Source organism: Hyperoodon ampullatus (assembly GCF_949752795.1).
Source record: "Hyperoodon ampullatus genome assembly, chromosome: 1".
Taxonomy (NCBI): Eukaryota; Metazoa; Chordata; class Mammalia; order Artiodactyla; family Ziphiidae; genus Hyperoodon; species Hyperoodon ampullatus.
The window spans coordinates 112,338,119-112,626,476 of NC_136914.1; the positions used below are offsets into that span (position 1 = coordinate 112,338,119).

Below are 288,358 nucleotides of genomic sequence, written 5' to 3' on the forward strand. Positions count from 1 at the left end.
AAATTTCTCTTGGAAAGTGTAGGAGGAATTACGGGGAGAAAAATACACTTTCCCCTTCCTAGAACAAAGGAGGTTTCACTGAGTGGGCCCCAGGTAGCTGAGATGTGTTCTGCTTATGGGTACCCATGGAAGTGTGCGGCTGTCCTTCTTCAACGGGATGACTCATGAAATTGCTATCTGTGTCTGACTAGAGCTTCAGCTATACCACTTTTTACAAAAATTTTCTTTAATTTTATTTACTTTTTAAAATTTCTAAATTTTTTTAAACATCTTTATTGGAGTATAATTGCTTTACAGCTAACAGCTATACCACTCTGCTGGGAGGAAGAGGGTGCTGAAGAGGGTGGAACTGCCCCTCCTACCTTGAATCAGTTTACCACTTCAGGCTGCTACCTGGTAACCGTGGGGCCCCTACTCTGCTGTCTCTTACCCTAGTAGCACCCCAAATATTGGGCTCAAGCCCTTATTCTCATTTCTTCTCTACCCACCTACCCTACTCTGTCCATAAAGTAACATAACTTCAAATATTCTAAGTTTTACTATGTTAAATAATTATTTAATACATTTCTCCTGATTTATATAAATGAAAAAATTGCAAATTAACTAAAAGTATATTTATTGTATGCTTCAGTTTTTGGGAGGGGTGTATCTACAACATACTGATTCCATGACACTGGAAAAGAGAGCCAACGTAACTTTTGCTAAAAATATATATTCTAAAAAGATGTGAAAGGTTGGATTTGATTGTATGCAATGTCAGACAAAACAACATAGAACTTCATAGGAACGTATGCAAAGCTGGGACTTGGGTTCCACACACCAGTTGCTCTCTTTTGGAAGGCACAGATGTGGATCTGGAGTAGCAGCTGACTCCAACAATCTGGGTCCATGGGGTGATGTAACCACCAGAACCACGCACAGTTATCTTGGGCCACATGTAAAGAGTATAATGTTAAGAGGAGGAAGTGCGAATCCCATTTCAGTCTTCACTGAACAAACCATGCCTGGAGTAATAACATGTTCAGGGTAGTAGGTGCACTTTAAGAGGACATTTTCACAGTTTATCCAGTGCTACACAACCCAGAAAGATGCTGAAGGGATTCTAAATCACACCATGTGAAAATGTACTGAAGGAATGGGGAAGATTTGGCCAGGAGACCAGAAGATGGAGTAGATTCATTTTTAGGGGTGTTCATTCAGGGTTGAAAGTAACAAGAGGCAGGGGAGGGCTCAAGTGGAAAGAAAGTTTTTTCAAGAATTAGAGGAGTCCAATAAAGGAGCTTGTGGAGTGTAAATTTCTTGTTCCTGAAGGTTTCAAGCAGCAGTTGGGGGATTGTCCTGGTACAAGTTTAGATATTAAAAAAGAATTAGACCAGTTAACTCCTGAGGTTATTAAGAATCCCATCAATAGGAAGGATGTATTTGATCATCTGAAAATTAATTCAAGCTAAGGTGTTAATAATGAAATGTGTTTCTTCCCAAGAAAATTTTTGTTTTAATAAGGCGTTCTAAATCAATAATTCTACTACCATGCCCCCATCTTGTCCCATAGCAAACACTGGTGATTGATCGATCCCCTATTGTCTTTCTGGCTAGACTGGGACCACACCTTAGGAACAAACAATGTTCTGGGCAACTGGTACCATCAACTGTGTTGGCATAACAGCATGAAATCTGTTTGTTATCCCTGCAAAGCCAAGGAAGAAAGGTCTGAAACAGGAAAGCCTCATTACCTGAAGTTAACTTGTCTTGGAAAAAGCCCACTTAAGGTGAGTCACTTAAAACAGGAGCTAACATTTCAAAGTAAATAGAAAAAATAAGGGGTGAATAGAGCTTTATCTTGAAAACAAAAAAGTGGAAGTGAATATTCACTCATTTCATTTCACAAGCATTTACCGGGTAGCTACCAGGGTAGACACCATTTTCAGCCCTGGGGGTACAGTAGTGAATAAGACCCACAAATCTTTGTCTTCAAAGAGCTCCCATTCTAGTGGGGGAGGCAATTATAACACAAATAGACGAACAGTTATTAAACGTCAGGTCCTATGAAGAAAATAAGACAGAATAAAGTGATGGGAGCTGCTAATTTAGGGAGTGTGGTCAGGGACATATTCCTCAAGGAACACATTTGAGCAGATCTGGGGGTGGTGTTCTCAGCAAAGGGAATAGCAAGTGCAAAGGGCCTAGGGAAGGATCAAGTTCACCTATTGTAATAAGAGCAGGGAGGCCAATATGATTGGAGGGAAGTTCAGAGTTGTCTCAGGGCCAGGGTGCATAGGGCCTGGTAGGTCATGGTAAACAGCAAATATGTTATAAAAATGTTCTTACTTTCCATTATGGATATAATTGTCATAGTGAGCTAATTCTTAGAAACAATGAAGAATAAATTATGCCCATTGGAGGGGATTTATATACAATTTTTCTGCAAAAATTTTAATAGCTCAGAGTGATCACCTTCACTTGACATTTGACATGTACTCCATAATTATAAAAAGGTAACATTTACAAAATTAATTAAGGGCTTTATACATTTTTCCAAGAACCACTCTTAATCCTTTGATATTTAACTCATTCCCTTCGGTATTGACATGTCACCATCCTTGTCAATTTTTTATTCTTGTTAATGCCAAAACCTTGTTTATCACTGGTTTTGAATGTGATTCAAACCAGTCTCCACCATCACTCCCACTGACTTCATGGAATCCAGAATCTTTTACACAAATTAAAACTTTGATTAGCAATCCATTTATATATCTGCATTTTGTTGTCAGATGAATCAGAGAGAGATTGTCACACAGAGGTGGACTTGCTGTACACTAGCATTAATTGGAGGGTGGGGGGATGTTTGAATGGAAACCAGTATCATAACCAGTCCTCCATTGGTTTATATTTTTGGTATCTCAACTTTGCCTCACTGGACATCTTTGAATCTTCGGGAGCTCAGAGAGGTCGACCACTCAGATAATGAGGCCTCTTTGGTTGCCACATCAGGTATTGGCGCTGGAGAGGGAAAGGACAAGAGGACAGAGAATTAGGGAGAGTTTCCTTTACGGAACATTATCTTTTCAGGCAAGAGTTCTCTCTTTGCACAGGGAAGCCTGCTCACTCCCAAGGGTGCGGGCAGGAAGCTACGAGTCGCTGTGTGCCTACCAGTGGAGCAGGCCTCTGCTGACTTCCTGGCATTGTTAGGATGCTGGCTGCTTGCCGCAGGAGCTTGCAGAAGGTGATTTCTCAGAATAGAATGTTCTTCCAGGGATGTGTGGGTATTTTACATCAAAGAACTGTAAAGTGAGCACAGAGCCAGTCTGGATGGAGCTCATTTCATTTTTAAGAGCAGCCCATCTACATTTAGTAAAGTTTTCATTTTTATTGTTCTTAAAAAAACCCAAAACCCTATATAAATACTGTGCCATTATGAGAAATAGAAAATATCATCTTTTAAACCTACTACCCAAGCACAGCAGTTTGTTCATCCTGTTCCAAACTTTGTTTATATGTTCTTATTTATTGTAATAATAATAAAAATTATAGTGATGAGAACATTTATTGACTTTTTTCTGTCATTTTCAGTTACATCATTTAGTCTCCATTAAAATCCATGAGATAAGTCATTATTACCTCCAATTTTACAGTTGAGAAAACTGAGGCATGGAGTGGTTGTCCAAGTTCAAACTACTAGTAACTAGTGGGTCTTGAACCCTGGCAACTCTAGACATTTCTTTCTTGACCACTATATTATTGCTTTATATTTTGCATATAGCCAAGTCCATACATTAGAATTAATTTATCTTCAATTATAATAAAGACTATTAAGTCTGAAATTCAGATGTTGATTTTAAGAGTACTGATAGAAAAAGTAAAACATTGAAACTTTTAACATTTAAGTGAATTAACCATATTCAAATCTAGCATCTTTATTTCCCCCTTATTCTACTTATATTGTATAAAATAGGGTTGTACATAAAATATATACTATATATTATATGTGTATACATACATTCATAATTACTCTAAAAACATCATGATGACAGGGACAGTGTCTGGCTTGTTCATAGCTATGGAATAGTGACAACCATGTGGCATCATTTGTTCAATTAATAATTATACCAGTTAATCTGTCTTGCATTTTTTTTCCCCTGATACACTCTGGAACTTTTTCCTCAAAATTCCCAGTTCAACATGATGTTAATAGATAACATTGAACAAAAAACTGTTTGTTCTTCATTGAGTTTGAGAAATGTTGGTTGAAAAACAAAATACTGCCTAATATGCATTGTGAAGTTATACATCCTTTCAAAAACTTATTTCTGATCATGTAACTCTCTTTTTTTCTTTTCTTTTCTTAGACCATCTGGGAGACTAGAATTCCACTGAGGACACTTTGGGAAACACTGATCTACAACTTACTTCTAGAACTCGAGGACTGTAGGTTTTCTGCTTCTCTTTTTAAACTCATCTTGAACTACTATTTAGTCAATTAGTGTCTCCAAAATAACTGGATGTTGTATGATTATTCACCAGTATTTTCCTATTCCAAGTTGAATAATACAAAATATCAGAACAAAACAAAGCTATCAGAACAAAACAAAGCCCCAGACGCTTTAAACTTTAAACCTGATTTAAAATGAAAACAAATAATGTTAGAAGAATTGGTTAAAAATAAGAATTAAAATGGTTGAGTTTTTTACATCCTGTGAAAATCAAGTATTTTTATTTTCTGGGACATTTTTGTGTTTTTTTTAACCATAATCAACTATGTCAAAAAATTGTTTCATTGAATGAGAATACTACCTAAAAGCTAATTATAGTTCATACTATTCATGGAGCCACTGAAAATCCTTATTTCTTATCCGTAGACATTATTGAATACCTGCACTTATTTTATACAGTTGTTATTTCATGTTATTTTTGAAGGGCCCACATTACTTCATATACTTGTCCAAGTCCTGTTTCAAAGTTGAGAGTGTTATATTTTTCCATTCCAAATAGATCACTAGGAATGCTTAAATGAGAAAAGTATGATCTTTCTTTGCATTAGAACATTTGGAATCAGCACCATAGACAATGAGTAAAAGAGGTTTCTGAAAACTGGCAACCTTTGAATTTTTAGAGCCAAGAATGCTGAATATAAACTTACCTTTTTTAGTCTCAATAAAACAGAATGAATAAACCTCGTTTTGTGATTTTTAAGTAATGTGTACATATACATAGTGAAGAGGCCATGTCTGACACTCCTGAACATAACTCGTATGAGGCAGTAGGTGGCTTAGGAATGTATTCACACTATATATTAAATCATTCAAGGGCTGAATACTTCTAAAGTTATTTCAGTCCATAGAGTTCAAATCTGAGACCATATAGACATACCTCATTTTATTGTGCTTCCCTTTATTGCTCTTTGCAGACACTGCGTTTTTTTGTTTTGTTTATTTGCGGTACATGGGCCTCTCACTGTTGTGGCCTCTCCCGTTGCGGTCCGGACGCGCAGGCTCAGCGGCCATGGCTCACGGGCCCGGCCGCTCCGTGGCATGTGGGATCTTCCCGGACCGGGGCACGAACCCACGCCCCCTGCCTCGGCAGGCGGACTCTCAAACACTGTGCCACCAGGGAAGCCCAGACACTGCATTTTTTTTTAACAAATTGAAGGTTTGTGGCAACCCTGTGTCAAGTAGGTTTTTTGGCACCATTTTTCCAACAGCGTTTGTTCATCTTGTGACTCTGTGTCACATTTTGATAGTTCTCACAATATAGCAAACTTTTTCATTATTATTATATTTGTTAAGGTGATCCGTGATTAGTGCTCTTTGATGTTACTGTTGTATTTGTTTTGGGGCACCACGAATTGCGCCCATAGAAGATGATGAACTTAATTGATAAATGTTCTGTGTGTTCTGACTGCTCCACCAATTGGCCATTCCCTGTCTCTCTCCCTTTCCTTGGGTCTCCCTATTCCCTGAGACACGACATTATTGAAAGTAGTCCAGCTAATAACTCTACAATTGCCTCCAAGTGTTCAAGTGAAAGGAAGAATTGCACATCTCTCACTAGCATCAAAAGCTAGAAATGATTAAGCTTAGTGAGGAGGACATGTGAAAGCTATAGGCCTCTTGTGCCAAACAGCCAAGCTGTGAATGCAAAGGAGGTGTTCCTGTAGGAAATTAAAACACAGCATCCATTCTGCAGCCCATGAATCGAGGAGTACTTTAGACTTTCAAGCCTTGTTGTCTAAGAAATAGATCTTGTAAGGCTGTAGCTGCCCTAGGTTGTGATTCCTCTGATGGATCTGGGCGAAGTAAGTTGAAAACCTTCTGGAAAGGATTCACCATTCTAGATGCCATTAAGAACATTGGTGATTCATGGGAAGAGGTCAAAATATCAACATTAACAGCAGGTTGGATGAAGTTGATTCCAACCTTCACGGATGACTTTGAGGGGTTCAAGACTTCAGGTGAGGCAGTAACTGAAAATATGCTGGAAATAGCAAGAGAACTAGAATTAGAAGTGAGCCTGAAGATGTGACTGAACTGCTGCAATCTCATGATAAACCTTTAACGAAAGAGTTGCTTCTTATGGTTAATAAAGACAGTGGTTTCTTGAGATGTAATCTACTCCTGGTGAAGATGCTGTGAAGATTATTGAAGTGGCAGCAAAAGATTTAGAATACTACACACACTTGGTTGAGAAAACAGTGGCAGGGTTTGAGAGGACTGACTCCAATTTGAAGTTTTGTTGTGGGGAAAATGCTATCAAACAGCATTGCATGCTCCAGAGAAATCATTCGTGAATGGAAGCTTAAATTGACGTGGCAGACTTCCTTGTCTTATTTTAAGAAATGACCACAGCCTCCCACCCTTCAGCAACCTGACCAGTCAGCAGCCATCAACATTGGGGCAAGACCCTCCCCCCGCCAGCAAAAAGATTACAACCTGCTAAAAGCTCAGGTGATGGTTGGCATTTTTTAGGAATGAAGTATTTTTAAATTAAGGTATGTACATTGTTTTTTCAGACATAATGCTATTGCACACTTAGTAGACTACAGTATAGTGTAAACATAACTTTTATACATACAGGGAAACCGAAAAATTCGTGTGATGAGCTTTATTGCAACATTTGCTTTATTGTGGTGGTCTGGAAGCAAACCTGCAATATTTCCAGGGAATGCCTGTATTAGGCTTTTTTTCAGCTACTTTTAAAAATATTTAGAGAGAGGAAAGGAAAATTGCAAAGGACCTTAAGGAAATCTGTTGTTCTTTGAAAACTCTATTTTGATTTTTCAAAGTATAACTTTGAAAGTTAAAGATATGACTCTGATACAAATATAGGGACATATCAGAGATCTGTTAACTTTAATAAGGGGATCCATAAGAGGGCATCTATAAGATGATGATTAATGAGGGGATCTATAAGATGATGATGCTCTTGGTTCCAAGAGCGTTTTGAGGATCTGAACATTTGCAGGCATTTAGAAAGAATGTTAGTATAAGATTGTTAGGTTAGATGCAAAATTGGTGAAAGCTGCACAATGCAATAAAACCATCAATGCTGAGGTTATCTTTTCCTCTGGACAGATTGGACAAAATGTGCCATGTTAACACGTAACTCCACAGGGTCAGGAATCTAACTAAGAGTGAATAGCATGTCAAACACAAGTCCATTTTTTTTAGAGAATTAAGCAGTCCTTGGGTGGACCTGTGAAAAATGTCTCGTGACACTGAAAGGTCTCACTCTTTCCCCTTAGTACCAAGTTTTGAGTAATTTTTCTGATAATCTGAAAATGAAATTTTTTGCTATCGTTTAACTCACCGTCGGATATAATTTTGACTAAAAACCATCTCAGCTGCTTCTGGGAGTGGAGAGATTAAAGGAAGGGAATGGGGAATCTTCTTAATTCGAAATTCAAAATAAGCATCTTTCCCAGGTGACTGTTCACTCCATATCAAGGTCAACGGGCAGCAGAAATTAACAATGGAAAGAGTGCAGGACAAACATCTCCAGGGGAACGAAGCAAGTAGGGGCTAACAGCCTTCCCCTCCCCCAGCAAGGCTGCCTTTATTTAAAGGCAGTAGCGTGGGTGCATTTGCTCTCTCATCTTTTGTAAAGGTGGTTGGGAGTGGAGCTCGGGCGGGCTGCTCCTGCAGAGGAAAACCCATCTCGCGCATGGTCCCCCCCAGTCACCAGCTAATGCCTGGAACAAATTCTTCACCCGCCCTGCGTGGGCTCATTCACAGTTCTGCAGTCCGGGGCTGGGCGCTTCCTCTTCGGGACTGAAATAACAGAGTGCAGACAGATCTGGTGTGATGCAGCTGCCCTCTTTCAGAGGTTTTTCTTTTTCCTGGGCAATAAACACACACCCACACATCCACACCCCCAAAACAGCAGCTATGTTTCCCTCCCCCTTCTCGTTCCCTTCCAGCTTTTTCTGAACGGTCTCTGAATCTCTGCGAGCCTCCATCCCTAGAGGGAGGTAGCTCTGTAAAACTGGTAGGAGACGTCTGGAAGGAAGCAAGTCGCCCGCGGATTTCAGCACCTAGGCAGAAACAATCAGGCTTTCCCGGGGGTGGCGGGCACCGGGAGGCCCGGATTAAACGCGGCGCCCGGCTGGCGAGATTGGGGTCGCGCGGTCACGCTCCAGGTGCTCCTCGAGGGGGTCCCGGGGTCCCGGCCCCGCCGCCGTGCCCCGCCCATCTCTGTCCCCGCAGCCTCGCGGGCTGCCGGGCTTTGTGGTTCGCCCGTGCGGCCGGGCCCCTGCTGGGGGTGTCGTTACGAGCATGTGCAGACAGCAGCCCAAGGTAGAGCGAGTGTGCCGGGGAGCCCTGAGACTTGCCTTGCAATGCCATGTTTGTGTATGTGCTCTAACTCCCGGAGAGCAGTCAGGGAGACGGCTCCCCGGCCGGACTTGGCTGATGTTTTCTTGTTTCTGTTTCAGCCTTCAGGATAATTCCTTCAGCAGCACCGCTGTAACAGAGTAAGTGATTCTTGTCACTAAAATAAGATTTGCATGCCTTTCTCAGGAAGCAACTATCGGGAAGGTATCCTCTACCGTTTCCAGCCGCTCTGGGTACTAGATGCATTGTCTCCTGTAATCTGGGGTTGTGAAGACCGCGAGACGTGGGGACTGATGGGGCCCAGAAATCTTTACAGGTTGAAATCAGTCTTTTAGCAACTACGGGAGAGTGATTAAAACAAACTGATGGCCTGCGGGAGCTCCGTGCTCCAAAATATGTGTTCTTGGAGTTCAGATTTTTAAAAAATAAATCTCTTTGACATGTCAGTAGGGAAGCTTTGTTGTATTTTGCCAACGTTGGTGTCTGTTTTCATGGAGCATGCTGTGTACATTTACGGCAAATAGGAGATGGATGTGAAATGAGTTGGATTCCAGTATGTGATAAATAGGCTAAACTTAGTCTCACCCTCTGCTGTGTACAGACTTTTAAGACACAGTAGAGTAAACTTTTCTTGCATGCCCTTTGTCAATTTTGTCTTCTGCCCTCAGAGATCTGGCTATAGGAGGAATGCGTTATCTAGTCTCATGGTTAAAGCTTTCGATTGGGACGACTAACACCGTTCAAACATGGAATGAAGGAGTGAATATTTTACTCAAGGCCAGCATGCATGGTATTTTTTTATTAGATATTTATAGTTTGTGGTTTTAATTCTTGTCATCCCTTCCTTAATATGTTTTTCTAATACTATGTTATATGTATATGTTAAAAATTAACAGGTAGTATATTATGCTAATACTATATGTAACTGATATATAATTTACATATATCCATATATGTATGAAATATCTATACTTTATTTAGTAGTCTTTCTCTAGGCTAACTCATTATGTTTACTTCCGGGACCTTATGATAGAAGTCACTCTAAACATTTTTTCAGGAAAAAGGGGGTATAAGGTTGTATATTCAACTACATTTAAAAACGCTGCAAGTTTGATACAGAAGTCCCGGTAACTTGGGAGTTATTTGCTAAAGTTCCCTAAAAGGCAAAGAAATTATGTGAGTTTCAAGTCACTGTCACAATGACTTGGTGATGGAGGGCTACAGGGCTTCCCAGGCCCTCTTGTTTTTCACATTCCTTTGTTTCTCTGTTTGGATATGCTGCTCTCTGTGTTGAGCTTTGGGCTCACTTAAGTTTAGTTAATTTTTTTTAAAAAAGGCCCAGGGTTGATTTTAGAAGATCCAATGTAAAATACTCATTGGGACCTGCTGTGTCCCGTTAATGAGATTGCTTGGTAATGGTGCTACAACTTTGCTTTTCTAAAAGCCTAAGAGTGGGGAGAGATGCAGGCCAAAGTATGCAGGCCAAAGATGAGGCTGTGACTCCCTGGTTCAGGTGCACAGGTATTGCTTTCTTCCTTTTGCTGTGCTTACAGCACCAGATGCATCCTGGGCCTGATTCTCAGGACCCCTGTGTGGCTGAATCCCCAAAGTCAGCCATAGGCATAGCAGCTTCAAAATGGAGTTACTTAATTCTAGATTTCACATGGACAATTTTTAAAAAAATGGTTTTATAGTTAAATGCTGGGGAAAGTCTGGTACCTTGTCTTTGGACACTCCCCAAGGAGTTCTGATTGCATAAGATCCTGTTGTTGTTTTCACAGAAGTGACAATGATTTATTTTAAAAGGCACTGAGTGACAATGGGAATGCCATCTGGCTAATCTAAAAATCTGAGGAGAACATTTGAAGCATACCAAATCTTCATAGGTGTAACAGTACAGACGAGGGTCATTTAAAACTAGTCATCATCTAATATAGTATCTTCTCCTCCCCTCAGTAATATGAACCGTTTTCCGTGGTTCTCTGGGCATGACCCTAAAGTCAGCAGGACCAGGATGCACTACACTGAGACAAAGAAGTAGCATGTAATCAGTAAATGTTCACGTCTGGTCTCAGCATGCACAGAGGAGGCACTTGCCTCTCTTATATGTTTTAGATACGAGAAAACGTCCCCTTTCTCCTATCCCCACCCCACTCCTACTTCCTCCTACCCACATGTACTTATCTTTTTTAGTGCCTGAAATTCTACCTAGAGATGATTTTGTTTTTGGATGAAGAACTCTGGTGGTGACCCTTATTAAAATGGAAATTAAAAAGTCTGTGCCCCTCGGAGGTGGATTCAAATTGTCATCAATACTTTAATATAAATTATGTTATCAGCTAGTCTAACCTAAGAGGGTTCTGCGTGGCCAGCTGGGGGGTCTTATAAGAGTCAAAGCGAAGGGGAATTGGGAGGAACTCAAGGACATATTTTATGCTTTTCTCAGTTTCTCGCGTGCCTGGCCCTGTCTGTGCAGCTCTGGACCAATTCAATTTCTTTTGCTACCCAAATTCTTCTGAGATCAGAATGGCCTTGGCCTTCCCTTCTGTATCTGCAGCGCCCTTTCATCTGTTATTTTTCCATGGTCATTTCCTCTGTTGCCCTGGCTAACCCGTTATTTGAAATGAAGCCTGCCCAGCAATGAATTCTGCAACAAATTAGTTATCATGCAAAGCAGTAATTCTCAAAACCAACTGATTATCAATATCAACTGGGGAAGGGAATGGGGGCTTGTGAAAAATCCAGCTTCCCAGGCTTTATTCCCAAGTGGGAACCTAGAAATGGGTGATTATGTTGGAGCCAGCCCACTTGCCAGTCTGGGTTTTTAAACCTTTAGGTCAGTGTTGAACTGTTTAGAAGCACACTAGTTATGTGGGGAGAAGGGCAGTCTAATTTAAAAACTCGCATTCCTGGGCTCCACCCCCAGAGAGTTGATCTAGTGGGGGTGGGGATGAGGCTGGAACTTGCTCTTTTTTTTCCATTTTTTAAATTAATTTATTTTTAAAAATTGAAGTATAGTTGATTTACAATGTTGTGTTAATTTCTGTACAGCAAAGTGATTCAGTTATATATATATACACACACACACACACACACACACATTCTTTTTCATATTCTTTTCCATTATGGTTTATCCCAGGATATTGCATATAGTGGAACCTGTATTTTAATCAGACACACTTCGAGAAATCCCACAGGATTGCAGGCTATACCCCTGCAACTTTGCCTTCAAGGGACATGGTACTGCAGGGAATAGAAGTCCCCTTCGGGGTACAACTACATTTTATCTAATCGCCAGTCTGAGATCTCTCTTCTTATTTACCCCAAGACAAAAAAGAGAACCTCTCATGGGTACTTCTTTCTGCACCATTATTCTAAGAAACAAGTCTTTCTCTCTCTTGTGAACCCCTGGGAACATAGACTGAAGAGACTGTTCAGTGGGCTTAGTGTGGTGGAGCAGAAGTGACACAGGCATCATTGCTTTACGCCTCGGAATCCTGGGAAATTCCTTAGCCCCTATGTGAAGGTAGTTCCTGCCTCACACCACTGTCAGGCTTAATTGAGATCATATGAAAGAGAAGGTGAGCTATAAAGTACCATCTAACTTTTTCTTGTTTGTGGTTGATAGAGGAAGCAAAAGTCCAAATAGAGAGAAAGGTTACAACCCTGAGCATTTCACAGAGAAATGATGGCAAGGACAAATTATCCATGTATTGTCTGGGCAACCACAAATTAAGAACTCTAGGAACTTAGACTCTAGTTCATGAGAACCTCAAAGGAAGTCATTTAATAGATGTGTCTTCACATTTTTTTACTGTGAACAACAATAAACACATTTTATGTTGCAATCCAGCACAAATGTATAGACATGGTTTATTTAAACAAGTTTCGTGAAATAACACTTAACCCTCACTGACATTTTCTATTCTGTTTCTCTACCAATAGTAACAACAAAATGCTGGTAGCTGCTGTCTAATTTCAGGACCGCCTAATAGGTCACAATTTATAGTTTGAAAAAGTTTGTACTAGAAGATGCCTGGTTTTGATAATTTACAGAGAACATCATTAAAGGGTTGGTCTTTAAATTCTTTTATTGGAATAACATGTAGGAAGAGAATCTCATGCCCAAGACCAGTTGGACACTTGATCTGAGTTGATTTTTTTTCCAGGAGTAGGAATATTTGGATATGGGTTCCCAGTGTGGAATCCAGTTTTATAATTGGGCCAGTATTGTGCATTTGCGGGGGGCTCCTGGGCGAGGAATCAGTAGAACAATCAGAAAGATGTTAATTGAGTAGAGCTTGATGGTCTTCATCAAAGCAAATGAAAATTGAACTAAAAGAGCTTGTATATGTGTGCCACGGAAGCCATAAGGAGATCTATTTCATCGCCATGTCTGCAAGCTAGGAATTGCGTTTTCTTGAGTGATGACTGGAGTTGTTCAGTAGTCCTTAAAATCGGATCAGCTAATTAGGTCTGGCTTCATATTTCAGAAAGCATCTGCAACTTTGTATGTTCTGGTGCCAATTTCTTATTTTTAACTAATTGTACTTTGGGAAGAAAAAATAATAAATCAAATGAGGGGGAGAAAAGAAAGTTCTTGCCAAATTCCCAAACAATAGGTATTGTTGAGCTCTAAGGTTGAAACTCTGTTTGAACCCTAGTTCTTTGGAAGCAACAATTCTAGATTTCTGTTCTTCATTGGCTTTTCTACTTAGCTAGGTTGTTTTTATTGGGAAACATTTTTATTCGTTACACAGCTCAGATGATCTATTACAGTAAATGCCTCTAATGGAGGAGAACAAGACAACATTTAGGAATTTAATTGTTGTTTTCTATGAGATGGACAAAGTGGGTTATTGAGAGTCAAAAAAAAAAAAAAAAGGGAAAGCAAGGAAATTGAGTTCATTTTGTTAAGGAGAGCATTTTGTTAAGTCGATGCATTTTTTTTCCCCCAGCTGCCAGCAGGTAAAGAGGGTTAGAGTCTGTAGGTGGACTTTGTTTAGTTCATTACAAAATCATAATTTAAAAGGGATAGTAAGGGAAGAGGACTGAAGCTTCCATCAATTTGTTTTGTGGGTAAGTTATACACCATTGCTGGTAAGGAATATTTTAAAGTTTTAAATGATTTCATGTAGTATAAATACTGTATTATGGTTATATCTACGTATGTAGATATTTATTTATTTATGTCTACTCATTACATTGGGACTCTGTCAGAGCAGGGTCTAGGTCTTTCTCAACTTTCTGTCCTTTAGCAGTAGTGCTACTCAAAGTGTTCACAAATTGTCTGTAACTTGTCTGAGACAAGAACAGTACAGAAATAGGGAGTATGCCTTTAATAACTTTTATAGAAATTTGATATTCCTGCGACCTTTTTACCAAATTATCTCTCTACAGTGGATTGGAAATAGAAAACCAACTGGTCAGTTGTGAATCCCAAAAAGTTTGAGAAGCACAGCTCCAATGCCTAAGGCAGTACTTGGAAGGCAGCGAGTGCTCAATAAATGCTTGTTCAATTATGCCAGGGAACAGACTTGCTGAGGGGCCCGAGTTAATGATTTGATTCAAGCATTTATTGAGTATCTACTCTGGGGTAGCATTGTAGGCACTGTGGCAGTGTATCTAGAAAAAGAAATGATGGTTGTTTCTTTTCATGGAATTAACAACTAATTTAAAAGATCTCAGAGGTACAAAGGAATTACATAAGAGTGCTAGGCAAGATCTAGTTGGTTACTAAAACCTCAGAATGAAGAGTAAACCATTCTGTACTAAGGTTAAAATGGGAACATGGCACGTGGGTGAACTTGGCAAGAAAAGTTCACAGAGCTTGTGAGGCTGGAGCAGTGAAGGCTGAGTAGGAGTTGAAGATGGAAAAAAGCATTCCAGGCTGGAGTGGGGTGGGGTGAGGTGGGGTGGGAAGGGCTGAGAATAGGAACGAAGGCTCACTCATACACTAGAGTGAGAGAATGGTCCTCCTCCAGAGGCACTTAGGCAGTGTGGAACACTGGAGAGTTTCCAATATGGAAGAGCCAAGAATTTTTCACAAGGTTATTTCAGAAGTTTTGTGAAAAGGAAGGATGTCAAGAAAGTCTGGAGGCCAACGGAGTGAGCCAAAGGGCAGCTGGTGTGGTTTGGGACTGCCTTGAGGCAGAAGACATGCCAAGAGGCATGTAGCGGAGTCTCTTTTGAGCCAACAGCAATCCACCAGTGTTGGTGTCAGATGTTCCCTCAAGTGCTGTGAACACTTAGATCCTTGCTAAGATCTTGTTTGCTTAGGTGATGCAGAGTAGTGGATGAAAAAGGAGTGTTACCTCTGGTTCTAAGCATTTAAGCTCACATGATATGACAATATTGGTATCATTCATTACCTGGTAGACACTGGGGAATTGACGCTGGTTTGAGTGAGAGTGGTAAAGATTGTTCCATTTTTTAGTTTCCTGTGCTAATCTTCAGATAATTTTAGACTGTTGCTGCTTCTGCTGCAGCAGACAGTTGGATCTGATGTGGTTTTATCTCCTCTCTCCAGGTGTGAAGAAGACACAGTCTCTCTGCATGAAGATCAGACTGACTGCTCTAGTCTCAGGTAGGACTCACCATTGCTTGGTTCTTAATTATGAAGGATAGAAACCATCTGGGTCTGGTATCTTAAGTCTCTTCTTTGAATTCTAATACTTTGTTCTCACGTTCTGTTTCTTCTAATAGATTATCAGCTGTTGAAGGAAGTTTTGTCTTGTCCACTTTTGTATACCCCCCTTAGCACTCAGGACGGTACCTTTTCTATGGAGAATGCTCAGTAAATGCCTATTGAATTCAACATTGATTAGCACATCTGTTCCCATCATAGACCTTAAGGAAGAGCTTCTAGATTTATTCACCAAATGTGGCATTGAGTGTCTGGAGTGTGATCTTGGTCATCACCGGGTTCATGATATGATGGCAGAACCTTCACGTTAACCATTTCTTCTACATTTGCTTCACTCAAGCACTTTCACATGCATTTTATTATTTAATCGAAACAACTGAAAGGAAGCTGAGGTTTCCCTCCTCATCCTAGATGGAGAAACTGAGGCTCAGAGGGATTATAGCTCATCCAAGATAACACAGCCGCTATGAGGCAGAATTTGGACACTGGTCTGTGTGACACCTGTTGGATAACAGACGTTTGTTGAAGGCCTTTGTTTCATACATTTTTGTGTGCCAGAAACCAGTGGAGATATGGGATGGAGAAAGACAAACCAATCCCTGCTCCCAGGAATTCAGTTCACTGGAGGAGATAGGCAAGAATATAGATGATGATGCTACAGCGCATTAAGTGCTATTTTACTAGCGGGAAACAGAGGACTCACTTAGAATGACCAAATAGCCCAGGGAAGTTTCTGGGATGGATTCCTGAAGAAAATTACACATGGCACATGACTCTTTTTTTTGGTGGAATATAATAAGGCCAAAAAACCAAGTAGAGGAAAAAAAAAAAAAAAAAAAAAACCAAGCAGAGGGAGCAACTTACTGGCAAGCCAACAGAGGGCAGAGAAAATAATTTACCTTGAAGGTATAGCAGGCAGTTCAGGATGGCAGGAACCCTGAGAGCTGAGGATGCCAGGAGTGGTAAGAAATAAAGTTCCAGGGGCTTCCCTGGTGGCGCAGTGGTTGAGAGTCCACCTTCCAATGCAGGGGACACGGGTTCATGCCCCAGTCCAGGAAGATCCCACATGCCGCGGAGCAACTAAGCCCATGCGCCATGGCCGCTGGGCCTGCGCATCCGGAGCCTGTGCTCCGCAGCGGGAGAGGCCACAACAGTGAGAGGCCCACGTACCGCAAAAAAAAAAAAAAAAAATGAAATAAAGTTCCAGAGATAAACAAAGACCTGATTACAAAGGGTTCATATACCCTGCTGAGGAGTTTGGAATTTATCCTGGAGGTATTGGGAAGACTAAAAATAACCTTCAGTTTTTTCTTTGCAAATAACCACTCGCCCAAGGCCCCAAGTGAGGGTAGCCCCCATTTATTGGATTGTGGTCTTGAGCCAACTTTCTTTGGTAGGCATTTCACAGAGACTGTACTGCCTCTGTCACGTAGAGATGCCGGCATCTTATGGATGAGGGTCACAGAGGTGAGGTGTTGTGGCTCCGGCTGCATTTCTAACAAGTAGGAAGATATTTTGGACTCCTGTTCTTTTCAGAACACCGTGCTCATTCTCAGTTATGACTGATTCCAGTAAGCGGTGACATAAATTACATTACCTATATTCTGTTTTGGGGATCCTGAGGAACCAGTAATAGGTTGGAAATGTATTTCTACAGATGACTTTTCTATTTAGGTTTTATATTTGTGTAATGAGAGAAAGATGCTTTTTGCCCCATTTTTCAAGTCCAGGATGACATTTATACCTTTTGGGCACCTTGAAAATATGATATATAAAACAAAATTCAGATATTATTTTAGGAAGGAGTCTATCAAAAGCGTCATTTTAGATTTGAAAAATCATTTTTATGCTTGAGTGTTCTAGAATCCTCCTCAAATGAAGAACATTTAGGTTATGGTAGAGATCGCTGTTGTTTCTTTCATTGCTCACCCAGGAGCATAGGGTGTGTGGATGAGCAGTATTGTCACTAGTGAGAGACATGCATTTCACATGAACTAGTGTAGTTCCAACTCATGGTTTGATATTGGTTTCCAAACCCATTAGTGACATACAATTTTTTTTAATTATAGATGATCTTAATGGAAAATATTAACCAGTGTCACTGACATTGTTTTTTTTGTTTGTTTTGTTTTGTTTTTGCGGTACGCGGGCCTCTCACTGTTGTGGCCTCTCCCGTAGTGGAGCACAGGCTCCGGATGTGCAGGCTCAGCGGCCATGGCTCACGGGCCCAGCCGCTCCGCTTCATGTGGGATCTTCCCGGACCAGGGCACAAACCCGTGTCCCCTGCATCGGCAGGCAGACTCTCAACCACTGCGCCACCAGGGAAGCCCGCTGACATTGTTTTATTGTTTGTTTTGTTTTTGTTTTCAATTACTATCATGAAGAATTATTTCACCTGTTAGGTTTTCCTTTACCAGATACTAAGTTTGTCCTGAGGCTTAAGTTTAACTCTTTCACATAATTTTATTTCCACATCTTGTCCAACTGCATGCACCCCGGCCATGCTCCAGACATCCTGGCCCAATGTTTTCTTTGTTCTTATCCCAGAGACTAACTGGAACTCATCTTCCTGATATCAGCTTAGTGAGTTTAATCTTTTATTTGTAAAAAGGCATGCTGAGCAGTCGACATAGAAATCCTTCTTTTGCTGATCTTGTCTATTGGCTTTGTGTATCCTTGAGCCATGAGGAATTGCTTGCTAGCTGACCTTGCCAAAATCTCTTTTATGGGTACTGCTGGTCAGGGCACAGGAGGGAAAAACACCACCTGGGGGAAGTGGCCAGTCCTACAGAATTGCATGATCTAGTACTGAATGATTGCCAGTGGGTTAAGGACAATCATATTGATCGTATAAAGGGAATGCTCCATCTGGCTATGGTAGTTGCTGAATTCTTAGCAAAATAAAATAAAATGCATCTAGATTTAAGAGGGGCAAATGACTTCAAATAAGAGTGTTATTATGTCACTATTTTTGAGGCAATGGAAGGGGCAGGGCGATGCTGTGTTAAATTTGATTGATGCGTGAAAATGAACACTGCCCTCCCAGTGCTGAGTGTGTGGAGGTAACTCCAGCCAGGTCAGTCTTCTCCAGCTGTTCCACACCCTCAGGACCCAGATACTGGGATCTTTGGCTTTTCATTGAGAGGGTTGTTCAGATAGATGGCTTGGCTGGGTAAAACTTGGCTCTTGTCTTAATTCTATTGAGGTAGTATGTATTCTATTAAGATAGACCCCAGTTAGACTTTTAAATGCATCTGAAAGTTGTAAGGAGATGGTTAGAGACTTGCCAGTGAGGAGGAAGCATCATGCCTTGAACCAAGGACACATGCATGAGAGACTGGGGACCCACCTGACCACTCCAGGTCTGGGTGAATTAGCCCTTTATTTTAATCTCTGGGGTTTAGAGTGTTAATCTATAATGTAGGAATGACAGTAGCTAACTGGAATATCTCACATTATTATTGGTGAGAGAAAAACCTGACATATGTGAAACTATCTTGAAGTGAAAAATGAAAAACAAATATGATAGTATGTGCAAAGCTACAACTACAGAAAGTATGTATCCACTAGCAAAGATGGGAAGGGAATGTGGCGTGTTCTAAAAAGTGACATTCAGTTCTTCTGAAGCAGTCTACACTAAAAAGTTTGCTAGGTACCGTGTAAATGAGCAGCAGTGAGTATCGCCAGCCTCTCTTTCCCAGGGCGGATTATTAGACTCTTTTTGTTTTTGTTTTCAATTTGAAAGCAGTCACTGTTTATTAACTGACCAGATTACAGAAATAATCATGGTAGATACCTTAGTTCATCCTTCCAATAAGCCTGTTGATCTGGTCTTCTCTGTTGCCAGCATGTCCACCTTCTACAAAATGGGTGCTTTCTAAATTGGGTCTTTCCTGTTCTAGAGATGAAGACAATAAAGAAAATTATCCCGATGCCGGGGCTCCGCTAGAGGAGCCCGCACCGTCCCGCGAGCCGCCGCAGCATGTAGAGCCGCCCGCGAGGCTGGACGTGCTGCGACCCAGCATGGGCAACTTCAAGTCCCGGAAGCCCAAGTCCATCTTCAAGGCCGAGAACGGGAGGAGCCACGGGGAAAGTCAGGTAGCGAGCTCCACCTCCTCAGACCTTGGCCAAGAAGGGTGCTCCTCTGGCGAGAGCACCATTCCGGTGACGGTGATGGTCTGAGCACGTTATTTTGCAGGCGGAGATTAGCGTGACTTGTCATCGCGCACCTGCGACTTGGGACGTGTGCGTGCGCCCCTCCCGTGGGTTAATAGAGGAGTGCGCTGGGCAGGCTGCTCATTTAGTGCTCTTTCAAACTGGTATTCTTAAATGCCGGACTTTGACATTGATTTAGGGGAGCTGCTGCGTCCTTTGTGGGGGAGGGTGGAGGAGGATTTCCAATGAGCTTCACTTATCCAGGGTGTGTAACTCTGGCCCCAAACTTGGAGCCTCTTCTCAGCAAATCAGAAGTCCCAGGTTTATACAGAGCCATTCTTCTTAGGCTGCAGTTTAGTGGCTTTGGAAGAACACTCAAGCGTGTATGTGCATGATTGTACGTGTGTGTAGAATCTGGTTCTTTGAGGTAGATAAGTATTTAAATGTATGAATGAAGCATCTTTCCAACTTCATTCAAGTAATACATTTTATACACACTTATTTATTTTACTTTTCTAGTCGTAGAGGGATGTATCAAAGAATGTGATGTTTAAAACTCTTAAATACCCCACAAATAATTTATGGTGCTTTTAAAAGAGATGAAACGAATATAATCCATTTTAATCTTACTGGGAGGTTAATGGTCCCAGCATTAAGATTATACTTGTAATGCACCTAACACAGTTTTGGGGACATAAGTGCTTCATTAATGTGACCTTTGCTTTTTTGTTAACAGCTAACTGTTAACTTTAAGAATAATGTGGGAGGCTCTCAGTGTAATATGTTAATTATCTAATAATTTGAAGTCCAGTCCAACTTTGCAAATGCGCACCAAGTGATCTTCCTGCTAGAACAACTTTGGCTGGGCAGTTTATTTGACCTTGTAATTTTCTTATTTGCCTTGTGTTTTTTATCTCATTTCTTTTTTGGCATTGTGACCTCTTATTTAGTCAGTTAATTTTGCAGTGAGATGATATGCTGTGAGCATTTATGAAGTTCTGTTGTAATTTTCTGAAACTGAGTTGAATTGTAGAGAGAGGTTAAGTGTGAAATATCATTTGAGTTATGATTAACTTGAGACCCTGCCTATTACTAAGTGTACCCAACACTTGTTTGATTAGGAGTCTGGTGCTGGGGAGGACACAGGTACCCAAAGGGCTGCCTGCAGAGTCTGACTGGGTCCGGAGAGACTCTGACCTTGAATCTCCTACTAAAGGTCACCTGTGACATTGTGGGCTTTGGGTGACCAGCCGTCTCTCCTAGAATGCCCTCTTTCTTGTCATCCTGTAGTCTGGTCTCAGAGGAATTACACAGTCATCACTTGTAATAAGGTGCTAATGGGGCATGTAATTTCCAGCATGTTGCTCATGCACAGGAAGATTCCAGGAGAGTGAGATTCTTGTACAGTCTTTGCGGATAATACAGCATTGGAATCTGGGACTGCACTTAAAATTTCCAGTTCATTCCAAACATCCCTGTGTACACAATGAGATTGTTTTCCCCGTAATGACTAAGAGAACTTCGATAATATCATTTTAGGTCTTCCATATTTTGGAGAAATTTGAAACAGATTTCATTCTTCCCATTGTCTTTGGAGAGATATAATTAACACTGGTTGAGTACTGATCAAGAACTGAGCATCTATAAATAATATTATTAATAAAATCAGCTGACACTTATTTAAGCATTTACTGTGCTCCAGGCATGTACCATGTTTACAACAATCCCATGGAATGGCTATTATTATCTTTTTGTACAAATGGGAAAATGAAGGCTCAGAGGGATTACATAACCTCTTTAGTCAGATTTGGAAGAACTTGAGTGGAATGTCTTTTCCATAAAAGCACAATATTTCTAACAAGAGGTACCCAGAACTTCCAAGTATGATTCTGGTGTTTTACTTAACCCCTTTTTATACAAAACCTTTTATTTCACTCTGGAATTCTTTTCCTTTGGTCATATATTGTGTTGCTAAGCAGTAATTAGTTATTGAGAAAGGATTACTTTGGAGAGAATTTTATAAGTGTTTTTCTTCTCTGCCTTAAAGCTTTGTGATGTTGGTCACATAAGCTAGACAAACCTTGTTTGAGTGAATGTTAGCTCCACTAGGACTTAGGTTCGTTGAAGTCAGTGAGTCAGTCTTTCTTGTCCACCTTTGGATCTCTGGCACTCAGTCACTCAGTATTATTCAATGAATGACTCAAAACTGTTAATATATATATATACACACACACACACATGCGTGTTATATATACAATTACATATATAAATTTTTTGTAAAATGGTGTATATATATATTTTTTTCCGTAAAATGGAAGCATTATATCTTTATTCAGTTATAAAAAGTCACATTTCAAAAGAGCATACAGAGAGATTGGTTCAAGATGGCAGAGTAGAAGGACGTGCTCTCCCTCTTTTGAGAACACTGGAATCACAACTGCTGAACAGTCATCGACAGGAAGACACTGGAACTCACCAAAAAGATACCCCACGTCCAAAGACAAAGGAGAAGCTACAATGACATGGTATGAGGGGCACAATCACAATAAGATCAAATCCCATAACTGCTGGATGGGTGACTCACAAACTGGAGAACACATACCACAGAAGTCCACCCACTGGAGTGAAGGTTCTGAGCCCCACGTCAGGCTTTGAAACCTGGGGGTCCGGCAACGGGAGGAGGAATTCCTAGAGAATCAGACTTTGAAGGCTAGTGGGATTTTATTGCAGAACTTCGACAGGACTGGAGGAAACAGAGACTCCACTCTTGGAGAGCACACACAAAGTAGTGTGAGCATTGGGACTCACGGAAAGGAGCAGTGACCCCATAGGAGACTGAACCAGACTTACCTGCTAGTGTTGGAGGGTCTTCTGCAGAGGTGGGGTGGGTGGGTGGGGGGGGTGGCTGTGCCTCACCATGAGGACAGGGGCACTGGCAGCAGAAGTTCTGGGAAGTACTCCTTGGCGTGAACCCTCCCAGAGTCTGTCATTAGCCCCACCAAAGAGCCCTGATAGGCTCCAGTGTTGGGTTACCTCAGGCCAAACAACCAACAGGGAGGGAACCCAGCCCAACCCATCAGCAGACAAACAGATTAAAGTTTTACTGAACTCTGCCCACCAGAGCAACAGCTCTACCCACCACGAGTCCCCCCCATCAGGAAACTTGCACAAGCCTTTTAGATAGCTTCATCCACCAGAGGGTAGACAGCAGAAGCAAGAAGAACTATAATCCTGCAGCCTGTGGAACAAAATCCACATTGACAGATAGATAGACAAGATGAAAAGGCAGAGGGCTATGTACCAGATGAAGGAACAAGGTAAAACCCCAGAAAAACAACTAAATGAAATGGAGATGGACAATCTTCCAGAAAAAGAATTCAGAACAATGATAGTGAAGATGATCCAGGACCTCGGAAAAATAATGGCGGCAAAGATCAACAAATGCAAGAAATGCTTAACAAAGATCTAGAAGAATTAAAGAACAAACAAACAGAGATGAACAACACAATAATTGAAATGAAAACTACACTAGAAGGAATCAGTAGAAGAATAACTGAGGCAGAAGAATGGATAAGTGACCTGGAAGACAGAATGGTGGAATTCACTGCTGTGGAACAGAATAAAGAAAAAAGAAAGAAAAGAAATGAAGACAGCCTAAGAGACCTCTGGGACAACATTAAACGCAACAACATTCGCATTATAGGGGTCCCAGAAGGAGAAGACAGAGAGAAAGGACCCAGGAAAATATTTGAAGAGATTATAGTTGAAAACTTCCCTAACATGGGAAAGGAAATAGCCACCCAAGTCGAGGAAGTGCAGAGAGTCCCATACAGGATAAACCCAAGGAGAAACACGCTGAGACACATAGTAATCAAATTTGCAAAAATTAAAGACAAAGAAAAATTATTGAAAGTAGCAAGGGAAAAATGACAAAATACAAGGGAACTCCTATAAGGCTAACAGCCAATTTCTCAGCAGAAACTCTACAAGCCAGAAGCGAGTTGCATGATATACTTAAAGTGATGAAAGGGAAGAACCTACAACCAAGATTACTCTAGCCGGCAAGGATCTCATTCAGATTCGATGGAGAAGTCAAAAGCTTTACAGACAAACAAAAGCTAAGAGAATTCAGCACCACCAAACCAGCTCTACAACAAATGCTAAAGGAACTTCTCTAAGTGGGAAACACAAGAGAAGAAAAGGACGTACAAAAACAAACACAAAACAATTAAGAAAATGGTCATAGGAGCATACATATCGATAATTACCTTAAATGTGAATGGATTAAATGCTCCAACCAAAAGACACAGGCTTACTGAATGGATACAAAAACAAGACGCATATATATGCTGTCTACAAGAGACCCACTTCAGACCTAGGGACACATACAGACTGAAAGTGAGGGGATGGAAAAAGATATTCCATGCAAATGGAAATCAAAAGAAAGCTGGAGTAGCAATACTCATATCAGATAAAATAAACTTTAAAATAAAGAATGTTACAAGAGAAAAGGAAAGACACTACATAATGATCAAGGGATCAATCCAAGAAGAAGATATAACAACTATAAATATATATGGACCCAACATAGGAGCACCTCAATACATAAGGCAACTGCTAACAGCTCTAAAAGAGCAAATCGACAGTAATACAATAATAGTGGGGAATTTAACACCTCATTTACACCAATGGACAGTTCATCCAAACAGAAAATTAATGAGGAAACACAAGCTTTAAATGACACAAGACCAGATAGATTTAATTGATATTTATAGGAAATTCTGTCCAAAAACAGCAGATAACACTTTCTTTTCAAGTGTACACAGAACATTCTCCAGGATAAATCACATCTTGGGTCACAAATCAAGCCTCAGTAACTTTCAGAAAATTGAAATCATATCAAGCATCTTTTCTGACCACAGCGCTATGAGATTAGAAATCAATTACAGGGATAAAAAATGTAAAAAACACAAACACATGAAGGCTAAACAATACGTTACTAAATAACCAAGAGATCACTGAAAAAATCAAAGAGGAAATCAAAAAATACCTAGAGACAAATAACAATGAAAACACGAGGATCCAAAATCCTATGGGATGCAGCAAAAGCAGTTCTAAGAGGGAACTTTATGGCTATACAAGCCTACCTCAAGAAACAAGAAAAATCTCAAAAAAACAATCTAACATTACATGTAAAGGAACTAGAGAAAGAAGAACAAGCAAAACCCAAAGTTACAGAAGGAAAGAAATCATAAAGATCAGAGCAGAAATAAATGAAATAGAAACAAAACAATAGCAAAGATCAATAAAACTAAAAGCTGGTTCTTTGAGAAGATAAACAAAATTGATAAACCATTAGCCAGATTCATCAAGAAAAAAGAGGGAGAGGACTCAAATCAATAAAATTAGAAATGAAAAAGGAGAAGTTACAACAGACACTGCAGAAATATAAAGCATCCTAAGAGACTGTTACAAGCAACTCTATGCCAATAAGATGGACAACCTGGAAGAAATGGACAAATTCTTAGAAAGGTGTAACCTTCCGAGACCGAACCAGGAAGAAATAGAAAATATGAACAGACCAATCACAAGTAATGAAATTGAAACTGTGATTAAAAATCTTCCAACAAACAAAAGTCCAGGACCAGATGGCTTCACAGGTGAATTCTATCAAGCATTTAGAGAAGATCTAACACCCATCCTTCTCAAACTCTTCCAAAAAATTGCAGAGGAAGGAATACTCCCAAACTCATTGTATGAGGCCACCATCACCCTGATACCAAAACCAGACAAAGATACTACAGAAAAAGAAAATTACAGACCAATATCACTGATGAATATAGATGCAGAAATCCACAGCAAAATATTAGCAAGCAGAATCCAACAACACATTAAAAGGATCATACACCATGATCAAGTGGGATTTATCCCAGGAATGCAAGTATTCTTCAATATATGCAAATCAATAAATGTGATACACCATGTTAACAAATTGAAGTGTAAAAACCATATGATCATCTCAGTAGATACAGAAAAAGCTTTTGACAAAATTCAACACCCATTTATGATAAAAACTCTCCAGAAAGTGGGCATAGAGGGAACCTACCTCAACATCATAAAGGCCATATACAACAAACCCACAACAAACATCATTCTCCATGGTGAAAAACTGAAAGCATTTCCTCTAAGATCAGGAAGAAGACAAGGATGTCCACTCTCACCACTATTATTCAACATAGTTTTGGAAGTCCTAGGCATGGCACTCAGAGAAGAAAAAGAAATAAAACGAATCCAAATTGAAAAGAAGAAGTAAAACTGTCACTATTTGCAGATGACATGATACTATATATTGAGAATCCTAAAGATGCCACCAGAAAACTACTAGAGCTAATCAATGAATTTGGTAAAGTTGCAGGATACATAATTAATGCACAGAAATCTCCTGCATCCCTATACACTAATGATGAAAAATCTGAAAGAGAAATTGAGGAAACACTCCCATTTACCATTGCATCAAAAAGAATAAAATACCTAGTAATAAACCTACCTAGGGAGACAAAAGACCTGTATGCAGAAAGCCATAAGACACTGATGAAAGAAATTAAAGTTGTTACCAGCAGATGGAGAGATATACCATGTTCTTGGATTGGAAGAATCAATATTGTGAAAATGACTATACTACCCAAAGCAATCTACAGATTCATTGCAATCCCTATCAAGTTACCAGTAGCATTTTTTACAGGACTAGAACAAAAAATCTTAAAATTTGTATGGAGACACAAAAGACCCCAAATAGCCAGAGCAGTCTTGAGGGAAAAAAATGGAGCTGGAGGAATCAGATTCCCTGACTTCAGACTATACTACAAAGCTACAGTAATCAAGACAATATGGTACTGGCACAAAACCAGAAATACAGATCAATGGAACAAGGTAGAAAGCCCAGAGATAAACCCACGCTCTGATGGTCAACTAGTCTATGACAAAGGAGGGAAGGATATACAATGGAGAAAAGACAGTCTCTTCAGTAAGTGGTGCTGGGAAAACTGGACAGCTACATGGAAAAGAAAGAAATTAGAACACTCCTTAACACCATACACAAAAATAAACTCAATATGGATTCAAGACCTAAATGTAAGACCGGGCACTATAAAACTCTTAGAGGAAAACGTAGGAAGAACACTCTCTGACATAAATCACAGCAAGATCTTTTTTGATTCACCTCCTAGAGTAATGGAAGTAAAACCAAAAATAAACAAATGGGACCTAATGAAACTTCAAAGCTTTTGCACAGCAAAGGAAACCATAAACAAGATGAAACGACAACCCTCAGGATGGGAGAAAATATTTGCAAATGAATCATCAGACAGAGGATTAATCTCCAAAATATATAAACAGCTCATGCAGCTCAATATTAGAAAAACAAACAACCCAATCAAAAAATGTGCAGAAGACCTAAATAGACATTTCTCCAAAGAAGACATACAGATGGCCAGAAGCACATGAAAAGCTACTCAGCATCAGTAATTATTAGAGAAATGTAAATCAAAATATTATAATTTTGTGAGGTATCACCTCACACCAGTTAGAATGGGCATCATCAGAAAATCTACAAACAACAAATTCTGGAGAGGGTGTGGAGAAAACGGAACCCTCTTGCACTGTTGGTGGGAATGTAAATTGATACAGCCACTATGGAGAACAGTATGGAGGTTCCTTAAAAAAAACTAAAAGTAGAATTAGCATATGACCCAGCAATCCCACTACTGGGCATATACCCAGCGAAAACCATAATTCAAAAAGACACATGCACCCCAATGTTTATTGCAGGACTATTTACAATAGCTGGTCATGGAAGCAACCTAAATGCCTATCGACAGACAAATGGATAAAGAACATGTGGTATATATATACAATGGAATATTAGCCATAAAAAGGAACAGAATTGGGTGATTTGTAGAGACGTGGATGCATCTAGAGACTGTCATATAGAGTGAAGTAAGTCAGAAAGAGAAAAACAAATATTGTATATTAATGCATATATCTGGAACCTAGAAAATGGTACAGATGAACCGGTTTGCAGGGCAGAAATTGAGACACAGATGTAGAGAACAAATGTATGGACACCAAGGGGGAAAGCGGCAGGGGGTGATGGTGGTGGTGTGATGAATTGGGCGATTGGGATTGACATGTATACACTGATGTCTATAAAATTGATGAGTAATAAGGACGTGCTGTATAAAATAATAAATAAAATATAAAAAAAGAAAAAAGAGCATATAATCATGACTCATACAGATATGAAGTGAGACACATCAAAAATTTCATTTAAATCATGAATTAATGAGGGAACAAATAAGATATTACAACCGGTTCAAAAAAGAATGCAAAGTATTGCACATTTATAGTCTGACAAGGAATGGTGAGATAAATTTTTAGATGCACACAAAATTGGCAAAACTTGGAATATCTATAGGGTGATAACTACTTTCCTGGGGACACAGTTTGCATTTCTGTGGAGGGAAATTATTTGCACTGCCATTGGTTTCTGCAAGCTAACTGCTATCTGCATAACCTTGTAAATTAGCCTAGTGATAGACAAACAAAAGCTGAGATTATCCACATGGGTGAGCTAGCCAGAACATCCACTAAATTTCAAAGTCTTTTATAATTTTTTCTTATATTCTCTTCCTCCCTCTCTCCCTTCCTCCTTCTTCCTTGTTGTCATAATAATCTCAAAGAGATATTAACCTTGATCACAAGGTAAGACTAGTCTCATGAGGTTTGGCCTTATTATTTACCTAAGTGTAGCAAGAGTGTTCATTTATCATGTATGTATTCTTACATATGCTTTGCAAAATCTAGAGCCATATGGTTTTGAATAATGACAAAATTAACTTCTCTTTGGAGGTTTTCATAAGGAATCTCAGCTTGGACCTTAAATGCCTCTATTATTTGCACTCCTAAGGCAAATCAAGTTCAAGAAATTCTCTCCACCTTATTTCACCTGCAGTACTTATGCATTTGGGTAAATTCCTCTTTTCTTAAAGTCCCCAAAATAACTTCATGTTTCTGGACTGCCAGGGAGTGATGGTCCTTACCGCCTGTAAGGTTGGACCCTGTGAACTACATAGCAGGGCAGTTATCCTGAGAGTCCTTTGTAGGCGTTGATGCCATAATAAAGCCAACATTAGTTCCTCACAATCGGCCTGTTCTACCTGATCCAAGGAGCATCATTCTCAATATGACATCCTAGGTGAGATGGTAGTTATGCAACAGATTCCTCCAATTATATCCTGGTAAAAAGGAAGACATTATTATTGAATAGATTAAATAACCCGATCACCGTTGAAAGTAAGGACATTTGGTATGAGTTTCTGAACTCGGGGGGTCAGTGAGACTCAGATATCATTTTTAAATATTTCATTTCAGTTTATATAAACAGAATGGTTTTTAAATGTAGGTTCTGTTATCATTCAGGTATGATGAGGCCAACAGAACAGAAGATGACTACCATTTGGAAAGGTTTCTACTTGCAGTTCTTAAGAGGGATGGGGCATGCCATGTCATGCAGGGCCACATGGGGAAGCACCAGGGTTGATCCAGGAGGAAGATGGGGCAAGGAGACAGCGTGGGTGGAGACTTTATTGTGGTTTTTATTGGAAAGGTGAGGCAAGGCCGAGTAAGCAGGTTTAAAATTGGCTGGTTTGAATGATTTCAGTGGACTCTGAGGTATGGGGTTCTCACTCGTGGTCTGGTACCTGGCCCTGGGTGATAAGGTAGAGGAGAATTACCTCTTGGAACATATGAACCAGATAAAGGAGGTGGTTGAGAGTATGGATTCTGGACTGGTTAGTTTGCATATGAAAGGCACACTCTGGGGCAAGTCACTTGTCATATTTGCTATCCCTAAGAATTGGTTAGTCCTGGGAGAGACAGTCTCTCCCCAGTCACTGAGACTGGAAGTGCCAGAGCATCAAGAATAAGGAAAATCATCAAAAACCGTTAATACAAGAATCTACTAAATTGTATGGGTAGCAAATCATTGAAGTAGAGAGAAAGGACTTTCTTATAGATCCAGAAGAGAGAACATTAAAACAACTATATTCCAGTCAGATAACCACTGTAAAATTTCCCTTATCAGTCCATTCACTATGGACTGTGTAATTCTTGTTCCACTTGATCTTGGGTTAGCAGTAGCATGAAGTTGTCTGCTTCTTGAATGAAATTCTGCAAGTCCTGACTCAGCCCATTGGTGTCATCAGATGCCTATACCCAAGAGTCTGTTCCTTGACATGTCAATTATTTAAAATATCTGGGCCTTTACCATGGGACTCCTGAGAGTATTCTTCTTTGTTGAAGACACAAACTCTGGCGTGAAGCTGATAGTAGAACCTTCAGGCAAGTATCTGAGGAAAACAAAGATCTGTAGATGACAGAAACTGAAAGTGATTTTGGTTAATTTACTACTAGTAATTTTCAAATGTGAAAAGTCTAATGACATTTCATAATAAAAATGATACATTAATGTGACATGCAAACACGATAATGAAACCATTCCCCCCAAGTTAGAATGTTTCAAAGGATAATAGGATAATAAATAAGCCTGTTTTTAAAGAACTCAGGAAATTTAGTTCTGGTTTTACAAAAATGGAGGAATATAATTCTTACAGATGAGAAAAACCTTGAAATATAGAATAATAATCCTAAAAGAAGATGCCAAGAATATGAAGTAAAAAATTCATTAAGTCTGGTGTGGGTCTTAGACATCTGCATTGTTATTAAACTCCACAGACAAGTCTGCAGTGCATCCCTAATTGAAAACCACTGGCCTGGATGGTGCTGGATTCAAATGAAAGAAGTAAGGCCATGGACAAGTCAATGTTTTAAATAATAACCACAGTTATCACTGATAATATTAGAGTGTTGCTGTCTAATATCATCATGCAAAGCTCCACAGGACCAGAACGGATATACAAGAGTTTGATAGAACTATGTATTTCATAAGAGTTTTGATCAAAGGGTAAGTGACCCATTAACTACATTTACCATCCACTGTGGTAGAGAGAGTAGTTCTATTCATAAAGCTGGATTTATTTGGGGAACTTGAGCTTATGCTACAAATCCTGCCTGAGACTTGTTGCCATCATCAAAACACAGTTCTAACTGGTCTGTTTTGAAAGCATAATTCCCCAAAAGTACCTGTGAAGAACCGATGGTCACAACTTTTATAACTTAGAAGCAACCCTCTTTGAAGCTGAAGGTTTAGCTAGTGCCATTTCTGGGTTCTGTTGTCACAAAGTTTGTATTCAGGACCCCAGAGTGGATCTTCAGTCTGATCCTAACCAGGTTGGGAATGACAGTATGGGCAAGGGAGAAATGGCCAGATAGGAACCATTGAAAGTTTTGATCAGTCTTACCTTCCTGATCAACCCCAAAGTCAGAATCAGAAATTCTACTTATAGAGGGTCAGATTAAATCTAATTTAGAGCAACTTTCCTTTAATCCATAGAGTAGCAGAATCTGAGGTTTTTTGTGTGTGTCTGAATGTGATTCCAGTTTTGTACCTACTATGAATGATGTAAAAGGGGGGCTTTAGGTGTATTTGCTGATCCAATAAAAGTTCAGGAACCAGGAAGGCAAGGCAAGAGTCTCCTCAAAGAAATTAAGATATTTAATATCTCAACATAATAAAAGCCATTTATGGCAAACCAACACCAACGTAGTACTAAATGGTGAATATCTGAAAGCCTTCCCACTGAATTCTGGAATAAGACAAGGATGCCCACTCTAACCACTTCTGCTCAACCTAGTTTTAGAAGTTCTAGCCACAGCAATCAGACAAGAAAAATAAAATTGTCCAAATTGGAAGGGAAGAGGTAAAATTATCTTTATATACAGTTGACATGATACTCTGTGTAGGAAACCCTAAAAATGCCACATAAAAACTATTAGCACTGATAAATGAACTCAGCAAGGCAGCAGGATACAAGATTAATATACACAAATCTGTTGCATTTCGTTACACTAGCAGTGAAGTATCAGAAAGAGAAAGTAAAAAACAATTCCATTTAAAATCACATTAAAAAATTATCTAGGAATAAACCTAACCAAGGAAGTAAAAGACTTATACGCTGAGAACTATAAAACATTCATAAAGAAAATCAAAGATGATTCAAGGAAATGGGAAGATGGAACAATATCCCATGCTCTTGGATTAGAAGAATTAATATTGTTAAAATGGCCATATTACCCATAGCAATCTACAAATTTAATGTGATCCCTATCAAATCTCCTATGACATTTTTCACGGCATGAGAACAAATAATCCTAAAATTTATATGGAACCATAAAAGACCCAGAATTACCAAAGCAATCCTGAGGAAAAAGAACAAAGCTGGAGGCATAACCCTCCCAGACTTCAGACACAGTACCACAAAGGTACAGCAATCAAAATGGGGCAGTATTGGCACAAAAACAGCCATATGGATCAATCGAACAGAATAGACAGCCCATAAATAAACACACACACCTGTGGTCAATTAATCTTCAACAAAGGAGGCAAGAATATACAATGGAGAAAAGGCAGTCTTTTCAGCAAATGGTGTTGGGAAAGCTGGACAGCCGCATGTAAATTAATGAAATTAGAATACTCCCTCACACCATAGATCAATACAAAAATAAACTCAAACTGGCTTAAAGACTTAAATATAAGGCACGACACCATATAACTCCTAGAAGAGAATGTAGGCAAAACATTCTCTGACATAAATCTTAGCAATATTTTCTTAGATCAGTCTCCCAAGACAGTAGAAATAAAAGCAAAAATAAACAAATGGGACCTAATCAAACTTAAAAGCTTTTGCACAACAAAGGAGACCATAAACAAAATGAAAAGACAACCTGTGGACTGGGAGAATATATTTGCAAATGATGCAACCGATGAGGGATTAATTTCCAAAATATGTAAACAGCTCATGAAACTCAATATCAGAAAAACAAACAACCCAATCAAAAAATGGGCAGAAGACTTAAATCGACATTTCTGCAAAGAGGCCATACAGTTGGCCAACAGGCACATGGAAATATGCTCAACGTGGCTAATTATTAGAGAAATGCAAATCAAAACTACTATGAGGTATCACCTCACACCGGTCAGAATGGCCATCATCAAAAAGTCTACAAATAATAAATGCTGGAGGGGGTGTGGAGAAAAGGGAATCCTCCTACACTGTTGGTGGGAATGTATATTGGTGCAGCCACTATGGAAAACAGTATGGAGGTTCCTTAAAAAACTAAAAATATAGTTACCATATGATCCAGCTATCCCATTCCTGGGCATATATCCAAAAAAGACAAAAACTCTAATTAAAAAAGATACATGCACCCCAATGTTCATAGCAGCACTATTCACAGTAGCCAAGACATGGAAGCAACCTATGTGTCCATCAACAAATGAATGGATAAAGAAGATGTAGTGTGTGTGTGTGTGTGTGTGTATACATACATATATATACACAGACATATGTATGTAATGAAATATTACTCAGCCATAAAAAGGAATGAAATAGTGCCATTTGCAGCAACATGGATGGACCTAGAGATTATCATACTAAGTGAAGTAAGTCACAGAGACCAATATTATATGATATGTGGAATCTAAAATGTAATACAAATGAACTTATTTCCAAAGCACAAAGACTCACAGACAGAAAACAAACTTATAGGACTTCACTGGTAGTGCAGTGGTTAAGAATCCGCCTGCCGGGCTTCCCTGGTGGCGCAGTGGTTGAGAGTCCTCCTGCCGATGCAGGGGGCACGGGTTCGTGCCCCGGTCCGGGAGGATCCCACGTGCCGCAGAGTGGCTGGGCCTGTGAGCCGTGGCCGCTGAGCCTGCGCGTCCGGAGCCAGTGCTCCATGACAGGGGAGGCCGCAGCAGTGAGAAGCCCACGTATAGCAAAAAAAAAAAAAAGAATCCGCCTGCCAATGCAGGGGACACGGGTTCGAGCCCTGGTCCGGGAAGATCCCACATGCCGTGGAGCAACTAAGCCCATGCGCCACAGCTACTAAGCCTGCACTGTAGAGGCTGCAAGCCACAACTACTGAGCCCTCGTGCCACAACTACTGAAGCCCACACACCCAGAGCCTGTGCTCTGCAGCAAGAGAAGCCACCTCAATGAGAAGCCCACGCACCACAACAAAGAGTAGCCCCTGCTCACCGCAACTAGAGAAAGCCCATGTGCAGCACTGAAGACCCAATGCAGCCATAAATAAATAAAATAAATGTATTAAAAAAAAAACAAAAAAAACCCTTATGGTTACCAAAGGGGAAAGGAGGAAGGGTAAATTAGGAATATGGGATTAACAGATACATACTACCATATATAAAATAGATAAACAATAAGGATTTACTATATAGCACAGGGAACTATATTCAAGATCTTGTAATAACTGATAATGGACAAGAATTGAAAAAAAGAATATATTGATGTATATATATATTTGAATCACTGTGCTGTACATCTGAAACTAACACAGTATTGTGAATCAACTATACTTCAAGAAAAGAAAAAAAGTTGAGATATTTAGAATAAGGAGAATGTTCATTTGACCAGGATCAGTTGCAGATTGCCTTTCTGCTTTTGTATTCCTGTCTTCCTTAGAGGGCTTTGTGAAAGAATGGCTTGGATAAGGACCATTTAATGACCTGTCTCCTGAAAGGCCAAGTTTTATTGATGCTGATATTAGAGTTTACTGATATGATGAAGTTAAAACAAGACTTGTGAATTTGTGCTGACCAGGAACGGTTCATCAAAGTAGAATCCAGTGAACAGTTGCTATCCTGTGGAATGTCATATTAAATAGCAAACACTTTTTCTAGGGAGGAGAACTAACTGAAGGCAGTAGAGTATATATGTTGTAATATTTTGTGAAAAATTACACAAAATGTGGCGAGTGGGTGAAATGGGTGAAGGTAGTCAAAAGATACAAACTTCTAGATATAAGATAAATAAGTCCTGGGAATGTAATGTACAGCATGGTGACTGTAGTGAATAATACTGTGTTGTATATTTGAAAGTTGCTAAGAGATTAGCTCTTAAAGGTTCTCATCACAAGAGAAAAAATATTTGTGACTGTGTGGTGATGAATGTTAACTTGACTTATTTTGATCATTTCACACTATATACATATACCAATTCATTATGTTATCATGTTATGTCAATTATATCTCTGTAAAAAATATGTGTGCCTTATCTCATGATGAACAATGAGCTCTGGAAGTTTCATCTCTCCCCTTTAGAATATCTAGGTAATTCTTCATCTTGGAAAACTTTGGAATTGATTGACTGTGAGACCCTCACCCCTGCCCCCAAAAGCCCCAACACATATACTTTTTATTTATTGTGTGTCACCACCAGTCTTGATCAGTCTTTCCTGTTTTGGGTACAGTTTCTACCATTTTCTAGAACTATTTGTCTCACATTAATCTTTTTTATTTACAGTTTCCCGATTACCTAGTAAAAAAAATGTAGAAACCTACTATTTAATTTAAAAAATCCCTATTTATTGACATTCCTCTGCTGATTAAATTAACATATCCTAAACAGGAGTTTGGGGTTAACATATACACGCTACTATACACAAAATAGAAAATCAACAAGGACCTACTGTATAGCACAGGGTACTCTACTCAATATTCTGTAATAACGTAAATGGGAAAAGAATCTGAAAAAGAATAGATATATGTATATATATATAACTGGTTCATTTTGCTGTACACCTGAAACTAACAATTGTGAATCAACTATACTCCAAAATAAAGTAAAAATTAAAAAAAAATAGGGAATTCCCTGGCCTTCCAGTGGTTAGGACTCGGAGCTTTCATACCGGGGCCTGGGTTCAACCCCTGGTCGGGGAACTAAGATCCCGCAAGGCGCGTGGCATGGCCAAAAAAAAAAAGGCAAACAAAACTAAATAAGTACAATTTATCATTATTCCAACAACAGTAAAATAAAATGAACATATACTGGTTTTTAAAAAGGCAATAGATTTTATATGTTGTAATACTTTGTGAAAAATTAAAATCACTTCTGTATTGCTATAGTATTAATCCCTAATAACCTGATTTGGGGATGATTAGATTTGACTAACAGAGCCAACTTCTTGTATTGGACCTCGTAAGTGTCCAGAGGGCATTTAGAGTTAGCCCTGGTAGATTGAGTCTAACCATCTTCACTTCCTTCCAGCTGGCATCAGGCTATGCACCATCCTTCTGTCCTCCCCCTCTGGTGACTATTTTAGCAGAAGACAAAAAGTAGGAGGCTATATAGAGAGTTTTCTGCAGTGAGCTGTGTACTGTGATCATGCTGCTAATGCACTTCCTTGGGGGAGACCAGCTGTTCGGTCTGGTGTACATCAGCATTAGGTTTCTTCCACTTGGCTCTAGTAGATGTGTTAAGAAGCTGGAAAGGGATCTAGGTCTGATTGTGAAAACTGCATTTTTATCTTTTTTGCAGAAATGAAAACCCCCTAAACACTTTTCAGGCAAAATAACCTAACTGAAGTACTTACTACATTTCTGTTTTTGGAGAGTATAGCCCTTATTCTTACTGTGTTCGACTCTTAATTAAAAGAAAGACAATAGTTAATTCTGCATCATTTTTTTTTTACCCAAAAAGGAACTAGAGTCCTGTTTCCAATTGTAAATCTACTTTATGTACTTTGTTCTTAATATATTACTGAACCGCTGAACTAGTGCAAATGGTAAAAGCAAGAAAACTGGTACAGCTGATTGACTTTGAAATTGAGAACCCTGGAAAGCTAAAATGACCTTCAAACAGAATTTCACCTGCTTTTCAGTAAAAGGAAGACGTCTGAGTTCTGAATATGCCTTTGAAGGCTTTTTGCAGTGTGTCAAAAGCATGAATTCACTGTGATTCTAACAATTGGTCTTAGTTAGATAATTGTTTTGACACATTAGTTAGTGTTGCATTATTTCTCTTGTGTGGTTTTGCAGCTCTGGTGTAGAGGTTTTACTTCAATTCTTGTTGAGGCATGGTTTTTGGGAAGACTTGTTACTGGTCAGGATGAAAGGTGGTCCTCTGGATTTTTTTTCCAGGTTCCCCATCACTCCTCCAAGAGTCAAATGGTTGAGATTCAGGGGGATAGAGTGTTGAGAAATTCAGGGTCCTTGAAAGTGAGCCCATCAGAGTCAATGTTTGGATTTACTTGTTTCTCATGGTGTATCAGATTCTGATTCTCCTCCTTGAAATAACAACCAGCGTATTCTTAGTGATTAAGCTGATGAAGAAAGATATTTTTAGGAAGGAATCTGCAAAGTCTGTAATATAACTTGATTACTTTTTTCAAGTAAACGACTATATTCAGTTTAATACTGAGAAGAAGGAATCTTAAAATTAAGCGATGTGCCTTTTTTGCCTGGGCACTGAATCTCAAAAGTTAAAAAAACTTGTCAGTCAGAGGGAATCTGTGTTTACGTAGCTGGTTTGAGACAAGCTTATGAGCAATGGGACATTTTAAATGTTGGCATTGTAGTGCTCAAGGCCACATTATCTAATTGATATTCCACTTATGATGGAAGTAACAGAATAATTCCCCTTAAAAACATGAACAAGATGGTATTGATGGTGTTGGTTCTTCTGAGTATAGCAATGGAAGATGGCAAGGAATGATCTCCACTGGCATGCTGACTATACTATTTAGCAGAGATGCAGACGGCTCCCATATAGGATGGCTCTTAAACTCGTTTATCTTCTTCTTCTGCATCCTTTGCATAGGTAAATAAATTCTGGTTTAAAGAATCTCTGATTCCCTTCCATAGTTCCAAAGGTGGTTTCTAACATTATACATGTAGCCCTATAAACTCAGCCCATAGTCAAGACCTATCAATATATAGAAAGGGGAGTAAAGCATCCATGGGATACCATTGTCCCTGTTGGCACCTGCTGCCCTTCCATGGCGTTCCAAGACTTGCTCCCTCTACTATGGAGGATTTTCCTTTAATAACTCCCAGAGATAAACAGTTGAATGGCAGTATAGTGTGGTAGTAGAAAGCATGGTCTATAGTTCCTGATGGATATGGGTTCAGATTCCTTCTCAGTCACTTACTTTCTGTGTGGATTTAAGCATCTATGTACTAGCTTGTTGTGTTAGTTTTCCGTCTATAAAGCAGAGATGATAATTTGTATTTACCTTAAGAGTTTGTTGAGAAAAGTGATAACCATACAACCTTAACTGTTCAGCAAGTTTCAGGGGGCTAAAAAGAGTATATAGAATGTTTTCTCATAGACTTATTTGGCTGGATATACACTAAAACTTCAATAATTTCATGTCTCCTGAGTTAGGCTAGGCTGGGCTCTGCTGCAATAACAGATAATCCCAAACCTTTGTAGTTTAAACCAACAAAAGTACATTTCTTATACATGTTATATATCCATCATTGGTTACCAGGAAGTGTGTTCATGGCAGTCAGTTAAGGACTCAAACTAACCAAACAGTGACAAACTTCAGTGTGCTGGTTTTGAGTCAGAGAAAAAAGAGCTCTGGAGGATTCTGGACCAATAATTAGATTTAGCCCTGAAACCACACGCAGTATTTCCATTCTCTACTAATTGGCCAGAGCTGGTCATGTATTTCCCCTATGACCACAGCTTTGTAACATAGGGACAAGGCAGTCTAATCCTACAATGTGTCCCCAGGGGGAGACTGAAATCCTGGCCAGCAGCACTAATGACTTCCACATCTCCTCTCCAACTAGCATATAACCTAAGGCAAGAAGAAGTTAATTGGTCTTTTTCTCTTCCAGCTCTTCAAAATACTGAGGTATTAATGTTCTTAATGTCAAAGACTGGAAGAAGAAAGAGAGCACTAATTAGGCTAATTCACCAAAAGAGATACATGGCATTATATTATTGTTTTGAACAGGAATTGGAGTTTTAGATAAGCATCCCATCTGCTAAACACCTGCTTCATTATTATCAGGAAAAAAAAGTAGGTTTAGTTACTGATTTTTCCTCTGTTGCCAAATGAAACTTCAGAGTTCATCAACTGTCTTTTATTTAGGAATAATTTTGGTTTTAGTCTTGCCAGAAATGGTAGTGACTTTGGGTTATGCTAGCTAAACGTGTGGTACTATGATTAAGAGGCATTTTAAAATTTGATCCCCAAATAATCCTTTGTATAGAAAGTGGATTTGACAATTGGGATCTTGTCAGCTGGGTTTCTCCATACACACAGATATGCAAATTCACATCCTCATGTATTCAGTGGTATTTATCCAAGAGCAGAGTGTTCTATAGGCAAAGAAAACAGCTTAGTGAGGACTTAGCCAGCCTGTTTTGGAGCTTGGAAGTGAAGCTGTTTGAGAAGTCTGGAGAGCAGAAACATAATGAACTGACATTTTGGGGAACTAAGAATTGCCAATCTAAACTTTATCAAACATGGTTAAATATCACTTTGGGACTGAGACATAACATATCAACCTCAAGCCTGCAATTTTAGCCTCCATATTTTGCAAGAGATGCAGTTGCCGGATAGAATATGGGCTGCGCAGTTAAATTTGAATTTCAGATACACAGTGAATAATTTTGCAGTGTAAGTATGTCCCACGTAGATTTTGCTTTGAACAGGGTTGGGAGTTTTGTGCAAGCAAATATCTATATGGGATATACTTATACTACAGTGTTATTCATTGTTTATCTGAAATTCAAATTTAACTGGACATTATGAGTTTTTATTTACTAATATGGTGACTGTATCAAGAATGAATGGCATGAACATTTAACCTCCTTCACCTCCTCTTCCAAGGTAGAAGTAACAGTTGCTCCCATGTGGCCTGAGAGTATGAGGATTAAATTTTGTTTTTTAGTTCAATCCTTCTAAGATAGTTAAAACAGGCATAGGAAGGGAAGTCAGCATCCTGTCCAGATCTCGAGGCTTATTGCTGTATATATTTTACATCTATAGCTATTTTTCAAATAGCTTGAAACATTCTGGAAAAAGCAGATGATAAAGCCTTAAAAACTGGATAGAAGTGCAAAAAAGTTTGAAAATCTGCCCTCGAAGTCTGTAGACTATCTCACTGGACCCTCCTTGCCATGAGTAGTAGCTGTCATCAAGTCAAAAGAAAGGCTGACTTTGATGAGCCCCTTTCTATGTTAAAATGATCAAAAACAACATAATTGATGTCAGACGCAGACAGAACAATAGTGCTGTGTTTTGAGGATTAATCCTCCTGGAGATAAGCGGAGACAGAGGATTGCTGCCTTGAACATTGTTGCTCTAGCCTGAGGCTACTGCCACATATAAGAATGGCTTTTCTATCTCAAGCATTCTTTTATCATGTAGTTGGTTGACTCTGGCACAGGTAACTGGTGGTTTTTGAGTCATGATGGCACTTTGCCTTCCCACACAATTATAAACCCTGCTTAGTTTTGTTATGAATCTTTTTTATTTTTTAAATAGCTGAGTCCTCTGCATTGTTAACTATTGCTTAATAAGTTGTAGCCACAATTAGGGGATTTCTTGCAGGAACAGAGATGTTCAACTCTGCATCTTTTGTTCCTTAACACGCAGAACTACAATATGATGATTTGCTTGGCTTGGTAATGTTGCTGTGTGCCAGGGAAATTTCCAATAGAAAAGGTCATTCCAGTGTTAGATTTTCAGACTTTTCAGCTGTAACTAACATTAACTGACCAAAGGGATACTGTCAAGCTTTAAAAAGCTCTCTTAATCAGTCTGCCAGTGCCGTGGGCGTAAGGGGTTGGCTTTTAGTGTGGTTTAATCCAGAAAACGCCAACTGTACTGAAGTTATGACCTACCAGATTTAAAATCCACCAGGGGAAAATTGTTGAATGTTGTGCATGTGGATCCATAGAAGGGCACTTCCCCACCCCCCTGACCTCTTCTCTGTTCTCTCTTCTGTCTTCTCAGTTGTACTGAAATGGACATTTGATTTAGACACCGGGGCAGCCTGGTCCAGATACCGCTCCCTCTGAAAGACAAGAGGACTAAAAAAAAGACTGAATTAGTTTACCTCTAAATACAAAACAGGCAGATACTCATGATTTAAGGCTCCTTTTTAAATTCTATTTATTTGTTTTTTTGCTGGTTACTTATAAAGACTTCAACAACTGTAATCTTTTCTACCTGATGTGAAACATCAAGATGGAAATAGAGAACAAATCAAAACATAACAGCCTATTAAATCTCTGACTGTCTCACTTCCACCTAATGCTAAAAAAGAGGATGGGAAGTCAGTGATTGGTTCCCAATGTGATAGAGTTTGGAGGAACTAGGGTCTGGATGTTAGAGCCTTCCCTGGGCCATCTACAGGGCAGGAATCTGGTGAGCTCTGCTATAGCTGATGCAGTCTTGGGTCTCTAGGGTTTAGAGGCAAGTGAGGGACCCAGCAGACAGTTCCCCCAGAGGAAAGCAGATACTGGGGTGGGCTTGAAGTAAGCATCAGGATGAGAGGGCAGCAGGGAGCTCACCCTAGAAGAGAGACAGGGATCTAACCTCTGGGAGTGGAGGTAAAATTCTAATTCACAAAACAATGGAAGTCTTTGCAAATACTATTTTAAAAGACTTTTAAATCAGAAAATGCAGTAGCTGCAACTGTACTTGAGCATTATTTTCCTGTCATTTGAAAATTCCATTATTTGATTAAAATTTCTGAAATGACACTTCTAGAATTTATTACAGTGTCTGATTGCAATGCTCTAACTCTGAACACATTTTGTCATAGACTAGGGTACTTTTGAAGTTTGTTTATTTTGGCTTCCTCTTACTTGTGACCTAACTGCTAAAAGCGATTTATCTCAGAGCCTTTTAGAGTTGTATTCTTTAGAAGGAGGTTTTTCCATTGCAAACAGTACTAAAGAGTCTTTAACACACTTACAAATGATCCTCTGTCTCTTTCTTTCCTTCTTTTTTTTTTTTTGGCCGCATGGCGCCACATGGGGGATCTTAGTTTCCTGACCAGGGATTGAACCCATGCCCCCTGCAGTGGAAACACAGAGTCCTAACCACTGGACTACCAGGGAAGTCCGTCTTTATTTCTAAGTGGATGATTTTAATGTCATCTTCTTTAGCCTTAGCGATTTCAGGACCTACATTCTATTTCAAAGATGGCCTTATCTATGCAGACTGACCTGGCCTTTTCTTTCACTTCCCAGGCTGTCGGTTTCAATAATAGTCCCTTCCTGGGTAACATCATCTATCAGTTTTGCTTGATTTGCCAAAACAGGCTCAGTAACATGGTGTTTCATCAGTGATGCTGGGCTGAGCGTGCCAGAGGGGGGCCTCTGTTTCCCCTCTTGTAACTCGAGGAGTGTAATGTGTTGGATACTGTCTCCCCAAAATTCATGTCCACGTGGAACCTTAGGATGTGACCTTATTTGGAAATATGGCAATTGCAGATGTAATTAAGGTAAGAATTCAGATGAGATCATCATGGATATAGGATGGGACCCTAAAGCCAATGACTGGTGTCCTTCTAAGAAGGCGGGGGTGGGGGTGGGGAAGAGAGAGACACACAGGGAAGAGGCCATGGCAAGGTAGAGGCAGAGATTGGAGTGATGCTGCCACAAACCAAAGAACACCAGGAGCCCTCCAGGCCTAGAAAAGGCAAGGAAGGATTCTCCCCTAGAGCCTTTGGAGAGAGCGTGACCCTGCTGACACCATGACTTTGGACTTCTGGCCCCTACAACTGTGAGAGAATAAGTGCTATGTAAAGCCACCAAGTTATGTTCATTTTTACAGCAGCCCTAGGAAACAAACACAAGAGGCTTCCTGAAGTTAGACTTTGTTAGGCTGGCTTCTCTGTGCTCCAGGGGACCTGGCCAGAGCTGGATGGGATGCCAGTCCAGGTGGTTTCGGGGCACCGAGCAGACTGGCAGAGCAGAGACGCAGATATAGAGTGTTACGACTGGGATCCACTTACTACAGTGGGGTACAGAGTGGCATTTGGAGACAGGAGCAAGGCAGGCAGAGGGAGTAAAACTTCAGAGCGGTAGCTGCAGCAGGACACATCTGTTGCTGTGTTACCCACACTGACTTTCCTTTCCTTTGACAGAGGACAGATTTGCCCTGGGTCCTATTAGAACTGAACCTGACAGAGGCCAAGGGGCAGATGGGCCCTTCTAGGGGTAGAGCAAGGGAGCCAAGCAGCTCATCACAAGAAACAGTGGGATAACTGGAAGTTTCTGGATGTACAATCAAGTGTTCACTACTTGCACAGTTGCTTAGCGCTGTGTGTATACCGTGCGTTTTTAGAAGTGGATAGTGGATGAGTTGAAGGCTTTTGTCCTCAACCCCAGAGTGTTGCTCCCAGGTGTCCTTTTCTTTACAATATTACTGCAGCAGCCCTGGTTCAGACCTTCTAGGTCATACTGGAGATCTGTACTAATTATGAAAATATTACTTCTGTGGTAATGACCATGCACAGCCTTGTCTTTTAAAAAAATTTATTGAGGAATAATTGACAAATATAACTGTATACATTTAAAGGGTACAGTGTGATGGTTTAAAATACATGTACATTGTGGAATGATTGCCAAGGTCAAGAGAACTAATATATCCATCATCTCACATAGTTAAAACTGTGTGTGTGTGTGTGTGTGTGTGTGTATGTGTGATGCGAACGCTTACGATCTACTCTCAGCAGCTTTCAAGTTTACAACACTGCATTATTTTAAAAAATTTTATCGAATTGATTTACAATGTTGTGTTAATTTCTGCTGTACAGCAAAGTGATTCAGTTATACATATATATATTCTTTTTCATATTCTTTTCCATTATAGTTTAGCACAGGATATTGAATATATCAATAGTTCCCTGTGCTATACAGTAGGACTTTGTTGTTTATCCATCTTATATATAATAGTGTACATCTGCTAATCCCAAACTCCCAATCCTCCCCCACCCCCCGCCCCACCAGGGCAACCACAAGTCTGTTCTTTATGTCTGTGAGTCTGTTTTGTAGACATGTTCATTTGTGTCATATTTTAGATTCTATGTATAAGTGATATCATATGGTATTTGTCTTTCTCTTTCTGACCTACTTCGCTTAGTATAATAATTTCTGTGTCCATCCATGTTGCTGCACATGGCATTATTTCATTCTTTTTAATGGCTGAGTAATATTTCATTGTATATATATATATGTACTACATCTTCTTTATCCATTCATCTGTCAATGGGCACTTACATTGTTTCCATGTCTTGGCTATTGTAAATAGTGCTGCTGTGAACATAAGTGTTCATATATCTTTTCAAATTATAGTTTTGTCTGGGTATATGCCCAGGAGTGGGATTGCTGGATCATATGGTAACTCTATCTTTAGTTTTTTGAGGAACCTCCATACTGTTTTCTATAGTGGCTGCACCAACTTACATTCCCTCCAACTGTTTGAGGGTTCCCTTTTCTCCACACCCTCTTCAGCATGTACTATTTGTAGACTTTTTAATGATGGCCACTCTGACCAGTACAACACTATACTATTAGCTATAGTCACCATGAGAACAGCCTGGTCATGAGTGCTTTATCATAGTAATAACTTTATATTTAATATTTATATGATATTTATTATATAATAAACAAAATATAAGATTTCATTTAATTCTCATAACAACCCTATGAGGTGCCGGTACTCATTCCTTTTTACAGAAGAGGAAACTGAGGCACAGAGAAGTTAAGTAACTTGCTCAAGACTACAAAAATGGAATGACTAACTGAATGGTATTGCTAGGTATTAATTATGGTTGTATTAAAATTGATTTATGTTTTTTATTGATTGAGGAGTGGATTAACCACATTTGGGTCCTCAATATACACAGCAAATAGGTTACTGCAGATTTTGAATGTGTCCGGGGCCTTGGAGGATAAGACCTGGCTGGGCTCAAGGAAAGGAGGGATCCAACATTCCTCTAACTTGTTGGGATAAGAAGAATATATAATTTTTAATAAAGGAATCAATTGCAGAGGGATTTCCTCTTACTTACTGAGGAGTGATGGGAGGGAAATAGAGATATTTTAATGGCATCTCTTTGTCGTTAATGACAGGACCTTTGTCAGGTGAATGCTGTGGTTTGGATGCCGGTTGGTATGTTTCATACGACTTAATTTTTTCAGGGTGTGTGGGAGTGCTTTTCTTTAGGCATGTGATTGGGGCAGGCCTGCTTGGGTGTAGGCATGTGAGCAGAGAGTGGCAAGGCAGTCAGCGGCCACTTTGCTGCAACTGGTGTTTCTGACTGTGTTTGGGTTCCTGGAACCTTGCCACCTTGGGGAATCTGAGGCATGTTGGTGACCCATCTTTTAGGCTTAGCAGTTGCATCAGAGATGGAGAATTGGCTCCAAAGTAATTAGAAACCAGGTAGAATATGTTATCTTCAAGCCTGGCTTTCTTTTAATTAATTAATTTGGCTGCACCATTTGTGGAATCTTAGTTCCCCTACCAGGGATCGAACCTGGGCCCACAACAGTGAAAGCCCATGTCTTTTTTTTTTTTTTTTTTTAAATTTATGGCTGTGTTGGCTCTTTGTTTCTGTGCGAGGGCTTTCTCCAGTTGCGGCAAGCGGGGGCCACTCCTCATCGCGGTGCGCAGGCCTGTCACTTCGCGGCCTCTCTTGTTGCGGAGCACAGGCTCCAGACGCGCAGGCTCAGTAATTGTGGCTCACGGGCCTAGTTGCTCCACGGCATGTGGGATCTTCCCAGACCAGGGCTCGAACCCGTGTCCCCTGCATTGGCAGGCAGATTCTCAACCACTGCGCCACCAGGGAAGCCCTGAAAGCCCATGTCTTAACCACTGGAGCGCCAGGGAATTCCCAAGCCTGGGTTTCTTAATACCACAGATGTTGCTGACAGTTTGTACCAGGTGTTGGTTTATTGTCCACCTTGGCTGTGGTTGGATGGCAAGATGCAGAGCTTTTGACCTTCAGATCAGGCTGTTAACACATGGAGTGATGCAGGACCCTCTCTTTCTTCCTGTAACAGCAGGCATTGAGGGTTCCTCTGCAGGAGAGGCCCCGAACCAGGGTAATTGTGGGACTACTTTGCTTGAGGTGAATGTATTATAACTGGGGAGAGGGCGACAGGAGCCACAGTGGGGTCTCTATAGTGCCCTGGGTGAGAGTGCAGCCTCTGTTGTCATTCTGTGTGTACTTGGATCCCAGTGAGGCCCCTAAGGTTACCCATAGGTGAAATGGTGGATAATAGTTTCCTCCCCCGCCGATAAGGTTGTTCAAGGATTGAGATAATCCTTGTGAAGTACTTACTGGAATGCCTGGTACATAGTAAAAGCTCAATACATATTAGCATGTCAGCTGTCAGTATGGTTCTTATACCTAATACATTGCTGTAATAGAATGAAAAGTTCCTATCCTTTAGGAAAAGACTGATTGTTCTGTGGCCATGGTTACTGGTAACCATCAGAACCTGTTTTTTTAAAAAAATTAATCAATTTATTTATTTATTTATTTTGGCTGCGTTGGGTCTTCGTTGCTGCGTGCGGGCTTTCTCTAGTTGAGGCAAGAGGGGGCTACTCTTCGTTGTGGTGTGTGGGCTTCTCGTTGTGGATCACGGGCTCTAGGCGGGCAGGCTTCAGTAGTTGTGGCTCGCAGGCCTTAGAGCGCAGGCTCAGTAGTTGTGGTGCACGGGCTTAGTTGCTCCGCGGCATGTGGGATCTTCCCAGACCAGGACTCGAACCCATGTCCCCTGCGTTGGCAGGTGGATTCTTAACCACTGCACCACCAGGGAAGCCCCAGAACCTGTTTTTATATTTGTTTAAACTGATCAGTGACAGCAGCTCACCAGCCTGCTAACACACCCAGTTGTAAAGCCAGTCAGCAACGACTTAACTCAAGTGAGCCGGTCAGCTCCGTTCTCACCCCAGCTTTGCTTCTGCACCTAAAGGTCAGCTGATGCCTTCATATGCCAGCCTCTGGAAGTCTCCCAACCCTCGAACTCAGAGTCTCCAAACCCTATATAAGACCAGCTCTCCGTGCATTGCTTAGGGAGAGGGTCTGTTAAAGTGCAGCTCTCCCATGCTCGGCAAGCTATCAATTTGGCTTTTTGTTCAGATATTGAGTTTAGATCTCTGCCTTCAGCAGTCGAGATGTGTGTTATGTGCTAAGGGATCATAAAGATGGGGATATAAGGAAGAGTTCACATGAAGGGTGATTTCTGGTCCAAGTTGTCTGATAGGGGTTAAATAGAGAAAAATCATGGGAGGAGGGAGGTCTTCTGACTTGAGGGAACACACCATGAGTGATACTGGCAATTTAAGGGCTGCTACCTCATTTGTCATCCCTGGACTGTAGGGTGTGCAAAGGGTAGAGTCATGGAAACTAGGACTGGAACAGTTTGTAGGGGCTGGATTGTAAGGGCCTTGGATCCTGGCCTAAGCAGTTTTCCTGTTCCTCTCAAACATATTTCTGACTTTCTAAGTCCTAACCACAGAAGAGACTGAACTTTTTCCATAAGAGGGTGTTTCTTTGAAATCTCCCTATATGGGATATTTGTCATTCTATTTTGACTTTCCAGCATCTGAACTCTGTTCTTGAGCTTGGAGAATTTCCCACATGAGGGAAAACAGCAGAATCTTTTTTTCCACTATAGAAGTTAAAAATGCCAGTATTTGCTTTTCCATCCTCCCTTTTGGCTAGGAGACGGGCAGAACCTGGGGTGGGAGCTGACACAACAGGACAGGAGACCCGGGCTGTGTGCTGTGGTCATGGCGGTGGTGCCCACTGCTACTTTGTGGGTGAGCCTTGAATGCTGAGAATCCAGTGCTCTTCATCAATCCAGAAATTCACATATTCCCAAAATTTTAGTATTGTTGAAATCAGGGTGATCCTGAAAATCAGTGTTGTGATAGTTTGATAAGCTGTATTATCTACTTTTTTCCTTAAGAAAATAAAATAATAACATAATGGTCTTAGGGTCAGCAGCATTGGAGATGCTCAGTGGTGGCAGAAGTGTCCATGTTGGACCAGTTCTGAGCACAGTTTTGGCCTCATAGCCCCACAACTCGTTCTCCAGGCCTTTGGGTTATTTTCTAAGCTTCCCAAGAAATTTATTCTTTGATTAAATTAGAGTTTCTTTTTATTGTTTGAAGCAAAGAATCCTGACTGGTACATGCAAGTCATCTTAAAAAGTCTTAAGAATGCTGCAGTTTATTAATATAATGGTTTTCATGGAAGCAGGGTTTTTTCTCCCCAAATCTTCACTTAAATTTGATGTCCCAAGAAACTATGCCATGTTAATAGCTCATCATTCAACCAATATTTATGGACAAACTCTGTGTGATATTATGGAGAATGAGCTCATAATGGAGCTTTTATTCCAACATGTGTCTTGTGGGTTTGCATCCCTCTGGCACAGCACCTAATACCTGTCATTCCTATCCTGGGGGATTTGACCCAGGTTAAGAAGCACAGTGCAGGCAATGGAGAGCTGGTAGATGCTTTAACTTGAAGAACTGATGTGACATGATTTGTAGAATTGCTTCTTAGGGGCTTTCTTCGGTTATTCTCATCATCATTCATTTGGTGGAATCCTGTCTTCCTTCAGGGTTTCCTGTATCTTGAAGCTCTGTGGAAACAAATTCGGAACAGGGATCTATGACTTTTGGGTCTGAGACACCAGATATCTGTGGAGCTCCAAAGGCTTTTGAGTTCAAATGTTCTGGATGTTAAGCTTTTTTTTTCTTTCCAGGTAATTGCTGGGTTTCCAAATTAAAAACTTCCTCAAGCATGAGTGGTGCTACAATAAGTATTTGGGTCTAACAGATCCTTAGACTTCTCCCAGGTCCACATAAAAGCTTTTTCATGAGTTACTTTTACTTGGAATATTCAGTTCAGTCCATGTGTGTCATCTGATCTTATTGTGTGGAAGGAAACATTCTTCCTAAATAGAGCCCCCCTTTGAAGCAAAAACTTTACATATTCTACAGTGGCTAAAAAGTCTGATAAAGGACTTAGAAATAAACAGTCATAGTTTATCAGTCTAAGTTCACTGAGAAATTAGACATAGAGATTGCTTGTGTGGCCTTTGATAAGACAAGTCTTGGCTTCTAGAGAGTTGGTCTTGGTTTGTCTAACATTGTAGATGGAGATCTTTTAAGAGGGAGCTAATATTTTACACCTTTGTGGGATCCCCTAAAGTCTGGTATGTGGGGTATTACCAAGGAAAGCTAGCATCAAAGACTTGGCATTTTCGACCACTGTTAAAATGGACCAGAAGCCACAATGCAAGTGGATGTTAGGTATTCACAAGATAGCACTATTTTCGATGTGTCTGTTCTCTTTAGCTATCTTAGAATAATTTTGTTGGGATTTATTGTCTTACTGCTGTTATTTTAAATTTGAGTTAGTATAGTACATCATAGTATTTCATTTTCACTTCAGCTTATTTTAATTCCAGTTGTAAAATGCTTTTTAAAATAAGTTTCTGTGAAATTAAAATCCATCCAGGCATTTCTGGTTTCTGAGATAACATTATTTCTCTTCCTCTTTCCACTGCCTTCTACAGCCTCCCTCAAAAGAAAAAAAAAAAAAAAAGCCTAAAACAGAACCATATGTTTCAAAGATGGGAGAGATCTGGTGCTTTCATAAAGTCTTTAAAAGGAGAATGTTGGAGTGACATGATTCTCCTTTCTGTTAACTGTCCCACATTTTGTGAAAACAGTTAGACTTCCCTAAAAGTCCTCAATGACTGGTTCAACAGGATGAAAGACACATGTTCCTTGTTAATACAGGAAGGTGCTTAGAGCCCGGTGTTGAAAGCTGTGAAACACCCTTGTCGAATGCTGTGTTTTGTTCAGCAGTTGGATAGCAGTTCAGTGTTCCATAGGAAGACCTGAAGTTTTCATTTGTTCAGAATTTGTAAGAAAAATTCTGGGTTGAATTCGACATGACCATCAGCTATGAAAAGCTATTCAGGGGTTTCCCAGGTGGCGCAGTGGTTGAGAGTCCACCTGCTGATGCAGGGGACACAGGTTCGTGCCCTGGTCCGGGAGGATCCCACATGCCGCGGAGCGGCTGGGCCCGTGAGCCATGGCCGCTGAGCCTGCGCGTCTGGAGCCTGTGCTCCACAACGGGAGAGGCCACAACAGTGAGAGGCCCGTGTACTGCAAAAAAAAAAAACCAACCAAACAAAAAAAACTATTCAACATAATAATGATGTAGACAGGATTATAGTAATTACAATATTATAACATTATTATAAACATTATAATAGTAATGTGTAAAACAGATTCTTTTCAAGTACTTAGATGCCCTTATTTTAAGAAACATACTTGATAAATTGTGCTAATGGATGGGAAAACAATCTGAGAAGTTTACATACTGCAAATGCAAGCTGCTGTTAGTGTTTGGCAGTCTCTGATTTATTCAGTGAGACAGCTGTTCAAGGCCCTTCCCTAGGCCAAACTCTCTTAGCCTCATTCCAGTTACAGAAATGAGCACGCAAGCTGTAAGACACTGGCATTTCAGTAAGAATATTTAGTTCTTTATGTTGTGGAGGGTGGTGTGTGTGTGTTTAGATTTCCCAAATCCACAAACGACTGATCCTCAGCATCAGGCTCTGGTGCTTCATAGACATGTTATGACTGAATGAATGAATCAACAAAATTTTGTACAGTGCTGAAACACTTTGAGAGACTGAAAGAAATGCGAGACACAGACATCCTCTCTTGGGGTGCTTGCTTACATTTTAACTCGAGGGATGTAAGCTAAGCACACGTTCTGCATAGACTGTGAAACAAGGCTGTACTGGATTAAGCATACGGAGAACGAGAAGAGAGTCCAGAAGGAGAGAGATAGGGCTACTGATGCAGCCTAAAGTCATCAGAGGACATGGGATTGGAGGAGGACCACCCAGGATCCATGGGATATGGTATGGATTGTATATTTGTGTGCCCCCCAAATATGTATGTTGAAACCCTAATCTTTAATGTGATGGTATTTGGAGATGGAACCTTTGGGAGATGGATTAGTGCCCTTGTAAGAAGAGAAAAGAGAGGGCTTGCGTCCTCTCCCTCTGCCATGTAAGCACAGAGCAAGAAGACATCCATCTGTAAACCAGGAAGAGGGCTCTCACTAGGAACCCAATTGGCTGACCCCTTGATCTTGGACTTCCCAGCCTCCAGAACGGTGAGAAATAAATCCCTGTTGTTTAGGCCACCTAGTCTATGGTATTCGTGTTACATCTACCTGAACTAAGACAGGATATAGATAATACTGGAATGAGGCAGACATCCCAGGAATGAGGAAACTGCATTGAGAGGGCAAAGGATATGAGTTGAAAGGTGATCAGGGCACAGAGGGATCTTCTCAGAAGATATTATGTACCTTGTGGTGCTCTTAGGCTTATTGATTTGATCATCTGTTATTACAATAGAAGGTTGGAAATGGGGAGGAATATGCATTGACTTGGCAAAAACTAGAACTGTCGTCTTCTCCTTTTTTTCTTTCTCTTCTTCTTCTTCTTCTTCTTTTTTTTTTTTTGTTGTTATTTTCCTGAGTGATGATCTGTTTTATTTTCCACTATGGTCCCATGGCTAGAACCATCCCTGGCACTGTAGAAAGTATTCATTATGTATTTGAATAAGTAGCTATCAAGAAACCACAGAGTTTAGGCCCCCTTTGCCATCTGCACATTGAGTATGGAACTTTTTCTGAATTTGAGTAGCCCTAGTTCTCCTGTGCTTGACATCAGTGGGGAAGCTTGAGGAGCTGGGGTCATTTTTGTGATGGTAATTTTGGATTTTTCTCATGGCTGCTGTGGGAACTGAAGAATAATTTGATTCTTGCTAAACTACATAAAATAAACAAGGGAGCTTGTGAAATGGAACACTGAGGGATATTTGAAAGCAAAGAATAACAGACATAGTTTCATCATTTCAGAAAATAACATGGTAGAGTTTCCATATCAACAGGCTACTCACTTTCTCTGTGAAAAGGGGAATAAAAGGTGATTTTTTTTCCTGGGAAGGAAGTATTCTATAGTAAAAAAGAGGCATTTAGAGGAGTTTAAATCTCAACTCAGAGGGAGGTGATTTAAAATATGCATAAATATTTAATTTATATTAAAATCACAGAAATTATAGTAATCTTTTAATGTCAAAATGAGGCACTAGCTTAAGTCATAGGCTTAAGAGGCAATGGGGCAGAGAAGGGAGTGTAGACTTTATAAAGGTGCCATCATGTCTTTCTTTCATGCCTCTGCCCTGTGGATATGACCGGGTTCTAGTAGGAGGGCTTATGCTTGTGTCACCATATTTATAGGTGCTGACTCACTGCACCCCTTGTCCCATTTGCTCATAATTTTTGATTCCTTGCTGGTGGAAATTGTGTATCTTTATTAAAATATAACATACCTAGAATGTAATAAACAGTGGCATCTATTTTAGAGAACATTATTTATAACATTTTCAAACAGAAGTCATATGGTTGGGTGAACTCTTACTAATATTTATAGAGCCCTGATAGAGCCTTACCCTCATTTCCCACATAGAGTTAAAATCCTTTAGCATTACAGTGAGATAAGACGTAAGTAGGGTCAGGCAATAAGCCTCCTTCTCTGCATTTTCTTCCCATTTCTCTTTCTTGGTCTTCTTTGCAGTTTCCTTCCCATCTGCCTGTTTCTTAAAGGTTTGTAAAATGAAATACTGTTATGTTAAATTATAAAAACAATATATACTCATTAAACAATTCAAACAATAGAGTATATATTAACACATCCCACAAAAAAATAAGTACACAACAGTACACACACTGTCAGATACACACACATATTTGATCATCCCCTCCACCTTTCCCATGGACGCTTACTGTTTTTTTTTGTTTGTTTTTTTTGGCTGACCTGCATGGCTTGTGGGATCTTAGTTCCCTGACCAGGGATTGAACCCATGCCCTTGGCAGTGAAAGAGTGGAGTCCTAGCCACTGGACCACCAGGGAATTCCCTTCCATGGGGTCTTATTGTATATACTACTTTGCAGCTTAATTTTTTAATTAATTAATTAATTTTTAAACATCTTTATTGGAGTATAATTGCTTTACAATGGTGTATTACTTTTTGCTGTATAACAAAGTGAATCAGCTATACATATACATATATCCCCATATCCCCTCCCTCTTGCGTCTCCCTCCCACCCTCCCTATCCCACCCCTCTAGGTGGTCACAAAGCACCGAGCTGATCTCCCTGTGCTATGCAGCTGCTTCCCAGTAGCTAGCTATTTTACATTTGGTAGAGTATATATGTCCATGCCACTCTCTCACTTCGTCCCAGCTTACCCTTCCCCCTTCCCCCTCCCTGTGTCCTCAAGTCCATTCTCTACATCTGTGCCTTTATTCCTGTCCTGGCCCTAGGTTCTTCAGAACCATTTTTTTCTTTTTTATTTTTTTAGATTCCATATATATGTGTTAGCATACAGTATTTGTTTTTCTCTTTCTGACTTACTTCACTCTGTATGACAGACTCTAGGTCCATCCACCTCACTACAAATAGCTCAATTTCGTTTCTTTTTATGGCTGAGTAATATTCCATTGTATATATGTGCCACATCTTTATCCATTCATCTGTCGATGGACACTTAGACTCTTAGTTTAGTTTGTAATTTAACAATATATCATCAGTCCCGTAAATACTGGTGTTTCTCAGGGTTCTCTTCTAGGTTTTCTCTTCTCTCTCTGCACATACTGAATGGAATTTTTCCACTTGTAGTTTTAGTCACCTTCATGCTTATTTCCAAACATATACTCCCAGCCCCTATCTGCCTCTGGGACCCCAGCCCATCTATTTATCATTGCCTGCTTGGATGCTGCACAGGCACGACACCCGACTTTTCCTGAACACCGTTTCTCTTCCTGTTTCCATCTCAGGGAGCAGCGATGTTATTCACCCCATTTTCCAAGCTCAAGATTTGGCCTCATCTTCAGTCCATCCTCTTTTTCATTCAACCACATCCTGTCAATCACCAGGCCTATTGTTTCCACCAATTCAATGTCTTTTAAACCAATCAGTCTTTCTCCATTCTGACTGCCATCTCTGTAATGCCAAGTGACAGTCATCTCTTGCTTGGGGTGCTCTATTGTCTAACTGTCCTCCTTTCTGTCCCTTTCCCTCCTCACCTTCTAATTCACTTGCCTCACAGGTCCCACATGATCTTTCTCCAGTGTGAATCTAAACATGTCTTACTTATAATATTCAGAGACTTGCCAGTGCCTTCAGAATAAAGCCCGAACTCTCATAGGGCTCATACGATCTGGCCTCTGCCTGTGCCTTGCCTGCCTCATTGGTCTCACCTCCCCACCCGTGTGACTCTCACCGCAAACACCGCCAACCGCTCTGAGTTCCTGGAACATGCCAATTTCTAGCTGACACCTGTTTGCTTTGGTACATTCTGCCTCCCTGTTTCTGCTTCATCCTTTAGACCACTTCAGGGATGCTTCTCCCATGAACTGGGTTTGGTATCATTCCCACATGTTCCCAGAGCATCTCACACAAACCTGTATCCTATTGTAGCACTGCTCATACTGCACTGTAGTAGCTTGTATGTGGCTGCCACCACCATGGCCACCACTAGACTGCGAGCTCCCTGAGGGCAAGAATGAGAAAGAGCACAGAATGTAGCCCCTGATAGAAGCCGCATATGTGAACGATAAATGAATGTACATATGACCTTGAACAGCATGGGTTGGGCCACTTATATGCGGATCTTTTTCAAAAAATATAGTACCTCCATTTTCATTTTACAGATCTTTAAATGAGCTAAGTGTGGGGAAAAGTTTGTGTTGATTAGAGAGCACAATATGTGGAATCAAAAGAACTAGGGTTCAAGTCCTCATTCTATCCAAATGGTTTCAACTTCCCGCCCTTGGGTGAGTCACTTATCAGTGCCTTGGTTTTTGAGGCAGAGATGATAGTACACAGATTTTCGACTGGGGGTGGGAGTAGTGGGTCAGGTGCCCCTAAGCCCTGTGTTGTTCAAGGGTCCACTGGAGTCAGAAACCCAGGAAGCCCCTAATGCTGAAGACGTGGCCTGTCCCTGAATCCTAGGAGGTAGAACGGTCAAGTCAGAAGCTTCACACGCCTTGAGGGATCAGGCGGGTTCAAAGGTCAGCATAAGCACTTTTCAGGGCCTGGGCGTGGCAGTTTGAGATACCAGTGCTACTAGGGAGAAGAACGAAGTAATGGTGAGCAGAATCTGCCTTCTGCTTTCCTTCGAGCTTCATCCTGTTTGCAGCCTTCTGTAGACTCAGCGACATGTTACAGTTGGAGTGAGTGGGAGAGATGGAGGCTTGTACAAGGTCTAACTCCTCAGTGCGGCAGGAGCAGACGTGAGGCTTCCTGGAACGGGGTACTTGGATTTGGGGCAGTCACAACAGCCAAGGCGGCTAATCTTGCCTCTCGTGCAGCTGGTTAAACCTGCCACTCCCCGCTGGCTACAACCTGTGTAAACTCATGATCGGAAGACCTTCATTTCCTATGAACCTCTCTCACTTTGGAGTCCCGTGTCCTTTATCCACATGCTGCAGAGGAACAAAAATCAGTACCACTGAGAACCCAAATGCCTGGAGACCCTCTTTGATACTCTATTGTATGCTCTCTTGATTTTACACTTGAATACCACCCACCCCAGCTGTTACATGTTGCTAAATGTGACTGCTTTCACGCTGATTTGCATGGGATACTTCTCAGGTCTGCAGTGATAACGTTATTTTTTTTTATCAGGACCCATAAAATAGAGGCAGCCCAGGGGCCCAGATCACCTCACAAACCTAAACCTGCCCTTATGGGAAACACCTGTCAAGGAAATTGAGCACAAACCAATCACAATCTTCTAACTCAGCTTTAGCTAGTTTATCTTACCCTAGAAAATAGGACCCACCAGCCTTATAAGGAATACCCGTCCGCCTAGCCGATCATGCACCCCTTCCACGTTGCTGTTTCGAGCGCTCTTTGAAACTCACGCTTGCCCAGTATCCTTTGGGAAGAGCGGTCCACTGATTGTGAGGCCCTGTACTTTCCCAATCCACGGATTGTAGTCCCTTGGATGAAAGATATCACACTTGTTACCAAGTTGTTTTAGTTTGGTCATTGGACAGTGGTGATGAGATGGGACCGGAAGACAGGTGCTGAAGATTCCGGGGACAGCTCCTAGATGCAGATGACGGTACCAACAGAGCCCTCTTGATTTGCTGCCTTTTGGGCCTCTCTGCGGGATCTCCAGGAAGCTTCTCTCAGGTGGAGCTCTGCTTCTCTTGCATTCTGAGCTCTTTGAGTTTGTTTGTCCTACTTTTTCCAGGTGGAAAATTGGGGTGTGAGAGACTCTAGGTTTTCATGGTGAGGCTTAAGGTCTCAGGAACTGTGCACAGGCAGCCAGAAACAGTAAATCTGGTTGAATTAGGGAGGATTATTTCAAGGGAAAATAATAGTTACCCCTCAATCTAAAGAAGGCAAGATGGAAGCTGTTAGGGAACTCACAAAGCTGCCAGGTAAGCCTCCACAGCATAAACTGCTGGGGGATTTGGGGAAATAAATAAAGAGAAGAAATTCAGACTTTTTTGACCAAGGGAACATCAAAATCTAAGTAGGCACAAGTCAGCTATTAAAAACCATCAGGGAATCCTCCACTATAAAGAAATCTTTTTTTTTTCAGTTGAGGTAAATTTGGTATATAACATATTAGTTTCAGAGTATAACATAATAATTCGACCTTGGCATACACTACAGAGTGATCACTACAGTAAGTCTAGTTTCCATCCATCACCATAAAACTGACCTCCTTCACCATTTTTGCTCACCTCCAACCCCTTTCCCCTCTGATAATCATTGATCTGTTCTTTGTATTTCAGTTTTGTATGTTTGTTGGTTTGGTTTTTAGCTTCCACACATACGTAAAATCATGCAGTATTAGTCTTTCTCTGCCTGACTCATCTCACTTAGCAAAATACCCTCAAGGTCCATCCATGTTGTTGTAAATGTCAAGATTTCATTCTTTTTTATGGCTGAGTAGTATTCCATTGTATATATGTACCACATCTTCTTTATCCGTTCATCTGTCAGTGGATACTTAGGTTGCTTCCATATCTTGGCTATTGTGAATAACGCTACTATGTACATTGGGGTGCATGCATCTTTTCAAGTTAGTGTTTTCCTTTTCTTCAGGTAAATTCCCAGGAGTGAAATGGTTGAACCATTAGATAGTTCTATTTTTAGTTTTTGGAGTAACCTCCATACTGTTTTCTAGAGTGGCTGCACCAATTTATGTTCCCACCTATAGTACACAAAGGTTCCCTTTTTTCCACTTCCTCCTCAACACTTGTTCCCTGTCTTTCTAATAATAGCCATTCTGACAGGTGTGAGATATTATCTTGTTGTTTTTACTTGCATTTCCCTGAGATTTAGTGAAGTTGAGCATCTTTTCATGTGCTTTTTGGCCATTTTTATGTCTTCCTTGGAAAAATATCTTCTCAGATCCTCTGCCCACTTTTTAATTGGGTTGTTTTTTTTGTTATTGAGTTGTATGAGTTCTTTATATTTTGGATATTAGCCCCTTATAGATTCATGATTGGCAAATATCTTGTCCCATTCAGTAGGTTGACTTTTTATTTTGTTGGTGGTTTCCTTCACTGTAAAGATGCTTTTTAGTGTGATGTAGTCTCATTTGATTACTTTTGCTTTTGTTACCACTGTCTTTGGAGTAGATCCAAAAAAATATGGCTAAGAGTGATGTCATGAAACTTACATGTATGTTTTCTTCTAGTTGTTTGATGGTTTCTGGTCTTACATTCAAGTCTTTAATCAATTTTGAGTTAATTTTTGTGTATGGTGTAAGATAGTGGTCTAGTTTCATTCTTCTGCACATGGCTGTCCAGTTTTCCCAACACCATTTATTCTTTTGCACATGGCTGTCCAGTTTTCCCAAAGGAGACATTCTTGTCTCCTTTGTCATAAAATAACTGACTACGTATGCATAGGTTTATTTCTTGGCTCTGTTCTGTTCCATTTATCTATGTGTCCGTTTTTATGCCAATACCATACTGTTTCGATTAGTAAAGATTTGCAATATAGTTTGAAATCAGGGAGCATGATACCTCCAGCCTTGTTCTTCTTTCTCCAGATTTCTTTGGCTATTTGGTGTCTTTTGTGGTTCCATACAAATTTTAGAATTACTTATTTTAGTTCTGTGAAAAATGCCATTGAAGTTTTGACAGGATTGCATTGAATTTGTAGATTGCTTCGGGTGATGTGGAAATTTTAGCACTATTAATTCTTCCAGTCTATGAGCATTGAATATGTTTCCATTTATTTGTGTCTTTTTCAATTTCTTTCATCAGTATCTTATTAAGGTACAGGTCTTTCACTGCCTTGGTTAAATTTATTCCTAGGTATTTTATACCTTTTGATGCAATTGTAAATGGGATTGTTTTCTTAATTTATCTAATAGTTTCTTACTAGTGTATAGAAACACAACAGATTTTTGTGTATTGATTTTTCATCCTGCATCTTTACTGAATTTGTTTATTAGTTCTATTTGCAGAGTCTTTTAAAAATATTTTTTAACATATTTATTGGAGTATAATTGCTTTAAAATGGTGTGTTAGTTTCTGCTTTATAACAAAGTGAATCAGCTATACATATACATATATCCCCATATCCCCTTCCTCTTACATTTCCCTCCCACCCTCCATATCCCACCCATCAAGGTGGTCACAAAGCACTGAGCTGATCTCCCTGTGCTATGCAGCTGCTTCCCACTAGCTATCTATTTTACATTTAGCAGAATATAGAAGTCCATGCCACTCTCACTTTGTCCCAGCTTACCCTTCCCCCTACCCATGTCCTCAAGTCCATTCTCTACGTCTGTGTCTTTATTCCTGTCCTGGCCCTAGGTTCTTCAGAACCATTTTTTTCTTTTCTTTTTTTTTTTTTAAACTCCATATGTATGTGTTAGAATATGGTATTTGTTTTTCTCTTTCTGACTTACTTCACTCTGTATGACAGACTCTAGGTCCATCCACCTCACTACAAATAACTCAGTTTCGTTTCTTTTTTATAGCTGAGTAGTATTCCATTGTATATATGTGCCACATCTTCTTTATCCATTCATCTGTTGATGGACACTTAGGTTGCTTCCACGTCCTGGCTATTGTAAATAGAGCTGCAATGAACATTGTGGTACATGACTCTTTTTGAATTATGGTTTTTCAAGGAATATGCCCAGTAGTGGGAGTGCTGGGTTGTATGATAGTTCTATTTTTAGCTTTTTAAGGAACCTCCATACTGTTCTCCATAGTGCCTGTATCAATTTACATTCCTACCAACAGTGCAGGAGGGTTTCCTTTTCTCCACACCCTCTCCAGCATTTATCGTTTGTAGATTTTTTTTTTTTTTTTTTTTTTTTTTTGCGGTGCACGGGCCTCTCACGGTTGTGGCCTCTCCCATTGCGGAGCACAGGCTCCGGACGCACAGGCTCAGTGGCCATGGCTCACAGGCCCAGCCGCTCCGTGGCATGTGGGATCTTCCTAGACTGGGGCACGAACCCACGTCCCCTGCATCGGCAGGTGGACTCTCAACCACTGCGCCACCAGGGAAGCCCCCTGTTTGTAGATTTTTTGATGAGGGCCATTCTGACTGGTGTGAGGTGATACCTCATTGTACTTTTGATCTGCATTTCTTTAATGATTAATAATGTTCAGCATCCTTTCATGTGTTTGTTGGCAATATGTATATCTTCTTTGGAGAAATGTCTATTTAGGTCTTCTGCCCATTTTTGGATTGGGTTGTTTGTTTCTTTGATATTGAGCTGCATGAGCTGTTTGTAAATTTTGGAGATTAATCCTTTGTCAGTTGCTTCATTTGTAAATATTTTCTCCCATTCTGAGGGTTGTCTTTTGGCCTTGTTTATGGTTTCCTTTGCTGTGCAAAAGCTTTTAAGTTTCATTAGGTCCCATTTGTTTATTTTTGTTTTTATTTCCATTTCTCTAGGAGGTGGGGCAAAAAGGATCTTGCTGTGATTTATATCATAGAGTGTTCTGCCTGTATTTTCCTCTAAGAGTTTTATAGTGCCTGGCCTTACATATAGGTCTTTAATCCATTTTGAGTTTATTTTTGTGTATGGTGTTAGGGAGTGTTCTAATTTCATTCTTTTACATGTAGCTGTCCAGTTTTCCCAGTACCACTTATTGAAGAGGCTGTCTTTTCTCCATTGTATATTCTCACCACCTTTATCAAAAATAAAGTGACCATATGTGTGTGGGTTTATCTCTGGGCTTTTTATCCTGTTCTATTGATCTATATTTTCTGTTTTTGTGCCAGTACCATACTGTCTTCATTACTGTAGCTTTGTAGTATAGTCTGAAGTCTGGGAGCGTGATTCCTCCAGCTCCGTTTTTCTTTCTCAAGATTGCTTTGGCTATTCGGAGTCTTTTGTACATGCCACTCCCTTCTGGCTTGCAGAGTTTCTGCTGAAAGATCAGCTGTTAACCTTATGGGGATTCCCTTGTATGTTATTTGTTTCCATACAAATTGTGAAATTTTTTGTTCTACTTCTGTGAAAAATGCCTTTGGTAGTTTGATAGGGATTGCATTGAAACTGTAGATTGCTTTGGGTAGTATAGTCATTTTCACAATGTTGATTCTTCCAATCCAAAAACATGGTATCCAATCAAAAAACATGGTATCTCTCTCCATCTGTTTGTATCATCTTTTTTTTGTGTGTGTGTGGTACGCGGGCCTCTCACTGTTGTGGCCTCTTCCGTTGTGGAGCACAGGCTCCAGACGCACAGGCTCGGCGGCCGTGGCTCACGGGCCCAGCCGCTCCATGGCATGTGGGATCTTCCCAGACCGGGGCACGAACCCATGTGCCCTGCATCGGCAGGTGGACTCTCAAGCACTGCGCCACCAGGGAAGCCCTGTTTGTATCATCTTTAATTTCTTTCATCAGTGTCTTATAGTTTTCTGCATTCAGGTCTTTTGTCTCCTTAGGTAGGTTTATTCCTAAGTATTTTATTCTTTTTGTTGCAGTGGTAAATGGGAGTGTTTTCTTAATTTCACTTTCAGGTTTTTCATCATTAATGTATAGGAATGCAAGAGCTTTCTGTGCATTAATTTTGTATCCTGCTACTTTACCAAATTCATTGATTAGCTCTAGTAGTTTTCTCGTAGCATCCTCAGGATTCTCTATGTATAGTATCATGTCATCTGCAAACAGTGACACATTTACTTCTTCTTTTCTGATTTGAATTCCTTTTATTTCTTTTTCTTCTCTGATTGCTGTGGCTAAAACTTCCATAAATATGTTGAATAATAGTGGTGAGAGTGGACAACCTTGTCTGACTACTGATCTTAGAGGAAATGCTTTCAGTTTTTCACCATTGAGAATGATGTTTGCTGTGGGTTTGTCGTACATGACCTTTATTATATTGAGGTAGGTTCCCTCTATGCCCACCTTCTGGAGAGTTTTTATCATAAATGGGTGTTGAATTTTGTCAAAAGCTTTCTCTGCATCTATTGAGATGATCATATGGTTTTTCTCCTTCCGTTTGTTAATATGGTGTATCACATTGATTGATTTGCATATATTGAAGAATCCTTGCATTCCTGGGATAAACACCACTTGATCTTGGTGTATGATCCTTTTAATGTGCTGTTGGATTCTGTTTGCTACTGTTTTGTTGAGGATTTTTGCATCTATGTCCATCAGTGATATTGGCCTGCAGTTTTCTTTCTTTGTGACATCTTTGTCTGGTTTTGGTATCGGGGTGATGGTGGCCGTGTAGAATGAGTTTGGGAGTTTTCCTCCCTCTCATATATTTTGGAAGAGGTTGAGAAGGATAGGTGTTAGCTCTTCTCTAAATGTTTGATAGAATTCGCCTGTGAAGACATCTGGTCCTGGGCGTTTGTTTGTTGGAAGATTTTTAATCACAGTCTCAATTTCAGTGCTTGTGATTGGTTTGTTTATATATTCTGTTTCTTCCTGGTTCAGTCTCAGAAGGTTGTGCTTTTCTAAGAATGTGTCCATTTCTTCAGGGTTGTCCATTTTATTGGTATATAGATGCTTGTAGTAATCTCTCATGATCCTTTGTACTTCTACAGTGTCAGTTGTTACTTCTCCTTTTTCATTTCTAATTCTATTGATTTGAGCCTTCTCCCTTTTTTTTATTGATGCGTCTCGCTAATGGTTATCAATTTTGTTTATCTTCTCAAAGAACCAGCTTTTAGTTTTATTGATCTTTGCTATCGTTTCCTTCATGTCTTTTTCATTTATTTCTGATCTGATCTTTATGATTTCTTTCCTTCTGCTAACTTTGTGGGTTTTTTGTTCTTCTTTCTTTAACTCCTTTTGATTTAAGGTTAGGTTGTTTATTTGAGATGTTTTCTTGTTTCTTGAGTTAGGATTGTATTGCTATAAACTTCCCTCTTAGAACTGCTTTTGCTGCATCCCATAGGTTTTGGGTCATTGTGTTTTCATTGTCATTTGTTTCTAGGTATTTTTTGATTTCCTCCTTGATTTCTTCAGTGATCAGTTGGTTATCAAGTAGTGTATTGTTTAGCCTCCATGTGTTTGTATTCTTTACAGATTTTTTCCTGTAATTGATATCTAGTCTCATAGCATTGTTGTTGGAAAAGATCCTTGATAGGATTTCAATTTTCTTAAATTTACCAAGGCTTGATTTGTGACCCAAGGTATGATCTATCCTGGCGAATGTTCCATGAGCATTTGAGAAGAAAGTGTATTGTGTTGTTTTGGGATGGAATGTCCTATAAATATCAATTAAGTCCATCTTGTTTAATGTATCATTTAAAGCTTGTGTTTCCTTATTTATTTTTATTTTGGATGATCTATCCATTGGTGAAAGTGCGGTGTTAAAGTCCTCTACTATGATTGTGTTATTGTCGATTTCCCCTTTTATGGCTGTTAGCATTTGCCTTGTGTACTGAGGTGCTCCTATGTTGGATGCGTAAAGATTTACAATTGTTATATCTTCTTCTTGGATTGATCCCTTGATCATTATGTAGTGTCCTTCTTTGTCTCTTGTAATAGTCTGTTTTGTCTCATTTGAGAATTGCTACTCCAGCTTTCTTTTGATTTCCATTTGCATGGAATATCTTTTTCCATCCCCTCACTTTCAGTCTGTATGTGTCCCTAGGTCTGAAATGGGTCTCTTTTAGACAGCATATATATGCGTCTTGTTTTTGTATCCATTCAGCCAGTCTGTGTCTTTTGGTTGGAGCATTTAATCCACTTACATTCAAGGTAATTATCGATATGTATGTTCCTATTACCATTTTCTTAATTGTTTTGGGTTTGTTATTGTAGATCTTTTCCTTCTCTTGTGTTTCCTGCCTAGAGAAGTTCCTTTAGCATTTGTTGTAAAGCTGGTTTGGTGCTACTGAATTCTCTAAGTTTTTGCTTGTCTGTAAAGGTTTTAATTTCTCCATCAAATCTGAATGAGATCCTTGCTGTGTAGAGTAATCTTGGTTGTAGGTTTTTCCCTTTCATCACTTTAAATATGTCCTGCCACTCCGTCTGGCTTGCAGAGTTTCTGCTGAAAGATCAGCTGTTAACCTTATGGGGATTCCCTTGTATGTTATTTGTTGTTTTTCCCTTGCTGCTTTTAATACTTTTCTTTGTATTGAATTTTTGATAGTTTGCTTAGTGTGTGTCTTGGCATGTTTCTCCTTGGATTTATCCTGTATGGGACGCTTTGTGTTTCCTGGACTTGATTAACTATTTCCTTTCCCATATTAGGGAAATTTTCAACTATAATCTCTTCAAATATTTTTTCAGTCCCTTTCTTTTTCTCTTCTTTTTCTGGGAGCCCTATAATTCTAATGTTGGTGCATTTAATGTTGTCCCAGAGGTCTCTGAGACTGTTGTCAATTCTTTTCATTCTTTTTTCTTTATTCTACCCTGTGGTAGTCATTTCCACTCTTTTATCTTCCAGGTCACTTATCCGTTTTTCTTCCTCAGTTATTCTGCTCTTGATTCCTTCTAGAGAATTTTTAATTTCATTTATCGTGTTGTTCATCATTGTTTGTTTGCTTTTTAGTTCTTGTAGGTCCGTCTTAAACGTTTCTTGTATTTTCTACATTCTGTTTCCATGATTTTGGATCATCTTTACTATCATTCCTCTGAATTCTTTTTCAAGTAGACTCCCTATTTCCTCTTCATTTGTTTGGTCTAGTGGGTGTTTACCTTGCTCTTTCATCTGCTATGTCTGTCTCTGTCTTCTCATTTTGCTTAACTTACTGTGTTTGGGGTCTCCTTTCTCAGGCTGCAGGTTTGTAGTTCCGATTGTTTTTGGTGTCTGCCCCCAGTGGCTAGGGTTGGTTCAGTAGGTTGCATAGGATTCCTGGTGGAGGGGAGTAGTGCCTGTGTTCTGGTGGATGAGGCTGGATCTTGTCTTTCTGGTGGGCAGGACTGCATCCGGTGGTGTGTTTTGGGGTGTCTGTGAGCTTATTATGATTTTAGGCAGCCTCTCTGCTAATGGGTGGGGTTGTGTTCCTGTCTTGCTAGTTGTTTGTCATAGGGTGTCCAGCACTGTGGCTTGCTGGTCGTTGAGTGGAGCTGGGTCTTAACATGGAGATGGTGATCTCTTGGTGGGCTCTTGCTGTTTGATATTACATGGAGCTGGGAGATCTCTGGTGGACTAATGTCCACCAGAGGCACAGGCCTAACACCCCACCAGAGCACCAAGACCCTGTCAGCCGCACGGCTCAGAAGAAAAGGGAGAAATAAAGAATGAAATAAAACAAAGTTATTAAAATAAAAAATGAAAAAATTGTTAAAAATAAAAAAATTTAAAGTAAGAAATAAAAAAACCAAAGAAAGAAGAGAGTAACCAAACCAAAAAACAAATCTACCAATGATAACAAGTGCTAACAACTATGCTAAAAAAAATAAATAAATGAAAAAAAAAAAGGACAGACAGAATCCTAGGACAAATGGTAAAAGCAAAGCTATACAGACAGAATCACACAAAGAAGCATACATTTACACACTTAGAAAGAGAGATAAAAATGAAAAAAAATATATATATAAAAATAAAGGAACAGAGCAACCAAATCAGTAAACAAATCTACCAATGATAATAAATTGTAAATACTAAACTAAGATAAACATAAAACCAGAAAAAAATTAGATGCTGAAAGCAAACCCCAAGTCTACAATTGCTCCCAAAGTCCACCGCCTCAATTTTGGGATGATTCATTGTCTATTCAGGTATTCCCCAGATGAAGGGTACATCAAATTGATTGTGGAGATTTAATCCGCTGCTCCTGAGGCTGCTGGAAGAGATTTCCCTTTCTCTTCTTTGTTCGCACAGCTCCCGGGGTTCAGCTTTGGATATGGCCCCTCCTTTGTGTGTAGGTCGCCTGAGGGTGTCTATTCTTCGCTCAGACAGGACGGGGTTAAAGGAGCGGCTGATGAGAGGGCTCTGGCTCACTCAGGCCATGGGGAATGGGGACGGGGTATGGAATGTGGGGCGAGCCTGAGGCTGCAGAGGCCGGCCTGACGTTGCACCAGCCTGAGGTGTGCCGTGCGTTCTCCCGGGGAAGTTGTCCCTGGATCCCGGGACCCTGGCAGTGGTGGGCTGCAAAGGCTCCCCGGAGGGGAGGTGTGGAGAGTGACCTGTGCTCGCACACAGGCTTCTTGGTGGCAGCAGCAGCAGCCTTGGCGTCCCATGCCCATCTCTGGGGTCTGCGCTGATAGCCGTGGCTCGCGCCTGTCTCTGGGGCTCATTTAGGCGGTGCCCTGCCTTCTGTGAGCAGACAGGGAAGGAATCCCCTCTCCTCATGAACCCCAAAACAATGGTCTCTTTCCTCTTCGGCAGCTCCAGACCTTTTCCCGGACTCCCTCCCGGCTAGCTACGGTGCAGTAGCCCCCTTCAGTCTGTGATCATGCAGCCAACCCCAGTCCTCTCCCTGCGATCCGACCGAAGCCTGAGCCTCAGCTCCCAGACCCTGCCCGCCCCGGCTGGTGAGCAGACAAGGCTCTCGGGCTGGTGAGTGCCAGTCGGCACAGATCCTCTGTGCGGGAATTTCTCCGCTTTGCCCTCCGCACCATTGTAGCAGCGCTCTCCTTGGCTCTGAAGCTTCCCCCCTCCCACCCCCACCCCCCTGTCTTCGCCAGCGAAGGGGCTTCCTAGTGTGTGGAAACCTTTCCTCCTTCACAGCTCCCTCCCTGACATGCAGGTCCCGTCCGTATTCTTTTGTCTCTGTTTTTTCTTTTTTGTGTCCTACCCAGGTACGTGGGGAGTTTCTTGCCTTTTGGGAGGTCTGAGGTCTTCTGCCAGCATTCAGTAGGTGTCCTGTAGGAGTTGTTCCACATGTAGCTGTATTTCTGATGTATTTGTGAGGAGGAAGATGATCTCCACGTCTTACTCCTATGCCATCTTGAAGGTCTCCCCTTTTTGTAGAGTCTTTAGTGTTTTCTCTGTATAATGTCATCTGCAAATAGTGACAGTTTTACTTCTTCCTTCCCAATTTAGATGACTTTCATTTCTTTTTTTGCCTAATGGCTCTGGCCAGGACTTCCAATGCCTAAGTCAGCCTGCACTTACTGGGAGCACCTGTCCAGGAAACCTAACACACATCAATTACAATCCTCCAACTCATCTTTAGTTAGTTTACCTTACACAAGAAGGTAGGCCCTGCTAGCCTTATAAGCAAATCCCCATCCTGTTAGCCAATCATGTCCTGCTTCTGTGTTGCCTCTTCTAATGCTCTATAATACTTACTCTTGCCTAAAATCCCTCAGGAACAGTGTTCTGTTGCTTAATAGGTACTGTATTCCCCAAGCCATGGTTTGTTTCCTCTTGAGTAAAGGATATCAAACTAATTACAAATTGTTTTAGTTTTGCCATTTGACAATAATAAATTTGGGATGTTGAAACATAGTGGACAGAACTCCAAATTCGGATTTAGGAGATTGGGATTAGCTCAAGTGGAACAGTATGGTCCTATTTCATGCAATTTTGAATTAAATATTGAATGTAAAGTATTAAGTCTCTCAATGCAAACAATTTGAAATAGTGTAATTCTCCCCCCAGATTTATCAAGATTTGCATAATTTCAAAGTTGTTTGGGTCTATTGAATTATAAGCTGTGTTTATTTTATTGAAATATTTCCACTTTAGCTAGTGAACAGAAATACCCAATATCTTCTGTTATGGGAATGGTCTTAAAATATATAAATCTCAGTTAGATTTTGCAGGGTCTTCAGGAAGGCATCTCTTGTGTAAAAGACAATCTTTCTGTCCTAGGTAAGTCATCTGTCTAGTCTTCTCTTGATTATTCTTATTCTCACTGCAGAAAACTGGGAGAGTAAAATCCACCTCCTAGTTTTAAATGAGGAAATATAGGTTAGACATGCCTAGTTTAGTGTTGGTACAGATCAGGCACTCAGTGAATGTTATTTGGAAAGTGGACAAGATAGACAATATAATTTGAGTGTGATTTGGAAAGTGGACAAGATAGACAATATAATTTGAATGTCTGTTTTCTACTAGAAATTCTTACAACTCTAAGCAGTAAATTAGGTGATATCTCTGTATTACAAGTAAGGAAATAGGATCAGAGGAGATTCTACTTCAGGGATATGTGTGGACTTTGAACTGATGCCTTCCTTCCTACATGACTTACTTTACTCTGTGTTGAAATAGTGACTAAGGTAGGCAGAAATTATTTTAAAAATGGGACTGATAGGTCTGAAGAAATAGTGATCTACGTTCCCTGTTTCTTAAGGGGTCAGAACATTAATAATCAGATGCACATTTTTTTAAAGAAATTTAAATAATCTCTTCCAGGGCTTCCTTTCCCCCAATTATGAAATGAATGTGATAATAACAAATAGTTCTTTTTTTTTTTTTTTTTTTTTGGTGTACGCGGGCCTCTCACTGCCGTGGCCTCTCCCGTTGCGGAGCACAGCCTCCGGACGCGCAGGCTCCGCGGCCATGGCTCACGGGCCCAGCCACTCCGCGGCATGTGGGATCCTCCCGGACCGGGGCACAAACCCGTGTCCCCTGCACCGGCAGGTGGACTCTCAACCACCGCACCACCAGGAAAGCCCACAAATAGTTCTTTTAATCAGGGGTGAAAGTCTTTAAAACTCCCAATTATTCGGAAGGACTTTAAGTCACTTTCACAGACATATGCAGTTTTAAGATAATAGAAACTTTAGGGTGATATAGGATAGGGTGTATTTATAAACTTTCCTGTTTGTTCTAAGAGCTGAAAATATGTGTTCTTCTGAACTATGGAGATATCAGATGCATTAATCATGTAGTAATTAGAGCTCTTGGGAAGAACACGCTCTCATAAATGCAAGCCATTTTTATTAACAATGGAGTGATTAGCTGTAAAGCCATTTAATTTAAAATTTAAGCCAGCAATCGGAGGAAATAACATTTTAAATCAATTTCAGAATAGAATGGTCATAGATAAACCTCAAGTGTGAGAAGATTGAAAGAAGTGACTGTTTTGACTCGCCACATCTTGGAAGGAAGATTTAGAGGATGCATATGTCTTTGAGGCCCAAGGGTAATACTCGGTGTACTAGAGCAGATGGGCAAAAACTGGAATGAGGATGGAAAATTCGTTCTTCTGGGTCATGGATTTGTACAAATTGGAGAACTTGGAAGGGCCTGAAGCAGTGGACATGCCATTGGATTAAAACTAGATTCTCTCAAGTTCTTTATGAGCCAGCTGAACTCACTAAAATCCCAACAAGGACAAAATATCATATTTTACCACTTCTACTTAGGGACACCTGTTTTTTTCCTTAACTCAGCTGGGGTTTTGAGCCTCTGAACCTGATTAGTAGACAGCTTTGCTCTTGTCATTGTGTATACTATCCTAGCCTCTGCTCATGGCTCAGAATATAACCAAAGTAACATTTGTTTTAGTATGAAATATCTTTTTTCTGAGAAATATCTTTCTTCTGAAATATCTCAGATCTTAATCAATTTGTTTATTCCTGCATATAAGCAGAAAACCCACAAATCACTTTACTGAGGCTGGGCTTGGGTCATGCAGGAGGTGAGGTGGAAGAGTAGAAGAGCATGGTTGGGAGCAGGAAAAGATGTAGGATGACTCCTCTTACAGGTGCCCCATCCAGACTATGCCTGACCAGGTGGCAGGAAGACAGACCTGGAGGAGAAGTTCTTGGCTTCTACTTCCCTTGTTCCCTTGGTCACTTTGGACCTGCCCATTTGACAAGCACGTTAACACAGAAGTAGGCAAGTTAGTGTCTGCCCTCTCACAGTTTAGTTTTTGTTAGAAACAGATTTTAAAGTTCTTTGGGGCAGGGATGTCTTATTTACTTTTATATAACCCTCTTAACTATCAACATCCTCAGTATGTAGTAGGTGATTGCTTTTTTTATTGAAGTATAGTTGACATTTTATGTTGTATTAGTTTCAGGTGTACAACATAGTGGTTCAACATCTGTATGTGTAACACATTGATCACCATGATATGTCTACTAACCATCTGTCACCGTACAAAGTTGCTACAGTATTGTTGAATATATTCCCTATGTTGTACATAACTTACCTGTGACTTATAACTGGAAGTTTATACCTCTTGAATCCCCTTCACCTATATTGCATGACCTCCCACCCACCTTTCTTCTGGTGATCGTCAGTGCTGTTCTCTGTATCCATGTGTCTGTTTCTGTTTTGTTTTGCTTGTTCACTTGTTTTGTTGTTTAGATTCCATATGTAAGTGAAATCATACAGTATTTGTCCTTCTCTGTCTGACTTATTTCACTTAGTGTAATGCCCTCTAGGTCCCTCCATGCTGCTGCAAATGACAAGATTTCATTCTTTTCTTATGACTGGGTAATATTCAGTGTGTGTGTGTGTGTGTGTGTGTGTGTGTGTGTGTGTGTGTGTGTGTGTGTTATACCATCCTTTTTATCCCTTCTTCTATTGATGGACACTTAGATTGCTTTCATATCTTGGCTATTATAAATAATGCTGCAGTGAACATAGGGGTGCATATATCTTTTCAAATTACTATTTTCATTTTCTCTGGATAAATACCCAGAGGTGGAATCACTGAGTCATAAGGTGGTTCTAGTTTTAATCTTTTGAGAAAACTCCATACTGTTTTCCATAGTGGCTGAACCAATTTACATTCCCACCAAAAGTGCATGAGGGTCCCCTTTTCTCTACATCCTCACCAACATTTATTTGTTGGCTATTATCAAAGAGACATTCTGACAGGTGTGAGATGATATCTCATTGTGGTTTTGATTTGCGTTTCCCTGATGATTAGTGATGTTGAGCATCTTTTCCTGTGTCTGTTGGCCATCTGTATGTCTTCCTTGGAAAAATGTCTATTCAGGTCCCCTGCCCATTTCTTAATCAGATTTCTTTTTGTTACTGAGTTGTGTGAGCTCTTTGTATATTTTGGATATTAGCCCCTTATTGGATACATGATTTGCAAATATCTATTCCCATTCAGTAGGCTGCCTTTTCATTTTGTTGATCATTTTCTTTGCTGTACAAAAGCTTTTTAGTTTGACCTATTGCCATTTATTTATTTTTGCTTTTGTTTGTAAAATCCATGGGAATCCAGCAGTGTGTGGCCTGTAACCCTTCTCAACCTCCGTGGGTTCAAAGGATTAGATAAAACACTGTCTTTGGAGGAAAAAAAACTACTCTTTCTTAAAAGGGTTAAGTTTTAAAGGAATGGAAATTTCTGGTTTAAATTGTTTAGAAATGAGAAGGGCCATTTCTTTACATCTACAAGTAAGGTGGCTTCTAAATATGATGTTTAAAATAATATTATTAGTATAGAAACCTGAAACAAGCATCCCACCACAAAAATAAGTTTGATTTTGCTGAACTCACTTGGGTTAAGTCTCCAAGGATTTCCTTAACACCAGTTTCAGAATACTGAGCTTCGAGGGAATTTTTGTAAAAGGACTATTATCATCATCAATAGCTCCCATCCACTGTGTGCCTCCAGCTGGTAAGTAGTGAAAGAGCATCTTGTTCAACAACCTTGTGAGCTTGGAGTATTATCTCCATTTTACAGACAAGGAAACTGAGGTCCAGATAATGGATGTGATTTGCCTAAGGTCACATACCTAGTATACTTGCAAGCAGTGCTGTCTCACTTGAAAACCATTGTTTGGGGAAACTTGGCCAGTATTTGAATAGCTGTAGAATTTTTCACAAGCAACTACTATGTCTAGGGAAGTACTGCATACTAATGGAACCCTTTCATGTGGTGTGTCTTCTTGCCTGAAGCTGGAGGCTTAGAAAAATTAAAGAAAGGATCTTGTTGGTTCTAATTCATTCCTTCTCCTCAGCTCTGCTTCCACTTTCCATTTTACCCCTCTAATAGGAAGGCATTCCTATGATTTTGCTCTAGAAGCTTGTGATGGCTACTTGACAAATAGCCCCACCAAATTATGCTAGTACAATATTTTAGAAAAATGATTTCTGACATATTGAGACACCTGACATATTGGCACTTGTACTGACTTCAACCTATACCCCTAAGAGAGGAGCTTGGTCTGTATTGTCACCACAGTACAGTACACTGTACACTGCACCGTCAGACCCAAGTTCACTGTATCACATGAATATTTTGACTGCATGACAGTAGCCATCTGGATTTTCTGAGTTTCTCACTGAATTTGGTTTTAGTATTTCATTTATCAGGTAAAGAGGGGCTGTTTTATCCTACGGAAAATTTGTCAGAGTTTTGGCATTGTTCAAATACTGTAGTGGTTCAACTGCTGAACGTATAAAAATCTTTCATTTTGGGTTTGTGTGTCCTTGTATTGAAGACAGATTCATTTTAGCTTTGGTGTGTTTATGATACTCTCTAGAATTAGCTTCTGGAGTTTTTGTAAATTAATGAGTGGAGTTTATCATGGGATAATGGGACCAACATAGTGATTTCTTTGGATTCAGTGTAACCAATGACAGGTGTGTGTGGGGGTGTGCGCATGTGTTGGTGGCGGGGGAGGGGAGGGGAGATTTCCAAGCATACTTGGGATTTGGATTTTATAAAAATGACTGACTTGTTCCTTGGTTTTCAGATTAACTTAAAGTTCTTTCTTATTATAGGAATAATGTATGATTATAGTATAAAAAAATATAGATGAGTACCCAAAAGAAAAAAAAAGTGACATCTTAAGTGTTAGTCACTGTTAAGATTTTGGTTTACTTGACTGATGCCAATTTGTGTATGTGTGTGTCTGTACATTCATACACGTTTGTGCAAAAATGAGCTTATGCTATAAATATTCTAGAAATTGTATTGCACATCTATTCATTAAATACTCTTCTCTCATATTTTTAATATAAAAATAAATTATAAATTTTAGGTTATTATTATTTTTTCTTTATTCTGAAATCTTGCAGCAACTGACTGTTAGAAAGAGGCTTTTTAAGTTTCGGATCACTCATGGGCCCCCTTCCCCACAGCCCTTGGTAGCGTGTGTTTTGCATGGCTGCTGCCCTCCCCTGTGACCCACACCCCGCCGGAGGACACTGTGGAACTGATGGCTGCTGACAGTTCATCTGCTTTTCCTATTTTTCTTGCAGGAGACAGAGCATGTGGTACCCAGCCAGTCAGAGTGTCGGGGGAGAACAGGAACGCCAGCTCAGGAGAGTCCGCAAAACCACACCTTCAGGTGCCAAGAAACCGTGCGAGCTCAACGAAGGTGGGCCCTTTGTTGTCAGAAGTTGCACTTGGCCTTGGGTTCCTTTCCCAGAAATGCTAACACCTGTGCTTGCTACCCCTGCACAAGACGAAAGGCTTTCTGACTTTCGTTGGCATCTCTTGAAGTCAGAGAAGCTCCTTAAAGGGGCCTAGAGGGAGAATCATTGAGTCTAAGAGAAATGTAAATAACCTACTTTCTCTGCCTTCAGTTTGAAGATAATCAGCCTTAAGGCTCAGAGAGGAGCGGAGACTCTCCTACCCTGAGAGAGAGAAACGCTGATTTCATTTTGTCCTCTTTCATTCCACACTAGAGAGGACTGGGTTTTCTTCTGTGATAATGGTAATTGGTCATGACAGTGTAGAAGTCAGGCCAGTTGCTTTTCGCATATTCTGTCATTTAGCCCTCACCCCTTCCCCAAAAAGTGGGTACTCCTAGCCCCATTTTATGGAGAAGGAGCCCGAGGCTGAGAGGTCAGGGCACTTGACTGATATTGTACAAGTAAAACAGGCTGAGCCAGAATTTGAACCTACAAATGTCTGATTACAGCATAGCAGCCATGGCTCCTGTGCTGATCCAGGTGGTGTCTCTAAGCCCTGAAGTGGCCCTGGGGCTGACCCCTCTGGTCTCCGGGACCTGCTAGAGACGGCCCTGGGTCAGGGCAAGAATGTGGGTGGGAGGCTGTCCGAAGCAGGGTTGGCATGGCATTCGGATGGGAGCCTGGCCTTGCAGCTGTCTATGGAAAGTCTCTTCTGGAAATAAACAGAAGAAAGAATTCAACTGCTAGTTGTGTCAGCTGTCTTTGTAGGATCTTGTGTACAGTGTAATCATAGCTCTCACTCAGTGGAAAGGGAGGGCTATGCTTCTGGGCATGACTTTTCAAAATTTTTTCTAAGGCAGCAGAGTCTAAATGAATCAACAACGACAGACAAGATTGGCTGTGCTATGAAATTGTGCTTTTTAAAAAATTTTTGTCAGAGTAGAGTTGAGTTAAAATGTTGTGTTAGTTTCTGCTGTACAGCGAAGTGAGCCAGTTATACATATACATATATCCACTCCTTTTTAGCTTCTTTTCCCATATACATTACAGAGTATTGAGAAGAGTGTCCTGTGCCATACAGTAGGTCCTTATTAGTTATCTATTTTATATATAGTGAAATTGTGCTTTAAAATATTCAACGTACTAAATTTAGAATCAAAGAGCCCCAAAGGGTTAATGGAGACCCCAAAAGTAAGGTGATCCATTATCCAGTTGGACTCTTCAACACCTTTTCTCACCTCCTCGCTGGTTGCCATCTATTGTCTGTTTATTCTTACTTGACCTCAGATTGGGTAAGACTCAGCCCTGTCATTTCTCTGCTAATCAGGACACTCACCTTCCTATTAGAGGCCTTACTATAACAAAGCTGTTTTAGGTTGACTAGAATCAATTTAGGCAGTGACCCTGTCTTCCCCACCAGACTGGTGCCTGCATCTCTCAGCAAGAATAAGGCCAACTATATTCCCATGCATATTTCAAAATCATAAAAAAGACAGAAAAAAACACACACAAAAAACAAGATGAAATCCTTCATGCTTGCATATGCAAGGCATGGTGCCTTTTGGTCTGGATACTCCACAGAGACTGATAGGGGAAAATGACATTAGCAATCTACCTTCTGAAAGACGCTCGATGTTTGGTAAACTTAAAACCGATCTGTTTCCCATCTGCAGTGGTAATATTACTGTTATCAGAGGGCAAGTCGGAAATTTAATAGGATTCTGCTCTGGGGATCATTCACATATGACTAGGGAGAGCTAAGTGTATTGAATTAGAAAAGTCCTCATGAGGAAACATACAGAGCAGCAACTCCTACACTTGGGGGTGTGGAGTTATAGTTCATTCAGATTCTCAGACCTATGGCACTTTTCCTCAGAAAAAAAGAGATGCACATACACACAAAAGTTTGTGTAACATTTTAGGCTGTTCCTAGACTTCTTCTGCATGTCAGGAGAAGGAACCGAATACATGGTCACTGGGCAGCCTTCCTCCTTGAGTCAGGCTTGTCTCCTCCAAAACAGATCTGGCCTGTCTTCCTCTATGCTTTAGCAAACCTCCATAGGACCCCAAATACCTTGTTCTCTTCTTCTTTTTCCTTTCTAGCCTCCATGTTCTACTTTGACAGGATCTAGCTTTCTGAGCTAGCAGCATTCCAGAATTGCCTGTGCACCAGAGTTGACAGTCACAGTGTCTGGTGTTAAGTTGCAGATCAGGAGTTGTGAGGCCAGTTATGTCTGGTATATTAGGTTGAGTACTTAAATCAGGATGGTAACCTTTAAACTACAGAGGTTTTTTTTTTGTCACAGCCATGGTGGCATCACCTAGGATCACTCTAATGGAACTTAAAAAGAAAACTCTAAATATTACAGGGATTGTGAAATTTGATGAACTGGTGAAATGAGAGCTGAGGCTAAAAACAACTTTGAGTCAGGTAGCTCACATTCCTGATAACATTGCTCTTCCATTTTAAAACCAGCAAACGGCCAGGTGCAGGCATATTGTGTCCAATAAGATCTCGATAGAGACATGAGGACTGTAATAGAACACTCCAGACCTAAGTCTGGCTCAAAGTGAGGGAAGAAGCCAGGCTAAATCTTAGCAGGTGTAAAATGCCACCTTCTTGGGGAGGGGGGCTGGGGAGGAGCATGTTCTTATCATAATGAGCACTTTGAGAAAGGAAGAAAAGATCTTTCTACAGCAAGGAGCTGTCAAGGGGTCACATGTGGTTTGGGTGGGACTCAAAAGGGTAGTTAGTGTTCAGAGAATGAATCCATCCTTGTAGAAGGGAGATTTTGGAGCTGCTTGTGTTGTGGGGTGGTATTGATCTTCTCACGCGTGCCAAAGAGAAATAGTTTCATACCTTCAGCTCAGAGAGCATGTTGTTGAGCTTTTCCTAGTGCAAGGGACGTTTATCTGTGTGTCTAAATGCGCTTTAGGGAGGTCTATGAATGTTTTTGCCAAAGTTTGAGTGTCTGTATACTATATTGGTTTTCTGTTGCTACTGTAACAAATGACCACAAACCTGTGACTTAAAACAACACAAATTTATAATCTTATACTTCTGTAGGATAGATGACCAACATGGGTCTCATGGGGTAAAATAAAGGTGTCAGCAGGCCTACATTCCTTTCTGGAGGTTCGAGGGGAGAATGGATATATTTCCTTGCCTTTTCCAGTTTCTGGGTGCTGCGTACATTGCTTGGCTTATGGTCTTTTCCTCCATTTTCAAAGCTAGCAACGTTGCATCTCTCTTAGCATTCTTCCATATGTTTCCTTCTGACCGTATTACCGAGTCCAAGCTCCTACTGCTTGTCTCATGAGAGGCCGCTAAATTGAGAATGAGGTGTTGGGGCAAGGAAGAGTGACTTTATTTGGAAAGCCAGCAGACTGAGAAGAAGGTGGACTCTTGTCCCAAAGAACCGTCTTCCCTGAGTTAAAATTCAGGCTTCTTTTGTACTAAAAGGGGAGAGGATGTGGCTGGTTGCTGCACACTTCTTGGTGCCAGAATCCTTTGCTCTTGCAGCTGTCCAGGTAGGTCTGATCACAGTGTTCCCATAAACCTCCAACAAGACAAAGGTTATTCTCTGTTCTGCAGCTTTTAATCTCTGTATGAATGGAAAAGTGTTAAACCTTTAAAGGTCAGAGCCTTGAGAATGGGCTACCATAAATATTTCAGGCTATGGGCAACATTTTTTTTTTTTTTTACAAAAGTGCAGAGCCAACATGACTAAGCACAGGCAACAGAGCACAAGGGTTAGAGCTAAAGGAACAGATTCAATATGGGGTCAGGTTTGTTCTTTTCTTACAACCAAGGGCAGGAAAATTGTTCTGATTTTAAGGATTCAAGTGATTAGATTGGGTCCACTCAGATAGCCCACTATAATCTCTCCATCTCAAGGTCCTTAGCTTAATCACATCAGCAGAATCCCTTTTGTCATGTAAGGTAACAAGGGAAGGGGGACAAGGAATAAGCACATAGACATCTGCGTGGGCCACATTATTCTGCCTATTACATATGTTTTTCCAGGGAAAAATCTCTAAAGCATTTATCAGAATTTCCTATGCTACCCATTATCCCCCAAAAGGTTTATTTAGACTCACTGTATTAATTTCTTCCTACCTCCAAGTTTGCTTGCTCTTCTGAATTCCCTCAACAGAGCCAACCTCAGATATTGATGTAGCCCACTCTGCCCTGTTTCTTTGCACCCTTCCTTCTATTTACCAGCTCCCCTCATGTTTCTATTATATTCCTTGGCAGTATAGTGCCCCACATCAGAGATCTCAAACTCAGTGTCCTGCACGTGTATCTAGTGTGGAGGTATATTTGACTTGTAGACTGTTGTAAAAATATTTTGATTCAGTGTTTAAATATTAGAGTCTTTATGGCTTTTTTAATTGTTTTGAAAAATCTGAAAATGGGATAACCCAGGATGTATATTCCTACAAGGCAGCAGGTAGCTGGAGTTGAGAAGCAGCTCTCCGTTTTTTCACAGCTCCTACCCAGATCTCTTTATTAATTTATGGTTTTGCCTGGCTCCTATAGGCATTTGATTTAAAATGCCTGCTTCCATCCTTTTCTTCCCAGCAACTGCTCATCCTTAGGACTCTAGCTGCCTGGAGCTAAGCCCTAATAAGGTGACGGCTGATAATACCTTAATGCCTCCTTCTGCAAGATGATGTGTTTACATTTTTTTTTAACAGCTTTATTGGAGTATAATTGCTTTACAATGGTGTGTTAGTTTCTTTTTTATAACAAAGTGAATCAGTTATACATATACATATATCCGGATGTGTTTACATTTTAACTTGGATTTTCAGTGCATCTGAGTGGTGAGGCTGCATATTACCCTTCTCTGGCATGCTCCTACGTACCTGGAGCTTTTCAAAACACGGAAAAGTATAGAACTGCATTTAGTTAGAGCCAGAATGAAGCCTTAGTAATCATTAAATACAACCCTCTCATTTTCTAGTTTGACCCCCAGTGAGGCTGTGACTTGATTAAGCCCCCACTTCCCTTGTAATAGAACCAAGATAAGCACCATCAATCTGTTCAGAGCAGTCAGTTGATGAATATGCATCAGTTTGATTGATTTTTATGGCTAACGCCAAACGCCAGTGCCAATTCTGTAAACGCTCAGATATGACAAAGGAGACTTTATGAATGTAAGAGAATACAGTGAAGTTGGGGATTTCTTACCCAGCTAAGTAAATTTACTTTTGAGAGTGATTAACTCCCTTGTGTTTAAAATATTGTATTAAAATTTATGACAGGGGCTTCCCTGGTGGCGCAGTGGTTGAGAGTCCGCCTGCCGATGCAGCGGACGCGGGTTCGTGCCCCGGTCCGGGAAGATCCCACATGCCGTGGAGCGGCTGGGCCCGTGAGCCGTGGCCACTGAGCCTGCGCGTCCAGAGCCTGTGCTCTGCAACGGGAGAGGCCACAACAGTGAGAGGCCCCCGTGCCGCAAAAAAAAAAAAAAAAAAAATTTATGACAGCTTTAAGCCTTTTAGTGTCATTAAAACCTCGCCTGTATAAACAGGAGCTATTCTATAGCAATGTGTTGCTGCTAATTAAGTTGGTGGTTACATTTGTGAATTGGAGTTCATTAGCTTCTTCATCCGGAAGTCCCCAGTTAGAGGGGGTTGAAGATTGGGGTATTAGCAAGGATAATGGCCTTTGATGGCTTTGACTATTTTTGTAACATTCCAGATAAAAGAAAAAGCTTTGTTGCTTTATGGAAAGAGGAAGTTTTGTTGCCAGCAACTTTTCCATGGGGGATAAATCCTTTCATCTTTTGTTTTTGAGATAGACAACTTGTGTGTGTTTTAATAGCTACTTGTTTCTTGTTCAAATGTTTTTTGAGAAGTAGGCAGAGTCTAAATGGGCTCTGCTAAAAAAAGAAAGAATGACTAAGGGAATGAGCATCCAGAGAGTTTCAATAATAAAGAGCTTAAGATCTGCCTTCTTGGACTGTACCAGAGCAGGAGCTCTGCGTGCTGTCAGCGTGTTCTTCTTGTTAGTGTGCTTTTAGGATTTTTTAAATGGGGGGTAGGGGTATAGCAGAGATAAAAACATTAGTTTGTCTTGACAATATTTTGAGAGTCCCTGGTATGCAGTTGGGCAATGAGTGGGTTCTAAAAATAGCTTTCTTTGCTTATACTGCATAGGAAGGCAGCCGTATAGTGAGGGCTCTTCTCATCGCCCCATCCTGCCTTCACCCCCATGGGTGCAGAAGCAAGCTGGTGGAATGGAAAAAACATTCAAATTAAGAAATGCAGGGTCTTATATTTAAGACCATGTGATATCACGTATATGTGGAATCTAAAATATGACACTGATGAACCTATCTGTGAAGCAGAAACAGACGCACAGACATAGAGAACAGACTTGTGGTTGCCAAAGGGGAGGTTGGTGGCGGGGAGGAATGGATTGGGAGTTTGGGATTAGCAGATGCAAACAATTACATATAGGATGGCTAAACAACAAGGTCCTACTGTATAGCACAGGGAACTATATTCAATATCCTGTGATAAACCATAACGGAAAATAATATGAAAAAGGATGCATATATATAACTGAATCACTTTGCTGTACAGCAGAAACTAACACAACATTGTAAATCAACTGTACTTCAATAAAATGAATTAAAAAAAAAGAAATGCAGGGTCTTATCCCATGTCTCTCAGGTGACCTTGGTCACGTCACTGAAATCCCTAAGTCCCCTCCCCAAACACAAGTTTGGGTAAGGTGATTTCTAAAGCCCCCGCTGGCTCTAACACTGAAAACGCTCAACACTCTGGATGTTTGAAGGATTAGACACAGGAAGACTTTAGCTTAATAATACAAGCTCTTGCAGTCACAGATAAAAATAATTCATCCTCCCTGCTGTAGAGCACAAAAAAATCCCACACCAAATCCTTAAACTGTTGATTGAAAAAGAGCCCACACTTGATTATTCTGGGAATGAAGCCTTCTTCTCCTTCTTCTTTTCTTTTTCTTTTTTTCTGAAGGAGTCTGCCCTTGATCACTTGATAAAATGCTAGCTCGTTCGCTGGACAATGTTTAGCATAAAGATAAAAGGGAAACTCATTCTTTCATTAAAAATAATAATAATAAAATAAGTGAAACATGTTTTTTTTGGAAAATACAGTAAATTCCAAGGAAATAAAAATTTCTTGTAATTGTACCACTCATATATAACCTCTGTTACCATTGTAGTATATGTTTTTATGTCGTTGCTGTTGTTTTAATGTGGGCATAAAAAAGAATGGTGTGTGAAAGGGACTTCCTGATTCCTTAGGGTTTGAATCTGTTAGAAGTACTGTTTATTTAAAGCAGGCCCCAGAGTATAAAGCTAGATGAGAATGCATTCTGACAATAGTCTTTATAGAGAAGCTAATAGAGTAATGGTTTAATTATCACAAGACCGCTGAGTTCATTTATAACTAAGGTGAACAAATTTGATTTTCTATAACAAATACTTTAACATACAATTTCCTGTAAGAGACTTGTTTTACAAACTTTGCTGTCATTATAGCCCTGTGTTAGAAATGATATTTCTAGGAGATTGAACAAAAAACTTTGTCCTTAACATCTCAATATCTTGGAAAGCTTCTTGGCCTAATCTGGAATAGATTTAAGAGAGAAATTTCAATAATGATTATAGGAGACAGTATGTGTTTAAACTTAAATCTAATTTAGAACTTTGACTAGCTGTTTAAGTGTGCCGTGTTCCTGAGGCCATAGGCTATTCTTCAGCTTACTCTTCATCTTCCCAATGAGGCAATGGTTCTGTGATGTATTATCACACACACACACACACACACACACACCTATATAATGACACACACAGCTCCCACCACCCCCCTCTATTTTTTTCCTTTATCAATGCTAGATAAAACATTTTTGATGTAATTTATACATATGTATATATATGAAATATATATATATATCAATTTTCTTCATATGTGAAATCTTAGAGACATATTTCTGTGTAACTTGTTTGTCCTACTTAATACTGTATTTTTCAACGTCATAAAATTTTAAAAAATATTCATGGCTGGAAATATTCTATTCTATGGATATACCATCATTGATTTAACTAATTCCAAATTACTTGATATTTTGGTTAGTTCTAGGATTTATATCTGTAGATATTTCTGTAGTAACAATTGTTGAAAAATATTTTTAAGTACATCCATTGTAGTTTCCTTGGTTTGTACTTAAGGGAAGTAGCTGTCTAGGTGTAGGATTTGAAATGGGTAACCCAGCTGAGACTTAGAATGTAAATTTTTCAACTATCTGATCATGGAAGGAGATAGGAATATAATGGATAATTGATACCTCTGAGAGAACTAGATAGAAAGTCACGTGGCTGGATTCCTATATATGGTGGAATCATAGGATAGTGGCTCTGGGTGAAACACTTGAGACAGTCCAGTCCAACCCCCTTCTCCATACTCGAGTACTCTAGATACTTCTATTTCATCCACTAGCCGTCATCGTTTTCTAGTTCAGATTGTGCTGAGCACAAGTGCCCGTGACTCTCACATTCCCAGAGGACATTTGGAAGTTCTGTGGGGGTGGAACAATTCTTTGTTGTGTGGGGCTTCCCCACACATGTCAGGGGCACCCCAGCATCGGTGCCCATCACAAATAACCCTCAATTGCCTAAATGCTCCCTAGAGGGCATACTACCACCCGCTTAAGAAATGCCAATCTGCATGATAGATATTTAAAACCACATTTTGTGGGAGTCTTTACTTACATGGGCACATGTTCATGATCTAGTGGGGAAAAAAGCAATTACATAACAGTATTACATTGTGATCCTCAGAAAGTCCTCAGACGTATCCCTCTGAAAGCTGGGGATCACAGTGTTTATCCACACGCTCTCCTCCGTGTTCCGCTGGCTAAGGATTGCCCCCAGCAGAGGTTAACTCTCCCACACTTTCAAGCTAAGGGATTGAGCTCTGCCTTGAAAAAACCTTGAGGCAGAAAAATGAAGAGACTTGGCAGGTGCTTGAGGCGGATAATGCGAGTGAGCAGAGCTGTCCGTGGAACGGAAGCGTCTGCTGAGATCACTGTGCCCCCTGGGCTGAGCATTGCTCGCCCCAGGAGCAGGTGTCTGATCATTCTGTACTAAGTGAGTGGAATAGTGCGATGATGGAAGCAGAGAGCTTTGTGTCCTGCTCAGCAAACCAGGTGGTGCTATCATCATTATTAATGAAAATGCATTATTAGGACGTCTGCTCCTGCTGGGTCTCCTGTCCTAAATATCCTGTCCCAACTTTACCTTCTTACCTCTCCCAGTACCGATATTGTGGGCCTGACTCACTGCTCAGTTATTCTCCAGGCATTAGTATGGTTCTGGCTGTTTCTGGGCTCTGTTCCAGCCCACCAAGAAGGGGTGCCTATTCCAGTGTGGCTGGGCTGCCTTGTGTTTTGAGTTTCTCAGAGCATCTCCAGGGACTTAGCCTTTCCCTCTTCTGGAATATGTCCCCTGGGAGGCCAGGCCAGAAACACCCAGGCCACTACCATACTCTCAGGATTCCCTCACCTGCACCCTTCAGCCGTTGGTCTTCTCCCATGTGGTTGCACCTGAACCTTTAGGGTGATGTTTTCCGGTTGGGGATGCCCTGAAGTACTTGTTAATTTCACATTACCAGTCCACGCCTCGGGAAATCCTGACCTAGTGAGTGTGGGTCCAGGAATCTCTGTTTGTTTGTTTTTTTAAATTAATTTTTATTGGAGTATAGTTGCTTTACAATGTGTTAGTTTCTTCTGTACAGCAAAGTGAATCAGCTATCCGTATACACACATCCCCTCTTCTTTGGAGTTCCTTCCCATTTAGGTCACCACAGAGCACTGAGTAGAGTTCCCTGAGCTATACAGTAGGTTCTCATTAGTTATCTATTTCATACATAGTATCAATAGTGTATATATGTCACTCCCAGCCTCCCAGTTCATCCCACACCCCCCTTTTCTCCCTTGGTGTCCCTATGTTTGTTCTCTACGTCTGTGTCTCTATTTCCGCTTTGCAAATAAGATCATCTGTACCATTTTTCTAGATTCCACATATATGGGTTAATATACAATATTTGGTATTCTCTTTTTTTAAAATTAATTAATTAATTTATGGCTGCGTTGGGTCTTCATTGCTGCACACGGGCTTTCTCTAGTTGTAGCGAGCGGGGGCTACTCTTCGTTGCAGTGCGCAGGCTTCTCATTGCAGTGGCTTCTCTTGTCGCGGAGCATGGGCTCTACGCGCCAGTGCTTCAGTAGTTGTAGCGCACAGGCTTAGTTGCTCCACGGCATGTGGGATCTTCCCAGACCAGGGCTCGAACCTGTGTCCCTTGCATTGGCAGGCGGATTCTTAACCACTGTGCTACCAGCAAAGTCCCTGTTTCTCTCTTTCTGACTTCCTTCACTCTGTATCACAGTCTCTAGGTCCATCCACGTCTCTACAGATGACCCAGTTTCATTTCTTTTTATGGCTGAATAATAAGGAATCTTTTGTTAATAACACTGGTTGATTCTAGTCTTCAGAGAAGTGCAGTGGAAGGAGGGAGCCAAGCTTGGGTCCCCGCTACTGGGGGGCCTATACCTGGGGGTCAGCATTCCACCTCCAGCCCCAACACCCTTGTCCGCCTCTGAGAGTTCACTGGCCTGGACAAGGAGCTACATGGATGGAAAAGTGAGCTCTTGACATCTAGTTTTGTTTTCTGTCAGCCATCTCTTTGAAAGCCATTTTGAACTCTGTGCCTTGGTTTCTTTCTCTTTGGAGTTGGCTGCCCAGTATTTGATCTCAGTCGTTTAGTGTAGAAATTTGGTAAAAACCAGTAAGGGAATGTCTTTAATAGAGTCTACAGGGAAAGGAGCTTTATATTTGCTGGTATCGAGGGCTGTTACTATTTGTAATAATATTACTGGAATTCCTTGGCATCCTGCCTGTGTCTGCATATAGAGCGATTGTTTGTATATAATGAATATTGTGCTCAGAGGGTTGTCCTCTTGGGATATACCTTTTGTTTTCAAAAGAGTTTCAGGAAACAACAGTCGTCCAGCCAGCAGACGGTCATCCGGGTATACATTAGTGTATCCTGTGTTGTTTTCTATTACAGAGGCTCATCCGAGGCAGTGGAATATCTTGAACTCTTAAGATGTGACCCGTGGTAGACACTGTTTAGCTTTCAGGTTCTGGTTCTTTATGAAGGACTCTGAGAAGTGTGTTGGATCCTCTGCTTTTACTTTCTGCCCAGATTTTCTAAACATGGGTTGGAAGGCCACTTGCTCAACTTTAGCAGGTCTCCTCAGGCAGGAAATGCATCTGCTTGTGGGAATGAGAGTCATGCCATCCTGGCAGTCCTGCTACGTGCCACAGGTGGAGGAGGGAGTATGAGTCTTATCCTAATCATTAAACACATTCAGGAATATACTGGAATTGATAGCAGCCCATGACCCTGGGATTAATCCTTTATTAGCAAACATGTGAGTGCCTACTATCTGCCAATTGCCAGGCTTAGCTCTAGAGAGAAGACATTGAGCAAGACTCATATGATCCCTGCCCCATAGAGCTTGCCATCATGAGAAAGAGACGATCAAATAATTAGACAAATACACAATTAGGGACTGAGACGTGCTACACGGCAGATGTGAAAGATCAGAATACAGTAATAAGTCCTATGAAAGGGAGGCCTGATTGGTTTGGTACCTGGTGTCTAGAGGATGCATGAGTTAATTAGGAGGGAAAGTGGAGACGGAAGAGCGTTACGGGCACAGGGACAACACGTAGAAGGCCTGCGGCGGAAGGGAGCGTGGAGGAGGAGAATGACGTGAGTTGAGGTTGAAGAAGTGGACAGATGTAACTCCTTCAGGATGTCACAGGATGCTGGAAGAATTTTGATCTTTATTTTAAGTGTGCAGAAGGGTAGCGACAAGGTTGCTGTGTGGGCAGTGGTTTGGAGAAGGTAGAGGAGAAGTAGAGAGACCAGGAAGGTAGCCCAGAAGACAGATGATGGCGACTTGGCCTAAGGTGGCAGTGGGAGGAGAGAGGACAGATCTAAACATGATTTGGGATAAGAAATTGAAGGACTTGGTAATGGCTTGGCTGTTGGACTTGAGAGAGAGGAGAGTGTCAGATAACTCTCACATATCTTCCATGAGCAATTGGATAGGTGGGGAAGCTTTTTACTGAGACAGGGAACATTTTAATCTGCTAAATTAATTACAGTAAGTTGATATAAATCAAATATCCTATGCTAAAATACTGCTTCACAAATTATGACATCTGGGGTTTGACATTATCTGTAGGCCAAGAAAAGTATCTTAATGCTTTGTTCACTTTGCTGTTTTGAATTCCAGTCCACCTCCCAAGGGAAGGTCACTGCAGGATGAGCCTACAGGCTGGCTCGGCACAGGCTTTGGGGTTCCAGCAACGTGGGAACACCAACAAGTTTTAGAAAAGTTGCACTTCCATGGGCTAGCCACAGTTTTGCAGCCACAGAGTCCAGGAAAAAGCTCGTTTAATATCAGCACACAATTATGTTTTATGTTCCTCTGTTAAGAAGTGTTTTGTTTTGAATTATGTCATGGTGGTGGTCGTCACGGTGGCAACGGTGGTGTTGATGGTGGTGATGGTCATGGTGATGGTGGTGGCAGTGATGGGGTTCTAGTGACAGTGATGGCGTGGTGGTGATGGGGGTGTTGGGAGGGGTGGCGATTGGAGGCATCGGTGCTGAGAGCTCTGAGTCCAGGCTGCAATTTCCCGCTTCCTGGGCCTGGGCTAGAGAGCAGGGTTGTATTGGAGTTGGCAGGATTGTAAATGGTTCAAACACTACCCTTAAAGATCTTAAGAAGAAGGGAATTTGAGACACCTAGCTCCTGTTCCAGTTCTTCTCTTTTCATTGCTAAACTTCTCTAGTGAGAAGCTTCCGTTTCTGTTTCCTCTTCTGCCATGACCTTTATCTTTTCTGATCCAGTGGCCTTTTTATTTCTCTGCTTTCATTCTCATTATCTCCGGATGACTGCGATTTTCTAGCAGCATGAGCTTGCGCAGTCCTCCTGCACGTCCTGTTCTCCTTACTTTGCTTTCTTTTTCTCCATAATATTTAGCATCTGGTGCACCAGGTTTATTCCTTTATGGTCTCTCTGCTTCTGTGACAGTGAGGCAGAGACTTGTTTTATTCCCTGCTTCATTCCCAGCACCTGCAGTCATACTTGACATAAGTTGCTGTTTAATAAATATTTGTTTATTCATGGATAAAATTATTTAATTGCCTTAACTGTTTCCTATTAGGTCACATGGACCTAATAATGCTAATCTCATGTGGTTACCATGAGGATTAGATGAAATAATGTAAGTAAAGTGCCTGGCATTTACCTGAAATTGTTAGGCTCTTCTTTTTTTTTTTTAATCTTATTGAAGTATACTGTTTTTTTTTTTTTAACATCTTTATTGGAGTATAACTGCTTCACCATGGTGTGTTAGTTTCTACTGTATAACAAAGTGAATCAGCTATACATATACATACATCCCCATATCCCCTCACTCTTGCTTCTCCCTCCCACCCTCCGTATCCCACCCCTCTAGGTGGTCACAAAGCACCGAGCTGATCTCCCTGTGCTATGCGGCTGCTTCCCACTAGCTATCTATTTTACATTTGGTAGTGTATATATGTCTATGCCACTCTCTCACTTTGTCCCAGCTTACCCTTCCCCCTCCCCATGTCCTCAAGTCAATTCTCTATGTCTGTGTCTTTATTCCTGTCCTGCTGAAGTATAGTTGATTTACAATGTTGTGTTTAATTTCTGCTGTACAGCAAAGTGACTCAGTTAAACGTATATTCTTTTTCATATTTTTTTCCATTATGGTTTATCATAGGATACTGAATATAGTTCCCTGTGCTATACAGTAGGACCTTGTTGTTTATCCATCCTATATATAATAGTTTGCATCTGCTAATCCCAAACTCCCAACCCTTCCCTCCCCCAGCACCTCTCCCTTTGGCAACCACAAGTCTGTTCTCTATGTCTGTGAGTCTGTTTCTGTTTCGTAGATAAGTTCATTTGTGTCATATTTTAGATTCCACATATAAGTGATATCGTATGATATTTGTGTTTATCTGGCTTACTTCACTTAGTATGATGATCTCTAGGTCCATCCATGATGCTGCAAATGGCATTATTTCATTCTTTTTAATGGCTGAATATATTTCTGTTAGGCTCTTCTTGACACTCTTTTTTCTTATAACATCTTTCTCTTCACTATTCAAAGTGCTGTTCTGGTTGCCTTCTTATCTCCTTAGTGATGCGTCTGTATTTTCTTCATGGCCCTTCTTTCTTCTGTCCCCTAAATGGCCAATTTCAGAAACCTGCCCAGTGGTCCTGAGTAAGGATGACTCAGCTTTTTATCTCTTACAGCTTATTCACAAGGCTTCAATTATTATAATTAAGTATACCTTTAATTATCATCATTTATAATTCTATTATGGTATTTTTTACATTTGATTATAGAATCCATGTGTTATTTTTTATTTTTTTGTGGTACATGGGCCTCTCACTGTTGTGGCCTCTCCCATTGCAGAGCACAGGCTCCGGACGTGCAGGCTCAGCGGCCATGGCTCACGGGCCCAGCCGCTCCGTGGCATGTGGGATCTTCCCAGACCGGGGCACGAACCCGTGTCCCCTGCATCGGCAGGCGGACTCTCAACCACTGTGCCACCAGGGAAGCCCCCATGTGTTATTTTTAATACAGCCAACAGTAGTCATAAACATTTTTCATGAACTGTCCTTCACATCATGAATTATCCTGTGCAGTAGCTGATATTATCTTCACTTGACAGATGAGGAAACTGAGGCTGAGAGAGGTTAATATCTTGCCAGTGGGTACACACACCTAGTAAGTGGTAGATCAACAAGTCATTCTTGGGTCTGGGTTCTTCTATTTCTTCATCTTTTCATCCATCTGAAAGGCATGTAGAGAGCATGTGACATGTGCCAAGCAGTGTGCTAGGCTCTGGCCACACAGCAAGTGAAAAACTGATGGAGGGCTTCCCTGGTGGCGCAGTGGTTGAGAGTCTGCCTGCCGAGGTAGGGGATACGGGTTCATGCCCCGGTCCGGGAAGATCCCACATGCCGCAGAGCGGCTGGGCCCGTGAGCCATGGCCGCTGAGCCTGCGCATCCAGAGCCTGTGCTCCGCAACGGGAGAGGCCACAACAGTGAGAGGCCCACGTAGTGCAAAAAACAAAAAAAAACAAAAAAAAAAACTGATGGAGAACCAGTGACCACTGTGAGTCACTGTTGTTATCCCTGCCCTCACTCTCTGGAACACACCGTCGAGTGCCCCATGCCACAGTGAGCCCGGCTCAGGTATTTTCACTTCCCTATTTTATCCTCGGTTCAAGTTTCAAATGTCTAAATCAAAACTCATGCCAGCTGCCTGCTCTCCCCTCCCAAATGACCTATTTTTCTTTCTCCACTGGAAAAACCATCATCTATCATCTTTCTTGTCACACAGGCTCAAAACTTTGGATTAATTTTCATTACACCATCTCTTTCATTCCATACTTTCAATACACACCCAACACCTCTTGTTGTTTTTCTCCTTGAAAATGTCTCTTTCATCTGTCTCTATTTCCCCAGTCCCTCTCCACCATTCTAATATCAGCTCCTGTGCGCTCATTCCTTGATTTATGGAAAGAACCTCAAGACTGGGTTTTAATTAGTTTTATTCTCTGCTTCAGGATCCACTAGACTGTAAATTTCCTAAAGGCCTAGAGTCTGCTCATTGATTCTTATTTCCCCAACACTGTGCCAGTCACATAGGAGACATTCAGATGGCTATTAAATTAAAGCATCTTTGATGCTTAGACCACAGTTCTTAAACTTGGTCTGGAGGTTTATCTGGAGATGACAAGTAGTTTTCATTGAAGGTCATGTGAGTGTATTACATGTAGCTATTCTCTGCATCTCAATAATACATACTATATATTTTAAACAAAGTCTTATTTCTGCTTTCTTCCATTAATGTTTGCTACCATCTATTTGTTTTACCATTTGCTGGCATCAGAGCCCTGGAGAAATTTACGGTTGAAAACTGTAAACTGGTAAATATTCTTTCCATTAGAGAACATGATTCTTTCATTTTTCTGGTGCTACTATAACTCTATAAAAACACAATTTGAGAACCACTTTAGGTTACAGGGAAATTATGAGCCATTCAGAACTTTAGATGTTACTGAATAGGTCAGGTTAACCCCTCTCTGCGAGAGGGTTTCTCCCATTTTGCAGGAAAGAGCTACTTGGTATTTTCTGAATCCCTGGAGTCACTATCTGTGGCCCAGCGAACTCATGGGCAGAGGATGGGTGTGCCAGCGCTTTCTTCCCCTAACTAACTTTCTCACTTGGGCCATCTCTCCCTGGGCTCGTGGTTGGGACCCTTAGTCTTCTCTCACACCTAGGAGGGACGTTTGTGCAGACGTGGTCGACATCAGTGTGACCGTCCATTCTGTTTTAACATCTCCTCAATTTCTCATTAGAAGTGAGTTGTTTGCACAGTTAGCAGTACTCATGGACTGAAAGGACTTTTCATTCTTAAGAATACTTTGAAGAAGTTAGGCTCATGGCATTTCTAAATGTGCATCATTACTTTCAGAAATCATTCATCTTGATGACCATTCAGAGGACATATATACTTTTTTCAGGACTCAAACCAAAGCAGAATAATAACTGTAAATAATTATATCCCAAAATAAATCTTTTTATAAATGACTTAATACTGACTAAAGCTTTTATTCCTTACGATAGCAGGCCTTTTAAAAAGAATAATTATAACTTAATATATTTATTATATAATAGTCTACAAACTGCTGCAGAAAAACTTGAATGTTATGTGGGAGATGCCATTGGACCGTAGCATTTGATGAATTATGATTTGGAGCTGAGCATCTGCCAGTAGTGGAGTTTTGTTTTTTTGTTTTTAACCTAAAAAAATTTATTCAGAGTAGATTTGCCTTAAGTCCTTTTTCTTCTGTTGGAAGCTATGAAATGGCAAAACCTAGCTTTATCGTGTTACCCAGAAATTGCTGTAACTTTTTTTTGTTAGGTAAGCGATAGAATGAAATTTCCAAAAGCTATCTTCAGTGCACAAATGGTATCTTTCTGTAACAACTGTATCAGATCACATTTGGTCCTAAAAATACCAACTTTGCATTGGGTACTGAGGATTCAGCAGTGTAGAAGATGGACAGAATCACTGATTTCTTGGAGCTTACATTTTAGCATGGAAGTGCAAATAAACACCATAACTTTAGGTAGTGACAGCGCTAAGAAGAAAATCTAAAGACAGTGCAATAGAGAGTGAAGGGGAGGGATAGTTTGATTAGAGAGACCCGGAAGGACTCATTGGGAGGTGACGTAGGAGCTGAGCTGATGCTTCGTGCTGGGCAGAGTCACCTTTATGAAAACTGGGGGGAAAAGCAAGTGTGAAGATTTGAACAGGGAGCCAGCACTGTGTGTTCAAGAAGCTGAAGGCCAGAGAGGCTGGAGGGTAGAGGACAAGGGTGAGAGTGATAGGAGGTGGGACAGGAGGACTGGCAGAGTTCAGACACTGTAATGTGTTGCAGACCATTTAAGGAGTCTGGATTTTGTTCTTCGGGCAGTGGGACACCACTGAGGGTTTTTAACAGGGGTGTGGTCAGATCTATAGCTGCCAACTTCACATGTACATTGTTGAAAGGTTTCTTTTAAATGGAAATACTTTTTCTTTGTGTTTTATAGAATAGACCAGAGGGCGGCCGTGTGGCCAAAGGATGAAACTCAGCAGGACCTCAATGAGGTAGGTGCAGTCATTGCTGGTTGTATGAACATGAATTAGCCAATCGTGAAATTTATTATTCTTTCTCGTAGTACTAGGAATTTATTCTGATTAAAACTTTAAATGTTTTTGCTCTTAAGTGAATGTGTTTTCCTTGCACTTCTTTGGGTGCTGTTTCTCCTTGCTCTGGAGCAAATACATTTAAAATATAATTTGCAAGACTGCACAGTATGTCTTGGAACTAAACCAAGTCCAGCAGTCATTTCATTACGCTTCTTTCAACTTTGCTTCAGGATTATATAACCATGGCTGTGACAGTTACATTCGTAAAATTTTCTCTTAATTTTATTTTATCTTCCCAACCCCTGTTTTTTCTAATGCCCTTTGCGGTCTCAAATATGATCATGCTTACCATTTTTCCATGGAGTGTGATGTACTTTGGTATTTGCAAAATGGTCCTCTAGTATGCTTTGAGACGTTGAAGCCACATTTTCCAATGCAAATGGTTTCCCACTGAACTGGACATCACAATGTTAATAAGCTTGTTCTAGATTTTCTTTGAAATATATAATTTAATTCTCCCACTGGAAATCAGTATAATATAATTAGGATCCCTCTTGTTGTGAATGCCTTAGCTTAAGACATTGGTTTGGAATACTCTAATTTCTCTTGCCCTCATTGTATAATTAAGGAGCAGTGGGTGGTATGTCTGACTAAGATCATGGCAAAAAGAATGAAAAGACTTGACGTTCAGACTCCAGGAAGAGAAATGATGGGCTTCAGGCACATTGTTCATCATTTGATGCCATCTCTCCTTCGCCTCCAAAAGTATGACAGTTAATTGAACTTAGGTGATTTTCCTTTTTCTTTTTTACTGTAGAACTTGGCATAAATGAGTAGCCAAAGGTAAACCAGGTGCCTAATTAAACCCAGTTAAATAAGTTACTGAAGTTGTGGAAAATGTCCTAAAGATAACACAGAACCCTGCTTGTTATTCCTTTGTGCATTGGAGACAGTCTTCAGATTCCATAATCTTGCCTGTGGTAAAAAGAGTGAAAAAAGGTTTGAGAGAAAAAAGGCAAGAGCCTGAATCAGTGAGCACAGCTGTTGCCCCGCTGGGAATAAGCAAAATGCTGGTTGTAAAGAAGCACTGACTTGTTTTGACATAAGTGACTAGAAAAATGAGGTGATTGTAAGAGTCAAGTTGTGATAGGTTTCAAGTATTTGGGAGAAACTCTGATTTGTGAGCTGCAACCCCATGAGAATGTGAAGATGACTTGAGCATTCTTAAATTACAGTTGCATAATGCTCTCTTTGAAGATCTGCTTTTCTGTATTCCTTCATGCTATTGTACTTGCAAATAACATGAAATGTGCTAGTTCACTGCTCTGGGATTACATGGGTGCAAGAGTGCTGATTGGAGACAGGCCTCTGAAAGAGCAGTCAGCACCATATTGTAAATATGCGCTCTTCCATGAAAAAGTGGTGATGCTGATCCAGACTGGTTGATAACAGTGTGTGCTCAAGTGGAATTGTTCCAGTCGGGATAAATCAGATGTGTAGATCATGTTGTGGCTAAGATTTGGGGGCTGGAGGAAACCTTAGGAAAGCTTGAACAGGGGCAGCTCATGGTCCACGGCCATGGAGGGCGGGTTGACTCATTCAGACTCATTGATGGAGACACCCTATAGAGTGGGAACATATTAAACTCGGTCTTGCCTAGCATTTCGCAAACTTAAGAGAACACCAAACTCTTTCATGGAGTAACCCCATAATAAGATTGCTTTAGGCAACAGACTCTTATGGAATAAAGGTGGGAAATACTACCTTAATATTTTTAAGGCAAATAGAAAATACATATAGAAAAGTGCACGTATCATAAGTGTATGGCTGGATGAATTCACACAAAGTGTGTAACCAGCATCAAGAAATAGAACATTCTTAGCGTCCAGGCACCCTTATTTAATTCCTTCCGGTCACTCTTCCCCTATAAGGATAACTATTCTTTGGACTTAAGTAGATTTGTTTTTGTCTCTTTTTGAATTTTTTATAAATGGGCTGTATGTACTCTTTTGTGTCTGGTTTCATTTACTCAGTATTATTTTTATGAGATTCATACATGTTTGGCATGTAGTTTTAGCTTTCATTCTCCTTGCTGTAACCCAGTGTATGGTTGTTTCTGGTTTTTGACTCATGATCAGTTGCTACTGATTGTACTTTTTAAAAATGAACTCTCTTTCAGTCTCTTTGTACAGCTGATTTTTTATAGGAGTATTCCTTCCATCTCCAAGTGGATATGTAAGGTAGAATTTTTTGTTATGTTACCTATCTTCATTGCTCTTTGCCCCTTTTATTTATTTATTTAAAATTTATTTATTTATTTATTTTGGGCTGCGTTAGGTCTTTGTTGCTGCGCGCGGGCTTTCTCTAGTTACGACGGGAGGGGGGCTACTCTGTTGCGGTGTGCGGGCTTCTCTTGCTGCAGAGCACGAGCTCCAGGCACGTGGGCTCAGCAGTTGCAGCGCATGGGCTCAGTAGTTGTGGCCCACAGGCTTAATTGCTCCGCAGCATGTGGGATCCTCCCAGACCAGGGCTCGAACCCGTGTCCTCTGCATTGGCAGGCGGATTCTTAACCCCTGCGCCACCAAGGAAGCCCCTGTCCCTTTTATTTATATACCACAGCTTCCAACACACAGCCTTCTAGTTCTTTAAAAGGAACCCACTAGTTCCATATCTGCTCTCTTCCTTCCACTCCAACTTGCAAGTCTAAAGTAAAAAAACAGTTTCTTGAGCATTGTAAGAAGCGTGGTCCACAAATACTTTCCAGATGTTTCTATGGACCCTAATGTTGTAATTGTCGATTATAGCAATTTTAAGATGTTACATATGTGCTTTATATTTTCTCCAAATTTCACATCTCGTATTTCACATCTACTTTTTAAACTTCTTAATTCCACTTGCTCTGTCACAGATAGATGGGGCTCAGCTATATTTGATTGCAGAGCTGGTGCTTGACCCGAGCTCTCCTCCGTGTAGTAAGGTGATACATGATGTGACATAGCTACCTATGAGCATCTGTCTCTGGGTGTGTTCCCAGTACTTTCCCAGTGAACTGAAAAACTCATTTCTTATTTCTACTGGGTGTGAGTATAGATCTGATTCCTGCCAGCCTCACTTTTCTTCTGCCAGTCTCAAGCTCCTAGTTTTTGACCTTGGGTCTCCTGATAGGACTTGCCTCTCCATTCCATGAGTTTTGGTGTCTCTGGGAGTATATTATAGGAGTTGGTTTCTGAAAACCTGATTAAGTGTCCATTCTGGCATTGAGCTGAACTTTCACACTGCCTCTACAAGACATCAGGAGATTTTATTTGTTGGGGTCCCCTGGATCCTGGTTGGAAAATATCTGCCTCTGTAAAACATCAGAAGATATTATTTGTTGGGGTGTCATAGATCCTGATTAGAAAATATTCTAGACTTGAGATTGTCAATGTCTAATCTACCTTGATCCTTGGTTTTAGTCATTTCCCCGTGTCCATATAAGCAGTCAATAGTTCAAAAAGTTGCTTGAAGGATAAAATGAGAAAAAATATTGTTTTCCCTCTCCACATCCTAGTAGATCCCATTCCTAGCTTCAGTTTCATTGAAGTAAAATAACAGATGTATGAAGAAAATGAATGGATCTCCCCTTCCCTGAGAAAACATGCCCTATTGGGTCCTCCTCCTACTTTTTCCAACTCCCAGACTGCATATCATAAAGCATCCCATCAACTTCTTGTAGTCTTTCATTTGTGAAATTGAGGCAGGTTTTGAATTGGGTTAACTCTAGGACTGCTTTCAGTTTTAACACTCACTGATTCCACCTTTTTTTGTTTTTCTTCATTTTCCCAGCCCTTGTAGAATTTAGTCATAGGTTCCCATGACGGATGGAATGAGGCAAATTGTGCCCCTTTTTGAGTGTATGTGCACATGTCTACGTGTGGGTCTCCATGTGAAGGATTTGATTGTCTTTTTATTACCATCCATAGTTTAGCATATAGATACGTTTTGGCACCAAGCCATATCAGACCTCCAGATGGTACTTACTGTTTTGTTTGAGATGTGTTTCTCCCTCAAAATTGTTTTAATTTTGAGAAAATGGTCTAGCAAGAGGCTTTTTCAGGCCCTTGATACTCCTGAGTTGGCTGAATGGTATTTCTTTCTGTAGGAATAGGCAGCTGTCTTTTTCTATTGAAATGCAAACCTAATCTATAGGGTTGGGTCTTAGATCCAAATTGACTGAGAATTTTTTTTCCAGTATCTGGGTTTTTTTCCTTGTGACTGAAAGTCAATTCAAGCTGGCTTTCATAAATAACAGGATTTTATTGATTCAAACGCCTGAAACTTTAGGATCAGGATAGGCTTCACAAATGGCTAGATCCAGGGATTAAAGACTCGTCATGTAGATGCCGTCTCTTTCCATTTTGACTCTGCTTTCCTATATTGACCTTATCTTTGGGTTGACCCCTCTCTAGGGACACACTGTTCTTACAGCTAGTAATTCCAGTGTATATTAGTTTTCTATTACTGTGAAACAAACTTCCAAAAGCTTAACAGCTTCAAACACCCATTTATTAGCTCACAGTTGTGTAGGTCATAAATTTGAGTAGACTCCATTGGATTCTCTGCTCAAGGTCTCACAAAAATGAAAACAAGGTATTTGCTGTGATAGAGTCTTATCTGGAGGTTCCAGAGAAGAGTCCATGTCCAAGCTCATTCAGGTCATTGCCTGAATTTACTTCCTTGAGGTTGTAGGACTGTAGACCCCAGTTCCTTGTTGGTCAGCATCTGGGGGGTAGCTCTCAGCTTCTAGATGCTGCCTGCATTCCCTCTCACATGGGCCCCTTCATATTTGAGCCAGCAGCACCAAATCCTTCTGTGCTCCAAATCTGTGTGATGTTGTATTCTGCCAGCTGGAAGAAGCACTCTGCTTTTAAAAGGTTCACCTGATTGGGTCAGGCCCATCCAAGCAATCTCTGTATCCTTGGTCACCTGAGTTAGGACTTTAATTATATCTGCAAAATCTCTTCATAGCAGCATCTAAATTCGTGTTTGATTGAGTAACCAGGGTACAGGAATCCTGGGGGCCATCTTTAAGATTCTGCCTATCACACAGTAGAAATGGAGTCCTTTCTAGATCCATAAAGTTCCATACTTGAGTCTCATTAATCTGGCTTGTGACTTGTAGCCCATTCTTGAACCAATCACTATGACCTTGGGAAACTATTGAAGTCCATTCCATGAGCTGAAAATGAGACATGTTCTATTTTTCGAAAATCCACGTCTTATCATGTAGAAAAGCTCAGAGTCCTGTATTAAAATGTGAGTTTATAGAACTGTATTATTCTCTCCCAAACATCTTGTTTTTATTGTTTATTTAATAAAGTAAACATATTGAGGATATCACAAACAGGTAAAACTAAGTACACGACTCCCTCTTCCTAGGTTGAAATCAAATCATCTGGCTGGAAGGAAATTTGGTTTGGGTTATCATGTGTGGTGGCAAGATTGCCCTTGTTTAAGAAAGAAGTGCCGCTATTATCAGAATAAGACCTGGATCCTCTTGTCAACAGAGGACTACTTGAAGTGAATAGCTTGTTCTCTTATATTGAATCTCTCCATTGGGTAGTTCAGGACAGTGAGGGCTGACCATCCTGAGGAAGCTGGGATGGGCTGAGCCGAGGTGTGCTGGTCTTCAGTTAGACTTGGCTGTAAAGCACACTGGGACATAAGCAACACAGACCCCACAGGGATTAGCCAAATGCCCAGGGTCCCTAGGGATGGGGTGAATTTGGTGTTTTTTTGTAGCCATCACCATTGGAGGAAGTCCCACTTCTTTTGGCAAGAACATCCAGAGGACGGCAGCAGCAGCTCAGGAGGTAACACTGCCTTGCTTCTGAGCACCCCATACTTTATACTTCCTGATGTGGAGGTCCCGTTCCAAGGAGCGGGGTACCAGGGCTGGAGGCCAGTGAGGCTATCAGAAGGCTGGAGGTCAGGGAAAAGCTATTGTTCCTGGGACAGGTAGCGCTAAACAGGCAACCAACGCCACATTTAGGGTGGGTCAAGTCTCTAGGGTATAGGGCAGTATTTCTCAAAGTGTGGACCTTGGACCTCCTGCATCTAAGTGACCCTGCCCCAGGCCACAGAATCCGAGTCTGTCCCTGCCTGGGAGCGTACATCTTTAACAAACTCCTCAGTGATTCGTAAGCATTTTAAAATTTCTGAACCAGGGCAGCAAGGAGGCTTGAAATTGGATGCTCCAAAGGGCCTCCCAAGTACTGCCTAAAGGGTCCAGGCAAACAAAACTAATATTCAAAGGCAGGCCTTTTATGGTTAGCTCCTGTTCTCCTCATTGTGCTAGGTACAGCCGTTGGTACATTGTGCCATTAGGTACAGCCTAATGGCAGCATGCTTCCAGCCCTTCTGGAGCTGGAAAGAGCCAATAAACAAGTAGAGAAATAAATAAAATTCTATATAATAGTGAGTGTTGGGAAGGAAAAAAACAAGATGCTAAAAGAGAAGTTGGGGGGCCCTCTTTGGAGGAGGTAATCAGAACTGGCTCAAGATTTGATGGAAATTTGACTGTGAAGCAACTGCAGCTGAATTCAAGGCCTGGGGAGGTAGGGGCAGGGAGCAGATGGAAAGGAGGGGTGGGGTGTGTGCGTGTGTGTGTGCGTGCGTGCGTGTGTGTGTGTGTGTTGGGGTGGAGCCTACACAGGAAGCAGGAAAGCTCAGGGAAGAGAGTGGTAAGTAGAAATGGGGTTGTTTGGGGCCCCTGTTGTATCCTCTGTTTTGAGCAGATTTCCGGTTTGATTTTGCCAAAGAGAATCTATGCACAGTTCTTGGATAGATAGAGGCATGGGAGAGGGTCACGAAACCGCTTCACAGAAATTAAAAGTAAGCTGTCTCTGCTCTGCAACTGGTGAACTGCAGACAAAGGCATCCTAAAAGAGTATTCCACCATCCAGCCTGTGTGGGTGTTCTCCATTCCAGCCAACTAAAGTGGGACCTGGTAATTGTAGAGGAGAGAAAATGAGTAGAGTATTTTCTAAAACAAGTCGCATATTTTCCATTATGTAAAAGAGAAAAATGAGCTTGTAGAAAACCACACCTAGGTTTCACGGACGTCTCTCTGGTTTCTTTGATGACCAGATGGGAGAACTGGGGAAGCAGAGGTAGGCATTGTTCTTTAGAGGATTCGTCAGCCTTTGTTCAGTTTTCCTGCAGATCGTAGAGACCCATTCAGGGAGACTTTGGATGTAAACCTGGAAGAGCCGGCTGGCAGGCTGGCCTCAAGGGAGGGGCTGGGGGCAGCCTGACAGGGACCAGGACCCCCTCTCACACCCCGGCCCCCGAGCAGGAGAAGGGCCGGAGGTAGCACTAGGCCCACAGGGGTTGGCTGCCCTTCATTTTTCTCTAGGGGTGAAGCTTATTCCTGCATAAAAGGTCACCAAGTCAGGCAAGGTTGGAGAGTGAAACAGCTGCTTATTCACTCTGTCCGCAGGCTTGTGGTGTCTTTCCTCCATCACCCTATGACAGTAATAGCTGGCAGTATTGTTTTGATTTGTTTGCTTGTGTAGTAGCCATCTCCCCACTAGACTGGAGCCCCACGAGGAAGGGGCTGACATCAGTCTCATGCTCCAGAGCCCAGTGTATCTCTTTGTGCATTGAGAGCTGCCGGAGCCTGGGAGCTGCACGTGTGCTGGTACAGCTGCTGGGTGCGTGACCCTCACGTGTGTGGTGCAAGCTGTGCTCCAGCCTTCTCAGGGGAGGCTCTGTGGGGCTCAGCCCTGATGGGACAGGCTGGATTCCTCCTGTTGCCCACTGGAGGAACATGTATGTGACAGTGGCATAGATTGCCCATAGGTGAAGCCTCCAGCTTCCCCTGTCGTGCGTCCTTTGGTCACCAGGCTCCATCCCACACAGGGCGTCCAAGCCTCCACTCTCTGTCCCTGTGCTGAAGAACAGCAGGTGGTCCTCAGGTAAGGGGTCAGTGAGGGTTGGGGAGGGACATAGTTGATGACAGTTGGTGTGCAGAGTTTCTTCCATTCTGCCTCCTGGTCCTCAATTCCCGCAGTTTGTGTTTTCCCTTCTCCTTGGATGTCTTCTTGTCCCTTCATCTCCTCTCTCCTGTTCCATTTGCCACTGTGTTCTCCCCCATTCCTTTAAGCTTCCTCCTACCTGGTGTCTGAGAGAGGAACAAACCAGCCGTGCAAATGGATCTCCTTCGACGCTCGGAGCGTCGGTTCGGCTTCAGTTTGAGTACAAGTGCGGGAGGAGGAGGAGGGCGGGGAAGACGGGTGAGAACCACCTGTGACTACTCCCAGTGGTAACTGGGTCTCAGCATTACACCCCACTCTCTGGGGGGAGCAGAGAGTCCTCTGAACGTGACCTGACGAGCTCCTCTGCAGTGAGATTCTTTGCTGTTGATTTGTGTTGTGTGAACACTTGGTTCAGTTCCACAAACACCTTCCAAGCATCCATTCTGTCAGGTTCTGTGCACCAGCCTCAGTACACGGACATGTTTGCTTTTCTTTCCTGGAAAGTTGGAAGGGAACTTTCAAGTCACGTAGTCTCAGGTCCTTCCTGGGCAGATGCAGAGTGAGGCCCTGGGAGTAGAGTGATGAGTCAAGGTCAAGAGATGCGATGGGGTCTGGCCTCCCACACCACCAGCCCTCTGCCCAGCAGCCCCGGGGGTTTGGAGATGAATGTAATAACCACGGAGTCCAGTGCTTGAGTGTTTCCCATGTGCTGATGCTGTGCAGAGTGCTCTCTGTGCCTTCCCTTGTTTAACTCTTCGAGCAGGTGCCACTGTCACTGTCATTATTGCCTCTTTTTATGCATGAGGAAATTAAGGCTTAGAATAGCCAAGACTCTTGCCCCAAGTTAACTGCATAGTATGTAGCAGAGATGGCCTCTGGTTCGGTGTGAAGGCCGTGTCCTCCTCTGCTTTGTAGAATCTACAAGAGCACATAGAGTTTACAGGAGGTGGCTGGTTCCATGTCCTCCCTCTAAATGTAGAGAAGGACTGGTTTTCTTTCTTTTTTACTTTTTGTTTTTTAAAATTGTGGTAAAATAGATACAACATAAAATTTAACGTTTTAACTGTTTTAAAGTATACAGTTCAGTGGCATTAAGCACATTCACATTGTTGTGCAACCATCACCACCATCCGGCTCCAGAACTTTATTTATCTTCCCAACCTCAAACTCTGTACCCATTAAACACTAACTCCCTTTCCTTCCCCACCAGCCTCTGGCAACCACCATACTACTTGCCATCTCTATGAATTTTACTGCTCTAGATACTTGTCCTTTTGTGACTGTCTTATTTCACTTAGCATAATATCCTCAAGGTTCATTCATGTCGTAGCATGTATTAAAATTTTCTTCCTCTTTAAGGCTAAATAATATTCCACTGTATGTATATATCACATTTCATTTATCAGTACATCTGCCGATGGACACTTGGGTTGCTTCCAACTTGTATTAATCTGCTAATACCCTATTAGGACTGCCATTAAAAAAAAGATACCAGAGGCTCGGTGGCCAAAACAGCATTTATTATCTCACAGTTCTGGAGGTAAGAAGTCCAAGATTAAGGTGCCGGCAAAATTGGTTTCTCCTGAAGCCTCCTCCTTGGCTTGCAGATGGCTGCCTTTTCACTGTGTCCTCACATGGCCTTTCCTCTGTATATGTGCATCCCTGGTGTCTCTCTTTCTCTATAAGGGCACTGGTCATATTGGATTAGGGCCTCACCCTTATGACCTTATTTTACCTCGATTGCATCTTAAAAGCCCTGTCTCCAAATATAGTTACATTGTGGGTTAGGGCTTCAGTATATGAATTTGGGGGAGACAATACAGTCCATAATACATTTCTTGGTTATTGTGAATAATGTTCCCATGAACATGGGTATACAGATATCTGTTGGAGTCACTGCTTTCAGTTCTTTCAGTGGGTTTGCTGGATCATACAGTAGTTCTGTTTTCAGAATTACCATATTTGAGGAACTACCTCTTTTTAGAAACACCTATTTGTGGAACCACCATACTGTTTGTTGTTGCAGCTGTACCGTCTTACATTCTCACAGCATTATTTCTTAATTTTCAGAATAGTTTTGCTCTTTTTGAGAGGTCACTCCAATGTCCAAAGTCCTTCAGTAGGAAGCTTGCCTGGAACCATTCTTTTTGCTTCCCAGATGCTTGGGTACTAAATCTTTCCAGAAACTTGGTGCCCTTGCTCCTTCTGTACCTCCTGCCAGTAGCCTTGGGCTCTTGCTTCCACACTTAGCTTCTGGGAAGACATCCCAGAGAGGAAGAAGAAGCTATAAAAAAATGGCCTGGTGTCAGGCAGATGCTTCATCCAAGCTGTGGGCCCCCAGGCAGCAGCCCCTGAGCACAGGGAGGTTTGTACTAGGTCTTGCTCCAACTTTGAGCTGAGCAGAGGAGGGGTTCTGAGCCTGCGAGGGACCTGCCACTTTCAAACTGGCCAGGAGACAACAGATTTAAGACACTCCTCAGTGAGCAGCTGTTTTTAAAATTTTTTACTTTTTTTTTAATATCTTTATTGGAGTATAATTGCTTTACATTGGTGTGTTAGTTTCTGCTGTATAACAAAGTGAATCAGCTATACATACACATATATCCCCATTATCTCCTCCCTCTTGCGTCTCCCTCCCACCCTCCCTATCCCACCCCTCTAAGGTAGTCACAAAGCACCGAGCTGATCTCCCTGTGCTATGCGGCTGCTTCCCACTAGCTATGTATTTTATGTTTGGTAGTGTATATATGTCCATGCCACTCTCTCACTTTGTCCCACTTTACCCTTCCCCCTCCCCACATCTTCAAGTCCATGCTCTAGTAGGTCTGTGTCTTTATTCCCGTCTTGCTCCTAGGTTCTTCTGACCATTTTTTTTCTTTTTCTTTTTTTTTTTTTTAGATTCCATATATATGTGTTAGCATACGGTGTTTGTTTTTCTCTTCTTAGTGAGCAGCTTTTAAAACACCGCTGTGGGTTCATATGTACTCACATCAACAGCATGATGAGGGTATGTGTGCGGGGAGGGGTTGGGACGGGAGGAGGTGTGGGGCGTGGGTGTGTATGTGAGGTAAGGTGTGAGGGTGTCAGGGCACGAGGGGTGGGGTAGGGTGTGAGAGTGGGAGATGGGAATGAGGGTGCATCTGGGGCAGAGTGTGTGTGTGATAGGGCGTGAGGGTATGTGTGGGCCACAGGCTGGGGGTGTGTGTCTGGAGTGGGATGTGGTGGTGGTTATGAGGGTGTGTGGGGAATAGGTAATATGAAGGTGGGCTGTCAGCACGTGCTTGGGTGCCTTGTGCACATGTGTGTGTTGCAGGGTCAGAGCAGGGAAAAGGACACACGGCTCCACTCCGGGTAGCCCCCCACCCCCCACCAGGAGCTCTGGGGCCTGCAGAGCTGCCCTGTTGCAGGGGACTGGGGCCCAGCCAGGGACTCGGCATGACTCACTTTCACCTGGTTGGGGGAATGCATTTGCCGGGGCGTCTGCATCACGGCAGCATACGCATACGTGCGTCAGTCTGTCTGACTTTGCTCTTATTAAGAACCGCTGGAGGAATTTAAAATGAGAAAGGAGGAGGGGGAGTGGGGAGTTTGTGCTGGCAGTGATGAACCGTAAACTGCTTCTCCCGCAGTGTCTGGGTCAGACTAAGGGACCAAGGTCATCTCCCTCCATCCCTCCACTCTGTTCTTGGTAAAAGGCAGCTGTATCCATTCCATGTGAGAAAAGTAACTTCAGAAGACACACGTACACACACACACACACACACACACACACACACACACCCCTACACACCTACAGGCACGCACACACCCCACACGCAGATGCAGATAAGGGAGCCCCGAAGCACCTCCCAGCTGCCAGGCGGCCTCTGCAGCAGTCACTCTGTGCACTGCGGGCTTTTATGAATGGTAGCCTGGGAGGGGCCTAATGTCATTCGCTCCTGATGTCAGCACAATGAATGAAACACTTGCAAAGCGTAAAGGCTCAACCACTGGGGAAGCAGATACCTTCTCAGACTGGTTCTCCGGGTGCAGTGTCTCTTGCTGACGAAATCACCAGTCCCATGTGTCACAGATAATCAATATACGTTAGGATTGATATGAAGCAGAAACAGAGACTGCCTGTGGAAGAACACGCCTCTGATGCTGGCACAACCAGCCCTGCCTGGAGCAGCTGAGGCCGAGACCCCTTTCCTGCCAGGCGCCGGAGAAAGGAGCTGCAGACCCAGCGTTGCTTCAGGATCTAACTGAGCCAGCCCGATGTTCTGCTTTTGCTGGCAGAATCCCTTGCTGAAGCTCCAAGCCCTGGAAACTGATCTGTGCTCTGCCTTTTTGACACACCAGGAAGAAGCCGCTCAGGTGCACGGAGTCAAGGATCCAGCCCCAGCGTCCAGCCAGAGTGCACCTGCTGAGGGGGCAGATGCCACAGGTAAGAGCCTGGGCTCGAGGGGGCGGGGTCCCCGTCTGTACTGTCAGGGTAGTTCTACGTCTTGCTGCTTCCTCCTAAACCTGGCCCCGTGGGAAACGGTGCCTGGTGCACTGGGGAGCTGAGGGGTGGGCAGGAGGAATGAAGATGTGCTGGAATCTACATCTGCCTCTCTAGCTGGTGGCCAAGGGTCAGACTTCCAGAGATGGTGCCAGGTGAAAAGCACCCGTAATACCTGATCTTCATTTTCCTATTTGGTCTCCTGTGACACACAAGTGGCATGTTTATATATCACTGGATTTAGATCATCTGTGCTGTCTTGAGACTCAGCTCATGATATTTTTGAGGGATTAGGGGAGTTTCAACATAGCCACTTCGTTTCTTCTGTTAACTGCTTGTAAGATGATCCATCACCCCAGGGAAGGTGGAGGTGAGTGACACAGCTCCTTCCAATGCTATATTGTCTTTTTCTGTCTCATTTTTTTTAGCATTAATTTCTGTGTTGAAAAGTCTCAAACTTGGGTCTCATTTGACTGTTAGTTTCTCTAGTTTTAATCTCGGGGATAGTAGGTTGGCTAGCAAGCAGAAGGCAACTCAGTGCTCCCAGGAAGACTTTGATGGGAAAGAAGTACTAAATTTATATGGGCAGAAATGAGAGCACAGCTTATCTTTTCTAACATCAGTGGGTCAGAGGTTTGCACACTGGTTTCTGAGTGGATGGTAGAAATAGGCTTAGGTGAGCTTGCTTCATGAGATGTCCTTTATCTCCAGCAATTGAAGGAAGAGATTTACAAAGGTAATCTATATCCATACCATTAGCAATAGTGCATTGAAGATATTACTGTTTAAAACAGACCCACATGGTCTAAGTAGGCAAAACAGCCATCTCCAGTGTTTGAATATGTATTAATAATAGTGGCTAGTAATAGCTAGTAATAGTAGCTACTATTATTATGGAAGACTTTCTGTGATCCAGACACTGTTCTAAGCACTTCATAGCTATTAATTTAAATCCTTTAACCTGTGAAGTAATACTGTTCATAGTAAGGATGCTGAGGCCTAGTGTGGCCCTGCTGGTAAGTGGTAAATTACTTCCCTGTGGATGCAGGTGGCCAGTTGGCTGTCCTTGTCGCCTGGTGAGTGCCTCTGCTCTGTTGGCCGTTGTGTTTGGATGAGATGCAAGTACAATCAGGTAGGAGCCAGTGTCAAGCCAGTTAGGGATTGGAGTCAGGTTATTAGACCATGCCCGTCTTCTTCTACCAACCCCCTATTCCACACCCTGTAAACAGCATACAAAACACATAGAGAAGTCCCAAGCCAAATACAAATTAACTTTTGAATTATCTGATGCTTTGTATAGCTTCACAAGTATCTGGCAAAGACTGTTTAATAAAATATTTGCTGCATGTTGGATATGGAGATACATATATAGATATATATACACACACATATACATATATGTGTATATATACATATTTTATCATGACTTTTATGTGTCTTATTTTTTCCAAAGGTCAATAATAGTTTTACGTTTTCTCATTCTCGATGGACGGGATTTTGAATAAACTTATTAACACATTCTTTATAAAATAGAAATATGTACTAAGTTTATGTAGGGATCACCCACACAAAGGAACCATCAATATATTCCATGTTAGGTGTCAAATGGCAGAAATGGGCAAAAGGCTCTTTATAGAGGAGGCCTGTATGCTGGATGCTGGATTTTCCAAAATGTAGGTGAATCTGAGATACGCCAGAGTCCTTCCAAGAAAGTTATGAAAAAGAGAGGTTTCCACTCTGTGTGTGTGTGTGTGCACGCACACACACACACCTGCACACGTGCGCTAAGAAAGAACAGCTCCTGCAAGTTTTCAAAGATAAAACCTATCCTGATGTTTTTGGCCTTTGCAGAGCTTATGAATAAGGAGTCTCGTTTAGCTAAACTGACTGCATGGGAATTGATGCAGGGAAATTGAAGAAGTCCCAGCCCCGATTTTGGACCTTGGAATGCTTTATTTCACCCATGTTTCACTGTAATTTTATTTAAAAAAAAATACCTTTGACACAATCTGTAAACCACCTACTAGATGTTTTCAGGGACCTAAGGAGTTTCTTCATTTGGCAGGAATTTTGCCAAAGTGATAAGCATTTGAAAGAGGCTTTCACAGTTCAATTTATGGGATAGTGTGGTCTCATTGGCTTCCAAGACATACTCTTCTAGGAAGGCCCTGCATTTTCTAGTCCACGTGTCGCTCAGAAGGGAGAAATTTATGCTCATGTTAGATCAGCTGTTCTTAACTCAGGGCCTGTGAATGGATTTCTTGAGTGATCTTTGAACACCTGGAAACTATAGTTTTGTGTGTGTGTGCATAAAGCCCTGATGATAGTGTGACTGCATAGATTAGCACAGATGTCGTAAGTCTGTAAAAGATTACAGTAACTTAAAAAAATTTTTTTTCTCTTAAAGTCTAGAATCTAGCCCTGGGCCTTAGATGTCTATAAATATTGGATTAGTAATTGTTGATGTGAATATTTGGTATAAGAAGGACAAAATCCAACAAGGAATTTTTACAGGAATATCTGGATATAATATGCTACTAATTAACCATTCAAAGCAAACATTCAGAAATATAACTTGTGATTTAAGTAGGTTTCAACCTCACTTTCGACTTGTTTAAGGCATGACTTAAGTAAAGTTGTTTAACTTTTCTTTAAACATCAAGGTTAGATTTTTAATTTTTAAATTTATTTTAATTTTTATTTTTTTGGGCCGTGTCACATGGCTTATGGCATCTTAGGTCCCCAACCAGGGATTGAATCCAGGCCCTCGGCAGTGGAAGTGCCAGGTCCCTAACCACTGGACCACCAGGGAAGTCCCTGAAGTTGTTTAACTTTTGCAGGGGGCATCTGAAATGCTGGTCTGAGCAAGTACCGTATTCTCTATGTCTTGAGATCAAATATTGTGTTTTAACTTGAGTTTACAGGATACAAAGATTAGTCTCACCTAGCAAAATACCTGAGATGCTCCCTTGTTCTAGAAATCCAATTACAAACTGCACTTGCAGCAAGAGCAGATTTTATGGCACCCCAAAAGGACACTGTGTTCTAGAGAGTGTACCTGAACCTTCCCGCACATCACAGTTATCAGCAAGCTTTTATACCTGGGGGTTTTCAGTCCTCATCTCTAGACCGTCTAGGGTTGGAAGTCCTGGAATCTTTATATTTTGTAAACATTCTTGAGTATTGAGAGCCACTATTTAAGTGGACAGTGTCTTGAATTAAGAGAGAAAGAAGGTCAGGTTCTCTTAGGTTTTCTTTGACTCAGTTTCATCAATGGGAAGAAGCTCACAGACCACATGGACTTATACCTTAGGGTCTGTGACCAGTTGGCTCAGTCCATTCACTTCAGGAGAAAGGTGCTCAAGCTAGAGCTCGAGATGGGCAGGATGGGCACAGGGACAGATCTGAGGGCTGTAGAGGGCTTTAGAGAAAAGCAATACAGAAGGTACCAGCTGCAAGGCAGCTTCGGGACTGTACAGAGGGTAACCAACTGCCCCAGTTTTAGCACTAAAAATTCCACATGCTGGGAAGTCCTCAATTCCAGGCAATCCAAGACAGCTGGTCACGCTACCTCTAGGTTGCAAACTGCATAATGCGAGATGGAAACCCACATGATAGTGAGGCTCAAATTCCTCTAACTGAATCAGCAGCCCTCTCTTACTGCTGAAGCAAATGTTTCCACCGGACATTAGTAAGCATCTATTCTGGTGTTGTTGATGGGAAAGTGGAATGAGGATTGTCTTTTCACCTGCTTGTCATTTTCAGTGTATGTACAAGGACCATTTGACGTTGCCCCCCACCATGGCTAAGCATAGTAACCCCTGTTCTGTCTGAGCACAGGTGATGGAATTTTTAGCAAAAGCTGTCACTGGAGATAACTGAAGACTTATTACTGTAAGTAATAATTCTAAAGCAATACCTAATTAATTATTTTATTATAAAATCTTGACTTTCACATTGAACTTTCCATTTGGGTAAAAGCCTTGTTGCTCTTGTCAACGTTGATTGACAGCACTAAGGTAGTATCTCTAGGTACAGTCTATACTTATTCCCATAAAGAATACTGTATGGTCTGCAGGTCTCCCTAAAGTTGAAGTTGAAATGGGGCAGACTCAAAGAGAGCCTGACCTTCTCTGTCATATTTTAAGACACTGTCTACCTGACCAGATGTTCCCAATTACTTGGCAGTGCTTATTAAATGTACAGATGTCTGGGCTCCCCACCCTAAGATGCAAAAGTAAAATATAGAGATGAGGCCTGAAACTTTCCATGTTTGAAAAGCTCCCCTTGATGATTCTGATGTGCAGGGAGATTCAGGAACACTTTGTAGAACTCAGTACCCTCCAAGGGCTCCACGCAAGGTGTTTTTGCTGCAGGTGCAGTTTATAATTGGGTTTCAGGAACAGGGAGCATCTCGGGTCTCCTACTAGGTGGGTCTGATCATCCACATAACGTCTCATCCTATCTGGCAGCAGCCCCAGACAGTCTTTTAGAGTCAGTAAGAGGGAGTCTACATTACCTGAGCGTCAGAAGTACCCAGACTCCAAATGTCTTTTAGAAACTTTATACATTGAGTTTGTGTGTGTGTGTGTTATTTTTAAATCCTTCTTGAATCTTTTTGTTTTTAGTATATAGCACTGATTGCTTTAACTAGAAAATGGCTATCGCTGTAGAAAGTAGTACTTCATCTTCTTGTTCTAAATTGGTTCCTTTACAACAGTGGTCAGTGGTTTTCAACCTGGGTGTTTTTGTTTGTCTGTTTGTTTGTTTGTTGTTTTTTTGCCCCCTTTGGAACATTTGGCAACATCTGGAGACATTATTTTCTTGTCACAGCTGGAGTGTGAGTGCTACTGGCATCTAGTGGGTAGAGTCCAGGGGTGCTGGTAAACACCCTGCAATGTACAAGACACCCCTTGCCCCAACACTGCCACAACAAACTGTTATCTGGTCCAAAATGTCAGGAGTGCCAAAGTTTAGAAACCGTGCTTTAAATAATATCAACCTTAGCTAACAATAACCTCTTCCTTTGCACCAGGCATTGTTGCATGAATTTTCTTACTTTATGGCCATAACCACCCTAGGAGGAAGGTGCCATTATTATCCCCAGATTAAAGATGAGGAAATGAACTTAGGGAGTTAATGTAACTTGTGGGCGGTCCCACAGTACTGAGTGGTGGGGGGTTGGGAGGAAAGGGGAGGAGTTGGGGGAGTTTCCTCAATCAGACTTCGTGGTCTGAGTGTTTCACACGATATCATTTGCCATCCTGTCTAAATGTTAAGTCCACATGATTCTAATATTCTAGAATCTGAAATTAAGCCCAAAGACAGCCTATGTGCCCTCTGTATAACTAATAGGTTTTAAAGTCATTTTAAAAATCCATCCCTGACTTTGTTTTGTTAGACTGGAGGCATCTAGATTTGTAGTTGATTAACCTATTGCAGCCCCTCTGTTCCTATAGTCATTTCAGACTGATCTTAATAGTCTCTAGGCCCCTGTGCCTTTCTTGATGTGTATTTCCCTGACCTGCATAGTGTTTTCCAGATGGAGTCGAATAGTAGAATTTTGTTTGTAAATATGGGCATAGGTCCTATACTTTTGCAAAATGATACTATTGGGGGAAACTGGGCAAAGCGTACAAGGGATCTGTCTATTGTTTCTCACAACTACATGTGAAACTACAGTGATCTCAATAAAAGATGAATTAATACCTAAAAAACATGGGCAGCGGGAGTGTTTCATAAACTAGTTACAAAGTAATTATGCTTGTTGGATTGCTTTCCATACTCTTCCTAGAAATGTACACTATCTTCTAGACCTTTTTGTCATATCAATATAGTCTATAAGAGCTCCAAAAATCCCATTTCCCATAAAACTAATAGTCCAGTGCTTCTTGTGTGTTAAGTGTAGATGGCTTAGTGTTGTCCAGCCGAAGAGCCTGCTGGCCCACAATGAAGGTCATCTGCCACTGTGGAGCCGCCTCATGGTTTGTGAGCTTCTTCCGTGGTTGCTTTGCCTTTTACTCTTTGAAAAATACTAACGTCATCCACAAACTTAGACTCGGGACTCTATTTCCACTTCAGTGTTATTTCTGAAATGTGAAATAAGGTTAATCCAGGATCCATCTGCAAGGATTAGTACTGACACATCTGTCATCAAGATACTAATTCAGCTCTTTCTTTGGGGCATATTATTAAGTGAATTTTTTATCCATTACAAAACATTTAGCCCAATCATCATTTGGTTTTGTTTTTAAATAACTCTTGGTATGAACACCATGCCATAGACTTCTTGAAAGCCCAAATAAATTATATTCATTGGCTCTACTTTGTTCAGAAACATAGCTCTTTGTAGAACTTGATGTGCTCATTGGGTGATCTTGTACAGGTTATTTGACCTCTCTGCCACAGTTTCCTTTTCTTTAAAAAGGGAAAAAGGATAGTATCTACTTTTTAGAGTTGTTGTGAGGATGACATAGCATAATACCTATCAGGGTCTTAACACATCACCTTTGGTAAATGCTCAATAAATGTCAGCCATCATTATTTTAAAAGCTGGGCATTCAGAGCTTATATGCCTTTCCTCCAGTTGATAATGCTTGCATTTGTCTTTAAATGTCTATTCTATCATAATTTCTAATGACTTGCAAGGTGTGGAAATGACCTTTAGTACTGTTTATTCCCTAGGTCCTCTCTAGAGTCCTGCATTTGATTGACATTATGCTATTTCTCTTAAGCAAAAGGTATTTATAACAGTGATAATCTACGATGCTGATGGTTGAGTGACTACCTCTTATTAAAGGTGAAACTACATTTGTTACCATAAAACCTATCCTGTGCTAAACCTATGACATAACTTGGCTGGAAAAGATCTTTACTGTTAATAATTTTTCTCTGACGCTTTTATCGCCATCTTCATAGTTTCTGAAAGAGGGAGCTTCACATTAACCCCTTGTTTTCCAAAGAAAGCATTTAAAAAAATGATTTCAAAATTCATAGATGACAGTATAATCCTCTGATGCCATTTCTATAACTGCCTTATAAGGAAGGAAAATATCAGTCCTGTGGCCTAAACCACCAGGTGATTATTAAAAAAATTTTTTTTTAATTCAGTTGTTAAGACAGGCCAAGGACTGTGGTGTATGTATTGTCCTATTTGTCTTCGCCACACTTTTTACAAAGGATTCTGAGTGTGAAGAGGCTCATCTGGCCAAGGACCTAATAGCTGTTAGTAAGTGGCATCTTGGACCAAGCCCAGGGCTCTGACTCCATAACCCAGGCTTTTAACCAGTGGACTTATAGACATGTTAGTTTTTTAATTAATAGATTTTATTTTTAAGAGGTTTTAGGTGTATAGAAAATCAAGCATACAGTACAGAGAGTTCTCATATGCCCCCTTTCCCCTGCACATAATTTCTCGTATATTACAGTCATTTAAAAACCTTTCTTTCTGGTTATTCTTTCATGCTTATGAAGGAGAGTCTAGAAGTGATCAGACAGTTTGCCTGGATGCTCAGTGTCTGACAGTGCTCTGAACAGCCCCCAGGCCCAAAGTGGACAACCTCTTCTGACTCTTCCAGGAACCTAGAATTATACTTTTCCATGTCTCTTTGTGGAACTGTGGGTCCAACTTTTTCTGATTAATTTTTCTTTACTGACATTGAATGAGCCTGTGAAGATACGGCCTGCAGCAAAGGTTGGAATTTCTTTCTGTAGTCTTCCTGTTTGCTTTGTATATAAGTTCCCTTTTGCTTTTCAAAGCACGTCTGCTCGTAAATGAAAACCCTCTTTTGAAAATGGCTCTTGTTACCTTCCTAGCAGATTTTTCTCAGCTTTCCCACTGAGGTGATCAGTTGCACAGGAATCAACTAGAAGACATGGAAAGTTGTTTGGGCTGAAAAATGATCAGCATCCCGACACCCGGCTTTCTCTCTGTACCGGCAGGGTGCTTCTGAATCTTGGACACTATCACGGGTGATATTTGCTCTTTCTTCCCCTTCCCCACCCTCACAGCTTAGCTGAGCACTCGGCTCCACTTTTGTGACACAGGGAGGGGAAAAGATGTTTTCAGAGATGAGACACCATCGGCCATTTATTTCCCTTGGTTATTTCTCAGTGGTTCTTCGACAGTGTGCATATAGGCAAAGAAGTTAAGTCTTGAATAATCAGAGGAAAGTGCAGACATTCATGTAGTCGCTCAGTAGCTTTGTCTAGAAGATCATTTCTTCTTTTCCTCCCAAGTGGTGCATTTGGCTTGGTGCTGTGTAGAAACTGCTTCCAAAAATATGAATGATCCCTGCCTCATATGTGCTTCTCCAGAACAATGCAAAGAATAGACTTCTTCCCTTTCCCCATACAACAGAGACCTGGCGACCTGACCCTGTCCTCAGTGTGGCTCACACTACTGTAGCCCACAGCACGCTTCTGAGTTCTGGTAGAAGTCACTAACGTCCAAAGACCTCAGTCTGCCTCGGGCTAGAAGTTTGCTTCCACCGCATGTTTCCTGAGAACGAACTCAGCCTTTGTCACCCTGCGGCGCCTGCCTTCTCACCCCGCCTCACCGTGGTGGTGTCTGTGTTTTTCTTCTTCTTCCCCCATAGCTTTCCAGGTCCTCCTCTTTCTCACCCACTGCCTTGCCACTTTGTCTTCCTCGTCTCCATTCAATCTAGTGGTCTCTACGCCCTCCTTTTCCCTTGGCACTTTACTTTGCTAAGCCAGTTTCCATGTGAAATGAAAGCATATTTAAGATAGTTATTGAATTTCATCTAGACACTTAAATTTATTGAATATCACTATAATACTGAAAATTTGAGTGAGTTCAAATCGTTTACACCTCCCAAAATGATACTGTGATCTTCCTTTGCTTGGGCCTTTGTTGATACTACCTTTTTTAAACTGGAGGTCATTTATTCCTTATTTCTACCATTGAGACAGTGAAAATACTTAAAAAGAACTGCAAAAGTCTCTTTATCAGACTGCATAGAAGTTATTATTGGACTTCTAAAATAATCAGTGACAGTATACCCTGAAGAGTTATGTATTTATGTATGTCTGTGATTTAAATGTTAACGTTTACTTGGCAAAAAGTGTTGCATATGTTAGAAATAATAGCAATGACTCAAGAAAACAATATTCCAAAATTGTCTTTCCATAATTCTCTAGGGAACAGGAATGATAGTATTAAGTTTGTCTTAAGAACTACTCAAAAACCTAAAACCTGGATCTGTATTTACTGATGGAAATTTAAATAGAAGATTGTAATAAAAAATGCAGAAGTAAGGAATAAGTTTAGATCTGAGCTGAGGCTTCTTGATCCATGTAGCTTTCTGGTTTTCAGGAAGGATTTTGGAATTTCTCATTGCCCAGCTAACCCAGTGCCCTAATCTACCGGTTGCTCATTTTAATTGAAATCAGTACAGTGGCTCCTTGAAAATAAAAATGATGCTCACCGTTCCACCCCCTACTCCGGAATGGGCGTTTAAACGGGGAAGTTAATGATGAGGTCAGACCCACTTAGATTATGTCTCTTGAGCTCCATACCTACACGTATATAGGGGCTATTGGGCACCTCCACCTGGATGTCCAAAAGTGCCTCTTAACTCAGTGCATCCAGAACTGAACTCACTTTCCCCTTCGGCTCCCCTCTTTAATTCCCTAACTAGGTCAAAGGTACCACCATAAATATAAACAACAACAGCTATCATTTATTGATGAGTTATTATGCCCTCTCCCCCAGGCACTATATGAAGCACTTGAGATTCCTTATCTTTTTAAAGTCCTTCCAGCAATTTATTTATACTGATGTCATTGTCACTGAGACAGATGGGAGAACTGAGATTGAAAAAGATTGAATAATGGGTCCCAGGTCACACATCTGACAAATTGGGACTTGAATCCAGGTGTTTCTGAAACTATAGCCCAGGCTTTTATTCATGATGTCAAACTGCCTCTTGGGATCTGCAGGATGCTTGCCATGGAGCCAACCCCTGTTTTCACGGTGACAGATTCCTCACCCCTCCAGCTCACTGATGTTTCTCGTGGTCCTCCACGGAAGCTGGCACGCAGAAGCCTGCTTGGAGTGCCACCCTTGTCCCCCTCGGTGGCTCGGTCGGCCTCATCTACCAGAAATCCGTCTTCATCTGCCCTCATTCCTACCCACCCATCCTAACCTCAGAGATACTGCTTTCCTCTCAGTGGTCTCTGAGCAGGCAAGCCCATCTGTTTCCCCAGGCTTAGTTACTGGGATGACTTCAGGCTACCTATATTCTCTCTCTTGTGAACCATTAGTACCTTAGGTTAAATTCAACACACCTACAACTAAATCCATTGTGTATCCATCAGATGTTTCTGAGTTGTTTTTTGGTTTTATTTTGGTGGCCCTTTTTGTGTGAGGCTGGCCGAGAACTCTGATGCTGAGCCTCATGAAAATCATGTACATGTTTCTGACTCATTTAGTTTTTAATACCATCAAAGGCATGGTGTTGTAATACCATCAAAGGCATGATGTTTGGCATTTTGGAATGTATCTGAATGCTACCTATGGGCCCACCATGAGGGGTAAACCCAAAAGTGCAAATTAACAAACCCACAAGCCTGTGGCTAATTTGTGACTCATCTCAGCAGTCCATCTCAAATGGTTGCAGATAGAGATTTATTTAAACTTTAAATCACTTAATTTATTTACTTTTTCATTAAAATTTTTTTATTGAAGTATAGTTGATTTACATTTGAATCACTTAAAAATTCCCATTAGAAAAATGTTTCTTAAAATCTGACTGATTGGGCTTCCCTGGTGGAGCAGTGGTTGAGAGTCCGCCTGCCGATGCAGGGGACACAGGTTTGTGCCCCGGTCAGGGAAGGTCCCACATGCTGCGGAGCGGCTGGGCCCGTGAGCCATGGCCACTGAGCCTGCGCGTCTGGAGCCTGTGCTCCGCAACGGGAGAGGCCACAGCAGTGAGAGGCCTGCGTACCGAAAAAAAAAAAAAAAAAAATCTGACTGATTCATTTAACAGCTGTAATACAGCATCTGTTCCTGCCTGGGGTTGCAGCCAGATCAGAAGTGGGCTCTGGCCTTCACACCTGATGACAATGACTTCTCTAAGCTGTGGTCCCTGTTGCTCAGTGAGTGGCCTGCTAGAAAGACTCTCTGGCCTCCAAGGTCGGAGGTGTGGAGTCTTCTACCACGGGCATTGGTCAAACCCTCCCTGACTGGAGTTCACATAGTCATACCACCTTCCCTCCTGAAATTAAAACGAAGATCACATTACTCCCAGCCTCCTGTGGTTATTATGAAGATTAAATACTCGGCAAAAACTCTTATTATAAGCTTGAGGACATAGTGACTCACTGCGTAAGGATTAGATATGATTATTATTCTTACTTATAAATAACTGGTAGGAGGTACAAGATGTTGAGGGTATATTGGTTCTCATTTCCCATATTAACCCCATAAGGACTCCTGGTGGAGTTGGTGGTCAGTAAGAGAAGATAATCTTCAACTTCCTTATGTTGATATTAATAATTGTTAAAATGATGGTTCTCATGGTTACCGATTTAGCAGTTTCTGCGCCTTATCTCAATGTTTCGCCAAATATTACTATACAAAGGATGCATGGGTGAACGTTGTTTTAATAGGAATTTATTTTAATGTGTATTGGTTGAAGAAATGGAACTAGCACATCAAATTTATGATTTCTTGGCCATTATTGCCTAAGATGAAGCTGACATTTTGGAAAACTGTAGATTGAAATTAAGATTGTATTTAATATATAATCTTATATATATTATAAGGGAGGAGGGATAAATTAGGAATTTGGGAGTAACATATACACGCTACTATATATAAAATAGATAAACAACAAGGACCTACTATATAGCACAGGGGACTATACTCAATATTTTGTAATAACCTGTATGGGAAAATAATCTGAAAAAGAATAACTGAATCACTGCTGTACACCTAAAACGAACACAACATTGTAAATCAACTATACTTCAATAAAAAAGAAATTAAAACAAAGAAATTAAGATTATAGATATACACATAAACACATATATACACACATAACATACATATATACATATATATTAAAAATAGGTTTATGTGGATATGGCAAAAATTTGTAGGGGATAGAGTTTTCCTATTTCATCCTTCCTTAGTCTTGAGAGGCAGGGAGAGGCCTCCCTTAGTCTTATTCTCCCCATTTTACAGATGAAGAAACTGGGGTTTAAAAGGGCCCATTTTTTCTCAAGTGCCTCTTAACAGGTGGTAGACCTGGGATTCAAATTCACAATCTTTGTTCTCTCTTGTTCTGCCTGTGGGGTTGTTTCTCACTTCTCTTCCGAGGAATGCATTTTTTTTTCCAAATTTTTATATTAACTTTTATTGGTTTTTTCTTCCTATACAATTAAGACATTCATTACAGAAACTGTAGAAAATACAAAGAAGGATAAAAGAAAATTTTTTTTTATTGTGGTAAGAACACTTAACATGAGATGTACATTCCTAACAACTTTTTACGTGTATAATACAATACTGTTAACTAAAGGCACGAGGTTGTACAGCAGATCTCCTTTGACTTTCCTGTCACAGCCTTGTCAGGTGGTCCAAACAAGGACACAGAGAGAGGTCAGTGAACTTGCTGGAGCCCCACAAGAAAGTATGAGCACCCCGAGCCCTGGCTCCCAGGCCCTCCCTCTAAAGCATAGCGCATCACAGCATGGGCTCTGGCAAGTTGCGCCTTTCTTTGGAAGAAAAAGCAGTGTGCTCCCAGGGTCCCATCAGAAGCCACCCGAGTTTAATATTGCCATAAGCTTCTCCCTGTTGGGGAGCATGGTCTGTAAGTGGTGGCCTGGGCTCTGTTCCCAGGATGGCAGCAATGCTGGTTGGCTCTGAATCTACCCTGGTCTCTTCTGAGCAAAGAGCTCAATAATCCTGTCTACACAAATGCGCACACATAGGCATGCGCCCACTGATTTAATTAAGCCACTTCTCGACTCAAATGGTTAGTTTAGACAAAGAGCTCAGGCATTACCAGATTACCAGGGTTTTTTTTAACTTTTTTTTTTTTTTTTTGTGGTACGCGGGCCTCTCACTGCTGTGGCCTCTCCCGTTGCGGAGCACAGGCTCTGGATGTGCAGGCTCAGCGGCCATGGCTCACGGGCCCAGCCGCTCCGCGGCATGTGGGATCTTCCCGGACCGGGCACGAACCCGTGTCCCCTGCATCAGCAGGCAGACTGTCAACCACTGCGCCACCAGGGAAGCCCTAACATTTTTATTGGAGTATAATTGCTTTAAAATGGTGTGTTAGTTTCTGCTTTATAACAAAGTGAATCAGTTATACATATACATATGTTCCCATATCTCCTCCCTCTTGCGTCTCCCTCCCACCCTCCCTATCCCACCCCTCTAGGTGGTCACAGAGCACCGAGCTGATCTCCCTGTGCTATATGACTGCTTTCCACTAGCTATCTATTTTACGTTTGGTAGTATATATAGGTCCATGCCACTCTCACTTCGTCCCAGCTTACCCTTCCCCCTCCCCGTGTCGTCGAGTCCATTCTCTACGTCTGCATCTTTATTCCTGTCCTGGCCCTATGTTCTTCAGAACCCTTTTTTTTTTAGATTCCATATATATGTGTTAGCATATGGTATTTGTTTTTCTCTTTCTGACTTACTTCACTCTGTATGACAGTCTCTAGGTCCATCCACCTCACTACAAATAATTCAATTTCATTTCTTTTTATGAGTGAGTAATATTCCATTTTATATATGTGCCACATCTTCTTTATCCATTCATCTGTCAATGGACACTTAGGTTGACTGTCACTTTTCAACTGGTCACTTTGGGATCTTTCGGGCTCACTGCTTCCTTTAGTGGTGAATTGGGGGGAAGAAAGGTCAGGATGTTAGTTAGGCAGCACTGGTTTTTTGAGTGCCCACAAAAAACAGATGCCATGTAAATGGAGGTTTACAGTTACTATTGCAATGGCGTTCATAGTGGCCTGTGATTCTGTGAAGTCATATCTTAGGTCTCTGTGGGTTTCTGAAGCTAAGCTCTTAGATCCACGTTAGTCATATGGCTAGGAACCCAAGTGCCCCCATTTTGTCATTATAAGACAGCACCAAGAGACTCCTTTTAGTTTTGACCCTGGCACCACAGATGAGCTAAAGAGAAGGCCTCCAGTCTTTACAATTTCAACAAAAATATGCTGGTCCCAGGTGCTTGCTAAAGATCTTTTTCTTCCCCATCATTATTACCAAAAGATGCTGCCCAGAAAAGGGTAGCATGAATAAAATGCATTCCTTCTTAGAGTCTAATGGTTTAAGCAAAGGGTTTGGTGAGGGACTCAGACACTTCCTGGTGGGTGTTGAAGGTCATTGTTAGTATATGCTGTCGTTTACTGGTTAGGAACTATCATTCGTGTTTCTTCTTAGGATTCCCTCCAAATGGCAGTGTTTTCTGGCTAAATTATTCTTAGCCAGAGTGTTGCCTGTGGCGAGCTGTGTCGGGCGCACCAGCACACTTGCCTGTGTGCCTGGGCTTTGGCATTCATCTGGCTCCAGCTTTCCCCAGTCCTCACCCCATCCGCTTTTGACCAGCCTCAGCCGCTGACAGAGGTGCTGTCGATCGGCTTCAAAGGCCCGATGGGAGGCACTGTCCACCCTCCCAGTCTACAGTGCAAAAGGGGAGAAGCCAACTGAAAGCACACAAGGACCTAATCAGAACTTTGATGTTACGCAAAGGAAATTGCATTTCAAGCTCTAGAGAGCTCGAGCCATTCTAAACCTGATTAAGATTTATCCAGTGCTAAATTGTGATAAATGTTATTTTGGAAAAGTGGATTGTCGGTATTTTCAGATTCACTCCTTCACCCAGAAAATCTGTGTTTTTTCCTTTCTTTAGGGTAGTCAGGATAAGAGAAAGCCTTGGGTTGTCCTCACTTGTTTGCTGGGCAAAATTGAGAAGGTTTTGGCTGCTCCATGAGTAGCTCTGTACAGCACACCGGGATGAAGAGACTCTCACTCCGGTCACCGTGACTCAGCGTCCTGATGTTTCTCATTTCCCTGCCCTTACCTCTGTAGCACAAGGGTGTCCACTTTCTGGACTGACCTGGTTGGGGAGCCAGTGAGCTCATTTAAAAGGGGAATGATCAGGCTTCCCTGGTGGCGCAGTGGTTGAGAGTCCACCTGCCGATGCGGGGGACGCAGGTTCGTGCCCCGGTCCGGGAAGATCCCACATGCCGCGGAGCGGCTGGGCCCATGAGCCATGGCCGCTGAGCCTGCGCGTCCGGAGCCTGTGCTCCGCAACGGGAGAGGCCTCAACAGTGAGAGGCCCGTGTACCACCAAAAAAAAAGGGGGAATGATCACAGTGAGAATTCAGGCAGACAGCTGCCAAGCTGGGGAGAGGGTTTAGAGCAGGTTTTGTTGTTGGTTTTTGTTTTTGTCCCAAATAAAATGCTACATAAAATTTTGGAGAAGAAATAGAATCTTTCCTAATTCCACCATGCTTTGTAGTTGCTATGTAGCTTCTTTGATCTTATAGTGCATTTATTTGTAGACATAAATGTATGCTGCTTATAGCAAATGGAATCATTACTGTTCTGTGTTGAAATGTGGGGTTTTCATTTAGTATATTCAGAACATCATTCCATATTGATGTTGAGTCCTCCATCATTTTTAATGAGTGCTGAGTAATTTTCTATGTGGGGACCCCTCGCCTCTCTCTTCCTCCTTTGTTTTCTCTTCTCTCTTTTCCTCCCTACCCCCTCCTCTCCCTTCCTTCACTGGCAGTTCTGTTATAACTATTCTCCCTCATAATCTATCATCTTTTTCTCCAGTTCCATGTAATTGTTTTCTTTTTTTCACTCTAACATGTTGTTATATACTCTCTGACATATGCAAATAATATGAAATAAAGAGAGGATTTTTGTAGTTTTGGACCATGATGACTTCTGTAACTCAGACCGAAACAATCTGTGTTTCCATCTTTTGGTGTGTGTTGGCTTTGTAATATTTTCTGTCCAGATTCTGTGAGAATGAACATGACAGAATTTTGAAAGGCTTTCATATCCCCAGAAGAAGAAATGACAAAGAGGCAAGACATTATAATGAATGTTTATAATCTTTGTTTAAGAACATGACAGTCTCAAGCCCTCTGTCACTTCTAAGTCTCGATGATTTATCTTGTTTCCTCAGACCCTGTGCCAGTGCACAAAGATGTGCAGAATGAAGCAGACAGTGCACCTGAAGACCTCCAGTCTGTTGAGACTAGCAGGCTGCTCTGTCACATCACTGATGGTGACAACCCGCTTCTGTCACCACGATGCTCCATCTTTAGCCAAAGCCAGAGATTCAACTTAGACCCTGAATCAGCCCCTTCTCCGCCCAGCACTCAGCAGTTTATGATGTAAGAAAACCTTGTTTTGTTCTTGTCTTCATTTCATGCAGTTTTTTAAAATATTATTTACAATACAACCCAATACTTTTATAAATTCAGTGAAGTGTGTGTCCAAAATAGAGCAGACATGCCTACCAAAAGCAACTGTAAGCCCTGAACAATAAATGGCAAAAAATCAGAGTACTTTCTAGTTAAAAATGCTGTTTCAGGGCTTCCCTGGTGGCGCAGTGGTTGGGGGTCTGCCTGCCGATGCAGGGGACGCGGGTTCGTGCCCCAGTCCAGGAAGATCCCACATGCCGTGGAGCGGCTGGGTCCGTGAGCCATGGCCGCTGAGCTTGCACGTCCGGAGCCTGTGCTCTGCAATGGGAGAGGCCACAGTAGTGAGAGGCCCGCGTAACGCAAAAAAAAAAAAAAAAAAAAAGAATGCTGTTTCAGGCCTTCCTGAAACAGGAGGAGATGGTCTCGAGACACAGGCTGCCCTACGGCTCACATGTCTGAACATTTTTGGTGAAATGACTAGAATCCTAAGAAAGTCTATGTACATGCAAGTACCAGGAACTCTGGATGAGCTCATAAGTATTCTTTCCGTGTCCAGCAGTGGCCTCGATGGATGGATTGTAGCAATGCTTGTGAGTTGTACATCTCAATTTCTTCTTAGATTCTAGAAAAGTGGTAGCTTATGGTAGCTCCCCCAGACAAAAAAAAATGTGAAACTATGTGTTTTTCTTTTTTTTTTAAGCTGCATAAGTAGTTTTGATGTGTAGCTAAAATGAGTCTCAGAGGGAAGGGATGGGGGAACAGATGTATATGTATGACTGATTCACTTTGTTATAAAGCAGAAACTAATAAAAAAAAAAACAATAAAATGAGTCTCCCTTGACCAAAATACATGCAGGGAATTCCTAGTTTCTCCTTAATAACTCCTGCTGTTACTCATGAGTTTATCTAGACCAGGGTCCATGGACATCTGTCTACTGGTGGACTTGAGGGATTTAGTGCATTATTACTATTGTAAAGTGTGTCAGGTGAGAAGGTGAATGTGTTTTCTGGAGAGGGGGTCCATTCCTTTCATTAGATTCACAAAGGCTCTGTTACATAAAGAAGAGTTAACTACTCTTCTAAATCTTCCTTGAAATTGTTTTTAGGTGGAGCTCATGCAACTTATTGAGGATAACGGTACAATACGGCTCTCTCATTAGTCTGAAATTGGTATCCTCCAAGCTTTAGGAAATACATTTCCTAGACTAATATTCTGACATATGTAGACTAAAGTCCCTGATGACATTTACCCATAATAGAGTTCTGTGATCAGGGATCTCCAGTAATGAGCAGATGCTACCATAGTAGACTCATCAAATAATGAACTGGCCTCTGGACTTCTCTGATAATCTAGGAAGTTTGGTTTGTAGACCAGCAGCAGTGTTTACTGGAAGAACATTTTTAAAAAATTTATATCTTTAAAAAAATTTTTATTGGAATATAGTTGATTTATAATGTTGTATTAGTATGTGCTGTACAGCAAAGTGAATCAGTTTTACATATATCCACTCTTTTTCTCATATAGGCCATTACAGAGTATTGAGTAGAGTTCCCTGTGCTATACAGTAGGTCTTTATTAGTTACCTCTTTTATATATAGTACTGTTTTTGATGATTCTTTCCCTCTCTGGAATCATTGCAGGCCCCGAAGTTCTTCACGGTGCAGCTGTGGTGATGGCAAAGAGCCACAGACCATTACCCAACTCACCAAGCACATCCAGAGCCTCAAGCGGAAAATTCGGAAATTTGAAGAAAAATTTGAACAAGAAAAGAAATACCGGGTAAGGACGCTGTGGTTTGAAATGAGTGGATTGTGTCAGAAATGCATGGGCTTTTCTGTCCTTCCTTTTTGAGTACATCTCTGTGCTAGGGGACAGCTCAGTTTCCATTGGCCACCCCAGGACCTATCATAAATTAAGTTTCCATCCTGGGTCTGTCTTGTTCTCACATGCTGTTAGCTGCTCTCTGCTAAGATAATTCCTAGTAGCAAATTAAAACTCTTATTTCTAAACTGATTTGATTATTGATCTCTTCTTTTTTTTTTTTTTTTTTTTCTGAGGAACCTTACTATCATTCGTGTTCCTAGGACTAAAATTTGGAAAGCTTTTGAATTATGGTCTTATTTTTTCTTTAGCCTTTTCTCATTTGCATTTGATAAGAACCTAGTTAGGACTCAAAGGACAGACTCTCTCATTGTGGAACAGAATGAGGGAGAGTTGTCTTTGACAATAAAGTACTTTCTGGTTGATGGGTGAGGACCTATCAAGTGACATCTATTCAGGCCACTCTTAAGAACAAGCCCTGATCCCATCCTTTCCTGTCAGAGAGACACCAGCCTTCTTGCTGGTGCTGCAGTGTTACAATCATGAACCTTTCCTTTTCTTACTTGAGAAACAATAGAGTCAGAGGTAAGTGTCCTGATGGCCAGTGCTAGTTTTATTTATTGTCTCTACTGGTGACCATGGCATAGAGAAGAATCATATCCATGTAGAATTGCACAAAGGTACTGGGTCTTTGGCAGAGGGTCCAGAGCAGCTTGTTATTAAAATAAATGAGACCAGGAAATGTCTCAAACATCTTAAAATATTTAAAGGCTCACTAAGCTCTTGGTCCAGAGGCAATCTGCAGGTCCCTGTAGTGTGGGTAAGTTCTGGGGAGGGAGGTGAGGGTAGGTAGTATTCCACTCTCCTGTTCTTCCTGTCCTGTGTTGCCCACAGTGACTTCAAATTCACTAAAAGAGGGGTTTTAAGGAGGGAGTTTTAGCTTTGCTAAAAATGGGAAAAAAAATCAGATTGGCTTTCAAGACAACCTTAAGGTGTTGAAGATTCTTCTCTTCCTTGAGGTCAGGCAGTCACAGCTACTTATTGTCTTTTATAGAGCAGGACGGTGCTCTACACAGTGTGAGTACAGGCCTTTATTTTATAGATAAGGAGATGGGGGCCCAGCAAAGACTTATAACCTTCTTAAGGTGGTTGTGTTCTATCAGCTCAGGCTTGGGGTGGTTAAAGATGAGTAGTTTTTGCAATGGAGAAGTACAAGTAAAATTCATTAAGTGTCCACTGAAAGTTGAAAGCTCCAGATAGCCTGAGAGAAGTTGATTTTCCTTACTTGCTGCTGGAGTTTTATTGGATTTGTGATGCCCTCATATTGGAATCTGTAGAGAAACAGTTAGGGGCTCCATCCCCAGGGCCGATTAATATTTCTTACCTGGAGGTTCTTGAATCAGACTGATCTGGATTTGAATCCGCCCAGCCACTTAGGAACTCTGTGACTTTGGACTTGTTACTTTATCTTTCTTCTCAGTTTGTCCATCTGTAAAGTGGAGTTAATATTAGTAGTGACTTCTTAAGTTTGAATATTAAGTGAGGGAGTGCATATATAATGCTTTTTACAGTTTTGGCACAAAAGAAGTAAGTGGTCTTAGGTATTATTAACCTTTTAGTCTGTTTGAGTGATATTTGAATAGGCTAGCCCATGGCAACCTCTGCCTTGTCAAAAAATAAAGGAAAATTATAGACATTAATTTTCCATTGGATTTTTCTACCTGCAGCTGCAGACCCTGGATTACTTTCCTCAACTGTAACAGCCACCCAGCAGCGGAGTAGTTTAGAAAAGAATTTCTCCTGGCACCTCCTGCCTTTGTCTGCAGAAGCTTTAGGGCCAGAGTAGACACATGCCCGCACACTTAAACATGCAGATGGATGACTTTGGGAGCAGTAAAGGAAGAGGGCTTCATGGTCACTGCTTCTGTGTGTATTAAAGCCTTTGAAGTAATCAGAACCTTCTACGTCTCGGGAAACAGGGCTTCCCCTCGCCCTTCCCGTCTGGGTGCCAGGCTGTGGTTAGAGGTTTGACATGTTAATGGGCTTTAATCGGTTGCTTTAAGGAGCAACAATAGAGTGTATGGCTTTCCTTCCTGGCAGCCTGACGGTGGGGTTAATAGCACCCGCTGCTAATTTTTGAATCCGAGCTGCTGGGCCTCCATGCTAGTCTGATGCCCTGGTATAATATACATCTTTCCTTCTCTATGGAATGTAACCATTTCACTTCATATCCAGAACTGTATTTATTCCCTACAATTGATTTTACATTTAACTATTGTTAGACTCATGGACTTAGAAAGGCTGTTTCAGTAGAATTAGAGAATGTTAGAATTAGAAGGGATCAGTTAATCTTCCTTATTTAACCATTGAAGAAACTGAGGCCCAGAGAAGGGAAGTAACTTCTCCAGGTTCATACAGCAAAGAATTGATGTAGCCAAGACAGCAACATAGGTCCTTTCATTCCTGACCCATAAATCTTTCTAAAGTGTCTTTTGAATCATCTTTGGCAGACCACAAATCTGGTCCAGTAGTACCCTCAGTTATGTGACTCATGAGCTCCATTTTAATTACACTGAACGAAATCTACACTGTGTAATTTTGGGGAGTATGGCCCTTGGGGCCTATTAAACTGAAATAGTTCAGATGTTAGAAGGCTTGAAGATCCACAGCTTGTATATAAAAACTTTCCAAATGATCTGAGAGCTGCCATCCTTGTGAGCTTGATTGAATCTCTTTTGAAAGCTCTCCCAAGAGCAGGGAAATACAAAATTCATTTCAGAAAATGATTTCAGGCTTTAAAATATTTTGTCAGAAAATTCAGCCTTAAATTTCTATTAAGCCCTGTTTGCAGTAGTGAAAGCTCCTTTGATGGTCATTGGCTTAGGGTCTTAGGTTTTCATTTTTGTTTTTAACAGTGTTTCAGAAGATTGCATTAACTGTGTGGAACATATCCAGTGAAAGAGATGTGTTCCAGAGAACAAGATGTGTTTTCAGATCAGAGTGAAGAATTCTGTGAGGATTTCGAGAAATCGCGTGTAAAACATTGACTGTTCATATAACCAGACTGTTACCCAAAGCCAAAGTACTAAACGTTTTATCAGGGAAGTAGTACAGTGCATCATTCTAGCAGACCATGGGTCGGACCAGGCACAGCAGTTTGGAGGTGTGCCCTCTGTGTCACTGTCCATGGTCCTGAAACCAGGGCTTCCCTACTGGAAACCAGAGTCTCCCTTCTGGGCTACCCTAGGGGAAAAAATCACTGTCATTTCCCCTCAGTGTTATTTTCCATCTTGATTTTAAACTGTATGGTTTTTACATCACTATAGAAGTGACAGAACCATGTATTGTGTTTCACAATTAAAACATCTAATCCCATGTACATTTGATGATCCTTTTACACAAGCACTGTTTTTTCCTTCGAACTTGAGGAGCACACTCCTCTCCCTATGTCTCTCTCTCACCAACATCTTGCTGATGTTATATGGATTTAATGGATTCTTAAACATGGCAGAGCCACTAGACTTGTCACTAATATTGTACACATTTCTGGCTACTATTACAGTGTTTGTGATGTCTTCTTGAGCATGCTTATATAGCTCTTTGTATGTCCCCAATTCAAAGTAACCACTAATCTTCTTGAGCCTCCATTTAAGTTACCAGGGTGGCCTCAACTTGTTTAAGAAAGTTTCCTACTGACCTGTGGGGCTGGAGGCTAGGTATGTCTGGCTATTCTTCTCTCCCAGTTTCTCTTTCTGTAGAAAATTTACTTTTAGGCTCTGAAAAGAAATCCAGAAATTAAGGTGAATGATTCGTATGAACAGAGTCATATCCTTCTAAAAGTAAAACTATATTCTTATTGCCACATCCAAGTGCGATTAGCTGCTAGGTAGGACATACATACCCCTACGCTATGTTTGTTAGTGAAGACTTACTCACCATTCCTTTGAAGGTCTGCTAGTTAACACTACTACTACTACTGCTATCACCTATGCCAGTAATAATAACTACCATAATAATATTTTTAATTCTAGCTAACACCTCTATAGTGTTTAGCATGTGTCTGGAACTCTTTTCAGTGTTTTACGTATATTCACTAATTCATTCCTCACAGCAACCCTATGGGGGAGATGGTATTATAATCCTCATTTGGTAGATGAAACTGAGGCATGGAGAGGCTAAATAATTTGCCCAAGTCCATACTCATATAGTTAATTTTTACTTTAATGCTAGCCCAGTAGAATACTGAGTCTGTAAACAGTGAGAGCAGTTGAAATCTGGGTATCCCCCTTACATACTGACTTCTCAGACTGTTGTCAGGTTTTAGAAATCCTGGGGTCTCCTTTCTTCAGCTTGGAGGATATGACTGATAGGAGCTAAAGCTTCCAGTTTATCAGTGTTTCCCAGGCAGGTTTTGGTCATAAGTCATGAGCAGAGGCAAGGGAGGAAGTGCTGCTTTGTATCAGTAGAGCCATCTACATTGATACAAAGAATGACCTGGCAATGGGGTGTCGGGTATGGGTAGCCCACAAGGTGACTGAGGGTTAGACTGTAGGGGACACTGACATAGTTAGGACTATGTAAAAAATGCTGGGTGACCAGGTGTGTTTAGAAACAATGTCCATGGCAAGGATGAAAGAGTGGAGGAGGTCAGGAATGTTCACTGTTTTTCAGAGGCAACTCCATCACCTGGAGGTATCACGCCTGAATCTCTCTCCCAGCTTTATATGTTCCTGAACTACCTTCGTGTGCCTTAGCTGTTTAAAATTTTGTTTTTCCTTTTCTCTCTTTCTTCTCTCCCTCCCTCCCTTTACCTCCTTCCATCCCCATTTTTCCCTCCCTTGCAGCCTTCACATGGTGACAAGACATCTAATCCTGAAGTCCTGAAATGGATGAATGATTTGGCTAAAGGTCGTAAACAGCTCAAAGGTAAATGCCAGCCAAGGGTCTCCTTTCTCAGGAAGGAAGCAGATAAAATCGTGATAATGTACTCCAAAGAGTTCTTGATTCTCTTCCACCTGTGCCCTCTTTAACCTTGTCTCCTGCCTAGATCAGAGGCCCCATCTTGAAATAAAGGGTCCTGGATCCCCTTCATTGTTTGATCCCATTTAATACATCTCCTTATAAAGAGACTGAGGAACTCCAGACTCCCAGGTGGAATGATTCACTTCAGTGCCAGGAACATTTCAACATGTGGAGTATTCATTTCCCTGGTTTATTGGTTTCTTGGATGTTAGAAACAGAAGAGGCCTGAGCAATCATTTACTCCACACACCCCATTGCACAGATGAGGACATTTATGTCCAGAGAGAGGGGAAGGTGACGTAGCTGGGAGGTGGTGACCTAGGAGTAAAACTTGCTTCTCCTTCCTCCTAATCCAGTGTTCTTCTTTCTCTGTCTCTCTGGAGATGGTGATGTGAGTATTAATTAACTCTAAAATCTATCTTAAGGGATGATGGTTATTTACCAATAAAAATTTATTTTCTTCCTCTCTCTACACTTTTTATTTCAACACTTAGAGACATGGGAGTTTTTCCAGATTTCTAGAAGGATGGTGATAAAGAACTGAAAGGAGTATTAATTCAGTGTAGTGATGTAGCAGGTTTATAATATATGCGGTGTTTAAACACCACGCCAGAGCCTAACTAAAAAACAAACATCAAACAGAGAAGATAAGCTATGTATGTAATTGAGAAATTGATATAAATGGCCTCATTCAAACGAGCAGTCCCCTAGCATATTCTGAAATCTAATTTCTTGATAAGTCCCAGGTGGCCTTTTTATTTTTAATTACATAGGTTTATATAAAGTCACATTGCAATAATGGTGATTTCTGGATTTTAAATACTGGCATTAGACAAAATTGTGAAATCTTGTCAAGTTGGGGCTGGCATTCCCAGGTCCCCTTCCCCACCCCTCCTATGTATCCTCAGACGTCTGCACTGTGTAATGCCTTCCAGAAGTACTTGCATTTCTGCAGGGGCTCTTAATGGCTGCACAACTTTCAAAACCCAAGTAAATGAATCTTTGAGTATAGAATTTCAGGTGTCATGATAGATATCAGGTGAAAACTTTGGGGCCGGGTACCACTGGTCTTCCTCCAGGAATCCCCCTCGGAAATCTAGACCACTGAGTTACTCCCACAGATGATCCTCCACCTCCATGAGATCCCAGCCTCAGGAGCCGTCTGTTTTCACATCTGGGGAACCATCATCAGCACTGTTCATTTCCACTCACTTGGCATCAGGGAAGGAATTCCTGAAAGGGTCTCTGCTCTTATTAGGGCCAATGAGTCCTCCTTGCTCCTGGTAACTCATGGCATTTCTCTTAGAACTAAAGCTGAAGCTGTCAGAAGAACAAGGGAGTGCTCCCAAAGGCCCAGCTAGAAATCCATCCTGTGAGCAACCCGCAGTCCCCCGAGAGAATGGGAAGCCGGAAGCTGTGGGCCCTGAGCCAGGCTCCTCTGGAGATGAGACTCCAGATGCTGTGTTGACATGCGTGAAGGAGAAGAGAGAGCAGCTTCCTTCTCAGGAGGTTTCTAAGGTACCTCGCCAACCTTCACAGGGTCCCACCACTCCACATGGTGCCACTGAGATCATGATTTTGACCAATTTGTAAGAGCACTTTGGTACTACATAAATATCTTTAGGAAACTGGCTCTGAACTTTCAGTCAGATGAGGTCCTAGTGGGTTATTAGCTATGACCTAGGGCATTGCCATTCTGGAGGTTACAGTGTTGCATGCTGATGGGAGACGCATGGTAAAGACACTAGGGCATTTCATATTCCTTTCTCCCCAACTTCCCCCGATAAGTTAGCAAATGAACCCAAGACTAGGATTACAATCTCATTTTACTGTATGTTTTATTAAGAAATAGTAAAGCAGGGATGAGGTATAAATAGTAAGGAAAGTGGTTTAGTATTTTATATGATAAGAATAGAGACGTAGGGTTTCTTGAGGAATGTTAGGTGAGATGTCTAAAGACTTCAGCTTAGACATCTTGGTTTTGAAATCTTTGTGAGATACCCAGATAGAGTTGTCAATTATGCATTTGGATATGGGCGCCTGGAGCTCAAAGAAAAGATTATATGTTACCAGGGCTTCCCTGGTGGCGCAGTGGTTGAGAGTCCGCCTGCCGATGCAGGGGACACGGGATCGTGCCCCGGTCTGGGAAGATCCCACATGCCACGGAGCGGCTGGGCCTGTGAGCCATGGCCACTGAGCCTGCACATACGGAGCCTGTGCTCCGCAACGGGAGAGACCACAACAGTGAGAGGCCCGTGTACTGAAAAAAAGATTATATTTTACAAAAATGATGATGAAAGCAATTAGTATTTACCTGGTTAATCCCTCCTCCTGCATATCTATGCTTACATTTTACTTACGCCAAGGAACCTTCCTTGTAGTCCTTCCTGTCTGAACTCTGAGTGATGTGGTTGCCTTTCATTTCTTGAATAATCTGTAGCTACCTTAACATAGCTCTAACTATGCTCTGTGCCATTTTCTGTCTCTCATTGTAGTACTTGAAACTTCTTGAGTAGAGTTTAGGTTGTTTATTGTTCATGATCCTCAGTGTCTGTACAAAGTAAGTATTGAATAAATGTTGGCAGAGTGAATGGATATATGAAAGAACAAACTAGCATGTTTGACTTTGAAATGAAGTCTTCCTGAGGAGAATGCTGGCTTCACCTGTTCTATTGTACCTTATCTAGTCTTGATCATAAGGTGGCAACATTTACCAAATCCCAAAAGGCTTACCATATGCCCCCGGACTAGTCCCTTACATTGGTACACATGATCTACAAGTAGAAATGGGCCCTTGGCTACCTCTGTCTTTATGAAATACCTTTAAACTTAAAAATAACCAATATATGTTGACTAGTGGTTTTCATCCACTCAGCCAACCTGTCCCCTCCTCCCACCCCCCAATATTCTAGACTTTGTGATAGTCAGTGGATAAGTGGATAACTTCTCTCTCTCTCTCTCTCTCTCTGTGGTGTGTGTGTGTATAAACACACACACACACACACATAGTCAGGCACATCTGTGGTTTTCTGTCCTTCAGTGCTTCTGATGGTCTTTCCTGTATTTTATAGTTACTTTGACCACATCTATAAAAGCAGCTTGGTTATGGGATTCCCTGGTGGTGCAGTGGTTGAGAGTCCGCCTGCTGATACAGGGGACACGGGTTCGTGCCCCGATCCGGGAAGATCCCACATGCTGCGGAGCGGCTGGGCCTGTGAGCCATGGCCGCTGAGCCTGCGCATCCGGAGCCTGTGCTCCGCAACGGGAGAGGCCACAACAGTGAGAGGCAGGCGTACTGCAAAAAAAAAAAAAAAAAGCAGCTTGGTCAACACCCAAGTCCTAATTCTGTGTTCTACTCAGTTGACTAAGGAGTGAGGGATGAGTTGGGACTGGTATAATAAACTTAGAGCAGGACTCAGTCCTTGAACAAGACACTTTCTAATCATACACACTTGGCAAGTGAACTATTTCTCTGATATTCAACTTCCTCATCTATCAAATACAGATAATACCTATTTATATAATTATTGTGACAATAAAAGGAGATGCCTGGTGAACAGTGGGTAATCATTCATTTGCAAAAAGATTTGAGTGCCTACTATGTGTTGTGAACTATGATCCATGCTGGATATAAAAAATAAACAAGATAGAGAAGTGATGTGGGTTACCGCCTTCACGTAGCTCGTGTTTTTCTGGGAGCTGGGATACAACAAGAAATAACTCAATAGACACAATCATTAAAATTTTTTATAAGTACTGTGCAAAGAAACAAATGATATGATAGAAAATAATGAGTATGGATGGTTTCTATTTTATATAGGGTGATTAGGAAAGCCAATAAGATGACATTTAATGCAGAAGAATCAGCAGGCCAAGAGAGCAGCAAAGAGCATTCTAGACGGAACTGGAAGTATGAAGGCCTTTGAAGGAAGAGCTTGTTTGTAGCTGGAGTTCTCAGATCTGAGGGCTGGAGCACAGGATGGCATGTGATGAAGTCAGAAAAGATAGATCAGGGCACATAACACAGGACCTTTTAGGCCACTGAAAGTATTGGGAAGCTGTTGAATGGTTGTAAGTGCAAAAGTGACATGGTGTGATTTACACTTCAAAGATCTTTTTGATTGCTGTATGGAGAATTAATCATAGGGGAAAAGAGTGGAAAAGGGAAGATGAAATGGGTGGCTTGGACTAGTATGGTAGCCTTGGAGATGGAAAGAAGTAGACACATTCAAAGTATATTTTGGATATAGAATCAAAAGGATGTGCTGAATCATTGGATGGTAGGGAGTGAAGGAAAGGAAGATGGATCCATTTACTGAGATGGGGAAAAACTAAAGGAGGAGCAGATTGAGGGTGAGAGTGAAAACTCAGGAGGTCTGTTTTGGACACGTTTGTTTTAAGATCTTTCAGGAATAGGGTGACCGACCATGCCAGGTTTCCCTAGACTTTCTAACTTTAGCACTGAAAATTCCATGGCCCACCAAAAGCCTCAGTCCTGGGAAAACTGGGATGGTCGATCACCCTACTGAGGTATTCAAGTCAAATAAAAACATGTAAATGAAAATCTGAAGGTCAGAGAAAAACTCTGAGCTCTTTAGAAGTCATCTTTATTTAAACGGCAATTTATTTCTGTTATTTTAAAAGAAATAGCCGTTAAACTGTTTAGCATCAGAAGCCCCTTCAAATAAACCTATCTTTGCAGTAGGCTAAAGTGAGGCCCTTTAAGTAGAGAGCATCTGCAGTAGAACATGTACGTCTCAGTATCTAAAGCTGCAGTATTGTTCCTGGGAGAGCTTAACACAGCAGACCGTGAAGTGGCTAGGCAGCTATTAGGTGGTTCCTAAGGGGGAGTCCAGAAGCCACAGAAGAAGCAAAGGGAGGATTGAAAATTTCCACAATAGTATTATTCCTGGCTCCTCAGTGAGCTTATTCACGTTTGAGATTATCTCATTAGGTCCCAATTCTTTAAACTCAAATTGATGGATGATTTTCATCTGGAGTCTTTGCTCTACTGCTTAAAATGCATTAAATATTAAGCTTCCAAGATGAGGTTATTTCTTTTATAAAGAGACCTTCGTTATGACTCCTCTTGAAATTTTTGCATTTGGTGTTTAGTCAGAGCTCATACTAAAGCTGATAAACCCTACAGCATTGCCTTGTCAGTTCAGATACTGCTACCGAGTAATCTTCTTCCTCCATCATCTATGGATGATTTTTGGAGATAATCACTTTTCGGTCACAGGGCATCCGTTGAGCACTGGAAATGAATGAATCAACCCTAGGTCTGATTGTGGTGCTTATTTATGTTCTTTTCTTTTGAAAATCGTGAATTGGTACTGGCATATATCCCCTTTTTATTGTCCTTTCCAAGAACTGTAGGTGGAGTCAGGTGCACAGCACAAATTACCAACTGGATGAGTAATGGCAGTTACTTCTTCTGGCCCTTCATTAACTGCAGCATCTTTGAGGAGAAAAGGTTGGTTTTTTTTAAACATCTTTATCGGAATATAATTGCTTTACAATGGTGTGTTTCTGCTGTATAACAAAGTGAATCAACTATACGTATACATATATCCTCATATCCCCTCCCTCTTACATCCCCCTCCCACCCTCCCTATCCCACCCTTCTAGGTGGTCACAAACCACCTAGCTGATCTCCCTGTGCTATGCAGCTGCTTCCCACTAGCTATCTATTTTACAATTTTGTAGTATATGTAAGTCAATGCCACTCTCACTTCATCCCAGCTTACCCTTCCCCCTCCCCGTGTCCTCAAGTCCATTCTCTATGTCTGTGTCTTTATTCCTGTCCTGCCCCTAGATTCTTCAGAATGATTTGTTTGTCTTTAGATTCCATATACATGTGTTAGCATACGGTATTTACTTTTCTCTTTCTCACTTACTTCACTCTGTATGACAGTCTCTAGGTCCATCCACCTCACTACAAATAACTCAATTTCATTTCTCTTTATGGCTGAGTAATATTCCATTGTATTTATGTGTCACATCTTCTTTATTCATTCATCTGTCGATGGACACTTAGGTTGCTTCCACGTCCTGGCTATTGTAAATAGAGCTGCAGTGAACGTTGTGGTACATGACTCTTTTTGAATTATGGTTTTCTCAGGGGATATGTCCAGTAGTGGAATTGATGGGTTGTATGGTAGTCCTATTTTTAAGTTTTTTAAGGAACCTCCATACTGCTTTTCATTTCTAAGTCTATTGATTTGAATCTTCTCCCTTTATTTCTTGATGAGTCTGGCTAATGGTTTATCAATTTTGTTTATCTTCTCAAAGAACCAGCTTTTAGTTTTATTGATCTTTGCTATCATTTCCTTCATTTCTTTCTGATCAACCTGATCTTTATGATTTCTTTCCTTCTGCTAACTTTGGGTTTTTTTTTTTGTTGTTGTTGTTCTTCTTTCTCTAATTGCTTTAGGTGTAAGGTTAGGCTGTTTGAGATGTTTCTTGTTTCTTGAGGTAGGATTGTATTGCTATAAACTTCCCTCTTAGTACTGCTTTTGCTGCATCCCATAGGTTTTGGGTCATCGTATAGAAAAGCAGATTTTTAAAAAACATAATAATTCACTTTATTTTTTTAAATCAAGTAAAAATTTGATAACTGATTAGTGAGTAGTTGTGCATTGGAGAGAGGGAAGACTTACAGGTAAAATGCACCAAAAGGAAGGTCCCGTCAAGTTCTTCTACTTACTCTTTTAACAAAAATTTAATTTTCTGAATAGGTAATACTTTCTCACATAGCTCAAAAAATATAAAAGGTTACACATTAAAAAGACTCCTTCCCACCCCATCTGCCAGGTCCAGTTCTGAGGTCTCCCACTCTAAGCAGGCGTAACTATTGCTATGAATGTTTTAGGTGTCCTTTTGGAGTTTCTATATAAAGCATATACAAGAAAGTATTGATACACATTCTTAATTTGCCCCTTTTGAAAAAACGTAGCAGGCTACATAATTATGTATCCTTTTTTCACTTTGCATATTCTAGATAGCTTTTTATATCAAGACATAGAGTGCTTCTCAATTTTTTTATCTTTAAAATTTATGCTTTAATAGCACCATGGTATTCCTTTATTAGTAATTTACAACATTGATAGTAACCTCAAATCAACTAGTTTGATAGCTTAAATAACATTTAGTATGCCTGACTCTGTGCCAGGGACATTTACATAAGATAATTAAAAATGATCCTCATTCTGCATATTAAGAATTTGCAAATTAAGGATCTAAGGTTCAGAGATTCCATAATTTTCCAAATTAAAAATAGTGTGTAATTCTTGAAGCCAGTTATCTGAACTCATGACCTCTGTTTTCAAGGTCAATATTAATTCGCAGTATGCTTAGAAATCTGAATTGACCAAGCCATTCTCTTCAGCAGTTGCTTTGTATGATTATGTTCATTATTGACTTCCCATGTTGTTGGACTGACTGGTTAGTTCAAGCTGTCAGACTTGTTCCACGTATACTTTCTCCCTCAGTGAGGGGCTGGGGAGACTTAGACACAGGGAAAGTTTGGCAAGACTTGAGTCCCTAAAGCTAAAGAGTAATAGATTCTTGTCACTCACTGTCCAGAGAGGAGAATGTCAGTTTTACCTCCCTCTCAAGGAGAGAGCTTGTTTATGGTGACGGTTCGACTGATTTTTATGTTTCCGTGGTTTACTGTGAAAGAATACATGGGACCGGTGCCATGGGGAGAACGGAAAACAAGCATGGTGGTAAAAACACTTAAGCTGTGGCAGTTTTTTCTCCAAACAACTTTCTGGCCAGGGTCTAGAAAGAAATAACACTTGGACTGACCACTCAGCAGTAGTTCTGCTTGGAAAGCCAGCTTGTTTGGGGGGTACTATTCCAGATCTTGATAATTCGAGTAACCTACTGGATAGGGGGCCAGGAGTTTTTCATGACGGAATTGTCAAGCTATCAACAAAGTATATCAAATTTTGTTCTATGCACAGTCCCTTCTTGCTCAACCTCCTTTAAGTTACATTTCTTCTGATGCCATATAAAATGGAGCAGGAAGTAAGGATAATTAGCTTTGGGGTTTACCTCCTTATATTTATCTTTAAAGTCTGACAACCCATTCATGCGCTGGATATCTGTCTCTGGCTCTTTCAGGTTATTCAACACAGTCCTTGTTTTCTCCATTTAAATAAAAATCATAAGTTAGATACTACTAACATACCACAGTCAGCCACCAATATGCAGAATTAGGGAGGAAGGATGCATTTCAGAAACAGAGCCATTGAATTAAGAGGAGAGAATGGTCTGATTCTTAGTAGAAAGTGGCCGAGGAATAGCAAAGTCTAATGTATTTCTGCCCCTTAGATTTGAGGTACCTATCCTGCAGAACCTACGTCTTGACTCATTTTCCACCATGAAGATTGACATTGCAGGCCTCATAATAGCTGGTGTCCATAGGCCCCTGAGTAGAAGACAGCTCCTGGCACATAATCGCACCACTAACCCTTCTTCTTCAGGCAGCATGCCTTCCTGTGCACATATATTTGAGGATAAGCACTTATGGCATTGAAGTCCTGTACTTACGGCCATTGAACCCTCACATCTGTCTTTGGGGATTACTTTAATAATGATCCTAAAAGTAAAATCATAGAATCATGAGAGTGAAAGATGAGTGCCATACATTGTACCTGTACTCCGACTTTTATCTAGCATTTGTGGAAGGAACTTTTCTATAATGGCATTCATCATTCTAACTTGCTTTTTGGTCACTCTTTTCTCTCTTTTAAGTCTAAATTTAGCTTTTCTAGAATCCAGACAATATACTAAAAATAAATAAAACCAAAAAATCAAACTGCAATAGAGATGCCAATAATAGTTAAATGCATCATTTTCTGAAGAGCTTTCTATGGAATATAAGTCCCAATAAGATACTGAATAAAAAACATTATTTCAGTGTTTTCTGAACTTAGAGATTTCTTTGTCACCTATTAAAATCCCATGGAATACATGAAAGAATTTTTTATTTTCTGTGTAAACATGTGTCATGACTAAGAAACTGTTTAAGGAATGATTGAGCTAGAAAATGAAAGGCTCTTGGGGTTACTTAACCAATACTTAAAATGCTCTACAGAGAGAGGTGGTCTTTCTTTCTACTGAAAATAAAAGAGGCTTGGGCTATATAGCCTGTGGAATTTACATGAAGACCTCTAAAAATTAGACTACTTTTGCATATAAACCTGGGTTTTTAGATGGGTAGTAAGAAAGGGGATACATTGGGTACTGTGAGAATTTGAAGAAATATGTGATATAATTTATTTGGGCAGACAAGACTGAAACACAGAAAACAGTTAAGGCCCAGACAGTGAGACACAGAGAAGTTCAGAGAAAAGGAAGATCAATATGGGCCAGACACTTAGGTTGCTTCCATCTCCTGGCTATTGTAAATAGAGCTGCAATGAACATTTAGGTACATGACTCTTTTTGAATTATGGTTTTCTCAGGGTATATGCCCAGTAGTGGGATTGCTGGGTCGTATGGTAGTTCTATTTGTAGTTTTTTAAGGAACCTCCATAGTGGATGTATCAATTCACATTCCCACCAGCAGTGCAAGAAGGTTCCCTTTTCTCCACACCCTCTCCAGCATTTATTGTTTCTAGATTTTTTGATGATGGCCATTCTGACTGGTGTGAGATGATACCTCATTATAGTTTTTTTTTTTTTTTTTTTTTTGCGGTACGCGGGCCTCTCACTGTTGTGGCCTCTCCCGTTGCGGAGCACAGGCTCCGGACGCGCAGGCTCAGCGGCCATGGCTCACGGGCCCAGCCGCTCCGCGGCATGGGCATGTGGGATCTTCCCAGACCGGGGCACGAACCCGTGTCCCCTGCATCGGCAGGCAGACTCTCAACCACTGCGCCACCAGGGAAGCCCCATTATAGTTTTGATTTGCATTTCTCTAATGATTAATGATGTTGAGCATTCTTTCACGTGTTTGTTGGCAGTCTGTATATCTTCTTTGGAGAAATGTCTATTTAGGTCTTCTGCCCATTTTTGGATTGGGTTGTTTGTTTTCTTGTTATTGAGCTGCATGAGCTGCTTGTAAATTTTGAAGATTAATCCTTTGTCAGTTGCTTCATTTGCAAATATTTTCTCCCATTCTGAGGGTTGTCTTTTGGTCTTGTTTATGGTTTCCTTTGCTGTGCAAAAGCTTTTAAGTTTCACTAGGTCCCATTTGTTTATTTTTGTTTTTATTTCCATTTCCCTAGAAGGTGGGTCAAAAAGGATCTTGATGTGATTTATGTCATAGAGTGTTCTGCCTATGTTTTCCTCTAAGAGTTTGATAGTTTCTGGCCTTACATTTAGGTCTTTAATCCATTTTGAGCTTATTTTTGTGTGTGGTGTTAGGGAGTGTTCTAATCTCATACTTTTCCATGTACCTGTCCAGTTTTCCCAGCACCACTTATTGAAGAGGCTGTCTTTTCTCCACTGTATATTCTTGCCTCCTTTATCAAAGATAAGGTGACCATATGTGCGTGGGTTTATCTCTGGGCTTTCTATCCTGTACCATTGATCTATATTTCTGTTTTTGTGCCAGTACCATACTGTCTTGATTACTGTAGCTTTGTAAATGAAATTGAGTTATTTGTAGTGAGGTGGAATGGACGTAGAGTCTGTCATACAGAGTGAAGTCAGAAAGAGAAAACCAAATACCGTATGCTAACACATATATATGGAATCTAAGAAAAAAAAATGGTCATGAAGAACCTAGGGGTAAGACGGGAATAAAGACACAGACCTCCTAGAGAATGGACTTGAGCATATGGGGAGGGGGAAGAGTAAGCTGTGACAAAGTGAGAGAGTGGCATGGACATATATACACTACCAAACGTAAAACAGATAGCTAGTGGGAAGCAGCCGCATAGCACAGGGAGATCAGCTCGGTGCTTTGTGACCACCTAGTGGGGTGGGATAGGGAGGGTGGGAGGGAGGGAGACGCAAGAGGGAAGAGATATGGGGACATACGTATAACTGATTCACTTTGTTATAGAGCAGAAACTAACACACCATTGTAAAGCAATTATACTCCAATAAAGATGTTAAAAAAAAAAAAAAAGGGCCATAATGGTTTTCAACTGGGATGGGGGTAAGGTAGCATGAGAATAACTTGAAAGCTTTAAAAATACACCTGCTTGAGTCATTTTCTTTTCCTTCAAGATTCTCAGAGGGGATCTGGAAGGCAGAGTCAGATAGGACACTTGGGCAATTATGCTATGTGCTATTTCTACCATTTCCTTCCCACTACCTGCTGAGTGAGCACCATTGGACTAGAATGAAAAGGAGGTTGTTTGTGGTAAATATGTAGAAAACTTAATGCAGGACACACATCAGGGAGGAAAACGAAGGCAATCAGAGGAGTTTGGCCATTTTGGCTGGAGAGGTAGATAGGTTGGGATAGGTAGGTAGGTAGATGATTAATAGATAAGTAGAAACTGTTTAAAATTTTATGTACTTTGCGACATGTTAAAAATGGTGCTTAGGGATGAGTCAAAGAGCAGCAGGGTAATAGAATACATTAGTAAACAAGAGGTTATGAAATTTTTTTGTTGGAAGGAACTTTTTAACTCCAACTTCCTTGTTGTATAGGTAGGAAATTGAGAATTCAGAGTTGTTAACTGTTTTATCCAAAATATTTAGTTTATGTCAGATTTAGCCAGTAAGCTAGCATATAATCCAAGTATGTAGTGATAAAGACCTGGAGAAGGTTGGTGTCTGTGGATATAAAAGATCTTGAAAGTCAGATAAAATACATGTTTCAGAAGAAAAATAAATAGCTCTTGGATCACCCACTGGTTTTTTAAGAATGAAGAAGTAATTAAAGAACAGGGTCCTTACCATTTAAACATTGAGGACTCCTTCAGTAAGCTTTAAAAACATATTTCTAAACTTGGACCTATCCTTTAAGAAACTTTCCTAGAAGAAAATTGGCGTGTGCTTCATACAGTGTCTTATAAATGACTTACCTTTTTAAAATTACTGTTGCATTTTAGTATTGTAATCCCTTAGAGGCTTCAAAACTTTTTTTTTGGCCTCCTAAAAACATTGATGTGTTTTCATTCTTGTTCGAGAAAAGAACAATAATTAATTTCATGTTTTCCAGGTAACTAAGCAAGACAAGAACCTCATAAAGCCTCTTTATGACAGATACAGAATTATCAAGCAAATCTTGTCCACGCCTTCCCTTATTCCAACAATTGTAAGTTGGGATGTTTGCATTAACTAGAAATGTGTCCTTGTGCTTTGTATTGATGTTTAGTTAGGGAGGTAGCACCATGAGAGTTATAAAGGAGCCTTCTTTGCAGGATATGCTGCTAACAAGGCCAGTTGTTATTTCGCAAAGTAGAAACGTGGTCTCCCTCAACTCCAATACTATACTTAACAGTGGCTGATAATTAAAACTATTGTGAAACAGGAATAGATAGCAATTCTATTTTTGAAGCCAGTTACTACACTTGCTTTCATTGCTTGGGTGAGGAGAACAACTGATGGATTTTAGTTTGGCATTACCTAATTTACAACAACACAGCTAGACAGAACAGAGCTGTTCTAGTCTGTGTGTTGTTAATTTTTCCCCTTTAATAAGAAAATTGATAGTATGTTCCTTGATATAATGCAGCATTTGTTTTTGGTACCATTTGACCATCTCTGTGCAAGATAGAAGTAGAATTATTTCAATAGAAAATATGAATACTGAAACTGAGTTAGACTACTTTTAATAAAGAATGATTTATGGGAGTACAGAACTTGAAAAGCACCACACATCCTACTCCATCAATATTAGAACAGTCACTTGCTCAAGATATCAATATTAAAAGAAATATTAACAAATTCAAATTTAAGTATACTTCAGTACATTTATATTTCCACAACTCTAAAGACAAAGACAATAGTGGTTCATACTCTTTGAAATTTTCCAATTAAGGAAGCAGAATTTAAAATGGGGTATGATTTTCAGATTTCCTTGCAAGAAAATCTTTTGGTTGTGATAAGCATTACCTGAACAGGTTAAGCAGTAACTCCATTTTGTTTTGGCCTTCATAGAGCTCTTCCCTGAATTTGTCAATTATCTGAGTATTCTCTGTATCTGAAAGTGGCCCACACCAGGACCTGATTTGGGGTATTTCTGGATGACAAAAGAAGTCTATGGTCCATTTCATCCTAACCCATATAACTGTTAAGAAACTGGGGCCCAGAAGGCCTGGGTGAAAGGGAAGAATTACTAGGCAGTGCAGCCCAGATTGGAACATATCCTAGACGTCTGTGCCTGCTTTGGCCCAGCAGAGAGATCTGAGCTTGGTGAGCATTTTAGCCCAGGATGGGTGCTTCTTTGCTCATTAACTTCTGCAAGTTTTTTGATGCAACTGAGCAAGAGTTTCTCTTGGTTGCTTTCTTCTTGGTTCTCAGTAGCCACAGGGATCATCTACTGTTTTCATTGTGTTTATTTATGGTTCCCCTTCCTGGTTTTGCTTCCTCAAGAGGCACTTAGCATTTTGTAACTTTATTTAATTCTTCCTATGATAAGCAGGAGGAAGAAGACTCTGATGAAGACTGTCCACAGGGAAGCCAACAACTTTCTTTGCCAAACCCAGCATCCCACCTTCCTATTGGCGACCACCTCACCTACTCTAACGAGACTGAGCCTGTTAGGCTCCTGCTACCAGATGAAAAGAAAGAAATCAAACAACCAGCTCTCTCCATGTCCAATTTACATGAGGCCACCATGTGAGTGTGAATCCTCAGTGTGGAGTCTCCTTTTAACTCCTTCTGGTCTGGGGGACATTATATGTCTGTACACACAAAATTCAGAAGAGCTATTACACGCTCTAAAAAATGCTATCCAGCAGAAAGCATAATCTGGTTATCCTTTTAACAGGAAAATTGAGAAGACAAAGCCATGAGGAACCAAGGCTCCCAATAAGGTCCCAAGGATGTCATAAATGCATAAATGGTCCATTTGCTACACTTGCACATTCTTGTCAGCAGGGTCTGGCACCAATCTAATGCTTGGCAGTGTGTAAAGCAGAGTTGGCCTTTGAAAATGATGGACCAAAAGGTATTGGGATCCTGTGTTGGGTCAGCAGTTGTCAGGGCCTTTATCCTAGTCTATTCTATTTAGATAAAATGGTTTCTCCAGACTGGGACTTAAGTAAATGAGCTGACCTTTTTCTCCTAATGGCCACTCAGTCAGGAGCCATTTGGATTTTCATTAGTATTATCATTATTGTTATTATCATTATTCAGTAGCTGGCACTCCTCTTGATCATTTGGCCTTCTTTGGTTTGTATATTACAGGCCAGATCATGAGATTTTCTTTAACATGTATAATAGTGTGGTGAGTATATGCCCCAAGATAGGGATGGAATCCCCATAAATATGAGGCAAGACCAAGCACTAAGTTGCAAGCTGAGATTTTAGTGTGCTTGTATCAGTTGGTACCCCAATTTCAGCTCAGAGAAGAGTGACCTGTTTGGAAGCAGAACATCAATCCTTCCTTCTTCCCTCCCTTTCCTCCTCTTACCCTCCCTCCCTGGTTCCCTCTCTCCTCTTTTTCCCTCCTTTTCTTCTCTTTCTTTCTTGGTTGGTAGGCTGGCTGGCTGGCTGTTCTAAAGCAGCTGTTCTTAACTTCTTGGGGGGTGTTGGACTTTTTTGAAAGCAATGGAATTTTTTTACTTTTTAGAAAATGCCCATATATAATTTCAGGGAGTTCACAAACTTTCTGGAACCAGACACAAGTTCCCCAGATAAAAATTCCTGCTCTGAAGTATATGACTTTTCTCTCTTGTCTTAGAATGAAGTGAGTAGAATCTGTGACATAATTATAGCGTTCTCTGTGTCTTTGTTTCATTCCCAAGGGTTTTGCCATTCCCCCTATACTCTAGATTAAGGGTAGAATTTTCTTTCAAATCTCTCCCTTTTGTGCCTCTTATGTTTAGTCTATCACCAAATACTGATGAGTATTCCTCCAAAATGTCTGTCTCTCCCTCATGTATTCATGTGGTCTTTACCCTCACCACTTATTATAATGGACTCAGTCTGCTTGCCTCCTGTCTGCCCTTTCCATTTTCCTAGGACATTATTTTCATCAAGTAATGTCCTCAGTGATGTGCTCCCCTATGGTCACGCTCTACATGTGTCATATTTATTCAAAAGACACACTTCTAGGCAGAACACTTCTGTATCATAATATGCTTTTGCTAAATCGGTAACTCTGCTCATGATGAGCTCTCAGTTATGCCAGAGCATATATATTTTACCTGATACAGGCCTGTACTTCTTGACCATCTCCGAGAAACTAGGGCTGACAAGAAGAGACTTCGGAAAGCCTTAAGAGAATTTGAGGAACAGTTTTTTAAACAAACAGGAAGGTAAGTGTGGGCAGAGATATTTTTTTAAGCTAATATTTCCTAGAGAACTGCTGTTAAGAGTGAGCTGTAATTTTTTCAGGAACAGTGACTTTATACAAGACATAAATAATTTCCAAAGTGACTTAGACGCAGGATTTGTCTAATGCAACATTTGGGTAGTACCATTATTGGGTATGTTTTATGGGAGGCTGTAGCTATCAAGTATGAGACAGCAAAGCTTTAAAAAATAAAAGATGAACTCCCCAAATCCCTAACTTTGCACAATAAATCTCATTACAATCGAATGTACCTAAACCTTTAAAAAAAACTATAATATTTAATTTTTCAGCCCATATAACTTCTTTGCTCTTGGTTACTTAGTTCTACAGGTTACTCCCTACTTTATTAAATAATTCTTCATTTGCTTTAAATATATTCTTTAAGCTTCAGGATCTGGCCTTAATTATTTTATTTCAGGATTTGGTCAAGAGTTCATTCCTATTCTTTCTATCCCTTAAATGTTTAGCTATATCCTCTCTTTTTCTGTGTCAACCCAGTCTCACTATGCAGTCCATTAGTTTCTTCTAAATTTTGGTATATTGTGAACAAAATTATATATATGCATATATATAAAATCATGAGAAAAGGATTATTAATCTACTTCTGGAGGAGACAGAGACAAGCCAATTAGCTATCCTGAGCCTGTTTCCACAGTTGTAAGAGGAAATAATTAGAGTTCCTGGGATACTTTGGGAAGCTATAGTTATCGTGTAGGATGTCAGTCTTTAAAAAAAGTTTTAAAGGGTGTAACTTTGCCAAAGTCACAGAGTTATTAGGGTGGCAGAGGTAGGAGTCTGTGATACACTGGCTCCTCAGTATTCTTCTCCATCTAGGTATCTGCCTTTCTTGAACTGCTTTGATTTCAGCAGCCTGAGGGCTGCCCTGATGGAGAAGAGACTGTTTTCTAAAAACATCCTGAAAGTTTGGTCTACTCACCTCTTAGGAACTTTCTATTTCAGTCCTCCAGGGCTGTTCAGTAGGACTGGACCTCTCAAACTTTTTGCATTTAGCAAGTACAGGTGTAACACACATAGTTTTCTAGTGGAATCTTCAAGTTGACTGTTATAAGTCCAAGTTACTTACCTTTCTGCTGATGTTATCTAGTGAGAAATGTTACACGGTTGTTAAATTTAGAATATAAAACATAATTTCTTGTTTTCTTTTTCCATTTCCATTTTTTCCTTTACAAAATTTCCATACAACTTTTACATTTTTTTTAACCTATCTGAACCCAGAAATTTACTTTAAAGAGTTTGAGAACTTCCCAGTGTGTTAACTAGTCCTGCCAAATGGGTCTGCAATGGTACTTGGCATGCCTTTGCCATACAGGGAAGTTAGTTATGTTATGTGTATAGTATTCTAATGCACCAGTGAGTCCTAAACTCACTTCAGATATGCCTAATACTTGATTGAGGTTATATGCCCTCTTGTGGTAATACACTTAAACTAAATGCAGAAGTAGTGCTATATTACAAGTAAAATCAAATAGTTGAATGGCTAGGAAATATGGATCTTGTTTTCCTAAAACATTTCATTGGGAAGGGTTAACTGTACATAGCTAAAATAACCAGGCAAATGGATTACTAAAAATTTTAAGGTACTATAAGTGTTCTTGGTAATATTCACCATGTGAGAAGCATAATTATCTAGATATGACATTAACAGTTATGAGCCAGGAACTGTGCTAAACACTTTAGTATGTTTTATATAATGAGAAAACTGCTTAAGGAAATACTTAGCAAAAATTTTCACTCTGGCCAATGAACTCTTGTTTATTAGCTAAAGTGGAGTATGCAGGACCAGGGACAATTGCATAATGGCTTATAGTATTTCCCTATAAATTAGAACATTTCTTCACTTAGATATGTTTACACAAATTAAGGTGGTATTTAGACACCCAGTTATGATAAGTTTGGCTCAGAATACTGAAGGGAGGCAAAGCAATTATGTTAAATAATTGAGACAACATTTAAGAGGAACCCTGTCTAAAGATTTGTGTGCTGTTCTGAGTTCTGAACTAGAAATTTCAGGGCAGTATACGTAGTGTTAAAACATAAGTAGGTAACTACATTCATAGGGAATCTTTATAGATTAGCTGTTCTTTTATTTGGAAGTAATATAAATGTATTTTTATCAGTACTGGGAAAAGAGAAGGGGTATAGGTAAAATATTAAGTGTTTTCAGCCATACGAATATTGGAGAGTATCTGTATTTATACTCAGCGGCAATTGTGGTGACCTCACCTGTGTACCCACCCCTTGTATTTCAAAGACATGGGTGGAAATATTTTAAAAGCAGTTGGCCATCTTTATTAACAAAGGAGGAAAGACCCTTCTGAGATCCTGAAGTAACTACTTTCCTTTAGAAAACATATCCTGGCAATGTATTTTTCTGGGAAGGCAATGGTTTTAACTCCAGATGCTATCCAATTATTCTTCAAAATAAGTGTCAAGAACATCTGGTAGTTAGAAGGCATATGTATAAAAATATGTGCACCATCATATGCCTAGTCTTAGTGCAATTAGTGTGCAAAGAGAACCACTGAAATTTAGACTCAAATTCCTTAAAAAAACTTCTCAGTGATTCTTCTACTATACATTAGCAGAGTTAGGCATTATAATTACAAGAAAACTTAGAAATATTTCATGTTTGTAAGGTTAACTACTTAGTTTCTTCTCCTATTACCATACATTTATACGTTATTTCTGTTATGTAATTTCTGTTGTATCTTTAGGTTGATATTTTAAAATACAACTGTCACTGTAAGGGCTGAACATTCTACACAGGCATGGATCATGGGAGAATGACTAGATAAGAATGCCTTGAGGGTTCTGGTTTTTATTTCCCTCGGAACTTTTCACTTGCCCCAACGTTATATGTTTATGCACTGGATATATTTGCAAAACATTTAAATTTTTAACTTCTCAGAGTACTGTTACATTGAAACCTAGTAACATGTGGAAGAGGGAGTGAATGAAGGTAAAAGGGAAGGGAAAAAAAGACATGATGAAAAAATCAAGTGGGAACTGCTACCCTGTACTTTTCTCATGTAAGAGTTAGAAAAGGATTTTTAATGACTGGTTGGTTCATTATTAACTAATGGACAATATTTTCTTTTTTGCAGAAGTCCACAAAAGGAAGATAGGATACCAATGGCAGATGAGTACTACGAATACAAGCATATAAAAGCCAAACTGAGACTATTAGAGGTCCTCATCAGCAAGCAAGATGTGGCCAAAACTATTTGAAGTTCAGGAAATGTTTGTGATCACTTTGACCCAAGATAAGTCAAGTTTATTTTCGTCTGCCGTTCTTGCTAAGTAGTTATGACAAATGAAAATTGAAGCACTTTAGTGTATTAGCTGTTTTTAAGAATGGATGGCAAGTGTAATTATAAATGAGTAGAAGGGATTAAAAGGGAGGAGATACAACAAGGAACAGTATAATTGGAAAATAAAATTTAGCCTTCTCCATGCCAGGGAGAAAATGCACAGTCAGTATAATTATTTCAGAAAACATCTATTTTATCAAATCTAAATAACACAAAGCATCCACCTGTTAAATGGGCTACTGGTTAAGAAAGTCTCCTTAGTGTCCAAAGATTGCTTATATTGACATATGGAAAAGAGCATAATTTTAAAAAATCAGTAAGAGGAAGAAAAGAAACTTTATTTTATGTAGGAAGGAATACAGCTAGTAAGAATGTAATTTATTTGAAACTTCTAATAGATTTTTAAGTGATTAAAAAAAAATCTACTACCTTGTTCCTTAAATCTGCTAGGCTTTCAGCACCCTAAAATATATGAGAATGTGTCACTGATAATTTTTTATTTCTATATAAAAATAGCACATTATTTTATCTGTTACTTAAAATTTTACATTTCTGATTACCAAAGTTCATTCTGATAGCATGTACTTTGTGAATTATCTTTGTCTATATAACAGATGTTTATATTAAAATAAAATATTGTATTAAAATTTGAAAATAGGTATTTTGGATAGATGTGTCTGTAGTATATAATCTAATGTGATCATAGTTATGATTGCTAATATTTGTTTACTATAAGATTATATAACTATTTTTCCATTGGAAATTTTTTTTTTAATGTTCCAAGGTCTATACTTTATGAAGTCAAAAAACTTTCCCATGAACTATATAGTTGTTCTCCACTCTGTATAAAATGAAAGGTTTAGAAATTGTTGCTACGACACCTTGGGAAAGAAGCCAGGATATTTTATTTGCTTCATCCACTTTAGTGTGTGCAGTTATTTTGTACTAAACCAACCACCTGTTTATTACTTTTGCTTTTGTAAAAATAAGTAAAAGGTCCACATTTTCTCTTGTACCAACCACGTTTATATTTCTCTTTTCTGTAATGTTTAAGCATGATGTTGAACAAATTCACACTTTCACATAGTTTGGATGGGAAGAACATTGACTATTTCTGAAGCAGACTATTTCAGAGGCTTATTGTTTTCTCTGTATTTACCTGATATTTTATAAATCAGAATAATGTCCTTCATAAATTTGTTTAATTAAAGTCATCTACTTAGAACAGATACACAACTATTTGAGGTTTACAAACTACATCTTTGATAAGGGAAATGGTTTCGTGACATGTATACAATTGCTATTAAAATGTAACTATATATTCTATAAGACTGTAAATATTTTATACAATACAAATAAAATATTTTTCTATTATATTTATTATGTTGAAACACAGTAGTTGTTTCCTGTTAGCTAATATAAATAATATAAATAACACTGTCAAACAACAAGTTGGAAGTGCTGACAATTCTAGGCTTCAAGATTTAATTCATGCTGCAATTACACCCTTTCATGCGGTTTGGAATAATCCCAATATTTGCTCAGTAGATTAAAATGAGTGCATATTTAAACACCATTTATAAGCCATTATTTTCCATTATTTTGTATTTTGCTAAAGCAGTTTATATAATTGGTTATGTTTGGCTTAAAGAAAAAATTAAACCATTGCAGCATCTAGGCAACAGAGTGTCAGAAGGACAACTTAGGATATTTCAGCATTGAAAGGAGGGGGAAGGGTAGGGAATAGGAAACACTAAAACAGCTCTGAATGAAATTTGATAAGTGGCAGTTTGCTTTTGGTGAGAGCGGCATGTGCATGCTTCAGTGGAAAACATCTGGTGATGAAAATGGACAACAGAGGATCAATGCTCCTAAGGGAAGAAAGGGGACTAAGAATAAGAAAAGTGGGCATTAACGTCCAACACTAATATTACAGGTTTTGCAGCTGGGATCTTTCTTTGCATTTGCAGTAGATAAACTCATGAGCTGATGACCAGTGATTTCTGCCACGGTACCTAGAGAAAGATCCACAGGGTCAGTGTAAATGACTTCTAAAATGACATCCTGGGCATGGTGGTAAACCAGCATCCCATCTTCTTCTCTGCAGGTCAAAAATTTATTATCCTTGGAATTTAGTTGAGGAAGGCGCTGCTTACAAAATTCATCTCCTGGTGATCCCACAGGGGCAATGACAAGAATCACATAATGATAAGCAGTGTACATACAATAGAAGTCCCCAAAGTATAAGTTAGTATTGGGGTTGAAAAGTTTTTCTGCTGCAATCTCAAACCTGTATCTTCCATAAGGTGAATCCTGGGGTGGCTTCCCAGTATTGAATTCAGTGCTGCAGCTGAAGAAGATGCCTTCTAATTTTCCACTGATAGGAGAGCCATGGCTACCACTGTTATCCTTGACAGAGGGCTGCATAGCATTCCCATGATGTTCTCTGCAAGAGAAAATAAATGGTCACTGCTTGGTACGACAGTGGTAAAGCTACTGATTTACAGAATTTAATGGTGACAGGCCTAAAGGTCAACTGTCTACTATTAAAAGCCTGAGTGCTCATCCATCCTACCATCAGATCAAGAAGAATGCATCTTTTAACATTTCCTATAGAAGGCTAAATTTTAGCCTTGATCCTAAGGTAAGGATGCTCTGCTACAAACCTCAGAGGTCTTTTACATAATAAATTTCCTGACCAGGAAAACCAAAGTGAAATTAGAAATCTTATGGCTGAAATCACATCCATTATATATGCCTACTGGATTTTAGAAGTGGCTTGGTGAAGAGAAAACTGGATTAACAATACTGGTTAAATATGTTGAATGTTTCTTTAAAGTATGCCAGAATTTAGATCTAAAATGAATGTTGTCCATGTACATTGGTACAAAAGCATCTTGTTTCTTTTTTTGCTTTAGTTTTTTTTTTTACCCAGACACAGTTTACTAATCAGGCCCTCTTGCCTGCATTTTCCTTGGAATAGAGCTGGTTATCTCCCTTTACCCCACTCTCAGATCTATTCTCTACCCTTCTCACCTTCCACTGTGGGCTAGGACTGTATCAACCAGCTCTTCCTGTTCCTTGGTCCCTTCCATTTCAGTTATACCAATGGGAGGCACAGTAAGAAAAATGGAAGGGTATCCCGTGCTCTTGGATTGGAAGAATTAATATTGTTAAAATGGCCATACTATCCAAAGCCATCTACAGATTTAATGCGATCTCTATCAAATTACCCATGACATTTTTCACAGAACTGTAACAAATAATCCTAAAATTTATATGGAACCATAAAAGACCCAGAATTGCCAAAGCAACCCTGAGGAAAAAGAACAAAGCTGGAGGCATAACCCTCCCACACTTCAGACAATACTACAAAGCTACAGTAATCAGAACAGCATGGTATTGGCATAAAAACAGACATAGGGATCAATGGAAGAGAATAGAGACCCCAGAAATAAACCCACACACCTACGGTCAATTAATCTTTGACACAGGAGGCAAGAATACATAATGGAGAAAAGAGTCTCTTCAGCAAGTGGTGTTGGGAAAGCTCGACAGGCTCATGTAAATCAATGAAGTTAGAACACTGCCTCACACCATACACAAAAATAAATGCAAAGTGGCTTAAAGACTTAAATATAAGACAGGACACCATAAAACTACTAGAAGAGATCATAGGCAAAACATTCTCTGATGTAAATTGTACCAATGCTTTCCTATGTCAGTCTCCCAAGGCAATAGAAATAAAAGCAAAGATAAACAAATGGGACCTAATCAAACTTATAAGCTTTTGCACAGCAAAGGAAACCAAAAACAAAATGAAAAGACTACCTACAGACTGGGAAAAAAATATTTGCAAACAATGCGACTGACAAGGGCTTAATTTCCAAAATATACAAACAGCTCATACAACTCAACAATAAAAAACAAACAACCCAATCAAAAAATAGGCAGAAGATCTAAATAGACATTTCTCCAAAGAAGCATACAGATGGCCAATAGGCACATGAACATATGCTCAATGACACTAATTATCAGAGAAATGCAAATCAAAACTACAATGAGATATCACCTCACACCAGTCAGAATGGCCATCATCAAAATGTCTATAAACAATAAATGGTGGTGAGGGTGTGGAGAAAAGGGAACCCTTCTACTCTGTTGGTGGGAATGTAAATTGGTACAGCCACTATGGAGAACAGTATGGAGGTTCCTTAAAAAACTAAAAATAGAGTTAGCATATGATCCAGCAATCCCACTTCTGGGCATATAACTGGAAAAGATGAAAAAAATATTTTATACCCGAAGACAAAGAAGAAGCCACAACGAGTCGGTAGGAGGGGCGCTTCCGTGATATAATCAAATCCCATACCCTTTGGGTGAGAGACCCACAAATTGGAAAATAATTATATCCCAGAGGTTCTCCCACAGTAGTGATAGTTCTGAGCCCCAGGTCAGGCTCCATAGCCTGAGGGTCTGGCATCAGAAGGAGGAACCTCCAGAGCATTTGGTTTTAAAGGCCAGCAGGGCTTGAGTGCAGGAGCTCCACAGGACTGGGGGAAATAGAAACTGCACTCTTGGAGGGTGCACACAAGATTTCACGTACACTGGGACCCAGAACAAAGCAGTGACTCCACAGGAGCCTGGGCTAGACCACCCTGTGTGTTGTGGAGGGTCTCCTGGGGGAGGTGTGGGTTGGCTGTGGTGCAGAGGGTGGGCAAGGAGACTGGAGGTGGAAGCCCCATAAAATATTGATTGGCACAAGCTCTCCGAGAGGTGGCCATTTTGGCACTGAGACCTGGCTCCACCCAACAGCCTGCAGGCTCCAGTGCTGGGATGCCTCAGTCCAAACAACCAGCAAAGGGGGAACACAGCCCCAACCATCAGCAGACAGGCTGCCTAAAGTTGTACTGAGCTCACAGCCACTTCTAAACACACCCCTTGACATGGCCCTGTCAACCAGAGGGACAACACACAGTTCCACACACCAGTGGGCAGGCACCAGTCCCTCCCTCCAGGAAACCTGCACAAGCCCCTGACCCAAACTCACCCACAAGGGTGCAAACACCAGAAGTAAGAGAAACTACGATCCTGCAGCCTGCGGAAAGGGGACTGCAAACACAGAAAAGTCAGACAAAATGAGACGGCAGAGGAGTATATTCCAGATGAAGGAACAAGAGAAAAACCCAGAAGAACAAGTAAGTGAAGTGGAGTTAGGCAATCTTCCCCCAAAATAATTCAGAGTAAAGATGATGCAAGATCTTATAAAAAGAATGGAGGCACAGATCGAAAAGACACAAGAAGTGTTCAACAAGTCCTAGAAGATTTAAAGAAAATCAAGATCCACTGATGATAATATGGCTTCAGTTAATAGAGCTTTTTAAAAAAGCAATGTTGAAAAACTATTCCCATGCCTTGGCAAGTATATTTTTTTATGTATATATACTGCAGTATGTGTATATATACTGCATCAAAATATAACTTGCATGAATTTTACAACTATCATAGAAAATCCAACAAAGATAAATTTCCTTGTTAGTAAATACATCTTGTATACTAGTATATTGGAATCAATCATACAATATATACAATACTTTTTTCCATTTTCCATGCTCCCCATCTTTATTTTTTTCTTCTTGGAAGAATTTTTGAAGACAGATGGAGCAAATTCTAGAGTATCTAAGGACCCGAAAACAGAAGGCCAATTCCCACCCAAAGGACAGAGAAAAATCAGAGAAATAGTGACCTCCAGTGGCCACCTAAAATAGACACTTGCAACGTTCTGGGAATCTGAACCTAGTACCAAACATGTATTTATTTATTCTATTGATGTATTATTTATTATTATACAAAATAGCAACTGTGGATCTTTTTTATTTCTAATTTTATGCTTAACAAATATAAAGAAGTACCTTTTTTTGTTAAGTCATATATGGTCATTCCCATTCAACAATTGACAAGTATAATAATTTGTGTTCTGTCTCTCAGCTCATGTTCACTTAATTTAGTGAATGGCATCTACTATGAATTATATAGACTGAAGGGTAAATAATTTGCCAGCAAAGAGAATTATGGACTGAACTCTATTTACAGGATATTCAAACATAAGGCAGGAATAGTTTTCACGATCAAAATATATCAAACTACATGATATTGCAAAGTACTTAATTTGAAGAACACACATGCCTAAATTCACCTTTCTCTCTTTGATTCTCTCTGCATTTTCCACAGCTTGGAGTTTATTTAGATCTGTAACCATGATCTTGATTTAAGAAAAACTGGAGAGTTTTGAAACAAAAAAACCACAACAGAACTTCCTAATTTTTTTTCACATAAAATCCTGTCAAGAATACTTTATAGAGTTTACAAAGTGAGATCAAGGCTTTTAAAATAACAAATTATAGGGATTGCTGTGTAAAAGTTTTAGAACCTGTATCAATTTAAAAGCTTCAGTCTCACTTTAAAACACACATCTGCCTATTTACGCTCTTGAAATTTTCTTCTACAAATATGAAAGGGCTGTAAGTATTAAAACTACTTGTGACATGGAATTCTTGGAAACTGCTTTTAGGGACAAACATAGGATATCTTAGAAATACTACTGAACACTAGAATTCAAAGGTAAACAAAGGAGATTTTCCTCATGAATAATTAACCCAAGATAATGGCTGAGAGATTTCTACGTAGGCAGAAGCCCGAAAATCCCACCTGATTCACCATGTTTCATGAACCAGTCACCCTTTTATTCTCTCATTTTCAATGACCCACAGGAAGAGGAGAAAATTTAGTAGTTGGTATGAGACAGAAGGCACTGAGTTATTGGGAATTAGAGGAGTGTGTATCTGTACAAGACATGCTCACCAATCTTCACCCTGGAGGTTTAAGATCTTCCACTCAAATAGACAGGAACTGGTATTACAAGTGATCATGGAAAGGAATCTAAGTGAAGTGGAAAAAAATTCCATGATCTGATTTTTTCTACTTAATTTTTCTGGGAAATAAAGTCATAGTATAATTATTTTGAGAAGAAAACTAAAAATTGCTATTTCACAGAAGCAGACTCAAGAGAAACCTGAGCCTAGAATTTGGAATGGCACTTAGTAAAGCAAATCAGTATATATATTTTTTTATTCTTACTGAATATAGTCAAAATATTCTTTGTGCTGGTTACGATAAAAAACAGAAAATTTAAGCATCCGTCCTGCAATCACTTCGGCTTTCTCCAACAGTTGTGTTAGATGAACTTTTGAATAGTCTGAAAAAACCAAAAAGCAGTCTGTTATTAAAAATACATTATCAAAAGTATCAACTACATGCTTAATAAATTGTAGATTATTAAAATTTACTTTTAGGAAATTCATCTTAGTGAATAGGAAACTGCACTTAAAAAAGAAAACATTCATTGTCTTTGGCACGTTTTTTCCTTCTACAAAAATATTTTTTTATAGTTTACAGTTGCTTTTATGAATACCCTTGCATTTTTTTCACTCGTTGAAATTAAACATCCTGAAACCAAAATGTTAAATAAGGAATACAGACTGCATAACCCGAGTAATGTCAATCAGCACCATAGTAGCCTTTCTTCAATCAGCTGATGAATCAAATAAAAGAAGCTTGTAACCTGCAAGCAATAGCAAATAGAATTTAAAGGAGTAATAATAATTAAAAGTTTAAAGCATCTCTCAAAGTAATCTGATCTTTTCACCAATTTTTTGTTTTGAAAATTGAGGACTGTTGCCAAACTCCTGTACTAGAATCTAAGCAAAAATTTTGGTCTATAAAGATTTTAAGACTTTTCAAACAAAAGCAACCTAGTTGAACTACTCATGGCAGCATAGTTTGTTTACTCATTGCTTCAGTGGCTCAACAAATATTTATTTAGATCAGAACATGACGTACAAGGCATCATGCAAAATTAAATGATCGGGTTAAAAGATAAAAAAAATTATTCTTCTTTCAAAGAATTCACAGTCTAAGGGAAGAAGTAAATATATAGACAACTATGACTTATTATGGGGTTTCATCTCTGTCATGGATTAGCCTAGAAGTAGTCAGTGGCATTCTGTTTTACCTCCAATACTTTGCACAGTGCACAGCATACAATATGTGCTCAATAAATTTTGAGTGAATTAGATGTCTAGATTAAAAGACAATATATATAAAATAGCTTTCTCAAAATTTAGAGTCAATGTTATTGATAAAGCTTAGGTGAAACAGGCTCTGAATTATTTTAATAAACTGAAACAACAAGCTTTGAACAGCCTAAGTTCCCCTTAGATTTTACTCATAAAAATGCAAAATAATTTATAGAAAAATATTGTGGAACATTTTAAATAAGCTGGCATTTTCCTTATTATTTACCCCATAAATTCCTTAGAAGAATTATGGGATGTGTTTGAATAAAAGAGCAATAGGGAGATCAACCTAAAGGAAAGAAAGAAGACAAAAAGGTTTTTCTTTATATACATAGAAATAAAACATGTACGCATGTAGTTATATAGATTATAGAAAAGAGTGAATGTGTGCATCTAGATAGATGGATATTTCTGAACTGAAAATGCCAAAGGTGTTCCTTAAGCTAAAGAAAAAATACTATTTCACGCCTTTCCCTAATGTCAAATGGGGTTTTAGCAGGTAAATAGTAGCTCTTTTTTTAAAAAAAATGAACAAATACTATGACGCTGTTTGGTGCTGTCCTATGGAAAATAGCATGTATTAAAATAATGTCAAAAGATAACATGTCTTTTACTGTGTCTACCTCCCTGGTAGGATGCAATAAAAGTAAATGGAAAGATGTGAAACATAAGGTAGATTCCAAGGAGGAATTTTTTTTTTTTTTTTTTTTGCGGTACGCGGGCCTCTCACTGTTGTGGCCTCTCCCGTTGCGGAGCACAGGCTCCGGACCCGCAGGCTCAGCGGCCATGGCTCACAGGCCCAATGACATCTTAGGAAGAAATATAGTACCAGAGAGATACTATTTTCCTTGCTCTAATACACTGAGATCCTTAGCAATAAAGAATGTTGCAATCCTTAGCAACTTCCTCATAGAATAAACAAAAGGGGTTTGAAGATAAATTCACAGTAACTTAGAATTAAACTCTCATCCGTTCTACATATCCACATGAGAAGCTTTATACTGAGTTTGAAATTAAGAAGAAAACAGAAGATATTGAGATAAAGCAGTAGCTAAGCACATCCTGAGTCTGAAATAAATCTAGTGTGAGGCTATGGGAAAAAAAATAGCTGATTTATCTGAAGGATGCCTCAGCTGGGGAAAGTTGCTAGGCAACCTGCAATAGGTGAGGCAAACTGTTTTTATGACTTTTTCTACAAGCTCCTGTGTGTTGAAACAGCCTCTCTCTCTAAGAGACAAAAAGAGTGGATGACAGATGTGTTCAGGTAGAGATATCTTTGTGTCCCTTCACCACCTATTTAAGTGCTCGATAAATATTTGTTTCTTGATTGAATGAATTTTAAAAAATAGATAAATGCATATGAATGGTAACATTTGCAACCCAGTGGGCTATTAAGGTACAGTTCAAAATCAAAGGGGATGGGCTTTCTACATCAGATATCCCAATCCTAAATGGCTATGAGGTACTTTTTTTTTTTTAAACATCTTTACTAGAATATAATTGCTTTACAATGGTGTGTTAGTTTCTGCTTTATAACAAAGTCAATCAGCTATACATATACATATATCCTCATATTTCCTCCCTCTTGCGTCTCCCTCCCACCTTCCCTAGGCCACCCCTCTAGGTGGTCACAAAGCATGGAGCTGATCTCCCTGTGATATGCAGCTGCTTCCCACTAGCTATCGATTTTACATTTGGTAGTGTATATATGTCCATGCCACTCTCTCACTTCGTCCCAGCTTACCCTTCCCCCTCCCCATGTCCTCAAGTCCATTCTCTACGTCTGCATCTTTATTCCTGTCCTGCCCCTAGGTTCTTCAGAAGCATTTTTTTTTTTTAGATTCCATATATATATGTGTTAGCATACTGTATTTGTTTTTCTCTTTCTGACTTACTTCACTCTGTATGACAGACTCTAGGTCCATCCACCTCCCTATAAATAATTCAATTTTGTTTCTTTTTATGGCTGAGTAATATTCCATTGTATATATGTGCCACATCTTCTTTATCCATTCATCTGTCGCTGGACACTTAGGTTGCTTCCATGTCCTGGCTATTGTAAACAGAGCTGCAATGAACATTGTGGTACATGTCCCTTTTTGAATTATGGTTTTCTCAGGGTATATGCCCAGTAGTGGGACTGCTGGGTCGTATGGTAGTTCTATTTTTAGTTTTTTAAGGAACCTATGCAGTACTTTCTAATGAAGCAAAGACACACACACACACACACACACACACACACACACACACTCTCTCTCTCTCTCTCTCTCTCTCTCTCTCTCTCTCTCTCTCTCTCACATGACACTAGTTTAGAGATAGATTATCAGCATTCAAGTGAAAAATCCAGTAACATATTTGCTAGGTAAAGTCATTGCAATCTGCCTCCATTCCCTTAAATTAGAGAATGATGTTCCTGGCTTTTTTCTTTCAAGACAGTGAAAGTAAAAAATGAAAAAAAAAAAGAGGAAGGAGAAAGCTCTCTCTCTCTCAAAATGAATCAGAAACTATGCTGAGTATATTTTTATACTGCATCAATTTTTATTTGCAAAGCATTTACTTTGAAAAATCAGAATGTGCATGTAGCACAGAAGTAATTTAATGCCATTGCCCAGTTTTTGCTGAGAACCTCCGCTCCTTCTAATCAATTTGTTCTGTCACACGATGCTACTGGCAATGCAAAAATGACCAATGCAATACATATCACTTCATAATTATAAAAAAGAATGTATTTTCTATAATTAGTTTTTCTAGGAACTATTAAATAAGGTGTTGTTTTTTTTTTCTGTATTTATACCCAATTCTCTTACCTGCTGTGCAGAATTCTATAATTTCACTCCATTCAGACACCACATAATCACCATCAACTTGTTTTGAGGCAGTCTGCACTGCTACTGTATACTCAGTTCTTGGGCTCAAAAACCAGTGTCCACGGACAGTCATAGGCAAGGGAACAGCTTTTGCCACCAGTTTTGTTGGAACATCCTAAGAAAGGAAGAAAGAAAAGTAGAAAGAAAGGAAGGAAGGGAGGGAGGAAGGAAATGAATTAATTTAGTAGTATAACTTGAATCAATTGTAAACAATGTGGAGTAACTTATTAAATTCCTGGCTGATGACACAAGTTTCCTTTTTAAAGATATTTAGCAATTACTATATTCAAATCTCTTATTCTTCAGATGTAAAAATTAAGGCCCAATTTGATCAAGAGACATGCCAAGATCATACAGCTAAGCTAATGACATAAATGTACTTGGATTTGTTTTCTTGATTTCTAGTGTAATGTTATTCTCTGTACACTCCTTAATATGCTTAAAATGCAATATTCTAATACTAAATGATAAAACAATATAAAAAACAGAAATGTGAAATAAAAATTCAACAGATTTAGCATTTTAAAATATTATATTTGTTTAATATATACTATGCAATAATTTTATCAGAGTAGCCCATTACTAAATATTTTATATGTCAAGGGACAGAATTTTTTTAAATAAATATTTTTAAATGATTCAGTTTTACATACAAATGAGGTAACATTTGCTTTACTTGTATTCAAGTGTGGAGCCTATGTGTCACAGAAAAGTTTAGGTATTTTTAAACAATGATTAATAAGGTAAATAAACCTGCTAGTTGAGTATTCACTATATTTCCAAAGATATGGTATTCTAAGTGTGGAATGAAGAAAGGGGGTCAAATCTTGACTCCTCACCATTTAATACTAAATATTTCAAAGCTAATTTAAGAAAGCAAATGTCAGCAAAGAGGATATCCAACACTAGAAGGAATAATTAAAACTGGAACATGGGAAAATAATGACATCAATCTTGTTCTATCACACTTATCTGTGTGTATAAGCCTCACTTACCATTAGTATGTGTAATTACACATCTAGTAAAATGCATAATTTCCAGACAAGATAAGACAATTCTTTCAAAAGATTTGCCAAGTTAAAATTTATTATCAGTATTAAAATAAGATCAGTTTCATATCAGTGAAAATACTGAAACATAAGAAAGAATTCTTAAGCCGGATAACTATTATCCTCTCTACAGCTACTTCTGAAGGGAGGTATGTATCAGAAAAGATATGTGATAAGCAGACAGGTAAGAGAATAAATATCAGAGAATTGTTACATGTCTAAAACACTTAAAGGTTAATTTTTATTCTCAAACCATAAAATAAAATTGACCACATAAAGCAATTTTCAGCCCTTAAGTATTTTAACAAATATCCTACAGTTTATAAGCTGCCATCACATTCTTCATTTGGCAGTTTTAGGGAAAAATGTGTGCTTCAGTGGAAAACTATGAACTGTCTACAGCACACTCTTCTGGCTATCCTCTGATTTTGTGGAATCTACAACTCTGTAATTTGTAGACAACTGATAACAATTCAGCTATTCTTGTCTAAGTACATGCAAGTGAATTTTGCCCAGTGGAAGTTAAACCCTCCTTGCCTGCCCTTGCTCTTCCCCCACCCCATACCAGTTCTGCCTCCACTTAAACATTTATTTCAATATCCTGATCCATAAAAATGTCTTTTTCTGGATCATCCTTTGAATTGGCTGTAATACCTCATCAGTTACCTCATTAATGTGTTAAAGAAAATCTTTAACACATGTTAATTTTTATGTCTGTATGAGAGTCAAGATTTCAGCTTTCCCAGAAAAAAATGTATTTTACCCATATATTTGGCATTTCATTTTCTTACACAATTTCTTGAAGGAATAGGGCTTTTAAATGACATATAATTTTTATTCTTCCCAATGTCAAATATATATTAGTAATTAATAGAACATTATTCCTTCTTTCAAAATGTCCTCATACTTAGAAAGTTTTAAGATAGAAATGAATATAAGGATGTGTTAGAATTTTACCTTGTGTTTAAATTTATTGGAGTTCTTGTTCTCTTTCTTATTGAGGTCAATGAAATAGTGTGTAATACGGTCTTTTGATTTGGAATCCATTTCCCATGAAATCTTGAATGAGTCACATGTAATGTTGCTTATTTTGATGTTATGTGGTACGGGAAGTTCTTCCATCTCTGCTATGCCACTGTCTTGTGATTTGTTCCCTGCAAGAAAACAATTCACAGATAATTTCCAACTAATGCATTTTTTCTAGTTTGCAAGACCATTAGCTGTGTACCTGTTTCTGAACTCACCTAATTACTAAATTTGAGATTTCATTTTGTTCATGAAGTAATTTGAGTGTTAATGATAGTAAAACTATCATTACAAGATCATATTACCAACAAAATGCATAAATGAATTAGTCATTATCACCTCTACGTTTTCAATTCCTTTTCCAATTTCTGCGTTCACAGAAATAAAAACAAGAACACTGGTGATCCATCTTTCTAATCTACGAAAGATTAGCCTTACATGGTAGGTTCTGTTGAAAGGCCCCAAGCAACCATTTTTCTTACAAGACCAATCAATTCTGCTCTAAAGTAATAGTAGGTGTTTTAAGCCAGATGAAATCATAAATGTTGATGATGAAATGAAACAGTCCAGTCAAATAAAGGCAATGTTTCTTTAAAAAAAAAAATCTGAGGTATCAGTGAGTCTATAAAAATTGCTCTCCCCCCTTTTGGAAATTTATATATAGAAATAGCATGTAATGTTTATGCTACATACATAAATAATATCAAAGACCATTCTCTTAACAGTTACTATGTCAAGGATTACTCTAGGAATCTTTTTACCTGTTGTATCTTCCTAAATTTAATTTTGAATGCTGAAACAATACGGTTAAAAGAAAGAAAATGACTGCTATGTTGACTGATACCATTAAAATCTTGAAGAACACATCTGATGTCTAGTTACTTTACAGACTATGTCCTACAGTTCCAATTAGAGAAAATGTTATCACTTTGGCTAATATTATAGAGCAGAATATGATGGATGACAGGACAAAAAGAGAAAATATAGACTTGCCAAGTTTGTTTCATATGTAGGAAAGACATACTGAGTGAAATTTTACTCCACTTCTCCTTCCTATGTTCCCTTCCCCCAAGCCAACATAAAATTCAGTGCCCAAGAAAAAAAAGTGTAACTGTTATTTATATTATAAATGTTGTAGGTCATAAATCAGCTACATAATTTGTTCCTTAAAAGAATAAACAGGGACTTCCCTGGTGGCACAGTAGTTAAGAATCCGCCTGCCAATGCAAGGGACATGGGTTCGATCCCTGGTTCGGGAAGATCCCACATGCCATGGAGCAACTAAGCCTGTGTGCCACAACTACTGAGCTTGCACTCTAGAGCCCCTGAGCCACAACTACTGAGCCTGCATGCCATAACTACTGAAGCCCACGCACCTAGAGCCCGTGCTCCACAACAAGAGAAGCTACCACAGTGAGAAGCCCGCACACTGCAATGAAGAGTAGCCCCTGATCGCCACAACTAGAGAAAGCCCTCGTGCAGCAACAAAGACTCAACAGAGCCAAAAATAAATAAATTAAAAAAAAGAATAAACAAATCTTGATCGACAATAACTGAAAGGAACAACAATCAATGTAGCAACACCTTCCACTTCCATATTAGCTTGTGCTCTCTGCCCCCACAGTCCCATCTCAATTACTGATATAAATCTTTTGATATTCCCAGTCTTATTAAATCATTCACCTATGTTCTCTCATCCCAAGCTGTGTTGTGGCCAGAGGAACCCGATGACAGTCAAAGACTAATTTCGAAATAACTGAAGTTCTTTATTGTCATTTCTTGAACAATACTTTTAAAAATCCTTCTTTTCTTCTCTCATGTACTCCCTCACACCCAGGCTTTCCCAGATTCCCACTCCATAAAACTCCCAGAAAAATTACTCCCTCACCCTTTCTTCCCTCCCCACCCGCCCTCATATAATCCCAAAATTGCTTCCTGCTAAAGCCTTTCAGAAGTGTAGGGAAGAAACAAAGTGGAATCTCTTTAGTGGCCTTGGGAAAGGGAAAGGCAATAAATATACAAACAGTAATTTTTGTTCTATTTATAAAAGCTCACATTTTAACCTATTATTCTGACTGCAGTTATCTTTAAAATGTAAGCAACGTTAAATGAAAAACTTTCTGGACTAATAGCAGAAATTTCTGTACAAATTATATGCATTATGAGGAGGAATCAAGATGCCTGAGGAGTAGGATGTGGAGCTCACCTCCTTCCACAAACACATCCAAAACACATCTTCAAGTGGAACAATTTGCACAGAACATCTACTGAACACTGGCAGAAGACCTCAGACTTCCGAAAGGGCAAGAAAACCTCCACATAACCAGGTAGGACAAAAGAAAAAAAAAAAAGAAAAAGGAGTTGGGATGGGACCTGTGCCCCAGGGAGGGAGTTGTGAAGGAGGAAAGGTTCTCACACCCTAGGAAGTCCCCTCACCGGCAGGGAGATCAGCCTGGACGGAGGGGGAGCTTCAGAGCCTCTGAGGAGAGTGCAGCAACCAGTTTGTGGAAGGCAAAACGGAGTGACCTACTGCCACCCTGTGCTCCCTAGCCTGAGATGCTCATCCACTGGTATGGGCGGGGGCTGCGTGCTGAAACTTGGGTTTCAGAGGTCAAACCCAGGGAGAGGAACAGCGTTGCCTGTGGGGAGACAGCCTGAAGAGGCTGGACTGTGGCAACTGAGGGTGTACTTGGAAGAACCTGGGCATGCCAGAGCAGCAAGTCACCATTACTGGGGGGCGCATGAGGACAGGGGTGGGACTGCCATAGGAGCTTCTTTCCCTGTGTGCATGCTCTCAGGCAACAGAACACCAACTATATGAGCTCTTGGGGTGGGCATGAGCTGTCACTGTCATCGTGGGCTTCAGAAGTGGCCATGGGCTGCTACCGAAACTAGGGGACCTGTGAGCAGGCGCCAATAGGTGTCTCCACTGTCCTGGGGGTGAGTGGGCCCTGCCGCAGCTAGGAGACCTGGGAACAGAAGCTAGTTGCTGCCCCTGCCGTATGGGGAGCACGCATGGGGGGTGAGCAGGCACCAATCACTGCTCCTGCTGTCCCGGGAATGCATGGGCCGTAGCCACCACTGGGAGACCCAGGAGCAGGTGCCAATCGATGCCCCTGCTATCCTGGGGGCACATGGCCGGTGCTGCCACTGAGAGACCCATGGTTGGGGGTGGACCACTGCCCCTGCCATACCAGGAGAGCACGCAAGGGCTGCTGCACCTATGCACCCCATATCAAGGGGATAATGGCCAGTACAAACTGATGGAAGAGGCAGAAAGCATCCAAACTAAAAGTAGCCCCTCAATTCTGGACAAGATGGTGGAGTAGAAGAACTTGAGCTCACCTCCTCTTACAAAAACACCAAAATCACAACTAACTGCTGAATGACCATCAACAAAAAAGACTGGAACCCACCAAAAAAAAAATTTTTACACCCAAAGACAAAGAAGAAGCCACGAGTCGGTAGGAGGGGCGCTGCCGTGATATAATCAAATCCCATACCCTTTGGGTGAGAGACCCACAAATTGGAAAATAATTATATCCCAGAGGTTCCCCCACGGTAGTGATAGTTCTGAGCCCCAGGTCAGGCTCCATAGCCTGAAGGTCTGGCAACAGAAGGAGGAGCCTCCAGAGCATTTGGCTTTGAAGGCCAGCAGGGCTTGAGTGCAGGAGCTCCACAGAACTGGGGGAAATAGAAACTGCACTCTTGGAGGGTGCACACAAGATTTCACGTACACTGGGACCCAGAACAAAGCAGTGACTCCACAGGAGCCTGGGCTAGACCACCCTGTGTGTTGTGGAGGGTCTCCTGGGGGAGGTGTGGGTTGGCTGTGGTGCAGAGGGTGGGCAAGGAGACTGGAGGTGGAGGCCCCATAAAATATTGATTGGCACAAGCTCTCCGAGAGGTGGCCATTTTGGCACTGAGACCTGGCTCCACCCAACAGCCTGCAGGCTCCAGTGCTGGGATGCCTCAGTCCAAACAATCAGCAAAGGGGGAACACAGCCCCAACCATCAGCAGACAGGCTGCCTAAAGTTGTACTGAGCTCACAGCCACTTCTAAACACACCCCTTGACATGGCCCTGTCAACCAGAGGGACAACACACAGTTCCACACACCAGTGGGCAGGCACCAGTCCCTCCCTCCAGGAAACCTGCACAAGCCCCTGACCCAAACTCACCCACAAGGGTGCAAACACCAGACGTAAGAGAAACTACGACCCTGCAGCCTGCGGAAAGGGGACTGCAAACACAGAAAAGTCAGACAAAATGAGACGGCAGAGGAGTATATTCCAGATGAAGGAACAAGAGAAAAACCCAGAAGAACAAGTAAGTGAAGTGGAGTTAGGCAATCTTCCCCAAAAATAATTCAGAGTAAAGATGATGCAAGATCTTAGAAAAAGAATGGAGGCACAGATCGAGAAGACACAAGAAATGTTTAACAAGTCCTAGAAGATTTAAAGAACAAACACAGATGAACAATACAATAACTGGAATGAAAAATACACTAGAAGGAATCTATAGTGGAACAAATGAGGCAGAAAAATGGGTAAGTGAGCAGTATCAGAGAACTCTGGGGCAGCATTAAATGCAATAAATTCACATTATAGGGGTCCCAGAAGGCACAGAGAAAGAGAAAGGTCCAAGAAATTATTTGAAGAGATTATAGCCAAAAACTTTCCTAATGTGGGAGAGGAAAACATTCAGTCTCCAAAGCATAGAGTCCCATGCAGGATAAACCCAAGTAGCAACAGGCTGAGACACATGTTAATCAAATTGACAAAAATTAAAGACAAAGAAAAAATATTAAGAGCAACAAGAGAAAGCACAAATAACATACAAGGGGTGGTGACTTCGCCTTGGCCGCTGTGCAGTACTACCGTTAGAGGCTCTAATTCCCTGAGACTTTAGAGTCTCAGGCCACTTGACGCATGTGAGGCGAAATGGTTCTGGGCGAGAGGATCAGATGGTGGCAATGGAGGGGCCGCTGCCATCTCAGGATACCCGTAGGGAAAAAGCCTGAGGGGCCCTCTCAGTCGTTGGAGACTGCACTTTCTTCCTTTGCCGGGCCCTGCCTTCCGCAAAGATGAGTTTGGCCTGGGTCACTTCTTTTGAGAAGGAGCATCTCTGGATGTATTTGCAGGCACTCAGCTTCTAGCCAGGCTCAGCGACTGTAGCTGGTGGAAAGATCGTGTCGCACATGCACCTCGGAGTGAACATGTCTGACAAGTTGAACAGTGATGCCTTTCAGATAGCTTCTTATTTTTTGTTTCAAACGCTTGACCAGTCTCTCACTAAAGAAGTTTTCAAACTTTGTTGGCCTCCATTTGACCAAAAATGTGATACTGAATTCCGAAAACATTGCTGTGAATGGTTAAAAAAGATTTCTGCTGAATGTGGAAGTAGCTTTCCTCAAGTTGTTGGTTCACTATTTCTTTCTCCTGGTGGTCCTAAGTTTATTCATCTGATGTATCACTTTGCAAGATTTGTGGCAATAAATTATATAAAAACCCATTCTAAAAATTCTTCTGTACATTTTACAGAGACATTTAACCTAAAGCCACAAGAGTTGTGCAAGTGCATTGCCAGATGCCATGTAGCACATAACAGAGTTTTAAAAATTTTGCAAAGAGAAGATTGTGTTACCCGAAAATACCAGGAAAATGCACAACTGTCAGTTAAACAAATACGAACTTTGAGATCAGAATGTATAGGACAGCAAAACCAAATAAAAAAATGGAACCCTATGATGACCAAAGTAATATACAAGAGAAAATTCAAAAGGTTCGGTCTTTGTGGGCTTCAGTGAATGAAACACTCACGGCTTTGGAAAAAGAGAGAGAAGTTGTTAGTTCAGTCCTTAGTCTGGTTAACCAATATACTTTAGATGGAACTAATGTTGCTATCAATATTCCAAGGCTCTTACTTGACAAAATTGAGAAACAAATGTGTCAGCTGCACATAGGAAATGTTTAAGAGGCTGGAAAATTGAATCTCTTAACAGTTATTCAGTTATTAAATGAAGTCTTGAAAGTAATGAAATATGAACATTGTCAGGCTAACCAAGCAAGACTGGCAATAGACCTTCACTTCCTTGAAAAAGAGACCAAATTTCAGAGAGAAAGACTGTCAGATCTGAAGCATATGAGGTATAAAATAAAAGAAGATCTCACAAATATAAGACATTCTATTGTTGAAAAACAAGAATAGCATAAAAATTGGAAAGAATTTCTCGGCCTCCTTTCAGTCTAATTAAAGATTGGACTCCAGCTGTGGATCTTTTATCACCTATGTCTACCCTTTCATTTGATCCTGCCTCAGAAGAAGCATATGCGAAGAGTGTTCTTTTGCAGTACCCTGCTTCACTTCCAGATACACCTAAGCAACATATCCAGGAAAATGATTGCAGAAGGGCAAGTGATATAGTGGAAACTAAATGTGATCTAGCCAACAGCCCTGCTTCTTTCCTGTTGCAGCCCATTTCACCATCAGATAGAAACAGTGTTACACTACTTGAAAAAGACACAAAGTTGACAACTCCTAGAGAGAAAAATGAAATAGTTTCTAAGAAAACACCAGAACTTGAAGTGTAAGACTCTTCATCATCAAATATTGCAAAGAGTAGTGCATTTGGAGGGTCTCTGCCAGCTAAGAAAAGTGATCCATTCCAAAAAGAGCAAGATCATCTGGTAGAAGAGGTTGCAAGGGCAGTTTTATCTGATTCACCACAGTCTTCTAAAGGAAAAGAAGTAATATTAGAGGAACTAATTGACTCTCTAACCCATTCCTAACAAGGAATCAAATCCCCCGAACTCCAGAAAACTTGATAAGTGAAAGCAGGAGCTCATGGAGAAAAGCTGTTAAAATAGAAGATAACAGAAGTACAGAACCAATTCAAATGGATATTGAACATACAGAAGTATTGCCAGAATCCTTACCTGTGGTGCATAATCAAAAAGAGTTTAACATGGCCAGTTTTTTCTCAGCAACCACTGTGTCCGATTCTAGCCATTCTCATTTGCCTGAAGAGAAAGTTGTTTCAGATTGCCTCAAGTGTGTGCTTCAGAAACCTGTGCTGACCAGTTGCATAGGTGAACCAACAACACAAAATCTGTCAGATTTGTTAAATAAGGACATAATTTGTAAGCAAGATTTCGAATGTACAGCTTTACAGAACAAGCTTTTAGAAACTAGCCAAATAGAGACATTCTCCCCTGCTGTAGGCAATAGGAGATGTGATAGGTAGCAGTGAAGAAGAGTATATTAAAATATCAGACCACTCGAAAGCTTCTTACAAAGATCTTTCCATGCATAAAAGTATGTTATGGAACTCTTTTCAGATATCAAGTGGAATTAATTCCAGTTTTAAAGATAGTGATTTTGGCATATTACATGAAACTCTTCCATAAGAAGTTGGTCACTTAAGTCTTAATAGCTCCAGTAGTACAGAGGCCAATTTTAAACTGGAACCAAACAGTCCTATGCACAGTGGCATTTTCCCAGGTGTTGTGGGAGGAAGACAGAATACTCCAGAATCAGACTTTAATTTACAGGCTACTTGCAGTGGATATGAGGCTCTGAAGAAATCTCTGTCCAAGCAAAGGGAAGAAATTTGCCTCTCTAATCCTGAAACACTTGAAAGACACAAACCAGAATTGAGCCTTACTTCCCAATACATGCAAACTGATGATATGCTTAACTTTTTGGGCACTCATGATTTGCACATTGACTATACAAAACCATCTTCATGCATGTCCCTTGGTGAAAGAAAATGGTCTCTTTCACCACTAATTAGGTTTTCTCCAGTGGAACAAAGATTGAGAACCACAATACCATGTAGTCTTGGAGAACTTCTACCTAATTTAACAGTCAATTTTGCTGAAGAAGAAATCTTGAATAAGAGGCTTGATGCAAAAGAATCTCCATCTGACTTGAAAGATGGAGCAGTAGCCCAGTCAATTTAACTATGATGAACTTAAGTTGAAGCAATGTCACAGGATAAAAACTGATTTGTAATTTAAATACACATTGGAAGTGTAACTGTTTTTCAAGGTCTAAAAAAGTCCTAAATAATGCTTTTTAGCCCTACCGATTTTAGGTAAGGAGAGTATGGTTGGATTTTCTCTCTCTGTCTAGATATGGGGTTGAAATGTGAAGTATTTGGAAAGCAAACAAGTTATGAGAAGCCATTTTGGTTTCTTGCATAATCTTGTAAGCATGAAGTAAATGGCAAAGTATTAGATTAACTAATTCATTATGTTCTAATTTCAGATAGTTAACATAAGGATGAGTAGTTTTTGATGTGTTTTATTAAGTGGTTAACTTATTAGCCATTGGATATACTGATCTTTCTTTTTAGGGAAATAAACAACTTTTATTGTTTCTTTTTAGACCATTCTGGTACTAAACAAAAGAAGTGAGGAAAGTAATGCTTTGGGGTGTATAATCAAAATGACAATATTTAAGTTTGGGAAAGCTCTAAAGAGGCTTAATGATTATTCAGGTAGGTTGATCCTGAAAAATGATGTTTGATGGAATAAAGTGCATGTGATGATAGTGAAGACTGGAGCAGAATGAATTTAGAAAAAAAGGAAAAAGGTGGAAGATGACTAGATACTTTTGAGGGACACTAACTATAAATCCATTCAGTGGGTTGTATAGCAGTTTTACATTTAGTCTAATTTGGACTTTGAGAATTTAACTCTAGTTTTTAATTTTAACAGAAAAAATGTAAATTAAAAAATTAGTCTGTGTTTGGTTTTTTTTTGGAGGGCCGCTGTTTTGGGGAAGGGAGCTAATTTTTTTTTAATTTTTTAATTTTTAAAAATTTTTTGTTGGAGTATGGTTGCTTTGCAATGTTGTGTTAGTTTCTGCTGCACAGTGAAGTGAATCGGCCATAATCATACACACATCCCCTCCCTCTTGGGCCTCCCTCCCCCCCACCCCCCATCCCACCCAACTGGGCCATCACAGAGTGCTGAGCTGAACTCCCTGTGCTATACAGCAGGTTAAGGGAGCTAACTTTTTTTTTTTTAAATAGTGATCTTAGGGTCTTATTTATTTATTTATTTTTATTTAATTTATTTTTGGCTGTGTTGGGTCTTCGTTTCTGTGCAAGGGCTTTCTCTAGTTGTGGCAAGCAGGGGCCACTCTTCATCGCGGCGCGTGGGCCTCTCACTATCGCGGCCTCTCTTGTTGTGGAGCACAGGCTCCAGATGCGCAGGCTCGGTAGTTGTGGCTCACGGGCCTAGTTGCTCCACGGCATGTGGGATCTTCCTAGACCAGGGCTCGAACCCATGTCCCCTGCATTAGCATGCAGATTCTCAACCACTGCGCCACCAGGGAAGCCCAAGGGAGCTAATTTTGATTGTTACTTTCCTCCTCAAAAACCATCAGTTCCCCACTGCCTACAGAACAGCTTCAAATTAACTTGAGAAAATTGAATTTGGGGTTAAATAACTTGTTCAGTGTTACACAGCTAAGTCAGTGGTGAAGCTAGGATTTGACTCTATTTTCCTTCCTTAATATACCAACAAGACGTCCTAGAAGTAACTAAAGGGCCAGGATGTAGGATATGGCTGCAAGAGTGGGCCTTCTGTACTCTAAATGGGAGTCAGATGTGAGGCCTCTTGTACAGTGTCCTGCCTCATGTAATCAGACCCCCTGGCCAAGAAACAGGCTTGTCTTTAGCATCCAAGTGAATACATGCCATTGCCCTCTGTGAACCAGGAGGTTAAGCACACTCTGGAAGGGTGATAGCACCTACAGCACTCCTGTGTCTAGCCTCAGCTCTTAACCATCACAGCCTTGTCCAATTTGCCAAGAAACTGGCAAAAAGAGGAGAAAAGTTTTGGGGAAGAGTTCTGGAAGTGGATGGGCTTAGTAGTTCATCTTCCCTCATTCATTTTGGCTTACTTTCTCTCTGTTGCTTGTTTGATCCAAGTTTGAAGTCCAGTCTTTTTTTTGTGAGAAAAGACAGAAGAAAACCACAAATAACTACCTTCTTTGCAGTGGAAAAGAAAGATGAAGAGAAAAGCTTCTCCTAAGGTGCCATATTCTTTTATTAGTTAATAGAACAAATAGGGACTCTGTAAGTCTACTGGGAAACTATCCTCTAGTCTTAAGAAATCTAGTATCGGTAAATGCAAAATTAACACGTTAAGGAGAAGGTAGAGCTATCATATTAGCATCTACAAAGTGCCAGAGCTATTCCTGGATACTTAATAATACATATTATATCATTTAATTCTTACACCTCTGTAAGATAGTGATATTGTACCTATGTTACAGGTAATGATACCAAAGCTAGGGAGCTTAAATGACTTGTCTAAGATGGACTCGAGGAATTACCTGGGATACATCTTTAAAAAACGTATATTCTGTAGGTCTAAAATGAGGATTAGAAATCTGCATTTTAAATAGCTTCCCTGGTAATTCTTTGGCTCAATAAAAAGCTTGAGAGCCACTGCTAGGGGGTACAGATTCACATTTAGCCCTGGGGTATCTTCAAGAAGCCAGGTACACTATTACATACATACTGCTTTAGAGATTTTAGCTCTCTGATGAGGAAGCTGAAGTTCACCCATAAGTGTGGGCCCTGAATTACTGAGAATCAAAAGATCAAAATATCTTTGGATATTAATGGATTTACAAAAACCACACTGCTGTTAAGTGAGTCATACCTGTGATAGGCTGAGAGTTTTTGGCATTCTTCCCTGTCCTTTGTATGCCAGTAGTATAAACAAAAGTATATCAAATCTGTCACTTTCTCCTAAACCATGTTGATTATGACTTACTGCCTTCAGCCTCTTCCTTATCCAATATTGCCTGCATACCTGCCTTTTGACCTTAAGGAACTGCTTTGACCGTATCACTTCTTTGTTTAAAATTCCACTAATGGTTCATTGTTAATTCCAGAATCGAGTTCAAATTTAAAGGCATATAAGGTCTCCTCCATAGATTGCTCTTTTCCCCCTTCCACTATGATCTCCCCCCCCCTTTTTTTTTTTTTTTTACTGAAATGCTTTGGTGGGCATGCGTCTTTAAAAATCTTAATTCACAGTTCTGAAGCTGGAATATCCTACCTTCATTTCCCAGCCTTTCACAGTTATAGTTGTCCTTTAGGATTCAGAACAAATCTCACTTTCACCTTGAAGTCTTAATGTCTTATCCATGGGCCTGTCCCTTCTCTGAAATCTCCTATGGCTTATGTTAACTTTTATTCACTTAGTATTTTTCATTTATTGCTTTTATTGTATTTTTTCATGGTTGTATGTGATTTCTCCAGTTGTACTGATTAAATAAATACATACAGACATACATACTTATGTAGATGTGTGGGGGGTGTGTGTCCATACATACATATACTCCAAGGGCCATAGATCATCCTTTGCAGATATTGAAGTATTGGAATTGTTTTCTTTGCCTTCTGTGTGATGGAATTCAAGCAATGGTAAAGAGGGAGGGCTACTTTATTGCTGTAAGAGTACTTTTTCTCATTACATTCACAGCAGAATATACCTTATTTTATTCACTATTCATAAGATGGAGGTGTGTAAACTGGCTTCTCTGTCAGTTTGAAACTTTAGATAATGCCCCTATGTCCTAATTGTTTTAAATGTTTAAAGAGGACAAACATATAATGTTGCTTAACATGAAAAATGTTATCAAGTGGAATAAAGACTATTCGTTGTTAAAGAAAATCAATTTGGGGAAATTTAATTGAAAACAAAAATATAAGTATTTTGAAACCATACTTTACCATGTGTTTCTTAACCCTGATCTATGGAGTCAATTTTATTTAATTCTTGAGACCTGTATAAAAGGAAACTCTATTTTTTCCCTACTCTGAGTATACTAAAATTAAAGAAGATATGTTTAAGGACATTTTCCTCAATGTAAAGAAAGTATTTGCTAAAGTAAAATTCTCTTTCACATTAAGTTGCAGATACATAGTTGATATACCTTTCGCCTTATGCACTGTGAATGTTAAACCCACATCCTGAATTTAAAATATTTGTGAATCCTCCATGGGACTATTTGTAAGTGTTTTACATACTAGTTTTGAATAAACATTCAGTATTATACCAGAAAAACAAAAAACAAAAACCATACAAGGGAACTCCCATAAGGTTATCAGCTGATTTTTCAGCAGAAACTCTGCAGGCCAGAAAGGAGTGGCACAATATATTTACAACCAAGAATATTCTACCCAGCAAGGCTCTCGTTCAGATTCAACAGAAAAATCATAAGCTTTACAGATAAGCAAAAGCTAAGAGAATTCAGCACCACCAAACCAGCTTTACAACAAATGCTCAAGGAACTTCTCTTGATGGAAAAGAAAAGGCCACAAATAGAACAAGAAAATTACGAATAGGAAAGCTCAACAATAAAGGCAAACATACAGGAAGGAAAGGAAATCAACCACACACAAATACGGTATCAAAACCAGCAACTGTGAGAAGAGGAGAGTACAACTGCAGAATATTGGAAATGCATTTGAAATTAAAAGACTAGCAACTTAAAACAATCTTGTTTACATATAGACTACTATATCAAAACCTCAGGGTAACCGCAAACCAAAAAACTACGATATATACACACTAAAAAGAAAAAGGAATCCAAACATACACTAAAGATAGTCATCAAATCACAAGAGAAGAGGACAAAAGAGGAAGGGAAGAAAAAAGACCTACAAAAACAATCCCAAAACAATTAACAAAATGGCAATAAGATCATACAAATCAATAATTGTCTTAAAGGTAAATGGATTATTGGGCTCCAACCAAAAGACACAGACTGGATGAATAGATTAAAAAAAACCAAGACTTGTATATATACTGTCTACAAGAGACCCACTTCAGACCTAGGGACACATACAGACTGAAAGTGAAGGGATGGAAAAAGGTATTCTATGAAAATGGAAATCAAAGAAAGCTGGAGTAGCAAGACTCATATCAGACAAAATAGACTTTAAAATAAAGACTGTTATAAGAGACAAGGAAGCACACTACATAATGATCAAGGGATCAATCCAGGAATAAAATGATACAATTGTAAATATATATGCACCCAACAGAGGAGCACCTCTATATGTAAGGCAAATGCTAATGGCCATAAAAGGGGAAATCGACAGTAAAAAAATAATACTGGGGGACTTTAACACCCCACTTACAACAGTGGACACGATCATCCAAACAGAAAATAAGGAAACACAAGCCTTAAATGACACATTAGACCAGATAGACTTAATTGATATTTATAGGATATTCCATCCAAAACCAGCAGAATACACTTTCTTCTCAAATGCACATGGAATATTCTCCAGGATAGATCACATCTTGGGTCCCAAATCAAGGTTCTATAAATTTAAGAAAACTGAAATCATTTCAAGCATCTTTTCTGACCACAACACTATGAGAGTAGAAATCAATTACAGAAAATAAAATGTAAAAAACACAAACACCTGGAGACTAAACAATATGTTACTAAATAACCAATGGATCACTGAAGAAATCAAAGAGGAAATCAAAAAATACCTAGAGACAAATGACAATGAAAACACGATGATCCAAAACCTATGTGACACACCAAAAGCAGTACTAAAAGGGAAGGTTATAGCAATACAATCTTACCTCAAGAAACAAGAAAAATCTCATATCATTGAAACTAAAAGCTGGTTCTTTGAGAAGATAAACAAAATTGATAAGCCTTTAGCAAGACTCATCAAGAAAAAAAGGGAGAGGGCTCAAATCAACAAAATTAGAAATGAAAAAGGATAAGTTACGACGGACACCACAGAAATAAAAAAGATCATAAGAGGCTACTACAACTACACGCCAATAAAATGGACAACCTAGAAGATATGGACACATTCTTAGAAACATACAACCTTCCAAGATTGAATCAGGAAGAAATAGACAATATGAACAGACCAACCACAAGTTCTGAAATTGAAACTGTGATTAAAAATCCAACAAACAAAAGTCCAGGACCAGATAACTTCACAGGCAAATTCTATCAAACATTACAGAAGGGTTAACACCTACTCTTCTGAAACTCTTCCAAAAAATTGCAGAGAAGGGAATACTCCCAAGATGGTGGCTACGAGGCCACCATCACCCTGATACCAAAACCAGACAAAGATACCACAAAAAAAGAAAATTACAGGCCAATATCACAGATGAACACAGATGCAAAAATCCTCAACAAAATACTAGCAAACTGAATCCAACAACACATTAAAAGGATCATACACCATGACCAAGTGGGATTTATCCCAGGGATGCAAGGATTTTTCAATAGCCACAAAAATCAGTGTGATATACCACATCAACAAATTAAAGAATAAAAACAATATAATTATCTCAATAGATGCAGAAAATACTTTTGACAAAATTCAACACCCGATTATGATAAAAGCTCTCCAGACAAAATTCAACACCGGATTATGATAAAAGCTCTCCAGAACGTGGGCATAGAGGGAACATACCTCAACATAATAAAGGTCATATATGACAAAGCCACAGCAAACATCACTGTCAATGGTGAAAAACTGCATTTCCTTTAAGATCAGGAATGAGACAAGGATGTCCACTCTTGCCACTATTATTCAACATAGTTTGGAAATCCTAGCCATGGCAATCAGAGAAGAAAAAGAAATAAAAGGAATCCAAGTGGGAAGGTAAGAAGTAAAACTGTCACTGTTTGCAGATGACCTGATACTATGCAAAGAAAATCCTAAAGATGCTACCAGAAAACTACTACAGCTTATCAATGAATCTGGTAAAGTTGCAGGATACAAAATTAATACACAGAAATCTCTTGCATTCCTATACACTAACAATGAAAGATCAGAAAGAGAAATCAAGGAAACAATCCCATTTACCATCACATCAAAAAGAATAAAATACCTAGGAATAAACCTACACAAGGAGGCAAAAGACCTGTACTCAGAAAACTATAAGATATTGATGAAAGAAACTGAAGATGACACAAACAGATGGAGAGATATACCATGTTCTTGAATTGGAAGAATCAATATTGTGAAAATGACTATACTACCCAAAGCAATCTACGGATTCAATGCAATCCCTATCAGATTAACAATGGCATTTTTCACAGAAATAGAACAAAAAAAATTTTTAATTTGTATGGAAACACAAAAGACCCAGAATAGCCAAAGTAATCTTGAGAAAGAAAAACGGAGCTGGAGTAATCAGGCTCCCTGATTTCAAACTATACTACAAAGCTATAGTCATCAAAACAGTATGGTACTAACACAAACACAGAAATACAGATCAATGGAACAGGATAGAAAGCCCAGAGATAAACCCACACACATATCGTCACCTAATTTATGACAATGGAGGCAAGAATATACAATGAAGAAAAGACAGCCTCTTCAATAAGTGGTGCTGGGAAAACTGTACAGCTACATGTAAATGAATGAAATTAGAACACTCCCTAACACCTTTCACAAACATAAACTCAAAATGGATTAAAGACCCAAATGTAAGGCCGGATACTATAAAACCCTTAAAGGAAAACATAGGCAGAACACTCTATGACATAAATTGCAGCAATATCTTTTTTGATCCACCTCCTGGAGTAATGAAAGTAAAAACAAAGATAAACAAATGCGACCTAATTAAACTGAAAATCTTTTACACAGCAAAGGAAACCATAAACAAAATGAAAAGACAACCCTCAGAATGACAGAAAATATTTGCAAATGAAGCAACTGACAAGGGATTAATTTTCAAATTATACAAACAGCTTATGCAGCTCAATATAAAAAAACAAACAACCCAATCAAAAAATGGGCAAGAGATCTAAACTGACATTTCTCCAAAGAAGACATACAAAAAAAAAAAAACAAAAAAAGACATACAGATGGCCAAGAGGCATATAAAAAGATGCTCAACAACACTAATTATCAGAGAAATGCAAATCAAAACTACAATGTGGTATCACTTCATACCGGTCAGAATGGCCATCATCAAAAGTATATAAACAATAAATGCTGGAGAGGGTGTGGAGAAAAGGGAACCCTTCTACACTTTTGGTGGGAATGTAAATTGGTACAGCCACTCTGGAGAACAGTATGGAGGTTCCTTAAAAAACTAAAAATAGAGGGACTTCCCTGGTGGTCCTGTGGTAAGACTCCGCACTCCCAATGCAGGGGGCCCGGGTTCAATCTCTGGTCAGGGAACTAGATCCCACATGCCGCAGCTAAGAGTTCACATGCCACAAGTAAAGATTCTGCATGCCACAATTAAAAAAACAACAACAAAAAGAAAAAACCCAAAAAAGATCCCGCACGCCACAACAAAGATCCTGCACATTGCAACAAATATCCCGTGTGCTGCAACTAGGACCCCATGCAGCCAAATAAACAAATAAATAAAATAAAGATTTTAAAAAATGCTAAAAATAGAGCTACCATATGATCTAGCAATCCCACTCCTGGGCATATATCTGGAGAAAATCATGCTTCGAAAAGATAAATGCACCCCAATGTTCACTGCAACACTATTTACAATAGCCAAGACATGGAAGCAACCTAAATGTCCACTGACAGAGGAATGACTAAAGAAGATATACATTCAACAGAATATTACTCAGAAATAAAAAAGAATGAAATAATTCCATTTGCAGCAACATGGATGAACCTAGAGATTATCATCCTATGTGAAGTAAGTCAGAGAAAGATAAATATCATATGATATCACTTATACATGGAAACTAATTCAAAAAATGATACAAATGAGCTTATTTACAAAATAGAGACTCACAGACTTAGAAAACAAACTTATGGTTACCAAAGGGGAAAGGTGGTAGGGAGGCATATGTTGGGAGGTTGTGATTAACATTTACACACTACTATGGCTAAAATACATAACAAGGACCTACTGTATAGCACAGGGAACTCTACTCAAATATTCTGAAATAGCCTATATGGGAAAAGAATCTGAAAAAGAATCGATATATGTATACGTATAACTGACTCACTTTGCTCTATTCCTGAAACTAACATAACATTGTAAATCAACTATACTCCAATATAAAATAAAAATTAAATTAAAAAAGAAATTGTATGTATTATGACTGTCTACATAATTTCAAACAACAGTGAAAAAATTGTTTTTTAAGAAAAAAATAGGGCCTCCCTGGTGGCGCAGTGGTTGGGAGTCCGCCTGCCGATGCAGGGGATACAGGTTCGTGCCCCGGTCTGGGAGGATCCCATGTGCCGCGGAGCGGCTGGGCCCGTGAGCCATGGCTGCTGAGCCTGCGCGTCCGGAGCCTGTGCTCCGCAACGGGAGAGGCCACAACAGTGAGAGGCCCGCATACCACAAAAAAAAAAAAAAAAAAAAAGCTATTTAGCATTTGATCCAATTTAATGAAAATACAACTTCAATATATTGATTGTATCTAAAATACTATATTTTGCCATTTAAACTTCCAGTATTGTTATCTTTTCAACCTTAAAGTTATAAACAATTATTTTCTAGAATATAATACTTTGTTTTATATGGTTTTTCTTCTACTTGTTAAAACTTGATTAAAATTTTGTTACCTTTATTGAAAGGTGGAAACTTTTGCTCATATCGTATTTTGCTATTCAGAACAATATAAAGCTCAAACCTATAAAGGATATGCTATATCAAGAACCCTCATTTTCAAGCTACTTAACATAATCCCAGTTCTTTACAAAACTACTTAGCCTCTATGCAGCTTTCTTACTTGGGAAGAAAAAGATAAGAATTTAATTTAATAATTCCTACCAGTTTACATGTAACTTGCTTCCTACTCATGCTGTGTGAATCAATTTTTAACTGAGATTTTGAGATAAGTGACAGAAGACAATGATTCTGTCTTTAAAACTGGTGAAACAACAGTGATCCACATGATGTTAATATTCAATAACCAGCCAATACTATCTTAGATCTATATGATCAAGTATACTTCCAAATGCAGCTTCCCTTTTTTAGTAAGACTTCATCTTAAAGGTAATTCTAGCTACATTTCTCTACTTTACACGCCAAATAATTCTAATATCTCTGGCTGTGCTGCTCACTGGTAATACTGAATGGAGAACAAATAAGTGGCACTTACTATCCATCCAAAAGATGAAAACTGCTTTTTAAGAACAAACATTTCAAAAGCACTTTTCCAACAACAGCAATTATTAAAATGTAAACTGAAAACATAGCCAAATTATACTGATATATTTTATATGTTTGGCTCTTCTCTCAATGAACTTAAGGTGTTTTGCAAAAAATAATCAGAAATTCAAAAAAACAGATTTATTGAAATATAATTCACATACCATACAGCCATTCGTTTTAAGTGTACAAGTCAATGGCTTTTAGTAGATTCAGAGTTGTGCATCCGCCCCCACAATCAATCACAGAACATCTTTTTTTTTTTTTAATAGCAGAAGAAACCCTATACACCTTAGTTGTCACTCTCCAAGCCCAACCTCTCCATGTCCCCTCTCCCCTCAACTAATGATCAGTCTCCTGTCTCTGGATTTGCCTATACTGGGTATTTCATTTAAATGGTATCATATAATAAGTGGTCCTTTGTGACTGGCTTCTTTCACTTAGCATAATATTTTCAAGGTTCATCCATGTTGTAAAAAGACTTTATTTCTTTTTATTGCTGAAAAATGTTTCATTGTATGGATATACCAGCTTTTGTTTATTTACTTGTCAGCTGATGGACATCTGATTTGTTACTACTTTTTGGCTATTATATATAGTGTTACTATGAACATTCACGTACAACTTTTTAAAAAAATAAATTTATCTATCTATCTATCTATTTTTGGCTTCATTGGGTCTTCGTTGCTGTGTGGACTTTCCCCAGTTGTGGCGTGCAGAGACTACTCTTCATTGCAGTGCACGGGCTTCTCATTGTGGTGGCTCCTCTTGTTGCAGAGCATGGGCTCTAGGCACGCAGGCTTCAGTAGTTGTGGCACGTGGGCTTAGTTGCTCTGCGGCGTGTGGGATCTTCCCAACCAGGGCTCGAACCCATGTCCCCTGCATTGCTTAACCACTGCGCAACCTGGGAAGTCCTCATGTACAAGTTTTTGTGTGAATGTACATTTTCTCTTGAGTGTATGCCTAGGAGTTGAACTGTTGGTTCATATGGTAACTCTGCGTTTAACTCGCTAAGGAACTGCCAAACTGTTTTCCAAAGTGGCTACGCCATTTTACAATCCCACCAGCAGTGTACATGGGTTCCAATTTCTCCACATCCTCATCCACACTTCTTACTATCTAACTTGTACTTTTGGTGTCATACCTAAGAGACCATTGCCTAATTCAAGGTCACAAAGATTTACACCTAAATTTTCTTCTACGAGTTTTATAGTTGTAACAATTTAAGTTTTGGATCCATACTCAGTTAATTTTTATACATGGTGTACAGTAGGGGTCCAAGTTCATTCTTTTTCATGTGGATATGCAGTGATCTCAGCATCGTTTATTTAAAAAGATTATTTTTTCCTCATTTAATTGCTTTGGCACTATTGTCAAAAATCAGTTGGCTATTGTATGATTTATTTCTAGATTCTCAAATCTATTCCATTAACACATTGTCTTGAATACTGTAGTAGCATTGTAGTATATTTTGAAATTGAGTAGTGTGAGTCCTCTAATTTTCTTCTTTTTCAAGACTATTTTGGCTATTCTGGGTCCCTTGACTTTCTACGTGAATTTTAAGATCAACTTTTCAATTTCTGCAAAGAAGTTAGGTGAAACTTTGATAGAGATTGAGTTGAACCTATAGATCAATTTGAGTGATACTGTCATCTTAATGATATTGTCTTCTAATCCATAAAGATGACTGCCATTTATTTAGGTCTTTAGTTTATTTCAACATGACCAGATCTAAATGCCTTAAAAGTATTTAATGAGGAAGTAAATTTACATTATCAATGAAAAGATCACTGTAAATTCATTCTTTGTTAAGTCTTTCTATTATGGAAGTTAACAAGCATACACCAAGTTTAGAAACGAATATAATGAATCCCTATGTACATATCACCCAGCTTCAACAATTATTAACATTTTGCCAGTTTTGTTTCATCTATTTACCACCTACTTATATTAACCTTTTAATTTTTTGATGGTATTTTAAAATATAATTTCAGACTTATAGAAAAGTTGCAAGAATAGTACTAAGTGCTCCCGTATCTTTCCTAAAGATTCTCCAATTATTCCATCTTAGACCCTCTATTCTCTTTTCTTATTCCTCAACTTTCGATCTCCCCTTCTCTTTCCAGTTGCTCTAGGGATGGACTTTGGAAAGGAGTTTGAGAAATAGTTGCACTGATTTTTTTTTTTAACTTAGAAGTAATTTGAAGGTTATACATTCTCAGTTTAAAGTTATTCTAAAGGTGTGGGATTTAGGTCGTGATATATATTTTTTGTAGTTGTTGCTGTTAATCTCTACCTAATATCTGGGTTGGGAGATTCAGATTCAGCTATTTAGAAGTCAGATTCATTCACTTACTTTTACCTTGTGTTAAGTTGAATCATTGTTGGAAAGAATTTTTTGTATTTTTAATTTTAGTAAAACTTGCTGAAAGGAAGATTTTGAAGTGAAATCTCTACCTTGGATGATTTTTAGCTATATTTTTAGCAGGTGGTTGAACTGTCTTCTCATACTGACTTTGACAAATCATTCAGATTTGTAAAACTGGTAGAGGATGCGTACCATTCTGCTACTTAAATGTGTGTCCCTTCATGTTTTTTTTTTACTTATTACAACTTTTATTAAGTACCAATTATTTACATATCAAGAGCATGCAATAGAAGAGGTGCAAAGATGTATAAACTAGCTACTGTCTCAAGAATATAAAATGGGGAAGAATGTGGAAAATGCAATACTAAAAGTTATCACATAATCTAACTGAAAGACAACATTAAGGGAATCAAACAGTGTTTCAGAAAATATGTGACACTCTTCCTTGTAGGAGAAGTAAAAACAATTTATTAATATCAATATATAATTGACAGGTAACATTGTTTCAGGTGTACAACTGTGTTGATTTGATACATATGTTAATATAATTTATATATTGCAATATGATTACCACTGCAGAGTCAGCTAATACTCCATCATGTCCCATAATTATCATTTCCTTTCTGTGGTGAAAACAATTAAGATCTAGCCTCTCAGCAACTCCGAAGTATATAACAGTATTATTAGCTATAATAACAATGCTGTGGGAGAAGCAGAGTTTCAACAGGTGAAGACAGTAGTGAAAAAGCTGAGGACATGGCATTCTAAATGGAGGCAACAGAAAAAGCATTAAGAAAAAGTGTATTTTCATTTTAGTTAATTCAGCATATTGTATATGAAGAAAATACTGAGTTAGAATTCTAAAAGAGACTAGAAATGTTGTCAACAAAGTTGAGGAATTATTTCTAAGAGAAAAAACTAATGGTTGCTTAACATGGAGTTCAACAGGTACAGCACAAAACATAAAATTTCACTAAAATATATCCTCAGATTCATAGTTAGTTCAAATGTGCCCTTCAAATATACCAAGAAAGCAATTCTTAAATATCCATGAATATCCAGTGTAATTCCTTGTATTTAAGAAGACATCTGTGAAGTACACACACAAACTCTGTATCTAAAGAAACGTAAAAGGATCTAGACTCACTAAAACCTTTGAAGTGTACAAAAGGATAATAAACCCACCTTGCATCTACCTTTAGTATCACATACTACAATCTATGCATATAAAACCAGTGTTATTGCAGCATTATGAATTTATATATATCGCTAGAATACTGTCAGTATATTCCATAGATTATCCATTTTATAAGAAAGAGATTCTTCAAGTTTGCATATTTTTCCTTTTCCCTCTCAAGAATTAGAAAAGTTACTCTAAACAAACATTACGCATTATAATCCTTACTCCTTCATCTTAGGGTCATGTTCAGAATAGAAATCTTGCAACATAATCTTTTTGTTTCATTATATACATGTATGCACATTCATTTTTTTGAATATATAATACACACATATGTAATACTTTTTCTTTTTGATAGCTTTGGACAGAGATTTAAATTATTTACCTATCAAAAAAGTCCTTAGCTAAATTCCTTACAACCTGAGATGTCTTTATCTTTTTGAAAGGTATATAAAAGAAAAAAGTTACGTGGTTATCAAGATTACCTCGTGAAGTATATCCCCCAATTTGATTAATCCAAAAATGCAGTTTTATCTTGAATAAAGATTAAAAATTTCACCCACCTAATAAACAGATGTACTCGGACAAACATTGCAACAGAACATGTTTCTATTTATTGAGGACCTCTATGTTTTTAGCAAGAATTTTACACCATTGTCCCTTGGCCCCCAAAGCTTCATAAAAATGAGTAATTTTTCTTCCTCATATTATCTTCTCTAGAGTGCTATAATAAAAGCCAATCTAAAATCTTAGTTACAGTAGATAAAAGGGCATAAGTGACTCAGTTTGAATAAAGTAAGAGTGTTTTAAAAAGTTAATAAATGTAGTTACTTTTAAAAATAAGTGTTAGGCTGTCCTTCTAAGAAAAAAATTGCAGGTGTTAGGTTCACTTCCCTTAAAAACAGCAATTAGGAGCAATTTCCTCATACCATATCTTTTTTTCCTTCTTAAAGTTTTAGTGATGAAAAATCAGCTAACATAGTACAAAAAGAAAGACTTTTTATAATTTTATAATTAAAATTATATATGTATATATGTTTAAATCAATATATATGTTAATAATTTTCATTATAAAAATAAGAGATACAGTCTGCTGGGGTAAAAATACTTTTCTCTTCATAAAAACAACTTTAAAATGTTGCAGTACTTTTAAAGTCATGAAAGAAAAACTCATTAAGACAGTAATAAAACTCAAAATAGTAACCACAACAAAACCTGAAACTGTTCTCTGCTTTATTCACAATAAACTCCCCAAATAAAAATACTCTTAGTGGTAACATTGAATATTGTTGGAACTCTTAGGAAAAAATACAAAGAAGAAAATAAAAATCATTTGTAATTCTCTATACTATTAACATACTATAGAATATTGTTTTGTAACTTGTTTTTCACTTACTATATTATGAACAATTTCCTATGGCTACATATCATTCTAATCTTGCGTATTCTATTCTACCAATCAGTCATCCTAACACTGGACATGTAGATTGAGTGTTTCCAGTGTTTTCCTGTAATAACACTCAGTTAACACTATTCTATGTAAATTTTTGTGCATATCTATGATTATTTATTTTTGGATAAATCCCACAAACTGCAAATGTTGAATCACATTAGGTTTCATCAACTTGTATTCGCAACTACAGTTTTTGAGTGTCTATTTTTTGCACCATTATCAATTCCATTTACTGCTAGTTACAATGTCCACATGTTTTGATGGGCAAAAATTGGAATCTTTATCTTAAAAAAACAAAAAATGAGATTTTACTTAACCTGCACACCTTACACAAAAATTAGCTCAAATTAATTAAAAAACTTAAATGTAAAACATAAAAACCACAGAAGTGCCCTTCTACCATTGTTTTAGCTAATTTCTCCTTTTTACTTTCTATATCTTGATGCCACATTGTGTTTATGTGTGTGTGTGTGTTTGCGTATAATTATAGCTTCATTGGGCATTACAGCCTTTTTAATTAAAAATGACCATTTTCATCTTAATAAGTGTAATATATTAATTATACTCTGAAATAATTTATATCCTGTTTTATTTCAATTTGCATGTGTATGAAAATTTTTGCTCATTCCTGCATTTTATTTTTCACTTTAAATCTTTTTGGCTAAATTTGTTTTAGATGTATCTTTTGTTTAGGTGTATCTGTTTCTGACCTCCATATATATACTATCTTCTATTTTCATTTTTGACTTTCCCTTTACATTCTCAGCAAAAAATTCTAAGTGTTTCCTCCATATCTCTGATTTATTTTCTTCAGTGTGCCTTCCATTCTTTGCTGCTAATGGAATTTTAGTTGTTATAGCATTATTAATTTTCTTATGTTCTCCCCTGTTCACAATTAGGTCTCTTTATATATTGGTTTATTATCTAATCTTTCATTTTTTTGTTTTATTAAATCTAATTTTGAATTTTACTGAGAATATATAAATCAGAATCTATAAAATTTACATGGTTTTACTACAGAAAATCTTTCTCATAAATGCTATTCTGCTTATTGCTAAATTTTTCTCCACCTATTTCTTTGTAGAATCTTTTCATAGCTAGGTCTCATTTTAACTTTTCTGTGTATTTATCCTTGAACAAGAACGCATCTTTAGGTTTGGCATAGGACAGATCTCCTCACTTGCTGCTGTAAGAGAACACTATCAAAATTTTGCTCTTAGATCTTAATCTGAAGGGGCAATTGTATGTTTATTTTTCTGGTTAAGGAATTCTGAAGTCTGTGTGAAGGAGAAAAGAACCAGAGACATGGATAATGCGAGGACAGAAACTTCATCTTAGATTATTTTCTTGGTTTTGGCTAACCAATGAGCAGGGGCAGGTTTGCCACCTCTAGCATTCTGTGTGGTCTGACTGTTTCCTCCAGTTACAATATATAGCTAAGTTTGGATTCTTTTTATTAAATTGCTGGTTCTCACATTAGAAGTGTCTTACTGCTTTAGGGATATGCCTCGTTACCCACCAGGTGGTACTGGTGGATAACTTCACTTTCTGTGGCCCCTAGCACACCTGCTTTCAAGAACTACTGATCCACAGCAACAAGGGAAAATTCAAGTGGAGTTGTGCTCCCTATCCATCCCTCTATCCACCAAATCAGAGGGTTCTAGAACAGGTCCCTTCCAAGAGCTTCTCCACTATTTTTCCTGCATACCACATGGTTTTCTGAGGAAAAGGAGTCAAAATGATAAGCTCCTTTCTACAATGGGGATTTCACGTGTAAATTATATAACAGAGACACCCCAGTGAGTGGAATGCCGATGGAAGTTTTCCATAATGTTTAGTATTAAAGACATTTTTCCTCTATTTTAATTTTTCCTTATTCATTTTGGCCAAGATCTTGTAGACAAGATTAGTTTGATATTTATGCTCAAAATGACCATCTTATTGAGATTCTTTAATTCACTTAAAAAGTAGTAACTTCTCTGGGCCTCCCTGGTGGCGCAGTGGTTGAGAGTCCGCCTGCCGATGCAGGGGATACGGGTTTGTGCCCCGGTCTGGGAGGATCCCATATGCCGCGGAGCGGCTGGGCCCGTGAGCCATGGCTGCTGAGCCTGTGCATCCGGAGCCTGTGCTCCGCAACGGGAGAGGCCACAACAGTGAGAGGCCCGCGTACCACAAAAAAAAAAAAAAAAAAAAAAAAAAAGTAGTAACTTCTCATCCTTTTTGTCTTTTTAACTTAAATTCTTTGTGGCAGCATTCACCAGACTACCCTTATGCAATTTATTATAATATTATCAGATAAAAGTAAACATTAGAGCTATATTTACATGTTTGTAGAATTATACACTCTTCTTTCTGAGCCTGGCCTTGGAGATCCAGTCAATAGTTCTCAAATCTTTTCATTCAACAGATTAGCAAAATTTCATACAAAACTAACAGAATTGTTTTTATTTTGTGAAGAGTAAAAACAAAACTGTAGTTTATTAGAATCACAATTATAATAAATGAAATTACATTTTAACATCAAATGTCAAAATACCTGATCTCAGAATAAAAAGCCTTCTAAAATTGAATAAATTAACTTTATGCAGAACTGACTAAATTTCCTATATTTTCTCATTTAACAGAAGACTAATGAAAACTTCTCTATGGCCTGGTACTAGTTCTAAGGACTGATATTTGAAAACCATTTGATACATAGTTCAATTTCCCTTCTTTGTAGCTAAATAAACTAGGGCTCAGGGAAACTAAATGATGTGGCTACAGTTAAAGACTGGGTAATTAAATGAACAACAAAAAAAGTAAATCCATGTTTTTTGCTTTTTTTTTTTAATCCAAGTCCATGGACTTTTTTCATTACATTATGTTGTCTTTCCCAGTTTAGTTTCTTGCTGGTTTTCTAGTTTGAACATTGTGTGTTATATGTGTGATCAGGGAAGTGGGGGCAAAGATGCCAGTGGTAAGATCAACTAAATTATTTGGGTGCTCTAGAAGCTGTTTTGCATGAAGCCTGAAAGATGGTCACAGCCCTTAACATCCTTGCAATCTAACTGAACAGCTTAATGGTAATTCATACTGAACTCATCTAATTTCACATGGTACTGTTTCTCTGACTCTTTCACTGAATTCATTAATTTAAGTCTGGAATTAAATTGAATGAGTTTCTAATAAAAATGTATATTAGTCTATACCTTTACTAATTTTGACCCCTCAGCCCCCACCCAGGGGATATTTGGCAATGTCTGGAGGTATTTTTGATCAGTACAACATGGGGAGGGTGCTGTTGGCATCTGGTGAGTTTACATTGTGAAGCTTCATCAGTCTATGACATAAAATATCTAATCAATTCAGTCAGTTAAGTTAGAAACCTCAAATAAGTCAATTGATTAATGTTAATGTATATATCCTTTGGAAAATAAACTAAACAGTTAAACTGATGTTTTTGATATCATTGAACTCATTATTATTTTTTAATATTATTATTGTTTTACTATAAATTATTTAGTGGTAGCCCATCTACCTGAATATGTGTTTTTCAGATTTAAGATAAATTACAATGCTGGATATCCAACTTCCAGAATTAAAGGAATCTAGGAACTGAGGATAAATGTTCCTTAGTTATTAAAATAGACAGAAGATAAGATGCGGGACAGAAGGCAAGGATTATGCTACACTACACAAGAGAGGTAAGAATAGGCTTGCATATTGAGGCAGCATTCAAAAGGGGATAAAGGGGAAGAGCCAAGAATGAATTGCAGGACTGATCCAGGAAGGGAAATGTGAAACAGGACACAGTTAAGAAAAGAAATAGAACCCATGAGCAATCTCAGAGGTGGGCCAAAAGCAATTCAAATTTTTTAAGTCTCATTTTCAATAAGGTAAACTGCATTTGTTTGTGTATCTCTGAACATTTATCACAAATTACGCACCTCCATTATGCTAATACTCAAATTAATTTCCTATGTTGATAGCTATATCTCACATAAATAAGTATACAACTATTAATTACAGATTGGCTAAGATCATTTATACTAGACAGACAAGGGTTTGAATTCTAGCTATGCCACAAGGAATTGTCTGACCTTGTGTAAATATTATAACCTGCTAAGCCTCCATTTCCTCAGAGGGTCAATGAGTATTAAATGAGGCAATGTAGACATACAAAACATTTAATATAGTATCTAGCATGTAGTAGACAATAAATGTTAGCTAATTTAACATTACTTTGATAGAAAAAGCAACACTAATTGACTCTATCCTTTAGTCTAATTAATGCATAACTTTTCTAATTCACTCCAGAATGTCAGTCTTGAATGATTATTCCTTCAAGTCTTGAATGATTATTTTCTTTCGAAATCCTTTAAATATGCTGACATTCATTAGTGTCCAGATATATGCAAGTATTTTTGAATAAATACATATATGCTGAAAGAGGCTATAATTTCCTAATCTTGATGTGATATTTGAGTATAAATAATCTCTAAATTACCTCATGCTTCCCGCTCAAATATACTCTTAACCATTTTTTAAAACCAAATCAGTGTAGATCACATCTAATTTCCTGTTTTTTTGTTGTTGTTGTTTGTTTGTTTTTTTTGCGGTACGCGGGCCTCTCACTGTTTGTGGCCTCTCCCGTTGCAGAGCACAGGCTCCGGACGCCCAGGCCCAGCCTGGCTCACGGGCCCAGCCACTCCGTGGCATGTGGGATCCTCCTGGACCGGGGCACGACCCCACGTCCCCTGTATCGGCAGGTGGACCCTCAACCACTGTGCCACCAGGGAAGCCCCTAATTTCCTGTTTTTAAAGTGTTATTTAATCTTATAGCTTGCCACCCTGCTTGCAGTATTCTTTCTTTCCACAGGCCTCTAGTTTTATTTTTTCACAGTATATCACTTTTTTATTAACTTCTTTTCTATGCACCTAATCCTTAAACCTCTCTGAATTATTTCTCTTAGATTAATGCTTATAGCACACCCTAATTATCTGTACATTTTTCATGGTTATTTCACATCCAAATCATTAATAAAGATTTTTTGAAAGCATATTTCCCAATAACCATAGTATCCAAATAGCATTTCACCCCAATTTTGGATCTTAAATCTCTTTTCTGTGATTATCGTTCCTGGGGTTGTTTTAAATCCATGTAACAGCACTTCTTTATTAAGGGAATTCCAGTTCACTTTTCAAGAAGCTTTTATGAGGTACTATTTTATTCTTCACCAATGATGAAACTGCATTTACTGAACCAGCTGCAGGGCTACTGAAACCTCTTGATAGCAATACTTTTTCACAGCTTCTCATTACTCTAGAGGTTAGGAGTTACAGATGGAGGACACAAAAATTCAACTGTCACAATATTAGGAAAACTATTCTACAGGGAACACTGGCACCTGAATATTAATGAAAACTTTTCCTCTTTGTAAAGGCAATCTATGTGGTCAAAAGCAGGGGAATATGACCACCCTGGAACCTCAGACTCTGAAGTCCAAGTCACCAATATTCAAAAGAATCTGAATGTAGTTTAATTACAATGCTCATGGACTTTACAGAGTTTTGATCTTTTGTGTAAAACCAAGAAAACTGGTTGATCTCTGTGGTGCTGACCCTTCACAGATAGCACTGGATACTCTAGTTCACAGCAGAAGCATAAGATGCTGGCTTTCACTGACATAAGAAGCAGCACAAGATTAATGTTTCACACTATTTGTGGGCTTATCTCTTTTGGCCATATCCAGTATTAAATTCCAAATTAAATTGTCTAATCAGTTTTAAAATGGATGTGGTCCCTGCCACTAAAGTTGAACTGAAACACTAGTAAATGAGTAGTAAATGAAAAAGTGAAACTGATTCGGTATCTACTGTGCAGTTACTCAAAATATATATAAATGGTCTAAAAATAGTAAATAAAATACCAAGATTTCGTTTGTCATTTCTCTTTATAAAAGACAAAATGGCAATGAGAAAATGAGTGCACTTTGTTAAACAAGTTTTAAAGATAAGATAAATTTGTTTCTCACTACTCAAATGTTAAAAGTATTCAGAGAGTAAAACTGAAAAAAACCTTGGCAAATGATTACGTGATAAAACAAATCTGTAACAAAAGAAACAATTTTATATGATTGAAAAGAAAAACATTAGATGACAACTGTAGACATCAAGGGTCTAGCCTAGGTTCTCCCAATAACTAGGCAAATCAAGGTATAAAAGGTTTTTTGGTTAACTAAAATAGACTATATTTAAATAAAGCATTCAATCAAAATCTTTTAGTAATAGAAACATTTATTGAACACATAACTGCTATGCAGTGTTCTGAATATATTTTTTAATCTTCATAAAATTTATGAATTAGTAAGTATTATTATTATCGTCATCCCATTTTAACAGATGAGGAAACTAAGATAAAAAGTTTACAGGATTTGCACAAGGTCAAATAACTGATGTAGAAGCCAAAATTTCAACACAGGAGGCAGGCATTGAATTGTAGGCTCTGAACCACTGTAACTACAGCTGCCTTCAGATAGTTGCTCCAGAATTATTTGTATTGTTTTGGGCAAATCACCTAACCATTGTTTCCTCATTTGTAAAATAAGAGAACTGATCTGCAATAGATTCTCTCTAAAGTCTCCCCATTTGTAAAATAAGAGAACTGATCTGCAGTAGATTCTCTCTAAAGTCACTTACAACTCCACACTTAGCTATCACAATTTTTCTCAAGTGCAATTTTAAGCTTCTTGTATGTATTATTAGTTAACGGTATTTTCCATTACCTCATGACCAAATTAAATATCTTTATATCCAGGAACTCAATTCTTTTCTGATTATATTTCCTTGCCATAGGACAACTAATTGGGACACCATGGTGTAGTGCAGTAGGAATAGAGAAGCTTAGTATCTAGTCCAAGCTCTCTTACTGACAAAGATCTTCGTTAGCTAAGTCACTTAACTTCCCTCAAACTCAAGTTCCTCTTTAAGTTGAGGGGACTCGTCAGTGTGTTCCATTGTTTTTAGAGGTATTATATTGTTGTTCTTGATTTGAAAAATCTTAAATGACAAAAAACAGAACTGATCAACTTTAATTTACTTAAAAGTTGACCATTTATGCCTAACTTTTTGCCATTTTATAGTATTAAATACTCTACAAGGACACCCAGGGGCCGATAAAATAGGCAAGAGGCATATCAGTTTATTTTGTTAGTTATTAGCAATTCGGCATAAAAATGGTGTGAAAAGAGGCAGAATCTACATTAAACTTAAGGTCTGAACTGCTTTTGCTGCTCCTTTTGCCAAGACTACAGAACAAACACAACTTGTTTGCATAATCCTATTCTCTGCTTTTTTCAATTTACCTGGCCCTTTGTTATTTTTATATGAATTCAGTAAGGCCTGTGTTTTGTGCTTAATATCTTGTAGTATACTAGAAACTCAGAGGAAGATATGCATTTGAAGTGGAATTATTGCATGAAATAATCCTTTCTTAGGGAAATAGATACTGTCCAGTAAGGATGCCAACTAAGAGCTCTTCCCTCCTTCCCTTTCTCTAGTAATGACCCTTGCTCCCCCTGTGTATTAGTAATCTTGAAAAATTATCAACCTATAAGCAAATTCATTTAACTGACATATATGAAGGTACTTCTATGTAGTAAAATAATGAGCATCAAGTCTAAAACTTCCAGCAAAATAGTGGTCACAATTCATATCAAAATGAAAATAAATTAATAACTTTACATATAAATGGATCCAATTAGCATTATGTTGTGACTTATAAAAGCAATTATGGATAGAACAGTTTGGGGTATAAAATAAGCCTGCTGCATGAAACTATGTGGAGAGACTAGTTAGTGAGCCAAATTTTAATTTACTTATTCCCACCTAGGTAACTAAAAGCACTTTTATTGTAGGAAACCTATACATGGATACTTCAGTTTTACATATCACACTTCAGAACATAAATATAAAACTATCTAAAAAATACCTACATATGCAAGGCATTAAGCTATTAACACTATAATTTATTCATAACTCTATTTATTTGGCTTTCTACTTTTTATCATTTTTTAAATAGTACTTTCTTATTTATTTATGAATACATGCAGGAAACAGTCCCAACATGACAAAGGGATATCAAAAAGTCTCTTAAAATACTTAGAATATAATTTTTCTGCATGTGGTCAACACCAGCTAATTTCAAGCAAGCTTACACAGTATGATAATTCCACAGCTTCCCTGCCCCCTCCCACCAAAATACTGCATACAAAATCTGTACTTCTACATTGTAATCAGATGCTTTATCATAAGGTTAATGAAGCTTAATATTCAGGGCCCCTCATTCACATGGTCCTCTTACATGGCCCAATACATAATATTTTATTTATAATTATGTATTCTTTTTTCTAAAGAGGGTCTTCTAAATTATAACATTGAAGTGACACAATATTTAGATCCACTCCTCCAGAGTAGGATTAAATGTTTTTTGAAAGAATCCAGCCAATTTTTAACCTATTCTATTTTTTATTTTAAAATAAAAATACACCTTTATACAACTGTATACAAGGTGTATACTTTAATACACTTTTATATAAGGTATACAACATGATTATTTGATACACATAGACATAGTGAAATGATAATTACAGTTAAGCTAATTAACATAACATCTCATAGTTACCTCTTTTTTTTAATGGTGAAACACCTGAAATCTTCTCTTAGCAAATTTCCAGTACTTGATATAGTATTGTTAACTATAGTCATCATGCTGTACATTAGATCTCTAGATTTATTCATCCTACATAACAGTAACTTTTTACTCTTTGACCAGTATCTCTCTCCATTTCCCTTACCTTCTTGCCCCTGGTAACCATCATTCCTTCTACTCTCTGGTTCTATGTATTCAACTTTTTTAGATTCCACATATAAGTGAGATCATATACAAATCTTTGTCGACTTACAATGGGATTACGTACTGATAAATCCATTGTAAACTGAAAATGTTGTAAACTGAAAATGCATTTAATATGCCTAACCTATCGGACATCATAGCTTAGCCACCTTAAACATGCTCAGAAAAATTAGCCTACAGCTGGGAAAAATCATCTAACAGAAGGCCAATTTTATAATAAAGTGTTGAATATCTCATGTAACTTACTGAATACTGTACTGAAAGTGAAAAACAGAATGGTTTTAAGTGTAGGGAGCTGTGGCTCACTGCTACTGCCCAACATCGTAAGAGGGTACAGTACTGCATATGGGTAGCCCAGGAAATGACTGAAATTCAAAATTTGAAGTACAGCTTCTACTGAATGTATATTGCTTTTGCACCATCATAATGTAAAAAAAAAAATCCTAAATTGAACCACTGAAAGTTGGAGACAATCTGTAGTTATTTTCTTTATGTGTCTGGCTTATTTCACTTAGCATAATGTCCTTCAAGTTCATCAATGTTTTTGCAAATGACAAGATCTCCTCCTTTAAGGCTAACATTCCATTGTTTATATGTATAGCACAATTATTTTATCCATTTATTCACTGACAGACACTTAGGGTGTGTCCATAACATAGCTACTGTGAGTAAGGCTGCAATAAATATGGGAATGTGGATACATTTTTGAGGTACTGATTTCATTTCCTCTGGGTATATACCCAAGAGAAGAATTGCTGGATCATACAGTATCAAGAGCAATCAGACAAGAAAAAATAAAATGCATCCAAATCAGAAAGAAAGAAGTAAAGTTACTTCTGTTTACAAATGACAAAATCCTATATGCAGAAAATCCTAAAGGATCAACAAAAAGATGGTTCAAACTAATAAATGAATTTAGTATAGTTATAGGACATAAAAATCAATATACAAAAACCAGATGCATTTCTTTACACCAATAATGACCTATCCGAAAAGAAAAGCAAAAAAAAATCTCATTTATAATACCATCAAAAAGAACAGAATACTTAGGAATAATCTTAACCAAGGAAGTGAAATATCTGTACACTGAAGACTATAAAACACTGACGAAAGAAATTGAAGAAGACACAAATAAATGGAAAGATATACTGTAGTCAAGAATTTAAAGAATATTGCTAAAACGTACACACTACCAAAAACAATACACAGATTCAAAATAATCCCTATCAAATTTCCATTGGCAGTTTTCACAGTAATAGAAAAAACAATCCTAAAATTCATCCAGAACAACAAAAGACCCCAAATAGCCAAAACAATCCTGAGAAAAAAGAACAGGGTTGGAGGAATCACACTTCCTGATTTCAAGTTATATCACAAAGCTTGAGTAATCAAAACAGTATGGTAATGGCATCAAAACAGACACACAGGGCTTCCCTGGGGGCGCAGTGGTTGAGGGTCTGCCTGCCGATGCAGGGGACATGGGTTTGTGCCCCGGTCTGGGAAGATCCCACATGCCACGGAGCAGCTAGGCCCGTGAGCCATGGCCGCTAAGCCTGTGCGTCCGGAGCCTGTGCTCCGCAATGGGAGAGGCCACAACAGTGAGAGGCCTGCGTACTGCAAAAAACAAACAAACAAACAAAAAACAAAAAAAAACCAGACACACAGATCAACAGAACAGAAGAGAGAGCCCAGGAATAAACCCAGGCACATACAGCCAACTAATTTTCCACAAGGGCATGAAGAATATACAATGAGGAAAGGGTAGTCTCTTTAACAGATGGTGCTGGGAAAACTGAATATCCACATGCAAAAGAACAAAACTGGACCCTTATCTTAAATCATACAAAAAAATCAACTCAAAGTGGATTAAAGACTTACACATAAGACCTGAAGCCATAAAACTCCTAGAAGGAAACACAGGGAAAAAGCTCCTTGACACTGGCCTTGGCAATTATTTTTGAATATGACACCAAAAGCTCAGGTAACAAAAGCAAAAATAAACAAGTGGAACTATATTCAATGAAAAAGCTTCTGAACAACAAAGAAAACATTCAACAAAATGAAAAGGCAACCTACAGATAGGGAGGAAATATTTGCAAACCATGTATCTGATAAGGGGTTAATATTCAAAACACATAAAGAACTCATAATAGGAAAACAACAAACAAAATCCCAAAAACAAACAAATAAAAAATCCCAGTAATTCCATTAAAAATGAGCAAAGGACCTGAATAGACATTTTCCAAAGAAGACACACTTAACGGACAGGTAGACGAAAAGGTGCTCAATTATCACTAATCATCAGGGAAATGGAAATCAAAACCACAATGAGATATTATCTCACACCTGTTAGGATGGTTACTATGAAAAAGTAAAAAGGTAAGTGTTAGTAAGGATATAGAGAAAAGGGAATCCTTCTAAACTGTTGGTGGGAATATAAATTGGTACAGCCATTATGAAAAACAGTATGAAGGTTCCTCAAAAAATGTAACCTATTCTTCAAAGTTGATCTTATACCACATCTCTGAAAGTCTATCCTGATGACTCCAGGATCTACAAAAGGCTTCTCTCTGAACTCTTATAGAAATTTGTTGTAACTGTGTAGTCCACAGATTTTTCTAGGCTACCCTATTTCTCTATTATATGGGCTTTGATATCAGACAAGACTTTGGTATCTCTGTCACTTCTAGTTCTGTGATCTTGGGGATATTAAATTATTTGTCCTCAAGTGATTCACCTTGAAAATGGGGAGAATAATACTACATCATGAGAGGAATTTACCAGCAAACTAATGAAACTTAAGCTTCTAGGGCCCTTTACTTGTTCTTGTTTCTGTGCTTGATTTTACACCCATAATTTCATATTGTTTTTTCTCAAATAAGACATCTAAACTTGTATAAACTTCAGTCACCATGAAATCTGGATCCATGCCTGTCTAGAGTAAAAAAATATATATATATATAAATATGTAAACCCAACATGTTCAAAAACAAGGAGAGCTAGTTAAGCAAAAATCCTTAGCTCAGGGACTTGGATGACTCAGAGCATTGGCAGTGGAGTGGCACCCTTGGTTTAGACTTCAATAAAACTTATGTTAATGTTAGAAAATTACTCATTTTTTATACAGCAGGTCCTTATTAGTCATGAATTTTATACACATCAGTGTATACATGTCAATCCCAATCGCCCAATGCATCACACCACCACATCCACCACCCCGTGGCTTTCCCCCCTTGGTGTCCATATGTTTGTTCTCTACAACTGTGTCTCAATTTCTGCCCTGCAAAGTGGTTCATCTGTACCATTTTTCTAGGTTCCACATATATGCGTTAATATATGATATTTGTCTTTCTCTTTCTGACTTACTTCACCCTGTATGACAGTCTCTAGATCCACCCACATCTCAACAAATGACCCAATTTTGTTCGTTTTGATGGCTGAGTAATATTCCATTATATATATGTACCACACCTTCTTTAATGGGCATTTAGGTTGCTTCCATGACCTGGTTATTGTAAATAGTGCTAAATGAACATTGGGGTGCAAATGTCTTTTTGAATTGTGGTTTTCTCTGGGTATATGCCCAGTAGTGGGATTGCTGGATCATGTGGTAATTCTATTTTTAGTTTTTTAAGGAACCTCCATACTGTTCTCCATAGTGGCTGTGTCAATTTATATTCCCACCAACAGTGCAAGAGGGTTCCCTTTTCTCCACACCCTCTCCAGCATTTGTTGTTTGTAGATATTCTCATGATGCCCATACTAACTAGTGTGAGGTGATACCTCATTGTAGTTTTGATTTGAATTTCTCTAATAATTAGTGATGCTGACCAGCTTTTCATGTGCTTCTTGGCCATCTGTATGTCTTCTTTGGAGAAATGTCTATTTAGATCTTCTGCCCATTTTTGGATTGGGTTGTTTGTTTCTTTAACATTGAGCTGCACGAGATGTTTTTGGAGATTAATCCTTTGTCCGTTGATTCATTTGCAAATATCTTCTCCCATTCTGAGGGTTGTCTTTTCGCCTTGTTTATGGTTTCCTTTGCTGTGCAAAAGCTTTGAAGTTTTATTAGGTTCCATTTGTTTATTTCTGTTTTTATTTCCATTACTCTAGGAGGTGGATCAAAAAAGATCTTGCTGTGATTTATGTCAAAGAGTGTTCTTCCTATGTTTTCCTCTAAGAGTTTTATAGTGTCCAGTTTTACATTTAGGTCTCAAATCCATTTTGAGTTTATTTTTGTGTATGGTGTTAGGAAGTGTTCTAATTTCATTCTTTTTGATGTAGCTGTCCGGTTTTCCCAGCACCACTTATTGAAGAGACTGTCTTTTCTCCATTGTATATCCTTGCCTCCTTTGTCATAGATTAGTTGACCATAGGTGTGTGGGTTTACCTCTGGGCTTTCTATCTTGTTCCATTGATCTATGTTTGTTTTTGTGCCAGTACCATATTGTCTTGATTACTGTAGCTTTGTAGTATAGTCTGAAGTCAGGGAGTCTGATTCCTCCTGCTCCGCTTTTTCCCCTCAAGACTGCTTTGGCTATTCTGGGTCTTTTGTGTCTCTATACAAATTTTAAGATTTTTTGCTCCAGTTCCGTAAAAAAATACCATTGGTAATTTGATAGGGATTGCATTGAATCTGTAGATTGCTTTGGGTAGTATAGTCATTTTCACAATATTGATTCTTCCAATCCAAGAAAATGGTATATGTCTGCAGCTGTTGGTATCATCTTTAATTTATTTCATCAGTGTCTTATAGTTTTCTGCATACAGGTCTTTTGTCTCCCTAGGTAGGTTTATTCCTAGGTAGTTTATTCTTTTTGTTGCAGTGGTAAATGGGAGTGTTTCCTTAATTTCTCTTTCAGATTTTTCATCATTAGTGTACAGGAATGCAAGAGTTTTCTGTGTATTAATTTTGTATCCTGTGACTTTACCAAATTCATTGATTAGCTCTAGTTTTCTGGTGGTATCTTTAGGATTCTCTATGTATAGTATCGTGTCATTTTCAAACAGTGACAGTTTTACTTCTTCTTTTCCAATATCTATTCCTTTTATTTATTCTTCTTCTCTGATTGCCGTGGCTAGGACTTCCAAAACTATGTTGAATAATAGTGGTGAGAGTGGACATCCTTGTCTTGTTCCTGATTTTAGAGGAAATGCTTTCAGTTTTTCACCATTGAGAATGATGTTTGCTGTGGGTTTGTCGTATATGGCCTTTATTATGTTGAGGTAGGTTCCCTCTAAGCCCACTTTCTGGAGAGTTTTTATCGTAAATGGGTGTTGAATTTTGTCAAAAGCTTTTTCTGCATCTATTGAGATGATCATATGGTTTTTATACTTCAATTTGTTATTATGGTGTATCACACTGATTGATTTGCGTATATTGAAGAATCGTGGCATCCCTGGGATAAATCCCACTTGATCATGGTGTATGATCCTTTTAATGTGTTGTTGGATTCTGTTTGCTAGTATTTTGTTGAGGATTTTTGCATCTATATTCATCAGTGATATTGGTCTGTGATTTTCTTTTTTTGTGTTACCTTTGTCTGGTTTTGGTATCAGGGTGATGGTTGCCTCATACAATGAGTTTGGGAGTGTTCCTTCCTCTGCAATTTTTTGGAAGAGTTTGAGAAGGATGGGTGCTAGATCTTCTCTAAATGTTTGACAGAATTCACCTGTGAAGATATCTGGTCCTGGACTTTTGTTTGTTGGAAGATTTTGTTGTTGGAAGATTCTGCTCACAAGAGCAGAAAACAAAAGAGGAAGGAAGAAAAAGACCTATGAAAATAATCCCAAGACAATTAACAAAATGGCAATAAGAAAATACATATCGATAATTACCTTAAATGTAAATGGATTAAATGCTCCAACCAAAAGATAGACTGGCTGAATGGGCATAAAAACAGGACCCATATATATGCTGTCTAAAAAGACCCACTTCAGGGCTTCCCTGGTGGCGCAGTGGTTGAGAATCCGCCTGCCGATGCAGGGGACATGGGTTCGTGCCCCGGTCTGGGAAGATCCCACATGCCGCGGAGCGGCTAGGCCCGTGAGCCATGGCCGCTGAGCCTGCGCATCCGGAGCCTGTGCTCTGCAACGGGAGAGGCCACAACAGTGAGAGGCCCGCGTACCGCAAAAAAAAAAAATAAATTAAAAAAAAAAAATAAAAAAATTAAAAAGACCCACTTCAGACCTAGGGACACATACAGACTGAAAGTGAGGGGATGGAAAAAGGTATTCCATGCAAATGGAAATTTAAAGAAAGCTAGAGTAGCAAGAGTCATATCAGACAAAATAGACCTTAAAACAAAGAATGTTACAAGAGACAAAGAAGGACACTCCATAATGATCAAGGGATCAATCCAAGAAGCAGATATAACAATTGTAAATATATATGCAACTAATATAGGAGCACCTCAATATGTAAGGCAAATGCTAACAGCCATTAAAGGAAAAATCGACAGTAACACAATAATAGTGGGGGATTTAACACCCCACTTTGATTAGTGGACAGATCAGCCAGATAGAAAATCAAAAAGGAAACATAGGCCTTAAATGACACATTAGATCAAATGAACTTAAGTGATATTTATAGAGCATTCCATATGAAAGCAGCAGGATACACTTTTTTCTCAAGTGCACATGGGACATCCTCCAGGATAGATCACATGCTGGACCATAAAGTGAGCCTTGATAAATTTAAGAAAACTGAAATTATATCAAGCATCTTTTCTGACCACAACGCTATGAGATTCGAAATCAATTACAAGAAGAAAGCTGTAAAGAACACAAACACATGGAGGCTAAACAACATGCTACTAAACAACGAATGGATCAATGAAGAAATCAAAGAGGAAATCAAAATATACCTAAAGACAAACGACAAGAAAAACATGATAATCCAAAACCTATGGGATGCACCATAAGAGGGAAGTTTATAGCAATACAGTCTTACCTCAGGAAACAAGAAAAATCCCCAATAAACAACCTAAACTTACACCTAAACCAACTAGAGAAAGAAGAACAAAGAAAAGTTAGCAGAAGGAAAGAAATCATAAACATCAGAGCAGAAATAAGTTAAATAGAGACAAAGAAAACAATGGAAAAGATCAATGAAACTAAAAGTTGGTTCTCTGAAAAGATAAACAAAATTGACGAACCTTTAGCCAGACTCATCAAGGAAAAAAAAGGGAGAGGGCTCAAATCAATAAAATTAGAAATGGAAAAGGAGAAGTTACAACGGACATCACAGAAATACAAAGGATCATAAGAGAGTACTACAAACAACTGTATGCCAATAAAATGGACAACACAGAAGAAATAAACAAATTCTGAGAAAGGTAGAAACTTCCAAGACTGAAACAGGAAGAAATAGAAAATATGAACAGACCAATTACAAGTACTGAAATTGAAACTGGGATTAAAAAAATCCCAACAAACAAAAGTCCGGGACCAGATGACTTCACAGGCAAGTTCTATCAAACATTTAGAGAAGAGTTAACACCTATCCTTCACAAACTCTTCTAAAAAACTGCATAGGAAGTAACACTCCCTAACTAATTCTATGAGGTCACCATCACCCTGATACCAAAACCAGACAAAGGTAACACACAAAAAAGAAAATTACAGGCCAATATCGCTGATGAACACAGACGCAAAATCATCAACAAAATACTAGCAAACAGAATCCAACAATAACGTTAAAAGGATCATACACCATGATCAAGTCGGATTTATCCCAGGGATGTAAGGGTTCTTCAGTATCCACAAATCAATCAGTGTGATATACCACAGTAACAAACTGAAGAATAAAAGCGATATGATCATCTCAATAGATGCAGAAAAGGCTTTTGAGAAAAACCAACATCTGTTTATGATAAAAACTCTCCAGAAAGTCTGCATAGAGGGAAACTACCTCAACATAATAAAGGCCATATATGACAAACCCACAGCTAAAATTATACTCAATGGTGAAAAGCTGAAAGCATTTCCTCTAAGATCAGGAATGAGACAAGGATGTCCACTCTCGCCACTTTTATTCAATATAGTTTTGGAAGTCCTAGCCACAGCAATCAGAGAAGAAAAAGAAATAAAAGGAATACAAATGGGAAAAGAAGAAGTAAAAATGTCACTCTTTGCAGATGACATGATATTATACATAGGAAGTCCTAAAGATGCCACCAGAAAACAACTAGAGCTTATAAATGAATTTGGTAAAGTTGCAGAATACAAAATTAATACACAGAAATCTCTTGCATTCCTATACACTAACAATGAAAGATCACAAAGAGAAATTAAGGAAACAATCCATTTACCATCACATCAAAAAGAAATAAAATACCTAGGAATAAACCTACCCATGGAGGCCAAAGACTTGTACTCTGAAAGTCAGGCTCCCTGACTTTAGACTATATTACAAAGCTACAGTCATCACAACAGTATGGGGCTGGCACAAAAACAGAAATATAGATCAATGGACCAGGAAAGAAAGCCCAGAAATAAACCTATGCACCTATGGTCAATTAATCTATGACAAAGGAGGCAAGACTATACAATAGAGAAAAGACAGTTTCTTCAGTAAGTGGTGCTGGGAAAACTGGACAGCTACATTTAAAGAATGAAATTAGAACAGTCTGTAACACCATATACAAAAAATAAGTAATACTGGATTAAAGACCTATCAATAAATCTAAGGCTAGATACTATAAAACTCTTAGAGAAAAACATAGGCAGAACAGTTTTTCACATAAATCGCAGCAGTATCTTTTTCAATCCACCTCCTAGAGTAATGAAAATAAAAACAAAAATAAACAAATAGACTTAATTAAACTGAAAAGCTTTTGCACAGCAAAGGAAACCATAAACAAAATGAAAAGACAACCCTCAGAATGGGAGAAAATATTTGCAAACGGAGCCACCGAAAAGGGATTAATCTCCAAAATATACAAACAGCTCATGCAGCTCAATATCAAAGAAACAAACCAATTGAAAAATGGGCAGAAGTTCTAAATAGACATTTCTCCAAAGAAGACAGAGCAGGCCAAAGATGGCCAAGAGGCACACAGAAAGATGCTCAACATCACTAATTATTAGAGCAATGCAAATCAAAACTACAATGAGATATCGCCTCACACCAGTCAGAACGGCCATCATCAAAACGTCTACAAACAGTAAATGCTGGAGGAGGTGTGGAGAAAAGGGAACCTTCCTACACTGTTGGTGGGAACATAAATTGGTACAACCACTGTGGAGAACAGTATGCAGGTCCTTACAAAACTAAACATAGAACTACCATATGACCTAGCAATCCCACTCCTGGGCATATATCTAGAGAAAACCATACTTCAAAAAGATACATGCACCTGAATGTTCACTGCAGCACTATTTACAATAGCCAAGACATGGAAGCAACCAAAATGTCCATTGACAGAGGAATGGATAAAGAAGATGTGGTACATATACACAATGGAGTATTACTCAGCCATAAAAAAGAATGAATTATTGCCATCTACAGCAACACGGATGGATCTAGAGATTATCATACTAAGTGAAGTCAGACAGAGAAAGACAAATATCATATTACTTATATGTGGAATCAAAAAAATGACACAAGTGAATTTATTTACAAAGCAGAAACAGACTCACAGACTTAGAAAACAAACTTATGCTTACCAAAGGGGAAAGGTTGGGGTGGGGAGGGATAAATTAGGAGCTTGGGATTAACATATACACATTACTATAAATAAAATAATCAACAAGGACATACTGTATAGCACAGGGAACTCTACTCAATACTTTGCAATATCCTCTATGGGAAAACAAACTGAAAAAGAATAGATATAACTAAATCACATTGCTGTACACCTGAAACTGACACAACATTGTAAATCAAATATACTCCAATATAAAATAAAATTAAAAAAAACATGATTCAGGGCTTCCCTGGTGGCACAGTGGTTGAGAGTCTGCCTGCTGATGCAGGGGACATGGATTCGGGCCCCGGTCCGGGAATATCCCACATGCCACGGAGCGGCTGGGCCCGTGAGCCATGGCCGCTGAGCCTGCGCGTCCGGAGTCTGTGCTCCACAACAGGAGAGGCCACAGCAGTGAGAGGCCTGCGTACCCCCCAACCCCCCCCAAAAAAAACATGATTCAATGAGACACTAGAGTTCATTCTTTCAAGGAGCTTACATTACAATCTAGTAGACACATATGTATGCATATATATGTACATACGTGTTTGTATGTTTAGTTATAAATATATGTCAATTTTTAAAGCTCTTACTCCTATATACCCTTTCAGATAGTGATCTATTTCATTGCTTCCCTTCATAACCAAACTTCTCTGAACTGCCAAAATATGCTATCTCCATTTCTTCACCATCTATTCACTTTTAAACCCAGTTAAATCTAGTTTCTGCCTCTACCAGCTCAGACAAGTCCTCTTGTCATGTTGCCAATAAACTACATGGTAGCAAATCCAATGGAGACTCCCCCTGACTTTTCCTCTCAACAGCATTTAACACAGTTGACCATTTGCTGCTTCTTAAAACATGCTCTTAGTTTTTCCCCGTTTTCACTACTCCTTCATATTCTCCAGACCTTTGTGCCTAACCAGAAGTTAGTGTTTCTCAGGGATCTACACTAGTGCTGTCCAAAAGAACTTTCTGCAATGATGAAAATGTTTTTATATGTGCTGTTTAGTATGGTTGCTACCAACCACATGTGACCGTTAAGCACTTGGAATGTGGCTACTGTTGATGAAGAAATACACTAAGTTTGATGTAATTTTAATTAATTTAAATTTGAAGAGCCATTTGACCCTAATGGCTACTACACTGGACAACACAGCTCTAAAGAATGCCTGCTTTTCTTTCCTCTCCTTAAAAGTGATCTATCATGTTTGCTTATAATTTCCAAATTTATATCTCAAAATCTAAAGTGTATTTAAACCTCCACTTGGATGTCACACAGACATCTAAAATTTAAAATATCTGAAACAGAACTCTTGATTTTCCTTCTCAGACTATGCTCCAACCCAGTATTCTCCCATTTTAGTAAACGGCATCAGCATCTACCCAGATGCTCCATCTAGAAATTTTATACTTCAACAACTAATAAAGGTTAACTAATCTTTTTTCAATTCTTTAAAAATCTAAGCTCCTTTCTCCCTGAAGGCTGATTCTCCTGTCTTATAATGCTTTACCTCCAGTTATTTAAAAGCTACTTCTCATCCTTCAGGTCTCTTAACTAAACTAAGTTTGTCCCCATAGTACTGATACTCTCCATAAGCTCCTTATTTATTTTCTTCACAGCACTCCCATAATTTGTATTTGTCTATTTTTATCTTTAATCTGTTTTTCCAACTTGATCATAAGATATGAATGCAGGGATCATGTCCATCTTGTTACCAATATTTTCACAGTGTTAAAATAAATATTTATTGAATACATGACTACTTAAGTAAAGGAATCCATCCATTCCTCAAATTCAGAAATAAGACATTATTTTTATGGGTCTAAAATACCACTTTATTAATTGACAAAGGAAATTTTAATTATTAATCATTTGATTCCCAAAGGTTCATAATAAATTATCCAAATTTTTTCTTGTACTACTCATGTGGTAACCTATTAGAAGGTAATGCTCACTTCTGTAGATCCAATAAAGAAGTTAATAAGTATACTTTAAAACACACATATGACACTACAATGTTTTTCTATCACATTATATGGGTAAATCCTGCCAACCTCAACCCTAAGTAACATGCTCTTTCAGGCAGACAATAACAATAAGTAAGAATTTATCTCTCCAAATAATTTTTAATGATTTTATCATGCTGAAAACAAAGAATGCACAATATGCAAAAAAGGATAGAGAGCCCTCAATTCCCCTCCCCAGCAACAACCATTATTAACAGTTTTTCTGCGTATTCTTCCAGAATATTCTACACACATAGCCTTGTTATCTGCCCTTTCCAGGTCTGGAATCAACCATTTTTTCTAGGATCCCTAGAGGTTTTTCATGGAAAATGACAGTTTAAGAGCATAATCTGGGCACTAAGGATGTTCGTTCCTATTGGATTGATCTTTGTTTCTAGGATTTTTCATTTGACAAAGCTAGGAAATAATTGTTTTATTCTTAAAGAGAAAAGTTATTATAAGTTCTACTAATACTTCTAATTCAAGTTCAGTACTACAGGGTTTTAATTTAACCCTTCCATCTTATATTCATATTTCCTTTCTCCCATGCCTGGTTCTCAAGGGGACCAGAATGATAAAATTAGAATACTGCTTATTTACTCATTTTTTTTTTTAAATTATTATTTATTTATTTAGTTATTTGGCTGTGTTGGGTCTTCGTTTCTGTGCGAGGGCTTTCTCTAGTTGCGGCAAGCCAAGACCACTCTTCATCGCGGTGCGCGGGCCTCTCACTATCGCGGCCTCTCGTTGTGGAGCACAGGCTCCAGACGCGCAGGCTCAGTAGTTGTGGCTCACGGGCCTAGTTGCTCCGCGGCATGTGGGATCTTCCCAGACCAGGGCGCGAACCCGTGTCCCTTGCATTGGCAAGCAGATTCTCAACCACTGCGCCACCAGGGAAGCCCCAACTCATTTTTTAAAAATCCCACAATCCACACATAACAGTCTGAGAATAACAATACTAACATTACTATCAAATATATGATTTCTGTAAATAGTTGTTAAAGTTTATTTTTTCAGTTCTTTTTTCTGTAGGGTATATGTCACTTAGGGAGGTGCATTCTAACAGCTGTGTTTTTAAATCACTTGGAATACTTCCTCTCTGTGTGATTAGGCCACCAATTGGATACATTTTGAGGTTCAAGTTGATTTACTTTATTTTAAATTTTAGGGCTCTTTTTGTTTTTGTTTTTACTGTAGTAAAAGGTACCTTTCTTACGATTTCTTGGTTTGTGTCATCCCTGAGTGTCTTCTTCATTCCAAGAGTATATATTTAAAAATATTCATTCATGTTTTTTTCCTTGTACTTTTATGATTTTATTCTCTAAACGTTTAAAACTTTGATCTGTATGAAATTATGGTAGAGGAGGAATCCATTTTATTCATTTTTTTTGTCCAAATGGCTATCTATTTTATTTTATTGAATAATCCATATTTTTCCTCATAGATTAGAGATATCACCATTTATTAGGAGTCCAGACTCACAGCAGGAGTTTCTAGTGGCAGGAGAGTTAGTGACAATGACTGAGAGTATCTACTGGCAATGGCACTAGTAGTAGTACCTAAAGTAGACTATTGCTGTGGCAGAATCTTAGCTGTGTTTCATCCTTTGTTTTCTGCGCAACCTAGATCCTCTGGATTTAACACTGATTAAGAGTCACTTTAATTTTTTCTAATATATTGTGGGTCTTTTTTTTTTTTTTTTTGAGGTACGTGGGCCTCTCACTGTTGTGGCCTCTCCCGTTGCGGAGCACAGGCTCCGGACGTGCAGGCTCAGCGGCCATGGCTCACGGGCCCAGCCGCTCTGTGGCATGTGGGATCTTCCTGGACCGGGGCACGAGCCCGCATCCCCTGCATCAGCAGGCGGACTCTCAACCACCGTGCCACCAGGGAAGCCCTGTGTGTTTTGTTTTTTAATCAAAGTAGTTTTGGCTGTATGCAGCCAAGAAGCCTAACTTACACAATACGATTTTTCTCCCATAATTCAATGGTGAGTATTCCCAAAACTCTAGCCTATGGGTCTCTGCTCTACATTCTACAGCTGAAACTCATGTCTGTAATTATAATTACCAGAATTTTCACTACTATCTTTAGTAATTGACTCTTAACATGTATCACTAACCATAAGCTCTTATCACCTCATTTTATATATATATATATATATATATATATATATATATATTCATCTCAGAGGGTAATCTTAACATTTGAAACTACCTTTTAAATATTATTTTTCTAGAAATATTCTGAAGCTTTAAAAAGATAGCATGGGGTGTTGAAGGCAAAGCAAGCATTATTATATGGTTAGAAAAAGACAGGAGAAATGGCAGGAAATAAGGCTGGTTTAGGAGACAAGGTTAAAATCACAGAGTATTTTTAATGTTACAGAGTTAATATTTAAGAATATAGACAATAAGCAACCAGTGAATAATTCTGAGTAGTAAACGAAATGATTAGATTTCTGTTAGAAAAATCACTCTGGCAGCACAGAAGCAAGTGCACAAGACATGAGATTACTTTTTTTTTCCTTCTTTCTTTTTCTTTTTTTAACAAAGCCCTTTTATCCAAATAGATTTAGGGCCTTACTACACAATCTAAATAGTCTTCTACAAATTATTAACCAAAAGCTATAATTTAGAACCATATACATAAGTATGGATTCCAATTAATTTATAAAATTATTTGAGTTGACAGATAATATGAATACAAGATTGTTTACCAAGTGTCATCTTGAAAATGATAGACAACAAATATGGTCTCTAATCAAATAAAATAATTAATGGAATTATCACTTATCATTAATTTTTTATCTATGATGCACAACTTGATAAGCAGATAAAATCTGCATTTAGAAAATTATTACACTATTTGGAGTACATACAGGTTATGTATCAAATAATATTAAGTGTTACGTTGAGATGACTAATTAATTATATGAGAGCCCATAAACTACAGGGTCCATAGCTACTTAGGGATACACTCACAGTTTGGGTTTACTATTATGGAAACAATAATATAAGACCTTTCTTTGAAAAAGGAAAATATGAAATCAGAAATACAAGTTTCACTTTAAGAAAGGGATCAGCTTTTATTTAAAGACAAACTATAAACAAAATCAGTTGACCTTAAAAAGTACTTTGGTTTATTCAGATGCTGTGCTGTAAGGTGGCTAAATATATATTTAATGAGCTAAATAAAAAACCTATTTGTGATATTCTTAAGGTACATTTAAGCTATGCCCTATTCTTTAAGTAAACTGTCTCTACTGTGTTAGCCTATGGTTCACAGAAAAAATGACTATTTTGCTGTACTGTTTTACTAAAGAAGCCTGTCTTTATCTATTTGAAGTGTTAACTACTATGTTAATGAATTATGTCATACTTCCCAAAATTTTGATAAATTGTAAAACATGACTCACACAGGAGACAAACTACACTTACGGTTAGTCACTTAAAATGTTAGAACTTACCATGAACTAACAGGTGCTTTTATCCTTTTCTTTCCACTTTGAACTTAGTACTCCAAAAACTACTAAAAAATAAATAAAACAGAAACCCAGAGCAGCTTAGAGTTACTTACTAGTAGCTTTTACAATTTTCTATCCCCTTATGCAGTATACAAGTTTGACTCAGATAAATGTGTTTCTGAATGTTTCTAAACCTAAACACAATGTGGAGTTACATTCAACAGGCTTGGTTGGTCCACTGGATTTTCAGAATTAGCCAATTTTTTTGCAGAATTTTCATGTAACTACTGTAAAAACAGAGACTCAGATTAAGAATGGATTACACTATTGACAGTAAGTATGCAGAGACCCAGAGATTAGACAGACCTTTGAAGTGGAGATGGCAATCATTGGGAGATTCTAAGCAGCAGGAAGGGAGAGGTAATCCAGACTATCAGAGAAATGTGGAAGTCTACAAATGGTCAAAGTCCCATTCAATAGGCAAAGCACGACACAGAATAAGAGGAAGTAATCTAATAGTAGGCAACAGGAAGAGTACAGGTGATGAGGCTGTTGCACCAGGGAGGTTTAACAGAAAGTTGCTGAATTCGACCTTTAAGGAATCACGAAATCTTGGTATTCAAAACAGCACTTTAGGCTGGAACTAGGATAATGTGCAAGAAAACATAGATTCATTTATAGATGAAAACACAGGGATTCAACTGCTAGAGACAGACATAAGAAGGGCTTGAAAGAGATCAAAGCAAGAGCTTAACGACTGCAACCAACGAACCAAGACAAAGTAATGCGAACGAGTTGATACTAAGGTCATAAAATCCTGACCGTGAGTTCCTCACAGTATCTGTTCTTAAACATAGAACTGTTACCAGTAACTGGAGAAGGGCTAAACTTAAATGTGGTATTAAGGAACTCAAGTTGTGAAATCCAGAAGAATTATCAAGCTAAAGTTTATAGTTTAATACTAATAATTCAAATCCCATTGTTGTAGCCGTCACTCCAGAAATCAAGCCTTAAACGTGACTGCTTCCTCTGCCTGAAAAAAATTAGCTGAAGCAGAATCAAGGACACAGGTTGCCCATGGAACTCTGCAATTCTCCAGCATACTGGCAACTAGAATGTCAGGCCATTCTTCTGGCAGGGGATATGATGATAAATACATGATAAGAACATTCTCTCTGGTGAGATGACAAAATAGGTGACTATATTAAGGACGCACAGCAATGAAGACCCAATGCAGCCATAAATAAATAAATTTAAAAAAATAAATGCATGAATGAGGAATATGAAAACATGAATATACAACTAAAGCATACTGGAGATGGCACTCCCTACCAAGGCTGGCAGTACTTAATATGTTAAGAAAAAGATTTCAGATTAAAAGCCAATAAAAAGTCACACTGAAGATATTTACTCAAAAGGGAAAGAAATCTACATTAAGTGAGAAGCTGGGCCTCCAGTTCCCCCAGATGACATGGGAACGGAACCAAATTAAATTTGTACTAACCCAGGGACTTTAAAATTAATGAAACTCTTCATCCTTCTCCTTCTTTTTTAAATAAATGAATTCTCATTTGACTGACAGGGGAAATTTAAAGCCTCATAAAAAAGGGATCTGTTAAAAGTCATCACACCTAGACTCACTATATAATAAAATATGACTTTTAACATTGTAACTACTTAGACTATTTAGAGTGGTTATGAACTGGCCTGTCAAAAAATACCATGTACCCTAATAGTTACATACAATTTAAATAGGAGCAGTTAGTTATGAATTTTCATATTTCAGGTTTAACTTAAGGTCTGGTCTCCCAGCAAGTTAGAACTTTTAAAATTTAATATTTGGATATACTGAAAGCATATTTTGTGACTTGTTTTACCTTCTTTTGATAGGTCTTTTTATAAAGTTTATCAGAAACTTGGTTTATTGGCATAAACCCTATCAACATTCTATAAACACTACACATTCTATAGCTATATAAAGACTTTTCATGGAATTTGACCTAGATGTAGATTTCTATAACAATGAAACCGTTTAGCCCTCTTTTGCTCCCTTTCCAGTCACCGGAAAGGAGTTCTTCTCCATGCAGCCAACTGATCAATTTACCATAATCTATGGTCTCTTAAGTAATCACTAGTCTGTCAAAGTTGAGATGCGTACTGCAGTTTATGTTAGTGTGACTTTTAATCTGTGAACTACAATATGTAAATAGTGGTGTAAATTGCAAAATAAAATTATATTAATAAAATAGTTTGAAAAAAATGTCTGAAGTATACCTATTACTGATTTTATTTTGTGGGATGATATATTGGTTAAGAGCATAGGAATTAGATAAAACTGATACAAATCCTGACTCTGCTATTTACTAGCTATACAACATTAGAAAGGTTACTTAACTTCAGTAGTCCTTGATTTTCACATCTAAAAAATGGAAGTTTGAATTAGATAATTTTTAAGGTATTCTCTAAGCTCTAAAGTTGTTTCCTTAATTCTAGTTATAAATTTAATACTACTTAAGCATTCAATGCACCAAAATGGTATAAAAGTGAAGTAGTATCATTCAGAACAGGGAAAAACACACACACACACACACACACACACATCCCTAAATTAGCTAAGTCATTTAGCAATGACTTAGTTTTAATTATCTGAACAATTGTTTAAATTCTCCTCTTAACCATTCATGTGAAGATAATGTTACTCTCATTCTTTAAATCCTTCGTTGGATAACTTTGTTATATAGTTATTAATATGGGATAACTATCTAAATTGGCCCTTCAAGTTCTGGTATATTGTCCTCTCTGGCCTAAGCTCTGCTAACTCCCATTCTCACTCTCAATAATCACTAGTAAGCCTCTGTTGGAGTGATTTCTCATACCTGGCCTAGTACTGCCTATCTTATTTCTCTCTCTCCCTATCAACATCTCCACGAATTTTTTGCCTTCCTAATCTCTACTCATCCTTCAAGTTACTTTACTCTCCTGACCCTCCCCCAACAAGTCACCTAGGAGACCTTCCTACCTATTTCTCTGTTAGATGAATAAAGAATAAATGATAAAACTTTAATCTTCAAATAAGATTTCACATACTTTTTTTTTTTTTTTAAGATGTTGGGGGTAGGAGTTTATTAATTAATTTATTTATTTTTGCTGTGTTGGGTCTTCGTTTCTGTGCGAGGGCTTTCTCTAGTTGTGGCAAGCGGGGGCCACTCTTCATCGCAGTGTGTGGGCCTCTCACTATCGCGGCCTCTCTTGTTGCGGAGCACAGGCTCCAGATGCGCAGGCTCAGCAGTTGTGGCTTACGGGCCTAGTTGCTCCACGGCATGTGGGATCCTTCCAGACCAGGGCTCGAACCCGTGTCCCCTGCATTAGCAAGCAGATTCTCAACCACTGTGCCACCAGCGAAGCCCCTCACATACATTTTTAAGTAAAAAACAAAGGCTCAGATTTACCTCCAATATTTTCAGTTTATAATTTTCATAAATCATTAAGTTTTTCAGTTTAATTTCAACTTTCATTATTCAAAGGCTAAAACTGGAATGGGAAAGGCTTTATGACATTCTGATTTCTCACAATCATTATATCATAGCCAGATTAGTTCAAGGGAGATCTGGCATCTACAAAAATGAGAAGGCAAGTATCATACAGATCCAATTCCAACTCTTCTTCCTATGCTCACTCTTCCTTAGTGTTTCATCCCACAAGAGGAAACAAATGCAAATCAAGCCTCAGGTACAACCCTGAGTACTCAGCAACAAAAACACACAAATGCAACTGTATTTGACCTAAGATAAAATAAAAAGTGATGAATACAAGTAAGGTGCAAGAGAGGCACAAAATAATTTTGGCAATAGAATAAATGATAATTAAAATAGGGGTAACTGTGTTTTAAGACTGAATTTAAAGGAAAGCAGCCTCTTGAATTATGGAGGGGATCCAACATGTACAATCCCACAGAAGTAGGAAGTAAAGCCTTAAGCAAAAGAAAATAAATCTGGTAGCACAGCCAGAATAGAAGACGACATTGGTAAATTGTGGGACAAGAGTGGAAGTAGGGAATGCTGGCCCTGGCAGTGTGGTACAATGACTTGTACACAGTAAAGCAGTTCATTTCGAACTTGGCAAAATTTTGGAAGAAAACACATGGAATGTAGGGGGAAAAACAGTACAGGTGACTAGTCAGCTAGGTGAGCTTGGTGAACAATGGGGTGACATGTGCCCAAACCAAATAACCCTAAGAGAGGGAAGGTTGAAATAGCCTTCATGAAACTCTGCAAGTGTTTTGCAGTTCAATTAAAGTTTGTTAACAGGGAAGACAGATACTGAAAATCTCTTGCCAAAAAAAAGATTACTAGATTACTTTTAGACCAAGAATAAGATGTGACTGGAAGAAAGATTAGTGATATTAGATCATCAAGGAGGCTTTCAAAGTTATTCAGTTATAAGGTTATGAAAGATAAAATCAGATTAGGCCAATGAAGAGAAATAATTCAAGGGATATTATCTTAAGATTTTATATTAAAAATGTCTCTAAATATCAATGCCTTGGTAGTTGGGGAGGATAATGAGAACATCTGGAAAAGAGAACTATTAATGGGAGTAGTGGATAGCAAGATGTTTCTAAATTTGTTGTGGTGTTTTAGTTCCTTGATGAGCACCTAAACTTTGATTTCAAACACATAACGTTTTTTTTTAAACCCAGGGAATTCATCATACAGCATCATGTTAAAAAACACACATTTAAAGTTCCGGTTCAAGATGGTGATGTAGGAGGATCCTAGGCTCACCTCCTCCCATAAACAGACCAAACTTGCAGGTAATATAGAACAACTTCCTCTGGAAAAAATCTAAAAGCTGTCTGAGTGACTCCTGTGCATCTGATGAATGAAAGAAGTCTCTCATCAAAGTTGGTAGGAGAGTCTGGGACACAATTTTGCCATGAAATCCATCCCTGTTGCAGTGACCAACAATCAGGAGGGAACTTAGAACCTAGAGCTTCTCCCTGAGCAGTAAAGGGTTTGAACCCTACACTGAGCACCCCAACTTATAAGTGCTGCACCTGAGAGATGAGCCCCAAAGTCTCTAGCTTTGAAAACCAACAGGGCTTGCATCCACAAGACTGTAATTACTTGAGAAATGGCTCTTAAAGGGCTCAAGTGTTCAGACTCACCCACCCCAGGGCTCAGAGCAAGTGGCAGCCACTAGAGAAGCACCCAGACTTTACGTGAATGACATTCATTTGCTAGTCATAAAGCTCTGGCCTGAGTTTTAGATGCAGGCATCTAATTTACCACACATATAGGGGCCTGCCAGCTGGGGGTCACCATCTTCACACTCTACCTCAGCTTTGCTCTAGCTACTGGGTACCATCTTTTTTTTCTTAAGCTACGCTTTTTTTCTTTTTTTTTCTGTTGGCACCATCTATATGCTCTCCTTTTGTCTCATTCCAGGCAGCAAGTGTTATCTTTGTGCTCTCTCTAGCCAGCAAGTACCATCTTTCTATTACCCTCTTTACTGGTGGGTGCCATCTATATGCCTCATTCCAGTCAGTGGGTGCCATTTTCACACTCTCCCTCTGTTGTGCTCCAGACCATGAGTATCTCCCTGAGGTGAACTTTTACACAATTCTGGTGCCCCAATTTTTGCAGCTGCCACCCAGTGGATGCTCCTTGATGATCTGGCTCTGGTGTCCAAGGGGGTTTGTGTTCTTGGGTCCTATGGGATTGTTCCAATAAGAGAGACAGTTCTTGGCAGGCCACTACTCCCAGGGTACTGTGCAGACAGTTGACTGAAACACACTCCAGTCTTTCTCTGAAAGATGCTTATTTGTCCTAGGGCTTTGACCTAAGGGGCAAGCTTCAGGACTGGCACACAACAGGGACCTATGGAGGTGTTCACAGGGAACAAAAGCCAATGGATGCCACCTTTGCAGTCTCCCTCTACCTTCCTACACGTCACCAATATGTCCTAGAAAGGAGGTTATACACTCATCTGGAGCCCCAACTTTTGTGGCTGCCATTGAGGTCACACCTCCAGATCACCTGGTTCTGGGGGCCAGTGGGGTTTACACTAGTGGTCCCACAGGACTGTATATATTTGCATACTCTAAAAGCTGCTTTTTGAGGGTCTGGCTTCCAAATCAGCCTGAATCTAGGTGCTGACTGAAATCCTCCCCTTTGGGACACTGACAGGTCTTGGCACACCCTCAACTACTGGGAGCCATTAAAAATAAAATAGTCTACTTGAAAAATCACAAAGATTTGAGAAACAACCAAGAGCTAGGGCATGGTTGGATGACAGCGTTCATCTCCCGCATGACACCACTCCTAAGAGACTGGAAGAGGTAGCTGTTTAATCTAATGCTTAAAAGCCAACACAGACAGTCAAGCAAATTGAAGAAACACAGGGATATGCTCCAAATAAAGTAACTAGATAAAATGTTAAAAAACCGTAATGAAACAAAGATAAGTAATTTATCTGATAAAGAGTTCAAAGTAATAATCATACAAATGCGAACTAAACGTGGGAAAAGAATAGATAAATGTAGTGAGAACTTCAACAAAGAGAGATAATGTAAGATAGTACCAAATAGAAGTCATAGAGGTGAAGCATACAATGGCTGAACTGAAAAATACACTAGAGGGGTTCAAAAGCAGACCAGATGAAACAAAGAAAGGATCAGTGAACTCAAGGACAGGACAGTGGAACTCACCCAATCAGGGCAGAAAAAAAAGAATGAAAAAAAAGTGAAGCTAGCTTAAAAACCCATCTATATGCTGCCTACTAGAGACTCACTTCAGATGTAAGGACACACACAGATTGAAAGTTAAGGAATGGAAAAAAGATGTTCCATGCAAATGGAAACGAAAAAAGCTGAAGTAGTTATAGTTATGTCAGACAAAATAAACTTTATAACAAAGACTATATTAAGAGACAAAGAAGAGTGTTACAAAACGATACAAGGGTCAACCCAACAAGAAGATATAACATTTGTAAATATTTATGCACCCAACATAGGAACATCTAGATATATAATGCAAATATTAACAGACCTAAAGGGAGAAATAGATTGCAATACAATAATTGTAGGGGACTTTAATACCCCACTTATATCAATGAATAGATCATCCAAACAGAAAAATAATAAGGAAGCATCAGCCTAAATGACACCTTCTACCAGATAGATGTAACAGATATACACAGAACATTCCAACCAAAAGCAACAGAATACACATTCTTCTCAAGTGTACATGTAACATTCTCTAGGATAGATCATATGTTAGCCCATAAAACAAGTCTTCATAAATTTAAAAAGACTGAAACCATAATCAAGCATCTCCTACCACAATGGTATGAAATCAGAAAACAATTAGAAGAAGAAAACTGAAAAATTCAAATATGTGGAGATTAAACAACATGTTACTGAATAACTAATGGGTCAAAGAAGAAATCAAAAGAGAAAGTAGGGCTTCCCTGGTGGCACAGTGGTTGAGAATCCACCTGCCAATGCAGAGGACATGGGTTCAAGCCCTGGTCCGGGAAGATCCAACATGCTGCGGAGCAACTAAGCCCATTCAACACTACTACTGAGCCTGTGCTCTAGAGCCCATGAGCCACAACTACTGAGCCCACGTGCTGCGACTACTGAAGGCTGCATGCTGCAACTATTGAAGCCCATGTGCCTAGAGCTCATGCTCCACAAGAGAAGCCACCACAATGAGAAGCCCGTGCACCACAACAAAGAGTAGCCCCTGCTCACCGCAATTAGAGAAAGCCCATGCTCAGCAACAAAGACCCAACACAGCCAAAAATAAATAAATAAATTTATTTTTTAAAAAAGAGAAAGTAAAAAGTACCTTGAGAGTAATGAAGATGGAAATACAGGATGCCAAAACTTACAGATTCAGCAAAAGCAGTTCTAAGATGGAAGTTCATAGCAATAACTACCTATATCAATAAACAAGAAAAATTTCAAATAAACATCCTAACTTCACATCTCAAGGAACTAGAAAAGGAAGAATAAATGAAGTCAAAAGTTATGATGAAAGGAAATAAAGATCAGAGCAGAAATGAAGTAGAGACTAAAAAGACAGAAAAGATTAATGAAACTAAGCTGGTTATTTGAAAAGATAAACAGAACTGGCAAAACTTTAGCTAGACTCACCAAGAAAAAAAGAGAACACAAATAAATAAAATCAGAAATGAAAGAGGTGACATTACAGTGGATCCCACAAAAATACAAAGGATAGTAAGTAACCACTGTAAACAATTATATGCCAATAAATTTGAAAACTTAGAAAAAATGGGTAAATTCCTAGGAACATACAATCTACCAAGACTGAATCATGAGAGAGAGGAAATCTGAACAGACTGATTACTAGTAAGGAGATTGAATAAGTAAGCAAAAACCTCTCAGCAAACAAAAGTCCAGGGCCAGATGGGTTCACTGGTGGATTCTACCAAACATTCAAATAATTAATAACAATCCTTCTCAAATTTCTCCAAAGAACAGAAGAGGAGAGAACACTTCCAAACTCATTTTACAAAGCCAGCATTACCCTGATACCAAAACCAGACAAGGATGCCACAAGAAAAGATAATTACAGGCCAGTACCACTGATGAACATAGATACAAAAATCATCAGCAAAATATTTTTAAACCAAATTCAACAATACATTAAAAGAATCATATACCATTCAAGAATGTATCAACATTCACAAATCAATATAATATACCACATTAACAAAATTAAGGATAAAAATCGTATGATCATATTAATAGATGTACAAAAAGTGTTTGACAAAATTCAACATCCACTTATGACAAAAACTCTCAACAAAGTGCATATAGAGGAAACACACCTCAAAAATAATAAAGCCATATATAATAAGTCCACAGCTAGCATCATACTTAATGGTGAAATCCTGAAAGCTTTACCTCTAAGGTCAGGAATAAGACAAGGATGCCCACTCTTGCCACTTTTATTCAACATAGTATTGGAAATCCTTGCCTGAGAAATTAGGCAAGAAAAAGAAATAACAGGCATCTAAATTGTAATGGAACAAGGAAAACTATCACTATTTGCAGATGACATGATATTATATATAGAAAACACCAAAAAACTGTTAGAACTAATAAACGAATTCACTAAAGTTGCAGGATGCAAAGTCAATATACAGAAATCTGTTGTGTTTCTATACATTAATAACACACTATCAGAAAGAGGAATTAAGAAAACAATCCCCTTTACAACTGCATCAAAAAGAATAAAATGCCATAGAAATAAATCTAACCAAGGAGGTGAAAGATGTGTACACTGAAAACTATAAAATGTTAATGAAAGAAATTTAAGACACCTTTTATTTCTTTCTCTGGTCTGATTGCCGTGGCTAGGACTTCCAATACTATATTGTATACAAGTGGGAATCCTCTTCTTCCAGATTTTAGCAGGAAGGCTTTCAGCTTTTCACCTTTTAGTATTATGTTGGCTGTGAGTTTGTCATAAATAACTTTTATTATGTTGAGATATGTTACTCCTATACCCACTTTGGTAAGAGTTTCTATCATGAATGGATGTTGAATTTTATCAAATGCTTTTTCTACATCTCTTGAGATGATCATGTGGTTTTTGTCTTTTGTTGATATGGTGTATCACATTGATTGATTTACATATGTTGAACCATCCTTGTACTCTGGGATGAATCCAACTTGATTGTGATGTATGATCTTTGTTACATGTTGCTGGACTCAGTTTGCTAATATTTTGTTGAGAATTTTTGCATCTATATTCAAAGATATTGGCCTGTAATTTTCTTTTTTGGAGGTGTCTTTGGTTTTGGTATCAGGATAATGGTGGCTTCATAGAATGAATTTGGGAGTGTTCCCTCCTCTTCAATATTTTGGAAGAGTTTGGGAAGAATCGGTATAAGTTCTTCTTTGTATGTTTGGTAGAATTCCCCAGTGAAGCCACAAAACCCCCCCAAGAATTGTTAAAGCAATCCTGAGGAAAAAGAACAAAGCTGGAGGCATAACTCTCCCACACTTCAGACAATACTACAAAGCTACAGTAAACAAAACAGTGTGATATTGACACAAAAACAGACATATGGATCAGTGGAACAGAACAGAGAGCCCAGAAATAAACTCATACGCCTATGGTCAATTAATCTTCAACAAAGGAAGCAAGAATATGCAATGGAGAAAAGACAGTATCTTCAGCAAGTGGTGTTGGGAAAGCTGGAGAGCCGCATGTAAATCAATGAAGTTAGAACACACTCTCACACCTTACACAAAAATAAACTCAAATGGCTTAAAGACTTAAATATAACACATGACACCATAAAACTCCTAGAAGGGAACATAAGCAAATATTCTCTGACATAAATTGTACCAATGTTTTCGTAGGTCTATCAAGGCCATAGAAATAAAAGCAAAAATAAACAAGTGGGACTTAATCAAACTAACAAGCTTTTGCACAGCAAAGGAAACCATAAACAAAACGAAAAGACAACCTATGGACTGGGAGAAAATACCTGCAAATAATGCCACTAACAAGGGCTTAATTTTCAAAATATACAAACAGCTCATACAACTCAGTAATAAAAAAACAAACAAACCAATCAAAAAATGGGTAGAAGACCTAAGTAGACATTTCTTCAAACAAGACGTACAGATGGCCAACAGGCACATAAAAAGATGCTCGACATCACTAATTATTAGAGAAATGCAAATCAAAACTACAACGAGGTATCACTCACACCAGTCAGAATGGCCATCATGAAAAAGTCCACACACAATAAATGCTGGAGACTGTGCAGAGAAAAGGGAACTCTCTCAAACTGTTGGTGGGAATGTAGTGGTGCAGCCACTAGGGAAAACAGCATGGAGGTTCCTGAAAAAACTAAAAATAAAGTTGCCATATGATCCAGTAATCACACTCCTGGGCATGTATCTGGACAAAACTCTAATCTACGTTCATAGCAGCACTACTTACAATAGCCGAGACATGGAAACAACCTAAATGTCTATCAAAAGGTGAGTGGATAAAGAAAATGTGGTATATTTACACTATGGAATATTACTCAGACATAAAAAAAAGAATGAAATAATGCCATTAGCAGCAACATGGATGGACCTAGAGATTATCACACTAAGTGAAGTAAGTCAGAAAAAGAAAGACAAATATCATATGGTATCACTTATATGTGGAATCTAAAATATGACACAAATAAACTTATCTACGAAACAGAAACAGACTCACACATATAGAGAACAGACTTGTGGTTGCCAAGGGGGAGGGAGGGTGGGGGGAAGGATGGATTGAGCATTTGGGATTAGCAGATGCAAAATATTATATACAGAATGGATAAACAACAAGGTCCTACTGTATAGCACAGGGAACTATATTCAATAAAACATAATGATAAAGAATATGAGAAAGAATATATGTATATACATATACATATATATATAAAACTGAAGCACTTTGCAGTATACTAGAAACTAACACAACACTGTAAGTCAACTATACTTCAATAAAATAAATTAAAACAAAACAAAACAAAAAAGAAATTTAAGACAATACAAATAAAGGAAAGGCAATCTCTACTCATAGATTGAAATAATTAATTTTGTTAAAATGTTCACACTACCCAAAGCAATCTGCAGATTCAATGCATTCCCTATGAAAATATCAATGGCATTTTTCACAGAAATAGAAAAAAACAGTCCTAAAATTTACATGGAACCACAAAAGAATTTGAGTAATCAAAGCAATCTTGAGAAAGAACAACAAAGCTGGAGGCATAATGCTCCCTGATTTCAAACTATATAACAAAGCTATAGAGATCAAAACAGTATGATATTGAGCATAAAAAGATACAGATCAATCGACCAGCATAGAGAGCCCAGAAATAAACACATGCATATACTGTCAATTAGTTTATGACAAAGGGGTCAACAATATACAATCAGAAAAAGACAGTCTCTTCCATAAATGGTGTTGGCAAAATGGACAGCCTAAACTACTATCTTTAACCATACATAAAAATTAACTCAGAATGGATTAAAAACTTGAATGTAAGACCTGAAATCCTAACACTTTACAAGAAAACATAGGCTGTAAGCACCTTGAGAGCCATCTTGACAAGGATTTTTTTGATTTGGTAATGGAGGCAAAAATAAATAAGCAGGACTACATCAAACTAAAAAGCTTCTGGGAATTCCTTGGTGGTCCAGTGGTTAGGACTCTGCGCTTTCACTGCCAAGGGCCTGGGTTCAATCCCTGTTCGGGGAGCTAAGATCCCACAAGTCATGCAGAGCATCCAAAAATAAATAAATAAATAAATAAATAAATAAACAAAAGCTTCTTCACATCAAAGAAAACCATCAACAAAATGAAAAAGGCACTGTACTGAATGGGAGATAAAATCTGCAAATCATATATTTGATATGGTATCTGATAAAATATATAAAAAACTCACAAAGTTCAATAGCAAAACAATAAACAATACAAATTAAAAATGGGCAGAGAGTCTCAATAGGCATTTTTCTAAAGAAGACATACAAATAACCAAGAGGTACATGAAAAGATGCTCAACATCACAATTCATCAGGGAAATGCAAATCAAAACCATAATGAGATATTGCCTCACGTCTGTCAGAATGGTTATTATCAAAAAGACAAGAAATAACATGGGTTTGTGAGGATGTGGAGAAAACGGAGCTCTTGGGCACTGTTGGTAGGAATGCAAATTGGTGTAACCACTATGGAAACAGTATTGAGATTCCTCAAAAATTAAAAATAGAATACTATATGATCCAGCAATTCCATTTCTGAGAATTTATCTGAAGAAAACAAAACCACTAATTCAAAGAGATATATGCATCACCATGTTCATTGCAGCATTATTTACAACAGTCAACACATGGAAACAACCTAAATGTCCATCAATGGATGAGTGGATAAAGAAAATGTGTGTACACACATACACAGACACACAGTGGAATATTATTCAGCCATAAAAAAGAATGAAATCTTGCCATTTGCAACAACACAGATGGACTGTGAGGGCATTATGCTTAGTGAAGTAGATCTGATAGAAAACAACAAATACTATATCTCACTTTTATGTGGAATCTAAAAAACAAAAACAAAACCAAAAAGCAAACAAACAAAAAACTGACTGTAGTTAATAATAGTCTATTGCATATTTGAAAATAGCTAGATCAGGACTTCCAAGGTCGTCCAGTGGTAAAGAATCCGTCTTACAATGCAGGGATGCAGGTTCGATCCCTGGTCAGGGAACTAAGATCCCACATGCTGCCGGGCAACTAAGCCTGTGCACCACAACTACTGAGCTCGCGCTCCTCAACTAGAGAGCCTGCATGCCCCAAACTACAGAGCCCACGCACTCTGGAACCCGCACGACACTACAGAGCCCACACACCCTGGAGCCCGCAGGCCACAACTAGAGAGAGAGAAAAGAAAAAAAAAACAAAAAACCCGCACGCCATAACTAGAGAGAAGCCCGTGCACCGCAACAAAGAGCCCGTGCCTCAGTGAAAGATCCTGCATGCCTCAGTGAAGATCCCACATGCCGCAACTAAGACCAGATGCAGTCAAAAATAAATATAATAAATAAATAATATGATAAAATCTAAAAAGAAAAAGAAAGTAGCTAGATCTTGAAAGTTCTCATCACAAGAAAAAAAGTATAACTAAGTATGGTGATGGATGTTAACTGGACTTATTTTGTGATCATTTTCCAATATATACAAATATGAAATCATTACATTGTATTCCTGAAACTAATATAATGTTATGTCAACTAGACCTCTATAAAATACATTTAAGGAATGTTTTTGATGGTAAAGAATACTTAATTATGTTATGTAATCTTAATATCCACCTTTGAACATTGAGTGGATTTATACAGACATACCTTGCTATGTAAAGCAAGATGTGTAAAAACAGAATATAATAAAAATTCATTCTTAAAACTTTTTTTGATCTTATACTCCTATACAAAAAAGCGCTGAGAGTGTACTCATAAGTGCAGGTATTTCTTCATAGATTATACACAAATACTACTGTATGAAATATAGTCATCCCTTGGTATCTGAAGGAGACTCATTCCAGGACCCACTGTTGACATCAAAATCCACAGATGCTGAAGTCCCAGAGTCAGCCCTCTGTATCTGAGGTTTCACATCTGGGATTCAACCAACTGTGGATGGTATAGAACTGTAGTATTTATTGAAAAAAATCTGTGTATAAGTGGACCTGTGTAGTTCAAACCTGAGTTGTTCAAGGGTCAACCGTATTACAAACATTAAAGATTAAGGACAAAATAGAAATTTAAAGTAATAAAATACATATTTAAAAATTTTTATTACTAAAATAAGTATTTAAGTATTGTGTTATTTTGATAATCTATTTTAATATTTTGTGACATAGCAATTCAAATGACAACCTCTAAACTTGATTTATTTTTTACCTGTTTTGAGGGCTGTCACATTTGCAAAAAATATCACACAAGAATGGGTACATCAGAATGGAGAAAGTGTATCAGTAGGTGTCTTACTAAATATTAATATTTTTTTATTTCTCAATTCCATACACCAATCATATAAAGGCACCCCAGGCACATACAGTATAGATGACAGTTTGATATACCAAGTACTAATCTATATAAGTAAAATTAATCGAACTTATTTTTTCTTATATTAGATAAGATAAAAATAAATATTACTAGAAGTTCTATTACTTTCTTCCACGGCCCAATTAATTATCTTATATGACCTCTAGCGTTCATACACAATATACCCATAGCATTTACACAACACTCTTGAAAGTCCTTACATTGTAGAAACAAACCATATAACTTTCCCATAAAAAGTAGCAGAGTATAACAGAAAAATGGAAGTAAGCCATTTGCAGACTCTTAATGATAATACAGGACTGTGAAAGTCATTTTAAAAGCAACTAAAGTAAATTTTGACACCATAATAAATTATGATACCTTATACTGTTAGCATAATAACATTAGTCAATGCAAAAATTTTACAAAACTACTTTTTAATTTAACAAAAACTATTCTGGGTAAAAATCCCTCTTCTCCTTTCTGCTTTCTTACATCATCACACTTCGCTTTCTTAGGAGTCATTTTTTACTTAAAAACAATGTTTTTGACATTTCACAAGAGTTCTGTGTGCTCAGAGAAAAAATTAAAGAAATGTTGATAGAAATGCTGGGCAAAAAACTTTGCAAACTCATAGGTAAATGATACAAATGCAGCATTCTAGAGTGTTTTTGAAATTTAACTATCAGCACAGTAACAATTTAGCTATCTTTGACATGGTCTATAAATAGATGAAGATAAAAATGTTATATCTTTGTATTTCCAATGTCTACTATTTACTTTCCCTCATAAAAATTTCAGAAATAATCTAAGAAAGCATAGTTTAAGACAATTTAGTTGGTATTACATCTCACTGCCATTTTGCCCTTCTGTCAAATTTTTCAGAACGAAACAAGAACACTAGAGAAATGGCAGAGAGCACTATTGTGGTTGATTAATGTGCTTTATAAGTTTAGATTGCGTATTTTAGATTTTCTTAAAGGACAGCATATCTGCATTTTAAAGTGTAATGAATATAAGTAAGTACACACACATACATACATTTTGTTTGTGCTAAATAGCATCATGCATGTATCCAGGAAAATACATTTAATTTTTTCATTAAAATATTAATACATCATAATGAAACTAAGTGGTCTTTGTATGTCAAAAAATTTAAATAGTAATATATTAATACTAAAACCAAAAAATCTGGTAAAAATATTTTTCAAATTACTGTGAAATCAGTGAAGAAAAAGTTCAGTGACTGCTGACCCATATGAAGCTTTTAGAAATATTTGTGAAGCTCTTAAAAATATTTATATAAATGAAGATACACTTCATTCTACACACAGTGCAGAATAAAAACTCTGGTAGAGGTGGCTAGATTGTATTTGGAACATTTATCATTATTTCAACCTCAAATTTTATTACTGTAAATTTTATCATTAGAATTTGAATGAATAAAAGCTTTTAGCAAAACAAATAGTGCAAACAGCAAATTCCAGAATCACTGTCTTTTTAGTCATTAGGCTTTCCTGTTTTTATTTTTCTTTAATCACTAAAAATAACAACCAAAAAAGCATAGCAAGCTCCAGGGAAATTAATATTGGACATACTGAACTGTACTAAAATATGTAAAAATAGGCTCAAATACGCAACCTTAGCACAGCTCAAAAAAGTTATACAAAAACTATTTGTATTAAAATGGTAGGTTTAGGGCTTCCCTAGTGGCGCAGTGGTTGAGAGTACGCCTGCCGATGCAGGGGACACGGGTTCGTGCCCCGGTCCGGGAAGATCCCACATGCCGCGGAGCGGCTGGGCCCGTGAGCCATGGCCGCTGAGCCTGCACATCCGGAGCCCATGCTCTGCAACGGGAGAGGCCACAACAGTGAGAGGCCCATGTACCGCAAAAAAAAAAAAAAAAAAAAAAAAAGGTAGGTCTACCTAAACTTATACCAAAAAATCTGCAAAGAACAAAAATTAAGTGAAAAAAGACAATGTCTTATTTAGGCTAGCATTCAATACATACCATAGCAAACATTAAATTTAGTAGGTTCGAAGTTAAAAGAAAATCTTGGAAATACATATTCAGTATGAAAGTTTTAGAAATAGCTTTGGTGAAGATTTTAGTTTCTGTAGGCTCAGGTGTTTACTTTATGCACTGTAGACTGTTGTCAAGGAGGGAAAAATTAGTACAGTGTATTTCCACAGTAAGCACAGAAAATCATATACTTAACTCCCTTTCCAGTGGATATAAGGGAGAGAAATCTATCAAGTATAGAGCTTAGGTCAACTGTATTTCCTCCATGTTAACTGCCCCAAATAACTACTCCTAAGCCAAATTTAATTATATAAAAGTAATTAATTTTCAAATGCTCCTTTTAGACACCACAAAAAAGGACACCAACATTTGAATTTATTCATTCTAATGAGCAGTTCAACAATTTGGCATGAGTCTAAAAGACTGACTAGAAGATGAAGGAAAAAACACTTGATAAAGGAGCAATAGAAAACAGCCTGAAAAGGACTACCAAATTCCATCTTTATCCTCAAACGCACTCCCTATGAGACACAGATAGATATTTCTAACAGCCTCCTGGATGTTTCCATCTAGGTATTCCACAAATATCTGAAACCTAGCTTGTCCAGAAAAGACTTTAATAGCTTGTTAATAGCTTGTTAACAAGGCTTCGCCTTCACATTCACTCCAACCAACAATTACTACTTTATTTACTGGCATCAAAATGTACCCAGTCTCCCAATCTAGAAAATTTAGCCATCAACAATTCCTTTCTCACGTCTCACACTTCCAATTTAATCACAAAGTCAACAGATTTTTACTTCAAAAATGTTATTCAATTCCACCCCCAATTTTTATCTTCTTTTTCTTAACAATCCTATTATCTATAACTGCCCTGTAAGTGGTTAGATTCCTGAGCTCAATATCCCAGTTCATTCCTCAAATGAGTATATTTATTAAAACAAAATATGCAATATCTCTTCCTTACCTAAGAACTTCTTTGGTCGTACTACCTACTGCAGTGATTCTCCAAGTGTGGTCTCCGAATCACCAACATCAGCATCACCTGGAAACTTGTTAGAAATGCAAATTCTTGGGCTCCACCCCAGAACTAAGGGATCAGAAACTCTAGGGGGTGGGGCCGAGCAATCTGTTTTAAGAAGCCCTCTTGGTAATAAATGTTGAGATCCCATGGTTTAAGTTGGTTTTGACAAATGATTTATTTATTTTTAACACAAAGGTGATTAAGATGTTCAGCAAGCATTATCATTTAACTTCCTTCTTAATTTTTGAACTATTTTGAAAACTGAATACAAATAGCATACATTAAATTGTGCTGTATCATGTGATTTGGGTTAAACATCAAAATAAAAATTTGCCTGCTACTTCAGTGCACGAAATGGCACAATGTATAAAAAGGTTACGGCTCTGATCATGTTTCATGTTTGTATTTTTAATTCAAGTCAGCAAGTATATACTCAAGTAAAATTTTGCAAACATTATGTGTTTGCATGCAGTGTTCAATTAGTTGCAGGCAAGGCTCAGGTGCATCTCTTTGTCCCTTCAGCTCAACAGAACAAATTAAATAGAAGGGCTTATTATGAATTTTGTGTACTTCTTGATGTTTGTGATAAAGTTATTCTAAGTTTGGGTTATAGTTACACTTTTTTCCAGTATAGGTTATGAAATAATTACCTATAAAACTAGAAACAGATCCCTAGTTAAAAGCAGGAATGTTGAATAAATGTTAACATGGATGTATTGAGACTCATTTGGCTCAAGACGTCTCAAAGTCTTACTACTAATTAGTAACAGCTGATCTTTCAGCTAACATTTGGAAGCTCTCACCAAAGCTAAAATATGATGCTAAATTTCAATGATAGTCATCTGGTCAGTAGAATTTACATTGTAGTGATAAATTTTAAATGATAAATTTTCATTGGGTTTCATACGTCAAGGTTTGCAAATAAAGATACCCTCTGCTTTCCAAAAGTTTGCTTTATGTCACTTCACTTTTACGAAATATCTACACTAGTACCTGTTTTTGCCAACCAAAAAAAATCCAAAGAGGATTTTTCCCTTCTACAAAAAGAGGCAAAAAGCAAAGAATAGCTTTCAGCATTTGTTTTGCAGGGAGCCATTATTGAGGCAGTGTGTACCCCAAACCAAGAGAGCTGCACCGCCAAGTTCCTTCCCTGGGAACTACACTCTGAATCTCAGCACCAAGCCTCCAGAGCTCTGAACTGTGTCTGTGAGCATCTGTGCTTTATCTGGATTTATTCTGTGCATCATTAGCAAGATGTGTCCTAAGGTAACTGCTTCTTCACTTTACACCATTTTGGCTTACTAAAGCTTTCAGAAGAAAGCTCTACTTTTGGATATAGAGAGGAACCTGTAATGATACAGTCTTTGACAAGTTCCATAATTTTGAAAAAAAGTGTGCCTGAAGTTATTGTAAATCTAGGAATTAAAATAAAATGTGCTCAGAACAAAGTCACCATATTACCCATGAACAACAGCATATACGACTGGAGAAAAATCTTATTAAATCCTGCATGACAGTGCAACAAATATGATAAATTAGTAAACTTATCAAAAAACTGAAATAAATATTGGTACATGTCTAAAAATGCAGAGAATACAATATTATTCATCACATATGCTTGATTAATTCAAATACTGAAATTATATAAAATCTTTCCAACTTAATGGCATTAGAATACGAATGTGGCAGATCTCTCCATTTACTTTTGTAGAAGTTTCTCAAATAGGTCATTTCAAGGATGCTAAAACAACACACAATGGACAAGACAATTTTAATGTCTACATCAGGTTTTTACACATCATCAACTAAACAATCAGAATTGTTGAGACAACTCTATTAAGGGAAGCAGGTAAAATTTTTAAAATCTCAGGAGTGGTAGCTCCTATAAAAGCTGTTGTCAGCTTTCATTAGGTAGCAACTGTTCACTAATAAGGACTGGATATTAAGATACTTCAAAATAACTTTGCCTCATCACATACAGACTACCATTTAAATTGATGGATTTTTCTCCTTTTTTTTTTTCTGAAGTTAGCTGTAATGTTACAGATAGAAAATTTCAAAATTCATTTTTTTTCACACCAAACTTAGGTAGGTGTCCTGAAGCAAGGTATAAATATTTCAAAAGAAACAAGAAATACTTTATTTATTCATTAAAAAGCCCTTTTATAAATCTTTCAAATGTAAATAATAGACACACTAATATGATTATATAGCTTTGTAACAAGTTGAAAAACTCAAACTGACAAAACAGTCACAAACGTTACCAAGCTTATAAATGCAGATAAAGTATCAGTAATGAAACTGATCCTTACAGTTAAGAGTCATCATCCAAGTAAATTAAATTAAGCTGCTCTGAAATTTTAAGAGATCAGTGCAAACATATGAGCATTTAAAAATGTTGTCAATGAATATCTTAGAATATTATAAGATACATTATTTTTGCACTGAACAATGAAAAAATGAACTGATGGATGAATCAATTCTATCACTTCCCTCCAAAAGGATTTATTCAATTGGGACTTAATTTGATTCATTTTGGGGGAAAAAATCTTACTATTTCTCTAAAGTCTTAATCAATTTATTTTAAGAGTATCCTGAGAAGGCAAAATAAGTTTAAAAAAAAATTACCATTTGCCACTACTTATCTGTATGAACCAGAATTTCCTAGGGACAATGCAATAAAAATAAAATTCAGAAATAAAGTGGATGCTGAGGCTGACATTAAATAACAATTTTCAAGTATAACTGCTAATTTTAAGTTCTCACTTAATCGACTTAATTTGAAAAACGATGCATGTTTGAAATTCCAGGATAAATGTATACTAGTAAAATGCTACTTTTACTTGTTAGAGTTTTGTAAAATGTGGTATTTTTGTTTTAAAAGGTTTTCTACAAATTAGAAAATCTGAAATCTACCAATAAGATTTCAAACTAGATAAATCCAAACTATAGATCATGGCATAATCTAGCTAGCCCTAACTAGCGTTTAGTTTATTTTCTCACAAGTAACACTTCTTTCCTTCAGCAATACTAAATGCTATGTATTCCTAGGACATACATGGTGTTATGCCTTTATATATGCACTTATCCTGCCGGAAATGCCCTTATCTCGCTTCTAGAAATTTTTTACTTTACTTTTAATACCCAGAAAAAATGTTGCTTCTCTCTGTGAAGCAATCTGAGAGACTCAGGACAGAATTACCCACTTTTTCTTCTCTACTCTTATTTATTTATTTTTTAATATCTTTATTGGAGTATAATTGCTTTACAGTGGGGTGTTAGTTTCTGCTTTATAACAAAGTGAATCAGTTATACATCTACACATGCCCCCATATCTCTTCCCTCTTGCATCTCCCTCCCTCTCACCCTCCCTATCCCACCACTCTCGGTGGTCATAAAGCACCGAGCTGATCTCCCTGTGCTATGCGGCTGCTTCCTACTAGCTATCTATTTTACATTTGGTAGTGTATATATGTCCATGCCACTCTCTCACTTTCTCCCAGCTTACCCTTCCCGCTCCCCGTATCCTCAAGTCCATTCTCTATAGGTAAGCATCTTTATTCCCATCTTGCCCCTAGGTCCTTCTGACCAATTTTTTTTTCTTTTTAGATTCCATATATATGTGTTAGCATATGGTATTTGTTTTTCTCTTTCTGACTTACTTCACTCTGTATGACAGTCTCAAGGTCCATCCACCTCAATACAAATAACTCAGTTTCGTTCCTTTTTATGGCTGAGTAATATTCCATTGTATATATGTGCCACACCTTCTTTATCCATTCATCTGTTGATGGACACTTAGGTTGCTTCCATGTCCTGGCTAATAGAGCTGCAATGAACATTGTGGTACATGACTCTTTTTGAATTATGGTTTTCTCAGGGTATATGCCCAGTAGTGGGATTGCTGGGTCATATGGTAGTTCTATTTTTAGTTTTTTAAGGAACCTCCATACTGTTCTCCATAGCGGCTGTATCAATTTATATTCCCACCAACAGTGCAAGAGGGTTCCCTTTTCTCCACACCCTCTCCAGCATTTATTGTTTGTAGATTTTTTGATGATGGCCATTCTGACCGGTGTGAGATGTTATCTCTTTGTAGTTTTTTTGGGTTTTTTGGTTTTTTTTTTTTTTTTGCGGTACGGGGGCCTCTCACTGTTGTGGCCTCTCCCGTTGCAGAGCACAGGCTCCGGACGCGCAGGCTCAGCGGCCATGGCTCACGGGCCCAGACGTTCTGCAGCATGTGGGATCCTCTGGGACCGGGGCACAAACCCACGTCCCCTGCATTGGCAGGCGTACTCTCAACCACTGCGCCACCAGGGAAGCCCCTCATTGTAGTTTTGATATGCATTTCTCTAATGATTAATGATGTTGAACGTTCTTTCATGTGTTAATTGGCAATCTGTATATCTTCTTTGGAGAAATGTCTATTTAGGTCTTCTGCCCATTTTTGGATTGGGTTGCTTGTTTTTTTTTGATACTGAGCTGCATCTACTCTTATTATATCCTTATTGCATATTATATTCATCTATTTAAATATATCATCTCCCTAATTGTCAGCAAATCCTTTGAATGCAGGATCCAAGTTACATTCATTCTTGGGTCCTTTCTCCCCCTGTTCTTAATATAGACCCTAAAGTTGCGATACATGTATAAACAGTAAAAATACCAGGAAAGTAAAAAAAAAACAGAAGGAAACAAAGTGTGAATATTAACTGGTTAAGTTTAGTACCTAAAAATTAACCTTTGAACAAGAATAGAATGGCACCGTCCTCTAGCTATTGTATTCAAAGTGAGGTCTGCAAACTATTTACCAGTCTGTGATGAGATAAATATAAAAATTAGGATTGAGCATTTAGAAACTTTTATAGGAATCTGACAGTAAGTTTTATGTCTGCTGAATCTTTTTGGATCTTTTAAATTTCATTTTTCTAATAATTCATTTTTATTGTATTTTTATAATGTCTAAGTGATAGACTGAATATTGAAAAAACCCCAACAAAATAGAGAGAGATTGGGAAGCAGTGTATGAAACTATGGAAATAGAAAGATGAGTAAGATCTTGACTCTTTTTCAATGAGAATTTAGTTTAGAAGAATATGATATACACATAAAATTTTATAGTATGTATCAATATAACTATCAGTATTTCTCAAAGTTCATGTTATCATCTTTGATACTTTAAAACATATTTATTAATGGAATTGTAAGCATACCTGGAAATACTAATGTATAACTAGTATTTCTTTCTAAATGATGTTTTAGTAAGAAAGTAGCCATAGACAATATATAAACAAATGAGCATGGCTTTATTCCAGTAAAATTACTTTAAAACCTGGCAGCAGGTTTTTGGATTTGGCCCAAGGACTGTAACTTGCTGATCCCTCTTCTACATCATAGATATAACTCTAAAATGCAATCATAAAGAACATATCACATACCTGATGCTGAAAAACTGTCATTTTTCTTTGCATTTATCAACAGCTTTAAAAACTTTAAAGACTGAGAGATTTACCAACATTCAGTCTTAGAGAAGGTAAGACACTATTTTTCAAGAAAAATCACAGTAAGTATATTGAAAAATATTTTGCGGCTTGTCTTTAATGGCATATGTCTAGGAAAGTTATAAGCCTTTCATACCATTATTAGATAGCAACACTCGCATAGGCTATAGAAAACAAAAAGACAGATTTATTTCCAGTAGTTGCCACTACCACTGCAACTAGTAGTGTATATGCAAAACTCCCACAACCCCTTTAAAATGAACCACAAACTTGGCCCAGATAGTCATAATATCACAAACAAAACTAACCACGATTCAGAGTATGATGCTTTTTGTTCAACTCACATCTAGTGAGGGACTTCAAAATGTAGAGCACTTGTTTGCATTAACAAGCCTGGATCGTAGATTTATTTCATCTTTGGGGTTCAAAATGGGCCTTCCGCAGGATGTGATAATTCCTTGCCTTCAAGGGGTGAGACACAAAGCTCATCAGAGGCCACTCTAAAATTGAAGTCAAATTCTAGACATCCTTTTTCACCTAAGTTCTAGCCTCCCCAGTGAAATATATAGTTCTATGAACAATTCTCTTGCTCATTCTAGAACTCTTTTCCCCGGAACATAAGAGGAATTGCTAAAGGTTTAACATAAGTTTCCAAGGAAGTCTCTTATGTTAGATTTCAAATGTCTTAATGTACATGTTCTTTTCACTTTATACTAAATGCCTGTGAAAAGTCTCCTAAGACTCCAAAACTACCTTTATGCAGATGACTCAAAAATCTCTATTTCATAATCCTCTATAAGGTATCAAGTGGTTTAGTAATGATTCTCAAAATATTATCACTGGATGGTAAGTAGCCCTAAAGAGTGGGAATCAAGAAAAAGGAGAGTCTGAGAAGAATGTAAATGGTGTCTCTTGTGGAGATCCACACTGAAACAATAATGAGAAGGCAGTATATAATACTGTTCTGGGAATGATTTTTCTGAGAGGGAAGCACCCCTGGAAAAGGGCTAGGGACATATTTAGATGTCCACTGAGACCTAAAATTTGAGATGTAAAATACTGTCATCACAATGTCTAAATACTCTTTCCTTTCTCCTTTTTTTCATTCTTGTCAATGATTCTTCAGATTTCCTAGACTTAAAATCCTAAAGTTACCCCGGTCACTTTTTTTTTTTTTTTTTTGCGTTACACGGGCCTCTCACTGTTGTGGCCTCTCCCGTTGCGGAGCACAGGCTCTGGACGCGCAGGCTCAGCGGCCATGGCTCACGGGCCCAGCCGCTCCGCGGCATGTGGGATCTTCCGGACCAGGGCACGAACCCGTGTCCCCTGCATCTGCAGGCAGACTCTCAAGCACTGCGCCACCAGGGAAGCCCCGTCACTTTTCATTTTGCTTGAAAATTCAATCAGTCACAAATTATTGGTAATTATTTTTAGATTTTTCTTATACCATTGCCACTCACTATCCTCCCATAGAGAACAGGCTGAGGCTGCCTATTTTTCTTGTTGAGACTCTTCAAATCTTCTAATACATTTCTGCTGAAAGTCCTCCCCCAATACTAATTTTACTTCTCAAATGTATGTGTATAAAATACAGTCTTCTTAATAAGATAGTTTAACTATTGTCTAGTAATAATAAAATACTTTAAACAGTTAAAAATGGGCAAATACTTTACAGTAGTAAAGATAGAATTTAAATAATTTATAAATAATAAAAAGATTCTTTATAGAGAAAGTTAAAAGAAATGTAAAACAAACCCAAGAAAGAGGCAAATGCTATAAGGAGAACTTAAATCATACATTTAAGGGCAGAGAAGGAAAACCAAAAACTAGAAGGATCATGCTTACTGCAGTAACTGATGCAGCTGCTGTTATTACCGAAGCCCAGGATAAAACATAAACGTCATCATGAAACTATACTCACATAAGTTAAGGGAAAAATCAAGCTTAGGCCTAAAGAGGGAAACATCAGCAGCAATTTTTTTTTTTTTTTTAAAGTGACTTGGAAGTTGCCTAGATAGTGTTCTATAGAGTGAATGTCTAATTGGCTTACTTACCTAGGCAAGAATGTTACCACTTATGACATATCGGTCATTCTACCACTGGAGGGAGCCTGGTCACATATCCTTTGATGTGACTTTTACTCTAAAAACTTCCTGGTCTCCTCTGGGAATGAATCAGAACCCCTACCAAGAATATAAATTTGTTTAACATAATGTGATGGTTTTCAAGCTTTTTGCTTGTTTCTTTTAGTTTTTCTTTTCGTTTTGTTTCATACTCACTAATGAAAATTTACAGCATCTCTATAGTCAGATCAGGGTCAAAGAAATGAACCCGGAGATCACATGTGTTGGTATAGATCTATACTTAGAAAAAAATCATAAAGAAAACAATTGCTAAATCAAGAACAGAGAAGGGCTCTGATGCAAATACCTACCAAAGCAGGTATCAAGGTCACAAGGTACATGAAAAACAGCAAACAGTAGGTTCAAAATAGAAGCTGAAAATAGCTTTTAGGATTAATGCTGAGAAGGATATTACTGATGCGATAGAAAAATATAAGCAAAGGATAGAGTACTATAACTGTGATTTTACTGTTCTTTTCAAATTCAGAATTTACAGTTTCCATTGACTACTCATGAAGTTGAAGTGACATAAGAAGGATTTACTATGTAAACAAAACACAACTGAAATTTTTAAAAAAAGATCTAAACATTGGCCAAAAAATAAGAATTAAGAAGCAGTTCAACTCAAGAAGGTATGTGGAGAATAACAGTCCATTAAAAATAATTATTATTCTCTATTTTGTGTCAAAAACTGTGAGAAATGGTATATAATACTTTACTGAATATCTCAGCAATCCTACAGGACTGACATTATTATACCCATATTACATGAGAAAGCTTGAGGGTAAAAAATGGTTAAGTAATTTGCCTATCTATCAAGAGTAAATATTGTATGAGAGGTCTGATTCTAAAATGGTATTACCACCATGCTATTTGCATGTCAGTGAGACTGAGTAATGCCTACCTTACATTTTTGTACTGTGAAAGGTAATAATTAAGGGTATTTGTCCTAGACATCTGCTTTAAAAAATATCTCCAAGAATTATCTAATACAGCGTTGTGTTACTAAGCACTCCTGTATTACCATGTTTCCAAAATTAAAATTTGTTTAATTCACACATCAATAAGCATAAAGAAGAAAGTCTCAACTGATTTATAATTTAAACAAATATGATAGAGTCCAAATACAAAGGAATTTATCTTTTAAAATATGTTAAAAAAAAAAAACCTTTTCCCTTTTCTTCCACAAACTACTGGTAGACAAAGACAGGGAAATGTCAGCTTCTGCCTGTGCAATTCCTTTAAATTGTGTTCCCTTGCTGACTAGCATCATACACTCCACAAACCATATCTAGGCAGTCATAAAATGCCCGAATCATGGAAATAATACTTATTAAAGCTAGAAAGCCTTGGGGGTGGATTAAATGCTATACAACAAATTAACTTTGTATTTTCTTCTTTACTATTATAACAAGAGTGCAGGGAGCTTGGATACATATAAAGCAACATAAAGATAAATCTTTCCTTCTCGGCAAGGAAATAAAGCTTCAATATGTATATGCATGATGAGAAAAGATGAAGAGAAGTAACGTAGAATTCTATGTGTGGGGTCAGAGCTGTTTTGTCATGTCACAGGTCAGTGAGGGTCTGAAGTACCTATGTGAAGAAACAAACTGGAAATAAGTTGTCATATTACTAATGCTTCCCGATGACAAATTTATGTTTTCTCCTTGGATTTTTTTTTGAAAAGCCACAATTAAAGTACATCATATACGCAACTTGAGGCTACTTCAGCACAGCAGAGGCGAATAACAGAAACACTCTTTTACTTATAGATTATAGAAACTACTAGATTTACAGCACATCTTCAGAGGTTTCCTAATAGAAGTCGATCCAGAATCCTCATGTTGAACCACAAGTAACATCTAGGCAGGGCCATGTATTAGCAACCAAAGCACACATGCCTAGGATAAAAGCACACATGAGATAATGTGTGTGTATAAGAACCCTCTTGCTTAATTAAAAAATCCAATTATATGACCACTTGGACTCTATTCCATATTCTTCAGAGACTATAAATATTTTGAGGAATGATGAGAAAAAGAAGCATTGTGAATTGTTGCTAATAATGTAAACAGATTGTAAGAAAAAAGGCAAGTGACAGAAAAAAAACAAACAAACATAAAAGAGGAGAGCCAGGGAAGCATAAGACATACAGTTATGTTTACCAGCAGCTACAGATCTTAGTTGATGCAATATGCAAAACATTATAAAATTAAAAATGTCTATCAGTGGAGAAGGTAAAAGGAAATGTTTATTAAACAATCATATGATACTTTCTCTTATTCTACTTTATTCCACTTCTAAGGAATTAATATTGCTCTAATTTTTCCCATCATCAGATTAATATTAGGGTAAAATAAAGAGCAAACAAGACAAATCTATTTCTATAATAAAATTATGAAAATATAGCACTTATTATGTACTTAAGCACATAATACATCTACCACATACTAATTTTTCTATGTTATATATTTTCAGCAGTAAAATAATGAGACCTGAGAGGGAGTGAAAGTAAGGGAGTGAAGGTAGCAAATGCATCTAGCTGAAAATTTCTCAATATAAAATTATGATAAATAAGATCTGATTGAAAAACTTAATGCAGCATTTAAAAATTGTTCTGTAAAAATAACCATATCACCTCCTCTAAATTATTCCTATGACACTAACTTAACATTTTTGGAATTGATATATAGAGTCACAAAATGAAAAGTTAGGCATTTAACAACATCTTTACACTAGCTATCTTCAAATTTTACACATCTTTTAATAGAAGAGTTAGCCCTCTGTATTTGTTGGCATAAGCTATTTTATAAAATGAAACCCTATTTAATTAATCTGTGTTGACTCAGAAGTCTGCAAATAAGTATTAATTTTCATAGATACTGCCTAGTGCCAATACCCCCCCCATTAAATGTTACGTAATTTGCTCATTTTGCAAGGATTAGTAATGTGAACTAAAACAACTAAAAAATATTACCAAAATAAAATAACTTCTACTCTAGGAGGAGAGACCATGGTAAATGCAGCACATTAATTTTTGTACTCTGCATTATTAACTCTGTAAAGGTCATTTAAAAAACTTTATTTTTCTTAGTATCTTTGAAACAGGTGGTAAATGCAATTTTAAGTATTGATTACTGGCTTCTGAGGAGCAACCATGAATTGCCCATTTCCAATAACTACAGTAATGAGCTTTTGATAAATCATTGAAGTAAATGAAAATAAAATCTGCCTTTACTTTATTAGATTCTTGGTTTTCTGTCAAACCAGTCTAGGAAGATAAAAATATTTACAGTGGTAACATTACAACAAGTCATTTCACAAAAGTATAAACAAACCCATAGGACTACAGGACTTCCTATGTGCTATGTTAAAAATAATCTGTATAGTCTAATAATGTAACCTTATATATGGAATACCAAAACAATGAATCTTTTTAATGCCATAAATATGTGCACTTAATACTATGGTGACCAAAACAATTTAAGGATAAAGAAAATATAAGCAGCTTTTGCAAGAATATTTATCATCCATACTACACCTGTTTCAGAATTATTCAAAGCAGCTCTGGCTTCAAAGAGCAATTAATCAAAGACCCATTGTCCTAAATTTATTATTAAACGGAAACTCGGTGTTCAGTTGACCTAAACCGTACTGTATAGCAACGCCTAACCAAGTTATTACTATTTAAATGGAATGGAAACAAAACCTCTGGCTCTCTACTTGGATTACATACTGATCAATTTTATGACCTTATTGTGAGTATATTAGTATATCTACATAACCTTGGCTAAAAAACCATTTTAAAATCATCGTCTCTATATACAGTTAAACATTAATTTCATGTATAGCCAAAACTGTTCAGGATCATCTTGACAACACATAAATTGTTTTTCCTTTGTCACATGTATAATTTTTACAATTATTAGGCCAATCAGTACGAATCAGATGACTTCTTTACAAATGAAGTTTTTTTCCGCATTACTGAAATAGCACTGACTCTCCAGCTAATACAGAAGCAGTGTGACTACCCGTGCTGCACGTAGTACCGGTTTCTCTCTAACGCTCAGACGGACGTTTAATCAACGTCCGTCTTCAGGAGACTGCCAACTTTAACAACAGAATAAGCGGTATAATATATCAAGACACAATGGCGAGTACTCGCCCCATATTCTGAATCACGGCAGATGTACGAGGCCACTTCCTTCACAGATTTTTGACAGTTTCTGAATCACAGCCCCAAACGGCGAAGCCGGTGGCTGTCCGTGGTGCTGAAATGCACTCTTTTTCTGCCCCCTCACTGAAAAAACTGTCACCCCCATCCCATTTTGAGAGGATAAAAAGACTTCTAAATGTAGATGTTCGAAAAAGGAACTGTTAAGTTTCTGGGCAGAGACCGCTAACTAGTGTGTGTGCGGGGTGAGGCGGCGGGGCGAGCAGGCTGGAAACCCCCTGAGGGCATCTCCCCTTCGATGCCGGGAGACCCAGGACGGCGGGACTGCGGCAAAGATCAAAAGCGCCGCGTCCCGGGTAGGAGCCGCGGGCGGGAACGGCGCCCTCGCGAGGGCAGCCCTCGGCCGGGGCCAGGCGGGCAAGGCCGGCGAGGGGCGCCGAGGCCGGGGACGACGGCGACTCTCCCCGCCAACGCGCGAGCCCCGGGGTGCTTTTGTTTTTGGGGTCTGAGGGGCGGAGGGGGTGGGCGAAGGGGAGCCCCCACCGGCATTCATTTGCACAGGTGGGACAACAAAAGACCCTGCCGCCCGGGCGGGCAGGGGCGGCTGAGCCAGAGCGGCCGCGGTGCCTGGCCGTGGGCTCGACCCCCACTCCTCACCGTCCCGGCCACTCTTACCGTCCCGGTCGCACAGCTGAATGGCCTCCAGGCTGAGGTTTTTGATCACCTCCTCACAGGGGCTGGTGGGGCTGCTGAGGGCATGATCCAGGCGCGGCACCTCCATTTTTCCAACCCCCTTCTCACGTCCGCCTGCTTCGTATCCAGGCTCTCTCCGTGGACCGTGTGAGAGAGAAGGGCGGGAAAGGGAAAGGGAGTGGCGGAGGAGGGGAGGAGACCTGGGACGCGGCACCGAGGAGCCGAGGCGACGGCAGTGGCGGGAGCTCCACAGAGCGTGCGGCTCTGAGAAGCCGAGACAGACCCGGCGCGAGAGCGGGAGGCGGCGCGCTCCCGGCGGGGAGGGGACGCGGCGCGCGGGGAACGTGAGGGAGAAGGCACGGGGCGCGCACGCGCGCGAGAGGACGCGCCCACCTGCTGGCGCGCGGCGCTCCCTCGGCCTTCCGAGTGTACGCGGCCCGGGGGGCCCTCGCGCCTCGGCGCCCGCAACCCCGCGCGTGAGGCGTCGGACGGCTGAGCGCGCCGGAACGGCGGGTGTCGCGGGGCGTGGCGGAGGCGGTCGCCTGTCCCTCTCTGCTGGTGAGGGTGGTTTGGCGTTCCTTCCCTCCTCACAGTGTTAGTCGGAACCAGGTTGGCACTGCGGCGTCTGCACGAGGAGGTGAGAGTGAGCAGTTTGTTTGTTTATCAAGGATTGGAAGAATGAGGGTCCAGACGCTTTTATATAGGGTTTTGGAGCCAGCGGGCTGCCTTCGCCCCCTCAAGGTCCCGGGCTACTCGCAGTCCGGACCTAACGTGTTCCGCCAGCCATTCCTCAGAAACAGCTGCGTCTGTGTGAGAAATGAGCGGATTAACTGAGGAGTGGCATGGTTTAGGGACAGGATTTTGGTCGTCCCGAAGGAGGGGCAAACGGGAATTCAGACCTGCCAGGAAAGTGAGGGAATGAGGAGATGCCCGCCAGCCTGCTGGAAAGGCAACAGACGTGCTTCGGGGGCCCCAGCTCCCCACCCCAGACTTCTCAGTCTAGCTTCATTCATTCATCCATTTATTCACCCAACAAATAAGTAATAAGCGCTTACTCTGTGCCAGGCTTTGTTGTGGGCGCCAGTGAAGGTGAAAGAGATGATGCCCTCAAGGATATGGAAGGAACCTTTTCCACGTGGAAAATGCGCTTCCTTAACTTATCCTAAACTTGTCTGCCCATTTTTTTAAAATGTCACTTAAGATTTAGCAATAAATCACTCAGGGGAGGTGCAAATGATTTTTAAAAAGAAAACAGAGGTCACAGCCTGTTGATCTCTGTTGCCATTTGCATCTTTGGAATAGTTTTTAGTTTCATAGCTATCTGGGGATCAAAAGTAGTGCCCGCTCCCCTTTTGAGTGTGGATTCCTATTTGAAATTAAAGTTTCTTTTCACTGATTTCCCAACTTCAAACCTAAATGTTAACCAGTAGAGTAACAACTTACATAAAGATTGCTGTATGCTGCCCTTTCTAGTCACATCCATTTAGCCATGACAGGACTAAGTCTAGTTAATTGAAGCCTCATAAAACAGATGAACCAGCTTAGGGTAAAACAAGCCTGTGAGACAATTTGGCACGACTGCAAGTTGTTAAAAATCTGTGGAAGATAACTGGGTCTTTTAAAGGGAAACGTCCTCATTATGAATTTAGGTATTAACGAAGATGGATCTCCTTCGTGTAGTTTGAGAAAACTTTTGTGTCAAGTGAGGAGTGTCCCCAAGGAGAGGATAAATTTTTACTTGTCAAGAAATATGACAAGATGGGGCTTATTAGTGAATTTCCTGTGTTCCAAAGAGGAACACAGTTTCAACTAGAAATTGATATTGTCAGCCCAACCACAGTGGGTTCATCTTTCAGAGTGGTGGTAAATTTACAAATCTTAAAAGGAACTATGTAAGATAGATTACCAATTTATTGATTTACAGATGAGACATATAATTCATGCATATAATTAAAATTATAACTTACACAGATATTTAGGAAGCACCTGCTGTGTCCAAGGACAATACACTAGATGTTGGAAATTTTGAGTTCATATCTATGAGGAAAGATAGACATTGAAAAAGTAAAATGATGAGTGTTACGGGGAAGAGGAAGTATGGGAGCTTGTGGAAGTGCACACAGGGACCCCACCGTAGTTTGGTTAGTTAGGAAAGCCTCTAAAAGGATTTTATGTTAAAGAAACGGGCAATGTGTGAAAGCCTTTAAAAAGGAAATTACCATGATCAGATTTTTTTACCATTACACAGAAAATTTGTGTAATGAGAAAGGGGGTAATGTTTTGAGAAATAGTAATGTGATTTTCTGGGCATAAGACCTCTTCAATCCCAATCACCTTTCTGCTGAGGATTTAGATTATTACATAAGAAAATCAAAACTCTTTTCTTCTCATACCTAAGTTGCAGTGGGAGTGATTGTAATCCCCATACACTTACATCATTTAATTGTTAGCTTGAGGTGCCCACTATTATAGTCAAGATCCTACCAATCATTCAAGCTCAAACTCAAATGGTACATTTTCTATAAAGATTAGTCCCACTGCCAAAAATCTTTTTGTTTTATTTACATGGGGCTTTATATTTATCTACAGACATAGTCACACTATGATTTATAAGTTATTATTATACACGAAAAATCAGGCTCAAATTTGAAAAGGATCTTAAATATATCCTAATTCAATCCCTTATCCAGTGTTGAAGCCCTTGACAAGAAGTTGTTTACCTTTGAATAAATGGTAAATTAAAATCCTAATGAAGTAATCTAAAGTCTTACTCATTCTGAGCCCAAACATGCCTACTGTAAGGTCAGTACAAAGGCCTTAATTTTCCCCTCTGTCGGTCATACACAATAATGATAATCCTGCTTCCTTCTGCACATAAATATTCAATTCTCTGGGTAAATGCTGCTAGTTCTTGCAAACATTTCTGATATCACATTGCTTTGAGTCCCTCTCTCACTCTGGACGCTGTCCTCTGGATAGCTCTAATTTTTGTAAGAGTTCATAGGTGAACACACTAGGGGTAGAAATATAATAATATATAATACAAATATTGTAAATTATATTACAAATATATGTAGGGAAATACACAGTAGTCTATCACTGTCTTTGCTCTATATGCCAGACATCTTGTAACACAGCCCAGGAACACATTAGCTTTTCTGACAGTGTTATCACTCTGCTTACACGTCCGGAGCTTACAGTCACATAAAACCTATCCTTCCCTGAACATTTCTTAATTCCGCCCTTGACTTTGTAAGTTTTGAGTACATATTATAGTATTTGCATAGTGAAGATACTCAGTACAGTTTGCTAAATTATTTGATTGAAGTTCATTCAGTACTTTTAATGTGTTTAATTATATTGTTGCAGCTAGCCTAGGATTTTCTCAAACCCAAAGAAGAAGTAGGTTACAAAAGTCCTTTAGGTAAGTTTTTAAGTGCAGAGGTCATTCTTATAGGACCCACAGCTGTAGGCACAACCCAGTTTTTTATTATTAGGCAGAAGGCAAAGCGTAAGAACCAAAACCATAGGTAGAAGCAAACTCCAAAAAATGCATAGTAAATGAAGGAGTGTTTTTTCTTTATCTCATAACATTACCGAAACTTTTCCTAAGCTCTTATTATAAATGGTAGCATGAAAGAAAACTCATGATTGATAGAGACAAACTTGAAAGCAACTCACATACTCTAAATTCTTTAATTTGATTCAAGTTGAGTAGAGTCTGGACTTGTGAAGATCAAATGAGATAATGCATATGAAAGTGTTGTGTGAGCTGTGAGGCACTTCAGAAAGTTAGGATGTTGTTATTACTGGGCACTAAGAATGCCATTAAGAAAAGATTTCTTGTCAATTTTACAGTACAAATTTCTGCATATATTTTAATAGCTATTTCAAGACATTAAGAACTTGCATATTTAGAATATCTTTATGATTCTGTGTTTTGGGGCCCTTAAAAATTATGCCTCGTTTTGTTTGCTTTGGGTTTTATCTCAATGATAGATTTTTGCCAAACCCATAAGCAAATATTCAGCATTGAATCTCTGCCCAGTATTTGATTTCTACACTCCTGATTCTGTATCACCAAACACCGATTGGAGAAGGTAGAGAACTATAATGACTTGATCCATTATAAATCCATGCTGTCAAAATTCAGCTTGCTTAACAATTCAATGGCTGTTGCAGACCACTTCTCTTTGAAATCCCCCAGCTCTACTCTCACTTTCAAAAGATGATGTCTCCGTCTCTCTTTCCTGGAGAAAAAAAGGAAGGCAGAGTGAAGTTTCTCTTTTGTTCTTACCTTTAGCTCAGTAGGTCCTGGTAAAACTTGCTACCTTGCCTTGCTTCATCTGTGCTCTCCATTCAGTGCCTGTGTATTGCAGAATATAGTTAACTCCCTATTTTTACCCCCTCCAGCTGTTTTGGTCTTTTTCTTTCCTCTGATTCTCTTTTTTGTTTTTAAACATTACCAAATCTCCTTGATTTTTTTTCTTGATTAAACATCATTTTATTTTAAATTAAGGTTTAACAGATAAATTATTTCTGAATGGTCACAACTAAATCCCTTGCTAGTATGTTAGCATTATACATAAACATAAAATATACCCTTGCCAGAAACACTTCAACGTTTAAAACTAGGTACCATGAAGCACTGACACAGTATGCTGGATTATAACTGAATTTTGATTCCCACAACACACTTCAGGTCAGTTCACTCTGCCTTGCTCTCCAGGGCTGAATGGAAGGGGACATACCACACACGGGTCAGTGGAAATGTTTCATCTTCAGCGCTGGCCCTAACGCTCATCAGATCTTATAAATCCGAAGATAAACGTGGAAGAACATCAAACTCATCTAGGGGAGCTGCTCTTTCCCAAGGTTTCAGTTCCAAAAGCTTCTTCCTCAGATGGAAAATAACGCAGGCAGGGTTTCTTTTTAGAACTCAGTTAATATTTCAGTGTGTTTTCTGCCAGCATCTCATAGATATGTGTGTATAAATATATGCACATTTATAAATACACACACACACACACACACAAAATTTGCTCCACTATCTAATGTCATCTAATGTCACCTTGCTTTATTTTTCTCAAACAAAGCCTAGCTCTGAGTATGTGTTTACTAACAGTATTTGCTACAAATCTCCTGGATTTAAAAAATTATCTTACTTGAGCCAACCAGTTACTATCCAGTTTTTTAATTTTCTTAGGTAAATAAGGATCCCATTATAAATTGTGAAGTGCCATAAAAGTGTTATTCATTGCCTTTATTTCCTTTTAATCCTCATACAGTTTATCACCCATCTCTACCACTCTGATTCTTACTCTTCAAAATCATCTTTGGATTTCGTGAGATTTTTCTTTTTTTTTTCTTCTGGAAGATTTTTCATATCACCAAGTATAACGGCCTTTTATCATCTGCATCCTCTTTGATATTTCAGCAGTTTACTTCTGCTGAACTTCTTTAGCACTGAACTCTATTGGATCTCTTCCTTCACATGTGCTTAATGTTTATCTGGCTTCTAAGCTACCCTTTTGAGTGTAGGTGTTTGTTAAAGTTCAGCCTCTGACATTACGTTCTTCCCTGTTTAAAGCCATTTCCTCTGAGAATGCATGCATTCCCATGAATTTTAATGTCTTCTTAATGTTTAAATTCTCACCTTTAACATCAAATCTGTATCTCAAGTTCCCAACTATAAACGAAAGCCATTGCCCTATTTCCAGTTAATGAACATTTTTATTTACATTCCCATAACCATTTCTAATTGATCTGTTCATCCCGAAAACTGATTACCTTTTCTGATTTCTTCCATTATAATCACTGGCAACAGTATCCTTTTAGTCACCCAGTGTTACCCAATTTTCTGATTTTCTCTTTTCCTGTTTAAATGAAACTATCCTGAAGATAATTATAATTTTGCAATAGTTCTTGGATGTGTGATTTTTTTCTGAATTATAAGTACTGCTAACACATTAAGTTCTCATCATTTTGACCAGATTTTTGAAATTACCATGTGAATAGTCTTCCTACCTCCCTTCTTCAATCATGCTGCTACTAAGATTGACCCGCTAAAGCACTTTATTGATCAGAACTTGCTCAATAAATTACAGTGGCAACTTATTTTTGTTCTTCAGCTACTGAAGTTTTTTAGGCAGTTATATGACAATTGCAAAGCAATGTTGTAAGAAGATTAATCTGTCCATGTTTCGTGGGATAAACATAATGGAGGAAGACAAGCATTTAGGAGATTATTATAGTCCAGGCAAAAAACATAATGTATTATAGACTAAGACATTAGAAATGGGAATGTAAAGGAAACAATGGATTTGAGAGACTAGTGTTATACTGTTGTTTTCTGAGGTTATTTTTTAAAATCATAAAAAGGAGAGGTCCTTCAATATTTTGACACTTTAAAAGATTAAATTGTTCACTCATATTATTGATGGCTATATACTATAAATATTAATATTATAGTACAGCATCCTATAGCAAATGAAGCAAGAAAAATGTATTGAACATACTTCGTCCGTCTTTAAACCCAAGTCAGTGCACATTATTGAGCGCCGTTAGATTTTCTGTGATGATACAAAGACACTGCCCATGTCAACATTTCCCCTTACACCATGTTATTGCTGTTATCCTATAATACAGATAACTGGAGTTGCTTCTAGCTAATTTTAGCAAGCGTAGGTGGCATCATAAAAATTAGCGCAGCAGCTATTCACAGGAGGGGCTTCAACTAGAAAATGGCAATAGTGAGGCCATGGAGACAGATAGCTATCACCTTCTGCTCTTCCTAATAAATCCCCATCATTCAGACACATAAATGAGATTATTTATTGTCCCAATATGTGTTCATATTCATTGTATAATATTCATAAAGGTGCTAAATGCTTTAAAGATTGGAATATTTGTTTTACCATTTCCTTGTTTGAAACTTCTCCACAATAGCTAAGCCAAATTGTATGTGATTATGCCTTGCAGCTTGAAAACTGTTTCCTTTTGAAGTAGTCTGTTGTATCTAGAGAGAGCTCCAGAGTCAGCATTGTATGGAATCCAAAACTTCCTCCACTGTCAATGTTTCCCCACTTATCTTGAAGACACAGAGAACAGTTAATTCTTCTTCACATGACAGCCGTATGTGTATAATGCAAAACATTGTTGTCTCTTCTGATTCGTCTTTTCTCTAGTCTGAATCTTCTCATATTGCAGCTTGACTCAAAGCATATTGAGTCCTTGGTTTCCTCTGAATATGCTCTAAAGTTATATATTTCATTCTGAAAATACAATGTCCAGGACTAAACACAATATAATGGAGGAGGTCTGATTACAATAGAGCAACTTATCTGAACTGTTTAATTATAAATACGTACATAAATTGCCAGTGCATTCACATTAAAAATGTTATTTGATTATTATTTGACAGTGTATGTCTATTCATATTTGGAAAGTCCTTCACAGTAACTTTCATTTATTATTCCTCACAGCAACTTTCTTGAACTTTTGTTTTTTAAGCTGAAAGAAATGCCTACTGTTCTCATTTTTACAAATCACAGATGATATTAAAGCTAATTATGCATAACATATAAAAATGGGATAACTACTGCAATATAGTTATATTTTATGTAGTCTCTTGATTACTCTGTGGTCCTTAAGATCTTTAAATGACACAGTATGTCATGAAATTTGATAATAAGATTTTCTGTTTATGATAAGTGTCGTATAACCACACAGTATCTGTGGATTCACACATTTTGTGGGCCAGATCATGGGCTAATCTTCCATGGTGTGGAAGGTGTTGACAGTTCATGAAATGCAATAAAGAAGCCTTATTTCAGATATTCACAGGAAAAACCTGACAGCCTTATAAAGATTTAGTTGATACTGCTATAATGATAAGGGAGAATATTTCTTTGGTCTCTTATGTGATGCTTATTTATTACAGTGTAGTCCAACAGTGCATTTACTTTTTCCTCCACAAAAATGTTGTTCAACTAAACTAGTAGTTTGACTGTTTAAGATATCACAGAACTGAGGAATAAAGGGAATAATCAAACATAGCCAAGAGAGAGACTAAGTCTACAGAGACACTACATAGACAGTAAGCCTACTGAAAAGGTCCTAATACCCCCCGGAACCAGACTGATACAAATACAAAGTTAAAGTCTAAGCCATCACCCGGCAAAATTGAGCTTTTAAGAGACTAGGCACATTTAGTTTTATTCTTGCCACACACTACATTTTGTTGCCCTGGTTTCTATTCCATATTATTTCACTGTTTTACATCCATGCATCTACCACTCATTCTAGATCTTTTTCTTTCTTTCTTTCTTTCTTTCTTTAATATCATAGAAACTAAATATCCCTAGTGGTATGGGGGCAGGGGGAGGAAAAGACGACAAAACAAAACAGATATGATACTTAATAGGACCATTGTAGGCCCTCAGTAGTCAGCTCCTCTATTTCTCTTTCTTAAGGATGTCTTTATAGGTGGCCCAAACAACTGTTTACTTCAGGAAATATATTAATATGTATTCAGTCAAACTAATTTGTCTGGTGTCATATGAACAAATCAAGTATCTAATTTGTTTTATAGTTTTAAAATACTTTTTTGAACATCTTATTGAAACTGTGCTGGAGTTTCTTAAGACAGCTCATAATGACTTTGTCTCATGTCTTCATAAGAGGCTGAGAATCTATAGTAGTAAATGGTACAAATGATATTTTTACTGGTATCATTCACCTTATGGATGAGCAGAAAAACCCTTATGGGTCAAAACCTATGATTGATTTTTTTCTTCTGCCACCTCACATGAAGACTTAATTTGGATATATTAAGTTTCTATTTCAAGACACTCTTCTTTCTCACTACTAAGGCTTCAGTGCCTTTATCAAGATAATGATCTCTGAATGATTTGAAAGGGTAAACTTGTGGAATTGTTTTTATAGCTGAGTTATAAGATAATTTAGCTTTCAGGTTTCATCCTTGACCCCTTGACTATATCTATCTGCTCTTTATCCTTTAGTTCCTCAGACTGCAAAGAAAGACAGCTAAAGCTATATCAGTTAAACACTATTTTTGTTTGTTTGTTTTTATTTTTTGTTTTGGATGGTAGTGGCCTGTGGATACTGAGTAGAAGGAGAATGTTTGCCAGATCATTGACTTATAGACTAGAATCAACAAAAGTAAACTCCATAGGTTTGATTAATGCAATTTAACAAAGATTTTTAGTACTTCCTATGTAGGGCACTAAGAACTAGGACACAGAGTATAAGACTTTATTCTGAGATTGAGTTTACTCATGAGAAGGTAACAGTCTCCTGCTATTGAAGAGACCTCAAATTCACACAAATAATTTGCTTTTCATGATATAGTATATGCTATAACCAATTTTTGGTCAGAAAGAAAGACATTAATAGTTTTCTGGTATGCCAGTGTATAGCCTAAAATATATATAAAATACGACACTTCATCCTAATTCACTCTTTCATTTTCCATGTTGTTGGTTTGTTTTATAGTGGTAATAATTGATCTATACTTGAATTCTGTGTAGCAAGCATGTGCTTTATAATGCTGATTTAGAGGAGAAGGGCATATGGTGAAGGAGGGAAGATACAGAAAAACCTTAAAATTTTTATCAAGATATTTGTAAGTATTGATGTTTCACCTTTTTACATAAAAAAGTAGAGCTTAGAATAAGGCAAAATGTGGCAAATGCTGTAGGAGGGGAAGAAATTGTGTGCTGTGCAAGCACAAAGAAGGAAGAAATTAATTTCAGCTAGGGGAAATCTATGTGAATAAAATGCTTGTCCTGAGTGCCATTAAGTACAATAAACTAAAGTGCCATCAGGTTGCTTCTCTAGGCTCTATGTTTGTACTCAGAGTGCTGCTGAGTCAACCGTTTAATCTGTAGAGGTATCCACAGAAGCATTCATCTTATCCCCAAAACATTTTTTTTCTTTTTTATAGATATATCAGGAAAAAACAGTTTGATTAAATGGCCCATTGTCAATGTACCTGATATGTTCTTTCAGGTTGGGTCCTTTTAATGAGTAGGGAGAATGAGCGCTCTGTGTGCAGAGGCCATTTAACAATGATGAATAATGAGAGCAGTTATACTGACAACTTTAATCTCATTTAATGTAATGAAAGTACTTGTATATACCATAAAATACCTCCATACTATTATAAAGCCTTATATTTAAAGTCTTTATTTTCTTGTTTCCCCTATAAGGATTACATTACATTACATTATAAGATTGGTCTGGCAGTGCTATTCTTTGAAAATCTGGGCTTCTGAATATTCACTCAACTCTGGTTGATTCTGAGTGATAACCTGTGATACCATAAGTTTTAATTTTTAAATTAAAGTTATCAAATATTGTTTTCTTATGATATATTTTGTGACTTATAATAAAAGTGTCTGCGGCTATTTAATCTCCTATAAATATAAATATGATTTATATTTCTCTTAACTAATATATAAGAATAAATGTATATTCTATAATTTAGATAAACATATATTATATATCTATATATAATTCTATATACCACATGAGTGTATATTTATATTAGTTAAAACCATAGCAATTTACATGTTTATAACCTCAATAATTCTGTTCTCTGCCCATGTCTTCAAATAAAGCCTTGAAAAACAAATAGGACCTGTTTTATAGATGCTACCTAATAGTGCCACAGCACATGACTTCCAAACAGATTTATAAATAGCATCACTAGTCTATATTTTGCTCTAACTGCAAGCAGTGTATAATAAAATAATTTTAGAGGATATAAACTTTCAATTGGCAAGTTTTACCTCAGTGAGTTTTTCATTGAGATATGCATGTCTTTGTCTTACATGTGAGATTTCCAACTATCTATTCTATATAGTTAAGCTCCACACTTACAAAATATAAAACAGTCTTTTTTATCTCAGCTCAGTACATTATAAAATTGTAAAATCATCTTTTATAATAATTCATATTCTGTTACCAGGACCATTCACTTCTCTTCACACTTCTTCTTCTCTTTTCTCATTATGTCTTCTGGGCTTTTGCCAAGCATATACCATCAAGAGATAACAGTTCACACTTTCTCTTTGACCCCAGTGTGAAGTTACATTTATGAAAAGATAAAAATACATGTAAATATTTCTAATACGTCTAAGATTTTTTTCCTAGTTAAAATATAGCTAAAGTAAGAATAAATAATAAGCACACATAGATCTATTCTGTATCCTATAATTTCAGGGTTATAAGATTATAAAGTGACACAGATATCACATGTTTTCATAAAGTCTTTATTATATATACTTCTGTATATATTAATATACATGACCATCAAAGCTGAAGTGGGAGGTCCTTGTCTTTACCCTGAGTCTGAGCTGCTGATGCCCTCCTCAGACTGTGTCTACACATTCCTAAACTATAGTGGTGTAACACAGAGAACTAAAGAAATATTGAGAAATAAAGAATTATTGAGGAATAAAGAAATATCTTTAAAAATGACAACTAATATGATTAAAGTTTCAGAGTTGTTTTTTTTAATTTAATTTTTATTTTATATTGGGGTATAGTTGATTTGCAATGTATTAGTTTCAGGTGTACAGCAAAGTGATTCAGTTATAAATATACATATATCCATTCTTTTTCAGATTCTTTTCCCATATAGGTTATTACAGAACATTGAGTTCCCTGCGTTATACAGTAGGTCCTCATTGTTTATTTTGTATACAGTAGTGTGTATATGTTAATCCTAAACTACTAATTTATCCCTACCCCCCACCTTTCCCCTTTGGTAACCATAAGTTTTTTCGAAGTCTGTGAGTCTGTTTCTGTTTTGTAAATAAGTTCATTTGTATTTGTATCATATTTTTAGATTCCACATATGAGTTATGTGATATTTGTCTTTCTCTATCTGACTTACTTCACTTAGTATGATAATGTCATCCATGTTGCTGCAAATGGCGTTATTTCATTCTTTGTTCATGGCTGAGTAATATCCCATTGTATATGTACATCTTCTTTATCTATTCCTCTGTCAATGGACATTTAGGTTGCTTCCATATCCTGGCTATTGTAAATAATGCTGCAGTGAAAGTTGGGGTGCATGTATCTTTTCTATGTAAGGTTTTCTCTGGATATATGCCCAGAAGTGGGATTGCTGGATCACATGGTAGTTCTATTTTTAGTTTTTTAAGGAAGCTCTATACTCTTCTCCATAGTGACTGTACCAGTTTACATTCCCACCAACAGTGTAGGAGGGTTCCCTTTTCTCCACACCCTCTCTAGCATTTATTGTTCATAGACTTTTTGATGATGGCCATTCTGACCAGTGTGAGGTGATACCTCATCGTAGTTTTGGTTTGCAATTCTCTGATAATCAGCGATGTTCAACATCTTTTCATGTGCTTTTTGGCCATCTGTATGTCTTCCCTGGAGAAATGTTTAGTTAGGTCTTCTGCCCATGTTTTGATTGGGTTATTTTTTTTTTGATATTGAGCTGCTTGTATATTTTGCAGATTAATCCCTTGTCGGTTGCTTCATTTGCAAATATTTTCTCCCATTCTGTGGGTTGTCTTTACGTTTTGTTTATGGTTTCCTTTGCTGTGCAAAAGGTTTTAAGTTTAATTAAGTCCCATTTGTTTATTTTTATTTTCATTACTCTAGGAGGTGGTTCAAGAAAGATACTGCTGCGATTTATGTCGAAGAGCGTTCTGCCTGTGTTTTCCTCTAAGAGTTTTATAGTATCTGGTCTTACATTTAGGTCTTTAATCCATTTTGAGGTTATTTTTGTGTGTGGTGCTAGAGAATGTTCTAGTTTGATTCGTTTTTTAAAACTGACTTGAATGAAAATGGTTTGGGTATCATATAATGCACGCAACATTTTTTCAGAATTTATAGGCACTGTTCTAAATACTTTATATGTATTTATTCTTTTAATACTCATAACAACCCTTGAAGTGAATACTATTTTTATCCACATTTTACAGATGAAGAAAATGAACACAGAAGTTAAATACTTGCTCAGAGTCCCAGAGCTTGAATCTGAACTGAGATAGTTTGGCTTCAGGCATAATTTTTAAAAAAATTTTTATTGGGGTATAGTTGCTTTACAATATTGTGTTAGTTTATACTGCACAGCGAAGTGAATCAGCTATACATATACATATACCCCCTCTTCTTTGGATTTCCTTCTCATTTAGGTCACCACAGAGCACTGAGTAGAGTTCCCTGTGCTATACAATAGGTTCTCATTAGATACTGTATTTTATACATAGTATCAATAGTGTATGTATGTCAATCCCAATCTCTCAATTCATCCCACCCCCTGCCTTCCCCTTGGTATCCATACATTTGTTCTCTATGTCTGTGTCTTTGTTCCTGCTTTGTAAATAAGATCGTCTATACCAATTTTTTCAGATTCCACATATGTGCATTAATATACAATATTTGTTTTTCTCTTTCTGACTTACTTTACTCTGTATGACAGTCTCTAGGTCCACCCATGTCTCTACAAGTGACCCAAAATATTCCATTGTATACATGTACCACATCTTCTTTATCCATTCCTCTGTTGATGGACATTTAGGTTGCTTCCGTTGTCTTGGCTATTGTAAATAGTGCTGCATGAACATTGGGGTGCATGTGTCTTTTTGAATTATGGTTTTCTCTGGGTATATCAGGCATAATTTTTATCTTTATATTCAAAAAAGGGAAGAAAAGAAAAGATACACACACATATAGGCAGAGAAAGAGAAAGAAAGGGAGGAAGGGAGAATATGTATATGTGCTCAAACTCAGTGTTTTCATTTCTTAATAAGAAAGAAATACCGGGTACAGTTTCATAACTTCCTACCATAGTTAAAATTTTCATAGAGAAAGAAGACTCACGTCACACTTTCCTTACCCACTGAGGAAAGAAAAACACTAATACATAGTCATTTTCAACTCTTTTTAGTATTATTTAATGTTTTGAATTGCGGCCTGTTGGCAATTTTCTTCTCTTTTCTTTCCCCTTCCCTTTCTCCCTTCCCCCTCTTCCTTCCTTCCTTGATGATGACAGTGATGGTATACTAGAAACTTGGGGAATGGCTAAAAGGCTAGAAAAGTTTTCATTTCCTGCCTCCCCAGCTTCATCAGGCACAGTCTGTGAAACAGTTTTACTTATATTTGAAATAGAATGAATTTTTATTTTGTTTATGAAGAAAGACACACCTATGTGCAAAGCCTTGAGTGATAGAAGGAACTCCACATATGACCTTGTGATTCTAAGTCAGTCTAAATTACCATTTCAACTGTCTTCAGACAAAATTAGTAGATTCTGTAACCTAATGCTGCCCCTGGGATTATCTACAGCAGATTTGCTGAAAACACAGAATGAATGAGAATTAAAATACCCTTAAAAATAGCAAATTGGAATCTTTAGACTCATAAGTAATTTCTTTGATGGTGTTTACTTAATTACTGTTGTTACCCTACCTTTTCAAGGAATTATGAGCCATCTATCTTTAGAACTATCTTAAGCTGTCTGCGTACATAAAAGGTAACTAAGGAAAAGAAAACATAACAGCAACCTGATAATAATACATATATAATTTTTTGATGCAAAATAGAAATGTAACTTGATCACATAATCACTTGAATTTTTCTATACATAGGAGAAGCATTAGACTTAAAGTTTTGAGATGCATACAGAAGTGTGCTGGTAAATTGGCTATACAAAGCCCTTGATTTGTAACATTTGACTAGTTTTGTGGTATAAATACTCTTATCATGGGTTGATTTCAAGCTACTAATGGTTTAGCAACTGCCTTGCAAAATTTATGAAAATTTAGTACTCAGCTCTCTCATACAACTAAATGTACAATTATATGACTTGGTTACTTAGTCCCAATGATACAACTGTAGTAGACTGATTATGTTATGGCCCCAGTGCTTCACCCCTTGTGTATCCACATCCTTTGTAGTGTGGCCTTTGTAATGTGCTCCCACTGATATTCTTTTTTTTTTTTTTTTGTAAAACTATTTATTTTGCTATTTTTTTTATTAGTTTCTGCTTTATAACAAAGTGAATCAGTCATACATATACATCCGTTCCCACATCCCTTCCCTCTTGCGTCTCCCTCCCTCCCACCCTCCCCATCCCACCCCTCCAGGCGGTCACAAAGCACCGAGCTGATCTCCCTGTGCTATGCGGCTGCTTCCCACTATCTATCTACCTTACGTTTGGTACTGTATATATGTCCATGCCTCTCTCTCGCTTTGTCACAGCTTACCCTTCCCCCTCCCCATATCCTAAAGTCCATTCTCAAGTAGGTCTGTGTCTTTATTCCTGTTTTAACCCTAGGTTCTTCATGACATTTTTTTTTCTTAAATTCCATATATATGTGTTAGCATACGGTATTTGTCTTTCTCTTTCTGACTTACTTCACTCTGTATGACAGACTCTAGGTCTATCCACCTCATTACAAATAGCTCAGTTTCGTTTCTTTTTATGGCTGAGTAATATTATTCCATTGTATATATGTGCCACATCTTCTTTATCCATTCATCCAATGATGGACACTTAGGTTGTTTCCATCTCCTGGCTATTGTGAATAGAGCTGCAATGAACATTTTGGTACATGTCTCTTTTCGAATTATGGTTTTCTCAGGGTATATGCCTAGTAGTGGGATTGCTGGGTCATATGGTAGTTCTATTTGTAGTTTTTTAAGGAACCTCCATACTGTTCTCCATAGCGGCTGTACCAATTCACATTCCCACCAGCAGTGCAAGAGTGTTCCCTTTTCTCCACACCCTCTCCAGCATTTATTGTTTCTAGATTTCTTGATGATGGCCATTCTGACTGATGTGAGATGATATCTCATTGTAGTTTTGATTTGCATTTCTCTAATGATTAATGATGTTGAGCATTCTTTCATGTGTTTGTTGGCAGTCTGTATATCTTCTTTGGAGAAATGCCTATTTAAGTCTTCTGCCCATTTTTGGATTGGGTTGTTTGTTTTTTTGCTATTGAGCTGCATGAGCTGCTTATAAATTTTGGAGATTAATCCTTTGTCAGTTGCTTCATTTGCAAATATTTTCTCCCATTCTGAGGGTTGTCTTTTGGTCTTGTTTATGGTTTCCTTTGCTGTGCAAAAGCTTTGAAGTTTCATTAGGTCCCATTTGTTTATCTTTGTTTTTATTTCCATTTCTCTAGGAGGTGGGTCCAAAAGGATCTTGCTGTGATTTATGTCATAGAGTGTTCTGCCTATGTTTTCCTCTAAGAGTTTGATAGTTTCTGGCCTTACATTTAGGTCTTTAATCCATTTTGAGCTTATTTTTGTGTATGGTGTTAGGGAATGATCTAATCTCATACTTTTACATGTCCCTGTCCAGTTTTCCCAGCACCACTTATTGAAGAGGCTGTCCTTTCTCCACTGTACATTCCTGCCTCCTTTATCAAAGATAAGTTGACCATATGTGCGTGGGTTTATCTCTGGGCTTTCTATCCTGTTCCATTGATCTATCTTTCTGTCTTGATTACTGTAGCTTTGTAGTATAGTCTGAAGTCAGGGAGCCTGATTCCTCCAGCTCTGTTTTTCATTCTCAAGATTGCTTTGGCTATTCAGGGTCTTTTGTTTTTCCAAACAAATTGTGAAAATTTTTGTTCTAGTTCTGTGAAAAATGCCAGTGGTAGTTTGATAGGGATTGCATTGAATCTGTAGATTGCTTTGGGTAGTAGAGTCATTTTCACAATATTGATTCTTCCAATCCAAGAACATGGTATATCTCTCCATCTATTTGTATCATCTTTAATTTCTTTCATCAGTGTCTTATAATTTTCTGCATACAGGTCTTTTGTCTCCTTAGGTAGGTTTATTCCTAGATATTTTATTCTTTTTGTTGCAATGGTAAATGGGAGTGTTTCCTTGATTTCACTTTCAGATTTTTCATCATTAGTGTACAGGAATGCCAGAGATTTCTGTGCATTAATTTTGTATCCTGCTACTTTATCAAATTCATTGATTAGCTCTAGTAGTTTTCTGGTAGCATCTTTAGGATTCTCTATGTATAATATCATGTCATCTGCAAACAGTGACAGCTTTACTTCTTCTTTTCCAATTTGGATTCCTTTTATTTCCTTTTGTTCTCTGATTGCTGTGGCTAAAACTTCCAAAACTAAGTTGAATAAGAGTGGTGAGAGTGGGCAGCCTTGTCTTGTTCCTGATCTTAGTGGAAATGGTTTCAGTTTTTCACCATTGAGGACGATGTTGGCTGTTGGTTTGTCATATATAGCCTTTATTATGTTGAGGAAAGTTCCCTCTATGCCTACTTTCTGCAGGGTTTTTATCATAAACTGGTGTTGAATTTTGTCGAAAGCTTTCTCTGCATCTATTGAGATGATCATATGGTTTTTCTCCTTCAATTTGTTAATATGGTGTATCACATTGATTGATTTGTGTATATTGAAGAATCCTTGCATTCCTGGAATAAACCCCACTTGATCATGGTGTATGATCCTTTTAATGTGCTGTTGGATTCTGTTTGCTAGTATTTTATTGAGGATTTTTGCATCTATGTTCATCAGTGATATTGGCCTGTAGTTTTCTTTCTTTGTGACATCCTTGCCTGCTTTTGGTATCAGGGTGATGGTGGCCTCGTAGAATGAGTTTGGGAGTGCTCCTCCCTCTGCTATATTTTGGAAGAGTTTGAGAAGGATAGATGTTAGCTCTTCTCTAAATGTTTGATAGAATTCACCTGTGAAGCCATCTGGTCCTGGGCTTTTGTTTGTTGGAAGATTTTTAATCACAGTTTCAATTTCAGTGCTTGTGATTGGTCTATTCATATTTTCTATTTCTTCCTGATTCAGTCTTGGCAGGTTGTGCATTTCTAAGAATTTGTCCATTTCTTCCAGGTTATCCATTTTATTGGCATAGAGTTGCTTGTAGTAATCTCTCATGATCTTTTGTATTTCTGCAGTGTCAGTTGTTACTTCTCCTTTTTCATTTCTAATTCTATTGATTTGAGTCTTCTCCCTTTTTTTCTTGATGAGTCTGGCTAATAGTTTATCAATTTTGTTTATCTTCTCAAAGAAGCAGCTTTTAATTTTATTGATCTTTCCTATCGTTTCCTTCATTTCTTTTTCATTTATTTCTGATCTGATGTTTATGATTTCTTTCCTTCTGCTAACTTTGGGGTTTTTTTGTTCTTCTCTCTCTAATTGCTTTAGGTGCAGGGTCAGGTTGTTTACTCGAGATGTTTCCTGTTTCTTAAGGTGGGATTGTATTGCTATAAACTTCCCCCTTAGAACTGCTTTTGCTGCATCCCATAGGTTTTGGGTCGTCCTGTCTCCATTGTCATTTGTTTCTAGGTATTTTTTGATTTCCTCTTTGATTTCTTCAGGGATCACTTCGTTATTAAGTAGTGTATTGTTTAGCCTCCATGTGTTTGTATTTTTTTACAGAACTTTTCCTGTAATTGATGTCTAGTCTCATAGCATTGGGGTTGGAAAAGATACTTGATACAATTTCAATTTTCTTAAATTTACCAAGGCTTGATTTGTGACCCAAGATATGATCTATCCTGGAGAATGTTCCATGAGCACTTGAGAAAAATGTGTATTCTGTTGTTTTTGGATGGAATGTCCTATAAATATCCATTAAGTCCATCTTGTTTAATGTATCATTTAAAGCTTGTGTTTCCTTATTTATTTTCATTTTGGATGATCTGTCCATTGGTGAAAGTGGGGTGTTAAAGTCCCCTACTATGAGTGTGTTACTGTTGATTTCCCCTTTTATGGCTGTTAGTATTTGCGTTGTGCATTGAGATGCTCCTATGTTGGGTGCATAAATATTTACAATTGTTATATCTTCTTCTTCAAGGGATCAAGGGATTGATCCCTTGATCATTATGTAGTGTCCTTCTTTGTCTCTTCTAATAGTCTTTATTTTAAAGTCTATTTTGTCTGATATAAGAATTGCTACTCCAGTTTTCTTTTGATTTCCATTTGCATGGAATATCTTTTTCCATCCCCTTACTTTCAATCTGTATGTGTCTCTAGGTGTGAAGTGGGTCTCTTGTAGACAGCATATATATGGGTCTTGTTTTTGTATCCATTCAGCCAATCTGTGTCTTTTGGTGGGAGCATTTAGTCCATTTACATTTAAGGTAATTATTGATATGTATGTTCCTATTCCCATTTCCTTAATTGTTTTGGGTTTGTTATTGTAGGTCTTTTCCTTCTGTTGTGTTTCTTGCCTAGAGAAGTTCCTTTAGCATTTGTTGTAAAGCTGGTTTGGTGGTGCTGAACTCTCTCAGCTTTTGGTTGTCTGTAAAGGTTTTAATTTCTCCATCAAATCTGAATGAGATCCTTGCTGGATAGAGTAATCTTGGTTGCAGGTTTTTCTCCTTCATCACTTTAATTATGTCCTGCCACTCCCTTCTGGCTTGTAGAGTTTCTGCTGAGAGATCAGCTGTTATCCTGATGGGGATTCCCTTGTGTGTTATTTGTTGTTTTTCTCTTGCTACTTTTTTTTTTTTTTGCGGTACGCAGGCCTTTCACTGTTATGGCCTCTTCTGTTGCGGAGCACAGGCTCCGGACGTGCAGGCTCAGCGGCCATGGCTCATGGGCCCAACTGCTGTGCGGCATGTGGGATCCTCCCGGACCGGGGCACGAACCCGTGTCCCCTGCATCGGCAGGTGGATTCTCAACCACTGCGCCACCAGGAAAGCCCCTCTTGCTGCCTTTAATATGATTTCTTTGTATTTAATTTTTGACAGTTTGATTAATATGTGTCTTGGCGTATTTCTCCTTGGATTTATTCTGTATGGGACTGTCTGTGCCTCCTGGACTTGATTAGCTATTTCCTTTCCCATGTTAGGGAAGTTTTCAACTATAATCTCTTCAAATATTTTCTCAGTCCCTTTCTTTTTCTCTTCTTCTTCTGGAACCCCTAGAATTCGAATGTTGGTGCGTTTAATGTTGTCCCAGAGGTCTCTGAGACTGTCCTCTGTTCTTTTCATTCTTTTTTCTTTATTTTGCTCTGCAGCAGTTATTTCCACTATTTTATCTTCCATGTCACTTATCCATTCTTCTGCCTCAGTTATTCTGCTATTGATCCCATCTAGAGTATTTTTCATTTCATTTATTGTGTTTTTAATCGATGCTTGATTCATCTTTAGTTCTTCTAGGTCCTTGTTAACTGTTCCTTGCATTTTGTCTATTCTATTTCCAAGATTTTGGATCATCTTTACTATCATTATTCTGAATTCTTTTTCAGGTAGACTGCCTATTACCTCCTCATTTGTTAGGTCTGGTAGGTTTTTATCTTGCTCCTTCACCTGCTGTGTGTTTTTCTGTCTTCTCATTTTGCTTATCTTATTGTGTTTGCGGTCTCCTTTTTGTAGGCTGCAGATTCGTAGTTCCCGTTGTTTTTAGTGTCTGTCCCCAGTGGCTAAGGTTGTTTCAGTAAGTTGTGTAGGCTTCCTGGTGGGGGGGAGTAGTGCCTGTGTTCTGGTGGTTGAGGCTGGATCTTGTCTTTCTGGTGGACAGGTCCACGTCTGGTGGTGTGTTTTGGGGTGCCTGTGGCCTTATTATGTTTTTAGGCAGCCTCTCTGCTAATGGGTGGGGTTGTGTTCCTGTCTTGCTAGTTGCTTGGCATAGGGTGACCAGCACTGTAGCTTGCTGGTCGTTGACTGAAGCTGGGTGCTGGTGTTGAGATGGAGATCTCTGGGAGATTTTTGCTGCTTGATATTATGTGGAGCTGGGAGGTCTCTTGTGGACCCGTGTCCTGAAGTTGGCTCTCCCACTTCAGAGGCACAGCACTGACTCCTGGCTGCAGCACCAAGAGCCTTTCATCTACCCGGCTCAGAATAAAAGGGAGAAAAAGTAGAAAGAAAGAATTAGTAGAAGTAAGAAAGAGAGAAAGAAAGAAAGGAAGGAAGAAAAAAGAAAGAAAGAGGGAGGAAGGAAGGAAGGAAAGAAAGAAAGAAAGGATGGAGGGAGGGAGGAAGGAAAGAAAAAGAGAGAAAGGAAGAAAGAAGGGAGGGAGGGAGGAAGGAAAGAAAGAAAGAAAGAAAAAGACAGGAAGGAGGGAGGAAGGAAAGAAAGAAAGAAAGAAAGACAGGAGGGAGGGAGGAAGGAAAGAAAGAAAGAAAGAAAGGAGGGGCGGAGGGAGGGAGGGAGGAAGGGAAAGTAGGAAAAAAAGAAAGAGAGAAGATAAAGTAAAATAGAATAAATTATGATAAAATATAGTAGCGTTATTAAAATAAAAAAGTAATTATTAAAAAAATTTTTTTAAAAAACGAACGGATAGAACCCTGGGACAAATGGTGGAAGCAAAGCTATACAGAGAAAATCTCACACCAAAGCATACACATACACATTCACAAAAAGAGAACAGGGGGAAAAAATCGTAAATCTTGCTCTCAAAATCCACCTCCTCAATTTGGGATAATTCGTTGTAAAAAGAGGAAAAGGGGGAAAAGTCTTAAATCTTGCTCTCAAAGTCCACCTCCTTCAATTTGGGATAATTCATTGTAAAAAGAGGAAAAGGGGAAAAAATCTTAAATCTTGTCCTCAAAGTCCACCTCCTCAATTTGGATGATTCGTTGTCTATTCATGTATTCCACAGATGCAGGGTACATCAAGTTGATTGTGGAGCTTTAATCCGCTGCTTCTCAGGCTGCACAGAGAGATTTCCCTGTCTCTTCTTTGTTCTCACAGCTCCCGGGGCTCAGCTTTGGATTTGGCCCCGCCTCTGTGTGTAGGTCGCCGGAGGGCGTCTGTTCTTCGCTCAGACAGGACGGGTTTAAAGGAGCCGCTGATTCGGGGGCTCTGGCTCACTCAGGCCGAGGGGAGGGAGGGGCACGGAGTGCGGGGCGAGCCTGCGGCGGCAGAGGCCGGCGTGATGTTGCACCAGCCCGAGGCGCTCCGTGCGCTTTCCCGGGGAAGCCGTCCCTGGATCCCGGGACCCTGGCAGTGGCGGGCCGCACAGGCTCCCCTGAAGGGGGGCGTGGACAGTGACCTGCGCTCGCACACAGGCCTCGTGGGTGCGGCAGCAGCAGCCCCAGCGTCCCACGCCCGTCTCCGGGGTCCGCGCCTTTAGCCGCGGCTCGCGCCCATCTCTGGAGCTCCTTTAAGCAGCGCTCTTAATCCCCTCTCCTCGCGCACCAGGAAACAGAGAGGGAAGAAAAAGTCTCTTGCCTCTTCGGCAGCTCCAGACTTTTTCCCGGACTCCCTCCGGGCTAGCCGTGGTGCACTAACCCCTTCAGGCTCTCTTCCTGCTGTCAGCCCCAGTCCTTTCCCTGCGCTCCAACTGAAACCCGATCCCACTGATATTCTTGAACCAGCCCAGTGACTTGCTTTGACCAATGGGATGTTATCAATCATGATACAAGTGGAAGCTTGAAAAAGACCATATTTCCACTCTTTCTCTTGAACTTCTGCTATTGCCATTAGAACATATTCAGTCTAGCAAAAGCCAAATTTTCCTGCATTGAAACTAATACCATTGTAAGTCAGTTGACAGTCAGCCAGTCCCAAGACGTGTGAGTGAGCCCAGCCAGAATCACAAATCTGTTTACCTGACCTACTGATGAGTACAGATGCATGAACAAGCCCAGCCCAAGTACGTGAGCCATAGGGACATAGGAGATAAATACATTTTTAATGTATTCACTGAGGTTTTGTGGTTGTTTGTTATGTAGCAATATTTTGTTAATAGATAACTGATACAATGATGCTCTTAGTTGTCCAGTTTTAATTAGGAATAAAACAATTTATACAAGAGGCAATATGCTTGTGGAAAGAGATCAGTGAAACCTAGGTTTGAATCTGAGATCTACCACTTATAGTTGGACGACCCTGAGAAATTTATTCAACCTCTCTCTGCTTAAGTTTTCTCATTTTTAAATTGTGGATAACTAGCCTTGCAGGGTTATTGTGAAAATTAAATATATATCAGTGATTAAGAGCACAGATCTGGAATCTGACTGGTTTTGATTTCCAGCTCCACCATTTTAATACTTGAAAGCATTTAGAATTATGTAGTTTTCACTTACAGCAAACATTGTAAGAGCTATCTAAACTAGAATTTGATAAATAAAGTACCTGGGACACAGTAGGTATTCATTAAATGTCAGAATCATGTAACATAGCTATTTGTTTACTAAGGAAAAATGAAGTTGATGTTCTGGTAAAATTAGTTATAATAGTTATTTTTAAGTGTTAGCAGAGATTATCTGGAAGGGGAGCAGAGTGGCCAAGCAAGGTTAAGGCAATGTTTGTAGAGTCCCTTTGATCTCCAGAAAACAGGCCCCCAAATCGTTACTCTTAACAGTTTCTAAGGAGAAAATTTCAACTTGGGATCCTTAAATGTAAATTTAGGGGATCTATTTAAATTACTAGCAGAGATACTAATTTTTGCCTTTCTATCTAGCATATTTATGCAAGCTAGCTTTCTTGCTAAGGGCGAAATTGAGGGAATTGAGGGATGCCTGTAAACACCTGATTTACATGTTAAGACAAAGACTTCTTAGATAAGATGGGAAAACCATCAGAAAGCAAGTGAGAAAGAAGAAAGGTTCAAGGAGATAAAAAGCAATCAACCTCAGTGCCAAGAGGGTAACATGGAGTAGAACCTGCCACAGACTAGAAGGAGGGGTAGAAGTGCAATATGTTAATTGTGAATTTGTACATTCTGAAGATGACTCGACATTCCTTGCTTCACAGACCAAGAAAAGGAGGGCCATGGGCAATAATATGTATTTGGAATCAAGTTACCACTTCTTGGAGGAAGAGAAAAATACTGTAGTATGTAGCTCTTTAATGGAAAGTGGAGTGTGGTAGGCATATATAGGCCTGAAATTGAATTGTCATTTGGTATGTGTGCCCCCTTCCTGGAGTAAGCACCTAAGATGTATGAGAAAGCTTGCCAGGATACATGGAACCTGCCAACTGCTCTTCATGGAGACAAGTTTACACAAGTATTGAGGGAGCCAGAAGGAACCTGGAACATAGCTGTAGTGACTTGGAGATTTGCGGAGGGAATCTGGAAGACTAAGGGGAGCACAGATGGATTTAGATATCAAGTTGAAGGTTGTGACTTTGGCACAAAAAGCAGAATGCAAAAGTCGTATACTGCTTATGCAGATGCTGTTGAAAAATAGGGTTTTATTTTCTTTGTGATGATTTGTTATGGTATTATGATGGATTCCTGATTTGGTGTAGGATAGTAGGCAGTGAAAGACTGAAAAGAGCATACATGAAAAAAAATTTAATCTGATTAGGAAAGATCAAATTTGAGGAAGAAAATATATGAAGAAAAAAACTATAAAATCTGATACTTTGGTAAATATCAAGGAAAAACAAACATATTGCATGTCTAGTAATTCTTAAGAGAAAATAATAGAGATGAGAATCAGGATCAAGGCTAGTTCAGATGTCCCACGTTTCCTGACATAATAGGTGCTCAATAACTATTTATAGTTATTAATGTAAATGTATATATAGAGCTTCAAAAAACTTTAAAAATATCAATAAAGCCTATTTTTAAAGGCCTATACAAAAGCAAATCTAAACATTTAAACTAAGGGGAGAAACACAGTCTCATAAATACCAAGATTTGGTGAGATTGAGTTTATAACTAGAAAATGGAGATTGTTAGGAGAGCCATCTGCCATGGGCCATGAAGATTCCTGTACTTTCTGACTTGGTATGCAAAGAATGCAAGCCCCTGACTGCATTTTGCTCAGGCCATTCCTCAGCTTTGTGTTTGCAGTGAACAACGTTGAGGGATGAGGTGATGTCTTTCTTCACACGAAGAACAAGTTTACTTTTACCTACTATGAAAGTAGTAAATTCCCCAAGCTCAGTGTTCCTCTCCAGAAATGCAGCACCTGTTTATGAAGGCATCCATTTAGGCCCACTTGCATTATCCCTGTGGGATTTGGAAGGGCATGGGGAGTGAAAGCAAACCAACAGGAAGTTCTGGCTACTGCTTTGTCATGAGTAATAAAGTCCTTTGTCTCTGATCTAGGAATCTTGTGTCTTCTGCTAGCATCCGTGAAACAGTATCAGATTAGCTTATTAGCTTGTAAGCAGGGTAAAATCTCAGGGCTTTTGTACTTTTTGACAGTAATAGCATATATCTCTCCATAAGAAGCAGTTCTAATAGAATGGAACAGTGTGTGTCAAAAAGAAGTTACTGAACATGAGTAATTTTGTTCAATCTATGTCCTGAAAGCTATCGATGGATTAGATGGAGTGAGGGTCTTTCAAAAATTATTGGTGCCCTTTTGCTGTATGAGATTCAACTGAAATGCTATCTTTGGTAATTTATGTTTTTCAGTGGAGTATTGCTAAATTATATTGAGCTCTGCCTATTCTGTTTGGATAAAATTGAATTTTAACATCTAGTTCTTGATTTTATAATCTTTAGTCAAACTCTTTAAAAAAAGTACAATGCCCTTAGTAACTCATTTATAATAAAATTTAAATCACATGAGTTAAATAAATTATGGTGGTAATAAACTATAGAATGATGCTCACAATATAATAAATTTAAAAGCCTATAGAATTATATACAGCATTAACTTCCAAATTACAGATATATGTCTATTTATTGATATAGTGTAGCTTGGGATGATACGTATCAAAATGTTCATAGTGGTGGGATTGAGTATGGGTTTAATGCTTTCTTTGCATTTTTCAAATTTCTACAATTAATGTGTTACTTTATAATCATGAAAGTTCTTTAAAATATTGAATCAATATAATCCATACTTGAAACTCATCTCTAGTTGTTGAGCATAATATATGGCATGTAAAGTAAAAAGAAACTTCCAGGGGTTAATATCCAAAATATATAAGTAACTCACACAACTCAACAACAACAACAACAAAAAAAACAATTAAAAAATGGGCAAAGGATATGAATAGGCATTTTGCCAAAGAAGACATAATATAGATGGCCAACAGATGCATTAAAAGATGTTCAACATCACTAACTATTAGGGAAATGCAAATCAAAACCACAATGAAGTATCACCTCACACCTGTTAGAATAGTTATTATTGAAAAGACAAGAAATAATAAATGTTGGAGAGGATGTGAAGAAAAGAGAACCCTCATACACCATGGGTGGGACTGTAAATTTGTGCAACCAGTATGGAAGACAGTATGGAGATTGCTCAAAAAATTAAGAAGCACCATATGGCCCAGCTATTCCACTTCTGGGTATTTATCTGAAGAACATTAAAATTTTAATTTGAAGAGATATATTAATCCCTATGTTCATAGCAGCATTATTTACAATAGCCAAGAAGTGGAAAAACCTAACTGCTCATCAACTGATGAATGGATAAACAAGATGTGATATTTATATACAATGGAATATCATGCAGCCATAAAAAAGAATGAAATCCTGCCATTTGCAACAACATGGATGGACCTTGAAGGTATTATGCTAAGTGAAATAAGTCGGACGAGAAAGATAAATACTGTATTTTTTACTCATGTGGAATCTAAAAAAACAAAACAAACAAACAGAACTTTAAAAAATAAACTCATAGATACAGGGAGTTGATTAGTGGTTACCAGAAGGGAAGGGGATTGGGAGGTGGACAAAATGGGTGAAGGGGGTCAACTGTATGGTGATGAATGGTCATTAGGCTTGTGATGATCACTTTGTAGTGTATACAGATGTCAAATTATAATGCTGTACACTTGAAAGTTATAAAAAGTAAAAAAGAAACTTCTGTATTTATACTTCCATATTCATTTTATCTTCACATTTATTATTTTATATATCTAGTCTATCCATTTTGCTATATTTTAAATAATTGCTAATTCAGTTTGGAAGAGGTAGGATGTAAGTAAACAATTGAGAAGTTTACTTTTTTTGCAAATCTATATATTTTTAAATGAAAGCCCAGATAAAAAGCATGGGTAGACAATAAAATCCCAAAGAGAAAATTGTGATTGTGAGAAAATAAGTATAGGGGTAAGCATTGCTATAGGTTGAATGGTATCTCCCCTAAAAAATTCATATGTTGAAGTCATAACCCCCAGTACCTCAAAATGTGACCTTATTTGAAAATAGGGTCTCTGTAGATGTAGTCAAGTTAAGATTATTAGAATGAGCCCTAGTCTGATATGAATGTTGTCCTTATAAAAAAGAACAAATTTGGACACAGAGATAGACATGCACGCAATAAACACCATGTGAACATGGTTTATAATGTATGGCTATGACGCACCAAGATAGGGATGATTAGGTAGAAATAGAGTCAGGAGAATCAGGAAAAATTGTGTCACAGCAACCATGGAAAGAATATTTCAAGAATTAGGTTGTGATCAAGAGCATCAAATTATGGGATATTATAGAGAGGCAGTGTTAAATAGGGAAAAGGTACATTCAGTCTTTGGAGGCAGAGAGAACTGAATTTAAATTATCTTCACCACCTACTAGCTGCGTCAGCTGTGAAAGTCATGTTACCTCACTAAAGCTCATTTTTTCTCACCTATAAAGAAGAGGTAATATATGTTTTTCTTAAGTTTGGTTGTAAATTATGAGCAACCATGCACAAATACACTCGTGACACATATATACATAAAAGGCTTAGCAAAAATAGGTGCTCAGTCAGTGGTGGCTGTTACTAATGCTGTATGACACTAAATGAAGAAAAAAGATCAGAAAAAATGTTAAAAAACGGTACAAGGATATATTTTCTTTTCTTAACAGTAGACGATCACTAAATGAGTGCTTACTATGTGCCAGGTACTTTTTTCAGAACTTACAAGTATTATTTAATTCTGACGACAGTCTTTTGCAGTAGATACAATACTATGTTGATTCCCACCTGACAGGTGAAAAAAATAGACACAATTATTTGCTCAACTCCAAAAAGATAATAAGTGCAAGAAACAGAATTTGAAGCCAGATTATCTAACTCTGGTGTTTGTGGTTTTCAATACTATGCTACACTTTGTCTCTTTTAGAATCAGTGGTGTGTTATCAGCCAGTTATATAGTCTGTGATAGCAAATCTATATTCCTTTTCTAGTGATTATAGAATTTCTAAACACTGAGTTGTTTCAGTTAAGACAATTCTGGAAAATAGTTTTCTACCAAACAGCATCTTCTACATTAAATATTCTTGGCTAGGAGAACATTCTTAATAAACATTTTTGCCTTCTCAGGGATTGATTATAATACGGAATTTGTTTTTGGATTCCAGAGTAAGACAACTAGGAGATGTGTCCTACCTATAATTAGGTACTTGATATCAGGCCTATGAAATTTAGTGGACTTTTATTTTTTGACATTATGCCCTGTAAAGTCATCTATACATTTTTTGGTGGCAGTAGAGTGTTGTAGTCAGTTCATATCAGCTCCCAAGAGCTGATTAGTAAATTTTTAGGAATTTTGCAAGCTGGTTGCTAAACAAGCCATTATTAAAAATTAAATTATATAAACATACAAATAAAGTATACACAAAGGTTATAAATACTCAAAAAACATTATTTTGGGGGCTTCCCTGGTGGCGCAGTGGTTGAGAGTCCGCCTGCCGATGCAGGGGACACGGGTTCGTGCCCTGGTCCGGGAGGATCCCACGTGCCACGGAGCGGCTGGGCCCGTGAGCCATGGCCGCTGGGCCTGTGCATCCAGAACCTGTGCTCCGCAGTGGGAGAGGCCACAACAGTGAGAGGCCCACGTACCGCAAAAAAAAAACCAAACACACAAAACATTATTTTGGTACATTTTACTATTATCTTTGTTTTTGAGTTTATTGACATCTATTTTATCTGTATGGAGGAAGCACTGTATTTTTATCTGTAAAATACAGATTTTATCTGTATGGAGGAAGCACCATAAAACAGTGTGCTGTTGCACATCTCTTCTAAACTCTGTGTTCAGTGATGTCAAGTTAGTAGCTTGAAACTGGCCATAGTGGGAGCATTTATTCCACAGAAATCAGTTAACTAATGCTACAAATCAGGAATCCTCCTGCTCCCTCCCAGCTAGTTGTTAAAACCTTTATCAACACACCACTGCAAGGCTAATCGGCTGTTGCTCTATGCCACTGCTAATCCTGCACCCTAATACTGTCACTTGAACTACCAATTGTAGGATTTCAGAAATGTATTTAAAACATGATTTGCCAGTGGTGGTGTTTTTAGAGATTCACATTGCTTAATGAGGATTTCTGTGCCATCCCAGGGATCTCAGATAGAATATTAAATTGCCCATGTTATGTTCTTTCAAATCCAGGGAGATAGTGTATCCTCTTGTTTGGAGAAACTAATCTCCAACTTTTTTGACTGCCTAAAACTTTTGCCATTGCTACTCTTTAAAATTTCACTATCTATTATTAGCTCCTTATATTAATTAATAAAAACCGTTTTTGATCGTTGAGCTCATTTCTTCTCAATAGTTGGGTTCTCAACCCAACTATTTTCTGGCCCATCCCCACCCCATCCTGTATGCAAGAGGGCACGTTGATAAAGGGATAGCAGTGGTGAAAAGTCTCTTTGGAAATCAGAGTGAAGCTTAAACTTAGAAAGAGGGAAATTAGAAGAAGGAGGCAAAAGGAAAGAGAGACAGTGTTGCCTAATGGTTGAGGGCACAGGCTCAGAAGTCAAACTGTTAAGATCCAAATTCCAGCTCTGCCAGTTACTACTGTGAGACTTTGAGCAAGTTATTTAATCTCTTTGTGCCTTGGTGTCCACCTCTGTAAAATGGGATAATAATTGGATCCATTTCATATAGTTGTTGTGCAATAATGAATCTAATGAATGTAAAATGTGTAGAAAATTACCTGGTACATGGTAGGTATTATGTAAATGTTTGTAGCTATTCCCTCTTTGTATCAAAAGATAGGGGTTTTCTTCCCCAAAGCAACAGAAAGGTTGGTCTGTCATTTCTTACACATTTTCAGTCAAGACTTTGTTTAGTTAATAATATTTAAAGTAGCTTATATTTTTATTCTTCAGAAAAATTTAAACTTTGGGGCAAGTGTATCCCAAACTATTATTCCTCAACTTTTAATTATGCACACATTGCACGAGCTTCTGGCAGTTGAAAAATGACCAAACATAATGGAACTGGGGAATTTATTCAACCTGTTTGAATGTGTCTCATACAAATCAATTGTGCAGTGACCTATTTGGATCATTAAGAGAGCCAACTAAATGATGTCCTGTGTGAGCAGGTGGCTGTTTGGCCAAAGCCCTTGTGATGACCTAGTTGGGATCAAAACCCAAAAGGGCACCTTGCCCTAAGGTGTATGGTGCTTATATTTTTAAAATACGATTAAAGAACTATGAGTCTTTTATTGTATAATTAAATATACAGGATCCCAATGGAGTTGTCCCTGATTTTTTACATGTCTCTTTATCTAGTGACTCAGAAGTAATTATGGGTGAGAATAATTTGATTTGAGGTTTTAGATGTAACCAAGGTTTAAAAACATAAAAAACTGTATAAAGCAAAGGACAATTTAGTTGTGTTTTATAAAATACTAATGATAATTGCAGTGTACTGTTACTTTTGCTCTAGGCTATTGAGAAACCCGTTGGCTGCGACTATAAACTGTTTTTATTCCTTATTTAGCAAATATGATTATTAGTATGGCTTGAGTGTATGTAGCTTCCTAGTATGTAGTTTCCGTAGGAGGAAAATTATGGACATTTGCTCACTAAGTTGTATCAAATATGAATCTCATGCATTGTTATTCTGATCTTATAACTATCACCTAAGTTTACATATAAAACTAGTAGGCCAGGGCTTCCCTGGTGGTGCAGTGGTTGAGAGTCCGCCTGCCGATGCAGGGGAGACGGGTTCATGCCCCAGTCTGGGAAGATCCCACATGCCGCGGAGAGGCTAGGCCCATGAGCCATGGCCTCTGAGCCTGCGCGTCCGGAGCCTGTGCTCCGCAACAGGAGAGGCCACAACAGTGAGAGGCCCGTGTACCGCAAAAAAAAAAAAAAAAAAAAAATTGTAGGCCAACTCATTATCATTATTGATTTCTAATGATAATGCAAGATTTTAAAATTCTGACCCCCTCCCCTCAGCTTTTTGTGGTAAGGAGCAAAAGTACCTTACATGATGAAAACCATAGATAAGAAAAAACCCACACACAAATCAATTAGTTTAGGGCAGAATTTATAAGTACAGCCATTGACTCATGTGGATGACTTAGAGAAGGGTTAGTTATGTTATTTACATAGAGTCTTTTCCACTGGTACCAGCATTTAGCAGATAATAAGAATTAAAGAAATTATTTAATTTGTTTCACCTGTTGGGTTCTGTAATTATTTCTTTATAGGTATATTTGAGGTATATTCAAATACCTTATCAAGTAGGTATTTGAATATAAGGAGAAAATGTTTTTAAAAATATGAATAAGGGGACTTCCTTGGTGGCGCAGTGGTTAAGAATCCGCTTGCCAATGCAGGGGACACGGGTTCGAGCCCTGGTCTGGGAAGATGCCACATGCTGCGGAGCAACTAAGCCTGTGCGCCACAACTACTAAGCCTGAGCTCTAGAGTCTGTGAGCCACAACTACTGAGCCCACATGCCACAACTACTGAAACCCGCGTGCCTAGAGCCCATGCTCTGCAACAAGAGAAGCCACCACAACGAGAAACCCGCGCACTGCAAAGAAGAGTAGCCCCCGCTCACCGCAACTAGAGAAAGCCCACGTGCAGCAAAGAAGACCCAATGCAGCCAAAAATAAAATAAAATAAATTTATTAAAAAATATATGAATAAGATATAGCAGTATGGAAAAGACCCTGAAAACCAGTTAGCTATCAATTTAATGTCATTGTTAGAATTTTACCTTAAGTGACTCAGCAGCTTTCTTGTGAGTCAAAGCTAAATGATTGTTTCAGAAACTCAGTCTAGGTTGTGTGTGAGTGTGTGCACATAGGTATTCTGAATGGTGTCTGTTAGTAGCCTCATGATCTGGTCATTGTCCTGTGAAAGGTTGAATATTTACATGTGCTATCAGGGATTGCTGATTCTCTAGGAATAGACTGTAGGAGAACATACTCTAGGGATAGGCACAATCCTACCATTGCCCCTATTATTGTCTTTGTCTTTCTTTTTTTGTACCTTTCTTCCTACTTCTCTGTCCACAAGCTTTTAATTCTGTGCATGTTTTTGTCCTGTCCTGTTAAAGGGGGACTCATCTGCCTGGCTGGTTCAGGCACAGTAGACGTGTAGAAAGGTTCGTGAAATGTGTACCCTCCTGCCATTTCAGCCTGATTTTTCTGAAGAGACGTTACATGTGCACAAGAGGGTTTTTTTGTGTGTGTGTCTGGTACGCGGGCCTCACACTGCTGCGGCCTCTCCCATTGCGGAGCACAGGCTCCGGACGCGCAGGCTCAGCAGCCATGGCTCACGGGCCCAGCCGCTCCGCGGCACGTGGGATCCTCCCGGATCAGGGCACGAACCCGCGTCCCCTGCATCGGCAGGTAGACTCTCAACCACTGCGCCATCAGGGAAGCCCCACAAGAGGGTTTTTGATGCCTTAGTTTGTGTCTCACTGACAAATGATGGACTTGGTACCTCAGTTATAATCATATACATGGGGGCAACAATTTCCCAATTGTTGTATTTTTAAAGACAAGTAATAAAACAACAAACAGTACCAAAAGCAAACAGAATTAAAGTCGGCAATAGACTGTTGGTTTTCATTCTTCTCACTCCCAACCTGGAAAAATATCCATCATTGTATTGTGACCAGGGAATAACAATTGAAATAACTGGTGTGTTTACCTAGGGATAAGAAGATCAAGAGGGAAATCAGAAAATTTATGAGCTAAAAGATTGGAAAGCAACTGTCTCATTTTTCTGACAGTAATTGATCTACATATATTTGGGAAACTGATTTTAGACTGGGGCTAAAATGTAATTCAGTGGAGAAAGGATAGTCTTTTTAACAAAAGATGCCGGAACAATTAGAAGTTTATATCCCCCCCCCCACAAAGAAAGGGACCTCAATCCATACCTTGTCTTAATTAAAAATTAAGTCAAAATGGATCATAAATTTAAATGTAAAAACGGAAACTATAATACTTCTAGAAGAAAACTTCAGAGAAAATCTTTGTGATCTCATGTTAGGCAAACATTTCCTCAACATGACATCAAAAGTACAATCCAGGAAAACTGAGCTTCATCAAAATGAAAAACTTCAGATCTTCAAAAGGCACTTTTAGGCAAATGAAAAGAAAAGCCACAGACTGAAAAAATATTTTAAATTCATATGCCTGATAAAAGACTTGTATCCAGAATATAAAAATTACTTTCTAAAACTCAGTAGTAAGGAAACTGACAACTAAATAAAGATGTACAAATGCTAAGTAAGTATTCAAAAAGATGCTCAACATCATGAATTGTTATGGAAATGAAAATTTAAACCACAATGAGTTACCATTACACACTTGTGAGAATGGCTGAAATCAAAAAGACTAATTGTACTAAGTGTTGACAAGTATGTGGATGTATTGGAACTCTGATACACTGCTAATGAGAATGTAAAATGGTACAACCACTTTGAAAAATGGGCAATTTATTAAAAAACTAACCATTCATGTACTATATGATTCAGCCACTCTACTTCTTCTCTTTACCTAAGTTGAACTAAAGGATTTGAGTGTATAAAGACTTGTGGCAAATGTTCGCAGCAGCGCTATTTAAAATAGCCCAGCTGAAAATAACCCAAATGTTCATGAACAGGTGAATTGATAAAGAAACTGTGATATATTACAGCACGGGTGAATCTCAAAATAATTATTCTAAGTGAAAGAAAACAGACAAAAAAGGAATACTGATTATATATATATAATACATTTATATTACAAGCAAATTTATAGGGACAGAAAGCAAATCAGTAATGGCCAAGGGATGAGTTGGCAGTGGGAGAGTGGGGAGAGGAGTGGAAGAGAGGGATTACAAATGGGCATGAGAAAACCATTGGGAATGATATTTTATTATGTTGATGGTTTCATGGGGAATATATACATATGTCAAAATGTGTGAAGTATGTTTCCAGTTTGTACATTTATTGTATGTTGACTATACCTCAAAAAAGCTACTAAATTATGCATTTTGATCTTGCTAATGTTATTTTTTACAACAGATATTTTATTTGTAGGAGATAAACAATGATTCTTTAAATGGACCCCAGCTATAGGGCATTACAGATTTGTTTACGTTTGTAGTTATGAAAACAGTAGTGATGAATAAAGTCTCTGAAAAGTTTATTGCTATAGAATAGTTGTTATTTTAGAAAATTTATTTCCCATTAGTAAATAAGGAAATGTCAACTAGAGAGCAATTTTTTAAAACAGTGATTTTGTCAGAATTATGAAAGATGTTTTGGCTTATTGCTAGCCCTGCAATTCACAATGTTAAATGGAATAAATGCAAATATAATCTAAAACTTTGCTAAGCTTACATTTGCATTGCAATCCTAACAAATTTATGAGCATAATATAGACCCTTGGACACCTGGGAAAATTTATGAATAAACTTAACTTAGCAAATATAATTTGAAAAAAATGGGGCTGGGTCATGGCTAACTGATTTAGGTTCAACGATTGAAGAGAGAAACCCATTATGATGATATTAATAGGAATTCAACCTAGAGAAATTAATTTTATTTCTCCTAAGGATAACAGGCATGGGAGATGCTATTACTAGAAGAGATTTAAGTCTCAATGGAGAAAGCCAAATGCGGGTACATACATTTAACTAATGAAGAAACTCTGGGCAGGGGCCAAGCTTTGGGAGTCTTATCTGTAGTCACTTTTAAGGACACCTTCTCATCTGTCCCGCTGAGTCATGTTCCAAGTGTTTTATTATGGTACATGAAAGGAAGGGGAAAAAAGCCAAATTGCTGGAAAAAGAACATTGACAACTTTCCCACAATAATTTGTCAAGGCAACTCAGTGTACAACTCACTACTATGACAGTTCTAAACCTCCGTTGAGTTGGTGATAATAAATTATATAGCCTGTAGAATAAGAATTCAATGCAGTTACTAAATTCTTTTCACTAAATCTTATCATTTACTCTTAAACTGAAATTATGCAAAAAAAATAACTATGACCAGCATTTGTTAGGTACCTAGAAAAAGCAATGCATGCTGCTATGGACTTCCTGATATTTAAATTTAATCTTTACAAGATTAGGGAGCTCTGTGTTGTTTGCCTTCTATTTTTTTTTTAATTTGAATTTTATTTAATTTTTTTATACAGCAGGTTCTTATTAGTTAGCAATTTTATAAATATTGGTGTATATATGTCAATCCCAATCTCCCAATTCATCCACCACCACCCTGCTTTCCCCCCTCGGTGTTCATATGATTGTTCTCTACATCTGTGTCTCTATTTTTGCCTTGCAAACCGATTCACCTGTACCATTTTTCTAGATTCCACATATGTTCATTAATATACAAAATTTGTTTTTCTAACTTACTTCACTCTGTGTGACAGTCTCTAGGTTGATCCATGTCTACAAATGACCCAATTTCATTCCTTTTTATGGCTGAGTAATATTCCAGTGTATATATGTACCACATCTTTATCCATTCATCTGTCGATGGGAATTTAAATTGCTTCCATGACCTGGCTATTGTAAATAGTGCTGCAATGAACATTGGGGTGCATGTGTCTTTTTGAATTACAGTTTTTCTCTGGGTGTATGCCCAGTAGTGGGATTGCTGGGTCATATGGTAATTCTATTTTTAGTTTTTTAAGGAACCTCCATACTCTTCTGCATAGTGGCTGTATCAATTTACATACCCACCAACAGTGCAAGAGGGTTCCCTTTTCTCCACACCCTCTCCAGCATTTATTGTTTGTAGCTTTTCTGATGATGCCCATTCTAACAGGTGTGAGGTGATACCTCATTGTAGCTTTGATTTGCATTTCTCTAACAAATAGTGATGTTGAGCAGCTTTTCATGTGCCCCTTGGCCATCTGTATGTCTTCTTTGGAGAAAGGTCTATTTAGGTCTTCTGCCATTTTTGGATTGGGTTGTTTGTTTTTTTAATATTGAGCTGCTTGAATATTTTGGAGATTAATCCTTCGTCAGTTGCTTTGTTTGCAAATATTTTCTCCCATTCTGAAGGATTGTCCTTTCATCTTGTTTATGGTTTCCTTTGCTGTGCAAAAGCTTTGAAGTTTCATTAGGTCCCATTTGTTTATTTTTGTTTTTATTTCCATTTCTCTAGGAGGTGGGTCAAAAAGGATCTTGCTGTGATTTATATCATAGAGTGTTCTTCCTGTGTTTTCCTCTAAGAGTTTGATGGTGTCTGGCCTTACATTTAGGTCTTTGATCCAATTTGAGTTTATTTTTGTATATGTTATTAGGGAGTGTTCTAATTTCATTCTTTTTGATGTATCTGTCCAGTTTTCCCAGCACCACTTATTGAAGAGACTGTCTTTTCTCCATTGTATATCCTTACCTCCTTTGTCATAGATTAGTTCACCATAGGTGTGTGGGTTTATCTCAGGGCTTTCTATCCTGTTCCATTGATCTATATTTCTGTTTCTGTGCCAGTACCATATTGTCTTGATTACTGTAGCTTTATAGTATAGTCTGAAGTCAGGGAGTCTGATTCTTCCAGCACCGTTTTTTTCCCTCAAGATTTCTTTGGCTATTCAGGTTCTTTTGTGTCTCCATACAGATTTTTAGATGTTTTTTGTTCTAGTTCTGTAAAAAGTGCCATTGGTAATTTGATAGGGATTTCATTGAACCTGTAGATTGCTTTGGGTAGTATAGTCATTTTCACAATGTTGATTCTTCCAATCCAAGAACATGGTGTATCTCTCCATCTGTTTATGTCATCTTTGATTTCTTTCATCAGTGTCTTATAGTTTTCTGAGTACAGGTTTTTTACCTCCTTAGGTAGGTTTATTCCTAGGTATTTTATTCTTTTTGTTGCAGTGGTGAATGGGATTGTTTCCTTAATTTCCCTTTCTGATCTTTTGTTGTTAGTGCATAGGAATGCAAGAGATTTCTGTGCATTAATTTTGTATCCCGCAACCTAACCAAATTCACTGATTAGCTGTAGTATTTTTCTGGTGGCATCTTTAGGGTTTTCTATGTATAGTATCATGTCATCTGCAAACAGTGACAGTTTTACTTCTATTCCAATTTGTATTCCTTTTATTTCTTTTTCTTCTCTGATTGCTGTGGCTAGGACTTCCAAAACTATGTTGAATAATAGTGACGAGGTTGGACATCGTTGTCTTGTTCCTGATCTTAGAGGGAATTCTTTCAGTTTTTCACCATTGAGAGTGATGTTGGGTGTGGGTTTGTCATATGTGGCCTTTATTATGTTGAGGTAGTTTCCCTCTATGCCCACTTTCTAGAGTTTTTATCCTAAATCAGTGTTGACTTTTGTCAAAAGCTTTTTCTGCATCTATTGAGATGATCATATGGTTTTTATTCTTCAATTTGTTAGTATGGTGTATCACATTGATTGATATACTGACGAATCCTTGCATCCCTGTAATAAACCCCACTTGATCATGGTGTATGTTCCTTTTAATGTGTTGTTGCATTCTATTTGCTAGTATTTTGTAGAGGATTTTTGCATCTATATTCATGAATGATATTGGTGTGCAATTTTCATTTTTTTGTAGTATCTTTGTCTGGTTTTGGTATCAGGGTGATAGTGCCCTCATAGAATGAATTTGGGAGTGTTCCTTCCTCTGCAGTTTTTGGAAGAGTTTGAGAAGGATGGGTGTTAGCTCTTCTCTAAATGTTTGATAGAATTCACCTGTGGAGCCATCTGGTCATGGACTTTTGTTTGTTGGAAGATTTTTAATCACAGTTTCAATCTCAGTGCTTGTGATTGGTCTATTCATATTTTCTATTTCTTCCTGGTTCAGTCTTTGAAGGTTGTGCTTTTCTAAGAATGTGTCCATTTCTTCCAGGTTGTCCATTTTATTGGCATAGAGTTGCTTGTACTAGTTTCTTATGATGCTTTGTATTTCTGTGGTGTCTGTTGTAACTTCTTTTTCATTTCTACTTTTATTGATCTGAGTCCTCTCCCTCTGCTTTTTTTTTTTTTTTTTGCGGTACGCGGGCCTCGTTGTGGCCTCTCCCATTGCAGCGCACAGGCTCCGGACACGCAGGCTCAACAGCCATGGCTCACGGGCCCAGCCGCATGTGGGATCTTCCTGGCCCAGGGCACGAACCCGCGTCCCCTACATCGGCAGGCGGACTCTCAACCACTGTGCCACCAGGGAAGCCCCCCTCTGTTTCTTGATGAGTCTGGCTAAAGGTTTATCAGTTTTGTTTATCTTCTCAAAGACCCAACTTTTAGTTTTATTGATCTTTGCTGTTGTTTTCTTTGTTTCTATTTCATTTATTTCTGCTCTGATCTTTATTATTTATTTCCTTCTACTAATTTTGGGTTTTGTTTTTCTTCTTTCTCTAGTTCCTTAGGTGTAAGGTTAGATTGTTTATTTGAGATTTTTCTTATTTCTTGAGGTAGGATTGTATTGCTATAAACTTCCTTCTTAGAACTGCTTTTGCTGCATCCCATAGGTTTTGGATCGTTGTGTTTTTGTTGTCATTTATCTCTAGGTATATTTTGATTTTCTCTTTGATTTTTTCAGTGATCTCTTGGTTATTTAGTAACATATTGTTTAGCCTCCATGTATTTATGTTTTTTACATTTTTCCCCTGTAATTGATTTCTAATCTCAAAACGTTGTGGTCAGAAAAGGTGCTTGATATGGTTTCAGTTTTCTTAAATTTACCAAGGCCTGATTTGTGACCCAAGATGTGATGTATCCTGGAGAATGTTCCATGTGCCCTTGAGAAGAAAGTGTAATCTGCAACTTTTGGATGGAATGTCCTATAAATATCAATTAAATCTGTCTGTTGTGTCATTTAAAGCTTGTGTTGCCTTATTAATTTTCTGTCTGGATGATCTGTCCATTGGTGTAAGTGAGGTGTTAACGTCCCCCACTATTACTGTGTTACTGTTGATTTCCTCTTTTATAGCTGTTAGCATTTGCCTTATGTATTGAGGTGCTCCTATGTTGGGTGCATATATATTTATAATTGTTATATGTTCTTGGATTGATGTAGTGTTCTTACTTGATCATTATGTAGTGTTCTTCCTTGTCTCTTGTAACGGTCTCTATTTTAAAGTCTATTTTATCTGATATGAGTATTGCTACTCTAGTTTTCTTTTGATTTCCATTTGCATGGAATATCTTTTTCCATCCCCTCACTTTCAGTCTTTATGTGTCCCTAGGTCTGAAGTGGGTCTCTTGTAGACAGCATATTTATGGGTCTTGTTTTTGTATCCATTCAGGGAGCCTGTGTCTTTTGGTTGGAGCAATTAATCCATTCACATTTAAGGTAATTATCGATATGTATATTCCTATTACCATTTTCTTAATTGTTTTGGGTTTGTTTTTGTAGGTTCTTTTCTTCTCTTGTGTTTCCCACTTAGAGAAGTTCCTTTAGCATTTGTTGTAGAGCTGGTTTGGTGTTGCTGAATTCTCTTAGCTTTTGCTTGTCTGTAAAGCTCTTGATTTCTCCATCGAATCTGAATGAGATCCTTGTCGGGTAGAGTAATCTTGGTTGTAGTTTCTTCCCTTTCATCACTTTAAATATATCATGCCACTCCCTTCTGGCTTGTAGAGTTGCTGCTGAGAAATGGCTGTTAACCATATGAGAGTTCCCTTGTATGTTATTTGTTGTTTTCCCCTTGTTGCTTTTAATAATTTTTCTTTGTGTTTTATTTTTGTCAATTTGATTACTATGTGTCTTGGTGTGTTTCTCTTTAGGTTTATCCTGCCTGGGACTCTCTACGCTTCCTGGACTTGGGTGGCTATTTCCTTTCCCATGTTAGGGAAGTTCTCGACTGTAATTTCTTCACATATTTTCTCGGGTCCTTTCTCTCTCTCTTCACCTTCTGGGACCCCTATAATTCGAATGTTCGTGCATTTAATGTTGTCCCAGAGGTCTCTTAGGCTGTCTTCATTTCTTCTCATTCTTTTTTCTTTATTCTGTTCAGTGGCCGTGAATTCCACCATTCTGTCTTCCAGGTCACTTATCCATTCCTCTGCCTCAGTTATTCTGCTATTTATTCCTTCTAGTGTATTTTTAATTTCAATTATTGTATTGTTCATCTGTGTTCTTTAATTCTTCTAGGTCTTTGTTAAACATATCTTGCATCTTCTGGGTCTTTGCCTCCATTGTTTTTCCGAGGTCCTGGATCATCTTCACTATCATTATTCTGAATTCTTTTTCTGTAAGGTTGCCTATCTCCACTTCATTTAATTGTTTTTCTGGGGTTTTATCTTGTTCCTTTATCTGGTACATAGTCCTCTGCCTTTTCATTTTGTCTGTTTTTCTGTGAATGTGGTTTTCGTTTCACAGGCTGCAGGATTGTAGTTCTTTCTTCTGTCTGCCCTCTGGTGGATGAGGCTATCTAAGAGGCTTGTGCAAGCTTCCTGATGGGAGGGACTGGTGGTGGATAGAGCTGGGTGTTGCTTTGGTGGGTAGAGCTCAGTAAAACTTTAATCTGCTTGTGTGCTGAAGGGTGGGGCTGAGTTCCCTCCCTGTTGGGTGTTGGGCCTGAGGTGACACAGCACTGGAGGCTGCAGGCCCTTTGGTGGGGCTAATTGTGGACTCCGGGAAGGCTCATACCAAGGAGTACTTCCCAGAACCTCTGCTGCTAGTGTCCTTGTCCCCGCGGTGAGCCACAGCCACCCCCCGCCTCTGCAGCAGACCCTCTGACACTAGCAGGGAAGTCTGGTTCAGTCTCCTGTGGGGTCACTGATCCTTTCCCCTGGGTCCTGATGTGTGCACTACTTTGTGTGTTCCCTCCAGGAGTGGAGTCTCTGTTTCCCCCAGTCCTGTCAAAGTCCATTTCATTGTGGCTTCTCCTTTGTCTTTGCATGTGGGATATCTTTTTTGGTGAGTTCCAGTGTCATCCTGTCAATGACTGTTCAGCAGTTAGTTGTGATTCCACTGCTCTCGCAAGAGTGAGTAAGAGCACATCCTTCTACCCCACCATCTTGAACCAGTCTCTCTATGATTTGTTTCTTAGGGAAGCCTTCAGTCAAACAGAAACATTGCTAATGGAGAGCACGCCTGTAGAAACCCTCTGGTAGTTTCCATTCTGTTTGCCTTCTTTTTACAGAGAATGAACCTGGGCACAGAGAAACTAAGTAGTAATTTCTTCTGGGTTAGACTGCTGCTGAGTTAAAGTCATGATATGAGTGCAGATCTCTGACTTTCAACTACATGCTTTTCCCATTACGTAATTCTCCTTTTCCTCTACCTCTATCAGTAAGCACCCTTTGATTGTTTGGGTCAGTCAGGAAGAGATATACAAATGAATATCCATAAAAGATATTTTTGAGCTGTGGGTAGAAAGCTAAAATCATGTCAAAAACCTGAATTGAGGTAGCTGTGAAGTGTTGGCAAGAAATCAAAGGAGGTGTGGATGTTATAACTGAAATTTGATTTTACTTTCCTTTGCTCTGTTGTGGGGGCAACTTCTTTGGGCATCTACTAAATAAGAGAAAGTGGGGACAACTACCTAAGATATTTTTTTCTGTATTATTGCATAAGGTGGTATGTAAGTTCTTAGTACTGGGTCTAGTATAACATGACAAACAATAGAGTCACTACTGTTTTCTACATTAAGAAAGAAACATACCTTTTAAACACCCAAGAGAAGTGAAAACATATGTCTACCCTAAAGTTTGTACATAAATGTTCTGTTCATAGTAGTATTATTCATAATAGCAAAAAGTGGAAACAACCAAAATACCCATCATCCATCAAAATATCCATGATAAATTGATAAATGACATACATACAGAATATCTATATAATGGAATATTCATATAGCAGAATATTTTTAATTAATAACTTATTTAGAATGAGAAGGCACTTAGTAAATATATGTTGAACTGGAAATGTTTTACTAATTCTTTTTTATTGAAATATAGTTGGTATGCAATATTACATTAATTTCAGATGTACAGCCTAGTGATTTGTCATTTAAATGCACTGTGAAATCACCACAATAAGTCCAGTAACTATCTTTAACAATATTAATTCTACCAATCCATGAGCACAGTATGTCTTTCCATTTGCTTGTATCATCTTCAGTTTCTCTCATCAGTATCTTATAATTTTCAGTTATAGGTCTTTTACTTCCTTGGTTAGATTTATTTATTTATTTATTTATTTATTTATTTTTTGGTACGCAGCCCTCTCACCGTTGTGGCCTCTCCCGTTGCGGAGCACAGGCTCCGGACGCGCAGGCTCAGCGGCCATGGCCCACGGGCCCAGCCGCTCCGCGGCATGTGGGATCCTCCCGGACCGGGGCACGAACCCGTGTCCCCTGCGTCGGCAGGCGGACTCTCAACCACTGCACCACCAGGGAAGCCCAGATTTATTTTTTTTGCAGATAAATATCTGTTATATTTTTAATTTAAGTAAGTTTATGTCAGTGTATTTCAACACTAGATGTCAATATTTTAAATTCACAGACCACTGTTTGCTAAAAGATACTTTCATGATTTTTTTTCTTTTTTTCCCTTGGTTAGATTTATTAGCTGGTATTTTATTCTTTTTCATGTAATTGTAAAAGGGATTGTTTACCTAATTTATGTTTGTTAGTGTGTTATTAGTGTATAGAAATGCAACAGATTTATGTATATTAATTTTATATCCTGCAAATTTACTGAATCCATATAAATAGTTTTTTGGTAGAGTCCTTAGTGTTTTCTATATGTAATATCATATCATCTGCAAATAGTGACCGTTGTACTTGTTCCATTCCAACTTGGATGTGTTTTATTTCTTTTCCTTGTCTGATTGCTGTGGCTAGGACTTCCAATAGTTTGTTGAATAAAAATGTGAGAGTGGGCATCATTCCCTTGTTTTTAATCTTAGAGGAAATGCTTTCAGTTCATCACTGTTGCATATGATATATGCTTTGGGTTTGTCATATATGGCCTTTATTATGTTGAGGTGTGATCCCTGTATACCCACTTTTTTGAGAGTTTTTATCATGAATGGATAATGAGTTTTTTGAAAATCTTTTTCTGCATCTAGTGAGGTGATGATTTTTATCTTTCATTTTGTTAATGTAGTATATCACATTGATTCATTTGATGTTATTGAATCATCCTTGCATCCCTGGGATAAATCCCATTTCGTCATGATGTATGATCCTTTTAATATATTGTTAAATTTGGCTTTCTAATATGATGTTGAGGATTTCTGCTTCTATATTCATCAGTGATATTGGCCTGCAATTTTTGTGTGTGTGGTGGCTTTATCAGATTTTTGAATCAGGGCTGGCCTTGTAGAATGAATTTGGAAGCATTCCTTAAAAGTTTTTTGGAGTAGTTTGAAAAGGATAGGTGTTTACTCTTCTGTAAATGTTTGGTCGGATTCACCTGTGAAACTGTTTCTGGAATTTTGTCTGTTGGGAATTTTTTGATTACTGATTCAATTTCATTACTAGTGATTGGTCTGTTCAGATTTTCTGTTTCTTTCTTATTCAGTCTTAGAAGATTGTATATTTCTAAGGATGTACCCATTTCTTCTAACTTATCCAGTTTGTTGGCTTTTAATCGTTTGTAGTAAGCTCTTATGATCTTTTATATTTCTGTGGTATTGGTTGTAACTTCTCTTTCATTTTTATTTGGGCCTTCTCTTTCTTGATGAGTCTGACTAAAGGTTGATCAATTTTGTTTATCTTTTCAAAGAACCAATCAACCAGTTTATTTTTTATTTTTTTAGCCTCTATTTCATTTATTTCTACTTGAGTATATATTATTTCCTTTCTTCTACTAAATTTGGGTTTTGTTTGTTCTTTTTCTACTTCCTTCATGTGTGAGGTTAGATTGTTATTTGAGATTTTTTTTATTTCCTGAGGTGGGCCTGTATGACTGTAAACTTCCCACTTAGAATTGCTTTTGCTGTGTCCCATAGATTTTGGAATGTTGTGTTTCCATTTTCATTTGTTCAGTTTTTTATTTCATTTTTTATTTCTTCAGTAACCCATTCATTGTTTAGTAGCATATCATTTAGACTCTATAAAGGGTTTTTTTTTCATTTTTTTTCTTATACTTAATTTCTAGTCTCATACCATTTTGGTCAGAGAAGATGCTTGATAGGATTTCAGTCTTCTAAAGTTTACTGAGAGTTGTTTCATGGCCCAGCATGTGATCTATCCTGGAGAATGTTCCATGTACACTTAAAAAGAATGTGTATCATGCTGTTTTTGGATGGAATGTTCTGTATATGTCTATAAAATTTATCTAATGTGTCATTTAAGGCCAATATTTCTTTATTGATTTTCTGTCTGGATGATCTTTCCAGATGTAAGTCAGGTGTTAAAGTTCTCTACTATTATTCTATTCTATTCATGTCAGTTTTTCCCTTTATGTCTGTTAATATTCGCTTTATAAATTTGGGTACATTTATGTTGGGTGCATAGATATTTGCAAGTATTATATTTTTTGTGGGATTGATCCCTTTATTATTATTTAATTCCATTCTTTGTCTCTCGTTACAGTCTTTGTTTTAAAGTCTATTTTTTTTAATGTAAGTATTGGTATCCCAGCTTTCTTTTCATTTCCATTTGCATGGAATATCTTTTCCCATCCCCTCCCTTTCAGTTTGTGTGTGTCTTAAGATCTGATGCAAGTCTCTTATAGCAGTATATACATGGTTCTTCCTCTTTTTAATCCATTCAGACACTGTATGTTTTTTGATTGGAAAATTTAATCCATTTTCATTTAAAATAATTATTAATAGGTATGTACTTCTTGCCATTTTATTAGTTTTTTCTGGTTATTTTTGTAGTTCTTCTATCTTCCTTTCTCTTCTCTTGCTCTCTTCCCTTGTGATTTGATGAGTATCTTTAGTGTTATGTTTGGCTTCCTGTCTCTTTATTTTTTGTGTATCTATTACAGATTTTTGGATTTTGGTTACCATGAGGTTCATATATAACAACCTATATATAGGTACCTATCTTAAGTTAATGATTTCTTAAGCTTGAACACATTCTAACAGCCCTATATTTTTACCACTCCCCACATTTTATGTTTTTGATGTCATATTTTATGTCTTTTAATTTTGTATTCTTTACTTATAGATTATTTTGTTACTTTTGTCTTTTAACCTTCCTGCTAGCTTTATAAATGGTTTATCCACTACCTATACTATATATTAGCCTTTACCAGTGAGGTTTTTCCTTTCATAATTTTTAAATTTCTCATTGTGGCCTTTTCTTTTCCACTTAGAGAAGTCCCTTTAACATTTCCTTAAGGCTGGTTTAGTAGTGATGAACTGTGCTAGTGTTCACTTGACTGTAAAACCCTTTATCTCTTCTTCAATTCTGAATGATAACCTTGCTGGGTAAAGCATTCTTGGTTGTAGGTTTTTTAAATTTTCTTTCAGCACCTTGACTTTATCATGCCACTTTCTTCTGGCATGAAAAGTTCCTAATGAAAAGGTAGCTGATAGTCTTATGGGAGTTCCTTTTTACGTATCTAGTTGGTTTTCTCTCACTGCTTTTAAGATTCTCTCTTTATCTTTAATTCTTGATATTTTAATTACAATGTATTGGTGTGGACCTCTTTGGCTTCATCTTGTTAGGGACTCTCAGTACTTCCTGGTCTTGGATGTCTGTTTTCTACCCAAGTTAGGGAAGTTTTCAGCTGTTATTTCTTCATATAAGTTTTCTGCCTTTCTGTCTCTCTTTTCTCCTCTGGGACTCCTATAATGCAAATGTTAGTACACTTGCTGTTGTCCCAGAAGTCCCTTAAGCTGTTCTCATTTTTTTAAATTCTTTTTTTTCTTTTCAGCTTGAGTGATTTCCACTGCCCTGTCTTCCAGATCACTGTTCCATTCTTCCATATCATCTAATCTACTATTGATTTCCTCTAGTGTATTTTTCATTCAGTTATTGTATTCTTCAGCTCTGATTGGTTCTTTTTTATATTTTCTAATTCTTTGTTCAAGCTCTCACTGTGGTCATCCATTCTTCTCCCAAGATCAGTGCTCATTTTTATGATCATTATTTTGATTCTTTATCAAGTAGGTTGCTCATCTCCATTTCCTTTAGTACTTTTTCTGAGGTTTTTGTCTTATTCCTTCATTGGAACACGTTCCTCTGTCTCTTCATTTTGCCTAATTTTCTGTGTTTATTTCTGTGTATTTGTATTTCTATGTCCATCACATCTCCCAATCTTGGAGAATTGGCCTTATGTAGGAATTGTCCCATGGGGCCCCAAATCACACTCCCTTCTGGCCACCTGAGCTAGATGCTCCCAGAGTGTCCCTTTTGTGAGCTGTGTGTGTGCTTCTGTTGTTATGGAGCCAACTATTTTGGGCCTGCTCATAGGTGGTGTTGTCCCCTAGCCCAGCTGGCTCTGAGGCCCTGCCTTGTTCAGTGGCTGCAGGTGTGCTGAAGGGTGGGGCTGGCTCCTTGTGCATCTGGCCATGCAGTCTGGTTGTGTGTGACTGCTGTGGGCCTGTGGGTAGGTGGGACAGGCCCCCAGTGCTAAAAGGCTAGAGGGGAGATTCCAAAATGACACTTTCCAGCATTGTGTCAGCATGATAGAGTGAGATCCCCAAAATGGCTGTGCCATCATTGTCTCAGTTCCCATGGGGAGTCCCAGCTACCATTTGCTTCTCTGGGAGGCTTTTCAGGGTCAGCACATGGATTTGACCTAGGCACCTTTCAAATTACTGACTTTGCTCTGGGAGTCAATATATGTGAGATATTGTGTGTGCCCTTTAAAAACAGAGTCTCTTATAGCCCTAGGGCTCTCCCAAACATAAGCCTTGCTGGTTTTCAAAGACTGACTTACTGGGTGCAGGACCACTGAGCTAGGGAACCTGATTCAGGGCTTGGACCCCTCTCTGGGAGGACCTCTGTGGTTGTGATAGCCTTCCTGTTTCTGGGTTGCCAGCCTGGGAGTGTGGGTCCTGACTAGACCACATCTGTGCCCCTCCTACATGTCTGTTTTGGCTTTTCATTTATATTTTTAGTTGTGGGCAATCCTTTCTGCTAGTCTTCAGGTCATTCTCATAAACAGTTACTCTGTAAGTAGTTGTAATTTTGGTATGCCTGTGGGAGGATGTGAGTTCAGTGTCTTCTTACTCTTCCATCTTGATCCTTTCCTCCATAATGGAATATTATCCATCAGTAAAAAGGAATGAAGTACTGATAGACACTACAACATGGATGAACCTTGAAAACACTATGATAAGTGAAAGAAGCCAGTCACAAATGATATTCGATGAATCCATTCACATGGAATGTCCAGAATAGGCAGATCTATAGAGATGGAAAGTAAATTGGTGATTACATAGGGCTTAAGGGCATGGAAGTGGTGGGGAATGGGGAGTGACTGCTGATGAATACAGGCTTTCTTTTTGGGTGAACAAAAATGATTTAAACTTAGGTTATGGTTGTGGTTGGACACTGTGAATACACTAAGCAGCATTTTATTGTGTACTTTAAATGGGTGAATTTTGTTATATGAGTTATATCTAAAATTGTTTTGAAAAGATAATTGTATAAACAAAATATATATAGTCATCGTAGGTCAAATTAACCTGAAAAACAAGGAAATACCTTTAAAAAATCAATAACAAAATGAAATAAGTAAGACTAATTTTATGTCATGTTGCTTAGTCACACATAGAAGAAATCTTTCAAGTATCTACAAAACGCAGTAATTTGAATGTACATTCCTAGGAGATATATCCTCATGACAAAAAGATTAAAAAAATTAAAACATACTTAATAATCATATTGGTATTGCTACTTTATAATGAATATGTATATGTATTAGGTTCTCATATAATTCATTAATTTCATTACTTATTTTCTTTATCCATAAATAGTTATGTTCATATCTTCTGGAATTATTATTTCAGAGTAAGTGAAAAGAGGTACAAATACTGATACTAAATTAGTTAAGGAAAAATCCTTAATCTTAAATTGGATTGTTAATACCACTATAGATTCATGATGCATTTTTCCTTTTAAAAAATATTTAGTTCCTTGCACTATCCATGGAAAAGTTCCTGGAAGTAATAGCAACACAGTAGAAATAAATCACTGACCCTGGAGTGATATCTCTATATACCTGTTCTTACTAAGACTAGGAGAAACTTTTAGGAGAAATGGCTAATGCCACATCCTGGCAAGAAATGTACAGGATTACCCTGAGACATCTTATTATGCTGGAAAGCATGAACGTGATCCAAGACCACTGTGGTTGTGTCAGAAAAAGTCAGGATACCACTTTGAAAGGGTTGTTACAGGCCAAAGATGGGTATTTGTGCATCAAAAGAATAATGACTCCAATGGATTGAAGCAAATGCATTAAAATGCATGAGTTCAAAACAAAACCTGCTGGTCACCTTCAAAGGTTGCTAGGTCACCAAATCATTATTCTAAAAACTGTAAAATAAAAGGAAAAAAATGAAGCATTTATTTTTCTCTTGCTATACAAACTGTGTAATCAATAATCTTAAGAGAAGAATTTCAGCTAATAACGCAGGATTATAGAATTAGGAAGTAATCAGCTTGCAACACCTAATGAAATAATGCATTTTGAATGCTAAAACCACTACAAGAAAGGTTCATGGGGAACTTTATATCAATACTTGGGAGATTAGGCTGATTGCACCTGAATCCACTGATAAATTTTAAATCACACGAAGAGAGACAGCCAGGGATTATGTGCCTCCTGAATTGATTTGATCATAAGCATCCAACACCACCAATGATGTATTCATGCCAAGGAAATTTAATTAGGCATGAATTACCATTTTGCAGGAAATATAGAGGATAGAGGAACATGCGAAACTACAATCCCAAGGAAGCAATAAGCCAAGTTCAGAATGGGGGAATTTCTGTAAGATAAATGAGCCAGTTTCTTTATCAAATAAATGGCAGGTAATAAAGAGGGTAAAAAATTTTCTGTTATTGATTAAAAGGTGAACTTCTCAACTAAATGCAATTTGTAGATCTTGTTTAAATTCTGAGGAAATTACAATAGTCCGAATACAAACTGCTTCTTGAAATGTTTCTTGCTCTATCACAGTAACTGTTGAGCATGGAGAGGTTAACAATCTGCCAGGGACGTTATATATAGTATTATTCATAGGTTTACATGTTAGGCTAGGCAACTTCTAAGATTCCTCTGGGGTTTTTTGATTTTTGCTTTTAATTTTAACTTAGGATTCTTTGGATTTTTTAAACATCTTTATTGGAGTATAATTGCTTTACAATGGTGTGTTAGTTTCTGCTGTATAACAAAGTGAATCAGCTATACATATACATATAACCCCATATCTCCTCCCTCTTGCATCTCCCTCCCACCCTCCCTATCCTACCCCTCTAGGTGGTCACAATGCACCGAGCTGATCTCCCTGTGCTATGTGGCTGCTTCCCACTAGCTATCTATTTTACATTTGGTAGTATATATAAGTCCATGCCACTCTCTCACTTCATCCCAGCATACCCTTCCCCGTCCCCGTGTCCTGAAGTCCATTCTCTACATCTGCATCTTTATTCCTGTCCTGCCCGTAGGTTCTTCAGAACCATGCATTTCTTTTTAGATTCCATATATATATGTTAGTATACGGTATTTGTTTTTCTCTTTCTGACTTACTTCACTCTGTATGACAGAATCTAGGTCCATCCACCTCACTACAAATAACTCAATTTCATTTCTTTTTATGGCTGAGTAACATTCCATTGTATATATGTGCCACATCTTCTTTATCCATTCATCTGTCGATGGACACTTAAGTTGCTTCCATGTCCTGGCTATAGTAAATAATGCTGAAATGAACATTGTGGTACATGACTTTTTGAATTACGGTTTTCTCTGAGTATGTGCCCAGTAGTGGGATTACTGGGTTGTATGGTAGTTCTATTATTAGCTTTTTAAGGAAGCTCCATACTGTTCTCCATAGTGGCTGTGTCAATTTACATTCCCACCAACAGTGCAAGAGGGTTCCCTTTTCTCCACACCCTCTCCAGCATTTATTGTTTCTAGATTTTTTGATCATGGCCATTCTGACCGGGGTGAGGTGATACCTCATTGTATTTTTGATTTGCATTTCTCTAATGATTAGTGATGTTGAGCATCCTTTCATGTGTTTGTTGGCAATCTGGATATCTTCTTTGGAGAAATGTCTATTTAGGTCTTCTGCCCATTTTTGGATTGGGTTGTTTGTCTGTTTGATATTGAGCTGCATGAGCTGCTTGTAAAATTTGGAGATTAATCCTTTGTCAGTTGCTTCATTTGCAAATATTTTCTCCCATTCTGAGGGTTGTCTTTTCATCTTGTTTATGGTTTCCTTTGCTGTGCAAAAGCTTTTAACTTTCATTAGGTCCCATTTATTTTTGTTTTTATTTCCATTTCTGTAGGAGGTGAGTCAAAAAGGATCTTGCTGTGATTTATATCATAGAGTGTTCTGCCTATGTTTTCCTCTAAGAGTTTTATAGTGTCCGGTCTTACATTTAAGTCTCGAATCCATTTTGAGTTTATTTTTTGTATGGTGTTAAGAAGTGTTCTACTTTGATTCTTTAACATGTAGCTATCCAGTTTTCCCAGCACCACTTATTGAAGAGGCTGTCTTTTCTCCATTGTGTATTCTTGCCTCCTGTATCAAAGATAAGGTGACCTTATGTGCTTGGGTTTATATCTGGGCTTTCTATCTTGTTCCATTGATCTATATTTCTGTTTTTGTGCCAGTAACATACTGTCTTGATTACTGTAGCTTTGTAGTATAGTCTGAAGTCTGGGAACCTAACTCCTCCAGCTCCGTTTTTCTTTCTCAAGATTGCTTTGGCTATTCGGGGTCTTTTGTGTTTCCATACAAATTGTGAACTTTTTTGTTCTAGTTCTGTCAAAAATGCCAGTGGTAGTTTGATAGGGATTGCATTGAATGTGTAGATTGCTTTGGGTAGTAGAGTCATTTTTACAATGTTGATTCTTCCAATCCAAGAACGTGGTATATCTCTCCATCTGTTTGTGTCATCTTTAATTTCTTTCATCAGTGTCTTATAGTTTTCTGCATACAGGTCTTTTGTCTCCTTAGGTAGGTTTATTCCTAGGTATTTTATACTTTTTGTTGCTGTGGTGAATGGGAGTGTTTCCTTAATTTCTCTTTCAGATGTTTCATCTGGTGAAGATGTTTCATAGGTGAAGGCAAGAGATTTCTGTGCATTAATTTTGTTTCCTGCTACTTTACCAAATTCATTGATTAGCTCTAGTAGTTTTCTGGTAGTGTCTTTAGGATTCTCTATGTATAATATCATGTCATCTGCAGACAGTGACAGCTTTACTTCTTCTTTTGCAATTTGGATTCCTTTTATTTCTTTTCCTTCTCTGATTGCTATGGCTAAAACTTCCAAAACTATGTTGAATAATAGTGCTGAGAGTGGGCAACCTTGTCTTGTTCCTGATATTAGTGGAAATGGTTTCTTTTTTTTATCATTGGGAATGATGTTGGGTGTGGATTTGTTATATATGACCTTTTATTATGTTGAGCAAAGTTCCCTCTATGCCTACTTTCTGGAGGGTTTTTTTTCTTTTTACCATAAATGGGTTTGAATTTTGTCCAAGCTTTTTCTGCATCTATTGAGATGATCATATGGTTTTTCTCCTTCAGTTTGTTAATATGGTGTATCACATTGATAGATTTGCATATATTGAAGAATCTTTGCATTCCTGGGATAAACCCCACTTGATCATGGTGTATGATCCTTTTAATGTGCTGTTGGATTCTGTTTGCTAGTGTTTTGTTGAGGATTTTTGTATCTTTGTTCATCAGTGATATTGGCCTGTAGTTTTCCTTCTTTGTGACACCTTTGTCTGGTTTTGGTATCAGAGTGATGGTGACCTCACAGAATGAGTTAGGGATTGTTCCTCCCTCTGCTATATTTTTAAGAGTTGAGAAGGATAGATGTTAGCTCTTCTCTAAATGTTTGATAGAATTCGCCTGTGAAGCCATCTGTTCCTGGGCTGTTGTTTGTTGGAAGATTTTTAATCACAGTCTCAATTACAGTGCTTGTGAGTGTTCTGTTTATATTTTCTATTCGTTCCTGGTTCAGTCTTGGAAGGTTGTGCTTTTCTAAGAATTTGTCCATTTCTTCCAGGTTGTCCATTTTATTGACATATAGTTGCTTGTAGTAATCTCATGATCCTTTGTATTTCTGCAGTGTCAGTTGTTACTTCTACTTTTTCATTTCTAATTCTATTGATTTGAGTCTCTTCCCTTATTTTTTTGATGAGTCTGGTTAATGGTTTATCAATTTTGTTTATCTTCTCAAACAGCCAGCTTTTAGTTTTATTGATCTTTGCCATTGTTTTCTTCATTTCTTTCATTTCTTTTTGCTTTGATCTTTATGATTTATTTTCTTCTTCTAACTTTGGGGTTTTTTTGTTCTTCTTTCTCTAATTGCTTTAGGTGTAAGATTAGGTTGTTTATTTGAGATGTTTCTTGTTTGTTGAGGTAGGATTTTATTGTTATAAACTTCCCTCTTAGAACTGCTTTTGCTGCATCCCATAGGTTTTTGGTCATTGTCTTTTCATTGTCATTTGTTTCTAGATTTTTTTTATATCCTCTTTGACTTCTTTATTGATCTGTTGGTTATTAAGTAGTGTATTGTTTAGCCTCCATGTGCTTGTATTTTTTACAGATTTCTTCCTGTAATTGATGTCTAGTCTCATAGCATTGTGGTCGGAAAAGACACTTGATACGATTTCAATTTTCTTAAATTTACCAAGGCTTGATTTGTGACCCAAGATATGATCTATCCTGGAGAATGTTCCATGAGCACTTGAGAAGAAAGTGTATTCTGTTGTTTTTGGATGGAATGTCCTATAAATATCAATTAAGTTCATCTTCTTTAATGTGTCTTTTAAAGCTTGTGTTTCCTTATTTATTTTCATTTTGGATGATCTGTCCATTGGTGGAAGTGGGTGTTAAAGTCCCCTACTATTATTGTGTTACTGTCGATTTCCCCTTTTATG

General features: G+C 38.6%; 2 protein-coding genes and 1 pseudogene across 7 annotated transcripts; 2 read left to right on the plus strand and 1 right to left on the minus strand.

The window, feature by feature from the left end:
- Positions 1-8,903: 8,903 nt before the first annotated feature.
- Positions 8,904-144,725, plus strand: FAM13C (family with sequence similarity 13 member C; the record flags this gene model as incomplete). Of its 4 annotated transcripts, none has more annotated exons than XM_079711231.1 (14): positions 8,904-8,965; positions 15,355-15,411; positions 19,374-19,569; positions 72,229-72,347; positions 90,162-90,219; positions 102,558-102,705; positions 118,959-119,169; positions 120,841-120,979; positions 125,866-125,947; positions 127,350-127,561; positions 138,174-138,269; positions 139,596-139,795; positions 141,337-141,438; positions 144,602-144,725. In XM_079711231.1, 14 exons carry the CDS (start codon positions 8,904-8,906, stop codon positions 144,723-144,725), a joined length of 1,806 nt encoding a protein of 601 aa, XP_079567357.1. The 4 variants fall into 4 exon arrangements, with proteins under 4 accessions (XP_079567357.1, XP_079567358.1, XP_079567359.1 ...); XM_079711232.1 differs by having other exon boundaries at positions 139,599-139,795; XM_079711233.1 differs by having other exon boundaries at positions 102,621-102,705.
- A 1,994-nt stretch (positions 144,726-146,719) lies between these two features.
- PHYHIPL (phytanoyl-CoA 2-hydroxylase interacting protein like) lies at positions 146,720-235,377 on the minus strand (the record flags this gene model as incomplete). Of its 2 annotated transcripts, none has more annotated exons than XM_079703775.1 (5): positions 146,720-147,254; positions 151,946-152,063; positions 155,751-155,925; positions 157,817-158,013; positions 235,272-235,377. In XM_079703775.1, 5 exons carry the CDS (start codon positions 235,375-235,377, stop codon positions 146,720-146,722), a joined length of 1,131 nt encoding a protein of 376 aa, XP_079559901.1. The 2 variants fall into 2 exon arrangements, with proteins under 2 accessions (XP_079559901.1, XP_079559900.1); XM_079703774.1 differs by having other exon boundaries at positions 235,254-235,377.
- On the plus strand, positions 162,972-165,849 carry LOC307068829 (HAUS augmin-like complex subunit 6; annotated as a pseudogene). The gene is made up of 2 exons: positions 162,972-164,034; positions 164,133-165,849. The product of its transcript is annotated as an HAUS augmin-like complex subunit 6 (transcript).
- Positions 235,378-288,358: the final 52,981 nt, after the last annotated feature.